This window comes from Acanthochromis polyacanthus, chromosome 22, assembly GCF_021347895.1.
Source record: "Acanthochromis polyacanthus isolate Apoly-LR-REF ecotype Palm Island chromosome 22, KAUST_Apoly_ChrSc, whole genome shotgun sequence".
NCBI lineage: Eukaryota > Metazoa > Chordata > Actinopteri > Pomacentridae > Acanthochromis > Acanthochromis polyacanthus.
The window spans coordinates 12202029-12490386 of NC_067134.1; the positions used below are offsets into that span (position 1 = coordinate 12202029).

A 288358-nucleotide genomic window follows, 5' to 3' on the forward strand; every position below is an offset into this window, starting at 1 on the left:
CTTTGCATGCTTGACAGTATGTACAGAATTCAAAGATAAGACCATTTATCAGTTTCACAGCTGCCCAAATATTTGTCCAGACTGAAGTATAATCAAAGCTTAAGCCTTCTTTCCACATTCACTACCGTTCAAAAGTTTGGGGTCACCCAGACAATTTCATGTTTTCCATGAAAATGCACTTCTATTCATGTGGTAACATTATTGCACAAGGGTTTTCTAATCATCAATTAGCCTTTCAACACCAATAGCTAACACAATGTAGCATTGAAACACAAGAGTGATGGTTGCTGGAAATGGGCCTCTGTACCCCTATGGAGATATTCCATTAAAAATCAACTCTTTCCAGTGAGAATCGACATTTACCATGTTAACAATTTCTAGACTGTATTTCTGATTATTTTAATGTTATCTTCATTGAAAAAAATTGCTTTTCTTTCCAAAATAAGGACTTTTCTAAGTGACCCCAAACCTTTGAACAGTAGGGTATGTGCTAAAAGAAAGGATTCAAGTCTTTACATCAAAATATATAAAATAGAAATGGGCCTCTGTACCCCATGTAGATATTCCATTAAAAATCAGCCATTTTCAGCTGGAATAGTCTTTTACCATATTTACAATATCTAGACTGTATTTCCGACTAATTTAATATTAACTTCACTGAAAAAACTAAATTTTTCTTTCACAAGCAAGGACTTTTCTAAGTGACCCCAAACTTTTGATGTGTAGTGTCGCTTTGGAACTACAATCATAGTGATAGGAACATTCGTGATCTCTGACGTTGAGCTTAAAATCACCCTGATGTGTGCTTGCATAGAGAAAACCTAATTCGTCTTAAATAAAAGCCCAACCTTGACCAGGAATTATGTTTCTGTACAACAAAGCTGCTATTGAAACTATATTTGTTGCTAATTATTGTTTTTGGCATCTCTCAATTAAGCTGGACGCAAACCCTTGTCTCTGTCCCCACTGTCTGAAAGTGGGGATGGATGCTTGTTCTCCACCCAAACCACCTTACACTGAGTCAAGTGCAGTTAAAAATGCCAGGCTTTATTCATTCATTCATTCAAAAAAAAAAAGCTGAATTTGAATGTAATTGATGGAAGCAATTGCATTGCACTCAGGAGATCATCACAAAATGGTATTAGTGCTTGATTATAAGTCATGGATTCATCCTGAACGTGAATGTCAACATCAAATTTCATGACGATCCGTGAAAATGACGAACTAGAAAACCTCATCATCACTGCAGCCCCTCTACTACTGTCCCTTAAAAATGTTAGAAAGTTGTTTCTGGTAAGCATTTTGCAAAATTTCCTCAACTTTTTCAAATTTTGTTAAGAGTTTATACTCAGTTGTCTCTCCAATTTCCCGACCAGTTCTGATTATCCTTAATTTGTATTTGATTTGCTTGAAATTAACATGAAACTGAAACACTATATCATCAAAAAACACACCTAGATTTACCAATATGAGGATTCTTTTGGTTCCAATTCCATGAAAAACATACAACACACAGGAAAAACAGCCGCATGTTTGGGTCTAATGCTCCTTTCTACTCTGTCTTCCAAGAAAATGCATGCTCACCGTTCTGTGTGTCCATTGTGCTGACCTAACTCATATACCAGCAGCCTTATAAATAATCATGGATTTATGGACTCCCGACAACTATCTTAGTAGGAAAGTACATGCAGCGATGCACCAGACACAGTCAGCTTTAAATCTACACATTCCCTAATTCAATTTTAGTGCACATCACCAGACGAACATGAATGATATAAAATTTGACCCCAGAAACCAGAACATCTGGTCTTCTTTCAAAGTGAATTCTCCTGCTGCTTCTATTTCATTAAAGGTTTAAAATCTACATTTGGTGCATTCTTTCACTGGATTGTTTTCTTGGCAACTGACTTACCAGACAATTATTTGACGTTGGCAGAGCAGAGCATGCAGACCTCCAGAGGGCAGGGGGGGTGAATCTGTGGCTTTGTCTGCAACGCCAACAGGGCCCACAAAGCCCCACTTGAGATGATTATGCAACTTTTTGGATATTTCTGCCTTTTAAATCACCATCTGCTCCAGATCATGAAATGTTGTGCCTTGGTTACTGGAAATTTTCTCTTTTGCCAATTTTGCGTAAGGCAGTATCTCCTCCCAGCCAGTGTGGGCAAGTGGATGGAATGTGTGTCATTGCAAATACCAAAGACTTGTTTTTCAAGATTTGCGCTTTTACTTCAAAGGCTGGGACTTTAACATTGGACATTGCTGCAAGCACCTTGTTTCCTATGAATAGGCGAGTATTTTCCTTTTAACCGTAATTGACATTATACCATGGAATTGCATGCCATTTTAGTTACATTTTGTTTGTCATATCAATGGAATTTAAGCATTTGGCATGCCATTTAATGCCATTCGTAGCCTAGCCGCGCTAGACAACCCACGGCAACGAATTTAATTCTCTGCCAGGGTGGGTCTAGTTACCCTCCATAAGGCTCGAGGCTGGATGCTCCTAAAACTGGCCGGACGAATCACCATGAAGTGTAGAGTCAGAAGGCGGGCGTAACTAAGTGACGACAGAGGCGCGACGATTCTGACAGAAACAACTGACACACAATAAACAGTTATCTTTCGACTCAGCTTTGGCCACAGCCCTTAAAGATTTGAAGCTAAAATTCAACTTGAAAGATAAAGAAAGGACGGCACTGAAGTGTTTCATTGAGAAGAAAGACATATGGACTTATGCCGACGGGATATGGCAAATCCTTAATATACCAGTTGGCTCCGCTGGTTGGGAAGCTAATGGGACTTAGCCACAATCGGCCGGCGCTCTCGGAACTACGTCAGCCTATTCGTTGCAGTGATTGGTTGTATACCTACCCAATTGCTGCAGAGTGATTTGACAGACAACCTTTTAGCCCGCCTCCCTCCCTGTTGAGCGGTCCTAGACCCTTGCGTCTTCAGAACATGGGTCTAGCGTGGCTAGGCTATGCCATTGGGTCAACAAGACCTAAATTGTGAAGACATGGCATGTTAATTTTTGGTTTTAAAGGACAAAGACTCTTCTGTTAGATTAGCAATTCTTTTTTTTCCGACAGAGTTATTTGCCTTGCTGACATGTTTTGACTACTCTTCTAGGACAGTTGTTAAATATTTTTTATATGTGTCCAACTCCATGATGACTGTTGTCCTTCCTTGGTCAGCCACTAGCATAGTGATTATCTTGTCATGTCTGAGTGAGTTTATTGTTGCTTTTTGTTGTTTCTTTGTGATGCTGCTTGGGGGAAGTCTTGCTGATTTAGTACACCTGCCATTGCATTGCAAAGGTCTGCTTTGTGTCCCTGGTTCTGCAGTTTTTGACATGCGAGTTATGAATTCTTCATGTGGTCTTTCGGTTGGTGTGACGGCAAAATTTAGACCTCTGGTTAAAACAGTTTTTTTCAGTTTCCTTGAGAGTGCGTTTTGACATATTATGTACCCGTTTTCCACTGAATTCCATGTGTGTTTCTTTGTTTCTGTTTTTTAGTTCTGTGAGTTATTATCATTTTGGATCTGGGGATTTTGTTTTGTCATGAATTCCTCTTCATATAACTGTTCCAGTTGTTACTTGCTCCTGTGTGTTTTGTTCCCATGGGAAGCAATCCTTAAATTTGCTTAATTCCTCTGTAATTTGTGCATTGATTTTTTTCAAGTATGTTTACCGTGGTTCTGATCCTCACTCTGATGAGGGCCTTTTTCACTTTGCTGATGATGTTTGCTGCGTTTTTGGTTGGGATGAGGCTCTCAAAGTTGTCGGCGTTATAGCCTCATTTCTGCATCGGAGGTTGAATTTCAGGTGGTTCTTTTGGCGTGCTGTTTTCTTTTCCAGTCACTCCAGATGGCGCAACATTTTGACACAACTGTTTCCAAATCTTCTACATAGAAGATCGAAGTAGTCAAAACTTGTCAGCAAGGTAAAAAACTCACCCTTACTAGCTTAGTCTGCAGAAAGGAAATACACATAACAATATCAATTGAAGACTTTTATATCAGATAAAACTGCACAAGTAATCCCGGTAAGCATTACAGTGATGCTGCTGCATTATGATGGTAAGCAGGAGAAGGTTTGGTTCATCTCTGCACAACGTGAGTCAGTAAAAATAGCATGGAATGACATGAAAAAGTATGCATACTCATTCACTTTGTCGGTTTTTGTGCCTGCTTGAAAGATAATAATAAAAAGAAAAGGTCGTGCATGAACAGAAACTACCGAAACACACAAGGCAAATATAAAATGAGCAGCAGAAATTCACCATTATTGTGACAAATGCAAAATTCTTCACAGTTTCTGAGTTGTCTCCTGTTCAGTTCCAGGTTCATTCCTTCTCAGATTACTTGAGGCAGGGCCTAATCGCTCCAATTAAACAGATTGCCGTGCGATGCCATTTAAGATAATTCCTAAATTATTCATGAGGGCTCTCTCTGATCAATGTGACGGGAGCCATTAGAGGAGGTTCCTTTTACTGCATCAATTAACCCTACATGGTTTCAGCATTAGCTTCCTGAGACTCACACTTGTCACAAAACACAGAACCCTGAGCAGAACGCTTCACTGAGCAAATAAAGAAATTAAGGCTTTCTTTTTTTGTCACAGCTCTTACACTGTTTTTGCTGCAGGACAGCTTCACTGCTCAGAACCTGGATGGCTTTTAGGATCCAGAAACAGCACACTTCCGAAAGAGTGGAGGTTATTTGGAGGATTGAAACATTCATATAATGAAACACCAAGTTGATAAAGTAGAAAATCTAAAAAATGCATGTGCTACTAAAGAGGCTGCACTCCGAACCACCAGTAACAAGGAGGAAATCAGAGCAATTTTCTGCAATAATCACTCCACGTAACGCAGTTTGTAATAGTCTGAGATTCTTCTCCTCTGTGCCGTGAAGAAATTCCCACCCTGCTGGGGCTCTGACAATGACACAGAGTGCATTCTGCATGAGTCAGAGCCTAAGTTGTTCTCAACATCTACATAAATGTGAGCTGTGATTACCTTATCTGCTCTAAGTACCAAATGAGATAAAAAAATTAAAAAAAATCAGAGAATTCAAGTTAAGTCTAGGTCTTGCTTATTTTGTCAGCTGAGTAGTAAGAATGGAAGATTTTTGAGCATACGGTCCACCTTCTTAGCATTTCTAAATCTGACTGCACTTATTGGCTAGCCTAGCCGTGCTAGACAACCCACGGCAACGAATTTAATTCTCTGCCAGGGTGGGTCTAGTTACCCTCCATAAGGCTCGAGGCTGGATGCTCCTAAAACTGGCCGGACGAATCACCATGAAGTGTAGAGTCAGAAGGCGGGCGTAACTAAGTGACGACAGAGGCGCGACGACTCTGACAGAAACAACCGGAAACAACTAGCCTAGCCGCGCTAGACAATCCATGGCAACGAATTTAATTCTCTGCCAGGGTCGACAACAAAAACGACAACATTCGTTGAGCTCCATTAGCACCGACTCTGAATAATCTTTCTGTCAACATGTCTGTAATATACTTGAGCTTCACCCATTGACTGTATAAATAAGGTTTCACCGAACTACCGCATCCTCTGATTTCCGGCGCTCTAGTAGCCTATTCGTTGCGCTGATTGGTTGTATACCTACCCAATTGCTGCAGAGGGATTTGATAGACAACCTTTTAGCCCGCCTCCCTCCCTGTCGAGCGTGCCTAGACCCTTGTGCCTTCAGAAACATGGGTCTAGCGTGGCTAGGCTACTTATTGGCCAGATTTAGCAGAAAAAGTGCTTATTCTGTGAAGTAATCCAGTGGTTCTCAACCCTGTTCCTCAGGACCCCATGTCCTGCATGTTTTAGATGCTTCCCTGCTCCAACACACCTGATTCAAATGATCATCTCGTTATCAAGCCTCTGCAGAAGCCTGATAACGAGCTGATCATTTGAATCAGGTGTGTTGGAGCAGGGAAGCATCTAAAACATGCAGGACATGGGGTCCTGAGGAACAGGGTTGAGAACCACTGAAGTAATCAATTACAAGCTCTCTCTCATTTTACGAGCCTACAGTTGTTTAAATGGAACAACAAATCAGTCCATTCAGATGAACTACAGCTGCAGATTGGCAGCTGAAACTTGACATAATCAACACAACACTTGGTGAATTTCAACAATGTTGTCATCATAGTGTGACAGTTTTTAATGTGGTGGGTATTTCACACAATTAAAATGATCTGTTTTTCAGCATTCAATTTCAGAAGTTAGAGCTGTAAATTGAATTAGGACTGTTAGGTTCACTTCATGCAAAACAAAAGGAAAATACTGTGTATAGGTAGGGGGATTATGAATACAAATTAGGGTTGTATTCACACTGGAGAAGTTCATGCCTCTTTCTCAAGCTTGGTACTAGTCAGATTTATCGGAAAGCTTTTGTATTGTACTGAAGTAAATTGTGCAGGTGTTCATGTTGATGTGTTCATGCCTTGTCTGTCAAACAAAATAGCATCCATTAGAATCTAGATTTGACATAGCTATTAGATAAATTTGGTCAAATTATCTCAGGTAACTGCAGAAACGGTGGATGTCCAATGCAACAATTGAGACAAGATAGCACAAACATCTATCATCTGTCTTAAGCTTCTTGTTTCTAGTGTACTTTAGGATATAACAGCTTTCGACCCCAACATTAGGCTCCAGGTCACAAAAAACAAATAGTGGCGACTATTATTTTAGCCTGTATGGTGAATTTTATGTCGTTTATGATGACAAACATTGCTCCTTGATGGAGACATAGAAAGGGCTAGTGTTTTTTTCCCCGTTAACCAGCATACTCTGATCAAAAAGAAGTGCTTGATTCCTTACAGTAATGCTAGAGTCCAGGGAATGTTACATAGAGTATGGTTCAACGGTGTGTTTCAAAAGTGCTTAGGGCTAAATAGAAACTTCAGTACTGTCTGAGTTTAGAAGAATACATTTACAAGTTCTCCAGTGCTTTATGTCTGTAAGATATGTCTAAAATCTGACTGATTTTATCTGGCTTTATAGATAGAACTATGTGTCATCTGCATAGCATATGCTGCATATGCAGCATTTCTGAATAATATTGCCCGAAGTAAGCATACATAAGGACAAATGTGTTTGTAAAACTGAAGCCTTTGTTGAAGTTCAGAGCTCAGAGAGCTCTACAGGAAAGAAGAAGTAGTTCCTGAGGTTTATATAAGACTCGCTCAAAAAGCTTTTCATGGTCAGTCAGAAGTTTTTGTCTGCCCTGAAAACAACCTGGAAAGAGCTTCTACAGTCAGAATACACTCAAAAGGTTTGAGTCACCTTTAAATGTCCTGTGACTTTCTGTAGCGGAATACAACAGAATGTTTTTGATGCTTTTTTGTCCATGTTTCCTGACCAAAAAGACTCAAGACACTATCAATAATAACAATGGCTGTAGCTAATTTCTTTTATTTTTTAAACTTTCTATGCTTTTAATGTTTTGGCATTGAAGGAATCCATGTTCATACACACATATTTTATACATGTTTCCCTGCTTGGACTAAAGCAATGTCTTGTCTTCCATTTTCGCACTCAAACACACAGGCAGCTTCTTCTCTGATGCAGTGTTTAATGACCGTGATCATTCGTATCTGCTTCAAAGATTGCTTATCGCCTGTCGCACCGACGCTACTCTTAACCTCACAGAATGGCACAGCACAGCCTCAGCCCATCCGTAATAAAGAGGATAAAGTTGTCTTCCTTTCCAGGTAAAGAATGAGCTGTTCAGCTGGTGTGTACGCCGGAGATAGTGTTCCAGTCTCTGCTCAAGCTGTGTTGAGTGTTTCTGTATGAAGTGGGATTGAATTAGGCAGGCTTCACTGTGGAGAGAACTGACTTTCAAGAGGCTTTACGCATCTAGATGCTGCAGCATCCCCAAATGGAGCAAAGGGTTGCAAACATATTCGGACGAGGAGGGTCTAGCCCAGTGTAATGAAGTCGAATCTTTAAAAAAAGGCATTTCAGTCCAGCAGTATTATAATTGGAGAGCACATGTGAAGGTGCAGACTCCAAGGCTGACTTCCAGGCTAAACAAACTGCTGGCTTTTGTGTAAATCGCGAGCTGAAAGGATTGCAGACCACAGCTGCCGGAGCACAGAGCTCCGGCCAAATGAATTTACCCTGAGAATGCAGACAGGCATGAGATCAATAGTAATTAGATTCCTAATGTGTTTCACTTTGCACAAGTTTGTTTACATGGCACAAGTTTGCCTGTGAACTTCCCAAGGTGAGAGTATCCAGTGCAGCATTTAAGGTTGGAGCTCATCCTCACTGTAAACCTTTAATACCTGCTGCCCTGAGAGGACAGAAACGCTTCTGATGAAGTCTCGTCTGTCAGCATCTGTTCAAAGGCAGCAGCGGCTTAAGCCAGAGCTAAGTTCGTCTTCACTTGCATTTCACATTGCCCCCTGGAATTGTTTTGATTCATCGTCTCATTTGTGTTTTATTAATTTTCATTACAGTTGTGAGCTAATGGAAGATTTGCAAATGTGCTGTGACACGGTGCGCGTGATTACCGCTCTGCGAAGAGTCGCCTGACAAGTGTGCCAGCCCCTTCGCCTCCGCGCACCAAGTGCCAGATAAGTTAAACGAGAGCTGTCACTAAAAGGCATGAAATTCAAGTAGTTCCAGGTGAAATCCTCTCCTTGCTAATGTTGGCTTGCAACAGAAAGTAAAGTGGTTAACAAAAACAGTGATGTACATGAAAACAAAGCATGACAGGTTCCTACTAGTCTTTAAAAATCAGAAATGTGGGCAACACTTTGGCTTCTGCTCTTGACCTATTGGAAGTTATTGCTGTATCTCTCTAGTCACTGATTAACCCCTAAAGCAGAGGTGTCAAACTCATTTTAATTCAGTCCAATTTGATCTCAATTGGGTCGGACCAGTAAAAAGAAAAACTTCTATGAATAACCACAACTCCAAATTTTTCCCTTTGTTTTAGAGCAAAAATGTTCACATTTAAGGAATTATATTTTTCCAAAACATTGTGAACAACCTGAAATTTCTTAAGAAAAATAAAAAATTAATTCAGTTTCAACAATATTATGCCTCAATATATAATTTACACATTACAACTTACAGATCAAGTATCTGGAACTGAATGACAGTGTTTTACTTTATGATCAAAACGACAAAGTCAGACAAAAAAAGACACAAAAAACAACAAAAACAAAACTAAATATTAGAAAAAAATAAACACAAAATGACAAAAAAAAGACAAATGACACAAAACGAAACAAAAGAGACAAAAAAACTAGACAAAAAAGTTACAAAGCAGCAAAAAAATGGACAAAGGACAAAATGGAGACAAAATTACATAAATGACACAAAATGAGACAAATAATGACAAAAGCAAGAAATAAAACAACAAAGAAATAGAGAACACATGCCAGACACAAAGGTAACACAAAACAACAAAAATATGAGACAAACGACAAAAGTCGGATAAAAAACAACAAAAACAAGGCAAAAATATTACAAGAATGAGACACAAAACAACTTGTCATGGTCTCAAAACTATTTAAAATTTATAATTTCACAAATTTACAATTTGCAGTTCATGTTAATGTCTTCTCTGCAATTTTTACACTTTACAAAGTCATCGGGCCAGATTGGACACTCTGGTGGGCAGGTTTTGTTGTTGTTCTGTTGATGTTTGACATCCCTGTCATAAAGACTAGTTTTTAGGGTTAGGCTTCGAAAGTCATTGTAGAATCTGGTTCCCCTAGACTTCACTGTAGATGTGCTTCTTGCTTATTCAGAGAAGTGTGAGAGTCCTCGTGTTTAAATGTGCTTCAAACAAAGTGAGGGGAAAAAGATGATTAGACCACCCTTGTTTTCTTCATTTTCTTATTCGTTTTATTGCCCGGCACCACTAAAAGGTACATATTACCTGAAGAAGACAAGAAACATGACCAAAAAAAGGCAGCCGATTACATAATACGTTATGTCCTGGTTAAGCTTAATTGGATTCCCAGGGTATTTGAAAGGTCATTTCATGTCATAAGCAGCACTGCACATGCAAAGGCCTAGAGTGGCTTCCTGCTTAAGTTCAAACCATAGCATAAGTTGTCAGCTCTCACACAATGCCTAAAACAGAAGAATTATATGAAGCCACAAAGGCAGCCATCTTGGCACTGCTGGCAATTGGCATGAATGATAAACAGGTAGTGAAAAAACTGAAGCTCTCCAAGACAGCCACTCATGACACCAAAAAAGTAACAAGCCAAACATGGTACTACCAGGATATGTATTTCTACCCCACAAAATGACCATGCACTCATCCGTTCCTCAGGATCATTAATTGTCGTCAGACCAGAAATGTGATTTGCTCAGCATGGACCGTTTGAAACTGACTTCTTGAAGTTGGTCTGAAGTCGCATGAGGCACAGAAGAAGACCTTCATCAACGAAAGGCAGAGGAAAACCCAGTTACTCTTTGCTGGGGATCACAAGGATTGGACTGCTGATGATTGAGCTAAGTTTCTCTTCAATGATGTATCCAATTTTCAATTGATGCCCACCCCAGCAAACTTACTGGTTGTGAGGAAGCCTGGAGAAGCCTACACACCAGACTGTCTTGCCCTATCATTGTCTTGTGATTTTGGTTATTATCAAGAAAACCCTGTAAAATGGCTAGATATCAGCTCTAAAATTAAACTCTTATGGGCTGTTTTTGTTGCTATCATTATATTTGTCCAAACACATATACCTTTAGTTGTACCAGGCATTAAAATGAACAAGAAATTGAAGAAAACAAGAGTGATCTAATATTTTTTTCCATGACTGTAGATACCATAGTATACTAAAAGAGTGGTGGGAGACAGGACACAAATGTGAATCTACCAGGTCAAAATCCAGTGACTTTTCCTTCTCCTGTCCATGCAACCTTCAGATGTCTGCATCAAAGTCAAAATGACACCATCATTAAATGGAGTGATAAGGGCCTATTCTGCTTTAAGAAGGTTAAAGACGTTCCTACTAGCCAACATTTAAGGGCATAGTTAGTGAAAATAACAGACCAATAAAGGGCTGATAACATCTGCACCGGATGTTCCAATAATAGCTGCTTTAGTTTAACCTACTTTCCAAGCACCAAACAGTAGATAAACACTAGTCTGAACTGATAGGATCCCATCGTCAAATCATCATAAAGACTCCACACCTACTTTTTTACATTTTTGTTTGCTTTGGGTGAGACTTAGACACAAGCATTTGATTCAGTCAAGTCAGTCAATTGCATTGTGGAATCAGCGACATGAACAAAATTCTTCATCCAGCTCCCTCTGTCCAGCATTACAGTCAAAAGTTGTTTGTTTTCCATACCAGTGTCTTCTTCTAGCACCTTCCTTAATGTTGTACTAGGCCTGCCAACCCTTCTGACAGTATCTAGTTGAATAAAAGTGTGCGTTTTCATGGAAAACGTGAAGTTATGAGTGACCCCAAACTTTTGAACAATAGTGTATATTTGTGAACCACTTGACAGCCACACTTCCTGTGATTAATTTCAGAGAAACTGGACGATATCATAGTGGATTTATATGACATTGCAACTGATATTGTTGCAGTGGTGAAAGATGGGCACATGGCTGCCGGATGACTCAGCTGTCATATTTCTGCTCGTGTGATGAACAAATGTCCTCAGAGTGTACGACTCAGTTGTTCACAGCATCGTGCGACTCCAATTTGGACATCATCCTCCCTTGGGTGGTATGGATGGGGGTCCTCCTCCTCGTCATCCACAATTCAGGTCAATTTCCTCTCATTGTCATGTTCACGACTGGTAAAGTGTTAAATCAATTCCGGGGTTACATTTATCCTGGGGGTAATTGTGCACTGCTAATTAGCCCCAGAGCTGACTCCTGTCAATCACGGAGCTGGGTGTTGGGGAGGACCAGCTGTTGCACCATCACCACCACCACCGGCTGCCCGTGGCTGGATGTCGGTCATTTTTTAGAGATGACTTCATCTCATTGGGTAAAGGCGTGGAATAACTTTGATGCAGATTCATAGAAATCCGCTTTGATTGTTGAGCGCAGCCTGAAGCATTGGTCTCTTGAACTGTGCTCATGGTTGCTGATGAGCTCACAGCAGGATACATATGTGATGCAGGAAGCCATGTCTCTCTGTGATGTGGTGAAGCCAGAGGTCGATGACTGCCGTGGACAGTATAAAGAACCCACTGGCCTGTCCCACCACATGGGAAAGAAAAAGATTTAGAATTTCAGCACATAGAGTATTAGCATCTAATAACTCAAATATATCTTTATCCTTTCAAGCTTGACCAATCAATAGCTCATTGGGTGGACCAAAAGTAGACAGTTTCACATTTTAGATCAAACTTATCCAAACCAAAATTCCAAACCAGTATTCCATACTCCTTATTCATGTTTTGGAAATGTTTTTAAGCTATTTCTTCCAATTTTGGTTTCAATTTTTATCTTTTTTTTTTTTTTTTTTTTAAACAGGGATTGTGAGCAATGGCAAACAAATTAAATCAAGAGCAAAGAAAGTAGTCAAGAAAATTTGAAATTCTCATTTTATTTCTTTCTAAAAACAAAGATGACTTGACATGACTTACTGTCTCTCTTCTATGTAAACACTGCCTGCAGTTCACCCGAGAAGTCTCCGCATTAATGTCATGTGGCAATTTTCTTTGTACTTTATAAACCCATTAGCAAGTTATTTTAAGCTTTTACTTGGTTAATTTTGCTGATGGAACTTCCAGTCATGTGTAATTTCTTCAGGGACTGTTGGAAAGTAGAAAATCATGCTTTTTTTCCCTGTTGTATACAGTTTCTGGCTCGGATAAATGGTGTGCTTTGGCGATTTTTAAAAAAAAGAAAACCTGAAACTGCAGCTGCAATTAGTATAAAGTTGTACTGTTGTTTTCTGTAAATTTCTTTGAAAATGTTGAAATCAAAATAAATCACATTTCCACGCATAGTTTAATTCTTCAGTTCCTTTATTTTACAGACTTTGTTCATGATTGCTGAAAGCCTGTCTCTCTTACATTGTTAAAAGTCACTGCCCTTTTCAATGTATGAATCCATATGCTAATAAAACTATAATCAACATGAAAGGTTCGAAGTTTGTCACGTTAGAATGTCGTTCTTCACATCTAAATAAGCAAAGAAAGCCTCCACAGATAATTATTCCATGATATCAACAATTCATCACAGCGATACAAATAATACTGAATATCTGACACACCCGTATAAATATGAGATCCTCCTCTGAAATATTTGATGGAAAATGCTCCATACATCACCGTTTTATCTGATCAGAGCCATACAAAGTATTCTAATGTGTCTTTTCTACGCATTTTATACCAACGAGATGATAGATAACTTGTTTAACGTCTTCATTCATTTTATCGTGTCTCTCAAATCCTATTACTGTCATCTGATAACTATGGTAATGCATTGCTGACACTTATTTGTTCCAACAAGTCATCTAAAGTGGATTGTGTGATGTACCGTGTTTGTATTTATGGCAGGGACGACATTACTCATGTGTCCTATTGAGCACTGATGGAGTATTTCACACTCTGAGGCTGTTATCAGAAATATGTTACACAAGCAGGCACTGTAAGTGCACTAAGGAGCAGAAAAACAGATGACTAAATCTGGTCGGAGACCATTTGGGATGACAAAATTTTCACCCAAATTGAACATCTGCATATGTGTAGAATAGATGTTTGACTTTTTAACATTTTCATTTGATTTCTACACCTGTTTCCTATTTGTTCTGTGCAAACACTGCCTGCAGTTCAATGGAGTTCAGCTTTAAAGGCACAGAATTTTTTAACATATCATATCTGATGTCATTTTAATCATATGTTCAATGGGATTTCACATTTGTAAACAGATATTTAACTGTTGGATTTATAGTTTGGGAAATGGCCTCAAATTAAGTTCTAAAGTTATCTGGCCTTTGACAACTGCCTTGGAATGAACACATACATGATTGGTTGTGTTATTGCCTTTTTGGCCTGCTTAGAGTTGCATACATGTTTAGCAAGTGCTATGTATTCTGTGCACGAATGCATGATGTACAGTGGCCGACAAGGGCATACGCGCCGCAAACAAAAAAACGCAATACAAACGGCCAAAACGCAATGCAAACGATCAAAACGCTGCAAACACAGGAATGATGCAAACCCCAAAACACATAAAACAAATGCAACAGAGAAATGCTGCAACAAAAAAAACGATGCATTCACAGAAACGCTGCAAAAGCAAAAACACACAAACCGACAAAACAAATGCAAAAGGGAAATGCTGCAGACAAACCCCGAAACAACTGCAAGAGAGAGACGCTGCAAATTCACGGAAGGTCGCCAGGCCACTAGGGGGAGCTGTTCTGATTGGCGTCCCTAGCAACGGTCTGTTAGACAGACGCACGCTAATATTTGCTACGTAAATTTGCTGCTGTTGATAATACTGTAAGAGACTAGGGCTGAGTGTTTAAAAAAGACGTAAGGGAAAACATACCTTTTTATTCTCCTCTCCAAGTGTTTGCAAACTTTCTTATCCCGCTGTCTTCTTTGCAACTTCCTCCTGGGTATTTCCTGTCGGTATAAAAGATCAGTGCCTTCCGTATAGTCGGCTCCCCCTAGTGGCCAGGCGACCTTCTGTGAATTTGCAGCGTCTCTCTCTTGCAGTTGTTTCGGGGTTTGTCTGCAGCATTTCCCTTTTGCATTTGTTTTGTCGGTTTGTGTGTTTTTGCTTTTGCAGCGTTTCTGTGAATGCATCGTTTTTTTGTTGCAGCATTTCTCCGTTGCATTTGTTTTATGTGTTTTTGGGTTTGCATCATTCCTGTGTTTGCAGCGTTTTGATCGTTTGTATTGCGCTTTGGCCGTTTGTATTGCGTTTTTTTTGTTTGCGGCGCGTATGCCCTCGTCGGCCACCGTAATGATGAACACAAGACTAGTACCATGAAAAAGTAATTGCCCCCTTCTCAAATTCTTATTTTTTCCCCATTTTCCCCATTTTAAGGTTTAAGATCATCAAACAAATGTAAATATCAGACAAAGATAAAACAAGTAAACACAAAATGCAGTTTTTAAACGATTTATATGGTTTTTAAATCATCATTTAAAAACTGCATTTTGTGTTTACTCTAGTTATCTTTGTCTAATATTTAAATTTGTTTGATGTTCTTAAACATATAAGTGGGGGAAACATACAAAAAAAATAAGAATTCAAGAAATGGGAAAATACTTTTTCATCACACTGTAGATGAACGGTCATATATTTTTCTTTTTTTCTTATATTTTTCTTTTTTTCTATATTTTTCTTTTTTTTTCTTATATTTTTCGTTTTAAAGGACCCCAGGAAGACTAGCGGCCATTCAAAGGGCAGCTAATGGGGATCCTAATTAAACAATAAACAACAATAAACAATAGTCTGTGTTCAGGCATAGCACAAGATATCTGGAGATTTTAGCTTTCTTCTGTGTCTGGGCAGAGTCAGCAGCTGCTACTTCAACGGCAAGTCTTGTAAAGGATTGGATGATGGAGAAGTTCCTTGTGCAGTTTTTCTTCATTATATGCTTTTGTTTTGTGCACCATTTGTTTTTCTGGTACAAATGTAGTCGACGCACTCTCGACCAAGGGCTGCATGCAAACATCCCTTCAGTGGGTGAATGATAAAATTTACGAATTTATGAATTGGCCTTAACTCATGTTTTTAATAGGGTTTTTTTTTGTAACTTTTAGACACCAAATAGTAACACTGTGTTCTCCTTGCTTCAGCTGTTGTTGTATTCTCATGGAAAAATGCTTTAAACGTAGATATTTCTTAAACCACTTAATATATTATGTCATTATTCATCTGTAGTTTGTCTAGTAAGGTAATTAAACTTAATTTCAACAGCAGCCCGGATCACTGATGCGGAATCACGCCAAAAATTGACTAATTATTCAAATTTGTATCTCACAGGCTTCATGTTGCCACCTGCTTTTTCTAAAGGAATCCAGTGCAGTCTCATAATTATCCATTTCAGAAAGTAGACCACAGTTTTTCTCTCTTTTTTTTAAAGTGAACTGACAGCAGCAATCTTTATGTAACAGAACCAACAGCTTCTTGGCTGTCAAACTACCGGCTTCATGTTCTCGAGGTGATGATGAGGGCATGCAGTTGATTGGATCACATTTTATTCTGAAACGACAATGGATAATTTTTTAAGTTTTTCCAGGTGTTTGAAGGCCGTGTGACTGAATCCACTGTTAACAAGCTTTCACTCTTCCATAAAGAAAAATATCTGCTTTCTTCATCTCACAGATTTGGGTTTTGGGTCATTGTTGAGTTCATAGTGATGTTTTAAGTGATGTTTACTGCTCTCTGCTGTCAACTGTGACCTTCGGCACATATTGGTGGGGTTTGCAGCCAAGTGTGAAATAGCTGGGATGAGAGTCAGCACCTCGAAGTCGGAGGACGTGGTTCTCTACCGAAAACTGAGGGGATTTCTTCCTCTCAGTTGGTGCCTGCCACAAAAGAGTTTAAGCGTCTCGGAATCTTGTTCATGTGAGGTGGGAAAATGGAGTGAGAGGTGGACTGGCGGATTGTACCAGACCAATGTGGTGAAAAGGGAGCCAAGCTGGAAGGAAAACACTTGATTTAGTAGCTCCAGTTCTCACCTATATAGTCACAAGTTCTTGGTTGTAATCGAAAGAATGAGATCACGGACACAAGTTGGAATATCTGTATTAGAGAAAGGGTGAGGAGGTCAAACTTGGAGAAGTTGCTGCTAATTCACATCAAAAGGAGTCAACTGTGGTGGCTCAAGCACCTGATTAGGATGCTTCCTTTGGAGAGTTTCTGGGCACTTCCAACTGGAAGAAGACCCCATGGTATTTTCAAAACTTGCTGGAAGAATCTTATATCTCAACTGGCCTGGAAGCACATTGGGATTGTAAAGCAGTAACTAAATCAAAAGTGATGGCTGATTTTGATTATTTAATTTTCAATAAATTTTTATTTATTGTTACTTTTGTGAGTTTCAAGTGATTTCAATGAGAATTGTGGGTTTTTCCTTCTTTAACTGAGGGGTACCAACAATTTTGTCCACGTGTGTACAACCAATCAGTGCAACGAATAGGCTGACGTAGTTCCTAGAGCGCCGGAAATCAGAGGTTCGGTGAAGCCTTATTTATACAGTCAATGGGTGAAGCTCAAGTATATTACAGACATGCTAACAGAAAGATTATTCAGAGTCAGTGCTAATGGCACTAAATGACTGTTGTCGTTTTTGCTGTCAACCCTGGCAGAGCATTAAATTCGTTGCCGTGGGTTGTCTAGCGCGGCTAGGCTAGAAATAATGTACACCAACGTTCAAAAGTTTAGGGTCAAGCAGGCATTTTCATGTTTTCCATGAAAACTCCCACTTTTAACATAATTGCCCAAGCATTTTCTAATCATTAATTAGACTTTCAACATGATTAGCTAACACAATGCAGCATTAGAACACAGGTGTGATGGTTGCTGGAAATGGGCTTCTGTACCTCTATGTAGATATTCCATTGAAAAATCAGCCATTTCCAGCTAGAATCTTCATTTACCACATTAACAGTGTCTAAACTGCATTTCTGATTAATTTAATATTATCTTCATTTTAAAAGAATTTTTTTTCCTTCAAAAATAAGAACATTTCTAAATGACCCCAAACCTTTGAATGCTAGTGTATGTAAGAAACACTGTAGGAGAAGTAAGGTCCCATGGGAGACATAATCAAAAAGTTCCAAGACTGGGTCTGTAAAATCTGAAACTGTCATCCAATTTAAAGTAGACTGCTTGTGCAATTATGCTGCACTCATAACACTTCTGCAGTGCTTGTAATGCTCCTAGGAAGTTGCAATATGCTAACTTGGTAAGCACTCTCTGCTTACTGAATCTCTTAAATTGCATCAAGATGGTGACCGACTTGAATGACATAATTTTGTGGGAGAGCAAGGAGTCACATCGAGCAAATAGGGCAGATGGAAGGCAATGTTTTTGTTGTTTTAGAAATTATGTGGATGCTATTGTGCTGAATGTCCTACCTCAGACAACGCAGAATGTTAAGGAGAACTCAGTCCTGACAGTCCGACTCTGTGGGGCAAACTCCTGAAGCACAACCACGTGATTGTTAAAGAAAACGCCCCTGTAACAACCCAACTACTAGGTTCAGCTGGTTGTAGCAAAAGCAACCAGCTGTTGTTAGTTAAGTTAAAGCAATTTATTGCTCAGTCACAAATTTAACATAAAAGTCATCAAACACAGAAAAACAAGACTAGTGATGTTGCTAAATCAACACAAGAAGAAAATGAAACCAAAGAAACAAAGCTAACAGAGTTTTTAAACTCACTAAACAAAGGCAAAACAACCAAACCTCCGATTCAAACTCAAGCACAGTAGCAACACACACCACAAACGACAGAAACAGAAAGGCTCGAGTTACAAGTAGCTTCTCACCAGGCCGCTAACAGGAGCCACAGTCTTCACCAAGACTATGTTCTGGGTAGCCATCCCTCAGTGGCTACGGAACCTACAGATCACACATGAAACACACAGACTCAAGAGGCACCAGAGCAAACTGGTCACACTAAATCCCAGAAGCTTAAACTGAGAGTTTGGATGCAGCATTTGTTCTCTCCAACTGTAATGATTGTTGCAACTGGTTGGCTGAAGGTGGAGGGAACTGGGTGGTGACTAGGGTTGCAAAGGGGCGGAAAATTTCCGGTAAATTTCCGGTAAATTTCCAGAAACTTTCCATGGGAAGTTAAGCTGGGGAATTTTGGAAATATTCCAAATTAGAAACTTTCCATGGGAATTTATGGGAATTATTGGGAATTTATGGGAATTAACTGGAAATTGGGGGTAATTTAAACAAACTGTATCATATCCAAAGATAAATGTAAATATTTTTTGTCATAAGCAGACATCCATGCAAAATAATACAAAAACATGACATTTCAACAGATTTATTTCAGTAGAACTTTAGTTTTTATTCTTGTATGAACAATTATTTTAATGAACAACCAAAACATGAATGTTGAGTAAATACTCACCCCCTCCCCCACCCAATCAAAAAGTAAAATGATCAAATTTGAGGTAGCTACCACCATAATTAGCTAGCCTCTTAAATGGTCAATGAAATGAAAAATAGCTTTCATTTAGCATCTAACTTACCAGCTAGTTAGCTACTGTATTAATACATTTTTATTTAATATTTGCAAGTTAACAGGGCTTGGGTAAATATATTTACCCCATGATATTATCAAAACTTACTTGACTTTATATAGTCCGCGGGCTCAAATGTGTGGCTTCAATAGTCTTGTGCTTTGAGCTCAAAAGTGTGGCCTCCAGGCTTCAAGAAATCACCTGGGCATGTGATGGAGGAATGCACAGTGCATGTAGGGGGCGTGGCCTCAATAGCCCTGCAGTAAGCAGTGTGCTGTGTGCATGTGATTGAGGAGTGTACTTGCATTACATCTGGTTGTTTTAGCCAAGACTATGCTACAATATATTCCCCCCAACTATATTTAAGTTCCCTGTTAAGGGCCAACCTTCAATTTTGTAAATTTCTTATTTATTCCCATTTATTCCCATATATTCCCGTTAATTCCCATATATTCCCGTTAATTCCCATGGAAAGTTTCCACCTTTGAAAATTCCTGGAATTTTGCAACCCTAGTGGTGACCCAATCAGACAGGCTGGGAGGCGGGGAGAACAAAGGCTGGAGTGCAGGTCTTCAACTCATTAGCTGAGATGACTGGCAGCAGGGGTTTTGGAGAGGCTCTCAAACAGCCACAGCTGGTGCTACACATGCCTTCTCTCCATACAAAGGCCCAAAAGAAATCCACCCCAGAAACAAGACGGCATACATTCACCTGTGGCTGTGACACACCTCCTGACCCGGTGCGCCTCATCCGGTTTCGGAAACTGCAGATCCTGCAAAAAAAATTGCTGTTTCATGTCTTGATGGTAGCGGCAGACTCACCTCCCACCACATAAATATGCATAACACAAGTGCTCCTGTTTATACTGTGGTATCACACAACATCCTGACTGTAAAATTATTATTGGTCTCAATTCATGTCCAGCAAAAGTGGACACATATCAGCGTCACGTATCACCTGATGAGCAGTTTACAAATATGTCCATTGGTCTGACGGTGACACATTACAAACCAAACGCCCGCTCAAAGCTTCATAAAAACCACTTTATCAAAGGGTTTTTAAATGAAATTCGAGATTCTGAGAGCGAAACTTTGGTGCATGCATGATGGTGTCGTGGTCAGAATTAGTGCTGGATGATCTTTAACAGAACTAAATGACTGCTTTCTGACTTCACGCAACCTTACAACAGATTCACACTGACTTGTAGCTTCACTGTATAGCTCATTTCAGTGTAATACAGTTTAACTCTATATCAATAACCTGTTGCTGCCAAACTCCAAACAGATGATATAGTCATTTATATCATCTTGTGTCTGGCCTGTCAGAGCCCAGTTAAACGATGGATGATATTAGCCTGAGGCTGGTTCAATACCTAATTTAACCTCCTTCTCTACTGTCTTAAATGATAAATCAATCAAGCATGGCCACTGACTTGATTTACATTTGAAAAGCAGCAGACACAGTCACACTGCATGTGCCTAGGTGAATATAGAAAAACCCCAGTGTTTTGGGTTATTGGATATATATTTTTTTTCATTTTAAAATATGACGATATTCTTGCAAAGGATACAAAGATGACTTTCTACCTTTTTTCTAAAATTTCAATAAATTGTCTATGAAAACAATGGATATATATATATAAAATGTAGTTTATTACACCTGATGATTTAAACATGTTGGACAGAACAAAACAGGGCTGAATTTGCTTTATTTGTTGGGGGTTTGCAGATGTAAGCTGTCAAGAGGAGGAAAGATAAAGGCGACTGCGTGATTAACACAAATGAGCTTGTTCTCTGGTGACCATTAAAGTGTGCAAAAAGCTGCTTCTCAAATCACAGGAAGTTTTGTGTTCAAAAGGAATCCACAGTCCAGAAAATCAACCTAACTTTTGCCAAAAGATGTCTAGGAATTTCACAACAAAAGCCTCAAGAACCAAAGTGGTTTTGCTTTTTCTGCAAATCAACTATTGCTCCAATCAAAAGAAATACAAACAGTCAAACGAAAACGATTACAAACAAATCAAAGAGCCACATTGTTGCACTGGATGACGTGATCTGTTAAAACCATGAGCAGTAAGTAATTCAGGACCTTGCCCCATTACTTAAATATATGGCTGCAAGACAAAAAAAAAAAAAAAAAAACTGATTTAAATCTGAACATTTTAAACTGAAACCATTATTTTGAAGTTTGGTTTCAAATTTTTTTGCAATTTAAAATGATGCAAATATACTAGTTAGAGCAACTTAATTTTTATGAGTAATCAACCTTAAAGCTAATGCTTATGCTTTCAATGATTGAACAAACTGATTGACTAAAATTAACGAATTCAGAACTCTAAAAGATTGATGCAAATATTGCGTGTTTTATCTTAACATTCTATTTATACTGACAGTCAATAGAAACTTTGAGGTAGAAATGTATGCAGAATTCTACTTGTAGGGGGGTTGTAATTATTCATTGTGTATTTACTGATGAATTAGTGCCCTGGTAGTTGAGATAATGATGAGTTGTCATTTTGTCATGATTCATTGCACAAGTGAATCAAATACACACCAAGCAACACTCAGTGAGTATCTGCACAATTTGAGAATGGGTTTTGAAGGCCTATATAAAGGCCCAAAAAGGCCACCGTTCCCAGTGGGCATCTGATGTCAATGCAACACCAAGTTGATGTCATTATTCAATGAATGACATCAACTTGATGTTGCATTGACATCAGATGCCCGCTGGGTTGTTAGTCCAGTGAACAGCATCATGTTGCGTCTATCACATGAACAACGTCTCCGGGCACTGGGTACGGTGGAGGCCGGTTTGAGCTACAGTGATGTATCCAGGCGTATGGGCTGTTCCCAACCCACAATCAGAAGCCTGGTCCAAAGCATGCGCCGACGGATTGCTGCCTGCATCGAAGCAAATGGAGGCCATACTCGGTATTGACTGTTGTGACTTTGTGTTTGGCAGGTGCCGTTTTCTTTTGTGAAATTCTTTATTTTGAAATCATTCTTGAAACTTTAGATTTTTGTTTCTGTATGCCAATATGCTAAACAAATGATTCATATGAAGAAAATCCAGTCTCGGGCTTCAAAATAAAAATGATGTTGAAAAATATGGTCTCAAAGTTTTTAATGACTGTCAGTGTACATATACTGTATATAACATATTTTTTTTAAACTGAATTTAATGCCACACTTGTTGGCTAAGCAAGTAGACTTTGTAGACTCTTTGTAGCTTTCTGCTATGTCTGGGCAGCTACTACTTCAACTACAAGTCTTATAATGACGAATCATAAAGGTCTGGATGATGAAGAATCTCCGTGTACAGTCTTTCCTCAGTACATGCATTTGTTTTAAGCACCATTTGTTTCCCTGGTAAATGTGCAGTGGACACACATGGAGGTGGGTGAATGATGAAATCATGTATGCTACCGACCAAAAGTTTTAAAACACCCCAATTTTCCCAGTTTTTTAAATTAAAATTCAAGTAGTTTCAAGTCCCACGAAAAGCTTGAAATGGTACAAAGGTAAATGGTAAGCTGCCAGAGGTTAACAAAAAAAGGTAAGGTTACCCAAAACTGAAAAAAAATAATAGTGTACATTTCAGAATTATACAAAAAGGCATTCTTCAGGGAACAGTAAATGGGTTAACTTAAAGCTGTTCTGCAGTAATGAAGGTGGGTCAATCCTTGAAAGTTGGTACTACCAAACCCTACAGGTGTCCCAGCTTTTCTTGATTACTCGCAACCCCCTCTGTCTGCATAAAAGTAGTGTTTGAATACAACGTGGCACCATATCCTTGAGAGCATTATTCAGACCTTCTAGGATTTTGCGGGTGTTTTTTGAGATTGTTGTTGCCTAAAATGCCTGAATGTGTGGCAGCTTTTCTAAAAAACTGCAATGTAAGTTGTGATGTTTTAAGCATATTTGTTGCGATGAAATTGAGGGAGACAGTGACAATTGCTAAAAAAACATGCTTTTTTTTCAGCTTTTAGAACAAGAGTCAACATTTTAAATGACAATATCAATTTTGAAACTAATTCTTTAAGATGCGCCAACCCATTTACACAAAAGCTTGCATGCCATGATGGGAAATTGGCACCAACCAGATACAGGTTTAACATGAAGTTGTTGTTAGATTTAAGGTACAAAAAGATCATTTATTGAATGAATCACATTTGGACATATCTGTCAGAGGCAATTTCATATCATAGCACACTCATATTCACACTAAAGAGGATAAAGCGGTGTATAGAGGATGGATGGATGGATGGATGGATGGATGGCTCTTTGGTTCATCACACAGGATTTTTGTACACCGCATCGTTGGAGAAAAGATTTTTCCTCAGTGTGTGACATTAATTGTCAGACATGGAGGTATGATGGTCTGGGGCTGTTTTGCTGGATCCAAGGTTAGTGGCTTGTACAGAGTGAGAGGTACCCTGAACCAAAACGACTACCACAGCATTCTGCAGCACCATGTAGTACCCTCTTGTCCGTTCAACTCGGAAGGTACATGAGGTCATGGGTTCATCCTACAGCAAGATAATGACCCAAAACAGAAAAGTCCAAGCTATGTCAGAACTACCTTTGGGAAAGAGAACAAGATGGTAAGCTTGACAACATGGAGTGTCCATCACAGTCTCCACACTTTTGCAAAAAGTCAGAAGTTTAGAATACATTTTGGTTTATAAATGGATTTTTTAAAGTTAATTTGTTTATTTGTTCTATGCTTTCATTTCAGAGTACAATAACACATTAAGATGCATAGTTTCCTATATAAAACTGTAAATTGGGGTGTTCTCAAACTTTTAAAATGTAGTGTATACTTGGATGAGGAAGCATGAATTGGCCTTAACACTTCTTTTCAATAGTTTCTTTTTTTTAACTTTAAGATATGAAAACTATTGCTTTACACGACACTTTCACAGCAATAAATACATGTTAGAACTTTGGTTAAGTTGAGACACCCAAACAATATTTCGGAAAATGGCACAGTTTGGGTTAAAATATCACATTTTCACAAGATATTTGACGCTTCACCTCCCTTTTCAGAGTTATCAGAGTGAGAGAGTTTTGGTTGGATGAAAAGGATCAACAGTAAAGCATTAAAATAAATGGCAAAGACATATTTCTCGAAGGAGAAAGGGCTCAACAAATACCTCAAAATTGTGCTTACATACAAAACAGAGTTGTATTCCACCACTTGCATTTGTTACAGATGCCGTTCACATTCCCAACAGTGAAGCTCAACATGTCTTAAAGCGCATGTTTGTGCACATCATTGAAGCACTTGGTTTTCTCGTTCAGAAAACGGCCTTGAGTGGTTGATACTTCACAACATTTTAAATCTAAGGAACATCTTAAGCAGTTAATTTCACAATTAAATATTCCATTGGTAACCTGTCAGTTCTTTATATCAAAAAACTGCAACATCACAACTTTGAAAGTGTGAAAGTTTGTGAACCTAATGAACAGAAGAAGTCAGAGTAAAATGCGAAAACTTAATAAACCACACATCCTGAATTCATGTAAGCGTGCTGTGATCGAAAAGGAAGCAATGTCGAGAAATTTGTTCTGCAATATTGCTTCATTTGTTGATGCTTTTAGGATAAGTTCTTGTGTAATAACAAACTGTAGATCAGATGGAACTTCTCTCAGAGACTTGATATTTCTCTGGTTACAGATTTAGACTCTATTTTCTCTCATCACCTTTAATGTAAAGGAGGATGCACAATTCAGGGGGAATTTTTGCTCTAATATCTGAACGCCGAGACACAAATCAATTGCAGTGGGCAAATAGCTTTTTGATTAAGATTTCCCGGGTGCCTAATGAAGAAAGCTCTCTCTATGTATCCCTCCTCCTCTGCAGCCTTATTGGAGGGGAAGTTAGAATCTATTAAAGTAGAGAGCTCTCGTTTGGAGATGTGGCGCGGTTAGTGGGAAACATGTAGACCTCAGGACGTGAGGGATGAAGCAAGGGAGGCATTACAGATGGGCAGCAGGCGGTGGGCGTATTGATCGCAACCCCAAACTCATCAAGCCATTCCAAGAAATCGTCCGATGGATCCAACAGCCAGTCTGCTCGGCCCTCTTGATTCCCTGGGTGGTTAATGACAAATCTGCAGCTGTATGTCATACGAACATTAGGCAGCATGCGACATTTATCACTAACTTCTGCTACAAACTGTTTCCCCCTTCGCTAAGCCGCCGATAGTGGATGTTACATGATCCTGCTGAGGGTGTGATATCAGCAGAAAGATCAAGGCCAGGGAGGCTGCCAGCAGACACGACTATAGATGGGAAAATATTAATGATACAATCTGTGTGGAATAGCGGCAGGGAGATGGTGTGATGACAGTGCTTATCATTCGAAAAAATTAAGATGAGAACACACACAGAACTACTGTGCATTTACAATGTGTGCTGCATAGAAGTGCAGATATCATACGTGAATACAACATGGTGGAAAATATACTTAATAAGGAAGAAGTGAAAATTAATGAATCAGAAATGAGAGGTTCTTAATTACATTTGAATTGAAGGTAATGCAGTCGAAAATGATTAACACTAGGAGATACTGTGTTAACCCTATGAACATCCAGTTTGTGTTGTTGTTTTAAAAATGGCATTTGTCTGATCCAGAAATTTTAAAAATACAAAGAATTCATGGATTTTTTTATAAGATAAGAAAGAACCCAGTTCTTTTCAGTGAATACGGACTGGATTCTGTTTGACATTTTCAGTTGTCAACAAAATCATTTAATTCTCAGTTCCAGTTGAGGCCCCCTCTGTCCAGCATTGCAGTCAAAAGTTATTTGTCTTCCAGACCAGTGACTTCTTCTAGCACCTTCCTTAATGTTGTGCTAGGCCTGCCAGCCCTTCTGATAGTATCAGGTTTCCAGAACAGTACTCATACAACTGCTTCGTTGTGTCTCACCACATATCCAGTGAGGGATAGTCTACGTTGCCTAATGATCGTTGGCAAGCGTGGATGTCTTGAGACAATTTGACCTGTAATAGGTGCAATATAAATAAAATTGAATTGAATTGAATGTGAGCCATATAGCGACTTGTTAGTGAGATGTGATTTTCAGGAGATGTTTTGTACCATCTGTAACATTCTGTATAAATCCCATCAATTGTGTTTGAGAGTGTCTTCATTAGTGTGAACAACTTGGAACATGTTAGTCATGTTTCCTTTTCATTTCAAACAAATGATTACCAACACAGTTTTGGTTGAAAATGTTTAACTTCTTTGATCTACATTATGATACTGTTACCAATTTGATGTAAAATGTAAATAGAAAAGTAACTTTTTATGTCTTCTCATATTGGCAACACCTGTTGAAAAAAAATGTTTCATTTGTAGATTTCAGATATTTTTCAATGAAAAAAAACCCCATACAAATTCAACCTTTTTGATTGTTATAGCATTCCAACTTTAATATCCTGTACAAAAGACATTTGTGAGGTCTTTCTAGTTCAGGCCATGGTTGTTTTGTTTCCATAGAGCTACCGTGAAAAATTAGCCCACAATGACTTCACTGCTCGGAGTCCAGAAGGTTAATGAAACATCAAGTACTGTTTTATTAAATGATATCTATGAAACAGAATAAAGATCCCTTTCTTTATATGTTTTGTTCACATCTCACTACGTAGTTACAATTTCCTCAGTACTTCATGACTATCTTAAGTTAAATACCATTTTTGTCCAGTTAGTTTCTACAAAACAAACTGCAAAGAACACAAATAAAGCAAGTAATGGCAAAGTTATTATGAATGAGTGGCTGCAAGTTTATTGACTGATACAGAATTAATCAGAAACAGTCAATAAAGAAAATATTTGGTACTGTGTTTTGGCTATGTGAAAACTGAAGTCTTCACCACTCTTTTCCTCAGTGACTTCTAACATTTTTGAGTACCATATTGTAAGTGTTATCCAGTGCAAGTATGTTTTTACATAGCTACTGTTGCTAATGTGTATTTCAATGTGTATTTCTGTTCGTGGAGTTCAATTATGGAATAAACTTACAGAAGATGACAGAGCTTGCAAAAATATTAATCAGTTTATAAAACCATTTAAAAGGAATGTTGAAATATTTGCAACAGAGAGACTGATGCCTTTGGCTGTGTGGATGTGTGTGGGCACTGGAAAAGTGCTTACACACATTTGATGATGATGATGAGGATGATGATGGTGATGATGATGTTGATGATGAGTTGGGTGGGGGTTAGAGTCAGCGAAGGTGGGCCCGTCTGTCTTTGTATGTTTATCACTGTAGTTAGTTTTTTTTTTTCCCCTTGTTTTGTTGTAATGTTTTTGTGATGGTGAGTGGGGGTTGGAAATTTAAAAGCTTTTGCTTCATCCATCCCCTTTTCAGACCAAGATATAATTTTATGTCTGTTGTCAAAAGAGCTGTGTGCAGGTTTGAAACAAATTTACTGAACTGAACTGATTTAAAGAACAGGAATCAGAGACCAATAGGTTTGAGGAAAATGGGTAAAAAGCTCATTGGACATGTATTGTTCTTGAGCCTCATCAATAGGAAGTGACCATAGGACGCTGCATTAGTTGAGCTACATGGGGTTATCTCCAGCTAACCTATATACCAGCTACCAGGCTAACCACTAGGTTAGCCTGGTAGCTGGTATATATATATATATATATATATATATATATATATATATATATATATATATATATGTATATATAAAATTTGCACTATTTCACTTTGATTTACATATTTATTTTGCTAGTTTCTCTCTCTCTCTCTCTCTGTATATATATATATATATATATATATACACACACACACACACACACACACACACACACACTGTATATATTTCTTGTGTGTTTTTATTCTTCATGTTTCGGTTTGGAACAGATGCACAATGCATTTCTCTGTGCATTACACTATGTATAATTGTGTTTGTGATAAATAGGTCTTGAATCTTGAATATCTACATCGGGTACAGAAGCCCATTTCCAGCAACTCCTTTTTTTTGCAACAGTAGCAGTGAAGAGTGACAGGAAACAGGGGAGAAGAGTAGGGGGAAGACATGCAGCAAAGGGCCATGGGCAGCAATCGAACAGTGTCAGAGACTAGCCCTGTACATGGGTAGCTCACTTCACCCGCTATACAGGCGTCCCCATTTCCAGCAACTCCTAATTGACCCTTCACTAAGCCCCTCCCACAAATGCCTACTGTCCAATCCTACCTACCTGTCTTAACTGTAACTAGGCACGAGAGGTCTGTCAAGCTTTCAGCAGAAAACAATATGCCGAAGCGGTGTGCGTATGGTACTTGCAAGTCCGACACTCGTTATCCGCAAAGCTTGGAGGGTGGTGTTGTTTTTTTGCATTCCCCAAGCCAAAGACACAAGAAGAAAGGTGCCGCGTGTGGATTAAGCAGTGTGGGAGACCGCGTGATCAGCCGAATCCCTCCAAAACCAATAAGAACACCTACGTCTGTTCTAAGGTAAGTTGCTAGCTAACATTAGCTAACCGTAGCTCTGTGTGTTAGGTCAAATAACATTAGCAAAGAAAGACGTCTCAATGGAAGGCTACTTCTCTTAAAACTTGAGCTACTGTGTATTATTTGAGCAAAATAAATACTGGTGATATTTAGAGACAACTTCTGACATACTGGTATAGCATAATACTAGCAATCTACGGGTCTCCGCCTACGCTCACATCTGGCTTTGGCAACAACAGATCAGATCGGTACTGCTTTAATGTTGTAACCCCTTGGTTTGTGCCACTGTTGTGGCAAACTTGTGCAACATATTGCTGGGCTTTGCTGTGCCTTAATGAGATCAAGTGTATAGATCATCCCCACTATATGTGAGCAATATCCTGGCGCACTGTTAACAAACACAAATTTAGCTTAGCAAGAAATGGGCAGACACATGATAATGACAGCTGACATAACATTAATTTAAATGTATATAATACATATCGGCTTACCCTGCTGTACAAGAACATTGTTGTTCTTGTATATGATTATTTTTCACGTGAAGTGACAATACATGGGGTGTTTGGCACTTACACTGAGATCTGTGAGCTTTTCCCTCTATTTTAACGTCCTCTTCATTTGCACTCCGCCAACATGTAATTTGGTGAATGTAGTTCTCAAAAGCATATTGGAGACCCTTCTGTCTGCTTCTCTCTGATATCGCTGTAGAATATGTCCAGAAATTTGCACATATCTCCTGAGAAATATCACTCACCAGTACCGCTAAAAACTCCATATTTCATGCTAGGAGGGAAAGCTTGACAGGCGTAGCAACAGTAACCAAGGGGGCGGGGCTTAGCGAAGGGTCAATTATACATTGTGTTACCTGATCGTGTTTAAAGGCTAATTGATGATTTGTGCAGTTACGTTAGCACATGAATAAAAAAAGAGTATAAGCTTTATGGAAAACATGAATTGTCTGAGTGACCTCAAACTTTTGAACTATAGAATGTATTTTAAAATGATTCTCATTGCTATGTTAAATGATTTCAGTATCATTAAAATGTCTATAGTGTCTCACTCAGTCATTTCTCCAGATTTTCAAACCAGAGGATTTTCTGTAAACTTTTAATGAATCCACTGGAACATGTTGCTGGACTCCACTGTGAGATTCACTGGTGTATCCATCATCCTCTCCATGTGTCCAGCAGTGCTTTCCCCCCTCTCTGCTCACCCTGTCTGGTTTCATAAGAGGCTTTCTGTGTCAGTGAATTTTCTGCACCCATGCTTCCTGTCCACACACTAACCCCAGGGGCGCAGCCTTGTTTTATGCATGTCCTCTTCCCATCGCGAGGTCCATAAATGGTCTCTCAGTGGGGAGAAGTGTGCCAGAGCTGCTGCATGCCACTCACATGAGATGTGCAGCTGAATACCACTGATGGTCTGCCCTGAGCCTCCCTCGCTGTTGCTGATTAACCCCTCCGTCCCCTTCCTTCATATCCTCTCACACAGAGCACTTTCTGACTTAGGAGACTGCCTGCGAAACAGTGACTGAGTGGTTTCATACGCTCAACATGTGCGCGATGAGGGAACAGCAAATATGACCAATGAAATGCCTCGGCCTTTGGAAAAGAGATACAATAGGAGCCTGAAATTCTTGACAGCTTTGCTTGACATCCAAATAAATAAGCATAAGCATGGAAACATCTAACAGTACACTGTCATGTACCTGTTCAATCAGTTTAGTTTGTTTTCATATGTCAGATTTGTGCATAAAATGGCCAATTCATAGATGGATTAAACAAAACAAGGCCTGCTTTATTGCGAGATTTAAATCTTCAGCCAAATTTTCAGCCTAGGTTTGTGATTGGAGGTTGTTATTGTTTTTTGTAGAGAAGAGGATCTCGACAACTGCAACTGAAGGGAAATCAGCATGAGACCGCACTATGGAAATAGCAGGCTTATATCTGTGAGTCCGACTATTCACCCTGTCTTGCAAAAAAGTAGGGCTCTATAGAACTGAATGGCATTTTCAATTACATTTTCAAAGTATGTCAGGGTAAGAAACACTAGACTTAAGTTTAGTTTTCAGCTGTTAAGATAGGTAATGGCACCAAAGCATATAAGAAAATATCATTGCTTGGGTTTAAAGACATCCTTTTCACAACATAACTAAAACTTCTACATTTTCCGAGAGAGTGTTGCCCCTTCAAATACATGCCAGGTAAAGATATCCTGATCTGGAAGACAATCTGCTTCTCTATAACAACAATTTAAAATGCAGTTTAGTTTCCATGTTTCTTCTTTGGAAGACTGGATTCTTACTGTTAGCTTAGTTTACTATTGAAGTTTAGGATGCTGGCATAGCAAATATTCTGTAAAAAAACAAAAAAACAAGAAAGATTTGACCTGATGACAGCAACAGAATGTCAATTGTTAGCATTCATAATGACAAATTTACAGTAGTTATCTTGATCTTTATACACAAAATCAAAAATAATATGAACACTGTAGGCTTGTGTATGTCCACAGATGCTGGAGAATGGTCTGACCACACTTCGCTGCCATTCTCTTATGGGTTTTTCTTTGAACCAATTACAGTCATCATGGATGGAACTAACCCCGGGTCCCTGTACAATATCACTAAGGGGAACATACATTGAAATGGCTAATTCCTTGAAAAAATAAGCAGGAATGATCCAAACTAGCATCAAATCTTGAAGTTTTGAGCATGTAGGCTGTTGTTAGCCTAGCCGAGCTAGACCCAGCTCTTAAGACACAAGGGTCTAGGAACGCTCGACAGGGAGGGAGGCGGGCTAAAAGGTTGTCTTTCAAATCACTCTGCAGCAATTGGGTAGGTATACAACCAATCAGCGCAACGAATAGGCTGACGTATTCCTACAGCGCCGGATTGTGGCTAAGTCCCATTAGCTTCCCAACCAGCGGAGCCAACTGGTATATTAAGGATTTGCCATATCCCGTGGGCATAAGTCCAAATACGTCTTTCTTCTCAATGAAACCTTTTTTTATCTTTCAAGTGGAATTTTAGCTTCAAATCTTTAAGGGCTGTGTCTAAAGCCGAGTCGAAAGATAACTGTTTATTGTGCGCCGGTTGTTTCTGTCAGAATCGTCGCGCCTCTGTCATCACTTAGTTATGCCCGCCTTCTGACTCTACACTTTATGGTGATTGGTCCGGCCAGTTTTAGGAGAATCCAGCCTCAAGCCTTATGGAGGGTAACTAGACCCACCCTGGCAGAGAATTAAATTTGTTGCCGTGGGTTGTCTAGCACGGCTAGGCTAGGCTGTTGTTTCAGTAGGACGTAAATACCGAAAGGGGACCAGAATGGTGTCAGAAATTTGGAGCCAAGGGCAGGCTTATACTTGATGTCTACAGAGCCAGAATAACCTCACATCAACAATATAGACTAATAAAAGGTTGTAGACCAACATGATCAACGTTACCACACCACCATGATGACTTCAGCCTTTAGAGTCTGATCAAAACATTAAAACCAGAACATGATAGAGTAGGAAAAGCTGGGAAATAGCAATAAAGGCACTAAATAGCTCTCAATGACTCCCCCAAGGATACTGCACGAAGAAAAACTTCTACTTTCCCCTGTAAATACAGGCAGCTTCTGGTTTCTGCCACATCAGTCAGCAGGTGGACCATCAAGAATTCCTTAAAGTCTTTACCTCCCCCACCGTTTGAGTCGTGCAATGCATCACATCAACATTAGTTCAGTCATAATCATATTTTACCGTGCGGTCATACACGAGCCTTCAAATCAGGCTGTACTTGAAGTGCATTACCACACAACGATACTGTCACCTTGACAAAAATGAATGCAGGCTGGATGTTCGCGGTGATGGATTGTTCAACTCAAGCCAGTTTCAACACAAAGGTTCGCTAATTGACTTTCATATCATGGAGGAATGAATCAAAAGCAATGACTGTCTGAAACAGGAAGAACATCAGCATGTTTTGCAAAATCACTTGTGATGTGAACTGTACTGTAGCATCAGTGTAAGTTATGACCACCCGCAATTAATAAATGTGTCATTCACTGTCTTCTTGACCAGTCTTCATCTGACTGATGAATTTTTCTTTGTTTTTACTTCTACAAGAACCTGATACATCTGCCGTCATGGCTCTAATTGTAAACCTCTGTCATCTTGTCAGCAGGGGAAGAAACTGAGCTCATGTGGTTGGAAATTCCTTTTTTTTTTTTAAAAAATCTCATGAACCAGGATGATTACACAACCATGATCTCACCCCACACACTGCTGACACTGATTGGCAGGTGGGGTTCATTTTGCATCTAATCACTAGCTTATCAAAACTGTGCATCGGTGCTGAGTGATTGCTTCGTGGCATCGCACAGCCTTCATTATGCTGATCTTTAGCTTATGTGTTTACAGCAGTAATTACTGTAAAGTCATAAGCAAACTTTAATATCACGTTCTTTTAGGCGCCACAATAGAAACACAGTGTAAGAGAAGCCATTACTGAGAGCTGAATATATATTTTTTTCAATACATTCACATTTATTTGGACGGTGGATACCACTGTTGCACAAACCCTCTTTGTTAGAGGTTTTATGTTGCTTACACTTCTCTTTAGCTTCTCTTCTCTTTTCCCCAAAACTGTTCTGTTGGGTAAAAATCTGGCACTGTCCACAGTTTTCACTTTTTTCTTCTTCAAAAACTTGCTAGTTGTGTGTTTTGGGTCTTTTTCATGCTGGAATATTCCTTTTCTGCACTGTCTGAGGCATTTTATCAGTCAATATTTTGGTGTGTCTGCTAGCATTCCAGGTGCTATTTATAATAATAGAATTTTAAACATTTTTTGTGCCCAGCAGCCTCAAATTATCACATTCCCAAGTGCTTCACTCTCAGGACTATGCACTCACTGTCGTAGTCCTAACCATGGTCAAACCAAACATACTGGATCCCATCTAAGCCAAACAAATTTATCTTGGTCTCATGTCATCTCCCATTATTTATCAGGCTCTTTTCATGATTTCTCCCAAAGCTTTAGGTTGCAATTTTGTGCCAAAATGCAAAAAAAGTACAGAAACTCTAATTTCTATTGATAACTCCTATGCAATATCTGTAGTGACACTACAGCTCATTCTACACCTCCTGATTACTGCTACAACTGTGTTGCAACTGATATTTAGTTGGTCACTGATCCTACTGTATGCCTTTTATCTCTGTGAAACCTAACAAAAAGGCAGTTTTGTTGTTAAAGCAAGCAACAAAAAACAACAACAAAGAAGTGTTAGGGATTGTTGCTGAAGTTGTTGGATTTCTGACGCTATGGATAATTCTCAATGTTTTGATTTGAGCTTCATTCATTGAGCTTGGCTCAGTGTTGATGTTTAATTGTTTATTCCTAATTAATTCATTGATCATGGCTCAGCTCCGCATTTTAATCACTTAGCTGTATTGATTGACATAATTTTGGATTTCGATTCTCTTAAATGCACAGTCAGCTCAGAGGTAATGTATGATTGAATGAATCTGATATTTTTTTCTGATGCACACCCATGTCACTCAGTTGTTTCTTTGCAGCAGTTCGATCATGAGAGCCTGACTCACACACATAGTTGTTGTGGGTATGTATGTATGAATTTGTAGAGAAAACAAGTCTTTTTTTTTCTCATGTTTACAAAGGTTGATTTACAAGCTTGAAGTCTTATTGACTTTGCCTTGAGTGCACACATTCCTTAGCACAATGTGTTTCCATACTTGCCCATTTTGTGTACAAGAATACTATTATAGTTTCAATAAACGCCATACATTTTGCTCGACTATGAAGCTGAAATTGAGGCCCTAACAATGAAGGGAAGAACTGACAGCATATTCAGCCTGTATTGGCGGATATGGGATAAAGACCTCGTGGCAATCACTGATTGGTTGCTCTCCAGCATTTGCGATAATCAAATTGAATGGCTTGCGAGTTAATGCAGAACTGTAATGCTGAAAGTCCCTGGACGCTCTCTGAAATAGTCTTCGACAGACAAATTAGCTGCAGATTGCTCAGTGCAAACAGAAGAAAAGACCAGAAACAACAATGTTTGTCACTGGAAATTTCAGGCCTGCTGTAATGTACTTTCGTTTGTATGCATTAACATCCCGGTTCTTTACTATGCTTTGAATGTGCTCAGCATCACAAGGAGGACCACCTCATGTTTCCACTGACTTACAATGAAATGGCAGAATGGACCGTTTATATTGTCTCTACTAGGAACTATTACTGTGTTGGGTGGTGTTGCATTTAAAGTACCCTAAATAGCATGCCTTAGGTGCTTTACTGAGTACTGTATATGCAGCACTGAGATATATTTCAGACTAAAATTCTTGTAATAAATTATCTACTGTATCAATATCTGTCTTCCAGACTTACAAACCATTCTTTTGACATTATCTCTAACAGAAGATGTTTGATACTGTTGACATGTAAACTTACAGCATAATCTAGATTCTCTGGTACCAGAATGTGATCATTTCTAACTGGAATAGATCTCCACAGTAACCTCTGGCAGCTCCAGAGGGTCTGATCATAACCTTGCAACAACCCAACTGCTGACTCATCACATCTCTAGAAATGTGGTGTCATCATTGTTACAGGATCCTAAATGAGACACTAAAGTGACAAATAATGAGGAGCAATATATATTTTTATGAGGGTACTTCAACAAAGTTCTCTGACCCACTCGAAAATGTCACAGGATTGTTCTTGTATTATTTTTCAAGAAAGTCTCTTGTCATATTAATGCACTTGGTTCATCGATGCTCATGGAAGAAGATCACATCTCAAACCTCCAGATTCTCTTCAGCAGCATGCACAACGTCATCATCACTCTATAAATGGTGACCACATAAGTAAGATTAGAGTTTCTCAAATAGAAGTCAGATAGTGCAGGGCGACAGTTTAAAGTCACATTTGATTGCTTCTTGTCCCCTTTGTCCTGGAGCAACATCATGTCAGCTCCAAGATCTGCTCTCCTTTTGCAAAGAACTTACGACAAACATTTGAGTTATCGTCAATAGTTATGCCTCAAAATGGGAGTTGGGTCCATTGTTTCTTGGTGAGGCCAAGAGCTTTTTGAAGTACCCTCATACAGACCAGTCAATATGTTTAACTGTTCCAGTTTTTCTATGTGTTAGACTGAACCTTCTAATGCAAAAACAAATTATTACAGTAAATAACTTGTTTTTCTCTTGTTTTTCATATATATCATTGATAGACTTTCTACAACTTTTTATTTAACTCTAGTTCCGGTGAAAACTTTGAGCATGCTCCGACTACAACAGTAAATGTCACCCGTAGAACCAGTTTCAGGGTTGTTTTGAGGGTAGGGGAAAGGCAGCTACTCTAGGGGAGATACTCCTCAGCAGCTGAAACTGAGGTTGAACTTGGAGAAGATAAATGCTGACAAGGGCCAGTTATGTCCTCAACCGGTAGCAAGGTCATGTACCATTTTTAACATGAAATTCATCAAATAGGCTACATAACAAAGCCTCCATTGTTTTATTTCCTATATGCTGAAAAACAGGACTTTCATCCATCCATCCATCCTTCCATCCGTCCATTCGTCTGTCCATCCATCCATCCATCCATCTATCCATCCATCATCCATCAAGTCCCTCTCCTCAGTACCATTTGTTTTAACTCTTCCTGTTGGATCGTGAGTTGTTCCAGGCCAGATGAGATATATAACCCCTCCGGTAAGTTCTGGGTCTACCCTGGGGTCTCCTCCCAGTTGAACTTACCTGGAAAATCCCCAAAGGAAGGTGTCAAGGCAACATCCTTATCAGATGCCCAAACCTCTCAAAGGAGCATCGACTCCACTCTGAGCTTCTTCTGAAGCTCCAAGCCCCTCGCCCGATCTCTAAGGCTTATCCCAGCCAGACTATGGGGGAAACTACTATTTGTTATTGCTCTGGTGCACTTGGAGTTAGTGTTGGATCCCACACTGCAATGGGGAAAAAATGCACAGAAAGGATTGGACAGTGGAACCATTCTTGACCATATCTGCCCTGAAATTCGTCCATTGGAAATCCACCTATTGACGAACTTGTACACATTAGAAGAAGAATAGTCTAAATCAAAGGAGCACAGAAAAAGATATCTCATCTGTAAGTCTCTGGTATGACTCCATATATGTTTCCTTGCAGTGTCACTGTTTGGGAAGCAACTACATCTATTAAACTTCCCACCTTCAGGTTCTAATGAAAGATTTTTTGAGTTCAAGCCCCAGATGAGGTTGATGACATCTCTATAGAGACATCGACTATCTCTTCCCTTTAGTAAGCCCCTCCACAGCCACAAAATACATTACACAATTTTTTTCCCAAGCTGAGCAGAACTAATCATGATGGGTAAACTGAAAATGACATTTAAAATCAGCGGAGAACCCTTTGACAAAGAAATTGCCACCATCACTCTCTTGCGATGACTGACTCTGTCTGTCCTCACCGTCTAATGTAGTGTTCCAGAGTGTTTTGTAGAATATCTGTGGAGGAAGGAGTGTCACAGCTGCTGCAGCAGGAAGAAATGGACAGAATTTAACAGCCTGTCTTCATCATGTTCATCAACACTTAGGAGGCAAACACCACCAATACTGACCAAAAAAATGAAAGCTATTTTTACTCAAATCCCAGCGCCTATGACAAAAGTTACCAGAATGACACTTTAATTTATTCAGTAGAGGCAGAAAACTAAAAATTGAGTAATTCATCGACTTTCTTTGAACATGTCATGTTGACGTTGTTGCATCAGGAAAATTCACCAAATTTAAGCCTAAAATTTGATGTCATTGATGTAACTTTATAAGACACAGTGAGATAAAATGAAAACACATTTGACCAATAAAATATATGTGGCATGGCTCAGTAACGGTACACAGAGTAGCATTCAGGATGGTGAAACATCTTTTTAGAGGTGATATACAGAGTAGTGCAACAAAAAAAAGAGCTTGTAGGGTTGTCAGATAGCCAAATAACATTGTTCAAGGCATTCAATTTTCTTTTTTAATAAATTTTATTATCCCTTATTAATCCTACTAGGGGAAATTTACAGGTTTCGCATACCCCCCCAATTGGGGGAGTCAGAGTGCAGGGTCAACCACTGTACGGTGCCCCTGGAGCAGGAAGGATTAAGGGCCTTGGTCACGGGCCCAACATATCGGAGTTTGAACCTCTGACCTCTGACTGGAGTTTAAACGGTCGTCCAACGGTTGCGCCACAACTGCCCCTTAAGTTACTGAATCGAAGACCGGTTTTCCGCATGACAGGCAGAGACACTATTCACTACACTAACAAGGAAATTCTTCTAGCACTTTACATAGAACACTTTTTGAGTACTGTCTAGCAGTGGTTGTGCTATTTCCAAAGAGATGCAAAACTTCAAATTGCAGGAAAATGTGACGGAAGCAAGAAAATTGCCTAGAAACTGCTGGGAGTTCTAGGAATCATAACTGGATTGCACTTTAAACACTACGTCCAACATTGAACAACTGAATGCACCTTGATTGGCTGCAATGACGTCCAAGATCAATTTAGGCTTTTAATGACTTTTCTTGAATAGTAGCAGTAGCCATCAATATGGTCTTTTTAGATATAATACATGAGCAATTGCCTAAAGTAATTAGCGGAGGGAGAAAAAACAACCTCGGTTGACCACATGAGGATGAGTAGTGCCCCGCTGATGCATTCGAGTCTAAACCACCCACCGCTTGTGGTGCTTCAGGCAACTCCAAGACTGAAAACCTGAAAATAGGCAACCAAAAATTTAGTAGAGATGCATTATTTACAGCTGTCTCATATTTTAGTCATGCCCAACTGTATCTGCAATCACAGGAACATGAGTAAAGGTGACTATAACCCTGCTAATGCTGGTATATTCAAACTTTTCAAGTCGGTTGCGAAGTGAAATAGAAGAAGTGAAAAAGGCAAAAGAGCCTCTTTAGAAAGAAGCCTGTATTGTTTTCAGTATTCTCTGTGGATTTATGGCCACTCACAGACTCGCCTGTTGAACTTAAGTGGACTAATAACCTTCGATGCAGTCGGCCAGGAGGCAGCTTGCTTTGGGAGTTTACATTTTTTCTAAAAATAAATAATTTATTCAGACCAAAGCGATGCTGCTAAAAAATACATGGCAGATGGAGAAAACATCGCCGCGGGCCTGAGTGAATACTAAAGAGTCTATCTGCAGTCTCTGTGTTTCATTTGTATAGAAAGCGATGGGGTCAGTGAAGTCTGCTTTGAACCATAACCACAGTTGAGAATTGACAGTCAGGTGAATCCCACTGGAGGCTTGCATCAAAGTGTTGTTGACAGCGTTTTCTTTAGAATCTCCGCAGTCAAATGTTCCACTTGCTCCAGAGCTTGTCTGGCTTTTTGATCTGGGATATTTTGTGCAGCTGCACCTAATTTCCTGAAGTCCGTTATCTGGAAATCACAACTTAATCATCTCATTATGCCAACACAAGAAATGCAGCTCAGTATTTTTAAAAGTTGTTTTTCAAGATCATTTTTTTTTAGGGTTTACTTCTAAGTTCAGATATCACGACTTCAGTGTCTCATCGTCAGGATTCTATTCATGGATTCGTCAAGTTTGAGTTCACAAATTGCAAAAATGACAGAAAGGATGAGCAGACATGCATTTATTAAAGTAATGAAATGTAATCATTAGATAACTTTTGAAATCACAGAAAAAGCAAATTAATCACTCGGATTTCTTTCCATAGGTAGCCGATAATAATAGACTATTACTATTACATAAAAACATGATCTTAAGTGTAGAAGTGGGTTTCTGTGGCTCAGGTGGTAGAGTAGGTCGTCCAATGATCGAAGGGTCGGTGGTTCGATTCCCGCTCTCACCTAGTCATGTGCTGTGAATAAATATGACAAATTATGCATTGTTTTGGGCAGTTTTTGTGATTATAATTCACAACATTTGTAGTTACTGAACGCATCAATCAAATATCTTTAATTTTATTTTTAAACCGAAAAGATTCAATCTGTATTATAGATTAGTGTAGGAAAATTCGAACAATCAGCCTAAGCATGTATGGCCAGTTTGAATAATAGTAATATAAAGGACACTTCTGTTTTTACATATTTATAGCAAAATGCTTATACGTTATTCAAAATAACAATGATAATAACTATTAAAATAATTAAACTTCAGATGTCTCGTGAGAAATCATTTATAGTCAATGAATTTATCTCTATTAATTCATTTTAATAAATTTTACTGCATTTCAAATTAACTTAAATTAATTTGATTTTATTAGAGTTTATTTTATTTACTTTAATTGATGTTTTTTCTTATTTGATTAAAATTTTAAAGCTGTTAGTTTTGTTTAAATTTATTTTATCCATCCATCCATCCATCCATCCATCCATCCATCCATCCATCCATCCTCTACACACCGCTTTATCCTCATTAGGGTTGCGGGGGGTGCTGGAGTCTATCCCAGCTGACTCGGGTGTAGGCAGGGGACACCCTGGACAGGTCACCAGTCTGTCACAGGGCTACATATGCAGACAAACAATCACACTCACATTCACACCTACGGGCAATTTGGAGTAACCAATTAACCTCAGCATATTTTTGGACTGTGGGAGGAAGCCAGAGTACCCGGAGAAAACCCACATATGTACAGGGAGAACATGCAAACTCCATGCAGAAAGATTTCAATTTAACCTAATTCAATTAAATTTTTGAACCTATTGTAGCCTGATTGTGATTCGGTCAGGACAGAAATATCCCAGTAATTACTGGATGAAACAGACTTCATTCAGATCATTTACAAAGGCGAAGCTCATCAAATACTAAAAATAAAATAGATACTAATAATACAAAAAAAAAAAAACACTACGTCCTACGCAGGTGAGCTTGTTTTTAGGGAAACTTAATGGAACTGAGCTTTTTCATGAAACTTGCTTGAGAAGTTAATGTTCCCCTCACACTTTCTGTGTTCTCTTACCATCTGTACTCACAGAACATGTTTGTAGTAGTTTGTATCTTCATTTTAATTTGAAGCCTCACTCTGTTTTCACGAATAGATTTTCTCACAGCAACCGCTGAACCTGATGACAAGATGTACAGATAATTTGGATGGATGGAGTGAAGCCGCAGTGCGGTAATTTGCGGGAATATGATTCTCTAAACTGGTAATTTGGGTGTAGCGTTACATGAAATCACGGCTGGTGCAGTAAGTGATGGACCAATGGCAGAAAAGAGAAGAACACAGACATCCAACACTGACTGCTAAGCTAAAATAACACTTTTTTTTGCACATTTTTGCAGTTAAAAGTGACACTGGAAGCGATTTAATGTTTATATAGTTCTTGAATGAATGACAGGAAGAATATAGATTCATAAGAAAATGCTGGCGTTTGATTGGCAGCTCAAACCATAGAAGCTTTAGAGGTGAAGTCTTAGTAAAGGAGGTGCTGAATATTAATGTCGACACAATTCAACATCTAAACAATACAGACATTAGTACATTGTTTAGTGCACTCTAGCTAATTGACTAATTAGTTAGCCAGTGGGTATTGCTCCCCTTGGATGGATGGTTGGTATGGTAGCCCATTTCAGCATGAAAAACAATTTGTAGAACAGAATCCACTAAGAGCCTTTTGTTGAAACTCCAAAGCTGACTACATTAACAATCTCAGTCCAAAATCTACCGGCACCAAAACAAACCATTTATCAGCGAAAAATGCTTAAAAAAAAAACAAACAAAAAAATTCTAATTTTTAATTCTGTGTGACTAAATAAAGAAAATTGAATGTCTTGAACAATGTTATTTGGCTATGTGACAACTATACAAACTATTTTTTTGCTGTACTCTCTGTGCACCAGATTCCATAAAAATTACAAAATTTTGTGATTTGTTGGTTGAACTGGAGGCCATTTTTAAACAGCAAAGAAAAGTCATGTATGAAAACAGTGTATAGAGTAAGTTGTTAAAAGATACATTCAGCATGGTGAAATATCTTCTTAGAACTGATGTGCAGAGCAGTGTGTACATACAGATTGTTCAAATATAAATGGAAAAATGTCTATAGTGTGTAAAGCCTCCAATTTTTCTAGTATTGGTAATACTTGTGGGCACTTGGATAAACATTGTACACGCTGATCTGTTTTTCTTTTTACAAAAGAAAGAATCAGAAATTCTATCCATCTATCCATCCATTTTCTTCCACCTATCCAGGTTTGGGTTGGGAGGCAGCAGACAAAGCCGGCCATTGCAGATGTCCCCTCCCCCCCAACAACACTTTTCAGCTTTTCCTGGGGGATCCTGAGGTGCTCCCAGGCCAGACTAGTTATATAATCCCTCCAGCGAGTTCTGGGTCTACCCCGGGGTCTTCTCCTTGTGTTCAGAAAACCTCAAAAGGAAGTTTCCCTAGAGGGATCTGAATCAGATATCCAAACCACCTGAACTGGCTCCTTTCTACACAAAGGAGCAGCGGCTCTACTCCGAGCTCTGTTTGGGTGTCCAAGCTTCTCACGCCGGAGGAAGCTCATTTGGCCACTTGTACTCACGATCTTGGTCATTCAGTCACTACTTAGAGCTTACGACCATAGGTAAGGGTTGGAATGTAGATGGACTCGTAAATCGAGAGCTTTGCCTTGTGGTGGTTTGGTACAATGCCTGCATTACTGCTGATGCCGCACCAAGCTGCCTGTCCATCTCATGCTCCATTTACCCATCGCTCATGAACAAGATCCCAAGATAATTAAACTCCCTCTCTGACCCGGAGGGATCAATCCAATGGTCTCTGGCAGAGAACCATGGCCTTGGACTGGGAGGTGCTGAAGCGCATCCCCACCACTTCATGCTCGGCTTCAAACTACTCCAGTGTGTATTGAAGGTCAGTGTGTGACCACGGTCCATCGGTTAGGGTAAATGGAGGAGCTCAGGTGCAGGAAACGACAGACAATTAGTTTTTAAATGAATGAAATTTAATTTCTCTTGCAACAAACTACAAATCCCAGAACAGGGCTAGTAACAGGAAGTATCTTGTTTGACACAAAACAGAGGTTGTGCAGACTAGTGGCTCGGAGAACTAATCACCAGTGAAAAACTTCAAACTAAATTCCTCAACAAGAATTACATACAAAACACCAACAAAGCTAATCTCCTAGCGCTTCCAATGTCACTAAATCTCAAGGATACTTATGGTAAAGTTCACACAGAAATGTTCAATACTAACTTGCTCTCTCTCACTGATGCTCGGCTCTGACCACCAGCTGTCTCATCTCAACTACTACTATGCAGGTTAATGTTTCTCAACTCAGGCAAACAATTAGTTTTTCTCTCAGTACTTAACGACGGAAGAATCGGGATGCTCGGACTGGGTTCCAGGGCCAATTGATGGTTTGTAGTCGGCCGGCAGTCTATATGGTTGCTGGAGCGGGGCAACCATCGATGTGTGGAAGGAACGCCGAATAGCAGGAACGTCTCTGCCGAACTTCCTCAACAAACGGCAGATGAAACGTAGTTGGAACGAAGGCAACCATTGATGTGTGGGAGGAACCCCGGATGGCTGAAACGTCTCTGCCGAACTTCCTCAAACGAACAAACGAAATGTAGCAGGGTGGCTGTGGAGAGGCAGGAACTGGAACGGGTGAACCGGTGACTGGAGAGAAGAACAAAGAGCGGAGTTAGGAACGGATGACGGTGAGAAGTGGTAAAGTAATCAGGTGAGTGATTACAGGAATAGATGTTGCTATTGCTATGATCCGGCGCTGAGGAGCAGGCAGCGTCTGCTTATGAAGGAGAAGGTGATGATCTGATGAGCTGCTCTCAGCTGCTTCCCCGCCCAGCGATCATGATTGCGAATAAAGAACACCTGTTGCCACTCCTGCCTGCAGAGCCACACCTAGAGAGAGAGGAAGAAAAGCATACAAAGCAAAACCACAGAATCATGCTCAATTAGGCCCAGCTGCTGCTGGCCTGACACCATCATCTGCAAAAAGCAGAGACGCGATCCTGAGGTTCCCAAACCGGACACCCTCCTCACCCCAGCTGCACCTTGAGATCCTGTCTATGAACACTACAAACAGGACTGGAGACAATTCGAAGCCCTGGTGGAGTCCAACACCAACAGGAAACATGCCTGACTTGTGTATGGACACAGCTCTCACATTGGTCTCACATTCCTTCTGGTGCACGACAATGCCCAGTCTTATGTGGTAAGAGAACTCATGCAGTTCCTGGAGGATGAAGGAACTGATACCATTAGCTGGCCCCCATGCTCACCTGACCTGAATCCAATAGAACAACTTTGGAACATTATGTTTTGTTCCATCAGACACCATCAGGTTGCTCCTCAGACTGTCCAGGAGCTCAGCGATGCCCTGGTCCAGTTCTGGGAGGAGATACACCAGGACACCATCTGTCGTCTCATTCAGAGCTTGTCCCGGCATCATCGGTCATGCATACAAGCACATGGAGGCCATACAAACTACTGAATACCATTTTGAGTTGCTGCCAAGGAATTTCCGCAATGACGATCAGAGTGGCTCAGCTTTTAACAATCTCCAGTGATTGTGAAGTAAGTGCAGTTGCACCTGGCCACTCCGACTGGGCGAAACCTGAGAAAAAGAGGAGAAAACCGAAAAAAAAACACAACCTACCATACCTAGACACAAACACATCAAGGAACGTAACAGAAACTTTCTCTGTACAAATGCAATAGAAAGAGATACTCAGCTGCTACACCCACTCACAGTTGAGTATCTGTGTCAGTGGTTTTTATTTGTGTGTGACGGCTCCACAGTGTGGGTCAGCAGTGCAGTTCTGTAAACTCATTCACTCCTCCTGCAGACCCCTTCCTGTGCTGTAAAAAAAATGCCTGAAAAGCTCTCGAAGCAGTTTGATGGGGGTGGAAAACAGCATTTGCATGGAGAAGCAGTGAAAATGAATTCAAGGCCAACTGTAAAATCAGAAGGGGTTTCCATCACTCATGCTAATGAGAAGGCACTCAGAGTGCAAACCTCGGCGAGAGCGGAACTATTCCTGAACTGGAGTTCCACCCAGAAGCATCATTTCTCTCCCTTAGATATTACTTAATTTCGGCTTCTTAACCCTGAAAATGCACCCGGAGGATCTGGCTTCTCTGTGGGCTTTATAGTTCAGACTGAAATGAGATATTTTTGGTGGAAATGTATAGAAACAGAGCAGAAGCAAAATTTAAAGGTATTTGCTCTTGAGTCCAATGTCAATCGACTAAATATCTACAAAAATGTATTGATTTATTTTGGAATCGTGACACTGATACAGGAATAAAAGAAAAGCACTCAGAGAGTCATTTCCAACAGATGAAATCTTTAATAAAAAATGACTTTGCATTGAGCACAGATGTATGTTATGCATGTGTATGTTATGTATGGGTGCTGAATCACATGACCTAAATATGTAGCGGGTGGCGGGAATTAATGGGACTCGGATAAACCCCCACAATTTAATCAATTGTTCCTTGTATCATTTTCGAAGGACAAATCTTGATAAGTTTGCTGCGGTGGATTTGTGGTATCATCGTAATTATGTGATCGTCAGCAGGCAGCTGACCTATTGTTCACTTGTAGTCATAATTACAGTGACGCTGTGCTGCTATCTTGCAGTGATACAGAAATCTTGAACAAATCCATGTATCCAGATTATAAGCCGCATCACTGCCAAAATCTAATCAGTTGGTCCTTGTGTAATTTCTCACCTTCCCTGAAAATTTCATCCAAATCCAATAATCCATTTTTCAGTCATGTTGCTAACAGACAGACAAACAGACCAATAGACAAACATACACCAATTGTCACATAACACTGCCGTTCCTTGGCGGAGTAACAAACAGGTTTGCCTCCATCAGTTGCTTTATCAAATAGCCCCAAAAACGTGTATCCTCATCTTTTAGTGAGCAGATAAAATGGCTTTTATCTGCTGGGAGAGAAGGCAAAATCAGGCAACATTGCTGCTCTGTAGTGGAGGGAGGTGGATGGATGGGTAAAGAAACAATAAAAAATAAAACAGCATTTCGGGGCTGAGTGGTGAAAAGATTAGATCTAATTAAATTAACACACATTTGTTAATGGCAACAAAATGACAAAGTTCTCCTGACCTTTGGAAAAGAGTTGCTTTAACCCAGATTTAACACATTAGCTTCACATCAAAAAATATTCAAAGACATTCGCTTTGATGTGGTTTCCCTGGTCAGTGTTGCTCCTTTAACACAATGCTTTAAAACTGTATCTACGCTCGAGACCAGATATTGTTCTGCTTGTTGAGCTACTTGGTGTGAATGTCCGCTTTATCCTGAGCATTATTCCAGATGGAGAAGCCTTCTTTTCATGTGCTAATATCGATCGATTCGATGCCTCCATGATGAATAACGTTATATTAATGCACCTTTGTGTCACTGCAGCGCAAAGACTGCCACTGTTGCTTTGTCTTTGTTGCACTTTTTCTGTTTGGTAGGACTATTTACCACACTCTTACTGATTTGGATAAAGCAAGCATCACTCCTTCAAGACTGTTGGAAAACCATTTCAGGTGACTACCTCATGAAGCTCACTGAAAGAATGGTTTGCAAAGCAGTAGTCAAAGCAAAGGATGTCTACTTTGAAGAATCTAAAATATAAAACATGTTTTGACTTATTTCACACTTTTTTGACTACATAATTTCATGTGATCACTCATAGCTTTGATGCCTTCAGTGAGAATCTACAATGTAAATAGTCATGAAAATAAAGAAATAACATTAAATGAAAAGAGGTGTCCAAACGTTTTACTGGTACTGTATGGGGATGGCTAGTAACTACGTCATCGTGTCCTACCAAACCAACGATATAATGGTGCTGTGTTGTGTCCCGTGTTGCAACAATAGAAATGATGTAAATAAAACGATATCTTTCTACCACTTTCCTCTGGACGAAAAGGAGAAGAGAAGATGGCTGACACTGATAAGGTAAGTCGGATTTCTAATCTTAGAAAACACATTTAGCGCCGGGAGCTAACGTGCGCTAGCTAGTATTAGCCACTTGAATCATGTTATCTTTTTGTGTTACGAGGAGTGTTTGGGCCACATTACAAAAGAAACTAAAAGTGGTCGAGATTAAAGTCTCTGATAATAAGTTTATACTTTTAATATATAAGAATAAAGTCTGCCGAGGGAGGCTTTTGTCCCAGTTTTGGGGACTTGGACTTGCTTGACCATCTGCCCAAAATACTCGACTTGACTAGGATATGGATCTATGTGACCTGGACTTTCCCTTTAAAACCACCTGCCAGCACACTAACATTTACAACTCTGTTTGAGTTGTAAGAGTTAAGACCTCGCTTTACCGACTTTGGAAAATCCGCAAAATAAGATGTCACAGTGAAAAAGGTGACCGGTTCTTTCGCTACTGCCATTGTGTTTTCATTCGGTGCGCCGCGGCGTAGGACACGGAAGTGGTCCATGACGTCACACTAGCCATTCCCATATGAGTTACAACTCATGAACATACTGTACATGAGTTAGAAGTGAAACTAATGATTGTCAAAATTATGGCAAATAACTATTCCAGTTCTCTGTTACAAAGAGCTGTTAAATGCTTGGTTACTACAGGCAATTAATGTGTGAACCAAACACAGCAGCAGCTCTCATCGACTTTTCAATCACATGCTAATATGTGTATTAACACTAGAAATGATCTGTCAAACACAATAATGGATTTAAGTTCCATGTTTAAAAAAAACATACAAGAAATACTTTTCATGCTCAGAAAACAGGAGACATTTGCTCAAATTCCCTGCAAGCTGGGCGACACCATCTGCTGATCCTGATCAAAAGAACCAGAACAGCTTGATTTGAACCTGGAGGTGACTGTTTGGTAAATTGTTGTTTCTGAGATTACGCATGAAATCAAACGCGCCCCATGAGATCAACTAATCGACACAGTCCTTTTGATGCACAGCCGAGCGCGTCGTAGGGGACAGATCGATAAAACCAGCTTCAAATAGGCCAGAAAAAACAGTTCAAACCATTACGTTATGTCCACAAAGTCAGGCTCTATTTATGCTGTATTATTGCATCTAATTTAGAAGAATTACATGTAACTACATAATAAATCCCAAACCTTAGATATTATCTTTAAGTACTTGTAGAATCAACCAATGTTTTTCTTGATCGTTTTTTTTCAAGTCTCTAGCTTAGGTGTGTTAAAAATGTGGCCCATGGGCCAAAACCGGTGCACCAGAGGGTCCAATTCGGCCAGTGGGGCGACTTTGTAAAGTGTACAAATTGTAAATTTGTAAAACTGTACAAATTTAAAATAATTTGGACTACATGACAAGTTGTTTTGATCATAAATTAAAATATTAGATTGCTCATTCTTCTTTTGTCATTTTTTTGTCTCATTTTTGAAATATTTTGTCTTGTTGTTTTTTGTCTTTTTTGTCTCGTCTGATTTTTGTCGTTGGTCTCATGTTTTTGTTGTTTTGTTTCTTTTTTGCCTCATTTGTGTGTGTTTTTTTTTTTTTTTGCCAATTTGTGGTTTTGTTTCTTTTTTGAAATTTTTGATCTTGCTTGTGTTATTTGTGTAATTTCTTGTCTAATTTTTTTTGGCATTTTGTTTCTTGTTTTTGTTGTTATTTGTCTTCTTTGTTGTCTAGTCTGATTTTTGTCGTTGGTCTCATGTTTTTGTTGTTTTGTTTCTTTTTTGCCTTATTTGTGTGTTGTTTTTTTTTTTTGCCAATTTGTGGTTTTGTTTCTTTTTTGTCATTTTTGATCTTGCTTGTGTTATTTGTGTAATTTCTTGTCTATTTTTTTGTCTTTTTGGCATTTTGTTTCTTGTTTTTGTTGTTTTGCGTTTCCTTTTTTGTCTCGCTTGTGTTTGTCTTATTTTTGTCATTTTGTCTTTTGCTTTATTCGTTGTTTTGTGTATTCTTTTTGTTGTTTTCTGTTTTTGTCTCACTTGCGTTTTTTGTCATTTTTTTGGGGGGGGGACTTGGTCATTTTTTGTCTAGTTTGTTTTCATTTGTGTGATTTGTTGCTTTATTTTTGACTATTTTTTGTCACTTTGGATCTTTTTTGTCTAATATTTTGTCTCTTTCTTTGTTTTGTTTCATGTCGTTTGTCTCATTTTTGTCATTTTATGTCTCATTTATATGGTATTTGGTCTTCTGTTGTTTTCTTTTTTGTCTGACTTTGTTCCCTTTCATCATACAGTCAAAGACTAGATTGTTCAGTTCCAGACACCTGTGACTAAATGTTTTTTTGCCGATATACACACACTGTGATCTCTAAGTTGTAATGTGTAAATGATAAACTGAGGCATAATATTGCTGAAATTGAATCTATTTTTCTTAAGGAAGGTTGTTCACGATGTTTTGTAAAAAGATAATTCCTTAAATATGAACATTTCCAGAATGTACTTTTTTGCACTAAAACAAAGGAAGCATTTGGAGTTGTCATTGTCGACCCACTGGAGATCAAATTGGGCTAAATGTGGACCCCTGATCTGAAATGAATTTGACACCCCTGACACCCTATTTGGTAACACCTTCTTCCTCTAAAGGTGTTAACAAAATTAAAGCTCACCCTCACCCTCCCTCTTTTGGACTTTCAGCCTCAAATGAACAAAGACAAAGAACGTATTTATGCTTCTATTTCATGAGACAGTTGTGTAAAAGAGGGACCGGCATCTGCAACAATTTCAAACAGACTCCAACACACTATCATACTTGCAAAAAAATGCATTTATTTGCAATGTTTCGGTGGTCTGGTACTAAGAAAAGCCATTAGATATTGGAAAACATACGTACTAAAAATACTGTGAAAATAAGTTGGAAAAAGAAGTTACAACAAAGTGGTGACACAATAACATTCAAAAACTCTAAAATTGCTGTAAAATAATGACATTTTTCCCGATTTAAATACAGTAAAACAGTGTTCACATTCAAGAATGAATTGCCATTTGTAAAAAAATTAGATTCATGATGTACACTGTAATCCCTAATGTAGTAAATCATTATTTTATTATGTATTATGTACTTAAAATGTGTTAGAAAGTTTTTCCAACGACAACACTTTGAGTATATTGAGCATTTAGTTCGTTTAAAGTAACGGCAAAGCTAATAGTTATAGTAATCTGTACAATTCGGGGTTTGCGTCAGATTGCGTCATGACGTGTTGCTCAAGGGGCGGAGTTTCGTCCTCTGAAAGTATTCCTGTAATGGCGGCCGTCTCTCGCTCTGAGCGGACCAAGCGCAGACTTTTATATCTTCATAAAAGACGGTTCTTCTCCAACGGCCTCAAGATCACCACATCAACTGTAAGTACATCTAACATGAATTCAATAGATGTTTTTGTACTTTGTTGCTGTTACGGTAGTTTTTCCGTGTCGAAAAAGAATATGAAAATGGGTCTGAGTGACTATGTTCAGCTCCACACAAAGCATAAATGCAAACAGGAACCAGAAGCACATTCTTGACGAACGTACTGGAAGGAAAGAATATAGCAGCCTCCATGATTTCCAGTCATTCGAGAACAGGCATGTTCACACATAAACGCACTTTACGAGGGCAACTTTAACAGGAACCACTGCAAGGACATTTCTTTCATTCATTCAGGAAGAGGATGCCGATCTAGAGCTCACTGACCCAATCGTGCTCCTGACGGTTGCTGCAGTTGGGGACAATGTCAAGCGCGCTATACACTACGACCCCAGGAAGGTCACAGTCAACAGTGAAGGTGACGAGGTGATCTCCCTTCCCAGATTTAGCGATGCTGTTGTTGTTGTGTTCGAACTGATGTATGCGCTGCATCTCGATTATCCAAAGGCACTGCCCAACACCTTTCAGTTCATTCAGAAAGTTTTGCTGGATTTGAATTCAGGAACACTGGTACCCAAACTCCTGTCCCTCAAGAATGCCTTGCTTAACAATCCTGATTTATTTGTTTAGTAAGGTTCATAAGATGCAAACAGTTCAACAAGCTGCTTAATGGCTAGGAACTCTGAAAAGTAGATACATCTGCTTGTTGAATTGAAGTTTTACTAAACTCCACAAACGGCTAGTAATTTGTATGTTGAGGGCTTTCATTCAGGCCATACTGTATCAACAGTTCTGCACCATGAAAAACAAAAATGGGACAAGATGAGAGATTGAATGTGCTGCACAATTTTTAACACCCATGTGCCTGCATTTCCCCCCCTTTTTTCCTTTCTGCCTTCAAGGATATTTCTCATCTGTTTCCTTTTATTTACTCAAACATGTATCGTGACTAATCATTTAACTTGCACTTTATGTTTAAGTTGTAGTTTGAAAATCAGATTATTTACAATCTGCTCATGGCAAGAAGGCATTTGCTCATGATGTTCCTTAGTTTTGAAAAAAGTGCAGTACTTTGCACTGCTTTGTAATATTACTTTTATGAAGAGTTAACCAAAATCTGCACTGTGATTATTCAAATAGCAATTAATTTACTTGCACTGTTTAAGTTTACATTTCAGTTATAGTTTGATGTTTAGAATGTTTACAATGAATGTTATGGATGTATTCAACCATGGAGAAAAAAAATACATGGCCCTTGCACTCTTTCATAGTAGTTTTATGAAGAGAGTTGCAGTTTGTTTTGAATGTTTACACTCTTCTCATGACGAGATGGAATTCGCTTATGACATTTATGGATATATTGAGCCATGTTAAAAAAAAAAAAGTACAAGGTACTTTGCAATACAGCTTTTATATTATAGTCAATACTTGTTTGGCAGTTTACACTATTCACAAAAAGTTAGGGATATTTGGCTTTTGGATGAAAATTAATTAATTTCATATGTGTAAGTCTAATGTTATGTTGTTGTAAAAGAAGGTTTAAAAATTGATTGTTTGAGTTGTTTGAATAAATGTTCTTGAGTTCATGGAACATGAAGTACTGTTTTTAGAGTTGTTATTATAAACAGAACTGGTACATTGTACTTATATATTTAAGTTACATGTATCTGAAGTATATAAGTTTATGGTACCACTTTTTAAGTTCAGATAATTGATACATCGTACATTTAACAGACATATTTAAGTACAAAAAACTCAAATTTTTAAAGTTCAGATTATTGATTTATAGTACATGTGACTGAAATATTTAAGTACAAACAGTATTTTTTTTTAAGTTCAGATAATTGATACATATGTGTAATAACTTAAAAAATATGAGTTTAATAACTTCAAACTTTTGAGGCAAATGATTCCCTTAAAACTTTTGAGTTGTGGTTACTTATTCGGGTTTACAGTGTACAATACTCTAATATTGAGCTGATGTGCTTGAACTGCAAAGAAATACAGATCCACACAATTATTGACAGAAACATCAGTGTAAACGTACATGTAAGTCATTTATTTTCATGGGAAATTCTTCTAAATATGCAACTTTTAACACGGAAATGAGTTTACAGGCATTAAATAAACAACCAATGAGAATATTTTAGCAAGAAAAACACACTGGTACTTTCAGTATTAATCTATTAACAACTACAATAACTAACATTTCCTTATTAGATATATAGACATAATATGCAGTTAAGCATTATGACTCATCCATCAAAATTAATCAGATTCTAATTAACTGTGTATATACATCATTTTTAGGCGACAGAGTTGAAGGAATCCTACCTTTTTCCCTCCAACTACAACAAAAAGGAGGTAGTAGCCAATCAGCAATCTCCCTGGATTACTTTTCCGCCAAACAAATAATCCATCTTAATCCAGCATGGCAGCTGTGTGACTGTGGCCTCCCACCATGCCACTTACTGTCCAACAGATAGAGCTCTAATGCAGCTCTAATGAACATTTGACATAGTTTGTTTCCTCACTCTGCTGACTCACACGGCCTGGAGACATGCGTGATTACACAAACTAATGCCTGCAGCTTATGATTTTATGTGATTAAACAAAATTCCTAAAACCAGGCAGTGAGAGCTGCAGCATCTGCAGTGCCTGCCAGCGACTAATGGGCTCTCAGTGACCGCAGCTAGTGAATGCAGCGCCGCGGGGCAGGGATGGCTTTTTACGGGTCAAGGTCACGAGCTCATTTCAAATCCCCACAGCCCTGCTTTGGATTCTGGGTTGCTGTTGCAGTCGTTTTGTTGTTCAGGGGGGATCACTACAGGTGTTGCTCCAACAGCTGCTCCCTTGATCAAGAGATCCTTTACTGTAATTTACTAGACCGAGGAGAAGCAGGGGTTGCAAAGGTCAGCAGCTAGGAGATCCCAGGTTTGCATTGTCAGGATCTTTCTGCATAGAGTTTGCATGTTCTCCCTGTGCATGCGTGCGCTTTCTCTGGGTACTGCAGCTTCCTCCCACAGTCCAAAAACATGCTGAGGTTAATTGGTAACTCTAAATTGTCTGTGACTATGATTGTCTCTTTGTGTAGCCCTGTGGATAGACTGGTGACTTGTCCAGGGTGTCTGCCTTCGCCTTAAATAAGCTGGGATAGACTCCCCCCCCACAATTACAAGAGACATCAAATGAAAAAAATACCATGAACCTGAGCTTTAAATTTCCTTTTAACTGTTCTTTGCGAATCAAATTGGTCATCAGGTGAGTGAGACACGAGAACAGTGGCATTTCAGGAGGACCTCCAGACTTATTCTGTAATTTTAAAAATATTCATTCTTTTCTCTAGCCTAGCCACGCTATACCTATGTTTCTGACTTCACAAGGGTCTAGGAAAGCTCGACAGGGAGGGACGCGGGCTAAAAGGTTGTCTATCAAATCCCTCTGCAGCAATTGGGTAGGTATACAACCAATCAACGCAACGAATAGGCTGATGTAGTTCCGAGAGCACCAGCGGATTGTGGCTAAGTCCCATTAGCTTCCCAACCAGCGGAGCCAACTGGTATATTAAGGATTTGCCATATCCCGTCGGCATAAGTCCAAATACGTCTTTCTTCTCAATGAAACACTTCAGTGCCGTCCTTTGTTTATCTTTCAAGTTGAATTTTAGCTTCAAATCTTTAAGGGCTGTGGCCAAAGCCGAGTCAAAAGATAACTGTTTATTGTGCGCCGGTTGTTTCTGCCAGAATCGTCGCGCCTCTGTCGTCACTTAGTTACGCCCGCCTTCTGACTCTACACTTCATGGTGATTGGTCCGGCCAGTTTTAGGAGCATCCAGCCTCGAGCCGTATGGAGGGTAACTAGACCCACCCTGGCAGAGAATTAAATTCGTTGCCGTGGGTTGTCTGGCGTGGCTAGGCTATCTTTTCTCCTGTTTTTTTAAAGATTTAGTCTCAGAACAAGTACATTTACACAACTGCATGTTTTAGTATTGTGTATGTGGATTATTTGAAATTTGATGGATGGGACATAAGATGTCCTCCAATTCTGGAATTACCCACTACTTGGATTTGAATTGGTGTTCAATAGCACTACTTGTGTTATCATCAGGTAGGTGTATAATCACAGTATCACTGTAGTTATAAAGAACTGACTTTGGAGCGCTGATTCAGTGTAATGGAGTGAGATTTCCTCAAAAGACTTGAAACAAATGACCTGCCTGTTATGGTTTCTTTGAGGCTGGAAAGGGGATGGAGAATGGTATTGTAAAACAAAGACTTTTATTTTGCAAAACAGAATACAAAAACTCAGGGCTACAAAGCAAACCGGAAAACTACAACACAGAACCACTACACAGAAATTGAATATGAAAACAGGTACCGATGACTAAGAATTACTCAAGAGAGGCCCTAGTGGGCTGGAGGGGAATTTCAAATGAAACAAAATGCAGGAACAAACTCCCATTTCATTTTTTTGGTGGGACATCCATCCATCCATCAATCCATCCATCCATCCATCCATCCATCAATTCTCTATACACCGCTTTATCCTCATTAGGGTCGAGGGGGGGCTGGAGCCTACCTCAGCCGACGAGGGCAAAGGCAGGGGACACCCTGGACAGGTCACCAGTCTGTCACAGGGCACAAACAGCACTCGACCAAGCGAGCATAGCAAACGACAAATTCAGAAGAGTGATTACACTCACTAAGAACAACTAGGAATACGGATTCAGAAGTTCACTCGGAACAATACAAACCTGAGAATAATTCTACAAGCAGTAGTACAAGACTATGAATACAAGAACTATAAGTACATAAGAGTGACTACACTCACTCGACAGAAGAAAATCAAATGACACAATACTTTGATGAAAATAATCACCTGAGAACTATAACGAGACAGACTACGATGAGCAAGACAACTAACAATACAAATATTTAGTTACGTAAAGCTACTCTAGTCTGGAATGCCAGGACTGGGCCTTAGCTGATGGAACTGAGGGGTCATTCCAGGTGAAATGACCACATATTCCTTGGGGGTGTTGCCGCACCATTTTCAAATTAGTCCTAAATTGGCATGCCATTAGATAGTCACAAAAGTACTTTTTATACAAAATTGTAGGTCTGTAGCTCAAATAGTTTCTGAGTTGTGGGGGTCTGAAATTTTCAGAATTTGGGCTATAAAAAGCCTCACCAGCATTTTTTGCATCTTTAAGTGGTTATTTCTCAGCCTCTAGACATACCAGAGAGCTGTGGGTTGGTAAACAAGGCAGCGGCACTAGCAAGTGCCCCACAAACATCCCCAGGTGTTTCCCTACACTCTGCAGGCCATGGGGGCTTGCTAAAAATGCTAAAAATTAAGAGATACCTACTCATGAGTGGGATTTGGGACCTTAAAAGTACGAGAAATACTGCACAGAAATGTTCTAACACCCCTGGGTTCCATTCTACACAAACTTGTGTGATAACTTAGCAAACTGGAGGTTTCTAGGTACCTCAGTTTGGAAAATATGAGCTCCCAAAGTTGGACGAGACTTTTTAACTCTTTGGCTGCCAGCTGTTTTCAGAGCAAAGAGCCCCCTTCTGCCAGTTTTTAAGAATTTTGACAGATTTTTCAAGATCTACAGAATATCAAGTTTTAAGCCTACATAAACATTGAAACTATCGAAAGAAAGTGTAGATTCTCTTCTTTCATCAGGAAAAAAAAGTTTGTTTCTAGCATATTTGGTTTTGGTAAAGTTATCGGCAGCAGAACATAGGGTCGTTTCAGGAAAAACACCTGTTTTTGACCAAAAAACAGAGATAACGAGCTTTTTGTACAGAGAGGCACATCAATCACTTTGATGCCAATATTTTTTGGTTTAGTGACATCCCACACAACTGAGCAGTTGTTTACTTATATGAAACAACAAAAACAACTCGGAAAAAGCATTTTGAGGTCAACTTTTTAACCTTTTGTTAGCTAAATCATTTATTTACAAACAAACAACACAAGTCAACATTTTGGTTCAGAACAATACATCTTACAAAATATAAACAATCTATTTTTAGGTGTGTGTGTGTGTGTGTCTGTGTGTGTGTCTGTGTGTGTCTCTGTGTGTATGTGTGCTCGCTCTAAACTCATCTGACTCGGCTTCGTCAGATGAGCTCAAGAGAGCGGTGGTGGCGAAACCGAAACCGAAAACTAGCACGGCTTTGATCGCCAGCGGCTGTTGGCAACGGCACTTTTTGCTGTCGCCTCACCATGGTCACTGTCTTTGTCATTCTTTTGGCCCACCGCAACACTCTCACGTTCCAAAACTCCAGGATTTTCACCGACAAGCTCCGACAGACTATCCTGCAGCCCCCCCCCCAGTCAAAAAACATGATTGACGTCTATAGACGTCATTGGCAGCGAACGTTCGGATTTTAATTGACGTCTATAGATGTCAATGGCAGCGAATGAGTTAATTGGCTATTTTTGGTGGCAAAAATCTCAGTGTGGGACAGGTACCAGAGACCCCAAATTTTTCTACAAGACAGTTCCATCTGTCTTCTATCACTGTACAAAAAAGCAGCAGTAATGGTATAACTTAGGTATACCTAAGTTATACCATTACACTTTTTGAAGGTAGTCACCTTTAACAACTAACATTTCAAAAAGAACAAAACATACATTATGCTACCATTGGAATGACTACTAATACTTGTATCCCAATTTAAAGTACTGAAAAGCAAAAAACGATTTTGACATTACCCATGCCATTTTGAGTTAGAATATCTCAGTAACTACAAATTTAACCCCGCTGCTTTTTTGTACAGTGATAGAAGACAGATGGAACTGTCTTGTAGAAAAATCTGGGGTCTCTGGTACCTGTTCCTCACAGAAACGGTGGAAGGAGGAGAGAGCACTATCTCAGCCCACAGCATTGGGCCTGAGACTGCCAAATTTTGAGAAAAATTCAAGTGTGTTGTGGAGAACTGGTTCTGGTCATGCCAAATATTGATCTGAGTTGGTTCAGTAAGTAAAAGTACTACATATACTCTCTCTCTCTATATATATATATATATTTAAGTGTGTGCTTAACATAGCTGTTATATCCATTGAAATGCTTTGAATATGTAGCAATTATTCATTTACAAGCACTTCTTCTTCTTCTCAGAGTTATTTATTTCCCACAACTTGTCTAATGGCATCTCAATCATCAAGGTCAAAGAGATAAAAGAAATCAACAATGTAGGTCTTTGCGTTGAATAAAGTTAATGCAACATACACACTATCAGCAACTAAAGCCTTGACGTCCATCTGCAGTTTAAATTCAGTGATTCTATCTGAAGCCAAACAGTATCTTCAAACAGAATGCTCATATTTCTGCTGTTAACACTGACACATTCTGTTCAATCATAATATTTTTAAATGATTTTGATTCAATATATCCACACATATGGCAACTACATTATAATAAATGTTAGGAAAAGAACAACAAGGAGCAGAATCAGTGAATGTCTGGATTCTGAATTGAAACAATGTTTTTAAAAAATACTGCAAAATGTTTTATTATTGCACAAATTATTCTTGTTATCTTGCTTTATTCAGTCATTGTGACATGCCCTTTTATTTTGGTCATCTATCTCAACATGTTTTCATCTCAACACACATGCTGCTAAGGTGATTTTTCACATTAATCTAAGTGTAACTCTTCTGTTCAAACGCATGTTGTGACTTCACGTCAAGATATTTTTCAGAAACTCCCAACGTTTGATTGCAAACTCCCAGTGACAGGCTTGAAGTGTCGGATTTCTGACAGAACAGAAAGGGAGGACTCTTGCCTTGACAGTGGTCTCATCGGACCATGATGCAACGCAGCAAAAGTCAGGTTACATTTCAAACTTGGGACACGCACAACAGAATCAGGTCCACTTCAAACATTCGACATGCCAGCGCATCTTTGATTGCACCATGTTTGGGGCCTGTGCACCAGAAGCTGTCCAAAGGAATTGTCGGAAAGTAGAGCAGCCTGAGCGAGGGTATTGTATACCAGTAGAATTAGTTTTGATGTTTATGATAGTGGATACCTGCAATTAACCGCACACTCAACATATCTTTGCGTTAATTGTGTTACCTTCTTTTCCGATCATGTATTAGATGGTGCCATAAGCTGTAAAAGGTTGATATTTTAACCCCAAAATTATGTTTTCCCCAACCTAAGTAGTTTAAACTGAACCAAATGCCGAGTAAAAATAAAACTTGACTCTCAGGGCTTATCTCATTTCTCTATTTTGAGCCTACATCTTTCTGCCTCTGACCCTGAAATCAATCTTAGCGCACCAAGTTGAAGGATGTCTCAAGTCCTTAGATGTATCTGAGCCATGAGTGAGGGTGCACAGGCATATCCTGGAAGTCTTAACGGCACATAGGTCTGACAAATGTGCGTATATAATATATACTACTCAGTCATAATATGTCTCATTTGTGTCTTTTGTGTGTCACAGTTGTTCTACACTGAAGGACACATAAATGAGAATACATGACATCCGTAAGTTGTCATCACAATGTGCCATGTTGTTAATTCAGTTAGAAGTAAATATATACTGTAAGCTGTCATGAACACCATTGTGCTCGCCTGACAGAGACCATAAAAGCACAGGAGAACAGCTGGAAGAATGCAACGGACAGACGATGCCGTTGTGCAAAATATTCAATCGATGTCGCTTAAACACCAGCTCCAAGGCTACGATGACTCACTGTTAAACGCCAGTTGCCTCGACGACTCTCTCTTACTTGCCTCCTCCACCCTGGTGGGTGGAACTAGAAGTGAGGAGCCGAGGAAAGGAAATGAGGATGTACAAACTAGGAAATGAGAAGAAAAACAACCCCGCAAGGACACTGAACAACAGTTTCTTGGAGGTTGGACGACTGCTTTTGCAGAATTCGAAGTCTTTCCTGCTGCATCACAGTTTTACATTTTGAAACTAAATTACATTTCTTCTAAAAAATAATGCAATTCCGCCACATAAGATTATAATCTTTGGTGCACAGCGTTGTGGTACCGACAACAGATTTTTGTCGTCAATACACACGGTTATCTGTCAGATCTGAGGATGTGTTTTGGACATGCCGAGACATATAGAGTTGAATCTGATGGTACAAAAAGAAAGCAGAACGAAGAAATGAATGACAACGAGGCTTATATGATAAGACAGTATGACAAGGATTGCTTCAGCCCAGCTTTGTGACAGGCTGACTCATGAGTAAGCTCTGCTGCAGTTAAACCAAATTCAATTCTGTTCTACTCAATGCGCTAATTACACTGAAACTGATGACATACTTTGATTAAAACATACAACAAACACCAGCTGCGGTGCTGAAATATGCATTCCACCTCAGACTTTACGATGTCCTGCACATATTGTGATCCACGACACCCCATCTGTCTGTCTGCCTGTTCACTATGGCAGCTGCCATTTACGATTTAGATCAAAAGCCCAGTTGGTCAGCGGAACGCCTGGAAATTTCCACGGCCTAAGGTCGGAGACAAACTGTGGGCAACATCAATCCAAATTCATGAGGCTCACGGGTGACATGGGACGTCTGCAAGGTGCACTTCTCTGTTTGAGAGGCAAGGATCGCTGGCAGGTCAAGGAGATAGAAGGGTAGAAATATCAATGCAAAACAGAGATTAAATCCCTCTGACAATTCTAAATAAAGATGAGGGGAGAAAAGGACAAAGGTAGATGAAGAATATGAACAAGGGTCATGCTTTTCATGTGGGTTTTGGCAAGAAAAACCAAAAATGTTGGTTTAAGGGTTTCAAATTTCTGCATTCTCAATCCTGCCAGCAGAGTAGTTTACAGGTGTGGTATAGAGAACGCAAATTAGGCAAACTCCAGAGCTTAGTGAAACAGAAATCCAGCAACATCTGGCAACTGAAAAGTCACACAAATCAGATAATAGTGTGATCTTCAAATAAAATTGTAGAAGAAAAACACCACATAGAATTAAAATGGAAAATAATTCTGACAATCATTCCAATATTCAAGATACAATAGAATGTAACAAAAAAGACAACTCCGATGTGATACATTGAAAAATGAACGTGCAAATGGAACCAAAAATGCTTCCTTACGGTGATGCCACAGAAGAATCAGTTCCACAAAGAACATTTTACCAACTAGTTCCATTTTGGGAATAGGATTTGATAGAAATTGAAGCATTTTTGTGCAAAAAAACCCAGCAAGTCTAATGTCAGATTTGCAGGATTTTTAGGTTCCTTTCATTTCAGTACATTTAATAATTTGAGCTTGGGAATTGGGGAGACTGTCCTCCTTGAAAAAAATGACCACATAGGTCGTCTGTACATGCCCTAATTACGACCGAGTGTTACGTTTTGAAGTTAAGCGACCTCAAGCGGTTCAGTAAATATCGACACTCCGGTGTCTCAGCTGAAACGTCACCATGAACAAACTTTGACCTAACCCTAACCATAACCATAACCCTAAACCCGTCTTGCGAAAGTGAGGGAAAAGTCGTCTCGCGAGGGAAAAGCCATTTCGTGAATTAAATCCCGTAATGCCTTCCTGTCTCCCGTAGGGGCGCTAACCTAAATACGCTCTCATGGGTCGTATTCAGGGGCACGGTACATACGACCTGTGTGGTCGTATGAGTTTGAGGGCTTGTTGGGTTTGGGAAACAGTAATAGGCATTTCTTGCTGTTTTTACCCAGTGTTTTATATTAAATGATCAACTGAGAAAATAATGAAAATCATCATTATTTGCAGCTATACTTTCATGCTATTGCCAGCCACCAAACTCCAATGAAGATAAAGAACTTTGAGAGCATTGGTAGAACCACAGAAATCACTTGCAGATCTATTCCCTGAATATAGATACTGAGACCAGAGAGCTTTCCATTTAAAACCCATGATTTTCCGAAAGTAGCCTAAACAAATTTAATCAAATCAACTTCATTTATACATCACTTTTCATACATTTTAAAAATACAACACAAATAAAGGCCCATGTCTAAATGGGCGCTTCTACTTTGCCATTCTTTTGATCAGTTCAAAGCTAAACTCGCCATCTCAGTGTATGCCGTTTAAAAAACAACCTTCAGTGAGAGAGATTGTGCTTCTTGAGAGACTTAAAATCATTTATAGTGGAAAAAAAAAGTTGCACAGAAACTTTAGAAACTGGATAGAAATAGTCTGTTTTAGTTAAAACAGAGAAGGTTGGTGCAGCAGTAAAGACTCTGATGTCACATGAATAAATTTAGTACAAACTGTTATTGTACTGAATTCATTAAGATATTCTAAAATGTGAAAGTCTGAAATAAGACCAAGTTCTCTTGCAAATCTTGTATAGATCATTCTCCAGCACTGACATAGCACTTTGTAGAATGGTCTGATTGCACCTCATAGGCAAAGAAACCTATGGCTTGTTTGCATTTCTTTACATTAGCAAAGTATCATGGGAAGTGCTAAGCCCAGAATTTGGCAATGGTGCCCCTGCAAAATATTTTGGAGGAACATTGGCATGCAGTGAGTCAGACTAGTTTCACGTAGCATTCTGTAGCAATTTGAAACTGATATCAATCAAGGCACCTACCACTTAAAGGAAGTAAAAGGTAGTCAAAGTAAGATTAATCCTTTATAATTTGTAAAATCTCCTCACAGTCTGCTTGCTGTCTGGTCTGTGTGCACGTTGGGAGGAGGTGAGGATAATGGTGTTCATACACAGCAGTGGGTCTTTAAGCCATCTTCAGTGCATAGCAAACCTTTTCTTCATTGCACTGGACAAGCATTAGATTGAATTCTGCTGCCGAGTAGGAGACCGTCGAGGACCCACTTAGAACAAGGACAGCGACTGTTTGTGCCCTCTTGCCCCTGTACAAGCACACTGAGAATTTCCCACATTGGAGCTGCTCTTCGAATCATTAATTTTATATATACTGTGTTCTAGCCCTGATGTGACACACACACACACACACACGTGTGTGTGTGTGTGTCCATGTTTTTGCTATATTGTGGGAACCAAATGTCCCCACAACTGTAGGAAAACCGAAAACGATGTCACTTGTGGGGACCTCATTTCGGTCCCCACAAGTTTAAACAGTGTTTTCGTGGCCATGTTGTTGTTACTGAAAAAAGTAAAAGTGCAAAAACGTTTCTTTAGGGTTAGGCATTGTTTTGTGTAGGGTTAGGGTTTGGTCAAGGTTAGGGTTAGTGTAAGGGTTAGGGGTTAGATATGAATGGGGGTCAATGGTATGTCCCCACAATGATAGCAAGACACACACACACACACACACACACACACACACACACACACACACACACACACACACACACACACTGTGTTTTCCTATCCTTGTGGTGATCTACCATTGACTCCCATTCATATCTAACCCCTAACCCTTACCCTAACCACAAATCTGTCAGAATCTGTCAGGCCAACCACACCCCCTGCCGTCCAATGGTTCTGGAGAAGGGAGTCCCAAATGTGAGAGAGGGTGTGGTCCCCCTCATCCCGGTTCATGGAATCATTGGCCTGCTTCCTGATATCATCATATCTTGATATACTGTTTGTGTTTATTGGCTTCTGATGTTACAATTCTGCCCTTGTCCCAGTCCATGACGTGGTTGTTTATTTTGCAGTGGTCCGTGATGACTATTTTAAGCTTTCTTGTTTGGCTTTTTCTTTTTGTGTTCTTGTGAACTGCCCAGTTGTTTCTTTTTCACATTTTGTCTGATGTTCCTTTTTCATTCTGCTGAATAATCTTCCTATTTGTCCCGCATATGTTTCTTCACATGATTTTCACAGTATTTCGTAAACGATCTTGCATTTGCTGTCCAGTTTTATTGTGTCTTTGGGGTGTACGAGTAGCAGATCTGTCAGGGCGGTCACCTGATTCAAACACATGACGCTTATCCCCCAGACTTCTTAGCAACTTCTACAGATGCACAGTGGAGAGTTTCCTGACTGCTTTCATTACAGTATGCTATGGGAACTTCAGCAGTAAGTACAAGAAGGCTCTGCAGTGTGTCATTAAGACAGCACAGTTCATTGGTGGGGCAGCCTTCCCCCCACTACAGAACAATTACATCACCCGGGTCACAAAGAGAGCACACAGCATCATCAGTGACCACACCCACACATAGCACACACTGTTCACACTTCTGCCTTCTGGAAGATGCAGCATGGGTGTGAAAGCAAGGACCACCAGACTAACGAAACAGTTTCTATCCACAGGCCATCAGGATATCAAATCACTGACTCACCAGCAATATCTATAAATAGCAATATTTTGTACATATTTCTGCCTTTGCACATATCAATATTTGCACATATCAACGCCTGTTCACACATGACAGCATTGAGCAAGATGCTATCATTTAGACAAAGAACACTTTTTTAAAACTAATTTTATTTTATCTTACTTTTTATTCTTTTTTTAAATGTTATTCTGTTTTTTATTTTAGATGTGTGAAGGGAACTCGCAAAAAAACAGAAATTCATTTCTCAGGGTAACCAGTCTTCTGAGGAAAACTGCCGATGCAGTCAAAACATGTCAAAGTAAAACCATCTTCACTAATTTGTCGATGAAAGAGAAACACTAATCTAATGTAACAGGCGACAAAATGAACATGATCAACCTACTTTGTACATGGATGCTTTGCCGTTTGGGGAACAAAGATCAAACCACCAACTTTGGAAGTCGTGGGAAATCTGCTCTACCGCCATAGTCACTTTCTACAAATTAAACAAAGAAACAAACTAAAGAAGTCATTATTCACACACAGATGTCATCAAACCTGGACAGAAAAGTCTTTGTAGACTGTCATGGGATTTTGGGAGCAGATACATCGTCTATGTTTGAAAAGAGACAGTATTGATCACATTGTGCTTATTTTGTTGTAAGAGATTGCTGCTTTATGGTTTAAAAACAGCCTTTGTCTTTGTTGCATCAGCACAGGGACCATACAGCTTTGTCATAAAATCCAATAAAGGCAGAAAGACTGCACTTTTTTTCTTAAGTATTCACTGAAGAGGCCTCACGTGTCTCCATGCGTCAACACCAGAGGGCTGGCTGCTCCTGAAGAATCCCATCGTCATGCCTCGGCGGTCCCTTTACTGCCTTTATGTATCTGTTTGCTACCCCGAGGCGACAGGAATCGTCTGTGCTTAAACACAGAAGAAGAGAGGAGTCCTCGCCGCCTCAGATCCCTCCTCCCGTCTCCGTCGCTCTGCATGCGGTTACTGCCACTGTTTGTCTAAATCATCAGAGGCGAGCTTGTCCTCTGTGAAGTATTAAACGCCACACTTCTTGCCCTCATCTTCTGGCGCTGCTGTTAAGTCTTACGGGTCTGACAGTCTCTTCATTCTGCAAGAGCTCACACGGCCACGCGCTCCACCCATCTGTGTACATGCAATCCACTGCTGAATGTACACTGGGGTTTACTTCCCATAATGCACAGACGTAATGGAGCTGAGAGCTTACTGTAAACTGTATGTTTCCTTAGTTTTTTGTTATGTAACTTCTAACTAATCCTGATGATGTAGTAGTAGGAATGAGAGGTATTTTAGGCTGGGTTTGAAATTTAAAGATGTATATGAGAAAGCCTCAGTGGCAAACTGGAGGAATGGAGTTTGAAGGAGGCAGGTGTTCACCAAACAAGATGGCATTATGAGAAATGTAGCAATACATTCAATCCAGTTTATTGGACTAGAAATTTAAAACCAAGGTTTGGCAGCCTTTTATGCTCTGCTTTTGAGCACCTATTTAGTTAAAAAAAAATACACTAAAGATGGGCAATTTTAAAGATTGGAGCTCACTAATGAGACACTGAAACTACTATTTGATATCTTAATTGTTGTAACGTGCAAAAAAACAACCCGGACATCCATTGTCTAATACTATTAAAATGTGAAATTATTCAAAATTGCATTGCTTTAGAGGAAGTGAACTGAAAATTCTCAAAAAAACGCTTGTGTGATTTTGGATCGCCATCATGCTGAAGTATAGCCTAGGCGCGCTAAACAACCCAGGGCAACGAATTTAATTCTCTGCCAGGGTGGGTCTAGTTACCCTCCATAAGGCTCGAGGCTGGATTCGCCTAAAACTGGCCGGACGAATCACCATGAAGTGTAGAGTCAGAAGGCGGGCGTAACTAAGTGACGACTGAGGCGCAACGATTCTGACAGAAACAACCGGCACACAATAAACAGTTATCTTTCGACTCAGCTTTGGCCACAGCCCTTAAAGATTTGAAGCTAAAATTCAACTTGAAAGATAAACAAAGGACGGCACTGAAGTGTTTCATTGAGAAGAAAGACGTATTTGGACTTATGCCGACGGGATATGGCAAATCCTTAATATACCAGTTGGCTCCGCTGGTTGGGAAGCTAATGGGACTTAGCCACAATCCGCTGGCGCTCTAGGAACTACGTCAGCCTATTCGTTGCGCTGATTGGTTGTATACCTACCCAATTGCTGCAGAGTGATTTGAAAGACAACCTTTTAGCCCGCCTCCCTCCCTGTCGAACGGCCCTAGACCCTTGTGCCTTCAGAAACATGGGTCTAGCGTGGCTAGGCTAGCTGAAGTATTCTTCTTCTGCCAACTTTCTGTAGACTTGGAGTCGTCTTGTCAGCCAATGTCTTGGTATATTTACAGACATTCATGTGCCATGCAACTGCTTATCATTACATTCCCATCTCTGTGCTTCACTGTCAGGACTATGCACCACTGAGGTATTCATGGCGAGCTTTACACCAAACGTGCTAGACCCCACTTGAGCTCATCAAACAATGTGTTCCCAATATTCATCTTTTCAGCCATGTTCTTGAGAAAAAGTTTAAGCTTGCAAGTTTGTTCCAAAGCACAAGCAAGGGTTTTTCTCCTGAGTACCAGCCATTGAAGTTGACATCATGCACCATCCTTTACATTGTCTAAGCTGTCACGGAAACTCTGACTTCTATTAATAGCCCCTGTGCCAAGTCTGAAACACTTGCACATCTGTTTCTCAGAGCTGCATTGTACAAGAAGCACTAGGATGATCATGAGGAACAGGCTAGACCAAACTGTGCTTCTAAAGAATTTTAGTTGATCTTCCTGTATCACTTTTCCATCTTTGTGAAGTCCCATGAGCCATGTTGGAGGCGTTGGTCCAAAATCGTGAAAGTTCTTGTGTTCACTGCCTATTATAGAATTGTGCTCACTGAGTTGCAGAGGTGGGTAGTAACGAGTTACATTTACTCCGTTACATTTACTTGAGTAGCTTTTAGAAAAAAAATGTACTTCTGAGATACTGCCATACTTTTTACTTTTACTTGAGTAGATTTGTGATGAAGAAATGCTACTCTTACTCCATTACATTGGGCTACACTTGACTCATTACTTTTTTGTTTACCAAATTAGATATGCTTTAGTTTGCCAGAGAGAAGCCCCAGTGGATCTACCACAAGACTGTGTTTCACCAATCAGACAGACGAAGCAACAAAAATCACTTGACTCTGTTTCACCAGATGTTGCCCTGCAGTCACATGACCACATGCAAACTGTGGCGGCATAGCGGCACAAACTCTTCACACTTAGTCAATCTTGCTTCGGAGTTCAACAACGTTAGCATAGCATTAGCATGGATATCTCCGTCTTCAGTTCTTGTCTTCTGTTTACTAACATGGCCGAAGTGAAGCGTGACATCAGGCTTGGTAGGTCCCCGTGATAAAGGGTGGGGGGGGGGTCTCAAAATTAATATTCGGATACCACCACGATGCCTGACTATTCGGGCCAGCCCAAGCTGTACTGTTATTTTCTACCTACTGAACCTGTGCCATTTGGAGGGAAGTGAAATACAGTTTAACTTGTTACTGGAATTAGTTTGCGCTGTTCAAACATACAAACGTTACCTTACTACAGGTATTTGTTTTCAAAAGCTATATGTTGTGAAAAACTGACATTTGGAAGTTTGTGTTTCTTGTGTCTTAACTTGTCAATGTGTAAAGCTGTTATTCATTTTTGCTATTTTTTTCATTTTATTATTTGGAAATACCATTTTTGTCTGTCTGATCACATCATTCCGAAACAATAAATCAGAAAATACAATAAAACAGTTACTCAGTACTTGAGTAGTCTTTTCACCAAATACTTTTTTGCTTGAGTAATTTTTGGATGACTACTTTTTACTCCTACTTGAGTGATATTATTTTGAACTAACGTTACTCTTACTTGAGTACAGTTTTGGCTACTCTACCCACCTCTGGTTATATGGCAGTCACAGTGTACTCAATTTAGTTTCAGTGGTCACAGAGTTTCTACTTTTGCGCCTGAATTTTCCTGTACAGTCTTTATAAAGTTTTTTTCTACTTCAGTTGTTCATAGTAGGAAATAACCTACTGTTTAATTTAGGGGGAAAAATGCTGCAATTAATGAGAGGTGATAATGGACCTTTACAGGAGATACTAGTTTAACAGATTAGGAGACATCTAGACTCCAAAATCCACTGGTTATTAAGGCAAATTAATACAACACAAATATAAACAATAAAATCCAACAAAATGAGATAATTCTGAGTGAAATATTTATTCAACAACTTTAAATGAAATAGTTAGGAATCCGTTAACAATGCTATTTTTTTTCTTCTGACCTGAAAATGACCTGAAACTTATAATTATACTGAATTTTCCATTTCGCAAATTGTTCCCACATTGCGTTATTGGGGCATTTTTATTACATTTAATACCAATTATCTGGAATACAATTTGCACAGAGCATATTTCTTATCTAAAGCAAACAGACCGGCTGTAGTGTGGATGAAGAAACAACCAGTTCCGACGTGTATCATGCATGCTATTTCAGTGTCATATTCGGAGGTCCACAGGTTGCAGGTGGAGCTGTAACATTTGATTCGGCTTTACTCGGGCCGCAGTGATGTCTCCATCATCAGTCTCATGAAAGTCACCCAGTCAATCTGGGCCAAGTCGCCGACTGAAGCTGATATATACTTCAGAGGTGTGGAGGATACCCCCGACCGCTGAGGGTTATGATGTTGGGAGAGGGAATAAATGATGACGATATCAAAGGGAGGCCTGTCTTGTGTGCAGCTCTCAGCCTCCTCCTCCTCCAGCTCTGACTCCACTTTTCAATCCTGCCCTGTTTTCACTGACATGCTGATTAAATTCATGCTGATTTAAAATGAACTCGACCTTGGTCTCACAGAGAGTCCTGCAGAAAGCTTTAGCATCCATTTTTAGGCTTTTATAAATATTTACAATGAAACGTTCAAGGATAAAGATATCATCAATAGATTACCAAATATGCTTGTCCTTGCTTTGTTGTGATCAAATATAACTTGTTTGTGAAATGCATGCATGGGGCCTGTATTTACAATGATACCAGGAAATGCTGAGGTAACTAGAAGGGCCCAGGAAAGATGAAAAGAAAATGTTTCATTTTGTAAATGCTGAATAAAATAACAACCTATATTCAAAGGGATCACTGAGCATATTAATGTCCTGGAACCCCAATTAGACCAGGCATAAACTAACCGTGACGTCACCCGTTGGTTTCAACGCCGAGAAAATGAAGCCCAGATTTTGCTACTTCCGAGCCAGTGACGTAAAAAGCGTCATCAAACAGACTGGACCGGAGAGCAACTAGGGGCAGGATTGGCTGAGGACTCTCTTATCCCGCCCACATTTTACCGCAGAGGCTTCTGTTGCTGTCTATCAAGTATAGCCACGCCCCCTGGCTCCGCCAACTTTAACGATTTATTTAAAATTCAGTATTGGTTTATTTTAAGATCGGCCACCTGATCTCTCATTTTGACCATGAAAACTAACGGGGAAAAAATCCTGAGCTGTAGAAAATCAGTCTATCAAATTTTATTTTTTCCAAAAATGAATTGGGGTCTATGGAGAAAAAGCTTTTTGGAGCCAACCCTAGCGGACGGCGGGATATTGCAAGTTTTTGACACTTCCGGGTTGGCTTCAATTCTGGAGCCAGATGCTACGTCCACTATATATACAGTCTATGAATTAGACACGAACTTAATGCTAACATAAGCCTATGTTACTTCAAAAACGTTTGTGGTTGATTTTTGAAATTACCCACTATTTCCTCCAAGAAAAATAGCATTTTAATATTGGTGGAGCATTGAAAAAGTTCAACGTGAGGACATCAGGGTGGATGGTCCATCCATCCATCCATCCATCCATCCATCCATCCATCCTCTTCTGCTTATCCAGGGCCGGGTCGCAGAGGCAGCAGACAAAGCAGGCCGTTCAGGACATCCTTCGTCTCAGCAACACTTTCTAGTTCTTCTTTGGGGATCCCAAGGCCTTCCCAGGTCAGACTAGATGCTACCCTGGGGTCTCCTCCCAGGCAGACATGTCTAAAAATCGGGTTCACTTAGCATTGCACATCTGATTCTCCCTCCGTTTCTGTTGCAAATGAAGCACTATTCAAGCAGAATGACACTGTCAAGAAGAAGAACTGAAAAGTTGGAAACTTCATGCTCCTTAAAATGAGTTGCAACGATACTAATTTGAGAGGCATCAAGGGATTTAACTTCATCTAACCTAAATCAGTGGCATTAATTTGACGTTTTTCAAAATCTCAGTTTAGGTCAAATTAACAAAATTGCATGTTACATATTGAAGCAATTCATTTAAGTTGGTTGAACAATTACCATTTTTACTGTAACTACTGTACTTGACATGAAAGCTAGCACAGGTGTAGCAGTTCAGACTTTTTGCGACCAGTTAAGAGTCTTTCATCAGTCTTCCTTTAACATTCTCTTCCTTTTTCTTTATTTTTGAACAATAGGTGCCTCAGTTTGCCCTGAGGCTCCACTTTGGATGAATCCAGCCCTGCCAGGTCAGCTGCCACCTGAAAGGGAGCATTTCAGTGTCCTGCTATGCACTCAAACCAAGATTTTGCACAGTGGAGCTACAGTACTTGTGGTTTCTGAAGAGCGGGACTTGCTGGTGCCATGTTGGAGCTTCCATGCCAGAGCTGCCACAACACAGCGGCTGGTTAAGGGTGATGGAGAGAATGCGGCAATCCATTGGCTGCAGGCTTAGTAAATTTCAGTCGATGTAGTCCAATGGCAAGCAAGGGAGAGAGAGGAAGAGAGAGAGAGAGAGAGAGAGAGAGAGAGAGAGACCTGGTTTCTCTATCACTAATCTTGTCCGCGCAATACACTCGCTCTATGAGAGCAATTAGATTCAGCACCGTTTCCAGTGCCTCTGCAATGACTCATTGAAACATCTTCTGTGCTGATAAAGCCGCATCTCTTTTCTCTCCCCCCCCCCCCGCTGCACACACACACACACACACGCACACACGCACACACACACACACACATCCACTGGCAAACACACGCACACAACAGGACGTATAGTTGGAGCACGCACGGACTGACTGGCGCGTTTGACTTTGGATTTAGCGGAGCAGCAGGCTGGACTTTACTGTGTTTTCTCCTTATGTGGTTTCGCCCGAAGTCAGGACTTTACATTAAAGAGTCAGACGGTGGAGACACAGGCTGAGGTAAGTCCCGGCTGGATGCTGAGCCTTACAGCTTTTCGCTGGCAAAAAAAAAAACCAGAGGAAAATCTAAATTTATAGACGAGCCGCTGAATTTGTGTGCATTTATCAGGCGCTGACCCTCCTCTTCTTCCTTCCTTCCCTCCTCCTCCTATCCTTTTTGACGGCTTGTCCGGACGCGCTTCTGCCTCGCAATCCACCGACAAATCATACACAGACATTAACCTAAACTGAGCCATTTTGACAATCGACAAGGGGGGAGGGTGGAGGGGTACTTGGCGGCAGGACGAGGTTTGGATCTGAAAAAGCCCCGCAGCAGCAGCAGTAGCAGCATGAGCAGAAGAGGGTTATTCTTGCGCACTTGTGTGCACTTGTGAATACTGATTTTTAAAAAAAACAACAACAAAAAAACAAGTGCAATCGCCAAAACAAGCAGTGGTAATGGTGGTTTGTCTGTGCGTAATTCAGTGTTGGAGTGCGCAAAATAGAGGATGGTGCGTTGACCAAAGTCTGTGCCAAAGCAACAGCTCTGTTAACTTTAATGCGTCAGGGGGGCAGAAGGAGAGAGAGAAAGAGAGGACAGGAGAGGAGCGAGGTGGTTGTTATCCAACAGCAAAAACCTTACCCCCCCCCCCCCCCCTCCTGAAATCCAAAAGAAAGGAAGAATAAACACATCTCACACATGCGTTTTTCCCACAACTCTTCCTGTGTGAGGTGCAGCGGCAGGCATCTTCCAGCTGCACCTCTTTGCGCGCATCTCTAATCCAAGCAGCCACAAGATGGTGGTGTGGATATCTGGATGTGGGATTTGCAAAAGAGAAAAAAAAAAGAAAGAGGGGTTGGAGGTAGTGGAGTGTTTTTTTTTTCGTTTTTTTTTTTTATTTTTTATTAGTACCTTGCGTGCATTTTTTACAGCTACACAACAGCTAATGCTCTGATTTTGCGGCCCGTATTCTCGCTGGATGGGTTAGACTGCAGCTCCACAACATGGCATGACCTTGTGTGCACATATCACCTCCAAAATCTAACATCTGGAGTGTCTTGTGAGGTTTCTAGAGTATTGAAGTTGGTGCAAAAGGCCCCTCGTCACCTGAAAATAGCGCATTTGTTCGTACATTTGCATGAAGGATGGGGGTTGTTTGGAAGAAGAGAAGCTGCAACACCTGACAATCTGCAAGGAGACGAATTCCTAAAGAGCTAAATATCTTCTGGTGTAAAGCTAAAGATGCTTTCATTCGCCATCTCTATCAGAGAAACAGAAAAAAAGCAGGTGCAAATGGTCTGACTTGACTTGCTGTTTGACAATGCTTGAGAAACAATTTCCAGGAAAGAGCATGTTATTGGTTACAAAAAAAAAAAAAACCCACACAAAATACATCATTTATGACGTTCCAATCAAACAGTCTTCCTCTCCCAAGCATGTTTTCCCTCCCAGCTTTTGATTGTCCTGCAAGATTTTTGTTCCGAGCTGCCCTGTTCATCCAAACCTGATCTGGAAACATTAAAACCATCGTAATCCACTCCTGCATGTTTCCAATAACATCACAAATTCTTGATAAAAAAATCATGTCAGGGGACTAATGCAGGAGATTGGTTTTCATTCTTTTTGCGGGAGAATTTAATCCGTGGGTGCCTTTTAAAAAATACAGTTTTGCCTTTCTTTTTTGTTTTGATCTCATGCATGTTAATGCTGGCCCCAGTCCCTCCTGCTGATTTTTTCTCAAGCGCACAAAAGGAAATTATTCAGTGGAGAAATAATAAATTGGAGCAAATGCATCATGAGAGGCACGTGTCCCTCTTGCTTTGCTGCTCTGCCTCTGTAACATTCCACTACAGGCCTCCTGCATTAAAGTGTATCTACATGTTCAGCTGTTTGCTGATCTGTCTGAACCAAATGCATACACACACATCATTTACAGGTAGAAGCAGCAGGAACTGCACAGTAGGGTAGTGGTTAGCACTTTCGCCTTGCAGCAAGAAGATCCCAGTTCAAATCCTGGGGTGGGCCTGGGATCTTTCTGCATGGAGTTTGCATGTTCTCCCTGTGCATGCGTGGGTTTTCTCTGGGTACTCCGGCTTCCTCCCACAGTCCAAAAATATGCTGAGGTTAATTGATAACTCTAAATTGCCCGTAGGTGTGATTGTTTGTCTGTATATGTAGCCCTGTGACGGACTGGCGACCTGTCCAGGGTGTCCCCTGCCTTCGCCCAAGTCAGCTGGGATAGGCTCTCGCACCCCCCGCGACCCGAGTGAGGATAAAGCGGTGTATAGAGAATGGATGGATGGATGATTCGTTCAAGCAGCAGCTGCAAATTTACTTTCAGAAAATGCCTCGATGTTGTTCTTTAACTCCACTCTTCAAGGTAATTCCAGGACCTTGTAACATTGTTTTGATGGGCGGACGTAATTAAATAATGTTGTATCAACTTAATTTTATCTGTAATTTAAACTCAAATGTCTGCGTTGGTTGATCAAAAAATGACTAAAACTAAATTTTAGTTGAGGCAACTTGACAGAAATTAGCTTCATAACATTATTTTTTTTCTCTCTTTGTCTTAACATATATGGACAAACTGAAAATTAAAAATACATTTAATTGAAGAAGAAATGCTAATTCCCTGAATTTAATATAGTTTGTTGGTTGAACATAAATTAATTCGAAGCTCAAAAAATGATGTAAATTGTGTTTTTTTGTTTATTTGTTTGATTTTTTTTGCCCAAATGTTGTTTTTTTCAAGTGTAAATTGCCTGTGGATTACATGAGCTTTAACAGAAAATCCAATTTACTGACTTTGTTAAACCTACTAGCATTATTTCAGGAGGTGACCGTGATTAAATAATGTTACATCAACTTAATTTTATGTGTAATTAAAACTCAAATGTCTGCATTGGTGGAATAAAACAAATTTTAAGTTGAGGCAACTTAACTGAAAATAGCTTCATGACTTCATCTTTTCTCACTTTATGTTAACATAACTGGACAATTAAAACTAAAAAATTTAAAATACATTTGAAGTTAATATAGTTTGTTGGTTGAACATAATTTCATTTCAAATTGTCGTCACGCAAAAAGAATGATGCAAACTGATTTTTTTGCTTGGTTTTCTTTGCTCAAATGTTGGTTTTTAGATATTAAGTAATAGTGCGACAACTTAATTTTATGTGTAATTTAAACTCAAATATCTGTGTTGGTTGATTAAAACTGAATTAAAGTTGAGGCAACTTAATTGAAATTAGCTTCATAACTTGTTTTATCCACCCTGACTTTAGGATGTTTATCTTTACAAAACTGGACAATTTCAGACAGTTTAACAGAAAATTTTATAATACATTTGATTGAAGATGAAACGTTAATTCCTGCAACTCAAAGTACTTTGTTGGGAGAACATAATTTAATTGGAAGCTGTCATAACTCAAAACGAATGATGCAACTTGTATTTTTTTTGTTTGTTTATTATTATTTAATTGTGCAGACCTAATAGAAGCAAAAATGAAAAGAAGGCACCTCTTCTGGAGGTCAAAATGAACAAACATGACTGGCCTTTAGTAAAACTGCCTCCATGTTTGGACACAAACTGCTTTTGGAAACATATTTCTGTCAAGCCTGAGCTTCTCATTCTCCGGCTCCTGCAGTTTAGTTTTCTGTTCAAACCAGCAGCTGGACCAGAGGTGAGCTTTGACTGCTGTGACATTAGGGAAAATACTGTGTCCTGTTAGCTCCACATCCTCACATGCTGCTACAGGGAGGCAGTGTCTTCTCCGACACTCATTTTAATGCTCGAAACCAAACTGGCACGCAGTCAGGTGGTTTAAAACTCCAGGGAATTGCTTCCAAGAAATGTTTTTTTTTCACTTCAATTCATGGTGGATTGTTAAAGTGTTAGAAAGCTTTTGTTGAAGATTTTATCACAGCTTCAAGAATCAATCCTATTGGGCATTAGTTTGCCAACAAAAAAATACTAGTTTTAATAGAAACTACATGCTGTGTGGTCACTGTGGTATTTGAAATAAGTGACACTGTGATGCTTTTTGTGATATATATATATATATATATATATATATAACAGATGACTTCAATTTGAGAAGACTGAATGCTTCTAGTAGGATGGGGGTGCTGTAGGAGAGAGTATCTGCATAGGAAATCTAAACTAACATCAGTAAAAACAAGACATTTTTGTTTTTGTTTGGAGCCTTTTTCAACACAAGTATCTGGATTTTTATTTCTTTTTTGCATTGGACGGCATTCAGATCTGGCTTTGTGGCATCTAGTAGCAACACTTGCAAGAATCTGCTGACAGATTATGTGCTTCTTTCATGAGCAGCCTGTATCATTTTCGTTTTAACCCTCAAGTTGTGCTGCATTCCCACTAATGTATAAATCTGCATAAAAATGAGGCTTTACCTGAGAGCAATGCAACTACAAGAGGTCAAATTTGAATTAAATTGTACTCAAAACTCTTTACTTTTTGCACATCTGCATATCAGAACACACTGCAATTTGCTGATGCTCCCTGAATGCCTCGCATGCAGGCTATGCTAGATGCTAGCCAGGCAGCTGTGAGCAGAGAAGCTTCTAGTCTCCATTCAGCTGCAAAGAGTTGAAATTGATAATTAGAAGTAAATTTGATTGAAGAAGAAAAGATTGTTCCCCCAACTCAAAGTACTTTGTTGGTAGAATATAATTTCATAACTCAGACAGAATGTTAGTGCAAATGTTGATTTTAAGAGTGCAAATCGCCCATGGATGGTGTAAGCTTTAACTCCAGGTTTGATTTGCTTTTAGTATTTGAATATCAATAATATGCACAGACTCACACATGTTGAAAAGATAATGAGAATGAGGATGAGGATTAGCACATGTAAACCGTGCATTCATAGCATATCATTTTGCAGACCATTTAGAAGACTATATTTTAATGGGACCAGCAGCGGAAATGAATAATATTTAGTTTAACCCTCTGAAGCCCAACCTACAACTTTGAATGGCATGTTATCTTTCACGAATCTTCCCATATAACACCAATTGTTAGAGTCAGAACTGAAAATACAGCAAAAATGACTGGATTATCAGCTTTCCAATGGTTCTTGACCTACTCACCTGTGATGCTCTGCTACATCAGCAAACTTAACCAACCTTAAAATGGTTTAATTTGGTTTTAGCACTGCAATTTACTGATGTTCATTGGAAGCCTCACATGTAGGCTGTCACAGATGCTAGCTAGGCAGCTGTCCATGGAGATGCCTTGAGTCTCCACTCCACAGTTAATGAAGTTCAAACAGCAGTGAAGCAAAAATTAGATTGAGAAAAGTGAACTAAAGTAGCCTAGCCGCGCTAGACAACCCACGGCAATGAATTTAATTCTCTGCCAGGGTGGGTCTAGTTACCCTCCATAAGGCTCGAGGCTGGATGCTCCTAAAACTGGCCGGACCAATCACCATGAAGTGTAGAGTCAGAAGGCGGGCGTAACTAAGTGACGACAGAGGCGCGACGATTCTGACAGAAACAACCGGAAACAACTAGCCTAGCCGCGTTAGACAACCCACGGCAACGAATTTAATTCTCTGCCAGGGTCGACAACAAAAACGACAACAGTCGTTGAGCTCCATTAGCACCGACTCTGAATAATCTTTCTGTTAACATGTCTGTAATATACTTGAGCTTCACCCATTGACTGTATAAATAAGGCTTCACCGACCTACCGCATCCTCTGATTTCCGGCGCTCTAGGAGCCTAATCGTTGCGCTGATTGGTTGTATACCTACCCAATTGCTGCAGAGTGATTTGATAGACAACCTTTTAGCCCGCCTCCCTCCCTGTCGAGCGGCCCTAGACCCTTGTGCCTTCAGAAACATGGGTCTAGCAGGGCTAGGCTAGAACTAAAGAGTTTTAAAGCCAGATTTAGATGAAACCAAGTAGATTGTTTTCTACGAGCAGAGTATTTTGAACGTCATGTAACTACTGTAAAAAGCCATAAATAACTGAACTTGCATTGCTTCGATTTTTTTTTGCAACCGTATCTTCATTTTGAGTGTTTTGCTTCTATTTGATGGGCACATGTGGAGCCTGCAGGTCAACAAACTCAGTGTCTTGTAAATAACTTCAGAAAATATCCAGTGTATCCAAGAATATGAATATTTTACTCAATCCTGAAGCAACATATCTGCAGCCAAAGAATCTATGCTGTCTAATTTCTGCAGCCCACTAATGCAGAAAGCGGCCTCATTTTCCTAAAGTGCCATTTGCTATTAGCTCTGACTTGCAGGAGAATAACTCAACTTGGCTTCCAGTCTTTTTTCCCACTCACCAGTCAGATAACAATTGTCCGTTCCTAATTAGGCATCAAAGTTGTCCTCTCCCAAAAACAAACAAACAAAAAGAAATCACAATGTGTATGGGAAGAAGTGAAATTTTTAGAACCTCGTTCCAGATCTTAAAACGTGAGGGTTGGAAAAACACCTGAGCCAGTCAGACTCGGACAGGTTTGTTGCAGGAATAAGAAGCATGTAAACCGGAATAAATAAGCCTCGACTGCTGAAAAGAAGTGAACATCCCTATTATCTTTCTATACTGTCCTCAGTGAGCAGCTGTCCAACATCTAACATATCTGGAAGTGAACAGATGAAGCCTCGTTTCACTTGAGATCGATTAAGACAAAATGTAATACAGCTTATATGAACATGATGTTTTCATGTGGAGAAAATGAAACGACGTCTCACTTAGAGAGTCAGAAATGTATTCAAATGACTGTGAAACCAAATTATCATAGCTGGGGGAAAAAGAGTGAAAGGAATAATGGTGTGAAGCCCATCAGCCACAGTAAAAGACATTTCAGACAGGAGAGACACTGTAAAAAATGAGTAAAAATCATGTATAAAATAATTTAAAATGCAAAACATCTCATGTTATAACAAGGTAAATAGCATATTGTTGTAAAAAGATATTGTATGTTTTGAAGGTTGTTTAAGTTTGTACAGTACTGTTCAAAAGTTTGGGGTCACCGGGGCAAAAAATAAAAAATAAAATAAAATCTTGTAATGTAAGAAGCCCCTTCACCAATATTATTATAACACTGTATGCTTTGCAGATGATATCCAGCTACATTACCATTCAAAATTTGGTGTCACCCAGGCATTTTCACATTTTCCATGAAAACTCACACTTTATTCACGTGCTAACATAACTGCAAAAGGGTTTTCTAATCATCAATTAGCCTTTCAACATGATTAGCTAACACAATGTAGCATTAGAACACAGGAGTGGTGGTTGCTGGAAATGGGCCTTTGTACCCCTGTATAGATATTTAATTAAAAATCAGCAATTTCCTGTTAGAATAATCAATTACCACATTAACAATGTCTAGACTGTATTTATGATTCATTTAATGTTATCTTCATTCAAACAAAATGCCTTTCTTTAAAAAAAAAAGACATTTCTAAGTGACCTCAAACTTTTTACGGTAGCGTATGTTGTAATAATGGTAAATATCACATGAAAACATCAAAATTCATCTGTTTTTCTATTCACCTCCATAAACTACTTTTCAAGTAAAACCAAATGCTGGTATATTCTGACACTAAGAAACTAAGTCCTTCATCACAGTTGTGGAATATGTCAAAAGACAAAGTGAGAACACTGGAGATGCTTTCTAGCCTAGCCGCGCTAGACAACCCACGGCAACGAATTTAATTCTCTGCCAGGGTGGGTCTAGTTACCCTCCATAAGGCTCGAGGCTGGATGCTCCTAAAACTGGCCGGACCAATCACCATGAAGTGTAGAGTCAGAAGGCGGGCGTAACTAAGTGACGACAGAGGCGCGACGATTCTGACAGAAACAACCGGCGCACAATAAACAGTTATCTTTCGACTCGACTTTGGCCACAGCCCTTAAAGATTTGAAGCTAAAATTCAACTTGAAAGATAAACAAAGGACGGCACTGAAGTGTTTCGTTGAGAAGAAAGACGTATTTGGACTTATGCCAACGGGATATGGCAAATCCTTAATACACCAGTTGGCTCCGTTGGTTGGGAAGCTAATGGGACTTAGCCATAATCCGCTGGCGCTCTGGGAACTCCGTCAGCCTATTTGTTGCGCTGATTGGTTGTATACCTACCCCGTTGCTGCAGAGTGATTTGAAAGACAACCTTTTAGCCCGGCTCCCTCCCTGTCGAGCGGCCCTAGACCCTTGTGCCTTCAGCATTCAGAACATAGGTCTAGCGCGGCTAGGCTAGATGCTTTCAGCTTGCCGCATGAACCTGATATTGAGTTTTTCCTTATTGGCGTCAATGCAGAGATGTTTTTGTAACAAAAACTGTGATCCAATAGAGGATTCAGAAGTTTTTCTTGCCAAATAAGACAACAAACCTGCATGCAGTTTAGGGATTTTGAAGATTTCCCGAATACATCATGTATGTTTCATGTATTTGCAGTTGATTATGAGCCGCAGTGGTTCAAGACGTAAGTGACATTTTGTATTTAGGAGCACAGGGAGCTGCCGACGGGATCATTTTAGAATGATTGAAATGCAAATGACAGCGAGCGCCTTCATTGACATTCATAAGACTTATCTCATATAATCATTAGGAGCGGGAACAATGTTCACAATATTCTGCCAAGGACAGCCGAGTTCTCTGCATTCAGGCCAAGCAGCCTGAAGTGTCCTTTATGTCCTCAGTTTATCATAGAGTGCCACGTCCTGGCAAACACTGTCTACTGTGCATCGATTCATCACAGAAACATTTACAAGCACGTAGCCTCAGCTAACAATGAGCAACAATTTCATTTCATTTCGCTGTATTCACTGCTTTTACTGTTTGATGATTTCTGTGCTGCCATGCAAGGCGCTTCCATTCTCCATATTGTCGTCAATTATAGAACCGCACTTGTAGGAAAACAGTCAGTGATGAACAGTGTGTGCCGTGCAAAAAGGCAACACATCTGCAGTTAGTTACATCAGAATCAATGAAAATATACCTCAATTTCCATGGAGTTAAAGCCATATATGAAGCTATTTAATAAATTAGCAGCCATGTAATTCTCTCCTGTGTTCATGGAACCTTTGTGATATTAATATGAACCCTAAGTTAATGTAGTTTTTCTTATTAATATGCAAATATGCATAATGTAATCAGCACAAAGAGCCAAAGCTGAGGGTAAAAATGTGAGAATTTATTAGGCTCTATTTTTGAGTTCCTGTGTTCAGGTACCCTTGGCCGTAATAACACTAAATGAGACATTAGTAATATAGAGTTACCGAAGTCGGACAACCAGAAATTTGGGGTTTTAGGATGTTTATAAACAGGAAGTAGTTTAAATTATACTATTACAGGATCACTAAAGTGTTCTTCTGTCAACAAATACCACGAAAAGACCAAATTCAACAACATATTAGTGCATCACCACCTTTTAACAAGGCCAACCAAAGACATTATTTATTAACGAGGACATGAATATGTCAAACAAATTGATTTTATTTCCTTTTTATTTTAGAAAGGCTTACCTGGAGCTGGACACTGTACATTTCATCAAAGGTTGCCCAAACAGGAGCAAATGCAACATTTGTTGAGGACTATTTTCAATGAAAGAGTAACCACTTGTCAAAACTGAAAAATAAAAGTGTTTTATGGGCTTATTCCAGTATTTGTCACAGTATTTCTGGCAGGGATCAAACTGCCCCCAACCCTCAGGGGTCCTAAAGGCTCCAAAGGCCACCATGCAGTTAATTTGTAGTGTTTAATTAATTGAAAATACGTTTCTGTATGCACCACTAAACATTCGAACATTTTGAACTGAAATGACAGTGACCTGACGACAAAGGCCTTTGCTACTTGACTATATGCAGTGCTGTGCTTGTATGGTGCATTTTACTACATCAAATTGTGTTAAAGAATTAGATATGAAATGAATAGAATCAAATTACTGAATTACTGTGATTATGTGTATATTCTGTGTGGCTGCAGTAGACGGAGTACCTCAGGGATCAATCCTTGGTTCTTTATGGATCTCTGTTTTCTTAATGTAAAGGCATCCCTTAGTTTTTGTTTTTATGCAGATGATTCCAAAAATTTTTATTCCGCCAAGGAACGTAACAGAGTTATGTGACTATCAGCGTACATTTGTCCGTCTGTTTGTCTATTAGCTACATTCCTCAGAAACGGATTTGGCTGAAATTTTCAGGGAAAATCAGAAATGACACAAGGTCCAAGTGATTCAATTTTGGCGGTGGTAGTTTAGATCCATGGATTTGTTAAAAATTCTTTCATTATTGCGAGATAGTGGCATGGCGTTACTGTAACTATAACAAGTGAACGCTATGTCAGCTGCCTGCTGATGATCATATGATTGCAATCCTACTACAAATCAGCAGCTGCGAACTTATCAGGTCTCATCCATCGGAAATTATATAAGGAACAATTGATTAAATTGTGGGGGTGTTTTCGAGTCTCATCAATTCCTGCCATGCGCTACGTATTTAGGTTACCTGGCCTTCCAGGGCTTGGCATAACTGAGTGCACGCAGGTGTAGGTCGGGGCCAAGGTGTGCTTCCATTGTCCAACAAACACAGAGGAGGCTGTCTGATTGATGGTCAACAAAATCTATTACAGAGTGACCCATTTTACCTGGGTTACACATGACAGAAATTGTCATTTAAAAGCAAAGACTCCGCAGTCTCCAGGCTACATCCCTGTAGGAGACTCCCAGTGTATCATCACCAAACCGCTTAAAAATGTCCATTTTTTTCTGTGTTCATGGCGTAATTCAGCAATGTGATGTTCACTTCACAGTCAGTTTAATCAATACCTGAACAACTCTGTCCCACCGCTGGAGCCGCTTTGTTAGCAGTGTATCGGACCGTGACTTTGTGGACTCCAAACTGCCACATTGGTTGAGTTTATCCTGTTCTCCAGGTTCTGTCCGTGGAGATGCTCATTGATGCTGTTACAGAATGACGCCTTGATTTGGCTGTTAGCAGGAAGTTTGATTTATCTGTTCACACCATGTTGTACACTGGAACAGTGATGCATTTTAAATATATATCGAGAAACATTTCACAGGTGTAAAACAGCAGAAAACAGTGCATTTGTTGGAGACTATTGGCAGCAGGACTGTGTATGTCCGACTGAGTAAAAATAAACTCCAGTTTATGTTCTTATAATAGAAGATTGTGTTGTCCAGTGCAACATCATGACTCACAGATGTGTATTTAATAGTGTTTGGACACCAGTGGAGCCTGTGGCACAGAGGAGGAAGATCATTGTTGGTAGATGACATTTGTAGATGAGATAAATAGATAATGTCACCAGACTTTTTCCTGCAAATAATTTGATCAATATAAGCCGTTATGCAACCAGGAACCCAAGGATTTTTTTTTTTTATCAGTAGAGGGTCAGAAAGCTCTTATTTTTTGTTTATATTTGAAATTTTAAGAAAATAGAAGCACATCTAACCATTGTATCATATGTATTACATATCATAAGTGAGAAATTTGACATTTTCGACAATTTAATGATCACGACAATGCTTGTTTGTGTGACTAAGACAGACACTTGGAACATTTAGAATATTTGATTTGGTTTAGTTTTTTTTTTCAAACGGGACCCTGATCAGTATATCAAGAGATAATGTGTGCTAAGAAGATGTCTTTGTGAAAACTGATGAGAAAAACACAATTACTAGCAGGTAAACCATTGAAACATCCAAGGAATGATCATGAGAGCACTTTGCATGCATTAATATAAATAAAACATACATAAATCTATGACTTTTCTATCCTTACAGCACTTACATTGCTTCTAAGTTGAATAGGAGGGTGTTAAAATTCAGATTTACTGTATTAGAAAGGACTTTTTTTTAAAAAAAATGTTCATTAGAGGAAAATACTCTACAGTCCAGCTTCATAATAATGTAAATAATGTAATGTGTGATGCAGTTTATGATAATTTGACATTTTAGTCAGGTTTACTCATTTCTGTTGTATATCTCAAAGTAATATTTCAATATTAAATGCTGCTGTAACATTTTTGGTCCCCATGTTTTCAGCACATTTTGACGATAATGTGAGAAGTCAAACATTCATTCATCTTAAGTTACTCCAATACGCCAATTACCAACATTGAAAACTTTGAAATACTTAAAATTCCAAAGCTTCAAAAGGGAACTATCTCACCAGAAGACATATTAGATTGTACACAACAAGGTTTTTTTCTGTTGAGTCTTAGAAACTGTAAAATATGATACAATTAGATGGTCAGTTTCATCATGTTTATATGCAAATTTTTTTGCAGAATTTACAGCAAAATTGGACTCCACTCCTCAAAACACTGCCCTATGGTGCCACTAGTGGTCAGACATTTTGCAAAGTAGCTTATATATAGCCTAGCCGCGCTAGACCCATGTTTCTGAAGGCACAAGGGTCTAGGGAAGCTCGACAGGGAGGGAGGCGGGCTTAAAGGTTGTCTTTCAAATCACTCTGCAGCAATTGGGTAGGTATACAACCAATCAGCACAACGAATAGGCTGACGTAGTTCCTAGAGCGCCGGATTGTGGCTAAGTCCCATTAGCTTCCCAACCAGCGGCGCCAACTGGTATATTAAGGATTTGCCATATCCCATCAGCTTAAGTCCAAACACGTCTTTCTTCTATTCAATTCAATTCAATTCAATTTTATTTATATAGCGTCAATTACAGTCAACTCGTCTCAAGACGCTTTACAGAACCCAAATGCCTGACCCCCAGAGCAAGCCCAAAGGCGACAGTGGCAAGGAAAAACACCCTTTTAACAGGGAAGAAACCTCGAGCAGAACCCGGCTCTATGAAACACTTCAGTGCCGTCCTTTGTTTATCTTTCAAGTTGAATTTTAGCTTCAAATCTTTAAGGGCTGTGGCCAAAGCCGAGTCGAAAGAGAACTGTTTATTGTGCGCTGGTTGTTTCTGTCAGAATCGTCGCGCCTCTGTCATCACTTAGTTACGCCCGCCTTCTGACTCTACACTTCATGGTGATTGGTCCGGCCAGTTTTAGGAGAATCCAGCCTCGAGCCTTATGGAGGGTAACTAGACCCACCCTGGCAGAGAATTAAATTCGTTGCCGTGGGTTGTCTAGCACAACTAGGCTAGCTTATATAGGTAACTACTGCCTTGCAATATAATGTTTTAATGACATATATTGTCTTTTATTACTTCGCCAAGGAATGCGGTGGAGTTATGTGACAATGGGCGTTGGTTTGTCTGTTTGTCTGTCTGGTAGCAGCATGACTCAAAAACTAGCAGATTTGGATGAAATTTTCAGGAAAGCCCAGAAATGACACAAGGACTAAATGATTTTGACAGTGATATGGCTTGAAGTCTGTATCCACGGATTTGTTAAAGATTTCTATATCATTATGGGATTGCGGCACGGTGTCACCGTAACTATGACAACAAGTGAACACTACATGAGCTGCCTGCTTACGATCACATGATTGTGATCCTATTACAAATCGACTGTTGCTGACATTGGAAATGATACAAGAAACAATTGATTCAATTGTGGGGGGGTTTCTGAGTCCCATCAGTTTCCGTTGCTCGCTACATATTTATGTCATGTGATTCAGTGTCCGTACACAATGTACACATGCATATCCCATATTCTATGTTGCTATGATTTCTGATCATCAGCAACTAATAAACAAATTCTGCATTTCTACAAAAAAAAGTGCATTTCTGACAACGCCGTGTGGGGAATGAACAGCCTTGGCAGAGTACTGCGCTCTCTGAATGCTTTTCTTGTTGACATATATGTCGATGATCAGCGCTTTCAATTGCTCCCTCAGACTTTTTCTGTGAACTCAGCCACTTCCTGTCGGTTGCCACCTTTGTCCCTGCCCCAGTGTTAAGGTGGATTTTCAACTGTGGTCTCTACAACCATTTTCTACTCTGTGAGCTGCAGCTGTAGCCGCTAACAGCTTCCTCTATTCGGTTTCACTAATCCTTACTGGAAAGCTGTTTAGTTTAAAAAAATCTTCCTTGCAAAGATTGGCATGTACTTTGACTCTATTACCAGGCTTCCACTCATTTATTCATGCGGTCTTTTCATTTATTTTTGATATCAGAACGAAGTCAGTGCTGGTCAGCATGAGATTTAATAATTGATTTGGCCTGACTTCCAGTGGCACCCAGTGCTATATGAGAGAGAGGGTAATTAATCAACATTTTTGGATTGGAGCTGTGAGGCATGAGATTTTCTTCAACCAAACCACTTAAAATATGAAAAATATACAGTTAAAAATATCTCAAGACTTGAGGGCAGTGGAATGAGGCAAGTGCTCCGACAGGAAATTGAATTAACAAGTTGAATACCATCTGGTTTTGACACAAATGTCCACGAGACGCCTCCAAACCCACAGAGATTTCGAATTCAGAGGGCTTTTCAGAACTGCAAAGTGAACTTATTTCAACTGACCTCATTTCTCAAACACCGTCTGAATGATTTTCTTTCCTCCAGAGCTCGATAAAAACTCTGATTTTTAATCATGGTGCAAATTAGGGGATAATTTGCTTGTTTTACTGTGGCTCCTGCATTTAAATGATGAAGAATAGATTGTTGTGAGCACAAGGTGGCCTTCCACAACCCTTTAAAGAAACTTAGTCTGCAGCCAGTGAAATTTCCCTTGGATTCCTCCTCCGAGCTAAATGCTGGTGGCAGTAAGCCAATGTGCTCACAGTGCTGATGTACAACAGGTGGACTGTTTGTCATATTAACCAAAGTACCCTGCAAATTAATACATGACTTCAGGAATCTGTGTTTTTAGTCATAATGTGGGAGCCATGCTGCTATTTAACAAAATAAGTCTATATGAAGCATAAAAAATAAGTAATATTCTCTTCAAATGAACTTGAATGCAACCCACACAGACTTTTAATAAATGTTACTCTAAAATTTACTTTAGGCTTTGACTCTTGAGCAAAATGACCACTGTGATATAAGTAGAAGTTACTACATGAACTTTTGCTTTTATTGGGTCAATTCATCAAGCCACCAACAAAACAGATTAAATATTTATTCTCAACAACAATATAATGCAGAATGTAATATTTAATTAACATCAGCTTTGTGGAATAAGTATTTGTTGCATCTCTACAACAGAATGGATGTCATGAAACAACCGACTATACTGACAATGAGTGTCATCTGTGGTGCCATATCATTTGAATAAAGCAGTATTTTAATTTTGCTTTTTATAATCACTGGTCAAAAGAGTGTCTAGTATCATGACCTTTAAAGCCACACCTGACTATAAAATGGATCAGCTCAATGGTTGAGAATTTATAACAGCTAAAAAAAAAAAAACCTATCAGACAAGAAAACCACTTGCATGCTACATTTACATTTTTTATTTTTTTGGTTATATGTAATACCTAAGCCCTAAATGTTTGTACCAGATTGTATGAAAATCCATGCATTTTAAAACCAACCAAAAATGTGCAAAAAATGTGAGATTTCCGGTGGCTCCAGTGGAAAATCCAGGTGATCAACACCAACCTGCACAGATTATGGTCTGGAGAAATTTTCAAATTTTATGGCAGTTTATCCATTACGTGTCAAAATATTTCACGCAAAACCAAAATTTCAGCTAGTTAGCCCAGGATTGTTGGTTTGAGAATCCGAAATAAAAGCTCTTGGGATGAATTTGCATTTAAAATGTCTAATCAGTCAAATGTTTATCAAGATATTTGAGGCTGAATCACAGAGGTGGACTAGATCGATTGAATAACCACAATTATTATCCAACGAACCCTAAAAACAAAAACAATGTACGACTTCGTGATTTGATTGTATTGTTAGTTGCACCAAACCCTTGATGCACAACTAATCACTGTTAGTGTGAGTATTAGCAAAATTGTAGGTGGTTAAACCTTGTGTTAAACTATTATGGAACATCTTGCATAATGACAAATGGATTAACATCCTTCCATTCATCCATCCATTAGTTATGGCAACATTATCCTGCAAAGGGTCACATGAGGCTGGAGTCTACCCACGCTGACATTGGGCAATCCAACGCAGGGCTATAGATTAACATAACTAGAGAGTATGATGCAGTGGATAAACTCTGATTTGTGTTTGTTGTTCTTTTAGGACATCTCATCAAGCTGGATTCCAGATAACCTGAGAGTATCAGGCCTTCTCTTGGACAGGAGAGTGGTACTGCCACCACCAATCTCCATGCAGGCTCTCGAGATGGGGAGCTCTGGGAAAGCTGCTTTGTTTGGCTGGAGCTCCTTCGCTCAGCTTGCAGCCTGAGGAGAAACAGGAAGTGTCTTGGTGGTGGGGCGGGGAGGGGGGCGCCGAGGACCCAGTGGACCATAACCACAACCTGCCAAGCTCAGGCTTAGCACAGCAGGAGCATGTCAGTGCCCGGAGGCCCTTCATGGATGTGTCACTCCATGGCCAAGGCCAGCCTTCTGCTGTGGATGGGGCTGATTACCATCTGTCTGGCTGCTGTTAAAGCCCAGCAGTATCCAGTAGTCACCACCAATTATGGGAAATTGCGCGGAGTGAAAGTTACCTTACCCAATGAGATACTGGGACCGGTGGAGCAGTATTTGGGGATCCCATATGCATTGTCCCCAACGGGGGAGCGGAGGTTCCAGCCTCCGGAGCCACCCATGTCCTGGCCGGGCATCAGGAATGCTACTCAGTTTGCGCCAGTTTGTCCTCAGTTCTTAGAGGACCGCTTTTTACTCAATGATATGCTCCCTGTGTGGTTCACCGCCAACTTGGATACAGTGGTAACCTATGTGCAGGATCAGAGCGAGGACTGCCTTTACCTGAACATCTACGTCCCAACAGAGGATGGTAGGTCCAATGGTTCTGCACTTTTTCTGCTTTCTGTCTTGTCTTTCGATATGTTTTTGTAACATTCCCTCTTGTATTTCACTTTTTTCTTGTGGAATCATTGCTTCAACTCTTACAGCTACTACACATAGTGCTCAGATATACACCCCCACCAGCTGCATATCAATTGTAATTTGTAGTTCATCTTAAAATGAATGCCAACCCTCTGAGAGAGATACAGAGTGAAACAGTGGGAAGAGCTGGTCTTTTGCTAGTTTATGTAGTTATTTGGGCTCAACTCAAAAGTCACAGGCTGATTTCAGACTTGCTGTTTTAAAGGTGGTTGAGTTACCATAATTGACGTTCAACTATTCCTGCACAAGCTTCGAGCAACAAATTTGGACATCAGTATTTTTTTAAAAATGTCAAAAACCAAGAACTGGAAAAATAATTTGTGAACAGTTTTCATTTTAGTTTCTTATCTCTATGTCTCTTTAACGTCCATTAAAGAGAACAAACAGAATGAATCACTGAGCTCAACCCTGAGATCAACTCAGTGTTTTGGTCAGTTTTGACTGCGCTGATGTTCCTTAACCAGTCAACCAGAAGAAACACTTTCTTTGGTGATGGACAACTGAGTTTGTTTGTTCACTGTATTTCATGCATTATCTCACTCCCACACAACAGTTTTCTGCATTGAAAATGGGACTTTTTTTCTGTAGGGAGACTGCAGGGGAAATTTTGTCAAACTAAATGTACCGTGACCAGACGTATGAAGAAGAGAAACACTGAGTGGTTACTTAGGCGTGACTCTGTTATTGTCCTGATGAAATGAGTATCTGCAGGGCATCAGATGTTTCACAAACAAAGACTGAATTCAGTCAAAAAGTCTCAAATTTTTAGATTCTTGAAGATGTTTCACCTCTTATGCGAGATGCTTCTTCAGAACTGAAGTTTCACCTTGTTTCACTTTTCATTCAAGAAACTTTGGAATTGAAAACACCTCTTGGATGTGTAATGAATCATTTTCAAGAACCTAAAAGACAAGTCCAGTTGCTTTTTCGTAAAGCTCCTATGGATTACCACAACCTGAACAAGTGAGAATTTGCACAGAGGTCTGAAAAAATGTTCTTTTGTCTGTTGTAGCCAGCAATATAAATGTTGTCATGTCATCAGACCTGCAGTAAAAACTGTCTGCACCCTTCTGCAAGCTTTTTAGATTAGTACATATTGGATGACTGTCAATTTAGCAACATAAAAAAAAACTACAATTTCTCAATTGTGCTAATTGAAGTAATTAAATGATTTGCAATGATGGCTTAATACTGTTGAGAACAACTAAAAAAATGTAATCTCCTTCAGTATCATAGCACTACCAGCTCACATACAAATCTTGAAATCCAATTTCAGACAAGGATCAAACACAGAAAGTAGCCTTTCGTCTTTGACTTTATTAAACAGCTATAGCATCACACAGTAGGACAATCGATACTGTCTTCAAATTGCAAAGAGGGGCTGCGTGCACTTTACACTTGTGGCACAGCAGGCGACTTCTCTGATTATTTCAATCTTCTGACATCATTGTGATCGTATGGAGGCTTATTAACCTAAATGCTTTTCAACAAGCTGCCAGCTGCAGACTCTTGTAAAGTCACGACAGTGAAATCACAGGGTGAACCCAGCACCGTCAAAGCTGTCCATGTGTTTTCATTTTCAGCAAATGTTGCTTCTTCTGGACCATCTTTTTTTTTATTTTTAATTCCAGGTGCATAAACCGGATTATTACAGAGCATTTTCAGTTTTGCTGCTTAAATGCAATAATATTTACAGTAATGGCCAACTATTTTGTTAGATTAATTTTAAGATACCTGACTCTGAAATGCCATGAATGCAGTGAGGTTCAATGAAATTTAGTTTGTAACTAGAACTGCTTTCTATGGAAGAAATAGTCCCAAACCAGACAGGGGCTCCGTCTCTTCCCAAGCTCTAACTTCAGTGATAAATAATTCCAGAACATTTCATCCCCAGTTGTTTCCCATCATACTTTGATCAGTATCCTTAAGAGACTGATGGAAATTTCTTTGCGACGTGGTATTAAAGGGTTTAAGTTGGTGAACCCTACAGACACCCTAGAAGGACATTGTAATTATTTTTTAGGCAACAAGTTAGAAATGAAGAAAGTGTTTAAATACTATTAACAGCAAATTAAATCAAGATCTGAAAACAAAGAGGCTTCATTGCAAAACCTGATATGACGTACTGAAGTGCAAAAAGAGGTCGACAAGTATACATAGCAAGAACGGTACCTGGTGAAAATACTTCTACAGCACAACATACTTTACTTAAGAGATGCAAAAATGAAATTTTTATGATCCAAAATCTATTAGTGATGTTCCATATTGTTGATTATTTGTATGCATCTAAAATCAGGGTTTCTAATCTATGAAACAGTCAACCACTGTGTCTATCGCAACCGCAAGCAACTAGGAAAAGTCCTGATCAAGTCTCTTTTTTTCCTTTTTTTCACTCATTTCATATTTAGTATCTGCTAATCTGGTACCATTTCCCAGATGATACACGTCACATGTATTGTGGATTAGCTGTAGCACCAGGTTGCTAATCTTTTTATTTTTAATAGTGTAGTGATGAAAGTAGGTGGTCACTGGAACTATGAACAGTTTCTACTGGTAAGCAGAGAGCATTGTGGGGGTGTAGCTAGTAAAAGGCCACCATGACAGAGATTTCTGTGATGCTTAATGACCTGTAGACAGACTTCATGTGTTTAATCTAAGTTGGGAGTGACTATTAAATCAGATACATGGCCGATGTGCTTAATTTGCGCTACTAACTCATTAAATATAACCGGTATTAGCTCAGACTGTCAGGAACAAATTTGCACCCCAAGTTACAAATTGTGTTCCAGTGTGACAATGAATGTAAAAAAAGTGTCATGCTGATACCAATCCGATAAAAAATGCCTTGATTGACCCCAATCCTGATCTTCTACATCTGCTCGGGATGTCCCCAGATGACATTTTAACTACTATTACTAATCTGCTGTTGCAAGGCAAAGCCATGTCACTGACACAGTGGTCTGGTCACAGTGATGGAATCCTTGTTAAAGACATATTCAAAATGCACTTGAGAAAATTGACAAGGATTTTGTCGTAGTGATTCTCGTAAACATGCAGGATAGTACTAGCCTAGCCACGCTAGACAACCCACGGCAACGAATTTAATTCTCTGCCAGGGTGGGTCTAGTTACCCTCCATAAGGCTTGAGGCTGGATTCTCCTAAAACTGGCCGGACCAATCACCATGAAGTGTAGAGTCAGAAGGCGGGCGTAACTAAGTGAGGACAGAGGCGCGACGACTCTGGCAGAAACAACCGGCGCACAATAAACATTTATCTTTCGACTCGGCTTTGGCCACAGCCCTTAAAGATTTGAAGCTAAAATTCAACTTGAAAGATAAACAAAAGAGGACACTGCAGTGTTTCATTGAGAAGAAAGACGTATTTGGACTTATGCCGACGGGATATGGCAAATCCTTAATATACCAGTTGGCTCCGCTGGTTGGGAAGCTAATGGGACTTAGCCACAATCTGCCGGCGCTCGAGGAACTACATCAGCGAGCCTGTCCTCAAACCAAAAACGACCACATAGGTCGTCTGTACACGCCCGTATTACGACCCAGTGTTACGTTTTGACTATGCGACCTCTGGCGGTTGAGTAAATATCGACACTCTGGAGTCGCAGGTGAAACGTCATCATGAACAAACTTTTATCTAACACTATCCCTGTCCCTATCCCTAACCCTAACCTTAACCATAACCCTAAAAACGTGTTGGGAAAGTGAGAAAAAAGCCGTTTTGCGACGGAAAAGCCGTTTCGCGAATTAAATCCCGTAATGCGTTCGTTTTCCCCGTAGGGGCGCAAACGTTCATACGACCGCATAGGTCGTATTCCGGTGCACGGTGCAAACGACCGATGCGGTCGTATGAATTGGAGGACAGGTTGCATCAGCCTATTCGTTGCACTGATTGGTTGTATACCTACCCAATTGCTGCAGAGTGATTTGAAAGACAACCTTTTAGCCCGCTTCCCTCCCTGTTGAGCGGCCCTAGACCCTTGTGCCTTCAGAACATGGGTCTAGCGCGGCTAGGCTAGGATAGTACTGCAAAATAGCACTGAATATACAGCTGTCATGTGCTGTCTGCTGTGTAATCAGTAGCAGATGGGCACATTAAAGACAACAACAAACATACACAATGGTAAGAGAGTGAGCTCACCTACACTACCATTCAAAAATTTGGGGTCATCCAGACAATTTCATGTTTTCCATAAAAACTCACACTTTTGTTCATGTGCTAACATAATTGCACAAGGGTTTTCTAATCATCAATTAGCCTTTCAACACAATGTACCGTTAGAACACAGGAGTGATGGTTGCTGGAAATGTTCCTCAGTACCCCTACGTAGATAATCAATTTACAAATCAGCTGTTTCCAGCTAGAATAGTCATTTACCATATTAACCATGCCTAGAATATTTTTTTCTGATTAATTTAATGTTTTCTTCATTGAAAAAAGTACTTTTCTTTCAAAAATAAGGACATTTCTAAATGACCCCAAACTTTTTAACGGTAATGTATGATCATCAGCATCTTGATTTTGCACCAATTTCCTCTGCATAGCATTTCCGTTGTTATGCACGTGATTAGCTAATACATAAAATGAATAAAATCACTGAGGTTATGTTAAAAAACTTGGCTGTAAATGATGCTGCAACATCTTTTTAGTGCTTGAAAATGTGCTTTAATTTGAAAACGACTGTATAGTTTCTGATCGATGTGTTTTATTTTAAGTCCATTTGAAATCTATTTGCAGGTTTTTTTCCTCCATTCTTTCATATGTGCCCTTGATCACATAATGCTTGTGCCTCTTGTCTTTCCTTTAACTTGACTAAATGCTGCTCTGTCAAACAGCAACACATCACTTTAAAAGTTGAGAGAAAAAGGAGCGTTTGTGACATTTCCCCAAATAGCTATCGTACATCCTTCCTTTTATTAATGAAACCCCCCCACCCCCACAAAGGCCGACATGAAGGAGCTCCTTTTATTTGCCTTGTTAGTTGGGCTTCATCAGACAAAGTAGCTTTATACTAAAACACAAAAGCTGAGAAATTATTGGGTGTAGTAAGGAGCAAATGTTTTTCTTTTTTTTTTACCACATTCCAGTTTGATTTTCCTCTTTTCAGGCAGTAATAACCTGGCAGCTCTTCCCTTAATTTTGCCATCAGTGAACAATAGTTTGTCCAAAAGAAAACCTCTTGTCAAATCGCTGAGAGTTGTTACAGTCTGCGTTGCTTTGTGCTACGACTGATAAGAGTGCTGTTAACCAAGAGTGATGTAAGATTAAAATCAAAGAAAGCACAGAATGTGAGGTTCTGCGTTGCTCTCAGGCAAAAAAGCTCATTTATAATGACTTGTATTCCACACTCCCCTTTTTTGACTGAGCACTTGTGACTTAAAGTGGGTGTGAAATTCGTACCAGCCGAGCACTTAACCCGTCCAGGTTCTGCGTCAGCTGCCACGGCCGGGCCTCAGTGTGTGTTCTTGTTAAAAGCACAGTGTGTTGAACATAACCCCAGCGGTTTTGGGGGTCAGCTCTGTTTTTAGGAGGCAGCGCTGGACGAGCGCAGGAAGGATCAGGAGGTGCATTAATGTGTGTGTCTGGCGGAGATCTTTGACAGCTCCGCGCTAAATTTAGTCTGAGCTCTTGAGTACATGGTAGATTAAAAAGTGCAGGAGAGGGATAATCTCGCAATCCTGGGTCGGTGCACATTCGGGAGCTTTTCTCAAATGATTCAGGATCTCTAAAAAAACAACGAAAAAGTTATGACTGACAACAGTAAATCCGTATCCCAAATGTGTAATACAGTTTGTTTTCATGCCTCTTTTATGTGCATTTTTGCGCTCTGCATATAAAAGTCTGTCTGTGTTGATTTATTAGCACTTTTGAGGCTTCTACCAGATTCCGTATGGTATGGAGTTTAGTTTCGCTCCTACCGTTATATATTAGCCTTATTTTATTGTTTTCTGAGGGTTTGGCTCTGCTGTTTTAGAGCTTTGTTGCATAGCTGTCCACCCCTTTCATTTTGAAGAAGTAGGAAATGTAGTTCGTTTGTTACCAACTTAGTGGAGCTTCATTCACAAAATGTGGACATGTTCTTTGGTATCACTTTAGAAATGGCAGGGGAAAGAAGACTCTCTGAATGTGAACCATGTGAGTGTCTTGTTTAGACACAGAAACACCAAAGCTCAGATCCGGTGGAAAGGCCAGACCTTCCTCCATGTCAGTGCTTAAGAATAGTCTGGCTGCACCTTGTTAAACCAAAATGGCTCGTTTGTGTGTGTGTGTTTTTTTTAAAACCTATAACAGTTGTCCTGGGTGGCGCAAAGCCCAGGATGTAGTGATGGTGAGCCAACAAAATAGTATTAGGGTGATTGTTTTTGTGGAACATTGCACATGTGGAGGTTAGCGCTATCATTAAAACGTTAAATTCACCAACATAAACAAGTGGGGTTGTTGCATGAGCCTGCATTCGTCAGAACTTGATATTTTCTGCATGTACTTGGAGGTTGTTGTTGTGTTCTGTAGCAATGAGGACAGTGGAAGGCTATTTAAAATACACAGGGACAATGACAACCTTATACTGTAAGTGTACATCTTGTGAATCAGACTTTGTGAAGGTTAGAGTAATAAATGTGTCAATGTTTATGAACTGGTTATGGTTTAAAGGAAAGGGTTGGCTTGGCTTGAAAAGGGAAGCAAATATTGGTCTTATGTGTTAAGTGTTTTATCAAGACATCCATCCACCCCAACCTCCTTTCTTGGCGTTTTATTTTTTTTGCCTTTGCATCTGATTTAACAAAGAAACCAATCTCTCCTTATTTGTATTTATTGTTTACATCGGGGGTCCTTTGTGTAGTGACATTGAAAGTCGTACCAGCGAAGTCTCTAAAAGGGGCATTTTTATTCTTAGACACGGGAAGTTGTGTCTAAGTTTTTGTTTCCAAATCCCTTTCATGATCATTGGAAACCATAAATTCAGTGTTCACGCAGCAATGATTCTGTCACTATAGTAACAGTCATGTCACACTCACTGTACTGTTGCTTTGATATGTATTGCAGGTACTTTTATTGGCCATTATAAGTCAAGTTATCTGAGACTGCATTCCTTTTGTTCGTTTTTTTGCTGTAAAGTTTCTCTGAATTCCTTGCCACTCTTGCAAATGGACAAATCTAATTGTTAGTGCAATGTCGTGGAGGCTGTTTTTTTGTTTGTATTGTTTTATTGTGTCATCTGTAAAGGACAGTGTGTTACATTTCATTTGTATGAAACATGCTTCATAAACAAAGCGTGACTGATTGATTGAAATATTTGGAGTAGTACCTATAAGCAGATGACTGCTTTTTATGTGTAAGGCGTACTTTGCATTCAGGCTTTTTAAAAGTTACTTCCTGATTTTTTAATTTGTGCACCAAACTTCATTTGATCTTAAAATGCTGTTATACTCAGATAAAACAAAACATACGTTGTTCTGTAGAAAACTGACACCAATTGAACAAGGATCCTTTTATAAAATACTTGGATTCTAGGAAAATGACACACTCTGCTATAAAAGAAACATATTAATAATGTGACTCAAACAGAAAACAGGCTTTTTTAAAACCAAAATAAGACACCTAGAACTGCAGAAAATTGTGCTGTTTACCTTTTTACGCCTTCATGAATTGTGGTGATGGAATTGAAAGTTATGTTCCTGTCACGACACTCAAACGTCCTCAAGCAATCTGCCAATCGGCCATTAGACAAATAACTGACAATGGCTTAAAAACACACCTGATCTATATTCAGCTTCCTGACATCCAAACCCACTCGTTTTCCATCAGCTTGACAGCATTGCCAACTCACCTGCACCTGTTTAAAGCTGCCGTCAGAGAACATCTCGAGAACAAACAAAATGTAGAATACCGTCTTCTTCTCAACAGCTGTAGCATCAGACAGCTTTGCCTCCGAACTAAGAAGAAGGGCTCTGCACGGCTTACGCAGGTGGCACAGCAGCAGTAACTTCATTACTTATTTACATCTTCTGACGTGTCGCTGTGATCGTAGCCAACTTGAATGCTTTCTTTTTTTTTTTGCACAGCAAATGCCCGAACTGTTGCTCTGCAGTGAAATGATCAGAAAACAAAGCCAGCTTTTTGTTAGATTCGGCATAAGTCCAAATAACCATTTACTCTGGAGAATCCCAACATTTTTTTCTGGCACATCATGACGGATATTGTAGGTAGTTTTGAATTTTGCTGGTTAAATACTGTAATATTTGCAAGAGTGGTGAACAGTTACTGCATCAGACAATTGGCTCAATTATTGAAATATGCAGTGCATTATCCTCAAGCTATAGGTTTCTGTAGATGCCTTTATACCTACTAAGAACACAAGACAAACACCTTCCTAATCAGTCCTTTTAGACTTTCTAGTTCCATTCTATGAGGTAATACTTTTATGTTTTGGCCACAATGCTGCCTCAAAATCACAACAAATAGTAGTTACTGGATGTACAATGAGCATTTAGGAAATAAAACATTGCAAAGAACCAAGATGGATGCTGCTATATGGTGACTTTAATGCTACGTTCACACTGCAGGCTCAAGTGACCAACAATCTGATTTTTTTGCCCCTATGCGACCTGTAGCTGATCTTTTCATGACAGTCTGAACGACACAGATCCAATTTTTTCAAATGTGACCCAGGCCACTTGGATATGTGGTCCTAATTCCGATGCGTATCGGATCTTATGCCATGCAAATTCAGTCTGAACGGCCAGGTCACATTTATCCGACGTCATTAGTACACGACAAACGTCACTATTCTGCGTTCAAGCAAAACACGTCTTCGGGCTGTCGAAGACGTGTCTTGCCGTGAGAGTGTTAAAAAGAGGCGCTCACATATGTACGTTAAGGTCGCCTTTATCATTCGAACATTCTGAATGAAGTCCGCATCTGTGAAGCCTCTCACATCACTATCCCACCACTCCTGGCTGGGACTCCACACCCACACAGTTCTCTGGACAGACGTTGCTGCCACTGCCCCGCAAAACGCCAGGGCCAAAAGCCTGGCTCTCTTCCTTCTTGACCTTCTCCTTAAAACGATTAAGTTATAAATATGCTGTTAGTGCCCATGTTTACGTCCGTAAACACTGAACACGCTCTCTGCGTGTGTCGTTGTTGTGTCTTCTTCTGCGCATGTGGGAACCTTTTGGGTCGTGTGAAGTTCACACAGAAGATTAGCCTAGCCGCGCTAGACAACCCACGGCAACGAATTTAATTCTCTGCCAGGGTGGGTCTAGTTACCCTCCATAAGGCTCAAGGTTGGATTCTCCTAAAACTGGCCGGACCAATCACCATGAAGTGTAGAGTCAGAAGGCGGGCGTAACTAAGTGACGACACAGGCGCGACGATTCTGACAGAAACAACCGGCGCACAATAAACAGTTATCTTTCGACTCGGCTTTGGCCTCAGCCCTTAAAGATTTGAAGCTAAAATTCAACTTGAAAGATAAACAAAGGACGGCACTGAATTGTTTCATTGAGAAGAAAGACGTATTTGGACTTATGCCGACGGAATATGCCAATCCTTAATATACCAGTTGGCTCCGCTGGTTAGGAAGCTAATGGGACTTAGCCACAATCTGCCGGCGCTCGAGGAACTACATCAGCCTATTCGTTGCGCTGATTGGTTGTATACCTACCCAATTGCTGCAGAGTGATTTGAAAGACAACCTTTTAGCCCGCCTCCCTCCCTGTCGAGCGGTCCTAGACCCTTGTGCCTTCAGAAACATGGGTCTAGCGCGGCTAGGCTAACAGAAGATAGCATACAAGTAGCATTTAATTGGAAATGTGAATGAACTCGCAAAAAAATCGGATTTCACAAAAAAATCGGGATTGAGCATTAAGCCCTGCAGTGTGAATGTAGCCTTACATTGTTGGTGACTGTGTTTGAAAGGGCAACGCTGCTATTTGATCAAAAATCTGAAAAGAAATGATGCTTTTTGTTGCTTTCAGGAGCACTTACTTCAAAAATCCCACAAAAAAAAATGTCCCTTTAGTTTCCACCATGGTTGTTCCTTCAGTTGGAACAAGCGCAAAGGTCAAATTACCTGCAAGTTCCTGAAGTAAACACCAAAGGTTGATTTGCCCCTGCTTGCCGTTCATTGGTACCTTGCTTTACAATGCAAAAACAGCCCATCACTTTGCAAAAAAAAAAAAAAGAAAATCAGAGCAAACATGCCAAGCTCCTCGGCTGGTTCCTCAGTATTTTTTTTCCTGTGATATTCATTTGTTGTTGAAAGCATCATACAGTGTGTCCTCAATACCAAATGTCTAACAACAAATGTAATTTTTTCAAAACATCCATTTATCCAGCAGAGTTTTGAAAGGTTTTCATCACAGCAGATATTGTGGAACATGACACACTACATTAGTCCAGCCAGCACTATATCTCTAAGCTATTGTTAATGGAATTTTGAAAGCAGTGGGTGCTTTGGAGACAAACTGAACCTCTAGGAAAATAGTGGCTTTAAACCACCTGACGTGGACTTCTGAGGCTGTCATGTGAACCAAACACACTATGTAAGGCTTATTCAACATCCTCGGCTTGGTAAATGGACCAACCAGCAGTTTGTAGATTCTGTTTCACGTTATGTGCTGTTTTTTTGCAAACATAGAAACAAAAGAATAAGGAGCAGTGGATAAAAAGAGTTGTAATAATGTGCCTCACCAGTCTCAGCTCAGCAGGGAGCTCCCCTTGCTGCCCATCATCTTTTCATCCCCTGAGTTGGCCTTTTCAGAAATCCAGTGTAATGTCAAAATATCGTGCAAGCTGAGGATCAGGGCAGGATTTATAGTTTTACTGCACCCCAAGTGGGTTGACACATTAAGCGACGGCTATTCTTTGTCATCTGATTTGAAAGCTAAAAGAGGAAAATCCACTGCGGCCCCGCGCCAAGCATGCTCAAATGACTGTATTGTCATAGCCTTTTTCAAATTTCTCGCTAAATCCATTGGCCAAGCAGACAAGGTGCTGGCTGTCTGCAGCTGAAATGCCCCCCTGGAAAGCTCTTTTCATTTGTGTGCATAAAGAGAAAGAAGGGGCTATGAGGGATATGGATGGAATTAAAAGAAAGAGAGGCTAGTTTGGAGTGTGTGGCTGTTAAAGGCAGTAAAGCTGGTTTTATCTGCCTCTGCAGAAGACCAGGGAAGTGGCATGCAGCTGGAGTGAATTAATCAAAGTAAAGATGTTTCCTCAGGGGGGCTTTTCTCATGGAGTTAGACAAAACCACGACCGCCTCACCTTCATGTTTTAATTGTCGGCATCTTCCCCGCATTGGTTCCATTTTACTGCTCGAATGTAAGACATGGTGCTAAAGCTGCCTGTTCATTTCGTACGCCCTTCCACAAGCAGCCGCTCAGTGTGTCAGCGGCAAGCTGTGATTTATTCCAAACTCTAAAGCCGAAGCATTTTTCTGCTTTTTTTCCTCCTCTGTATCGGAGCAAGCTGTTCCTTAAATTAAAATACTCTTTGCGGCACTTTAAGCGCTGAAGATAAAATGAGATAAACTGGAGTGAAAATGGCTCTAAAGACTGCGTTTTTCCAAGCGGCTGCACTTCAGTTTTATTTACTCGCATCTCAATGCCAAACTCGTGAAGGGGTGATGTAATTTTGTTGGGTGTACAGTCAGCACTTCAGCTTTATTTGGTGGAGCCTGAGGTCCAAATGTGAGCAGCATTCGAAATACTGACTGCTGCATTTTCATGGAATAAAACCAACTAACATAAGCCGTATACATTTATGCTTCTCAGCTGTTCTTGTGTGTTTTCTTGTCATAAAAATGCCAGTCGGCTGCAGAATTTGAATGCTTTCTGCATCAATCCAAAAACAGTAATCTTAACTTCAACTATATTTGCATAATTTCACTTTGCAGCTCAGGAGATTGGAAGATTTAAAAACCTACATTCTTACATTAGGAAAATAAATGAAGTGAGATACTTTACACATTATTATGTATTTTTACATTAAACTGTAATAATTACTTTATAGCTTTCTGTGGCTAAAAATCTCTGATAGTAATTAGCTAAGTCTTGTATTTGTGTTGTCACATAATTTACAATATACACTATAATTTGCCATATTTAGCTACATGATAGGACTGCAGCAGATTGATAACAGCCTTTTACAACACAATATATATTGTTTATACATTAAATTATATTGTGTCTGAATTATCCAGTCCTTTATGTCTTGAAGACATGGCTTCATAAATAAATATAGCTGGGTATCATCTGCATAGAAAAATATTGCTTAATGGCAGTTCCATCCAGTGTAACCATCTGGGTCAGCAGTTTGTTTTTAGAAGCTTAGGACCAAATATATTAAATTGCATTGTGTCTGAATAGTCATCCAGTCCATTCTGTCTTTAACCTCTTGACGCCTGAATTTATTCAAAATTAAATTTAAAAAGAACTTTTGCCTGTTTTTACTTTCCAGCTGATGCTAAAATAAGTGGAGATTGTTCATTTGTCTATTAGCTTACTGATCGTATCCTTAAGTTGAACCTCCATCCAAACCCCCAGAATACTGTGTTGTCTCGTCCTTTGTCTGGCATCTTCTTCATATCTTTGCACACAAAGGGAAAACCTACCAAGCTGCTTTGTCTGTTTAATGAGCAATGGCGTCTTTGTGTTCAGTGTCAGCATTCATTATTTGCGGTGACAGAGTTGAAGAGGAATAGAGCTTTATCATGGCAAACTCTATATAGAACAGATATATAATAATAATAACAGATATATAATAATTAGGTCCCACTTCAACCTGTCTGATGAAAAACCAGTGCTTGCAAAAGGTTCCGAGGTACGTATTGAGTATGCACAAGCCAGCATTGGGGGAATGGATACGCTATCTCGACTGCAGTCTGAATGAAAGGGGTATGTTGCGATTTGCGACAATAGGCATCAAGAGGTTAAGACATAGATAAATGGAATTGGGTATCATCTGCAGAGAAAAGCATGCAGTGTACAAAATGTACAAAATCAATCTATTTTGTGTCTGAATTGTCATCCAGTCCTTTATGTCTTCAAAACACACTTAATCTTTTGACTGATTAACTAGTTTCATCTGGCTTCGTAGATAGATACAGCTTTGTATCATCTACATAAGAAGGTATGCAGTGTTTCATCATAACATTGCTTCAGGGGTTTCTTCCATTACAACACATTTTGAAAGACTTAAAATATGTCAGTCTGGGTAAAGACATGTAGTAGAGGCAGCAGCAGTACATACTTCTGTTCTTGGATTTCCTGTTTAACCATCTAGTTATTCAGTTGTTTTTTTTTAGATGTTTTGGCCCAAATACAGTAAATTTCATTGTGTTTGAATTATCCAGTCCTTAATGTCTTTAAGATATGGCTTCATAGATAAACATAGCTGGGTATCATCTACATAGAAAGGTGGGTAGTGTTTCTTAAAGGCATTATGGAGGATGTTTTTGTTGTTTAATTTGTCTGATTCACATAAAATGAATATACTGACCTTTAGTGGACTTGTACGTATGGTTTCTAAAAGAATAAAAAATAATAATAAAAAATAACTGTGGACATGGCAGGACCTGAAAAACATCAGCCAATCAACGCGCTCGGACCGAGGCGTTTGGTTTGCTCCCTTTCCTGTCAATCAAAAATCTTCCGGCTCAGGCCTAGTTACGTAGATTACGTACGCCTTGGACTTACGTGTTTTCTGTATGTGTTGCTTTGGTATAGCTTCGTAGTTAGCTGGCGACTTGTTTTGCTCATCTTTTTTTAACATAATGGCAGATAAAGATCCAGGGAGACCCAGTTGTAAAAGAAATGCATTTTTTGAGGTCAGAGAAAATAAAAGACAACTGGATCACGAGAATGCAAAAACAAAAGTGATTATTGGCGAGTCATTTGGGCGATGGCGTCAGCTCAAGCAACGAATGGACCTAAAGACAGATGCCTTGGTTGCTAAATTCCTTCTGGACAGGTAAAATGTATTATTGTATTATACTGCGGCTGTAGGCAACTTCACGAGTCCTACGCAAGTTTCTGGAGGGGGGCGTTTCTTCGTAAATGTTAAGAGGGGGGAGGTTAGAAGGGGTGAGGGAGAGGTTGTATGTGCGCATGCGCATGCTCCGTTCAAAGTCGTAGGAAATTAAATCTCTAATGCCTTTAATAATATTGTTTAAGGGGTTTGTTACATTACAAGACGTTTTGAAAAACTTAAAATTTGGCAGTCTTGATTAAGACGTAGTAGAGGCAGCAGTACATAACTTTGCTCTTGGATTTGCTGTTTCAACCTGATTTGTTTATTTTTTATGTGCAAAGTCTTCATTTGTTCATTTACTTAATATATGCCACTGAAAATGATGTGATTCCCATGCTATTTAGAAAAAAAAAAAGACTGTACCACTGACTCTACCACTTATGTTTATTAATGCTAAAGCCAACATTTCTACCAAGATCGTAGCTGTTGCCCTCTTTTCAGCTTTAAATGGATTTCCTGCGCTCAAAGTGCTTCTGCAAGGCAGATGGGGTGATGACAGGCTGTCATATGCAGGGAAAGGTGGAGGGAAATCATTTTAGACTGGGCCACTACAGACAGACAAAGAAGTGGTATCTGTGTCGTAAACTCCTCTTCTCTCGGTGTGCTCAGCGTTGCATCATAGGCAAAAGATAAAACAACAGTCAGGAGGTGAAATTTGGAGTCTGTGATCTTGTGACACGCAGCACTTGGTTGCCATTAAGCTGTCTTCAAGCTAACGCTGGAGACGTACAGTGAGCGATACAAATCAACATGGACTCAGTATGGACACATTTTCATTTCCCTTTTTTTTTTCAAGATTAAGTTGTTTTTTTTTTTGTATTCTGCTCCACTTTACTCCAAAACCACTCCATCTGTAAATCAATATGTGCATAATCTGATGTGTTTTCTTAATTGTGCTTCCCTCAGACTTGTATTTTATCCCAGCGATTATCATTCCTACTTTATTTTGCATTCCAAAAACATTTACTGTGTGCATTAGTTTACACAATTATATTTCCATTTTTGTAGGAAATTGGGTTTTTTAGTGTGTTAGCAGTCTTACATTTTTTTGCATACTTCTACTAATTATTGAGGTCTCACCTTTTCTCAGTGAAAAGCTGTTAACATGACCGGCTGACATTTTTAGATAGTTGTACAGGCTGTCTTTAGTATCACTGTGGCTAAAATGGTTGCAGCATTGTTGTAGTTGATTTCTGTTTAATCCCATTTGGAAAAACTACATTTAAAGTTTATTTTGTTTCTAAATATATCATTTATTTATTGATTTATACATAGTTTTTACTGGGTTTTTTTGTGTTTGATGTGTTGGTAAATGCTGTCAGATGCAGTACCGCTAAGCCTTCTGACATTATTAAAGGGGAACTTCGGGGTTTTTCAACCTGGGGTCTGTTCTCATATGTCATTTCATACAAGTGAGTGATGCAGAAATGAATTTTCGACATAGCTCCAGTATGTAGCCAGGCAGGCAGCTTAGCAGCTCAGCTAGCAGCTCAGCTAGCGAAAAGTATCGGGCAACTGGCCTCCCCGCGTCAAAGCAAATCTCGTGCTCGCGCGATTTCGGAATGAGATTTGCTTCCTAGCGTCCTGAGCTTTGGATACAGACCACAACAAAGAGCGATTGCCAGGTAATGTGGAGGTTTTCGTTCACTTCTCATCTCTAGTATGTTGTGGGACACTCGAGACTATCCGAGCCGGTCAGTGTGGGGAAAAAAGCACGTTAGGGTGGACTTTGACGCGGGGCGGCCAGTTGCCCGATACTTTTCACTAGCCGAGCTGCTAGCTGAGCTGCTAGCTAAGCTGCTAAGCTGCCTGCCTGGCTAAATACTGGAGCTATGTCGAAAATTAATTTCTCCATCACTCACATGTATGAAATTACATATGGAAACAGACCCCAGGTTGAAAAAAAACGACGTTCCCCTTTAAAAGTTAACAAAGTGTCCTCTGTTGAATAACACAGATTAATCTGCAAAAGTTGATTTCTTTGATAATTAATTTTGAAAAAAAAAATTGAACTCCATGTGTACAACAGCTTTTCCAAGTGCAAGAGGTGTGAGCAATACTTGAAAAATGGTGACTCTACTTGCTGTAGATATCTTGCTAGTGACATTTATATTACAGTTCCATAGTTGTCTTTACACAGCCTGCAGTTCAGCACAAGCAACATTATTTATTTATTTTTGCAGGATCTGGTGCAAACTGGATGTGTTTGGCAAACGTTTTAAGTTTAATAAAGTGATTTTGACGAAATACTGTGATTTAAAATTAGATTTAAAGGAGTTTTCTGATGAGTACTTCAAAGTCCATCAGAAAGTTAAAAATTCTTTCTTTTTATTTTCTCCTTCATTTTTTAAAACATTTTTTGGCTGGCGAATGGTAAAATTTGTGGGATTTTTGTTGACTTTTATGGCAAGAGGCTCTTGATTTATTGGGTTGATAAGATTTTTCTCAAAGAAAATGTGTCTTTTCGACAGCACACTAACAGCTGTGGTCATAACTGAGCAACCCTGTGTTAAATGTATATACTGTATACACTACTGTTCCAAAGTTTGGGGTCACCCAGCTGTTTCTGGCTAGAATAGTCATTTATTACATTAACAATGTCTAGACTGTATTTCAAATTAATTTAATGTTATCTTCATTGAAAAAAAAACTGCATTTCTTTCAAAATTAAGAACATTTTAAGTGACCCCGAACTTTGAAATGGTAGTGCAGATGAATTAAAGTTGCTCTACATTAGTCAGAGCTGCTCGATATTAAAGTAGAGCAACTTTAATAAACAAACAACTTCAAATAATATCGCACAACTGTAACTCATTAAGAGCAACTTTAATTCATTTGGAGCAACTTTGATTAATATGGAACAACTTTCATTAATATGGAGCAACTTTAATATAGAGATTAATGCTGCTCTATTATTTAAAGTTGCTCTATATTCGATAAAGTTGCTCTATATTAGTTGAAGTTGCTGTAAATAAGTTAAAGTTGATCAACATGCAGTTTTGTTAATTTAGCCTTTGAACATTAATGTCTAACATGATGTATCATTAGAAACAGGAGTGATGGTTGCTGGAAATGAGTCTTTGTACCTCTATGTAGATACTCCAGTAGCCCTATAAGGTGCAGTCAATTCCAGCCATTTTCAGTACAAAAAAATCGCCAGTATTTTATTTGTAAATAAAAATATGACGAGAAATACAGGGAATATTGGACGCGCATCGCGAGGTGTATTTCCTTGAAAACGACCTATTCGTGGATTATATACCGACTTCAAGACATGTTTTGGACAAAATAGTTTACTGGCTTGTTTCGTCTGGATGTAAAAGGTTGGATTATGGCTGTTTTTTGTGGAATATTTTCATCTGTGTGTAATAATGAACCCAGAAATGTGAGTCGCGCTGTGTGTGTTAAAGACGTGTATAGAGAACGGATGGATGGATATTCGTTGTTTGTTGGACAAATGTGTTTTTCTCACCCGCTGTGGTAATCACATCTGAAAGTGGTTTATACCGGCGGATTCATGAGAATCTAAGCTTTCCATCGGTGTATAATGTTTCTATCATCGAGTTGGCAGTGTCGTTCTATTTCGAAAAATGCTTATGCAGATATCAAAACGCTGAACCGCAACGGGTTAAAAATCTGCTGCTGTTTCCAGCTAGAACAGTCATTTACCACATTAGCAATGTCTAGACTGTATTTCTGATTTATTTAATGTTATCATCGTAAAAAAATAAAAACAAAAATGCTTTTCTTTCAAAAATAAGTATATTTCAAAGTGACCCCAAAGTTTTGAAAGGGTGTATATAAAAACATCAAAATGTTAAGATATTGTATATTTCATATAGTGGTGCATTGTGTTGTAGACAGCTTTTCATATTGATAACAAATTTTGAGTTGCATGTACTCATGCTTACTGATTGTGGTGTTGGCATTCTAAAGCCCTCCTTCGCTCATATTGCATCTCAGCCAATACGTTAAGTTCAAAGAGCTGAGCATCAAAGCTGTGGCATGCATCCATGTGACCTCTCCTGGCTGCTTTATATTAAATCCACAGAGATATATTGATTTCATAAAGCTGGGGACGGGGTTGCACATTCACCCCTGGGTATGTATTGTGATTTATTGAGCTGTGCATGTTTGTTGTGCGTACATCTGTGTGCGACCAGCCTGAGCAGATGCGGGTGTTCACGCTCGGACGGGTTACACTAACATGGCACTGGCCTGTGTTTGTGCAGCTTGCTCTCGCAGCGAGCGACTTTAATGTGCAAACACTCCACCATCCCGTCCATGCTGCCACATTATGGGCCTGTTGAGACCGATTCTCCGCTATTTGCTGATCGGAGAAGGCTCGTGGAGGTAGGAGGAAATATAGCGAGCTCCATCCCGAGCAGTGTAACAGCTCAAGGGCTGTTGGGCAGCGTCGATAATGGGCCTCATTTTTTCAGCGAAACCTTCCATTTGTACCGAGTCTGCCACTTGCAGTAATAACACCGTATTATTTCTCCCATTTTCAAGACACACTCACTGGTTTAGTGAAAGTGCACAACGGTGTTAATGTTGAAAAACACATCATAGATTTGACTTTCAAGACGACAGTCAGCTACATGAGAGGAAACATGGATTTGTAGGTTAAAAATGTCATTTTAGCTCATATTCTTGCTACAGAGAGCAAAATATTTGGACTGAGTTCAGGATTCTCTCTTCAATTCAATTCAATTCAATTCAAATTCAATTCAAAAAACTTTATTTGTCCCCAAGGGGCAATTCAAAGGCACGTAGAGCAGTCAGTGCAATGGAATAATAATAAAGGCAAAATACTATGTACAGAAATAAAAACTAAAAATTTAAAGTGACAATACGGTAAACAATTTACTAGTGCAAATATACAAGTGTATGTCAGTAGTACAAGTAGAATAGTTGCAATGGCAATGAGGTAGGTACAGTAATAAGTCAGTACAGATGTAAAATGCAGAGTGCAAAATGCAAATGGAAAAGTTCACGAGGTCCGTGTTAAAGTCCGTGGGAGGTGGTAGCAGTGGGTGGGGGGTGTTGTGGTTATGAGTTGAGTAGTTGGACCGCCCTGGGTACAAAGGTGGCCCTTCTCCTCTGTGTCCTACATGCGGGGCAGCGAAGCCGTCGACCAGAAGGAAGCCACTCAAATGCAGAGAAGAGAGCATGTGAGGGGTCACTGATGATCCGGTTCGCCAGTCTGCATGTTAAGTGCTCATACACTGCAGATAGAGTTCTCAGAGGAAGTCCTATGATCTTGGAACAGACAGTGACAGTCCTCTGCAGGCGGTTTCTGTTCTGGAGGCTGATAGAATAGAACCAGCAGATGATGGAGAATGTGATGGTGCTCTCTATGAAGGAGTAGTAGAATGTCTGGAGAATGTTCTTATTTACTCCAAATGAGTTGAGTTTCCTTAGGAGATACTGCCTCTGGTGACATTTCCTGATTATCTCCTCTGTGTTAGAGGAGAATTTCAGCTGGCTGTCAAAGATGGTGCCCAGATATTTGTACTCCTCCACAAGCTCAACAGGCAGTCCATGGATGGTGGTGGTGACGGCTGTAGCCAGCGCCATCTGCTTGTTGGAGAAGGTCACCACCATCTCCTTGGTTTTTTTAACATTCAGCTCCAAACAAGAGTCATCACACCAGTCCACAAACTCCTGGAGGACTGAGCTGTGAGACCAAGAAGGTCCTGACAGCAGAGACAGGAGGACTGTGTCGTCTGCATACTTGACCAGGTGGGAGTTGGGCTGTGTGGATCTGCAGTCATCAGTGTAGAGGATGAAGAGAAGCGGAGAGAGGACACAGCCCTGAGGAGAACCAGTGGAGGTGTGAAGTACATCAGAGAAGGTGTTGTTGACCCGCACCCTCTGTGATCTGTGGGTTAAAAAGTCCAGAATCCACAGGATGAGCTGATTATCCAGGTGGAAGCGGGAGGAGAGTTTATGAGCCAGGATGTGAGGCTGGAGGGTGTTAAATGCAGAGGAGAAGTCAGCAAACAGGAGTCTTGCTGAAGTGTTTGGGTGTTCCAGGTGACGGTGTACAGTGTCCAGAATGAATGTTTTGGCATCATCAACACCTCTGCTCGTACGATAAGCGAATTGGAGAGGGTCAATCTGTGAGTTAGTTACTCTGATGACATGTTGTTTCACGATTCTCTCCATTGCCTTCATCACGAGAGAGGTGAGGGCCACAGGTCTTAAGTCATTGAGTACTTTGGTTGTACTCTTCTTGGGGATGGGGATGACTGTGGAATGTTTCCACAACTGAGGAACTCTATTACTGTCCAGGGAGTTTTGGAAGACGGTTTGAAACACACCTCCCAGCTGTTCTGCACAGTGTCTGAGCACACGACCGCAGATGTTGTCCGGGCCGGGGGAGCTGGTCTCTTTAGTCCTCCTCAGGGCTCTGGTCACCTCCTCTCTGTTGAAGGTCAGTGTGCAGTCAGTGGGTTGGAGTGTGGTCCTGATCTCCTCCAGCTGTGCGGTGTTGTCTCTTTCAAACCTGGTGTAAAAAGAGTTGAGGTCGTTGGGAAGAGATGTAGGGCTGCTACCGTCCACATGGATGGTGTTTCTGCAGTTGGTGGTGGTGTTCACAGCAGCCATGTTCTTCAAGCCCTGCCAAGCTGAGCGGAGGTTCCCCTGTGTGAAGTTTTCCTCAACTTTGTTTTTATACTTCAGCTTGGCTGCTTTTATGGCACGCTTAACTTCCCTGTTGACCTCTTTTTTCTCTAGTTCAGAGCCAGTGAAAAAGACCCTTTTCTTCTTGTTGATGGTTTCTTTGAGCTCCTTGGTGATCCATGGTTTATTGTTGGGAAATATTGTGACAGTTTTGGAGGGGATAATGCTGTCCACACAGAAAGAGATGTAGGAAGAGATGGTGTCGACCTGTTCGCTGATGTTATTGGAGGGGATTAAAAAGTTATCCCAGTCTGTGGACTCAAAGCATCCTTGTAGGGCAAGAATGCTGTCTTTGGTCCACTGCTTGATGTTGCAGATGATTTTATTGGCTTTCCGTATAATGGGGATGTATGCTGGAATGAGTAGAACAGTACTGTGGTCAGCAGAGCCTAGAGGGGGAGAGCAACAGACCTGTATGCATCTGGAACTGACCCGTAGCATTTGTCCAACGTCTTCCCCAGGCGTGTGGTGCATGTTATGTACTGCTGAAAACCTTTCAGGGCTTTCCCAGGGGAGCAGTGATTGAAATCACCGAGGATAAACTTAGGTGAGTCGGGGGAGATGCGTTCCAGGTTGTCCAGTGAGTTCATGATATGTTCTGTGGCAGTGGCGGCATTAGCTTTGGGATGGATGTAAACCAGAATAACAAAAAGCTGTGGAAACTCTCTAGGTAGGTAGTAAGGGCGCAGCGAAACAGCCAAGAGTTCAATGTCTGGAGAGCACAGTTTCTCCCTCACAACAACGGTGGAGCACCAACGTGTGTTAACGTACAGACAGACACCTCCGCCATGTTGTTTACCGGTGAGCTCTCTGTCCCTGTCCAGTCTCAGAGTGGGGGCAAAGCCATCGATATGCAGCAGGCTGTTACAGTCGTTGTTGTTTAACCACGTCTCCGTGAAAGCTAGAATCGAAGCCGTCCTGTACTCGTGCAGGTAATTGATGTTAGCCTGTAGCTCGTCTAGCTTGTTACGGAGCGAGCGCACGTTGGCTAGGATAATGGAGGGGAGCGGCCGCTGTTTACATGTCTCCCGCTTTAATCTGGCTCTTACTCCACTTTTTTTCTTGCCTCTTCGTGTTACCTTGTGCTTGTGGTGTGAACGGTGGCGGAGTAATTCCTCTGGAACTGAGTCTGTGATGGTGGCGGGTTGAGGATTGGCTCCGAGCTGCAGCAGGAGATCTTTGGAGTAGACGATCCGCTGGCCGTCAGGGAAACTTAACCCGTTCGTGGGGACAGAGTCCCACAGGAGGAGGAAGAGCGGTAGAAGTAGTGCCCAGAGGAATGCGTCCATGGTGAGAAAGCGCCGGGAAGAAGTAGAAGAAGTAGAATCCGCGGTCGTACCGTTAGCGAAGGTGGCTACCGCTAGCGCTAGCGGGTCAGTTTTTACTCCTGTCACATTTTTACTCACTTTGTATGTAAAGTCCTGCACCTTTTTTCTTTCTTTCTTTCTTTTATTTATTTGATCCATGGGACATTGCACAAATAAACATTAACCCCGAAGGGAGAGATGCATTATGCCAGGTTATAGCACGAATGCTAATTTCCACCTGTAGTCCCAGAGCAGGCAAAGACATACATCAACATACATGAGCATAACAAATAAACATTTTCCAATATTAAACACACAGAAACTCATAAAATTAAAGTCCATAGTCTCTACAAAAGATACGACCACCAAAGCACTGTCAAAATCATCATTAATGGGTACAAGATTGACCCAAGAGCAACCATCGCTTCAGCAAGCGTGAAAACTCACTGAAATGTGTACATTTCAAAAGCTCCGTAGGTAATTTGTTCCATTGGCTCATTGCAACGTATGAAAATGTTGATCTTCCAAAAGCGGAGTCGAGTTTTCTTATATAACACTCGCCCCGAAGAGATGACCGAGTGTCTCGAGAAGAGACTTCATAGCATCTGCGGAAACCATGAATAGAAATAGAAAGAGATCAAATATGTCTTTTGTGCAGTGTGAGACAGTTTTAATGCCAGAAATCATTAAAACAAAAAATGAAAAACGAAGAGAATTTCTTAGATTTTTTTTAAAACAAACATTCAAACCTGGAATCAGCTTACACATTTTTAAAGTGCACACATGTGAAAAGCACTCAAAGATCGCAGGACTCCGCCAAGGCTGAAATCTTGAAAAAAATTTGTGACAGAAATCCCACCACCATAGAATACGGCCATTTAATATCGATGTACCCATAAACAAAATGACCTTGCGCTGAGCACAGGTGTGTTATGCATGTGTATGTTATGTAAGGATACTAGCTTGGAAAATCCAAATTGAATCTCCATGTAATCTCCTATTTCCATGTTAGGAGATACAGGAGAGTCAGTTTGGCATTGGGCGAATTGAATCGCGTTTCCCTCCCAGAACAGTTTGGTACGACCAATCATAGCACGGGAGGCGGGAGTTAATGCTGCATCATCTTCAGGGCCAAGAAGATGATGCCGGAGGAGGAGAAGGGGGGCCAAAGCGAATCTTTTTGTGGTCTCTTGGCGTTTTGGATGGCGTTAGTCGTTGCCTCTTTTCACTTGACGTTTCCGACGATGAGGAGGCAGTGGATGGCTCGTTACTTTCGGCTTCTTGCCATTGTTTGTACAGAGGAAAATCCCGTTCCAAATGTGTGAGTAAATTTAAGCGACTTTTACACATACGCACCGACTTGGTTTGGCTCCGATTTAAAGTTATTCCTAACACCGCTAATCGTTTGGAAGGAGTCTTTTGTTGCGTAGCCTTTTCAAAAATAAGTGTTGTACTTGAGAGTACCCCATGTATTCGCAGATTTTTGTGACAAAAACGGCAGTAATCATTCACCGCGACGCTTTCTCGGCTGCATGCCATTGTTGTTTGGACTACATGGACTTCAAGGTCGATTTGTTTGTGCGTCACATCCGTGTTACGCTGATTGGTTCTTTCTCGTTCAAGCTGCATTCGTTAGCCCCTCCTTTCTGAAATCGTCTCGTATCATCGCAATGCCAGACTGCCTTTATTTGTATTTATATTGATACATAAATAAAGTCAGTCTGGATTTTCCAGGCAATAAGGATACAAAATCTTGTGACCAAAATATGGAGCAGGCGGAGGGAATTGATAGGACTCTGAAACACCCCCACAATTTAATCAACTGTTCCTTGTATCATTTCAGATAAGTCCCAATAAGTCTGCAGCAGTCGATTTTTAACAGGATCGCAATCATGTGATTGTTGCAGGCAGCTGACGTAGTGTTCAGTTGTTGTCGCAGTTACAGTGACGCCGTGCCACTATATCGCAATATTACAGAAATTTTTAACAAATCCATGGATCCCGACTGTAAGCCACATCACTGCAAAATCTAATCTGATCGATCATTGTGTCATTTCTGACCTTTCCTGAATATTTCATCCATATCCAATAATCGGTTTTTGAGTAATGTTGCGAACAGACAGACAAACAGACGGACAAACAAATGCTGATCATCATAACTCCGCCGCGTTTCTTGTCAGAGCAAAAATGGCGACTCTGTATATTCCAGATATTTTGCTACTTGTCACCCACTGGTTGTCTGTAAGCACTGTCTGCAGTTCAGCCGAAAAGTTGCACAATTTAATTAGCGCCATGTGACGTGTTGGTTGGAGTTAAGTGATTACTTGTTTTATATATTTCCTTACTCGTGAAAACACTGTCTAAAAGCTTAAAAATGTTTTTCATTGCTTCTTGGTTGCACGAGAGGAGCACAATGTTCCTTCTTTTTTCCTATTTTTTCTGAATCCAATGCAAATGTTTCACTTTTTAGCATTTTTTTTTCATTAACATCGACTTTGATTTGGTACATTTTTTTCAGTGGAATGATGCTGAATTGAATAAATGGCTTCATTGTTTTCATATATGGGAGCATGACAAAAGCAAAAAAAAAAAAAAAAAGAGCTGCCACTGGATGGTGCATTGATAACAAGCTAAATTAAAAACAGTGAATAATAAAATGAAATGTACATTTTAATCCAGACTATATTAAGAATTATACCATATGCAAAAAAAGAAAAGATATATACAATCCAGTGTGGGGTGGTCAATGAAATCAAATAAAAATCAATAAAATAGAATAAATATGGGCAGTAGTTTGCACTTAAGAAACATCAGAAACCATCCAAATAATTAGAGTAGTTCAAGGATCATCGTAAAAGCTCAAGTCTCATTTGTTTAATCTATGCACACAGAAAAAAGTACTAATGGCAGTTTGTTGTTTTAAGGAAGCCCTGTAGCTATCTCAGTAAAAATGCTCCAATAACTACACTATTCCGTATTGTTGCATGTGCAAGTGTGGAATGATATGACAAGAAAGAACCTTTGACCTTTGGCCTTTGACTACCGTTCAAAGTTTGGGGTCTCTCAAAAATGTCCTTATTTTTGAATGAAAGGCAGTTTTTTTTCCAATGAAGATTACATTAAATTAATAAGAAATACAGTCTAGACATTATTAATGTGGTAAATGACTATTCTAGTTGGAAACGGCTGATTTTTAATGGAATATCTCCATAGGGGTACAGAGGAACATTTCCAGCAACCATCACTCCTGTGTTCAATGGTACATTGAGCTAGCTAATGGTGTTGAAAGGCTAATTGATGATTAGAAAATCCTTGTGCGATTTTGTTAGCACATGAACAAAAGTGTGAACTTTCATAGAAAACATGAAACTGTCTGGGTGACCCCAAACTTTTAAACTCTTATGTATGTGCAGTTTCCTCAAGTCTTGCTGTCACATTAAGGTTGTCAGGTTTGGTACTGTTGTGAGATCAGACCCAAAACCTGCACTCAGTGGTTGCTTCTCACACCAACACTAACGCTGCATTGAAGAGAACTGAAAACATTCTCAAAGTTAAACTGGGAAGCTATGAAAAAGAAAGTTGCCAACACTTAACTTCTGAAAAAAAAACACATATAACATGTAAAATTCTTTAAGTAGTGGATGAACTGATTCAACACTAGTGTTTGTCATGTCATCAGATACACTCAAGAACATTTTCTTTTATGTGATTAAATGTGAATCCATCATTACTACTGATTTGTTTGAAGCATACAGAATGAAAATGTGGGGTCACAAATAGCAGCTTTGACCCTCCCAGGACACCGTAGTCCTTCACTTCACAACCTCTGCAGCAATATGGACCCTCTCGTTTTCCCCACACTGCACCCTAAACCATTTTTCAAACCAAGTCTTTTTTTTTAATTAAAACCAAAAAAAAATGGTTTTCCATTTTTCGTCCTTTTTTCTTTTAAAATGTTTCCCCTTATTCTACTTTTCTCCTCAACACCAGGGACCGACACAAACAGACCAGGCGCAGATTTCAGCAGTGAAACAGGTATTTTTCTTGTCTTTTTTCCTCCCCTTTTTTGACCAACTCAATAAAAGCCTGACACTTGTGCATGACGGCAAACCTGTACAAGCTGAACCTTTTCCTCATCCTTTGTTTTTTTGGGAGAGTCTCAGCAGATAGCTGCAGGGAGAAGACCACATGACTGGTGGAGGGTTGACTTTTAATAGCAAACAGTTACTGTAAAAAGGTAATGAAAAAGCAGGAAACAAATAATGAAATCTTTTTTTTTTGTTGCTATTTTTGTGACTTAATAATTAATTAGTTAATTTTTAATGGTAAATATGGTGCTTTACAGTTATTACAATATTTTATACATAAAATTTTCCCTAGTTTTAAATAAAATCCTTCATGTTCTCTTTTCTTTTGGTTTAATGTACTGATTGTATTTTGATATTCTCTTAAAAAGGCCTCTGAAAGAAGTGACCAAATTAAAATATACAGACATGGAACAGATAAATTGCTGTGAAAGTCTTTCTTTCTTTCTTTCTTTTTTACCAAACGTCTGCATTTGTGCAAGTGTTTATTTCTATTTCTACTCGAGTTTTATTAATGATGTCATAGTTACTATTATATATTTTAGATCTCTTTTTTCATGAATGTTAACCCTATAAACAAGTTTCTGTGCTTTTTTGAAATATATACGATATAACTATTAAAGTTTATTGAATCTCTTTGATTATTTACTTTACACAAACAGAAAATAAATACTTGGACACAACAATTTTTTTCCATGTTTTCTTCCTGAAATGATTAGCTTCCATACTCATTTCAAATCTACTCTGGGAAAACAGACTCTCTGCAGTTCAACTGAATAGTCCCTGATTGTTCTTTTGCCACATGATTGTTACTCAGAGATTAGTTGCTCATGGCTTTGCAGTTGCATTGAGAAAAAAAAAGGAACAACAAAATGAGGTTCGAGCAAACTGTTTATTTTTGTTTTTTGTATTTTTTAGAATGAATATATTTTGATGTGATAGCACTATTTTCAGTCATTAGATGGAACCCCACAGTTAAAAAGCCAACATTTCTTTCTGGTTTAGCTATTTCTGGCTCAGAAATTGTGTAAATGTTCTGATGATTTTAATAAAAACATCTGACCACACCCCTAAAAAGTAGAATCTATGGCAAAGTTGCTACATTAACGGGTAAAATATAATCAGACGCTACAGTAGAATCGAGCAGAAATTCATTTAAAACATTGAATTCTTCCCACTTCTCGGTCATGTGACCTGTCTCTGATAAATCGCTGCTGTTCGCTGAGAGTCTGCCCTCTTTTTTTTTTTTTTTTGCCTCTCGACCTGAGCTCCTCTCCGCTCTTCATTTTTGTGATTAACCTCTTTCCTCTTTGGGGCTGACGTACCGTAAATCAGAAGACGTTTTCTGAGGGCACCTCTAAACAGGAAGTCCTTTTCTGCCAACTGGAGTGTGATCCGGAGTCAGCTCTGCATGTTATTTTGCCTCCTCTGATGAATTAAATTTTTTAAACATGTCCCTGCCTCCCCTCTCTCTCTACATCTTCAGTTTTTTGTTTTTTCCCCCCCCGTCCTCCATTGCTCGGTGAAGCATGAGCACTAACCCATGTTGTTTTGACAGTGGAAATTTGTTCATCAGTGGCTCAGAGAAAATGTCTGCCACGTCTTTTTTAATTTTTTCTCCTTTCTTCTATTAACACCTCGCTCCTGTGCATGATAATAACCAAATGCCGCAGTGATTTTTCCTCACTGTGGCTGGGAATCTGTGGAGACCTGCACATGACTGGAGGTGAAAAAGCCGTAGGAGGCGTTTTAGTTAAAGGGCAAGGTTTGTTTTCTTGGGAAGACACACACTATGGTCCGAAAAGGCAGTGACATTTCTGAATCACATTTTTATGATGGGCAGATTTTCAGTTTTTACAGATATGACTCTCAGACTGATGTTGGACATGATCCTCACAGGGCGTCTTTTATGAAGAGGCATCCTTCCCCTGGTCCCAAGCGGCTACAGCACACGCTTTCTCATATAATGTATGTGTTTATTTACAATAAATGTGTGAATTGAAACAATGGTGATGGGTAACTAAAAAAGACAGTGAGCAAAACCAAAAACAACAAATAAAACGCCACTAATCTAGCAACCAAAACTGACCTGCCAAAACAAAGAGCTTTAAAAAGAACAACAAGGCCTTACCTCCCGATCCGAACTTAAACATGAGAAAAAAACAGTTAAACAAAAGGTGGCTGCTCACTGTTGTTATTGTACATTCTCTAAATCACAGTCGACTTCTAGAAACGACGTATGCTGACATGTGCTTTGGTTGGAAGCAGGGTGGGATGTTTGCCACGCCCTCTGACCCGCCGACCCATAGACGAAATCACTATTCCGCCTTTATATCGCAGCCGTCCTGGTATCCTCAGCCAATCCGGCCCCGACTGGTCATGCTGGCGCCCAATCCTGGCGGTGGTGCGACACAGCCCTATTTGCATATTTGAGTGGCAAATAAAAAGGACACACAGCATTGGAAACTACACAAACGACCACAGTCGTAACATTGTGTGTTATTATCATACAGTATAGTCTTCTGTTTCAAGTCAAGTTTAGCTGAGCTAAGCTAAGTTAAGCTAAGCTCAGTTAAAGGGGCACCGAGGAAGATTTTAGCGGAAATGTAGCGTTGCCTACATTTCCCGTGAGCCTCGGCGCGCACTGTCGCAAACCGTCATAAATGAGCGAGCGAGCCTCAGGAAAGCCGGCGGAGTTGAAATCATTGTTGAACGATAACGTGTGTAAATGACTCTGTGGTCTAATGTTGTAAAACCGAGTTGTCAAAGCTGCTCCGAGCTACGGAGTTAACCGAACGTTAGCTCGGAGCTAACGTTACATTAGCCAATACCACACAGTGTTTTTGCCACAAAGTTAGTCAACTAAACCAGTCACAGTCAAACTAATCCCATAGTCTACTAACCACACATCGCAAGCAACACACACAAAAGACAAAAGAATTGTATCAAACTTACAAAGAGCTAAAGTTACGTACCTGTCTAGGAGAAGCACAGCCAGCTCGGCATCTGTTTTGATTCCTTTTTGCTCCCGGAATTCTCTCCACCTCTGAAATGCCTGTCCAAGATGAACTTTTCCTTTGCTTCGTTGTCGATCCGACAACCTTTTTGCTTGCAGATTTTGCTCCGTTCGCTTCCTTTTGTGCTCCATGTGTGCCGTCTTCTCAACCAACTCTCCGCTCTGCTACTGCTAAAAACAGCTAGCTCCGCTCTGCTACGCTCCGTCAGCACACGCACACCGTATTTGCTGTAAATCGCTCCGTCTCTCACAGGAAATTCTGGACGAGTCGACAAAAAATTAATAAAATACAAATATTGACAAAACCAAAATGATTCATGAATCGAAAATGGGGGCATTAATAAGTGTAAATAACGAAGATTCATCCACATTAATATGAGACTTTGTTACGAGCATAAAAATCTTCCTCGGTGCCCCTTTAAGTTTAGTTCAACAAAGCAAAGCTCAGTTAAGTTCAGTTCAGCTAAGCTCAGTTAAGGTAACTGTCATCAGTACACCTGGGGTCCATGCGGATTCCAGGTGTATATAACTTGTCCTTTTTTATGTGTAAGTTGGATTTTTCAGTCCCTTTAGGTAGTTGTCACCCACATAGTTGCCATTACATACACCAAAGCTTATTTGATTCCAACCAGGTTTGTGGTGCACAGAGGTGGGTAGAGTAGCCAAAAATTGTACTCAAGTAAGAGTAGCGTTACAAAATAATATCACTCAAGTCAAAGTGAAAAGTAGTCATCCAAAAAATTACTCAAGTAAGAGTACAAAAGTATTTGGTGAAAAGATTACTCAAGTACTGAGTAACTGTTTGATTGTGATGTCTGATTTTTTTTTTTTGAAATGATGTGATCAGACAGACAAAATGTAAAATAATGTGCAAATTCTGGTATTTCTAAATAATAAGATAAAGAAAAACAAAAATAATTAACATCTATGCAAAATGACAAGCTGAGGCGCAAGAAACGAAACTTTCCAAATCTCATTTTTTTTAAAAACAAATACCCGTAGTAGGGTAACATTTTTATGTTTGAACAGTGCAAACTACTCACAGTGACAAAGTATGCTGCATTTTTAAAGTATAACACATTTTTAGCTAAATATATTATACTTTAACCATCTACTTTTGGCTAATTATTCCTCCGCCAACCACTTCATGCTTTAGTGCCGTATGCACTTCTAAATGTTACACAGAATTCGCAGTTTTGGAATATTATTTATGACAACATGATATAAAACTGCATGTAATTTAAAAAATTCCAGTCAGTCAAGCAGTAAATCTCACATTAACATCACAGTAATTAACTGTTTAGATAAAATACAATAAGCAGACTGTAGAAGGACACTAAAATGCTGCTAAGCATGGATTCTACTGGAATATTATTGGAATATTTGCTACAGTGAAAACTACAGTGAGTTTCAGAAATATTTCAAAGTAAACCGATCTATTTTCTCCTGCTTCACTGCAGCTGCAACCAGTACATCAACCCTGAGTGTTGACTAGTAGGACCAAAAAAAAAAAAAATCTGCTGAATGCTTTGTGGCTTGTAACTTGGATAGACATTTACATCAGAAAACTACCAAGCCAATTTGGTGAAGTAGCATCAGCAAGTTCAAATACTAATTTGTTTCCCAGACAGCACTGAAGACATTCTTCTAATGAAGGCCACTGTTTTCTGAAAAATTCTTGAAATTTCGTGCGCGACACATGAACAAAGGAGTTAATATTTTGCAATTAAACCATTAAAAACGTAATGTACACAGATTTTGTCATTTTTGTCCATAAGTCAAAAGGCATAACAGTGCAGACATCTTTATTGCTGTATATCAATCGAAATATTAACATTTTCTGGCACTCGCTGCTCAAATTCGATATATTCTGTATGTTGAGTGCACCTCTGCACTAATTGTGAGTCATTTCAGAAGGGCGAGAAGACGGAGGGACACCAGCTAAGTCCAGCTTCGTGCTCATTTGCAGAATTAAGCAATGTCAATGCAATTTGCAAGAGGTAGTTTTGCATACAAAAAAATAATTCTGCTAGCTTAAGTAGCGACTGGTGCATTAAAATGTATAGCTGCGATGAGGAAATGAAACTTTAATGAACCGTGATTGCATGAATGACAGCAGACGAAGAGTAAACAGACCACAAGACTATCTGGGGAGGGAGATCCACTGATTTAGAAAATATATATATTTCAGCTTCTTAGATAGAATCAACATTAATAAATGAATAGAGATTCAAAAACAGGGAGTTGAGGTTTTATGTTCATTAAATCTTTCATGTTCAGTGAAGTAGGAAACCATCATAAGCTAACAATTAGCATTGGACTGCATTTACTCTAATAACCTACTGACCAGAACATTTTATTGATTTTTGGCGTGAAATGGTGACTTTATCATCATTTCACGAGTGGAGTGCAAAGCCTTTGATTCCTCACATTCAGCTTCCTGCTACCCTATCACTGAGTCATACTTCACAGGACTATAAGGGCCATTCCAGAATTGGATGACATTTTGGCTTCACAATTTTTGAAAAATAAATCTTCTCTTTTACAATTTTCTGCCCCATATTCATGAATAATAGATAACTAACTATCAAAGGCTTGATTAGCTCAGGTTACACATCAATGGCACCATTTTTATTCCATGTTTCATTTGTTGTTTGCTAACCCTACTCCAACAACATTTACAGGCTTGCTAACCCATGCTAATATTAGCTTTTTCTCAGGAGTACAAGCTAGATATTTAGTTTGCTGTTAGTGCTGACCAAGAGGACAAACTACGAAAAATTATGGAAAATAGAAGAGAGGACATAGCTTGGTTCTATTCATTCTTCTGGAAAATTGTTCTCCTACCAGCTAAAAAGGTTACGCTAACAGGGTTGTTGTGGGACGTGCGTCCATGCATAATAATTATTGTTTACAACATTATGTTGATCCAAAAAATCTCACAATTTCAAGAGACATCAATGAAAATAAAAAAAATACCACAGAAAGGAGATTTAAGCTTCTTTTTGACTGTTTCATTTGAGATTCAATTTGGTTGTCAGAGGGGTGGGAAACGAGAATAATGGAATTTTCGGGGGAACTGCAGACTTATTTGGGATTTTAAAAAATATTTTCAAGCATTCTTTTCTTCTAGGGTTTTTTTTTTTTTAGATTTAGTCTCAGGACGAGTAGATTTACACAACTGCATGTTTTAGTAAGTTGTACATGGATTATTTAAAATTTGATGGGTGGGATGCAAAATGTCTTCCAATTCTGGAATGACCCAAATGATCATTTCCGTTCAGCTCTCCATGATCTCCCATAAATCTTGCACTAAACTGTGTCTACTGCTTCATTTAATGAACTGCTGTTGTGGTAGATCAGGTGCTAATTACATGCAAATTCAGAGCCACGAATTGAAAGAATGACGCAAATTCGCTATTATCTGGCTTCAGGGTGATTTTCTCGGATCAGTCTGATGTTGTTCTATATTTCACTTACTGTCCACAAATGCAACAACACTCTGGTAATTTCATATCTTCATGCCCTCTTTCCTGACCCTTTGGGACTATTTTCATGGGCAGATTCATTCACGTTTGGTACAATTGTTTCTGGAAGCAAGAGGTTGATTGTCAGATTGGAAAAGTAGACTACAGTGTGTGTTCATGGTAGTGAAGGTGATGAAGGAATATTTCATCCTGAGCTTAAAATTCAGCTTCTTCTTTCTTTTTTTTTTTAACAACAATGGAGTGCTATGGCACACAGAAATAAGATGCAGCCTTTGAATAAAACACTGAGACTGTCCTCCTTGAAAAAAACGACTACATAGGTCGTCTGTACACGCCCGTATTACGACCGAGTGTTACGTTTTGAAGTTAAGCGACCTCTAGCGGTTGAGTAAATATCGACACTCCGGTGTCTCAGCTGAAACGTCACCATGAACAAACTTTGACCTAACACGAACCCTAACATAACCATAACCCTAAACCCGTCTTGCGAAAGTGAGGGAAAAGCCGTTTCGCGAATTAAATCCCGTAATGCCTTCCTGTCCTCCGTAGGGGCGCTAACCTAAATACGCTCTCATGGGTCCTATTCAGGGGCACGTACATACGACAGGTCGTATGAGTTTGAGGGCTTGTTGGAAACACTGTACTTGTTACCAGGATACATTTATTTCAGAAATGAAAAATCACTCCACACTAGGTTGTAATTATAATTGTGCTGATAAAAACATCCTTGAATGTCAGACAGAGATTTATTGTTACCTCATAAAATCAGGTGACAATTTCATATATTAGCATTCAGGAATGTATAATATGTGTTTTTGGAGTCATATTTGTTCATTAAAATGTAATATTCACTCGAAATTTTGCTCTAATTTGGTCTCCACCATCAAAACAGCCTATAAATGAGAAATCTGGTACTAGGATATTTGCATTTCCTAGTTGACATGAACACACTCCAACAATTAACACACAATTTTTTTTAGCTGTTTAACTTTTTTTAAATGTGTTTTTATATTTTTCATATTTAAATTATTTTTTGAAAGCAACTTACTTTTAGAAAGCCTTTATTGTCATTGTACGCAAATACCAACAATTTTTTTATTTTTATTTAGTTAAATTACAGACATCTGATGAAAACTATAGAAAAAAATGTTAATTTGCATTTTAACTCTTAAGAAACTGTACAAAACTGTAAGTAATGTCCACATGAAAAATCTGCATTTTTACAAATTTCGATCTGATCTTTTAACAATGTTTTTCCGTGAAATTGCACACTTTTGTGCAAAAAAAATCATTTAAATTGGTGAAAAAATGTCTTTTTAAGTATTACACACATGCTGTTATTTAAACAAACAAACAACAAATTATGGATTGAAAACTGAAATAAATTTTGTAAGTGTTGTTTTGCATATTTTCATTAAATTACAGATAATATATTGTAAAATTACAGAAAATTAATCACATTATAACTAGTATTTTATAAATAGTAATTCCTTCTATTACAACATGTGATTCTAAAATTTTATTTTATGAAATTTTATTGTATTTAAATGAGCTAAAATTATGATTATTTCACATATATTCTCAGATTTTGAACACTGTTTTTGTATACGTTTATTCATTTATTTATTTTATACTGTAGGCTTCACTTTAAACACTGAGGGCATCACATTCTTCATTTGTTTATTTTGCTCATGGTGATTTACTTTTCACACTTCCTGCAAGTTTTTTCTCTTAATCAGTTTTTAATACCCCACATTCTGGGGGCATATAGCTCAATGGGTTAAGCTGGCGATCCATGTACATGGGCTGGTCCCAGACGCAGTGGCCTGGGTTTGATTCCCGCTCACGGTGCTTTACTGCATGTCTTCTCCCTACTTTCCTGTCTGCCTCTCAAACTGTACCTATCAAATAAAGCCAAAAAAATTTAAAAAATGCACATTATTGAACTCTCTGAGGCTTTAGCTGACGCACTTTCACTAAACTGTATTTGCATCACTAGATCGTCTTACAGCTTAATGGGACTGAAGGTTTTCAATTGCAGTTGCAAATTTCTCAATTGGTTCTTATCTTAAGACACATATTTACTATTATACAGCCATTTGACTCACCATTAATGTAAAAACAAAAGACAGATTTGTGACACACACTAGAACTTTTTCTGAGGCTAAAAACATTGTGTGTAATACAAATTAATAACATCTTGTGTTTGACATTCTGCCCACAACTTAATTTATGCACCTCCACTTTGTGTTTCAGACTTTCTGTTTCACATTTCCGGTCTCCAAGCCTAAGAGAAACTACAGAATCGACAAAACCACTTCTCGTATTATGCATCTGCTTTCACAGGCGACTACCCATGACGAATGGACCAATGTTTATGTGAAAAGTATAATAATGGGCTGTGCAATGTTCCACGTGGATTGAATAGTTCATTGGGTGGAAATAAGAAATGAAACACTGAAGCTTCTATATGCTGAAAATCCATTTTTATTGTGTTCCGGAGTTGTATACGAATGAAGATTTAAAATAAAAGCTGATAGAAAGACATTCACTTCTGCCATTTCCAGATCAACAGTTGCCTTTAAATTCTTGGAAATCCAGCCTGAAGACTGTCTTGTTGTAATATTAGACAAATTTGGTCTCTGTTGGAAAGTGACCCAGAAATTGGTTGGATACACTAAAACCTCTTGATTTCTTACAGGAAACTACAGTTCTCTCTGTGTTTGCATCTTTGAATTTCCTTCATCTCACTGGCTAGGAAGCACCAATGCACAGTACAGTGGATGTAGCATAATGTAGCTCAGATATGAAAGGCCAGATCACTTTGAGATGGTACCATGCTGCTAGAATAAATTAAAAACACACCATATGCCCACAGCAGGTGCAGAAGAAAGACAATTAAATTTGTATTTGTATTTGATTATGCAGGCAGATATATTCCTACTGAGACACTGATGGCGACAGAGATACACAATACATTGAAACAACAGGAAATAAACAACTGAACATGCTTTTGCGGTGAAAGGTTTGGATAAAGAGCACCTTCAGGCTCTACCTTGGCTCGCCTGTATTTTCAGGGAAGCACGCAGGATCGATGCATTCTGACTGTTTGAACATCTGCAGTGGCAATGAATTACTCCTGTAGCTCCCCCGTGGTTCCACCTATATCTCAGCGGCTGCTGCAGAGAAACCTCCCAGCACTGCAGACAGCCTCTCAGACCTTATGCGCCGCTGCAACTCTCTCCCACTTTATGTGGAAGTTTGCTTTCTGCCACTCAATGAGCTTTTTGTCATAAGTGCTGCCTTAAGAGAACTCTTCAAATAAAACATTCCCTCAATTGTAATTATTCAATTATGTACCCAGAACAAGAAGTGTTATTTCAGTGGTGGAGTAGTGTTTTATGATTTTTCTATAATTACCTTTCTCTTTTGAAAAGAACATTAGTATGAGTTCAAAGCACCAGTATGTATACACATGACAAATTGGAGGAAAAAACCAACAGAATGTATCTTAGGAATCATCACCTGTCTTGTCACTGATTATGCGGAGCACTACTGGAAAGACTGAACACCATTCTTCCTAAAGATACTGGTGTTCTCTGATATCTGATAGGCATTCTACTAGACTGAAATGTGGTGAGAAGTTCCCCTTCAATGGGGGCATAGTTGAAGAGATCACTCTCATCAGGATAGAAAGGTTCCATCTTGCCTGAAAAATCCAGATTGACTTTATTTATGTATTAATATAAATACAAATAAAGGCAGTCTGGCATTGTGATAACAGGAGACGATTTCAAAAAGGAGGGGCTAACGAATGCAGCTTGAACGAGAAAGAACCAATCAGCGTAACACGGATGTGACGCACAAACAAATCGACCTTGAAGTCCATGTAGTCCAAACAACAATGGCATGCAGCCGAGAAAGCGTCGCGGTGAATGATTACTGCCGTTTTTGTCACAAAAATCTGCGAATACATGGGGTACTCTCAAGTACAACACTTATTTTTGAAAAGGCTACGCAACAAAAGACTCCTTCCGAACGATTAGCGGTGTTAGGAATAACTTTAAATCGGAGCCAAATCAAGACGGTGCGTATGTGCAAAAAATCCTTAAATTTACTCTCACGTTTGGAACGGGATTTTCCTCTGTACAAACAATGGCAAGAAGCCGAAAGTAACGAGCCATCCACTGCCTCCTCATCATCAGAAACGTCAAGTGAAAAGAGGCAACGACTAACGCCATCCAAAATGCCAAGAGACCACAAAAAGATTCGCTTTGGCCCCCCTCCTCCTCCTCCTCCTCCGGCATCATCTTTATGGGTAATCCAGACGCTGAAGATGACGCAGCATTAACTCCCGCCTCCCGTGCTATGATTGGTCGTACCAAACTGTCCCGGGAGGGAAACGCGATTCAATTCGCCCAATGCCAAACTGACTCTCCTGCATCTCCTAACATGGAGATAGGAGATTACATGGAGATTCAGTTTGGATTTTCCAAGCTAGGTTCCATCATGAATCTGTCTCATTTCAGTTTAATAGCGGTTGGTCTAGAGGATTTGCAAAAGTTTTGTGAGGCAACAGACCTGGAAAAACAAGCTGAAACCTCAACTTTATGCAAGTAAGGACCAAGCAAGGCAACACAACATCGCTTGAGAATGCTTTTCACATAGACAGTGAATGGGTAGCATTAAAGTGTGGACCTAAACCACACCAGCAAAACACCCCTCACAGGATTACAGTAGCCAAGGCTCAGGTTTTCCCTTACCATTTTTCTAGTAACATACAAAAAGAAAGATAAATGGACATGTACGTCAATCAGCACGATTGTTAAAGGTACTTGAAGGAGAAGTTTTATCTTTGATTATGATATACGGCATCCTGACATTGGTGTGGATGTTACTTTTTTCTACCTAAGCATTGCTACAAACCCCAACATTCAAAACTGATCGAGCATCCATCCTTAAAGGATCTGTGGTTAGGGTTAATGTAGACCATTCCAGCCGGAAACAGCTGATTTTTAATGGAATATCTACATAGGTGTACAGAGGCCCATTTCCAGCAACCATCACTCCTGTTTTCTAATGCTACATTGGGTTAGCTAATGTTTTTGAAAGGCTAATTGATGATTAGAAAACCCTTGTGCAATTATGTTAGCACATAAATAAAAGTGTGAGTTTTCATGGAAAACATGAAATCGCCTGGGAGACCTCGAACCTTTGAATGGTAGTGTATACATCTCTCTCTCTCTCTCTCTCTCTCTAGAGTGTTACTAGGAGCTAATTTTAGCTTCAATTACGCTTTTTGCATGTGGGTCTGGGGGAAATGTGCAAAGTGAATAGGACCAAGCCTGAACACAAAATACAGAGATAAAGAGAACATATTTGTGAGACATAACTTTAGATTCTGCTTTACTTGTGTAAGCTGAGTATGTCGTCTCACCGTATGTGTGACACAACTGGTACTAATTTGTCTGAACTTAAATCTCCTCCCTCTAAGAACAGTCTGGCAAAGAAAGCGGCAGGAAACCTATTTCATCATATTTAAAGCTAAAATCTACTGCCTAATCCATTTTGTTGGCAGGTGGCCATGGCATAGAACCATTTAAATACAATGTTTTGGGGGAAAATTGCACCAAATGCAAAGGATGTTCCATAATATATTTTTTATGATAGTTACCAGTTTTGTGCATGCTTTTCTATGTCACATGGAAGAAAAGCAGATGTGTGACCATAATCTGCATGTATTTTAGATTTTCACCTCGGTTTGTTGGATTATTTATACAGTAGTTATTTAGCAGTTCTTGACAGGTTTGTGTTTGGCCCTGAGCCACGTAATGACTTTCCGTGAGTGTGTGGAGAGCAGGCCGGCTGTATTTTGGCATGTCAGTAAAAACCGTATTGAACTGGAAGTCGTTTGCTGTCAGTGGCGGGGGCAGAGGCTGCGACGGGGATGCACTTTACGCCACCTCCATTAACTGACATTTGTCTCGCCAACGTTAGAAAACGCTGAGAGGCAATGGGGGGGAAATTCAGATAGACCTCCTCAAAACAAGCGCCTTGCTCCCTCCTCCTCGCCCATATAAAGATGAGTAATGCTTGCAACGCGAGCAGCCAGGGGAGGAATATATAATCCCCCCAGCCCGGGTGGCAGTGATGAATGTCCGGGACGAACTCTGTTGCACACTCACCCAGGCAGCCCAAGAGAGCGCAATGAGTGAGAGACACACAGATAGCCAGAGAGCGAGAGGGAAGAGCACTCCAAGCAGTTTGATTCCTTTAGTTTTAAGTGCACTCCACACTGACAGCACTGGAACATGGTGCCCTGAGACCACCCTCTCTTTCCCTAGCTATAAAATGTGGCTCTAAATCTGCAGGGGTTGGATCAAAGTGCCCTGAGTGGACTACCACCCTCCCCCAATCCTCTCTCTACTGACTACACCAAAAGAGATGGGTCGTAGCAGTCAATTTCCCTGTTTATTTGATGGAGAGCCAGCCGAATAGTTTTGTCTGAGCCCACAGAGGCCTGCAGCAACCATCAGATGCCTATCAGTTAGGGACTATGACAACTTAATGGCAGCACTCTTGTTTTATGTGCATTTGCCTCTTCAAGGTTGTTTCCGCCCGCCCACACTGTTCCACCGGGCCTCGGCTAATGTGGAACTGAATGATGAACGGGAACTTATTGACACCACCCCGCCGTCCTGCCTCGCAATTAGCTGTCCCGTATTAAAGCAGATGTGTCCGGAGATGCCCGTCCTCGCCGTTGAGGTCAGGTCACCGGTTGTAGGTGAGAAGTTGTGGAACAGATGCAGAGGCATTACCAAAAACCGGAGGCACCCACTCAGAGCGCGGCAGAGATTAATAACCGCTCACTGTGGGTTGCTTTCGACTCCTTTGCCTCACTGTTTTCTTTTGCGGAGGAGGAGAATGATACACTCCTCCTGCTTGCCCGGCTGTGCTGCTTTGAGCCAAGCCTACTGAGGTGAAACATATATAGTACAGCCAGCTTTCCATTTGTGCACTGTCCTCACCGCAGCCTACAGCAACTGGAGCTAATAATTGGAACAGGCACCTGGCATCCTCTTTAAAACAAATTACACAGCACAGATTAGAGCTCCTTAAATAGTTTTTACCTGCACTGGAAGGAGCAGCTTCGACTGTTTTCAAGAAACATTAACTAAATTCCCTAATCAGAGCTGGTGTTCAAATAATTACTCAAACAAAGAGCTGCACGGAATTGCTTACAATTTCAAAGGATCATTTTGTTAGTTTATGCCTGGATATATTCCCCTTTGCTGCAGCTAATGTGGCTCTGTGGGTCAAGCTGACTTTGCACAAGTTGTACAGATTTTGGGGATATGAGGAGTTGCACAAATTGAGCAAGAACTCCCTGCAGCTTTCTGAAAATTGTGTTTTGTTTTTTAACATGAATTATTCGAACTATTTCTTAAAGTAAACACATAACTGAGTTGCCTGGAATGGCTGTTTTGCTAAGTGCATTCGGGATCTCCATCTGGGGATACTTGCAGTCAGACCTAATCACCTGGAGTGTGGATAGTGTTCTGTTTAAGATGGGGGGAAAATGAGATATTCAGCAGATAATACTATGTTTTACTTGCAAAAACGTACTGAGAGCTGGGACACCTTCTCCAGATCATCAGTCTTTGTAGCTAAATAGAAAGCAGGAACATCAGTCTCTGAAGAGTCATGCATCGACTGTCCTGAAATGGAGATACCCTAATGTGTTTACTTTCAGCAAGACAAGTTTGTTGAGTCGTGCAACATGTGAAAAGCTGCAGCGAGCTTTTGTTCAGGTTCTTTTGTGCTACTTCTTGTTTGAGGTGGAGGAGTGCAGTAAGTATAAACTATCAACCCTGTCTCCAATTTAGTTTTAAGGGAAACTTACGTATTTTCTCACTTTTGACGTCTTAGGAAAGTATGAAAAAGCCACAGAGGAGGAGAGGATGGAAGTATAATCGAGTCGCCAATCCTACAAGGGACAATTGGTGTCAGATTTAAGTTTAATTTTGATCCGTTGTGTACATTTGGTTTTCACTAATCACCCAAACTAAGTGATTTTGGAAAAAATCCAGCTTTGGCTGACAAATTCACAACAATGACTACATTTTTAGAAGCTTGGTTAAGTTGAAGTATCAGAATTTCTTGGCTAGTGCCAATGATTGGGTTCAAATACAACCCTTTCTCTATGTCTTCCACCCCATCAAGTAGACGATTAGCCTGGCCGCGCTAGACACGGCAACGAATTTAATTCTCTGCCAGGGTCGACAACAAAAACGACAACAGTTGTTGAGCTCCATTAGCACCGACTCTGAATAATCTTTCTGTTAACATGTCTGTAATATACTTGAGCTTCACCCATTGACTGTATAAATAAGGCTTCACCGAACTACCGCATCCTCTGATGTCCAGCGCTCTAGGAGCCTATTCGTTGCGCTGATTGGTTGTATACCTACCCAATTGCTGCAGAGTGATTTGAAAGACAACCTTTCAGCCCGCCTCCCTCCCTGTCGAGCGTGCCTAGACCCTTGTGCCTTCAGAACATGGGTCTAGCAGGGCAAGGCTAGTAGACGATTGGTTGGTAGATGAAATGTCTCAAACCAATGTAACCCGGCAGAAAATGCCATTGAAAGGTAATTGAGGATGAAGTTTAGTTGTATAGCAATGTCAGTTTGTGGAGACAGGGTTAAAGCCGTACTGCCACAGTGTTGAAATTAACCAGAGTTATCCATTCATGTCTCATTATGTAAATAGCCTATTTCCTTTTTCTGACATCCTGACGTTTTTCTGCACAGATGTAAAACATTAACATCTTTCCAGTGGTTCAGTCCATTAACATATTGTTGTGACAGTGACTTGGGATCACTTTGCCTTGGAATGGAACAAAAGAAATGGAAATTGAAGTGTGAAAAGGCTGTAAAATGTGCTGTTGTGCTTTTTATGCACACATATTAATGCATAAATGTGCATCTGAACCAACAAAACACTTGTGAGATAAGTTACCGAGGTCATCTATTTACCTCTTTACCTCTGACCCCAACAGTGAATGGAACAGGCTGAATAATGGCTGTTGGTGAATGAAGCAACAATTATACCTACAAGTCAAGGGAAGCAAATTACCATAATTACAGCAATGGCTTCTAACAATAATATGATAGAGGCAAAGACAACAGGGGGTTCTGAACATACCGTAAATCCTCTAATAATGACCTGTGTTCCATTAAAAACCCGTCTCCTTTAATGACCGGGTGCGTCTTTGAAGAAAGCTCATAAAAGCTGCCTCCCAATATAAGCTTTTTTTTTTGTCTTTCTGTGAAGCGCTATGGCACTGTACTGTACAGCGTGTGTGCCCCGCCCCTCTGCGTTCTTTCGCGCCGTATACAGAACAAGACAGACAAGACAACAACAGAAAAAGCATGGCTACCGGTACACCAAAAAGACGAAAGTTTGACGTAAAGTTTAAAGAGGAGGCTTTGTGTTGTGCAGCGGAGTGTTCAGGAGAGAAAGCTGCAAAGCACTTTAAGGCTGATGCGAAACAAATCCGATATTGGAAAAGACAAAAGGATGAGCTGATGGACGCTGACAATAAACGTGCACGTCTCACCGGAGGAGGGAGAAACTGCACTACTGTTTATTACTGTTTTAGTACTGTTTGATACTTGTTTTCAATAAATGAGCTCAATACAATTTACTCGGTTCAAACTGACACAAAAGATCTTTCTGCTCTTTTTGAAAATTTTAAAATATAAGCCTCTCTCTTATACATGCCTCCTTTCATTAAAAGCCTGGTGCCAGCTACAGTTGAGACAAATAAAAGCCCCGGCTACGGATTTATGGAATTGGATGTGGAGGAGATGGGCAGGTGTGAAGACGTTATGGCCAAAACAATGAGAGTGAAACATCTTGACAAGGACAACAATGTTGAAGGTTGGTTCTGTAGTGTCCAGTGTCTGGGCAGGTAAGAGTTTAACTGGCAGCATGTGAAACTGGACAGTGGTGGATGTATTTGTGGTTGAAACATTACTGTTATCAGTGAGCTAGAAAGTAAAAAAAACAGCAGATGGGTAAATGAAATTTAAGGGGAACTTCGTTTTTTTTCAACCTGGGGTCTGTTTCCATAGAAAAGAAAAACAGCGAAAAGTATCGGGCAACTGGCCCCCCCTCGTCAAAGTCCGCCCTAACGTGCTTTTTTCCCCACACTGACCGGCTCGGATAGTCTCAACGAGTGTCCCACAACAAACTAAAGATGAGAAGTGAACGAAAACCTCCACATTACCTGGCGATCGCTATTTGTTGTCGTTGTATCCAAAGCTCAGGACGCTAGGAAGCAAATCTTGTTCTAAAATTGCGCGATAGCTTGCGCCAAAACGTGTGATTTCGGAACGAGATTTGCTTCTTCGCGTCCTGAGCATCCTGCATGTTGTGTTTGCTGCTGTACACTGTAAATTTCCCCGCTGTGGGATTAATAAAGGTTTAATCTGTCTATCTATCTATCTATCTATCTATCTATCTATCTATCTATCTATCTAATCCTTACATGAAACAGAAAGTGCCTTAACTTGAATCTTAACAAGATATCAAACTTAAGAGACACACGGTGGAGCTGAACAAAAGCTGCCACAGAAAGCTGAGATGACCGGCATTTTAAAGCCAGGTGTGAGGCTTGATTGGAGGCTGGCCATAAGCTGTCAGCTCTGCAGTGGGTAGGCGGGGCGCTGCAGACAGAGCAACCAATCAGGGTGCTGGACCCAGTGTACAAGGCTGTATGCAACAGATCATTATGTTATTATTGCAAATAAAGCGGAGATTGAGCACAACTGTCCAACAACTTTGCTGTTCAAAATGAACAAAAAATTACGAAACAGGGTGACCCTTTAATTTTTTACGAAAAAAATGGAAAACAGCAACAATTTTCTGTTTTAAATATAAGCTTGTTTAACTAAAGGCCTGGCTGTCTGTCGTTGTAGTAAATAAACTCTACAGAATTTACAGTAAACACAATGACTTTCTCATCCTAGCAGTATACAAGCTGGCTGCCTCCCTTTTCAATTCAATATTTTTCTTTTTGTTCCACATTTCGAATGATATTTCAGAGACATCCAGGCAGCTTGGTTGGGATAATGGGTTCATTCAGCTGTTGGTTCCAGGCATCCAAAACTGCTGGAGATGCCGTGGCTGCTTTTAAGAGTGTTTTGTTTTTTTTCAAACTGAAAGCTGAAAACGTATCTTTGAGTCAGTCTCGGTAGAGTGCTCCGGAGAATTTCGTGTTCGAGACAGCTGACGGCTCCAGATGATGAAGATGCTGCCGGCTGATTTATTGTGAACCTTGCTCATTCCGAGGATTTACATCATCTCCTTCCCTCTTCTTTCATGCAAAGGACCCACTCCTAATTTATAATCACCACCTACGCAAATACTAATCATCCCGCTTAATCACAACTGGAGAGCTTCATAAACAAAGTATTCATCTGGCCTAATTGCCATGATTCCTGCGCAAAGAACAAATGGAGGAGGCGGAAGAGAAGACAGATGTGGCGATTACAGGGTTAAAGCCATGAAATTCTGATCAGGGTCTGCTGGAGAATGTCAAACTATATCTCTAACACCAACAATCCTTCTTATGCACCGTAGTGTGGCAATAATGAATGCTAAATTAAGAAAAAAAGGTCAGCCTAATTTCCCTGTTGTGCAGACACTAATGGTGTTTAGTGTTTGCTTGTTGATTACATTGAGAATGAATGTTGTCCACATGGTCCTTACATTGAATTAGTATAAAACAGTGGTAGATAAATGTTTTGATCTTTTAATTGAAGCCACTACATTTGGTAATTCTAAATGTAAAAGCTCATGAGGTCATACTGAAAATAAAGGCCCCAAAGTAGAAACTGCAACAAAAGTAAATACACCTGTGATCACTGACACAAAAGTGAACATATGAGATTTCCAATCAGCCTGATTTTGTGAATATAATTACAAAATGACCAGTGAAATTTGTTAGTTTTGGATCCACATAGAAATAAAATGCCAGATGAACTGAAAAAAAATCTGATAATGAGACTTCACTAAGATGGAAAAGAACAGATTGGAAGATGGAACAACTGGAAATCTATCAAACCACAGTTGCAGCAGCAATAGGAGGTAAAGAATGAGCCGTAGTACCACTAATCACAGCCATACTTGGAAAATGACAACCTGAAAAATATTGTACTTTCACAGTCGAGCTCAGAAAAACCGTAAGGTAGGGGTTTCAGACTTGGCTCAGAGGTTACCGTGTAAGATGTCAACATCTATGGACAGCAGCCAGGGGGAAAAAAAACAACAAAAACTTGCTTGTCCTTTAGTATAAAGCTGTGAGATTGAGCTTTGCTAAAAGATGGATGGATGGATGGATGGATGGATGGATGGATATTTTATTAATCTCGAGGGTAATTCAAATATTCAGCAGCTTAAATACAACAACATAAAATAACAAAAAGGTAACTACTGAAGAGGCCACCACTCGCATCGGTGCAGGAAGAAAATGAAGAAAATGCATGGAAAAAAAGCTTAATGAAGATTAGGAGCACTTTTTTTTTTTTGTTCAAATCAGACCAAGAAAATTAGTTGGACTCTGATGAGGCCCAGCAAGTTCACCGTGAGGACAACCACAGTGAATGCAAAGTCCTGACAGTGAAGCACGGAGGTGGAAGTGTGCTTTTCTTCTGAACAAAGTTCTGCCATCTAAGTCCAGAATGTATGAGTGTAAAAGCTGTTGGGGACATGAAATTTATAGATGCAACCAAGAATGTTTGTCAGTTTTATCGACAGAAAACAAATTTTCCAGCATGATAAGCAATGGAAGCATCCTGTCAACATCTCACTAAAAACCCTTTCAACAAACACTTTAAAAATAAAAATAAAAATGTAGGAGGTGTTGCCAGGCTGTCAGTTAAATCCTCGTTGATTCAACGGATGTTTACTAAATTCTTTTAATTGTCGCTGTTGACGTTAGATATCTCTACCAACTGAGCAAAGATTTCATGGAAAAACACTGTTCAGATGAAATAAAATGTTTTGACAATTTTCACATTTGCATGTCAGGAAAGTGTTTGGTGGGAAGTCATGCAGCTGAGGATTTAATTACATAGATGACTAGATGTCATGTTTAGTGTTATGTTTTAGACAGAGACGTTCTTTGAGCAGAATGGCCTTTTTTCACATCTGCCACAGTTTAGTTTTCTTTATAGCATTATATATTTACTTTATGTCAATAATGCTGTTATTTACCATCCATAACTGCATTGTAACCCTGAATGCCGTCTGGCCCAAACACAAGCCAAGAGGAAATTCTGCCAGCGTATTTATTACACTTTGTCCTTCTACTCCACTACATTTCAGAGGGGAACACACACTTTCTGCTCCACCACATTAATCTGCCAGCTTTAGTTGCTTTAAGGTTGGAGACTTTACATAATGGATAATGCAACAAGCTTTTTAAAATACAACACAATGTTCAAGATGAAACAACCTTTTTTTGGCTTCTGGCAAAAAGCAGTGTGTGGTTGGGTTCACATTTCGGATGTCTGAATTGTTAACAGCTCCACCGAACAGTGATTTTTCATTCTAAGCTTCTCACGCAGTTGTTTTGTTTCAACAAAATGTTCAAATAATTCAATATATAAGCACATCTGAAAACTGATGTGTTTTCGTCCTTCCTCCTCCATCGATCATGTGATGAGTCCTCAGATTTATCTGCGTAGTAAACTGTACATATAGTAATTTAAACTATCTTCATCTGCAGCAGCTACAACAGTAACAAGCTGCACTAAAGCTTCTCTATTAATAACAGTGATGTCATACATAATAATATATCAGACAGAAGGACCAAACCAGAATTTCTACTTTAACACTTTCACTATATATTTCTGCTAATATTTATGTACTTAATTGTGTTTTTCAGGCAGGAATTTTACCTGAAATGTTGTATTTTTATTTATATTAATTTAATAACTGGATAATTCTAGCCTAGCCGCGCTAGACAACCCACGGCAACGAATTTAATTCTCTGCCAGGGTGGGTCTAGTTACCCTCCATAAGGCTCGAGGCTGGATTCTCCTAAAACTGGCCGGACCAATCACCATGAAGTGTAGAGTCAGAAGGCGGGCGTAACTAAGTGACGACAGAGGCGTGACGATTCTGACAGAAACAACCGGCGCACAATAAACAGTTATCTTTCGACTCGGCTTTGGCCACAGCCCTTAAAGATTTGAAGCTAAAATTCAACTTGAAAGATAAACAAAGGACGGCACTGAAGTGTTTCATTGAGAAGAAAGACGTATTTGGACTTATGCCGACGGGATATGGCAAATCCTTAATATACCAGTTGTCTCCGCTGGTTGGGAAGCTAATGGGACTTAGCCACAATCCACCGGCGCTCCAGGAACTCCGTCAGCCTATTCGTTGCGCTGATTGATTGTATACCTACCCAATTGCTTCAGAGTGATTTGAAAGACAACCTTTTAGCCCGTCTCCCTCCCTGTCGAGCGGCCCTAGACCCTTGTGCCTTCAGAACATTGGTCTAGCGTGGCTAGGCTAGGATAATTCCAGAATTGGAAGACATTTGGCCTCAAAATGTTTTGAAAAATAAACTTTCTCTTTTGCAATTTTCTGCTCCATATTCATCAATAATAGGTAATAAACTATCAAAGGCTTGATTGGCTTAGCTTTCACATCAATGGCACCATTTTTATTCCATCTTTTATTTGTTGTTTGCCAGCCCTACTCTGATCACAGTGTGCTGTGGAACATTCAGAAATTGGGAATGAGCTGATCAGACCTTCTTGTTTGCTATACTCAACGTTACAGTGATGCGCAAGATTTAATATGTTGATATTTACCGGCTAATTTTAGTCATGGCAATTTTGATACCTTTATATGGGCTTTTTTCCCCATATAACTGTAGACAACATCAGGCCACTGTTCTGCTGGAATCAACATGTTTCTTATGGTGATGAATCATTGCCAGATGCAGACATAAAACACATTGCTTTTCCACATTTACTTAACAAATTAGGAAAACTACTCCAGGTCAGATGTGAAACATGGTATATATATTTGTAAATATTTGTAATGTAGACTTCTGCAGGAGTCCATGCTTGTTCTGGATCTGATTCTGGTTCTGGTTGATCTCTCAAGTCTGTTAAAAGTCAACAGCTCTACTCATGGAATCCGATACACAACCAATTCAAGATAGGAGCATTAAAAAGACAAAGGGAAAAGAAGTGCTGCGGCAATGCACTGTATGAGAATAATAAGGTGCTTGTTGAGCGTTACAACGTGTAAACTCTCTGGTGAACCCCCAAACTAAATGATGCACCTGTAAATCAGCATCATACAGGCTTCTTAGCCTGTTATTTTTTCCTTCTCCAACAGGCTTCACACCATTAGTGACCCATGACGGAGTTTATTAATAAGCAATGAAATCCAGGAAAATGTTTTTTTCTGAGATGTTTTGTTCACAACTTCACTACACAAGCACACCTTGATACTAGTACAATAGACACAAATTATATCTTGTGTTGCTTATGATGGACAAAAACAATATGTTGTAAGCTCACAAAAGGTTTCATGATGAAAAAAATCATTGTTGCAATGCATCTGTTGTGCTATGGGTCAAAATGAACTGTAAATACTACGAAAAACAGGAGCAAACTCAATATAACTTCCCAAAACTGCACTTTATTTTGGCCAGTTGAACAAGACTGGTTTGACAGTAATTCATATTGTCAAATGTGAGCTGGGTCTTGGATCTATTTTCTGTTATTTTCTTTTGAAACAGGCCTTAAAAAAAATGAACAAAAAATTATAAAGTATGAAATGAAGCCTAATGGTATGTTTTACACATCCAAACTTCCGAAAGTGCCAGTTTGACCCAAATCCAAATGGAAGACTGTGGAAGTAAAACCAGACTGTGACGCTGGTGGTGAATTTTCAGATGTCTTAAAATGCGAGGCTCTTAAAAGCAATCTTTTTGATTTTTACTGTCATGGTTTGACAGTTTTTCATTGTAAATTTTGCGCTAAAAGGATGTCTTTCTCGAGGATTTACTTATCCGTCAATGCATGCTGTCAAAATTTGCACTGCAGCACATTGATTAATTCTTCTCTGCAGATATCCACGATGAGAATGGGTTGAAGCCGGTCATGGTTTACATCCACGGAGGCTCCTACATGGAGGGAACCGGCAACATGATCGACGGCAGCATCCTGGCAAGCTACGGCAACGTCATCGTCATCACAATCAACTACCGGCTTGGAGTTCTGGGTGAGTACAAAGATCTTAGCTTTGAATGTAGCAGAATGTGACTGATTTAATGACTTTGAGGTCAAGCTGGAGCTAACATTGCTGGTGGATGGCGGAATCCTTCTGAAGCTCTTTTTTTTATTACAGTTCATTACATTACAGTTCTTTAATTAAACTGGACTTACAGACTGAATGCTACATGGACTTACAATATTCTAACAGGGCAAACATATGCAGGTTTGCACTCATATTAGATACACTGCCCATCCTAAAAAGTCGCCACTTGGATTTAACTAAGCAATTAGGTAGGGGCCTTTCATTGGATAATTACTGCAGTGATATATGTGTTTCAGCTGCAACTAATTTAACGATAGCTGATGCAGTGAGGAGCTTCTTATTTCTGAAACAATCATGCTGGAAGACATATCTTGTGGTCATGGAAATGATGTTAATCTGTCTCAGAAGGGTGAAATTACTGGCTTGCATCCAGCAAAGAAAACAACGAAGGAGATTTCTGAAACTACTAAAATCCAGTTAAGAACCATCCAACACATCATTAAAACCTGAAAGATTCGAGCGAACAATCATCTTCAAGAACAAATGTGGTCGTAACAAACTATAAGAAAACCACTGATCAGCGTGGGTAATCAGGAAAAAAAAGGCTTCAGTTTGCTAGGTAGCATAAAGGTTGGACTCTGGAGCAATGGAAGAAGGTCATGTGGTCTGATGAGTCCAGATTTCCCCTGTTCCAAAGTGATGGGCGCATCAGGATGAGAGGAAAGGCGGATGAAGTGATACACACATCATGGCTCGTGGCTACAAGCCTGTGGGGGTTAGGGTTATGATCTGGGGTTGGTCAGGTTCAGCAACGTTATGTTCTCAAAGAATGAGGTCAGCTGACTACCTGAATATACTGAATGACCAGGTCTTTCCATCAATGGAGTTTTTCTTCCCTGATGGCACAGGCATATTCTGAGATGACAGTGTTCGGATTCAGGGGGCTCACAGTGAGTGAGTGGTTCTGGGAGCATGAGACTTCATTTTCACACATGGATTGTCCTCCACAGAGTCCACACCTCAGTCCCATTGAGAATGTTTGGGAGGTGCTGGAAAAGACTGCGACGCGTTCCGACTCTCCCATCATCAATATAAGATCTTGGTCGAAAATTAATCCAACTCTGGACAGAAATAAATGCTGTGACTTTGCAGAAGCTTATTGAAATGATGCCACGGTGAACATGTGTCATTCTCAGAACTAAAAGCGGTCCAATGAAATATTAGAATGTCCCAATTTTTTTTTTTTTTTTTGACGGGCAGTGTATTTGATGCAGCGCTCTTGATTGCATACATGGCTTCTGGGGTTTTTCCGCCTCCAGCTAACATGCTTTTTGTTTTTCCTACTTTTGATCAGCCACTAATGACGGTGTAGGAGGTATTTTACATTTTCCTGCATTCTTCTCCTCATAACAAAACCGCTGTGTTTCAGTGCCGCCTTAAATGACCCCCACGGCACAAGATAAGCACATGCAAATTAAACAAAGATTTCTTTTTTGCACTTGTAGCTTTTTTCAATTAGTTTAATCATTCTGGAGAATCAAACATCAAGCAGCAAAAAAAAAAATCCTTGGAAAATTGATCCGCTGTGATCTCCACTGTGCATCATATTTTGTTCCCCCTCTGTAAGATGAAAGTAGTTTCTGGCTCACACGGGGATACTTTATCTTGCCTTTGACATAAAAGTTTGGCTTCTGGATGTCTGAGTGGAGGCTGATAGCATCAAATGTTTTTAGGGAAAGAAATTTTAGGCACTCTATATTGAAATCCGTCTACTGTGGCCATTTTCGTTCAGAACATTTCAACGTTGTACCACAGCTGAAAAGCACTTGTGTCTCAGAAAGCCTGTTTCACCAGCAGTTGCCTCGAACTTGGCATGAACCTGTCTTTCTCTTCATAAAAATCTCATATTAATGAACTGCCTCTGAAGCCTAAATGGTGACTGGAAGTGGAGTTCATCCCCCTGGGGCAGATTCACTGAGCCTGAGCCAAGAAGTGCCGTTTTTTTGCATGAATGTAGTCGGATATTTATGAACATAGGCGGCATAAATGGGCAAAGATGCTGCTGAATTCACGAGCGGCTATAAATTACGATCCTGTGCAGGGCTGTTTAAGAAGACCCTGAAAAGTGGTCCCATTTTTTTTTTTGGCACATTTGCAAAGGTAAAATGTGAGAAAATACCTATAAAGCAAAGTCAAAGTCTGCAAACTAGCAGTAAATAAACTACTTAATAGTTTAAAGGCAAAGGTTATAGTTAAGGCACCTACTTTGCAATGGTTAAAAAGCTAAATAGACAAGTTTTTTTTTTTTTTGACCTGGTTTGTGGTACGTAAATTTCTTTGGGTACAAAGTTACTACAGCCAGGAAAGGGCTTTTAGTAATGCTGTTGTAGTTTGGGTCCGAGCACCAAGGGTTCAAAGACCCTATTGGAACCAATGGGTTTATTATTACACTGTCTTCAAAAGACGAATTAAATGCATTTCTGAAGCCCTTTTGGATGTCTCACCATAAAACAGGAAGTGCTGTCTGAAGAGCCTGTACATTCTCCAATCTGCCTGAAACTTTACATGTGTGATCACCGTCCAGCCTTCATCAGATACACTGAAATACACTCTCAGTTGCAGAACCACCTGGTAGACATGCTTTGATTCGCTGACCAGCAAGGATGCAAGGACCTGACCAATGCTGCTTGCAGCTTTAATTAGTTTTTGGTCTTTAAATGTTAAGCAATGCTGCTTTTCTGTTGAATTGTGGCACAAAACATCCTACTGTGAACATCTATTCCCTTGTATCTGGCAAATCAGATTATGTTTGGTGTTGTGATAAGACCCATAATGGTAATGAAGACTGTAATGTTGAACCTTTGAAAAGGCAAAATTTATAGGAGCCAGAAACTGTACAAAAAAAAGGTCAGACAAAATTGTCTGATGTTCAACTTTCCCACATCCCTTGAACATATCAAGCATAGGAGGCGGTTCTGTTGTGATTATTAATCCCAAAATTTAGTAATTTGTATGAAACAGATCCAGTGAAAAATCCTGCACTTCTGAGTGCAACCAGGAAACCAGAACTGACTGCGCTATGAATAAAAAGTATGCGACAAAAAAAAAAGTTGAATATTCGGTTGAACTGCAGGCAGTGTTTACTGAATAGACAGATTGTGAGAAAAATAAGGCATAATTTATCACGAGAGTAAATGCAGCATGGCTCAAAAATGGGTCACAGAGGAGCAAGTTGATAGAAGATCAATTCCACATGGTAAAATATCTTTCTAGAGTTCATGTGCAGAAGTTTAGAAGATAAATACAACCAACTGAATAAAACTGACAAGACTTGGGTAGCAGCAGCTGTGATTATATTTCATATTTTATAAGGCACGTCCTGCTGTATATTTTGTGATTTATCTTGTAATGTTTAGAAGACTTACAGGAGACAGTAAATATCATAGAAAGTGGAGTGGCGTTTATAGGCCTGGATGTTGATGCTGAGCCAACCGTGTATCCGGTCATACAGTCGATCTAAAATGGCTTCATCAAATCAGTTTGGACACCGAAAAATAACTTGAAGCTCATGTGCACTTTTTATTATAGAAACCACACAGTTAAATGCACAGTAATAGAACGATTCTTCACCACTTTAAGTATTAACATCTCAGCCAGCAAGAAGATGCATTTAAATTGGCTTTAAACAAGTGAATGCTGATTGTGCTGAAGCAAGAATTCCAGAATATTTGTCGATCTATGAATTAGTATTGATTATTCTTGAGAAGGTTTTTCTCCAGTTAATTAAAAACCTTAAGAAAAACTAAAGACAGCACGATGTCTCTGTTATTACATTTGTTTAAGCTGCCACAAAGTAACCCCAAACCATGCTACAGACCTCAATCTGTTCCTTTAAACACTGATTTCTGCAGCAACTTCCATTTTAGCACATTTCATGTTTTATGTCTGGAATGGTGCAAACACTGCTGTGTCACATTTTATAGTATGACCATTTATGACCAGAGATGCAATAAAATATACTGTATAAAGCCAGATAAATGTAATCCTTGACATGTTTGATAAAGAGTGACTAAAAATGAATTAATTTATCACTTCATCCTTAAACTGGTGCTACTTAATTCGGCTTTTTTTCTTCACATTTCTGGCACTGCATCTAAAGTACATTAAGCGACAGACATATGCTGCTCTGTAGAGTTTACAGTTGATGATTAATCTGTTGTTTATTTTCTGGATAAAGAAAGTAGCTATTTCCTCTAAAATGTTAACAAATGATTAAAAACATCAATGAGAGTTTCCCAAATGCCTTGTTTTGTCCAATTTTTAAATCGCTTTGTCACAAAGGAAACGAAAACGAAATGAAAGCAATGAATATTCACAATTAAGAAGCTCAAGTCTGAGAATTATGAGTGTTTTTTCTGAAAAATTACTCAAACAGGATCAAATAACAGCGCTCGATTTAAGGCCGAGAGGTCCGGTCGCCCAAATGACATTTTTTGGGCCACCAACATACATCAATTTAGACATTTTTAGGAGCCAAAATCAACTTTTAGTGGCCAAAAAAATTAATCCTACTTTTTTTTGTTTGTTTGTTTTTTTTTTTTGGGGGGGGGGGGGGGGGGGAATCCAGTTCCTCCTCCACGTCAACTTGTTAGCTGGAGCCGCCGAGCTATCACTGGTCGCTGGGCAAAGTGTGCCTTAAAACCCCCCACGGCCGTGAAAAGTCACCCACGAATGAGCAGCGCATTGTCCGGAGCTCCTAGCGGGCGACTGGGACGTTGACAGCCGGAACAGGTGCGGTTTGTCCCGGGCAGATGAGCGGCGAGGAGCGGCAGGTGTTAGCCGAGCAGCTAGCGGGGGACAGCTAGCCAGCCGGGGAGTCTGAGCAGTCTGTGTGGGAGAGCAGCCGGTGGACCCGCCGAGTTAAAAATGACAGCTCCGGTGGCTTGGTGCTTTCCGTTCGCGGTGCTCAGGCTCAGTTGGTGCTGTCCTCCGGATGCCGCCACCACATTCTGGGCTGGTTCTGGATCCGACGGAGTCTCGCGATGTTAACGACGTTAACATCAGTGACAATAAAGTGTTTAAATTTGAAATTAAATCGGCGGAAATCCGCGGATCCGCGGAAAATTGCCATTCCTGAAACTTGGATTTGGAGGTCAGTAGCCCAAATCAAAATATTTGGGCCCCTAACCAGTGTGTTTTTTTTGTCATTTTTGGTCACCAAAATCGGTTTTTAGTCACAAATGGCGACCTGGCGACCGTCTAAATCGAGCGCTGAAATAATCATATGATTGCTGCAACTGTAGCTAATTCCAGTTGTTCCAATTGTAGTTTATTCCAGTGGAATAATGACACAATTTCAACAACAGTTATACACTGTTAAAAAAAGAAAACAAAGTTATTTTCATGGTAACATTTCTGCAGTTGCAGTTGCCAGAACAGTACTTTGAAATTACAGTAAAATATTTACTTCATTTATGGTAAAGAAATGTATTGATACTGTTGACTTTAAGATATTAAAAAAGTGTTACATTCCATATTTTACTGTAAAAAAAAAAAAAGGTTTTAACCTCTAAGAAAACTGTTTTACTTGAAAATTTCTATGAAGATACCTATAAAATAAAGTTTATGTGACCTGTTATAATATTACAGCATTTTCCATGACCAGCACAACAGTTAATGTAGTTAACATTTAACACATGTAGTTTTAGCATGACATATGCAAAAGTTGTGGTTATGGCTGTTGCAAATATGAAAGCATATGTCCATTATTAACTCAAGGTACAACTATATTTTTCACAGCATGTTTCCGGTATCAGCACAGCAGTACATACATTTAACTGTGAAAATTTGTATTTTCTTTTGGAGAACTAAATGCAAAAAAACAACTGATTTTTTGTCATTGAAAAAACTGTGCAAGAATAGGGAAATATATTTTTTCAAAGGGAAAACAAAACTAAAAAAATACTTTTTTTTCCCTGAATAACTTATTTATTTCATTGATTTTTTTGTTATATAAACTGTATCAGACTGTTTTAGAATAGACAGATTTTTAGTGTCATGGTTTGACGGTTTTTACAGTGAACACAGATTCTGGCATTAGATGTAAATTTCGCCTCATGTCCATCGTTTGCAGCTGTAAATCGGACGTGTCTGCCGTGTGCTTTTTCTGCTTCCATGTGCTTCATTGTCTACTGAAGTGAAGCCACACCAGATCTCTATGCACATGCTGCCGCCGTCTCTCTGCTCTGCTGTGCTCTGCTTACCATTTGTTATAAGGCCGAGCTGTCTGCACCAGTCACTATATTTAGTTGCCTGAGAGCCGGGGGGAAAAGGTGTTCTGGAAAAGTGTGCACTGCGGAGAGGAAAAGAGTGATGAGCCAAGAGTGAGAGAGAATGCAGATGAGAATACAGATAAAGACAAGAGAGCAAGGAGAAGGGGAAATAAAAGGAAAACCAGACCGGCAATGTAGACATGGGGACGTTATTGGGTTGCGGAGTTTGACGTGGAAAAAAAACACATCCGTCCCCAAATTGCAACATATATGCAGCTCTAACAGAAAACTCTGTTCCAGCTCCAGTAATTGACACACTGTAGTTGCACCCAGTGAGCTCATATTAGATTCTTTTGTCGTGCTCATCTCAGGGGAAGTCATCTGTGGCAGAAAAGTAAGAAAATTTAAGACAAAACTTAACAGCATTGCGCGGCGCAGGTCATTCTGGTCCTTTTGTTCGTATCGGGTATGCTATAGAGTGGTGTTGTGAGAAAACTGAGATTGTCAGACATCCTGTGTCTTCACTGCAATTTTATCGATTTTATATAAGAGGAGTTCTTGTTTCTGTCTTTGTAAGGTGTGACAATGCCAGCTAATGACAGATTTGCCTCTTTTTGTCCTCATTTCTGTGAACCACTTGTGCCCCGAGAATGGCCGTCAACAGGAACTCCACAGCACAACAACAGGCCTTGATTATCTTGACAACATGCTGGAGAGGTGCTGCTTCATGTGGACCTCATTGACTTGCTGCACTTAGGCTGAATTACCTTGCCGACATAAATCCGTCAATTTGCATCGCGATCTGAAGAAGGCAGATTTTTAAATAGACCTGAGCAGATGGGTTTGGCGGAGATCAACAGGGATCTTAACGTAATAGGTCATTTAACGGCCACAAATACATGTCACATCCTATACTGTGAAAGTCTGACAAAGCCTGGTGGTGAGCTTTTAAAATGAAAGCACAGTTTAACACACACTGCTGTGGAAATGTGTCCATTAGCTGCTGAAATTGATATGTCTGTGAGATGAAAACAAGAGAAAAGTGGCATGGGAGTGAAAACCAGTTGGTGATTGGTACTGAGCTAGTCACAGCCAGGCACTGAAGAACAAAGATTTCTCTAAAGTTTCCTACACTGTCATATGTTCAGCTGTTAGCTTTGCTTTGAGGGACAAAAATTGTCTACAGTGGCTATAATATAAGCCCACCGACTCAATACAAAGATGCACAATGATCACATGCAGGTTGGGGGTGACAACATCATTTTAATCAGTTAAAACATTTTTAAATGTTAAGGCACACATATCAGATAATGTGCAGTACATTAGCTGTAGTACCACCTTGAGGAATATCTTACCATTTAATGAGATGGAAGGCAGGAGTTTGCATTTAATCCAGTCGGAAACAAAGGAGGCGGTTGCTTGGACGACGGGTCATTCAGTGTTGGCAAATAGAGAGCAATGGGCACCATGATGAACACTTATGTGTTGGTTAATGTGCTCCAATCAGGTTTTAAGCATTCAAGATAAACCAAACTCTGCTATGGCAGTGATCATATAGCCAAGTTGCTGATGAAACCATCTAAAGCAGGGGTCACCAACTATATTTGCCAGAGGGCCAGAATTTTACCGGACAGTCACTTTGGGGGCCGGACCCTCAAACAAAAATTAAACAAAAATCGAATTTTGGCATAACATTATTATTTGATGTCTATTTTTTATATTTTTTCCATTTCATTACAAAACTGAAGGCATTTTTAGCCTTTATGAGTCAGTGCTCCTATCACCTGTACCACAGTCAACCACTAGGAGTGATAGAGATATTTTGCCTCATCTCAAGTCAACTTTATTCACAGAGCACTTGAAAAAGAAACACCGCAGAAGTGACAGGAAAAGGCCTCTTAACACGGGTAAAATGGCACTCTCTAAGGCCACGAAACGAAAAGTTGATGTGGAAAACAGATCCTTCAATAATGACTGGACTGACTGCTTTAATAGTGTGGACCACATGATATTTTCTCTTTGATCCTCACAATTTTGGAATCCAGTCGCGGGCCGGATTGGACGGTTTGGCGGGCCAGATTCGGCCCGCGGGCCGCCAGTTGATGATCACTGATCTAAAGCTTGCATCCCATGTCCAATGATTTAAATAGCTCAAATTTCATACAGAACATGATCCACTGGACCTCATTTAGTTTTTAGCAAATAACTGAATATTGATTGATCAAGCTGCCAACAATTGGTTGAGAAAATAGTTTCAAATTTGCAGTCTTATTCTCCGTGCACAGCAGCATTTAGCCCACGATTTGTGGGGCAAATCCCGCAAATTGTTGTTGACAGCAACAACGCTACAAGAATATAAACATACAACCAACTGCACACATGTAGAGAGTTAGCGCCATCAAGTCCATTCCAGCAGCTGTGAAAGTGGAATAATAACAAGGTCGTGTCTACAGATACGGACCCGTAGCCTGTGGCCTACGGATACAGCACTTTCCATTTGCCAGACAGATACGGACCCGTACGCGAGTCTCGCGGGTCAAGAAGCTGCTAACCACTGCAAACTCTTGAAAGGTAAGCAAAGGTTAAGGTTAGGGTCAGGTTTAGGGTCCGTACCTGTAGTACCAATGCTACGGGTCCGTACCTCTAGCGTCTACCGGGAGTCACGTGAATGGAAAGTGCCGTATCCGTAGGCCACAGGCTACGGGTACGGGTCCGTACCTCTAGCAACTACCTAATAACAATGGAGGTAAACTGTTCAACCAAGAACTGAACTGATGAGATCTGGGCACACAGTGACATTGCTACAACAAAGTCTAATAAGTCAAGATGCTCAAGTTGAGAGAAGGAAAATTAATTGGGATATAAACTGAAACTGAAATGAGGCTAGTTCCCCACTTAAACATCGAGTTGCAAAAAAACCCAAAGTTCTTCCACACGAGAGGGTGAGAGTTGCCCCATGAAAGAACAAGCATCTCGCTAATATATTCTGAACACATTCATTCATCCTGCAATGACAATTTATGACAAAAGAACATCCAATGAGAGGAAAATGAGGATGGATGGATTTGACAGAGTGAGAATGGCCTGCTAAATGCCCATAAACACAGCGGTCCCCTCATCACTGAATTCCTGGGTGTTGCACTTCGGATGATTCAAGCTGATACCTCCAGCTGCTGTTGGGGAGGTGCTAATGTGCGACGCCGGCCAGCACAGTAAGTGTGCGAACAGCGTGACATTGGGGCTGAAGCTAGACACTTTGTGTGAAGGGACAGTGCGCTCTGCAGGCTGAGCTGCCTCCAATAGTGCTCGTGCCGACAGCCTGATTGAGAGGAGTGTGAAAAGTCATCAGACACTCGTCAGCCTTCACCGTATTAACCTCACACACCCTGCTGGACAGCTGTCGGTGGCTGTATCACTTACACTGTTTCTCTCAGCTCACATTCCTCTGGTCGAGTGAAAGGTACAACAGCAGCACATGGACAAAATGATACAGCGGTGAAAGAGCCGACCAAACTTGCTTTCTCTTCCTTGTTATTTGCAGAACAGTGTGCACCAGCTCTCTGTGGCAAACATTAAGCTGCAACTGGAGACTGTCCTGCATGACTCAGCTCAGACTGTAAAGAATAAGTCTGGCACCAAGCAAGGGTTTGTTATTTACTCAACCGATGGCAAGATGGATGTGTGAGTTGCTGGTGTTTTTAATAAGGCGGGGATGAATTACTTACAAGTTGCATTTTATTCAAGGTTAGTGAGAATTTGTTTTCAAAGTTGGAGCTTCTCCCTGGTAGCCCCCAAACATCTATTACAAGCTTAATTAAAAAACATAACCTTCAGTAAAAATGAAGTGATTACACCCCCCAAAACTCATCATGGTAACGTATTTCTTTTCATCTCCATGAAAATAAACTGTTCATGCCTTGAAATAGCTTAAATGTAATTGTATACCAATGTTTCTTTTAGATTGTGCAGATCTAGAGTCATCTTTTCTCTACTGCAGAAAAACAGTGATACATAACAATATACGCATGATAAAGCTCCAGCCTGCAGTTTGACAGGATCAGTTCCTTAATGTTGTCCTAAGGAAAGCTGGGACCAATTGCAATTAAAAAAAAAAAAATAGCGGTATCTTCTTTTTTCTCAGCCCAACATTTTGTTTACATCAGCTGCCACGTGTCAGAATTGGAGAGCAGAGCACAACTTGCATCAGGATGCTTTATTTAAAACATTTCAGCCGTCTCCGGAGGGCATTAAGTGTCATAGATGTCTCTGTCATGGTTCCCATTGCTAGCCAAACTACCACTTCTTTTGTCTTCTTGTAGAGGAGATGCAAGAATGTATTTTTTTCATTAAGAGAAGAAGATTTTTCAGTTGTCAAGTGAGCATACTTCATTCAATTGAATACCTTTAATAGATTTATAGTGTGGATTATCGGGGAAAACAGTTTTCAGATTTCAGACTCTGACTTCAATCAAATTCAAGGCAAAGAAAATTCACTGCATCTCTATCGAAAAGGTTAAAATTGTTGATTTTATTCAGAAGGTGCCTATTGCTAGCCAAACTCCCGCGTCTTCTTTTAGAGCAAATACAGATTATTTTTCATGCATCGCAGAGCTCTTCAGTCGTCAAGCATATACCCTGGATTCAATTACCTTTAACAGACTTGAAGTATTATCTATGAAAACAGCATTCAGATTTCATACTCCGAATTTAATCAAATTCAAGACAAACAAAACTTGCTACGTCTCCATCGAAAAGGTTAAAAAAAAAACAGTAGATTTAAATCAGAAAGGGTCTTAAATTAATGTGATTTTATTAGCTAAACCCCAGATAGGGATCAGAATGAGAACCTTGGCAATCTAATGCTAAGTGCATCCTTTCCAACAGCCTCTCTGCAACTTGTGTGTTGCACAATATTAAACCTTTAATGCAGAGGTCTTTGTCAGTGTCTCCCTAAATCTCAGTAGTTCAGGTTGGGGTTTGCACACTTTGGAGGCAAGAAGGACAACATTACAGGAGGACAGCTATTGAGCAGCATCAGAAACAGGCCCCATTCATCTGCAGGATGGCCCACAGGTTGCATCTTGCAGAGGTTCATCAGCGTGTAAAGTTTCTGGTTCCAGCTTTGGGGTGCTGGAGGTGCCAGGCTGAGGTCTCTTGGATAACGGCAAGTGCCATTTGGCATCAGGAAGTTGTCATCGAAGCCAGAGTGACAGTCCTTACTCTGCTCTGGTGTCTGTCAGATGCACATGGCCCTCTCCATTTTCTGTCCTTCTAGCCCCCCACTTTCCATTGTGGCCGGACGTGAGGTGACTAATGATGGGGATGTGTTGCTGCATTACTCTCTGTTTGCTACAAACCAATGAGAGGGGAAAAAAAGATTAAACTCAGCTTACCCACATTTTGCTCACATAATTGATTCGTGTGAGTGGTGTTTTGAAACAGAACTAGCATTTTATTCATCTTAACATCATTCATACATCATTCGAACATAACAACATGCACAGTTTAAAAGAACGCATGAAGTAGCACACAGCTTTGGAAATAATTATTAGACCACTTTGATTGCTGTTTTCTGCTTCTTTTTCTGTAGTTCTTGCTGTGTTTTCTCCTTAAGGTTCTAATAGATGTTGTTTGTTGATTTCAAGACAGTTAGCAATGGCTCTCTTGCTGTTTCCCTTATTGTTAAGCATAATAAGATGGCTGTCTTCTTGTCATCACACAATTCTTTTCTTTTCGGTATTGCACAAAAACATTCTTGGCCTTTTAGTGTCACTTTTGAATTTTTTTACAGTTTCAGTACATCATATTTTTTAAACATAACCTCGTATCTACATAACCTCGAGATGACAAAATTCAAACAAAATTAGCGATGTTTGACGAAATGTTTGGTTTCCAAAGACAGAGACATGACACAAACACAAAAAAACACATCAAACAGTCCTTGTTCTGTCTTAAAACCACAGATTCACGTGTTCCTCAGATATGAAAAATAATACAGAAGTGCCTTAAACTTGTATTTTTTCTAACAGCCAGCAGGAGGTGACTGCTCTGGTTGCAACAAGACATAAAATTCTTTAGAAGTCTATGAGAAAATGACATTACTTCTGACTTAATCTGTTACTCAAGTAAACATTTTCCCAATAACTTTGTGCTCTCGATTGATTCAGGTAGAAATTTCCACTGGGTATTGAACCAAAGTCTTTTTCTAAAGATCTGAAATAATGGCTACTTCTCAACCTTAGAACTTTGGTACATCTTCTAAAATAGGATGTTGTATCATTTGGTAGCTTTCTTTTTGACAAATCATATTTTCTGCATCACTTTCAGGCTGTCAAAGCATGATAGGAAAAATGTGAGATCTCTCTTGTGACACTGACGCTGTACATTGCTTACTTTCGATGAGTCAATGACCCTGAGAGGGAAATCTCTCACAAATGAGACAGATGTGAAGAGAGGATGTCAAAACGGCTGCTCACCAGTCAGCCGGAAGTACCTGGGCTCTCAATTACCTGTGGGATTATTAAATAAAAACAGACACTTTCAAGAAAGCACATGCATCTTCTCCGTAACCTTGTCCTTCAAAATGATTGATAGATATCAGAGTTATTCATAAGACGACACTGGAGATGGGAAGGACGGAAGATACTACAATATAATACAATAACTTTATTAATCTACGAAGGGAATTTCAATACTGACGGTAAAACTAAGACAAAAATGACATTACATCACATTCATTGCAATTACCCATGATTCTGAAGGAGCTCTATTCATATGTTATGGAAATTGTGCAATAACAGCAAACATACATGGGAAATATTGAAGATTTTCTTATAACAGCACGTCAGGATTTGCTGCATGTTGATTTGAGCAATATAATTTAAAAATTTTGATGCCTTCAGAGGGCTTGAAGACTCCACGCCTCGGTGGTTTGGCAGCATTCAAAGTCTGAACAGTATATTAGGCAGGAATAATGTGTCGGCGATGTGCAGAATAATAGTTCAAGTAGAAAAGAGTCGACACAGTGCACCGGCTTACTAATCAATAGTCCTTTCAACAACTGGAATTAGCCAACATAAAGTGGTGATATCAGAGTAAATAAGGTTGCAAAAGCAACCCCTTTGGGTGAGCAGAATCAATGGAATGTGTGAATTTGGTGTTTATGTTATATGAGGCAGAATGTGGTCTTCCTGCTTTCAGAGGTGATATTGTTTTGTTTTATAATGACTGGAAGGAAGATTTTTACACAGCATCACATGATGGCTTGTGTGAAACTTGAAGGACTTCATTTGTTGCAGTGAAGCCACAGAGATTTTTTTTAGCAGGCACCAGTCTTGAGAGTACAGTGACTCGTTATTAAACACTTTATCAATCAGAGACAGATATTTTTCTCAGGAGTTGATGGAGATTCAACTATATAATGGACTTATAGCATATGTGTCAGGTGTTTCTGGAGCCACATTGGAACCAAACCCACTACAAACTTTCGACTTTTTCGGGGAACAGCCTTACATTTTTCATTATCTCATCCGCCATAATTGACATGGGTTTAATCTCCGTGTCGTACAAAGGTCAGTCTCTGACATTTTTTCATCCATCCATTCATCCATTTTCTTTTGCTCATCTGGGGTTGGTTTGCAATTTCAGCAAGCTAAGCAAGGCCTTCCATTGGTCCACCATTTTTAAGCTCCTCCTCGGAAATTCCAAGGCGGTCTCAGGCCAGATGAAATCGATAATCCCTCAAGCAAATTCTGGCACTACCCTGTGGTCTCCATCCAATTGGATGTGCCCAGAAAGCCTTTAAAAGACGGTGCCCAGGAGGCATCTTAATGAGATTCAGAGACTCTTCTCCAAGGTCCTTGCCCTATATCTAAGGCTGAGCCCAGCTGTGCTACAGAGGAAGCTCATTTTGGCTTCTTACATCCTCATGATTTGGAACTACACAAAGCTCATGACCATTGATGAGGGTTGGAATTAGCTGCTAAATATAGAGCTTTGCTTTCCAGTTCGGCTTCCTCTTCATGCCAACAGTGCAGTGCAACATCTACATTCCCGCTGACGTCCTTCCAAACCGTCTGTCCATCTCGTGGCATTTTACCCTCACTCATGAACAAGGTCTTGAGATACCTGAACTCCTGCACTTGTGGCAGCAACCCACTAACCCAGAGGGAGCAGATCCACTGGTTTTCTGGCAGAGAACCATAGCTTTAGACTTGGAGGTGCTGCCTCTCATCAAAGCTGCTTCATATGCAGCTAAAGGTCACATCCTGATGAAGCCAACAAAACCACATGATCTGGAAAAAGCAAAAATGCAACTAAGAGGTTGCGAAACCGGACCTCATCCTCCCCCTTGTTCTGAATTGTTTTATTACATATCTTAAGTCAGATATCTCTCAACTGACCTCCATTATCTATGTTGTTATTTTCCTTTCTAATGCTCCCTTGTTTCATTCTGCATTATTCTCTTCTATTTTAGTCTCTTAGTAGCCAGAGGGAAGGCACTCTGCCTCCCAGCCGCCTCCTCGTCCTCCGTCTTTACAACTCTTCCATCTCTGCAAGGACAGCCATGGCTGTGAGGAGGTCATTACCACTCCAAATTTCCTCCCCCCCAGTTCCGGACTAATGACAGCACGTAAGGAGAGAAATATGCCGTCACTGTGGCCATCTCACGACAGTGGTCAGCAGTGGATATCCACTCCGGTCATGAGTCACAAGATGACACGATGTCTTGTGACGTGACACAGAAAGGCAGAGGGCTGCAGCTGCAGTTCACATCCTGCTGCAAGTAGAAAGAGAAAAAGCTCTGCAAAACATGCTTCTTTTGGCCAGTATGCATGACGAGGGTGAGGGGAGGAAGCTGAGCGGAGTCATCTGTCGCTTTGGCAAAACAGTCATTTACATGACAAATGGTGCTCTGTGTGTGTTTTGACAAAGTGTGCCGCTACCATGGTCCTGACTAATCAGCAGCTCTCATTACATCAGCCTTTGATTTCATGTTACAGTGTTTTTGACACTGATTTGGGTTATTGTGTTTGCGAGAAAGATCAACATTTTAGAGAAATACTCTTATTTGCTTTATTTTAGTGTGATGCAAAGATCAGCACTGTGTTCGCGTTGTCTTACGGAGATGGAGTCGCTCAGCAGAAAGACTAGAGGTTAGAAGAAACAACCAGAACTGCTCAAAAATTGAAAAATAACAGCTTTAAACCTCTTGTTGTATTTGATTTGTAAAAACCTGAGTAACTCCAAATAGCCAATGCACAGACCTAAACTTTAAAAAAAAAAGCAGGTTTTGATATTTTTGGATACATCAAATAATAGCTTTTCTTGTTTTCCTGTGTCTTTAAAGAACCAAACCCAACCCTAAACTCGTAACATTTCATAAAAATAACTTTGTTCTGTGGGTCTCATATAAAAATTCTCTAAAGGTAAACCATTTGCTCGAAACAGATTGAGTAAAAATAATTAAACTATGCACTTGTTTGCTGCAACTGACAAGTCTGTCATGATTCACAGCAGTCATAAGGCAAAATATCAGGAACTTCTTGGCTGAAGTAGGTTGAACTGCAGGCTGTGTCTATACAGCAGATGGACATTATATATGTATATATGCATGAGAACAAATTAGAAAGTCTAAAATATCTATTTTATATAATATTTATGCTATATTTTTTGTCAGCATGATCACACTTTTCTGGAGGCTTGGAGGAATGGTTTGATTTTTGTTATAACTGTGTTATGAAGTAGAGGGAATTAAAAAAGTATTGTATATCAAATAAAAGAAAAAAACCAATTCCCTCTACTTCTAGCCATGGCTGTGCTGCTTCCACTGAGATGCAAGATGTTATATTGCATTGAAAAATGAGTGTGTAAAAACCACTGAGAAATTGCTTAAAATGCAGAAATGGGAGTTTCTACGTGGCTTCAATCATCGAGTTATGACTTGAAGAAAGAAAAGTTGCAACCCAGTCGGTTTACTTGATATGACATTTGTTTTTTTTAAGTGAAAATTTTTTCCTCTCGTTTAATTACAGTGTGTTACATTTTACTGCAAAATGTTGCTAAACTTTACCAAAATCACATTTCACATGACAATGAAAATCAACTGACTTTACCCTTTAATTTTATTTAAATCTGGCTCAGTCTTTACGACATGGCCGGCTGATTCCATGAATCTTGTCACAATGAAGTTGACTATCGTGCCTGTAAACAGACTAAAAAGGATCATATCGGGTGCCAAGATCGCTCAGCTGGCTGAGTGGGCGACCCATAAACAGGGGCTATTGTCCCCAATGCAGCGGTCATGGCTGGAATCCAGCCCATGGCCATTTACTGCATGTCATTCCCCCACTCTTCTACCCACATTTCCTGTCTCTCTCATAGACTGTATATATAGTGGACGTAGCATCTGGCTCCCGAATTGAAACCAACCCGGAAGTGTCAAAAACTTGCAATATCACGCCGTCTGCTCGGGTTGGCTCCAAAAAGCTTTTTCTCCATAGACCCCAGTTCATTTTTGGAAAAAATAAAATTTGATTGACTGATGTTCTACAGCTCAAGATTTTTTTTCCCGTTAGTTTTCATGGTCAAAATGAGAGATCAGGTGGCCGATCTTAAAATAAATCAATACTGAATTTTAAATAAATCGTTAAAGTTGGCGGAGTCAGGGGGCGTGGCTATACTTGATAGACAGCAACAGAAGCCTCTGCGGTAAAACGTGGGCGGGATAAGAGAGTCCTCAGCCAATCCTGCCCCTAGTTGCTCTCTGGTCTAGTCTGTTTGATGACACTTTTTACGTCACTGGCTCCAAAAAATCCAAAATGGCGACCAGGAAGTAGCAAAATCCGGGCTTCATTTTCTCGGCGTTGAAACCAACGGGTGACGTCATGGTTAGTTTACGCCTGGTATCTCTCCACTGTTCTATATACAAAAGGCAAAAAGGCCCACCAAAAAACTATAAAGGATCCAATATCAGAAAACTCTCTGAAAGGCAGGAAATTTTCCAAAATGTTGAACTTATTCATTGGCCCCTCTGTCCAGCCACTGACTCTCATTGCTTTGCAGAGCAGCATATCTCCTTCTCTCTGTGGAGCTGTCTCTTACTTCACTCCATTTGCTTTCATAACTTTGTGGAAAGTTTCATATATAACCCTAGCCTTCATGTTTTCTAACCAAACCTCTCTTTTTAAAGGTCAGCATCGTCTTAGCCCTTTGCTCAGCCTTCGTTGTGATTCCGCACAATAAGCAGACTGCACTGATATTCACATTGAAGTTGTGGATTCTCTCCCGAACTCGACTGGACGGAATAGGGAAACGTTGCAACTAAATGAGCCATTGGTGGCTGAGGAAACGTTTCAGTTTTATTAGCTTTGGGAGCCGCTCTCCATACGGACAGAATGCAACAGATGCACTGAGGGGATTTGAGAAGAGCGCAGATGGTTTTTCCCTGGGAGGAAATGGGCATCGCAACCTGCACATGGACACAGCTCCGCCACAGCTAATAACAGCTGATAAAATGAGTGAAAGCAGGATGGGTGTTAATTTTTTTTATTTATTTTTTTGCTCAGCAGCTGACTACATCTCCGGGATCCGAGGCCGAGTTGTTATCTGGCTTCTACCGACAGATGATGCGTACAGCAGTAGAAACCCTCTGCCCTGCTTTCTCAGAGAACGTGTTAGATGAGTGTGATATACTTTGCTCCAACAACAAAAAAAGAGCTATTATAAAGAAAGGATAGCCAGGATAATTTCCTACTGCAAATTCATTTTCAGAAATTACAGTTTGGCGAGATGGCAGGCTCATTTTCGGGGCGGAATTGAAAAGCAGCGCAGCAGCAGATCTGGAGGATAATGAAAGGGACGGGTAAATAGCTCATCCGAACGGACGTTCTGACAAAACAAAAATACAAAAAAATATCCCCAGAAACATCCAAATTAGAGATCACTAAGTGGAGCAGAATGACAGCAGAGGTAGTCGTGTTGGCTTTTAATCTCTGACGGGTTGATTTGTTATTCCGTCTTCATCGGCCTCCTACTTCCAGGCACTTCATCGGACATCAGCACAGTCCATTTCCCCCTTAAAGCCTCCCTGGAGTGCATGAGCCACAAACTCTCTCAACATTTTAGTGAAATCATGGGCTTGAAATGAAGAATTTCATAAAGACGACCACGTGCAATTTTCTCAAAAGGACTGTGTTTTTTATTTTGGCAAAATGGGCTGAATGTGTTGTATTGGTAATACCGGCCCCTGCTCGAACTCAACCACTCATTTGCACAATGCTCACATGGGTGCATGGTGATTCACAGCAATTTTGACTCTGAATGGAAAACCAAAGCAGTTAAAGCACAAAAATAATAAATACAAATACAAGGGGTAATAGCAATATGTTTGAATCCAGGCAGCCCAGATGCTCTTTCTCCACTTTCCATGTCTCCTTTCACTGCCTAAGATGTAAACGTATTAAATTAAAAAAACAAAAGTACTGAAAATACTAGTGTTATGAAATAAACATAAATACACTTAATTATTGATGGGAATTTGGTAATCAAATAGAGCAACAGCAAGAATAACGGTGTTTTTGATTTAAATTTCCTTTAATTAAAAAAAAAACATACATTCATAAAATTTCAATGACCAACTTAGACTTTTTTTTTGTTAACTGGCTGCCTTGAAACCTTGAGTTTGATTTTTTTTTTTTTTTACACATATATCTAAGCTCCTTAAGTTTAAAATGAATAGTTTTGGGTGCTTGACAAAATAGTTCTATCAACGTGAAGCTTAATCAGCATTTTTTTGGGTGATAAAAACATGTTTCAGGCCATACAGATAGAAATTTTAGCTGAGACGACATAAAAAGACTCATAAAATGATAATAACTATGATAAAATAATACTTAATTTTTTGTTTAATTGTGCAAACAAACAAAAATAAATAAACATTGACCTAACTAAGCATTATATAAATCTTTTAAAGGCAGTCAGATGACGTGCTAAGAAATAGTTTATCGAAGTTGAAATGTTAGGTTCATTCCATAAATAAAAGTAACAATGTAATTTACGGACACAACAGTCTATTTTCTAATAGTGCTGAACACATAAAACTGATTTTTCAACATCACGGAACTTTCAGAAAACATTTGTACTTAATTCTCTGCGTGTAAAGGGTGGTCAGAGGTCATTAATTTATGTCCAGAAGTCTCTGTCATGGTGACCAGCAGCTAACAATCAAAATTTAAACACAACACAACTGAAATAAGAATCACAAACCACTGATTTAACAGTCGGTATTTTTGAAGGGACTGCTCATACATAGTCAGTTGAACTTGGAAGCTATGCTGCCTGAATGGCTCTCAGCTGGTTATGCGGGAACAGTAAAACTTAGTGCAGCAGCAGCACTAACGTTCAACAGGATTAACATCAACTACTAATTTCAAATTTAATCTATAAACAGATTTTTCAGAAGTGAACCTTACATTGGCAGGAAAAAAAGCCATTAGGATTCACTGCTTGAGGATAATGAATAGTAATGAATAATCTGAGCAAAATTCTGAGTCGATATGTCATTAGAAAATGACAAAAATTTCATGGCCAAGTCTCATTCTGTCAGAAGTTTCTAAGTCACTCAAAATCGAATTTTTGGGCTTCTTACTGTATAATACTGTAAGATCTTAACCTTGCTGTTCTAAGTACATTGAGATGGCATGTGTTAGGATTTGTCTAAAATTAAAAAAGGAAATGAGGTTTTCTCAGTCAGGGCTACAGTGGTGAGTCAACATTTTCATCACTACAAATGCATTTCTTGATTAGATGGAAATAAACCAATTTAAGATACTAAACCAGCAAAGCAAAAGAGCAACCTCAAGTAGGAAAGTGAAATGTTCATTCTTTGTGACTAATCTACACTACCTTTAAAAAGTTTGGAGTCATTAAGAAATGTTCTTATTTTTTTGAAAGAAAAAAACAATGAAAAAAACAACAACATTAAATTATCCAGAAATTCAGTCTAGACTTTGCTAAAGTGATAAATGACTATTCTAGCTGGAAATGGAATTCCAGCATTTTTTTCATTATGTAGAAAAGCAAAATATCACAAAGTCATTTTTTTCCATCAATATCGTGCAGCTCTAGCCTAGCCGTGCTAGACAACCCACGGCAACAAATTTAATTCTCTGCCAGGGTGGGTCTAATTACCCTCCATAGGGCTCGAGGCTGGATTCTCCTGAAACTGGCCGGACCAATCACCATGAAGTGTAGAGTCAGAAGGCGGGCGTAACTAAGTGATGACAGAGGCACAGAAACAACCGGCGCACAATAAACAGTTATCTTTCGACTCGGCTTTGGCCACAGCCCTTAAAGATTTGAAGCTAAAATTCAACTTGAAAGATAAACAAAGGACGGCACTGAAGTGTTTCATTGAGAAGAAAGACGTATTTGGACTTATGCCGACGGGATATGGCAAATCCTTAATATACCAGTTGGCTCCGCTGGTTGGAAAGCTAATGGGACTTAGCCACAATCCGCCGGTGCTCTAGGAACTCCATCAGCCTATTCGTTGCGTTGATTGGTTGTATACCTCCCCAATTGCTGCAGAGTGATTTGAAAGACAACCTTTTAGCCCGCCTCCCTCCCTGTCGAGCGGCCCTAGACCCTTGTGCCTTCAGAACATGGGTATAGCGCGGCTAGGCTAGTGTAGCTCTAGTTTCTAATTTAGAGATAAATTGAATCATTTGCATCAACTGTCTCACTTTGACATCACATTTTACCAATTACCAGCTATTTTTAGTCTCTCTTGTCCACTATGCCGTCGTACACACCCGATTTCAGCTGCTGATCTAACAATCCCTGTGAGAAGGAATGCCCATCCTCATCTACTTCCCTTCCACTGCTCTCATTTCCATACCTCGTCCAGCCTAATGCAGGAAATAACAGCCTGCAGATAAGAGAGCTCCTGTAATATCCTCTGACGGCAGCTTTTTGCCTTTCCGCAGGTGTAAGGAAGTACTGTCTTTGATGTACTAAGTGTCTGTAGAAGCTGAATGAGTCTTTGTGCAGACAACCTGCTCTTCATCCATAATGGAGACTGAGTGTGATTTCAAACCTTAAAATGACACTTCTGTATTCTCAGACACCTTTGAGTCAACCAGAACAAAGCTGTTGAGCCGGTTGTCTCTCTTCAGTGCTGTTTACTGCTTCATACGAAGGCTTTCACTTCAGATGTCAGTTGGAGGTCAGGGGTCTTAAACTGTGCAGATAAATGTGACATATAAACTGTGATATCTGGATTATAAGAAATAATACTGAAGGTAAACATTGAGCTATACTGATGAACGATCAAAGTTATTGGTATTTCCAACAAGTTCTCCGGTAAATGACAGAAAACTGTGCAACATTTAAAAAAGTTTTCTGCTCTGACGCTGCTATCTGTGCATTTAAAGATCATAGCAAACTGTCGCACAACTACGCTGTCAGTGTAGTGGAAAAATGTAACGATTTATAAAACAAGAAAAAGCACTTTGGGCAAAATACCACAATAATCCTTCCATGGCTATTTCATCGGCTGCTACTGTTGCAGTATTCAGTATAGTAGTTTGAAGTAGAATCTGGATTCTGAGAGGTGAATCTCGGTACAGAGGTATGTTTGTCACTTTAAACTGTCACTGGAATTTAGAACATGGTCTGTATCGCCATTTAAATCTCATCTATTGTTTCTGTCAACTGCCAACCTTGCAATTACCTTTGACCACCTGAGTCTCCCTTCAGAAGGTCAGCCTGCTGAAAAAGTTTCCAATTTAAAGTTGATGTTGTGGTTACAATAGTAACCATGTAGTTGGTGTAATAGAAGAATTATGTCAGTGGTTAAAAAAGACAGACGTTGGCTATCTGTACGAAATAGAAAGCCAACATTTGTCCATAGGATTAGGGCTTCATAGACGCGTAGATATTGAGATTCCACTACTTTGTAGTTAGTGGGAGTTGGCTTGGGGGACTCTTTTCCATACATACAGTGCTTTGCAAAAGTATTCACCCCCCTTGGCATTTTTCATGTTTTGTCGCCTCACAGCCTTGAATTAAAATGGTTTGTTTGAAGGTTTGCATCTTGAATTTAGAGAACATGCCTACAAATTCGAAGATGGGATTTTTTTTTATTGTGTAGCAAACAAAAAATAGGACAAAATAACAGAAAACATCAATGTGCATAATTATTCACCCCCCTAAAATCAATACTTTGTAGAGCCACCTTTTGCGGCAATCACAGCTGCAAGTTGTCTTTGATAAGTCTTTATGAGCTTGCCCTGTCTTGCCACTGGAATTGTTGCGCATTCCCTATGGGAAAACTGCTCCAGCTCCTTCAGGTTTGATGGTTTGCATTTGTGAACAGCAATCTTTAAGTCTGACTACAGATTCTCGATCGGATTGAGGTCTGGGCTTTGACTAGGCCATTCCAACACATTTATATGTTTCTCCTTAAACCACTCAGGTGTTGCTTTCGCAGTATGCTTGGGGTCATTGTCCTGCTGGAAGGTGCATCTCCGTCCTAGTCTCAAATCTCTTACAGACTGGTACAGGTTTTGCTCAAGAATATCCCTGTATTTAGCACCATCCATCTTTCCCTCGACTCGGACCAGTTTCCCAGTCCCTGCTGCTGAAAAACATCCCCACAGCATGATGCTGCCACCACCATGTTTCACTGTGGGGATGGTGTTCTTGGGGTGATGAGATGTGTTGGGTGGACGCCAGACATAGTGTTTGCCTTGATGACCAAAAAGTTCAATTTTAATCTCATCTGACCAGAGTACCTTCCTCCATACATTTTGGGAGTCTCCCACATGCCTTTTTGCAAACTCAAAACGTGCTTTTTTTTATTTTTTAGCTGGAAGTAATGGCTTTTGTCTGGCCACTCTTCCATAAAGCCCAGCTCTATGGAGCATATGGCTTGTTGTGGTCCTGCAGACAGATACTACAGCCTCTGCTGTGGAACTCTGCAGTTCCTCCAGGGTTACATTTGGTCTTTGTGCTCCCTCTCTGGTTAATGCTCTCCTCACTCAGTCTGTGAGTTTTGGTGGGCAACCCTCTCTTGGCAGGTCTGTGGAGATGCCATGTTCTTTCCATTTGCTTATAATGGATTTTATAACCCAACCCTGACTTGTACTTCTCTACAACTTTGTCCCTGACTTGTTTGGATAGTTCCTTGGTCTTCATGGTGGTATTTGTTTAGTGGTGCCTCTTACTTCGGTGTTGCAGCCTCTGGGGCCTTTCAGAGAAGGTGTGTATATACTGAGAGATCATATGACACGCAGGTAGACTTCATTTCACTAATTAAGTGACTTCTGAAGGCAATTGGTTGCACCAGAGCTTTTTAGGGACTTCATAACAAAGGGGGTGAATACATATGCACATGCAAATTTTCAGTTTTTTTAAAAAATTATTTTTTATATATAAATTTCTCATTTCACTTCAAAACTGACTATTTTGTGCAGACTCATCAAATAAAGTTCAGATTTGTAAAAAAAAAAAAAAAATTAAATTAGATTTTGTAATGTTACAAAATAGGTTAAAAGCCAACAGGGGTGAATACTTTTGCAAAGGACTGCATGCAGTACATCCAAGTGTTCTACTAAAGTCCTGGACAAAAGTATTGACACCCCTGGAATTTTTCCAGAAAATACACCATTTCTCCCAGCAGTTGTTGCAATTACAAATGTTTTTGGTATACACATTTTAATTCCTTGATGTGCATTGGAAAAACACAAAACAGCAGGAGAAAAAAGACAAAATTCCATAATTTTACACAAAACTAAAAAAAAATGGGCCAGACAAAATTGTTGGCACCCTTTTAAAAATGTGGATAAGTAATTGTATTTCAAATATGTGATGCTCTTATAAACTCACCTGTGGCAACTAACAGGTTTTGACAATATAGAAATCACACCTGAAGCCAGTTAGAATGTATAAATGTTGACTCAACCATTGTGTTGTGTGCCTATGCGTGTCACACCAAGCACGGAGAGGAGAGAGAAGGCCCAGCAGTGTCTGAGGACTTAAGAAGCAAAATTGTGAAAAAATATGATCAATCTCAAGACCATCTCAAGAGATCTTGAAGTTCCTTTGTTTACTGTGTGTAATATAATCAAGAAGTTTATAACGCATGGAACTATGGCTAATCTCCCTGGACGGGGATAGAAGAGAAAAACTGACGAAAGAATGCAATGCAGAATATTTCGAATGGTGGATAAACATCCTTAATTAACTTCACACAAATTTAGCTTGTTGGAAAAACACGTCATTCGACTGTTTACAGAAAACGGAATGAGGCTTACAAAGAAAAGAACACAGTACCTGTAGTCAAACATGGTGGCGGTTCAAAGATGTTTCGGGGTGTTTCTGTCCTTGAGGGGATGAGAAGGATAAAGGAGGAAGAAAAGGAGAAAGAACACCAACACATAAGGACCTCCCTAAAAACCTGTGGCTATCCTAACTGGGCCTTCCTAAAGTCCACCAGGAGAAGGAAAGATAGGGAGCCAACAACCACCAGGGAAGACCCAGACAACAAAAGAAAGAACATTGCTGTCCCTTATGTTGGAGGTCTTTCCGAAAAACTGAGGATTTTTTCCAAACATGACATCCCGGTTCATTTCAGACCTGAAAACATACTCAGACAAAGACTGGTTCACCCAAAGGACAAAACACCAAGACACAGACTCAACAATATACAGTCGTTTACGCAGTCCAGTGCAGTGAAGACTGCCCAGATCTTTACATTGGTGAGACCAAGCAGCCTCTACAGAGGTGTATGGCCCAACACAGAAGAGCCAGCACCTCAGGACAAGATTCAGATGACCATTTACATTCACAGGAGAAAGGCCACTCCTTCCAGGACTCAATTGTAAATATTCTAGACAGAGAGGACAGATGGTTTGAGAGAGGAGTGAAAGAGGCCATTTATGTTCATCTAGAGCGACCCACTCTGAACAGAGAAGGAGGCCTCAGACACATTCAAAGCAGCCTTGAGAACACTCCCCAAAAGATTTAACCACTCTTCACACCTTTCCTCAGGTGAGCCTAAAGACTCCTAAAGATGAGTCATAGGTAGGAGGCTACTCAGTGGGCCATTAAACCAGTGACTCTCATGAGGCCCCCATCTATTAGCATATTAAAACCTCTTTGAGATTCAACACCGATTGTTGAAAAAAAATATTTAGTCTTTTATCACCTTGCTGATAGTAGATACCATCAGCCTTAGCTCTACCTACACCTCTAGTGGTTAAATACCTGGGACTCTCCAAACTAGTTTTTAGAACTTGAAGAAGCCTCTCGGATGAGAGGCGAAACGTCTTCAAGATCACAAGAACAAGTCCAGTTGCCTGAACTAAACTTTTTAAAAAGCTTAAAACTCAATTTACGCAAGTTTTAAGTAGTTTTGGGCAAATATGTCTCTGTTGGGAATATTTTAGACTCCTTTAGTCACCTTAAGATGACCTGGATGAATGAGAACCTACACAGATACCTATTGTGAGTAACCAGCTGAAAATAGCCTGTAGCCTGCACTGTATCTGTATTCCATGCAACTTGGAATAAAGATGGAGTCCTGACTGGCTACCAATCCATGGTAGCACATCTGTTGTGTATTAGCTAGTGTGAACAAGAATATAGCCTTTGTTTTACGTTATATCCACTTAAAACCATCTACAGACATTGTCATTTTGTAGAAGTGCTGCAGTCAATCATATGACAACCTCTCCAGCTGAAACTACAATTATAAATTCTCTTTTAAATGAATGTGTCGCTGTGAAAAGATATTTGGATGAAATGGATACACTACCGTTCAAATGTTTGGGGTCACCCAGACAACTGAATCTTTTCCATGAAAACTCACACTTTTATTCATGTGCTAACATAATTGCACAGAAGTTTTCTAATCATCACTTAGCCTTTTAACACCATTAGTTATAACAATGTAGCATTAGAACACAGGAGTGATGGTTGCTGGAAATAGGCCTCTGTCTGGGATGTATTTCTGGTTAATTTAATATGATCTTCTTTGAAAAAACTGCATTTCTTTCTTTCAAACATAAAGACATTTGTAAGTGACCTCAAACTTTTGAACAGGAGTGTAAATGGAATATGTCTGTAAGAACAAGATGAGCTCCAAGGGTAACTGGGGCAACAAAGGGGAGTGTCTGCCACCTTCATTCCCCAAAGTGGGGTGATGTTGGACTCACTCAGAAATACAGTGCACACTCAGCCTGGAGCTGCGTTCACAGAAGCAGTCTGCAAGGTTTGCACAATGTCTGTCACTTGCAAACAGCAGATAATTTCTGGAGTCCAGCAGGTCTTGTCACATCCTCCAGCGTGGGCCATGACAACGGGGGCTGAAAATTACAGCTTGTGCTTTGCACATTTGGTGAAATAAGGCATTTTCTGTGACCCCTAAGGTGCAGGATTTCCATGTGCACGTGTGAGAAAATAGAAGAAAAAAAAGTGGAATATAATGCAAGCTGAGGTTAAAGCTGCATTAACAGCTCTTTACAACCTCTAGCATGAAAACAAATCAATGCTATGTGAATGGGCGTCCTCTCTGATTGGACGATGCAGTGCCTCAGTCTTTAACAGGTCAAAGTTCAATCACAGATGGATCAATTCGGGTTAATAAACACATGCATCATCATCCGGCTTCCTCTCCAGATATTTAATTGGGGCCATGGTGGTTGACTGACAGGACTCCCAGCCTGCTGTTGCTCCGGTTATGTTATTACTATTATACGGATCTACTGTAATTAAGGATGAAGAGAAATGGGTTCACAAAAGTGTAAATTGCAACATTTACTGATAAATTATATCTTTGGATGAACTAAATGGAGACTGATGGTCAGAAATTACTGACAAATATGGAGGCAGCAGCTTCATCATTGATTTGTTATATATGTGAGTATATATATGAACAAGAAATTAAGAAAACAAAGGTGGTCTAATATTTTTTTCCATGACTGTATCTAACCAGGAACACTGGCAGGTCTAGCCGGTTAGCTGATGTGATGCTCCGCCCCGCCAAAGACCTGAAAGGAATGCATACTTGTCTTCTGTCTGTTCCAGCAGTTCAGTTGAAAAGTCTCAGAATATTTTCTTAAGTGACTGTGAGTTGCAGCTGACTCATTCAAAACTTCTTGGCTGTGCCAACGACTGTAGAATTTTCTGGTTTTCACAGAATCCATTTAGCTGAAACGCTTTATTTTTGGGCGAATTGTTCAATGACACATGTACAATTAATCTTAGATTTGGTTCTGTTTTCTGAATCACACATACGTCTCAGAAGAGTGACTTTCAGAAAATTCAAATTCACACGATTCTTTTTGTTGTTGCTGTTTCTGGCTCTGATAAATGGTCTAATTTTCAAACATATTTTAGGTTTCAGAGGCTTAAACAATACTCTCTCGTCTGTTTCTTCTCTTCCATATCTGTTTCCTCTCTTCTCTGTGAAAACACAACCTGTAGTTCAGTCATGAATTCAGTCGCGGATTTTTTTTGTCAGGCAATTATTGGTCAAATTATTGGCAATTTTTTAAACAAGACATTTAGAATAGAGTGGTTTTGATTAAATATCAACATTTTTAAACTTTGATTTAGTTCATTTCTTTGTTGGAGCAGCTGTTGAGTAGTTCAAGAACTGTTGGAAAGTTGAAAATTTGATCATTTGAGTCTCTGGCTCATTTTGTTGCTGATTTATCTTATTTGAATATATCATACCTTTCAAAGGGGGCTGCACAGTGGTGTAGTGGTTTGCACTTTCGCCTTTCAGTAAGAAGATCCCGCTTCGAATCCCGGGGTGGGCCTGGGATCTTTCTGCATGGAGTTTGCATGTTCTCCCTGAGCATGCGTGGGTTTTCTCCGGGTACTCCGACTTCCTCCCACAGTCCAAAAATATGCTGAGGTTAATTGACTATTCTAAATTGCCTGTAGGTGTGAATGCGAGAGTGATTGTCTGTATATGTTGCCCTGCGACGGACTGGTGACCTGTCCAGGGTGTCCCTTGCCTTCGCCCGAGTCAGCTGGGATAGACTCCAACCCCCCCTGCGACCCTAGTGAGGATAAAGCGGTGTATAGAGAAAGGATGGACGGATAGCTTTTAAAGGTTCAGCGTATTAAACAGTTGCAAAACATATGACTGTTTTCTGAACTGTGAACTTTGCTGAAGGAGTTTGAAATAAGACACACAATAAGACACAAGAATTTGATTTCAATGAATTACATGCTTTTAATGTTAGATATGGTTGTGTTTTCCAAGAGAAAAACACACCCTTTGGTAAAACTGAAAATCAGATCATTCTTAAATAATAGAATAGAATAATAAATGGTGTATTTTGGCAATATTTGATGGTTTTTAAGCTTCGATTAAATGGCTCAAGAGTCGGTGACCATTTTTCTATAAGATTTTGCCCTTCTATTGATGTGGATAATCTTTTTGGGGAGTCCATCATCATAACTGTCAGTATAGTAGTTTGACGAGCATAACAAGTTTTTTTTCCCCATCCCGAATGCAAGACTTGCTAGTATGACTGTATAATTTAAACGTGTTGCCTTTGGAGGTTACAGAGCTCTCATGTTCTGCTGGATTCACTATTAAAGACCGCAAACAGCAGCCACCAACACTGTGTTGACAGAGCTGCGGTGAACACATGCAATGACCCAGGTGCACCCACCAACGAAAAATAAAAGCTCCCTTTCCGGCACCATCCATCTGGCAGCCCACACAAACAGCTAGACTCTTTGCCAGAACTAAATTGAGGGTTAAGAGATTTTTATTCTGTTCCTGTGAGACTGCTGGAACCGCTTCGGCTCCGGCCTGCAGATATCCAACATTACGCAACGCAGCAGCAGCAGCAGCAGCAGCAGCAGACCACCAGCATGCATCGGGCCTCCACCAAAGAGGAACGGGCTCATTTGCATGATATCTGTGGGGCAGAGCATTCCCCAGATGCGAAGCTGATTAAAGAGCGATGTCGCTCAACAACTTGAGGGCAGAGAAAGAGAAGAGTGAGATGGCCGACCACCAAGTGGGCTGACGCTGCTTTGATGTTCCGAAGACACAAGCATGGGGGCGGCTGTTGCTTCTGCCACCCGAATTCTAATGAGTGAGCCTCTATACAAAGCTCCTCCACTCATATTACACAAGTCTCTAATAGCTACACTGTTTTGGTTTTTTTTACACCTGCTGTGACTTTTATCATTAGCAGGTGATTGGTTATACGTATACTCAGATCAGGCATAACATTATGACCACCTGCCTAATATTGTGTTGGTCCCCCTTATGTGGTCAAAAATGCTTTGAGCTATTTGACATGAACCAGAGAACCTTTCAGGGTGTCCTATAGGGTTTGGCACCAGGATGTTGGCAGTGGATCCTTTGGGTACTCTGGGTTGTGCAGTGGAGCCTTTGCCAGTCAAACTTGTTCCACTGCATCCTGTTGATGTTTGATCAGAACGGAGTCTAGGTCATTTGGAGGTCAAATCAATGTCTTATCTCGAGATGTTCCTGATTTCCTGCAGTGGTAGACCAGTGACATTTTGGGTTTCCATTTGCATGAAGGAGTGTGCTTGTTCTGGGACAACGTTTATTTTGGCATCAAGATGGACGCTAAACTCAACATTTTCCATCAGAATGTCACATAGTACCAATATGATCAACGTTATTGACTTTCACCTGTAAGTGGTCGTAATGTTGTGACTGATTGGTGTATGTACATAATGAGTGGGATTTTTAACTTTTCTGCTCAGACAAAACCAGCAAGAAAGATACAAAATTGCTGAGTTTAGCTCATTCATCTGGGCTCAAAATACAACACGTGCATTTGTAATTTTAACATCAGATCCAGTGGCTGCAGATCCCTCTAGCTGCATTATGGAGCTGTTTTTTTTTGTTTTTGTTTTTTTAAAGAATTGCTATTGCACCAAGAAAGGCCAAAGACGAATCAGGATTTCTAGCTGCTACTGGGTGCAACTTTGGGTTCAGTGCCTTGCCAAAGGATGCTTTGGTACATGGAGGGGCCGGGATCGAACCACTAACCTAGTAATTGGTGGACAACTCACTCTACCATCCACAGCTGCCCATTGTTCTTCATTTTACAAGAAAAAAATGCATTTTAATTGTTAGACTTCAAGGACACATGCAGTAAATTTTGGTGATTAACACTGAATGGGGCGTGTCTAAGTTGAACTTGCAAGACTGTTGAAAAGTTAAAAATATCTCAGTTTTTACTATTTCTGGCTATGATAAATGGTGTATTTTGGCAATATTTGATGGATTGTAATCTTAGATTTGCTCGGTTTCCTTATTGGAGCAACACAGGATATGTTGGAATCGTTCAACGACTATAGGAAAGTTGTAAATCGTTTTGTTTTTACAGTTTCTATTAAGTGGTTGGCAATGTTCAATAGATTTTATGTCTTTCAAACTTGTTTTTAGAGTTCAGAGGACTGAACAAGTCGAGCATTGGTGATCATTTAAAAAAAACGTTGTTTGGACTATTTTCTGAAGTGTGATCTATACTGTAGGAATTAAAACTACATATTTAAGGTTAGAGAAAAATTGTGACCAATTCTTTAGGAAACCAATATTTATTGGTAGGAAAAAGGACACAACCCCCTCTACCTACTTGTATGGCCAGTGATTGTCAATTCTGATCACTGATAAATGGCCCTAATGACTTCCAGAACAGGTGCTTAAACCTCTCTTCCAAAATGCTTCATGCTGTTCTAACAACGTCTTGTTATTTTTGCTTTTTTGCCACCTTAACCACAACTCACTTCGCTCCTTTTTTTTTTTTTTTTGGGTGCAGACGCAGACTCTCTGGGCCCAGACAAAAATGGGCATAACCAGAAATGTATTAATTTATTTTGACCAATTTCATGACCCCAGGCACTGACACACAGCAGATCCAGCCAGCTGCATCTTGGCGTGACGTGGAAGGGAGGCTTTATTGGTGAGGGGAATACAGCATTGGAGTGAGTGAACCGACTGCACGGTTCCTCTCAACCCCTGTATAAACTGTATCAGGTGAAATGGAAAATGTCTCTGAGGTGCTTCCAATTACATTCCACTAACAAATAATAAAAACTAATTAATCCATTTAAATTCAGCAATTCTTCTCTTCCTCAGCCTATTTTGAACACTTATCTATGCCCTTAAAGACCAATAAACATGAACAAGTCCTTCCTCATCACCTGCAAGTAATTACTTATTATTTAGAGTAAGGTCAGTTAAAATTAAATAATGGTGGAGGGTTTTGGAAGTTGGGCTACTGGTCATGAATACACTTAAGTTGGGAAATTTAAACATTTAGCAAAGTCAGCCTGTCCTCAAACAAAAAACGACCACATAGGTCGTCTGTACACGCCCGTATTACGACCCAGTGTTACGTTTTGACGTATGCGACCTCTAGCGGTTGAGTAAATATCGACACTCTGGAGTCGCAGGTGAAACGTCATCATGAACAAACTTTTATCTAACACTATCCCTGTCCCTATCCCTAACCCTAACCTTAACCATAACCCTAAAAATGTGTTGGGAAAGTGAAAAAAAAAGCTGTTTTGCGACGGAAAAGCCTTTTCGTGAATTAAATCCTGTAATGTGTTCGTTTTCCCCGTTGGGGCGCAAACGTTCATACGACCGCATAGGTCGTATTCCGGTGCACGGTGCAAACGACCGATGCGGTCGTATGAATTTGAGGACTTGTTGAGCAAAGTTGCTTCTTTTGTGCCACTGTGCTGTCGTGTTTCTACACATCACATCGATTTTGATGTGTTTCATTGATGTGGTGCTTTGTTCTTTCCAACTAAATCCAGCCAGCAATAATGTAGCACCCAAGTGGAACTGGGAGAGACCATTTAGTTGGGTTTATTGTGTAGTAACAAAAGCAGATAGGGATATTTCCTGACAGTGTTGGTCTTTTCTTACATGTCGAGAATCTCCCAAAGTGATGAAACTTCATGACAGGAAGCTAAACACATTCAGCCACCAATGCATATGCTAGGAATCCACTAAAAAATCCAGACTTTATCTTCTTTTTTCAAGCATCTTCTTGTGACTTCTGGGATGCAGAGTATAGTTCATATTGTTTTACCATGTAATATTAATAAAAAGGCCATCATGAGTGCAGAAATCGAGTGTTTGCAGTTTACATCTAGAAACATCTAGCCATAACAAAAGTGTATATCAAGGAAGAGAGCCAATAAAAACAAATGGTCAGAGTTGTCGTATTGATGTTTAAGGCATGCTGATTGATTCACAACATCAGTTCATGCATTAGTCAACATTTAAGAAGACATTCAATCTTAAAAGTTGTCAGTAGTTGCTGGTTGCCTTTCCAGTTAAGATGTCTGTGTACCTAGTTCATCGCTATTAATACTAGAGTCCATCAGTGTTGCAACACATTTAAATCCAAAAAAGGCTTAATCAAGCTACTGGGTCCTAGTCTGCCATGTAATAGTGAGTTTAACTGACACAATAATGACTAAACTTCCGTTGTTTCAGTAATGATGGACTGTTGTTTCGTTTTGCTTAGCTGATTGTTCTTCTTGCCATAATATCCATAATATGGATTCTAACAAATTAATCTTGACAAGGCACACCTGTGAAGTGAAAACCATTTCAGGTGACTACCTCATGAAGCTCATCGAGGGAATTCCAAGAGTGTGCAAAGCAGAAATCAAAGCAAATGGTGGCTATTTTAAATAATCTAAAATACAAAACAAGTTTTGGCTTATTTCACACTTATTTTGTTTACTACATAATTAACCACGCCTGATGAACGTCAGTGGGGTTAGTGCATTCGGTGCGGTATCTGGCTGGGTAAGTATGTATGTATGTATGTATGTATGTATGTGGCTATGTCCGTTCCGATATCTCTGCAAGTGCTGAAGTCAGGATAATCAAACTTGGCACTGAAGATCAGTCTAAGGTCCCCTGCTCAGTTGTGGAGTTACAGGTCAGCAGATCAAGTAGGAAGGGAGATACGTACGTTGATCAAAATTGATACATATTGCATCATTTGTGTAGGGAGGACAGGGTTTTCGCCAGTAGAGGGCGTGGTTCTGCCCTCTACTAAGGGCTCGTCTAGTTCCATATGTGTTCATTCATAGTTTTGATGCCTTCAGTGACAATCTACAGTGTCACAGTCTTGAAAATAAAGAAAATCCATTAAATGAGTAGATGAGTCCAAACTTTTGACTGGTAGTGTATATATAACATGCTGCAGTGTGATTAATATATATATATATATATATATATATATATATATATATATATATACACACTAGCCATCATATGGTGAGTGGTTGCATAACTTCAGAAATAAGCCACAATGCGTCAAATGTTTCCTCTTGTACATAAACTAGAGTTTGTTGTTTCTCATTGGTTCAAGCGTTTACTGATCAGAAGGTTGGAGGTTTAAGCTTCCACTGCTGTGCTCCTGAGTGAAGCCCCCTAACCCTATCTGCTTCAGGGGCACCATGGTGTGGTTGACCCTGCGATCTCCCTCCCACACTTGGTTTGTAGATTAACATTCGGCCTGTTTGTTGCAGCAAAGTCCAGTTTTGTCAAGAAATATGTCCACATTTATTCTCACACTTGCTTTTCTTGCTTTAGTATGGTTAAAACAAACAAACAAACAAAAAACTACACCTGCTTTAATGTTCTTTTTTGCTGATTCCATCCTTCTGGTTGCAGTAAATCCTGGGATCCACACTTTATTTGTTGTTCGTAATTCGATTCGTCAATGGCGATCCGGTTTGTGCAACCCTGCAGAGTATTGCCATGAAGTAATGTATCAGTAATTGATCTGTCAGTTCAGAAAAGTAGTTTATTCAACTGCCAATATTGCTGCAATAATCAATGACAATGGTTAACATCATTAGAATCCACAGTTCAAAACCGCTCCAGCTTGTTCTAATTAACTGTTAAAGCATTGTGTATCTCTCTATTGGTATTCCACTTAATACCAAGCTGAGATATGCACATGTGCTATTCCTGATCTGAATAAGATGCTGTATCAATAAAACAGTACAAACAACCCCCTACCCCTAATCCCACAAATGTATTAGTGACTCTGTGTTAGTTTTAGAGAGTACTGGTTGCAATCCGGCAATGTTTTTAAGTGACAAAGAAAGCCATCTTGGGCTCAAAATTGATTACCAAGGCAAAGATTTTTAAGTTGTTTGCATGGTTTTAATACCAAAACTTGCAGTTGTAAGATAAGCTTGTCTCTAAGCTTTAGTTCCATTGATCTCACGGACCTCAGTTTTGTTCCGGTTAGCTGTAGAACGTTCATTGCCATCAATGTTTTAATGTCTAAAATACAGTTAGAAGGGCCAACAGTTGGCCTGGAGTCTTCGGGAGACAGGAGGATGTACAACTGTGTGTCATCAGCATAACTGTGATTACTGATGACATTTCCAAGCAGAAATAGATACAAATTACAAGCATAGAACCTAAAATTGAACACTGAGGAACACCATAGTTCATTTTACATATGTTTGTGTATATTACATGTTAATACCTGGTAGAGATGGATGTCTTTTGTTCCTGAATATCACTCGAAGAAGGCAAAATGTGCCAAAACATTCACAGACTTTAGTGTATTAGCGTTATGATGATTTATGTTTGTTGTCGTTTGAATATGAAAACTACCTGGATTCGTTCCATATAGCCATTGAGATGAAAGATCTATTCTGTCTCTCACTACGCTTCACTTTGCTTCATTAATGAGTGATAATTGCAGAAACCAGGCAGTAGAACCCAATTAAAATGCATTACAGTGATCCCAAATACAGCAGCTATAAAGGAAAAGAAGAAGAAGTAGGCTGAGATAACACAAAAGCTACATATCTTCCAAACGTCTTTAGAAAGATTCTCTATCCTGACAACTGGGAACCATTATTTACGAGAACATGTGTGCATGTTCCAATGACAGAACACTGGTTTCACAAAGAGAACCAGTAGCTGCTCACATGTTTGCTCAGTATTGATCCCTCTTGTGTGTTTTCTGCTTTGCACTTTTGTCGACTTGTCGGCTTGGCGGTGGTGATGGAACACAGACTGCGAAAACGGCACGGCAGGGCAGACACACTAAGGCGTCATGACAACCTCAGGAAGCCTCAGGAGTCAGTTTGATGTGTAATCATGGATATTGATTGTTCATTTTATAGAATCCCCTCCCGCTCTTCACTCTCCACATAAAAGTGTCAGAACTTCAACACTACACAGCTGCATTTTGATTGGGCCACTGTTCGAGTGGTGCCGCAGCAGCTCCGACATAACCAGTAAATACGAGCTAATGCTTGGTTGAACAGAACGCCTCCTGCTGGCGCTCTTTTTCCCCTTGTTTTGCGCTGAAGGTCAGCTTTCTCATCTCCCTTGATTGATTTTCTGAAGTGAGAATGAACATCAGAACAACTGAAGCATTTTATGGCAGAGCTTGACAGTGGATACTGGCAGGAATAAAACGGTGCTCTCTGGAAATCCCGTTAACGTGGTTATTGCCTCCTGATCTGTAGCGCTTCCTTTGCTCACCTGACAGTCTTTATTTTCTAATTCTGCTGAAGATTTCCTTCCGACATGCTTTTTCTGTTTCTCTACGATCTGTTTCCTCTGATTTTTATTGACATTTCCAGCAGTCAGCATATCACAACATATTCTTCAGTCGCAGGTGAAACGTCACCATGAACAAACTTTCATCTAACACTATCCCTATCCCTTTCCCTCACCCTAACCATAGCCCTAAACCAGTGCTGGGAAAGTGAGGAAAAAGCCGTGTCGCGAGGGAAAAGCCAATTCTCGAATTAAATCCTGTAATGCGTTCCTTTTCCCCGTAGGTTAACGTAACGCTAACGTAAACACGCTCTCATGGGTCGTATTCCGGTGCATGTTACATACGACCGATGTGGCCGTATGAATTTGAGGACTTGTTGGTATAGGGTGTCCCTAAAATCTGGACACATAGGAAATCAATTTAACTATATATTTTTTGCCTCCACAGATTAAATATGGCTTTGTCGATTTAAGAAAGCAGTTGAACTGCTACTTGTCAGGGGATGTAAAGGATGGACATATTGAAAGATTGGGTTAGGGGTAAAAATCTCAAAATTTCTGTCACGTGACTGTTTGTCCGATCTGCATCTTTCATGACTTGTGAAAGGTTAATTTTTTGGAGAATCTTTAAGAGACATTTTAAATAAAGTGATTTTCATGTAACATCAAGATTTTGTGTTAGTTTTTAGAGTTTTTGACCAAACTGAACATCATATCATATGTGACACATTCAAGAACCGTACGGAAATCAGAAATGGTGTAATTTTGGCAATTTCGTAAAAGGAGCATGTTATTTAAATGCACCGCTGCATTTTGAGGTTTAAAGAATCTGCAAATGCACACCATTTTTAGTTATTCTGTATGGTTTTCTGGTGATAAATGGGGTCTTTTTCATGTGTTTTTGTCTCAAATCAGCTCTTTAAGTGACTCTACAGCTGTATAGTGTATTATTGCTGCAGCCCTGTGTTGTTGTTGTTTTTCCTGTGGTCTGACAACAACAGTGTAAAACCTTCCCCGGCTGTGTCGTATTGTTAACGTGGTCATCTGGCTGGTTCACGTGCATCTGGCAGCTTCGCTGTAGAGGTTGACCTGTTAGCCCCTAATGGATTTGATCGCCAGGCTTTTGGAGGACAGATGGTGTGTGTTGAGGTGACAGTAGCCGGGTTGTTGCAGTGTGAGAGTGTGTGTGTGTGTGTAAGGACAGCTGATGAACAAGGGGATTTAATGCCTTGTGACCCAGATCCAGCCTGAGCAGCACTGTGTGCTAGTACAGTATGCATATGCAATCTGCTTTTACTGCAAACTAGTATAGAAAGTCTGCAAAGAATAGCTTGGAGGACATGATGACAGTGTGTGTTGGAGCTCCTCCCCTCTCCATCACTGTCACTCAGCTGTCCCCCACCTGGACAAGCTGTCACTCAGATGGAGATCCCTCATCCACCTCCCTCTTTGCTCCCTGCATCCCCCCCCACCACATTATCTCCCTGCCTGTCCTCCCCATGCTTGGTGGATTCGCTGGCTTGATACCTGCGACAGCTCTGTCACACATCATACACCCCTGCAATATGTCGGCTGGAGTCCGGGGAGGAGGCCGAGCCCAGCCGGGGTCAGAGCAGGGAAAAGCTTGTTAAGCTTCACTGCCAGGTTCTGCCACATCTCCACCAATTTTCTCTCTTTTTTTGGCTGCCGGTTTCCCCCAAATGACAAGTGTAAAATGTTTCAAATGACACCAAACTGCACCTTGCACCTGTGCTGCCGCTCAAGAAATATTCAGATGTTTTTTGGTTTTTTTTTCTAAGTTAAAGCATTGACACCACTCTGGAAAATAACAAGCTAATTCTATTTTTCCAGAAGATTTAATTACAGTATAACAGGATAATTTATCAGGCACATGCTGTGAAAGAAAATAACTAATTATTGTTTGTAAAAATACAAGTATTTGATGTAAATATGTGCAATGTTAGTTGGTGTTTTTTTCCCCATGATTTTACAAAATATTAGCTGGAATTTCAATAACCAGGTACAATCTATCAAATAATTTATTTACCATCTTTTAATTCTTATTTAACATATTTTTGAGACAGATACTGTCAAATCTTTGAAAAATAAATTTGCTTTTTTAAATGAAATTACAGTTAACAGAATTTAATTTAGTGACAGAATGGATTTCCATTGTTAAAATTCTGCTTTTAGATGCTATTTGCAATTTTGACTTGTTATTTTTTTTTCTTTGAGAGATGTAAATTAATACTTGTTGTCAATGGTTTAACTAGATATTAGGTTCATTTAACTGTTACACTGTAAAAATGTAAAATGTTTTTTATAGTATAGTATAATTGAGGAAGAAATGAGAAGAACATTGCACAGAAGATGGAAGGAAGAAAATCTCAGGGAAAAAAATCTAATCTCATGCTGAACGTAAAATATGCTTAGTAACGAGCTCAGTAAAAAGAAACACGCTCCTCTAATAAATGTGTGTGCAGTTCTGGCTTTAATTTGAGTCCTCATTTTTGCTATTAATTCCTTTGCGTCTTGATCAAAGAAGCTCATCTACACTTTTAAAAAAAACAGCTCACATACGTCAATGCAGCAATAATCAAATCACTGGTAAAATCACCTCGTCGTCCTTCGATCCTGAAGGTCGGCTTTTATCCACCCGGTGTGACTAAATGACTCCTTCACTCTGTGTAAAAAGCCAGCCATCTTGCACAGAAACATCTACATGTTTCATTTTGGAAACTTATTCCTCTTCGTGTGCCCTCATTCCGTCCTCTACCGAATACAGATCCGCCATGGCTGGCTAGGTTTCGGGAGCAATTTGGAAAACTTACAGGCAGCTGACATCCCTGCTGAATGATGGGAGGAGGGGGAGCGTCGGGGAGTGTTATGAGGGGCAAAGGCAGAGAAAAGACAGAATATGTCGAAGGGGAACTCACCCTGTAGGCCTGGTTTTTTAAAAATTATTTTCGTGTACCAGGCAGACACGTGGTTGCACATTTGACTTGTCTTTCCTGGCTGTTGAGCAGCAGCTTTGTCAGAGATTCTGCATCAGGCCTGTCAGTCTCATATGTTCGGCTTGCGAAGACGAGGCTTTGATGATGTTGGAGTTGCAGCTCTGCCCCTCGGCCTGCCGTCAAAGATGGAAGTTAAGGAGGAAATAAGGAAGTAGCCCTGACTCAGACTGACACATGGTCAGTCTGACTACTCGGCTGACATTTATGAAGTGACAAACACTCACGGAGCTACCGGGCCTCGGGATGTTGATCTCACACTCCGGGCTGGACTGTGATGAAACAAGTCTGCAGTTTGTTTTTCAAGGTGATCCGGTTTGTTCAAGCTGACACCGAACTGTGGATTTTATAACTCATCAAAAATAATATTTGCGGAAGCTCAAGAGCTTAGAGCCGACTGGAGGAGGCAGTTAGTCAACCCTGTCTGCAAGAAATTACATTTTTTTTCCCCATCCGTCCATCTTATACAGGGTCAGGTTGTAGTGACAGCAGGCTGAGCAGGGCATTCCAGACAATCCTCTCCACGGCAGCAGTGTCCAGCTTGTCCTCCTGATCCCAAGGCAATTCCAGGCCAGATGAGATGTGAACACCCACCGAGATATATACATCTACCGGGATATGTGTACCTACCAAGAAATGTACACCTCCTGAGATATGAACATCTACAGAGATATGTACAACTACCGAGATATATATACCTGTCAAGATGTATTTATCTATCAAGATTTGTATACATACAACTATCGAGATATGTACATCTACCAAGAAATGTGTGCCTACCAAAATACAGTGGGTACAGAAACTATTCAGACCCCTTGAAATTTTTCACTCTCTGTGTCATTGCAGCCATTTGCCAAAATCAAAAAAGTTCATTTTATTTCTCATTAATGTACACTCAGCACCCCATCTTGACAGAAAAAAACAGAAATGTAGAAATTTTTGCAAATTTATTAAAAAAGAAAAACTGAAATATCACATGGTCAGAAGTATTCAGACCCTGTGCTCAGTATTGAGTAGAAGCACCCTTTCAGCTAGTACAGCCATGAGTCTTCTTGGAAATGATGCAACAAGTTTTTCACACCTGGATTTGGGGATCCTCTGTCATTCTTCCTTGCAGATCCTCTCCAGTTCTGTCAGGTTGGATGGTGAACGTTGGTGGACAGACATTTTGAGGTCTCTCCAGAGATGCTCAATTGGGTTTAGGTCAGGGCTCTGGCTGGGCCAGTCAAGAACGGTCACAGAGTTGTTCTGAAGCCACTCCTTTGTTATTTTAGCTGTGTGCTTAGGGTCATTGTCCTGTTGAATGGTAAACCTTCGGCCCAGTCTGAGGTCCTGAGCACTCTGGAAGAGGTTTTCCTCCAGGATATCTCTGTACTGGGCCGCATTCATCCTTCCTTCAATTGCAACCAGTCGTCCTGTCCCTGCAGCTGAAAAACACCCCCACAACATGATGCTCCCACAACCATGTTTCACTGTAGGGATTGTATTGGGCAGGTGATGAGCAGTGCCTGGTTTTCTCCACACATACCACTTAGAATTAACACCAAAAAGTTCAATCTTGGTCTCATCCGACCAGAGAATCTTATTTCTCATAGACTGGGAGTCCTTCATGTGTTTTTTGGCAAACTCTATGCGGGCTTTCATGTGTCTTGCACTGAGGAGAGGCTTCCGTCGGGCCACTCTGCCATAAAGCCCCGACTGGTGGAGGGCTGCAGTGATAGTTGACTTTGTGGAACTTCCTCCTATCTCCCGACTGCATCTCTGGAGCTCAGCCACAGTGATCTTTAGGTTCTTCTTTACCTCTCTCACCAAGGCTCTTCTCCCACCGTTGCTCAGTTTGGCTGGACGGCCAGGTCTAGGAAGAGTTGTGGTCGTCCCAAACTTCTTCCATTTGAGGATTATGGAGGCCACTGTGCTCTGAAGAACCTTGAGTGCTGCAGAAATTCTTTTGTAACCTTGGCCAGATCTGTGCCTTGCTACAATTCTGTCTCTGAGCTCCTTGGGCAGTTCCTTCCACCTCATGATTCTCATTTGCTCTGACATGCACTGTGAGCTGTAAGGTCTTCTATAGACAGGTGTGTGCCTTTCCTAATCAAGTCCAATCAGTTTAATTAAACAGCAAAAATTTCGACATTTCTATTTTTTTTCTGTCAAGATGGGGTGCTGAGTGTACATTAATGAGAAATAAAATGAACTTTTTTGATTTTGGCAAATGGCTGCAATGATTCAGTGAGTGAAAAATTTCAAGGGGTCTGAATACTTTCCGTACCCACTGTATGTATAGCTACTGAGATTTGTGTACCGACTGAGCTATATACACCTATCAAGATGTGTACACAGTCTCGATTACGGGGCTTATTTCTGTACTTAAGCCATATATAAGGCGCGCCGTAGTATTGGGCACATGCCAATAACAAGGAAACGGAACCAAAACAGTGAGTTTGGTTGAACTTTCTTCTACTACATATTTTTTGATCAATCTGTTGTCACAAATCCATCAAAGTCTTCATCTTCTGTATCTGAATTGAACAGCTGGGCAATTTCGATATCAAAGATGCCGGGTTCACTCTTGTCATTGTCGGAGTCAGTCTCGTTGCTGGGTGGCTGTTCAGCAATGATGCCGGCTTTCGCGAAAGCTCGGACAATAGTCAGTACTGTACGTAGCTTTATGTAATGTTCTCTAATAGGTTTGTCGCTGCCAGTGTGTGTAGTGTACGTATTACGTCCCTATGTCGGCGGGAAATGGTCCGACAGTCAGATTTTGGAACTCAGTGCACACATAAGACGCACCGGGTTAAAAGGCACACCATCGATTTTTGAAAAAATTAAAGGCTTTTAAGGGCGCCTTATAGTGCGGAAAATACGGTAGCTACTGAGATATGTACAACTACAGAGATATGCACATCTACCGCGATATGTATACCTACGAGATATGTACACCTATCGAGATATATATGCCTACCAAGATATGTACACCTACCTACCAAGCCAAAAGTTTGGACACATCTTCTTATTTCATTGTTTTTCTTTATTCTCATGACTATTTACAATGTAGATTCTCATTGAAAGTATCAAAACTATAAATGAACACATATGGAATTATGTAGTAAACAAAAACATGTCAAATAAGTCAAAACATGTTTTATATTTTGTATTAATCATAATAGCCAATCTTTGTTTGATTACTACTTTGGACACTCTTGGCATTCTCTCAATGAGCTTCATGAGATAGTCACAGAGGTAGAACTTAAGCTTGGAATTTGTATTTTTCTGATCAAATAATTCTTAATTACAAAACAAATACTTCCCGCAGCATTTTTTTTTGCAAATATAAGACACATTTAGTTTTGAAATTATTCTGTCCTAATTATGACACAAAGATCATATTATTAGGAGGCTGTGTCCTCATTTTAATCGAGATTTCGGATTGAGAATTTCAGAACCGTGACTTAACGAGTAAAAACATGGCAAACTGTAATGTTCAGGAGAGCTGTGAGAGTGCTATTTTTTTCTCTTGTGATTATGACAAATAGATGTCATAATTATGAAACTCAGATCTATTTTCACTTATCCCTCTCTGGGCCTCAGTGGGCTTCAGTCCATCCCAGCTGACACAGGAGGAAAGATAATTATGAGAGGACATGAAGTAGTTTTCTCTAAAGTATGAAATGCAGTTCTTGTAATTACGGGGTGCTGGATCATAATTATAAGAAGCCGTGAGTGCAAGAAAAACATTTCTTGCTTTTTTTTTTCTTTCTCAATCAGCTGCAGTGCGTGCTGTTATTCTGATCATTATTGACACACTGGCTGAATTTTGTTGTCGCATTTTACGCGAAAAAATAAAAAAAGTCTTTCTTTTGATATTGTAGATGTATTTTAAATTTATAAACCATGTTGGGAAAAATTGGAGGATTTGGAGCTGCTATTAGTACACTGCCAAGCATGCAGAGTGGGCAGCCGCCTCCGGGGGCAATAACTCACAGGTCCCGCATTCATTTTGCGTTAGCTGGCTTGTGGTAATTGGATTAATTGCAAATTTGTTTTGGAATGCGTACCGCTAAATAGAAGCGCCTCCAGCGAGTCCTGCGTTACTACCTGCCCTGTTTATCTGCATCAAAATTCACCTCTTGACAGATTTGTGATCGAGAAAAGCATAGAAAGTCTTACTCTGGGATGGAAGGGGATTAATTTAGCGGTGTCGATGCATTCGGAAAAAAAACACAAATTTTACTTTCTGATGGTTCTTCAGAGAGGAGGTGAGTCAGTGGTCAGAGAATCCCAATGAACAATGACAAATATTGGCTGTCAGGGCTGCTTCTATTGTTTAAGGAGGAGTAATAGCCAAAACCGCTTTCATTACATGCACAGCTACAGCTAATGAGACATTTCAAGTCGAGTTAAGTCACTCGCTTTATTTACTTACTGCACAATACCTCGCGTGCTGCAGCGGCATCTTTTCCCCCCCATTTAAAATGCCTGCAGTGTGCACGGCTGCTTGTGCCCGTGAATTGTTTGTGCAGTTCTGCAAGCTGTGCAAATGTCTCCCCATGGATGTCAAATAGATTCTAATTAGCTCTGCAGAATTTAATGAACATACGCCGGTGGATGACTGGGGTAGCGCCCCGGCTGAATGGATGTGTAACCAATCGCACTTTTCCACAGCTGAGGGGGGCTCGCTGCAGCAGAATATCTCCCAGCACACTCTCTCCACTCTCTTTTCCCCCCTCTGTCCATGACTTTCTCCCTGCATCTGGCTCCCTAGAAGCATGTGGCTGAGGGCGTTCCAAAATGTGTAGATGTTTGATTTCTGCACAGATTTCCCTTATATTCCTTCATTTTCACAATCATTTACCTCAAATAACCCTTTTTCAGCCGTTCAAGATAGTCAGATGTCACAGATTGGGGGAGACAGAAGTCATTTTAATACCTCATATCCCTGGTGATCAGATTCCAGTCAAAAGAAAATGGATTACATTTAAGTAGCACATGTAGTTCTACCTGAATCTCCGCAAAAGATCTCATCCAAACCACCTCGGAGATTTGATCGCATTAAAAACAGAAAAAAATTCACCGCTATGCTCCACAGAGCCAGAATATATTTACACCTGGTATTAAAATGCAGCTGTGGTAGAGGAATCTGATTTTCTTTCGCATGTCCAAGCTTCAATTTTAAAGGAACACACTGGTATTTTGGGAAATACACGAAGATGGATGAGGAGATCAATATTAATTTCATTCATGTGAATCCAGAACAGAGATTCGGTTCCAGAGTGACTTTAACCTAACTTAGCTTAGCATGAAGTGGGGGAGCTGATGTCTCCACATTTCATAAAGCTGCATGAGGTGCATGTAATGCCAAATGCTCAAGTTTTGTTTGAGTATGTTCCTTTTCAGTCCCAAAATATGAACTCATATTCACCCAATTTTTCACATATTTCCCACTTACTTTGTTCAGAAAAAGTTGTTTCTTTGACTGTTTTTCATCTGTTTCCTGTGTACTTTCCAAATGTTCTAGGTTCAAACCAAAGAAAGGCAATATTATGTTTTCTGCAGGTTTAAAAGTGAAGACATACTTATCCTAACTTAGCATGAAAAAGGGGAACTGATTTTGCAGGTTCAAAATTAATGTTTCCATGTTTCCAAAAGGGGCTGCACAGTGAGTAGTGGTTAGCACTTTCGCCTTGCAGCAAGAATATCCCCGGTTCAAATCCCGGGGTGGGCCTGGGTTCTCCCTGTGCATGTGTGGGTTTTCTCCGGGCACTCCGGCTTCCTCCCACAGTCCAAAAATATCCATCCATCCATTCTCTATACACCGCTTTATCCTCACTAGGGTCGCGGGGAGTGCTGGAGCCTAGCTAAGGTTAACTGATTACTCTAAAATTGTCCGTAGGTGTGAATGTGAGTGTGATTGTTTGTCTGTATATGTAGCCCTGCGACAGACTGGCGACCGGTTCAGGGTGTCCCCTGCAAGTGTATATATATGTCAGGGTAGAGACTGCGATTTGGTAGAATTGGAGTCTCTACCAGTAGAGATGGAACTTTAAATCTGACCCCTGCCCTGACCCCTGACCCTAACCTTAAAAGTCTAACCTTAGCCCTGACAAATCTCTACTGGTAGGATTGCAATCCTACCAAATCGCAGTCTCTACCCTGACATATACTTTAGCCTAAATTAACTTACCACTAAGACAGGAGGCTGATTTTGCATTTTTAAGACTAAATTTTCCACCTTTGCTGTGAGTTGCATGTAATGCCAAATGTTAGCCAAGTTACAAACCGTAGGCTTAATCATGTTGCTCTTTAGGTCCAAAAGATGATCGCTGTTCTAACCCAACTCCTCATGTTTCCCTCTCATTTTACCCAGAAATATCTCTTTTTCTTTCACTGTTTTTCAATCTGTCCCCTGTTTTTCTCCAATTTTCTAGGTGTAAATCTTTATTTTTACATAATATCAATCAGTATGTCCATGTCAACTGTAAGTCATCCATGTCCTGGTAGCTGTAAGTCCTTCAGTGCTAGGTAAGTCTCTTTCTTGAAGATCTCTCAACCTAAAGGCTTTATAGGGTTTGAACTGAAAAAGCCTCTTGGACGACAGGTGAAACATCTTCAAAAAGCTAAAAAAAAAAAGAGAGAGACTTACCTCCCACTGAAGCACTTAGGATAACATCAATCCAAGTGTCAAAACAGGATTGTGGTGCAAGAACCCTCTATAAGTCAGGGTAAAGATAGAAGATTAAAGTGCAGGGAACATTTTTGAGCCATTTTGTTTCATTGCGGTCCATTTTCTAAGAGAACTTCATCCTTCCCCCAGATAGATTTCTCTACCCAAAGCTGGCTCGTACTGAATCTGCAAATGAACTCTCTGTTGTTCCCTTTGATGCCGTGAAACAGACTTCTCTCGCTGTCAAAGTAAACAACAAAGGAGAAGACTTGTGCCTTGTTATTGGGATACAAGTCACAGCTCATCAAAGGCTTCCTCGCTGAAAAATCTGAGAAAGAACCCGGACAACACATGTACGTCACTTCAAAAATGTCCCCAAATAATTAAGGAGGGCAGCATCTGTGTTTCTCTGGATCTACTGAGACAGAAAAAAAATCACAGAATAAAGTGTTGATGACTCAATTCAAGCTGCTGTCACAGCTTCTTTTTCCAATCAACCTTTCAGTCTATTGTTAGCTGCCTGTTCATTAACAAATCTGATCCAGCATGACCTTGACTAGAATCTCTGCTTTCTTTTTAACTTCATGAAAACTCCTCAGTATATCTGTGACAATCAGAAACTTCAGCACTATTTCATTGCAATAATCAGTAGTTTTCATCGCTGTAAAAATGACATTAGATATGTTTTTACAATTGATATAGAGAGCTCAAGCAGGGCTGCAGCTGCAATTAAGGTCATGTCTTAATTCTGTTTCTGGTAATGAGGGGATCTGATGGCTATGCTGAAGAGGAAATGTATGGAAAACAGAATTTAGGGTTAGCTAAATGTTGAAAAATGTTTCTCTTACAATTTTATAGACTTACTTGTTCCTAACCGTCTTAGTGTTCATTGGAACACCAATGTTCAATGACATGCATTTCTCGACAGATGGATGCAAAACCATTGAAAGTAAGTTAAATTTATACCTGTTTACTGTTCAGTTTTCTGGAATATACACATGGAGAATTACATTGAAAAAACAGGACCAATAATGCATGATGTCCTTCTAGGGAGGGAACCAGTTTTGTAGAATATTTTCTTAGAAGGCATAATGCTAAACTAGCCTCTTTTATACATCTACACAGTTTAAGTTTGAACCTGTGAGCTGATCTTCTAGGAACCCAGAAGAAATTGTAATGTACTTGAGGCAAATTCCAGATGGAGGAGATCCACACATGCTATACATGTAGGTTTGCGTACAAGGGTGTATGTGAAATTGTTGTCCATCCAAGACCATGAGGTTCAAATGGTGCTTAAAACACTTTTTATGAAGAACATCTGTGTGAAGAGGTGAAGTTGTCGTTGTAAACTTTGGAGGTGCTTTGATTTGTACATACTTTATCAACCAAACACAGTGGGCAACAATCTCCAGATATCCTGTGCTATGTCCGTATAATGTTGTGTCCATGAGGTAGCGATGGAACGGATGATGATAGAAACTGGTAATTATGGTGGTTTTCATATAACAAAGCATTAAAAACAAACAAATGCAGTTATTCCAATGAGGCCACTGAGGTGAAATCATCAGGGAGCCCTGGGGAAATAAATACATAAAAAGCAGAGTTGTTTGGCAAGAAGTTTAGCCTGAATCGATTACAGTGAAGTGCATCCAACAAAGGCGCTGCTTAGCCCAAACGGGGACACTGTGAATGTTTTCTTTTTGCTTTGGAAGAACTGAATTATAGTTATCTACAATACATTTTCTGCCTAGCTATTAAATGTTAAAATGCCATAAATCTACATCTCTACTGTGTCTTTCATTTCTTTTGCTTTTTGCTAGCCTAGCCGCGCGAGACCCATGTTCTGAAGGCACAAGGGTCTAGGACCGCTCGACAGGGAGGGAGGCGGGCTAAAAGGTTGTCTTTCAAATCACTCTGCAGCAATTGGGTAGGTATACAACCAATCAGTGCAACGAATAGGCTGACGTAGTTCCTGGAGCGCCGTCGGATTGTGGCTAAGTCCCATTAGCTTCCCAACCAGCGGAGCCAACTGGTATATTAAGGATTTGCCATATCCCGTCGGCATAAGTCCAAATACGTCTTTCTTCTCAATGAAACACTTCAGTGCCGTCCTTTGTTTATCTTTCAAGTTGAATTTTAGCTTCAAATCTTTAAGGGCTGTGGCCAAAGCCGAGTCGAAAGATTACTGTTTATTGTGCGCCGGTTGTTTCTGTCAGAATCGTCGCGCCTCTGTCATCACTTAGTTACGCCCGCCTTCTGACTCTACACTTCATGGTGATTCGTCCGGCCAAGTGCAGTTTTTGAAGGCCTGAAAGACAATGATGGGGAGTTGTTTAATGCCACATAGGCTTCAACCTCAGAAATTGATTTAGAACGTTGTCAGCAGAAACCAGGAACATTTCCATGGAAAGATTAATGAAAGAATGTGAACAGGCGCTAGAAAGGTGAGGACAGATGTATTTTCACTGACTTTAAGATGCATTTTCTTTTGATTACACAGAACTCTGAGTGCATGTGCAGACATCACTGCGTTTGTTTTGCCTCCTAACATCCACCAGGGGTAATGGACAAAGTAAAAATCGTGCCATTAAACTGGTGATTAGCTGCATAATAAAGCCGCAGCAAGACAATACTGGAGATCATGTGCTGTTGAACATGATCGATGACATTATTTGAGGAAGCACTGTGTCACTACAAGCTGGTTTTAATGGATTTGCAGGACTTTAGGGATGTAAGGGGAACTTGCTGCAGTAGTGTGTGTGGGGAAATATTCTCACCTCTATTAGGAAAAAGATGACACTGGTGTTATCCTTTAAAATGCCCTCAAATATGTCTAGTCTGGAGACAAGATGTAGCCTAGTCAACCACAGCTAAGCTGCAGCTTAGGTGAAAAAAAGGGAAAAGAAAAATGAGAAGGTCCGCATTTCTCTTTTCCAGTCATTATTTTAATGTCATTCTGAGATTTTACTCCGCTGTCATCCGAAATCCTGACGCGCTCTGACAGCTGTGGTGTGTTTGTTTCACTGCTGTACTGTCAGTCAGGGGAGGTTATGTTTAACACCAGGCATCCCCCACGTGGGCTTTAATGCTTCTTCGCTAATTACAGGCCGCAGAGAAAACTCGCCCAGACTTCCTTCCCCTTCACCTTCTCCTCGTCCCTGTGATTGCGCTCAAAGCCGGTTCGACCCGGGCTCATGGGTGAATTCCTATATGACACGCAGGAGTCTTGAATGTGACTGTGGTTTGTGCTCAGCTGACCTTGCTGAGCTTATCCCAAACCATTTCCCCTCCCATCATTCCCTTTGATAATTAACATTTCATCTGCGAGCCGCGGGAGAGATTATCTTCTGGACAAAGAACACAGTTAACTACTGTCACTGTTATGTTGTCAGTGTGCTCTGTTGCTCTCTGTAGAATAATAAAAGAGCTCTTCTTCTTTCTTTTTTTTTTTTTTTGCCTCCCTGCTATATTAAAATGATAGATGAAGTGACAATGTGCAAATTAGTGCTGGCTTCTCTTTATTTTTAGGGATACGACCTTCTGTTTTTGACTCACCGGATGCAGATTTTGGGTATAATTGTGAGATTTCTGCAGCATAATTCACGCAGTCCACTATCTGCATATTACTATTTTCAAAATTTCCTCAATAACCTCAAAGCAGCAACTTGCACGCTGGAAAAATCAAATATGACTGAAGATTTGAATTGGAGCATATGTTCCACCAAGACAACCGATACTATTTTCGCTCCGCCCGGTTGCTAAATTTTGGGCTTAGCAACACCCAGACAGTCGTGATTAGAGCAATTCTCCTATATTCATTCCACATATGAGAATAACAATGAAGTGGAGTCAGACCATTCTCCAGTGTCAACTCTTGGCTGCTCCGTGTTCAATGAATTCACCACTGACTGTGAATGTGCACTTGGAGGATGTTTGCCTGAACTTTTATGCCAGAATGATAATATCTCACATTAGCGATCGCTATTGCCAAGCAGAAGAATGTGTCTATGCCCTTTTTAAATCGCCTGAAGTTCTATAAAAGTCTGCAAGTTTTGGTGGACTTTCTGTTTTAGTCAGAAAGAGTTCTTGGGTGAATGTGGAAGCCTCTCATTTGACAAAATTGTCCAATTAAATTGTTCTGATCTTGCAGGTAATTTTAAGAAAATGTGCCCGAATAGGAAAATTTCATCCATCTGTTCTTTTGAAAACTCTGCATGGAAGCACAAAAGGTTCTAAAAATATATATTTAAGTTGCAATAAAAGCAGAATGCACCAAAGTGCAAACAGAAACAGACTTCAGCATCAACTTATAAACATCACATCTGTGTTTGGTGACAATGAAACTGCAACCTTCAAAGTAATACGTGAAACAAAACAGAAAGGTCGTGCTTGTGTTGTACTTTTTTTTAGGTACTGTTTGACTTTTTAACTCTGTCAGTTACATCATCTCTGTGCATCCTCCACTTCTGAAATTACTTAACCCTCTGAACCCCAAAACCACCTGGCAGGTTTTAAAGAAATGTTTTTATTGAAAAAAATCCCCAAAATGACTTTTATCAGAGCCAGAAACTATAAAAAGAGATACAGCTGTCAGATTTTCAACTTTCTGACAGCCCTTGAACGACTCATCTGCTACTAATTAACCAACTTTAAGGTTAAGAAATGTAATATTTTATTAAAATCACTATCATAGGCGTCTCTATTTTAAAAAATTGACAGAAAAATAACTGTTAATATACAATTTTGCGCTTCTTAGCAAAAGCGGGAAACTGTAAGTAGCAAATCTGTGTCCAACAGTCAGATGACAAATATTTAAGGGCTTTTTGACTTAACTGCACGCTGTGTTCATACAATAGAGACGAATATGCAAACGAATTAAAAATGTAAATTGTTAAAAATTGGAGCTCCAATTTTTTTTGAAGCATCTGTAACACTTAGAAAAATGTTGTATGTGTTCTTTCTAGGTTTTATCTTTTTGTAAAATAGCCCAAGGAATGCATCTTTTTTTCAATAGTTTACGGCATTAGAAGAGAAGGCATTCTTGAGTTATTCTAGCCTTTGTTGTTCTGCTTTCATAGAGGTGCAGGACTTTATATTGTGGTAAAAAAAAACTGAACCTACAGTGGGTAAAAATGTGACAGGAGCAAGAAGTTCAAAAGAAGTTGGGACCACAAAATGAGGAATCTTTACTGAAACTGCAATGTATATTTTGTAGGAATTAAATCTGAGCTTAAGGAAGTTGTTTTTTGATTTTGTTTTTTCAAGTTTTTTTTTGAGGTTTGAGGTTTGGAGGATTAATGGGACCCAGATGGATAATTAGCTCCACCAGCTGTTTATCTGAACAAATCGACTTCAAATATTGGCTTAACAGCAATGGAAGGGAATAGGCATTCTTATTTATCCAAAATGTTAAGTAAAAACACAACTGAGAATCAGTAGAGATGAATTAGTTTGGTTTGAGATACAGTTGAGCTACTTTCTCATACTATGTATGAGTGCATACACACTGCCATTCAAAAGTTTGGAGTCAGTTAGAAATGTCCTTATTTTTGAAAGAACAGCAATATGTTTCAATGAACATAACATTAAATGAATCAGCAATACAATCTCAACATTGTTAATGTGTTAAATGAGTATTTGAGCTGGAAATGACTGATTTTTAATGGAATATCTGCATAGGGGTACAAAGGCCAATTCCCACCAACCATCACTCCTGTGTTCTAATGGTATATTGTGTGAACTAATTGTGTTGAAAGACTAATTGATGATGAGAAAACCCTTGTGCAATTATGTTAGCACGTGAATAAAAGTGTGAGTTCTCATGGAAAACATGAAAATGCCTGGTTGACCCCAAACTTTTGAACAGTAGTGCATATTTTTTCTAACCTTGCCAGCAAGTTGATTTCTCGCGATATTTGTGAGTTCACAAATCTCTCAAGAAACCATCTTGCTCCGCTCCCACATTCACTGTTCGTACAGAACCAAGTTGGTTCGGGCCAATCACGCAGCAGTATTCGTGTGTGGGGCGGGATATCCGGGTGTGAAGACGACACCAAGCGCCAGTAGATCAAAACAAACATGGCAACGGAGGACAACGATCATGTAGATGCTGCTATTAAGTCAGTTTTAGCTGAATCTCCTATCGCTTCTTTGAAGGAAGAACAACGAGAGGCGCTTTGCACATTTCTGGATGGTAAAGATGTTTGTGCTTTTTTACCTACGGGTTTTGGTAAGAGTTTAATCTACCAATTGGCTCCGCTCGTTGTGAAGATCCCGCGATTGGCTAAAAACAAACCTGTCAGAGGCGGGACATACTGTTGCATTGTCCAATCCGTGTCTCTTTCCTCCGAACGGATTTCCATGGAGCGGTTCCAGATTGATATTGTGGAGTACTATCAAGTACTACACAATTATTAATCTGGCTATTGCCAGGTTATATTTTCCCCCCTAACTGTGTCTTCGAAAATACCCTCTGCAGCATCTTTTTGGCTTGAAAACATTTTCTTTAATCAATTTATGTGATTAAAATAATCCTTTTCCCAAAGTAAGACACTAGTCAAGCGAGGACAGTCACCTTAGTTACTGACTGACAGTTTCAAGCCTAATTTCTTCTTCATGTCAGATTGCTATGCTGTCTAGGATCCATTTAGAGACAAAGTGTAAATTAGCCAAGATGTGCAATGTTGCGAATGGTGCATATGCACAAATTTCAACGTTTTCTCTACAATACCTCATTTAGGATATCTTTCAATTATCTTCTCTACCCATTTTTTCCTTTGTTCTTGTAAAAGTTTTCCCAATTTGCCAAATAGGTCTTCAGAGGAATCTCCTAGTTTGGAAATTTTAGTGCCATTTAGAAGAATTTCCAGAGATCAGCTAATGTCTTCCATGTCCATTTGTGTTTTGATGCTTGTTTTGAAATTTGCACGAAGATTCTCCACCATCAACACCTTGAGAATGCAACATTAAAGTAACTGAAGCTATTGTTGCAGGACTTTGAGGGTACTTTGGTTTGTAGATGAATTCCATAGATGGCACCCAAATACTAGCCTAGCCGCGCTAGACAACCCACGGCAACGAATTTAATTCTCTGCCAGGGTGGGTCCAGTTACCCTCCATAAGGCTCGAGGCTGGATTCTCCTAAAACTGGCCGGATGAATCACCATGAAGTGTAGAGTCAGAAGGCGGGCTTAACTAAGTGACGACAGAGGCGCGACGATTCTGACAGAAACAACCGGCGCACAATAAACAGTTATCTTTCGACTCGGCTTTGGCCACAGCCCTTAAAGATTTGAAGCTAAAATTCAACTTGAAAGATAAACAAAGGACAGCACTGAAGTGTTTCATTGAGAAGAAAGACGTATTTGGACTTATGCCGGCGGGATATGGCAAATCCTTAATATACCAGTTGGCTCCGCTGGTTGGGAAGCTAATGGGACTTAGCCACAATCCGCCGGCGCTCTAGGAACTACGTCAGCCTATTCGTTGCGCTGATTGGTTGTATACCTACCCAATTGCTGCAGAGTGATTTGAAAGACAACCTTTTAGCCCGCCTCCCTCCCTGTCGAGGGCCCCTAGACCCTTGTGCCTTTAGAACATGGGTTTAGTGCAGCTAGGCTACCCAAACACAGTAGAGAGCTCCAAATTCTCCAGACATCTTTTCTGATGTCAACCAGTTGTACATGAAGGCAACAAACCTCAGCTACAGTCTAATTCCATGACCGTTTCCTTTGCCTTATATCACGTAAAAGCTTTAAAGTGACACCTAGCTTTTCAGAAATATCCAGAGGAACCTGTCTAACTTCATTACCTACCAGATAGCAGAACAGTCAAGTGTCTGAAGAAAATGTAAATGACGTGAGTTAGCGGCTTTCCGTAACTGGATTAAGGTAGTTGTCAGAAACCTTGTTTTTCTATAATGAAACTGGATCTAATTTGCATTGGCGTACCAGCTGATTTCTTTTACAAGCTCCTCTAATGAAAATTGAGTTTCTTACCTTGTTATCGTATCCCTATTGTGTTTATGGTGATAAATGTCTACCATGGCTGACCATTTCCACCTTAAAACTGAGTACTGATGTACAAAAACCTGCAAAATGGGACTTTCTGTAACGTTATTGTTCTTCAGAACCAGTTTCTGGCTCAAACACGTGTGCCTGACTGATGTCATTGTGTAGTAATACAGTGTTTGAGTTGTAGGTGAGCTGGTGTGCTTGAGCTGCACCAGATTGCATATCGTTGTTTGTCGATACATGCAGAGTCACACAGAGGCCATTTTACTGCAGAAAAGGTTCATTTTATGGGAAAAACGTTGAAATATGCAACTTTGATACACAGCGATGAGTTTTTAGGGATTTAATTAATGCTTGGGGGTGGACTTTAAAAAGATTCCACTATGTGTGTTAAATCACATACAAATTTTTGTCTTGGAAAAAGTGAAAATGAGGACATTTTTTCCAACCTAATGTAGGCCCTATGTAAGTGATAGGAAGTGCATAAAGGTAACACTATGTGTAGCAGGGGTGAAAAGGAGGTTTTGCTGTCTTTTCGGTTCAAATTTCACTGCTTTTGTGTGTCCCTGGACTGTAGATGAACAATAAAGTCAGATGCTGTGGATTTAGGGCCTCACATACATTGGAAACATGTTATGAAGGGATCTCTGCAGCAAAATAATTTTAAAAAAAGGATCATTTGGGGTGTTGCTTTAAGACAGACATTTTTTCGTGCGGTGAAATTACACCGACTACATCAAATGTGAACAACTATAAGAGACGTTTCTGTGTGACTGATGTAATCAAATTAAACACACGCAATGACTCACTGGCCTGTGAACGCTTTGTGCTCAAAGCTCAGGCATTTGGCATTCTGCTGGGTCGCCGTCTGTCCACGGATGCCATTTCATTCCCCGCCATTCCCATCACTCTCGCCAGCGCTACTTTTTTCTTTTTTAACATTAAACGTGCTGTGGTATTTTGATAACACTCTGATGGTATTTTCGGAGGGGAGTGTTTTAAATTTCAGCTCAGATGTTCTGTGCAGATTAAGTCGACTCCACATTGAACACATTTTTGTTGTCAGGTGGAAATCTCTGGTGTCTCCAAAATGCCAACGTTTCATCAACTTGTTATATCTGCCCATATGGATTTTAGATCTCACCCAGTGGTGTTTTTAGTTTTGGAATAATGTAATGTAATGGAAATCCAGTGCTAGTATCGTATCATTTTAGCTGCTGATGCTTCACTTAAAGAGAAACTATACATATTTTCTCTTTTTTGTTGTTTTTTCCCCATTTTCTTCCAGCTGCACCATCACCATTGCTCTGCTACATGCAATAATAACACATTTTCCCACTGAAATGCAAAGATCGGAAGTTCAAAACTCAGTGTTGCCATGCTGGCATTGTTGGGCCCTTGAGCAAAGCCCTTTTTATAATCGACCCCAAGAAGGAAGTGAATTTCACAGTGCTGTAATGTATTTTTGACAGATTCTTGGGGTTGAGGTTATGTGGGAACAAAGCTATAAGTGTAATTTCTATAGACACGGGGGCATAATGTAATGCAGCAACTTACACTGGCATTGTATTTCAAGACATGTCATGCAACCATCATCTTTTGTGTTAAAGCATTCTGTCACAGATTTCTATTTGGGGTGACTTCAGTGTGTGACATCCCAGACGAATAGTTCAGTGATGGAATATGCATAAAATTTAGACACAGTGGGATATGCAGCAGTCTTAACCTTACAGTACAAAGTTCCTTGAGATGTCTTGTGTTGAATAAATACAAATCATGACATCCCAGCTTTGCTAGAGAAAAGGGAAGAACATAAAAATATGTGCTTTTGGTTTGGGAAAGCAATTTATTGCTTAGTGACATAAAATTAATAATATGGGTTTTTTTTTTTCCAACAAGAAATCAACAAAATTTTACAGAATACATTCTCTTTGTGCCCCACAAGACGTGTTGTTTTCCACAGTGTAGGTTTAGCATCCACATCTTCCAGGCATGAAATCTTGATTTCCCTAAGTGGAATTCTGAATGGCTGGGAATCAATCCTTTGGGAATCAAGAGAAAGAAATGCCTGATTGGCTCTATGGGCAGCCAAAAAAGGCACTGCAACTGGTCAATGTTCACGGCCGTCCAACATTTCTGCTCTCCAATTCGTTCCTTTGTCTTGACCAGCTGTATCCACCTCTACTTTCTCTTCTTCCTCCTCGTAATTCTCTTTATCATTATTCTTCATTTCATTTCTTTGATATCCCTCCTTTCTTGGTACTTCCTGGTGTTTGACTTCGTCCTGTTCTATGTTCTCTTCATTATACAGGTCCTTACCCAAACTTATCAACATAAGAGCAACTGCCCTGCTGCTAATATAACTAACAAAAAGCAATTAACAACTGGATACCATTCTTGGTGGCTGCAGAAAACACAAGACAGCAAGCAGCTGCTAGTATAGAGTTCTAAAGCTGTTAGCAAGAGCTACATGTCTACATAAAGCACAATAGACACAGAGGTGAGCTTCTCATGTTCAGTCAAAGCCAGATTACTACGGTGTGATTGGTGGAGGGCACTAGGTGGTGGTCAAATCAACTAGGAAGGTAGGCTGGAGCAAGAACAAGGCAAGGTAATCAGCCAAAATTGGAGACATTTGGAGCTGCTCTTCAGTCAGGTGTAATCTAAAGTCTACAAAAACATCTCCCACATAGATACCACAAAGAATCCACCACCAAAATGAACAGAAATGGCGACCAGGGGCCGTGACATCGGTCATGGACAGATTGTGATGGTGATTCCACTTGCTACTGTCAGTTACACGCGTGGACAAAATTGTTGGTGCGCCTTGGTTAATGAAAGAAAAACCTACAATGGTCAGGAACAATGTGAATGTGACAAAAGTAATAATAAATAAAAACATTCTAGGAAAATGAACCAATGAAAATCAGACATTGCTTTTGAAGTGTGGTTTAACAGACGCTTGAGAACCTCTGCCTTAGTAAATCCATCAAAATGTTCTATTAGGCCAAAAATATCACTTTTTCCCATCACTGAAAACAGCTAAAAACAGTCAGTGAGGTTCTCCATTAGACGTCCTGCCTCAGTGATGTTGGTTGTGTCCACTCTGTGCTTTGTCACGACTGACCTACATTAAGCTCCAAGTCCATCAAGGCAGCATTAACACGCATAAGGGGAGGAGACGGATTAATGCCCACAGTAGTGGGAGCTGATGATGATGAGGATCATGATGATGATGACGACGGGCTTCCTCTGGGCTCAGCTGAGAGATCACATTGTCACTGACAACACATCAAAAACCTTATCAGGAGACACGGGAAGAGAAAAAAAGGGGACATTTCATTGGCTATAAATATAACAGCCATTACGTCATGTCTCTTTTAAGCCCAGGCAAAAAAAATTAGAGGCCAAAATAGGCTTTGGCAGAGGTATTATAGCAACCAGGGTATTTAGAAATCAGAAACACAGATGTTCCTCTTCCCGTTAGTTATTTTGAAATGCTGTATTGAAGTAATGTATTTTGGTGCACAGCAGATGCTCGCAGTCTTTACTGCTCAAACCTTAGACTGTATTTAAAAGGCGGATTTAACCTCTGGGTTTGACACAGTGAAGCTCAAGTAGAAGTGCATTCTTTCTAACAGCCAGCAGGGGGCGACTCCTGTAGTAAGTCCCAATCTAGAGAATGAGAAAAAAATCCCCTAATTATCACCTAATTTGCTGCCTCAGGTTGCATTTCTGATTTGTTAATGGTCTCATTTCCTAGTTTTAGGTTTTTTGAATGCAGTTTGATGTTTATTGTGTAAACTACAGTAAAATAGTGGTTGACAGAGCACTTAGTTTCAAAAGGCTGCGATGGTGGGTCTTTACAATGGTAGTCCACAAACCAATGGGTGACATCATGGTTGCTACATCCATCTTTAGTACTTACAGTCGCATTGAAAACATATTCTACTTTGTCATCTGTTTTCTTTTAAATGGGACATAATTAACAAAATGAATGTCATGCTGTATTCAAAAAGTCTTACAATTAGTGGTTGAGATTGTTAGCTCATGAGGAAAATGTTGACTGAGGTACGAGATAAAGGGAGAAGTAGTCTCATTTCTTATAGACTTCGATACAAGCAGACCACGAAGGAGTCACCCTCTGCTGGCTGTTGCAAAAACTGCAGGTTAATTTCTACTTCCTGTCTCTGGGTGGAACAAAATGAGAAAGATGGACCGTGTATTGTTTAGGGATGATGTTAAAAGGACTAGTAAAAGTACAAACAAGCAAAAAGTTCCTGCGAATTTCACAGTGCTGTAATGTATTTTTTGACAAACAACGTCTTCTTTTGCTTCTTCAAAATTTATGTGACAGACAAGTGAGTCCATAGTATTGTATGTTATCATTTTCTTTCTTTATACAAACTGAATTCTTTAAGATGGATTTGGTGTTTATTGTTTATTGTGGAAAGCCCAAAGCAGCAAACCCTGCCAAGGGGAACCAGTGCTGCACAGGAACAACAAATATTATTTTGGTGTTTCATTTTCTCTTTACTGAATTCATACACAATTGCAGAATCTATATGTATGCAGACAATATTTGTTTCTATTTCAGGCGACAAGGAACAAGAGAAGCTTTGTGGTAAAAAGGTCAAATGTGACACAAAAGCATTCAGACTAAATGATATGTAGTTATTTAACTTGACGTGATCATTTATTGAACTAAGCAGGATTTATAATTAGTTTGTGACTTCAGACAAATTCACAAACTGCAATAAATCCAAATTCCGAACGTCAGATTTTAAATTATTTGAGAAACATCCTTTTATTTTCCAATTTCATGCTCAGAAACTTTTCCTTCTCCACCATTTCCCAAGTATTGCTACTGCATTACACTAGCCAAGCACTTATCAAATATGCCTGTCAAGTAAAACTGCGAAAGTTGACATCATTTGAATTCCATGTCAGTAGGCAGCGTTTTCTCCACCTAATTCACCCTGAGTTAAATGTGCACCATTAGAATGTTTTTCCATTTCAGGATTGACAGCTCTCCTTGTTCCCTTATTTCAGTGGTGACTCTCTGATAGAAAGACAAAGACAGGAAATGGCCACAGGATTTGTAGGCAGTATAATATTAAATGATTTTTCTTTTTTCCCTCTCTCCTACATTTGAAATACTGACATTGTTCTTGAAATAATGAACCAGAGCACCACTGTGAACCACACAGCATTTCATTTCTCACTAAGGAAGTGAACACGGACTTGAGTCATTTGCAAGTTTGATTTCAGAATTACTGTGTGTGAAGCGTTGCCAAACATCCCATTTTTGTCCAGTATAGTCAGTGTGCAATAATATATTTTCTAAATCTAATTTCAGATCTGTGTATGCATACTATCAAACCAGACATAAACCTTATGCTGTTTATATACCGTATTTTCACGACCAAAAGGCGCACTGTACCAAAAGGCGCAGTCTCAGTTATGTGTGCCATTACTGTATTTAAAACACACATAAGGCGCACCTGATTATATGGCGAGGGTTTTATATACAATCCACGCCCACACTTCCCCCTTTAACGTTCTCATGGTGTCCTCTACTACGTCGGCCTTACAACAACAACACACACACAAGCATACAAGTGTGCGTATTTAAAAATAGAGCGGGAGCAAAACTGAGTTTGGTTGTGCTTTATTTAAGTATTGATTACAAAGTACTAACATTTTTTAATCATCAATAGGCGCGGGCATGGTAAAACACAGATAAAACAAGCACACAAGTGTGCGTATTTAAAAATAGAGCGGGAGCAAAACTGAGTTTGGTATTCACATTTTTTTTTTACCGGTAATCGTCATCAATCAAACCCATGGAAGTCCTCATCCTCTGTTTCTGAATTGAACAGCTGCGCTAAACCTCCATCAAACATGCCAGGTTCACTTTCTTCACTGTCAGAGTCACTTTCCGTGCCGTGCGGCGCCTCGGAAATGATGCCGGCTTTTGCGAAAGCTCGAACAACAGTGCCAGCAGACACGTTAGCCCAAGCATCTACAATCCATTCGCAAATTGTGGCGTAACTCGCCCGGCGCTGCCTTCCACTCTTAGTGAAACTGTGGTCTCCATCGGTCATCCATCGCTCCCACGCCGCTCGCAGCCTTACTTTGAACGGCCGGTTCACACCGATGTCCAGCGGTTGGAGTTCCTTTGTCAGGCCTCCCGGAATGACAGCAAGCTGAGAGTTCATTTGCTTCACTTGTTTTTTTTCACATCGGCTGTGAGATGGGCACGCATAGAGTCACAGATCAACAGCGATGGTGATGCGTGGAAAAAACCACCTGGTCTACGTCCGCCTTACAACAACACACACAGGACGCACTGCACCATAGGGCGCGCCGCACAATTTGAAGAAAATCTAAGACTTTTATGTGCGCCTTATAGTCGTGAAAATACGGTACAAGTCATTGTGGAAGTCTTCTAACAGTTACAGAAAACCTTTAAATTAATTTTTTTAAATGTTATTTATGCACATTTTGTGTAACACATACATGATTCATGATGATATTCCATAAGTGGTATTCCTGTTGTAATACTGCTAAAATATAGCCTAGCCACGCTACACCCATGTTTCTGAAGGCACAAGGGTCTAGGAACGCTCAACAGGGAGGGAGGCGGGCTAAAAGGTTGTCTATCAAATCACTCTGTAGCAATTGGGTAGGTACACAACCAATCAGTGCAACGAATAGGCTGACGGAGTTCCTAGAGCGCCGGTGGATTGTGGCTAAGTCCCATTAGCTTCCCAACCAGCGGAGCCAACTGGTATATTAAGGATTTGCCATATCCCGTCGGCATAAGTCCAAATACGTCTTTCTTCTCAATGAAACACTTTAGTGCCGTCCTTTGTTTATCTTTCAAGTTGAATTTTAGCTTCAAATCTTTAAGGGCTGTGGCCAAAGCCGAGTCGAAAGATAACTGTTTACTGTGCGCCGGTTGTTTCTGTCAGAATCGTCGCGCCTCTGTCGTCACTTAGTTACGCCCGCCTTCTGACTCTACACTTCATGGTGATTTGTCCGGCCAGTTTTAGGAGCATCCAACCTCGAGCCTTATGGAGGGTAACTAGACCCACCCTGGCAGAGAATTAAATTCGTTGCCGTGGGTTGTCTAGTGCGGCTAGGCTAGCTAAAATATAGAGAAAAAAGACAATTGGAGTGCTTCTGGTGTCCCTTGGAATCTGTTACACATCTCAAACTATAAGACGACTCAGGATCCACTATCCAATCACCAGTTGCTATTTGATGGCTCAGCATTGATTAAAATCCACCATTTACTCAGAGATAAAAAAACAAAAACAAAACAAGAATGATAAGAAAGAGCATTCTGTTGGATAAACACATTTAGGAAGATACCAAAGCAGTTTCAAAGGTAAAAACTTGTCTAGCCTAATAAGTCTTAAGGCCTTTTTAGCCCATGAAGAGCATACTCCAATATTCTCCATATTCATAAATGGAATCTACAAAGAAATCCAATGTTGTGAAGTGGTACAGTTACTCATATTTCCGATTCTTAAATACACTCGTATATGATGTGGCCATTAGCATGTATGCAAATTGCATCTGCATAGTCAAGCACTGACAAAAATAAGTAAATAAAAATGACCCCTATAATCTGCAACCTAGTGCTGAAAGATTTCACGAAAAAAAAGGTGCACAATTTGAAGTTTGTCATCAGTTTGTCAATATGTGTTTCAAAAAGATAATTTATCATCTACCCAGATATATAGGCACTGTCAACATGATTCCTTTTCAAGTTTAGCTCCAGTTATTGTAACAATCATAAAACATAAAGGTGATTTTTTCATTTGGGAACCACTTGATTTCTTTGTAGATTAAATAACTATAAAGTGACTATAAATCAGACAAGGCTATGTCAGGAGAAGGTGCTGGTGAATAAATGAGTGTGTCATCAGCATAATATCAAACAGAACAGTTGTTAACCCCTGATCCTGGGTCATGTATAATGTGAAGTAGCTAATACTGAGAGCTGTGGCACCCCTTTTTGGAACTTCAAGGATGCCTGATTGATTATCATCCACAATTATTTAATTAGTTTATGAATGATCCACTGTGTTAAATACTTTTGACAAACCATTGCACACATGAAAACTATATTTATTTTCATCCAGGGAAGGGGTCATTTTATACCGGACATGCTGCTTTCAAAGTGCTATGTAAAGGTCTGAAACAAAACTGATGTGGGTTTAAAATGCAGTAAGTGACATATGAGCATTAGACATACTCTGTCAAAATTAGCTTGACTTTTCCAGACCTTCATATTGCAGGTATAAACTGGGAGACACTGCTAATTAGCTAATTAGCCCATTTTAGACAGAGAAAAATGCCTAATAATTTCTATTGATATTCTGTATATGCAATAGCTGTACAATAAAATAAGACTTCCCAGTGACAGACACTAGTATAGAGGCACATCAAATTAAATAGACAAAAGCAGAATTGTCAACAATAGATAACCACTTGTGTAAATTAGAACTGTCTGTAAGTTACAAGTCCCTCCTTACTTTTTCAAATACTGATTTTAATCATTCTGGTTAGCCATCAGTCCTACTAGCACAAGCATATGTAGCCAAAAAATGTCAGCATAATGTGTGTTTCTGTGTATTTGGCATTTAGAATTTTGTTAGAGGTTTCTGAGATGTGGTCCATGATGTGTCTCCGGGCGGCAGGCTTAGTTACGTATGCAGTCTATTTTGGGGGGGACATAGTGCTTTGAAATGAAGCGTTAACTAATCTTAACACATCCTGCCGAGCCCCTGGTAGGCACGCTTCGCTCTCCGGCTCCTTTGTAGTGACGGATTTGAGGAAAGGGGAGAAAATATCGATGGAGGGAGATGAGAAGAGCAATGAGAGGGTGAGGAGGGGAAAGGTGGAGTGGAGAGCAGGGCCTGTGGACATCCTACAGGGTGCATGAGGCTGCCAGAGGCCTTGTAATCCTCCCCCACCCCTGCCCTCCATCCCCTCTATCATCCCCTCCACCTCACCATGACAAACCGGATCTGCTCTCTATCAAAGAGCCACAGGCTACCTCTCCTCTTTTTTCTCTCCTTTCTTACCCAGCGGTCCTCATCCCATTTGTCATTTATACTGCCTCGGTCTTGGTCTGCTCTCAGGGACAGGCTGTCACTGCCAGGCTTGGCCGTCGAGCTCCTCCAGTCTGGCAAAGGAGGCAGGGACCGGTTTCCCCCCAATGGCAGCATTTAGAAAGCCACTTAATGGGTTTAGGCGCATTTGCTAATTTGTCAACAAGTTTCGGACGTTGAGCTCGCTGCCAGGCCGGTCGGTCTGGCACTCGACTGGAAGGGGTGTCCACCGGCCAGCCGATTTCTGGAGCCGTGGATGAAATCAAATTCAAAGGGCTTTGCATACTTGACTGTTTGTGTGTTGACGCTTGGAGCAGCACTGCTGAGTGGCTTGCAAACAGCTGATGTGCAAATTCATTATTTTTCATTGTCCTGCATTTTAATGGAGATGCGTGTGGATTTTCCCAGTGCAGGAGAGCGGAGATGCAATAAAGAAGAACTTAGTTTTGCTTTAGAAGAACTTGCAAGTTTATTTATGTGTCCCGTATGACATGTTGAATATTCAGATCACAGCAACATATAATGCTCGATCATATAGAACATGTGAACATTTGGACTCGGTCAGCTTTGCTCCCGTTTTGCTTGAATTTTGCAGGAAGTTGCACTGAAATAGTCTTGTAAATTTTAATTTGCAATACATTTTGTTGCCTCTCGAGTGTTTGAAGTGTCAAATGGGTATCACAAACACTCAACATGCATCCTCTACAGCTGTTGCAACGTTGATAACTTTGCTCCAGCACCCATTGATTCATCCTGATTTTTGGCCTCATGACAGTCTGACTTAAATGTAGACTGAGTATAAGCCTGCAAGTGGCAACCTGCAACATAGCACATCAACAAGCTAGAACTAGTAACTTAAAAGCTGAAAATCACAAGTTTTGTGGAAATTTGGATCGTGCAAGGAGACTGATGCGCTAGGCTCATTTGGTGAATGGTTGCACAGATCTGGAAAGATTAGATTTCTCTTAGATTTTGACCCCATGTTTGTCCACAAATTGAACAACCATTTTTCACCCATTTGGCAGAGGCTTTGCATCCTGCATCCTACTAAGTGCCGCCCAGCCTTAACAGTGATTGGTTGAAAGACATACAAACAACCCCCATTCATATAATAGACCTCTTTTCCTCAGCCTCACTTTTCTCACTTAATGAACCTGTTTCCATACCTTCTGTGACTTCAGTTTCTGTTTGTGTTGAATGCAGATAACAATATAATGAGAACTCTCACTTAATGCATTTTATTTTATCACAGGATGTGTCTCAATATGCACAAATGTTAAAACCAGTTCTAACAGTCAGACTGCAAAATATGTCTCTAAATTGGAAGTGTGTCAGCTGAGTTTTAGTAAATTCTGAGTTTCCACTATTGGAAGTTTTTGGTCATGAGATCTCTCTATAATGACAAGTTTACAGAGGAATGTGTTCTTTCTTGTTTATCTAAGAAACAGTTTAATTGGCTTTATACCAGGTGATCTGTTTTACAGACTACAAAACAGCCTGTATAAGAAATAACAGTTATGTTTCAATGAGTAGGTTAGTTTTTAACTGTGGAATTTTTTCTTCTTCTATTTAAAGGCTCTGTTTTCCACTTTAGTGTTTCTAAGAGGGGCAAAAAATATATTTGTTGTGGACTATTTTCAGCAGTTTTGGTTCAGTTTGTCATACAGACTGTAGCTATTTTCAGTAGTATAATATTTGTTAGGGCTTCCAGTATTTTTTTTCTCAGTAAAAACAAAACTGTGTAAAGAAGCTAAGTGGATCTCAAATATAATAATGAAACTATTAAGCAGTGAAAGCAGAGTCTTCTGTTTTCATAAAATACTGCAGATCAGCCAAATTAATTCATTTGAGAGCCACAATTCCACTTTAATTTCTCCACTTTTAAACAGTGAAGAATGCAGGTGGGGAATGTTTTAGGGTTTAAGACAACAGAAAAGAAAAAATGGACCGACAGATTAAATGAGCAGCATCTATTTTAAACTCTCAATCTGCATTGAGTCAGTGCCAGAAACCTTTCCGGAGTAAAGCTGAGATCTATTTTTGTGTTTCCATCAATCCAGGGTTTCTAAGCACAGGAGACCAGGCAGCCAAGGGCAACTACGGCCTGCTGGATCAAATTCAGGCTCTCAGGTGGATCAAAGAAAACATCCAGGCCTTCAAAGGAGACCCAAAGAGAGTGACCATTTTTGGCTCAGGCGCTGGAGCATCATGTGTCAGCCTGCTCACCCTCTCGCATTACTCCGAAGGTACGTGTCTTACAGCCCAACCACACTAACATTTGTTCACACGCAAGGGTTTTTCCTCTTTTTTTCCTATATATGTGCATCTGCCATAAAGCTTTGATGCACCGAAGAGCCGTGAATCCTGGAGCGTTGGGTTATTTTCATTGAAATAAAATGTGAACTGGGGACAGACAAATAAGGGAACGGCTCAACTTCAGTCTGGATTCACTCACATATTTTGTATTTAGCTGCAGAGAAGAAATATTCAGCCAAAAGGAAACACAAGTAGTTACCAAATATGGTCGAATATGTTTTGTATGGCCTTTATGTCTCTTTTAGCATCGTTTTGTGTGTTTTATGATTCTGCTTTTATTGTGAAATTCTGCATGATATTTATTTTCTGAAATCACATATTTTATGCTTTAGTTTAAAGAAGAGCGAAGAGAAGAAGAAAGATGTATTTAGCAAAATATCTAACATCTGATCTGCTCACAGTTATTGGCCAAAGTGCCATACAAGTAGCCTAGCCGCGCTAGACAACCCACGGCAACGAATTTAATTCTCTGCCAGGGTGGGTCTAGTTACCCTCCATAAGGCTCGAGGCTGGATTCTCCTAAAACTGGCCGGACCAATCACCATGAAGTGTAGAGTCAGAAGGCGGGCGTAACTAAGTGACGACAGAGGCGCGACGATTCTGACAGAAACAACCGGAAACAACTAGCCTAGCCGCGCTAGACAACCCACGGCAACGAATTTAATTCTCTGCCAGGGTCGACAACAAAAACGACAACAGTCGTTGAGCTCCATTAGCACCGACTCTGAATAATCTTTCTGTTAACATGTCTGTAATATACTTGAGCTTCACCCATTGACTGTATAAATCAGGCTTCACCGAACTCCCGCATCCTCTGATTTCCGGCGCTCTAGGAACTCCATCAGCCTATTCGTTGCGCTGATTGGTTGTATACCTACCCAATTGCTGCAGAGTGATTTGATAGACAACCTTTTAGCCCGCCTCCCTCGCTGTCGAGCGTGCCTAGACCCTTGCGTCTTCAGAGCATGGGTCTAGCGTGGCTAGGCTACCATACAAGTTAAATTTAGTGGTCATTTTAAATTATGTAACATATTTTGGGCCAATTCTTGCACATTTTCAGACGCTATGAACTCAAATAGGGCAACCCAGAGAGAGCTCAAATTTGTCCAGCATGTACACCAGGCATGAGTGAATAATATTTGTCAAAATGTTTCGCAAAGTCTCAGGGTGTTGTCAATTCACCATGACACAAGAAATGCTGACTAACTAGCCTGTACATGCTCCAATCTGCCTCAAACTTGAAATAGACCCTCAGTTGCAGGGCCAGTTGGTGGATTCACTGACCAGCAAGGATGCAAGAACCCGATCAATGCTGTTTGCAGCTGTAGTTAGAATAGTAATTATGCAATTATTAAAACTATTTATTCAATATATTATGCAGCATGGAGAAATGGAGAAATTCATGTTGTTTTGTTTTGCTGTTAAGCTTTTTTTCCCCATAAAGTCCTTGTGAAGTTATTAGGAACAACCACAGGTGGTTGTTGGGATCTTGAAACACTGGCGATCACATGTGTGTCTTGGAGTTAATCTTATGATGATTTACAGTTACAGTCATATGTAAAGGTGGGCCAAAAATGTTAGCAAACCACTGAGCTGCACCAGGAGGGACCTTGGTGTATCTTCCAGGTTATTAATACTCTGTAATGTGAGTTCTTTAAATAGTCCAGGAGCAGAGATGCAGGTGCTGAGGAGAAAAGTTAATCCATAAAGTCCCAGAACACAGTAGACTGGAATGAATCCTGAACGATAATCAGACCAAATTTGTTGTGAGTGTTGAAAATTCTGTCCAAGCCCATTGGTAACGTCTGTAACTAGAGTAACAAGACATTATCAGCATCCTCTTGTCTCATTTGCATCTAAAAAAAAAAAAGCTTCTTGTATCAAAAAACTTTCATTCTTGCTTAAGAATGAAGTAGATCTGCTGCGTGAATGGCACTGAGAGGCCCCAAAACATATACGACGTGCATTCCTGATGAACAATGTCATCTTATTTTGAAGAGATTTAATGCAATAATAAAAATAACGCAAGATGACAAATGAACATGAGACATCGGGGTTAAAACCTTCGACATCAAGGCCAGCACTACTGTAGTTTCAAACTAGCAAATTACTACATTGCTTTTTGTTTTTTTTTTTGCCAGCAATTATGGAGTCACAGGAGTGCCAAATCAAAATATAAATAAATAAATACATAAATAAATACATAAATAAATAAATGTGGAAATATAAACATAAATAAATAAATAAATATGGAAATATAAAGATAAATAAATAAATAAAAGGAAAAAGCAGAAAAGGTAAAAGCAAAGAGAAACTTTTCCTTTTTATTTATATAAATAAATTTATATTTCCACATTTATTTATTTTTTCTCTTTATATTTCCACATTTATTTATTTCTCTTTATATTTCCACATTTATTTATTTATCTTTATATTTCCACATTTATTTATTTATTTATATTTTTATTTGGCACTCCTGTGACTCCATAAGCAATAGCCAGCAGACATCATCATAATAATAACACTTTATTTATATAGAAAAGCATTCACAAGGTGCTTTGACAGTCAAAACATGCAAACAATCTAGCAAGAGAGCAGACAAATAAAATAATAGTAAAAATGACAATAATAAATTAAATGATTAGCTTGATTAGGATGTATATAAAACAAAGGAACTATAAAAATCTGAGAATAAGATTGAAGATTTAAAGTTAGAAATTAAAAAAATCTAAAAAAAAAAAAAAAGTTGGAGAATTGAAGAATTAAAGACGACGTCACACCAAAAGATTAGGCAGCCAGAATTAAAATAAAGCGAGAGAGAACATATGGAATAAACAGGTAAATAGCATATAAATACAGGATAGAGCACTAAAACTTATTAAAGCTTAACGTCACATACACGACTGTGTTCAATTTAGTGAAAACGTAGAGCTGCTGATGCCATCCAATCGGAAAGCATTGAAATGAATAAGGAAAACAGAACATTTTATGGCATTTTCTACTCACACACGTTGAGATAAACAAATGCAAAACTGTAATACTCATCTGATAACACATAAAAAAATCCATGTTACTACAAAGATCATGTCTTAATCGGAAGCATGTTGTATTTTTTGTTCTTGCTGCAATCAAAAAAATATTTTGTTTTCTGCGATCCAGGAGATTTATTGCTTTTTAGAAAAAGGAAACCCTCAGTCTTTGTCTTTTTGATTAAGAAGCACAATTTTGACAGTATTGTGACACAGTGGCGAATAACTTAGATGCAGATTTGCTAAGATTTTTAGTTGAGAAAGTTGCTCAATTTGATTTAAACTCCCCAGAAACTACAAACTAGACAGCCAAATAAAGATCACACCAGCTGAAGATGAATGCACTGAATCAGTCTTTTTGCATCAGTTGTTCAAACAGCGTGCTTTGCTTGATGTCATCAGATTACTCGTAGCATCACATGCAATCTGTGGCCATCTGCATCGGAGGAGAAGGAAGAAATCTGGGATCATCATACTGTATTTACATCTTTATATACTTGCATTATTTATACAGAATTTAAAGCGAGTAGCCACGAGGTTGCTGTGCTTTCAGCCTCTTGGAGCTCTTGGCTTTCACAAATGAATAGTTCAATGCGAGTCAAATTTACAAGAATGATCTGATCCATCTGTCAGAAACATGGATCTCGAAAAATACGGGCTTCACTTTTCTATGAAATTAACATTTTTATGTCGTCTTTACCCTATTGGCAACCAAAGAGACTTTATTCTTGTGTTGCAAATCATTATTTCTGTTTTATTTTGTCAACAAATTCCCTGCAAAGCATTCGTATTTTAGTGTATAAAAGCATCCTCTGGAAATGTAAAGTTGCTTTTTTGCATTTGGTCAATAGCCAGAAGTATCATAAGCAACATACCAAACTCATGAAACCTCTGTCGCCGTGTATAAAAAGCTTTGAAGTTACCACCGGGGTTGAGGTTTAACTGATACTCCACATCGGACTAACAGCGGCAGCAGTAAAAGCTCAGCTAACCAGGCCTTGTGGGAAATGTCTGTGCTCAAAACATACTTTTCAAGTCGGCCTGGTTGAGTCACCACCACTGCGTGTTTGCATGAGTATAAATAGAACTTTGTGAGTGAACAAAAAAAAAAGAAAGACAGAGAGAGAGAGAAAAGAATACACACAACTCCAGAGTTCCTGGTGTATTGTGGCCTAGTTTCTGATTGGCAGCCCATGAAGCTGCGCTAACAATGTTCCAGGATGTGGAAAGTGCCTAAGGTGTCGTTGGTATAAAAATCTTTTATGTTCTGATGTGTCATTCATTCAACAGGGACACAAAGATGTAAAGTCAATAATCTGAATCAACCTTTTATTTGCCATGAAATGTGTTTAGCTGGCATGAAAAAGATACGCAGCTTCTTCAAATTCCTTTTGACCGAGCTTCTGTCAGTTGTGTGAACTATTTATCAGCAAGGTTGCACCAAAACAACCCACAGTAACACTTTCATACTGATGTTTTTTTTTTCTTGGCTAATGCTACATGTCTTATAGAAATAAGAAAAAAAACAAGCCCACTGTTTTTTTTCTTATGCGCACACTGATTCCATTGAGTCAATTTGTTTCTTTTAAACCCTGTAAATAGAAAAACCCATTTGAGAGACATGTTTTCTTTAAAAATTACAAGAATGGCACCGTTTATCAAACCAGAAACATTAAATACACACAAACTTGGAAGATTTACAATGTGACATGCTATTCCATTGGGAATATAACCAAAATTAAGCTTGAAATTTTGATATTTTAATCAAAAAAATTTGCCAAAATAAAGTATTCATACTAACATTCTGAAAAAAAGCAACAACAAAAAAAATTGCTCCGGCACAACAACAACAAAAAATCTATTATTGACACAGCTGCAAACAACAGTTACATGACAAAAAATTTGAAATACCAAAAAGTAAACCGTTGGCTCTTACTAGAATAAATAAAGCCTCTTGGAGCTCTTGGCTTTTACAAATAAGTAGTCTAGTGCATGTCAAATTTATACGAGTGACAAGAAGAATAGTCTGACCCATCTGACCCAACATTTTAATGTAGCTGATAGTATAAAAATATACTATCAATAGACTATAAAAATAAAGCATTGGCTCTCATTGGAATTGATGAAAAGCAAATAATTCCGCATTTCTCGCTGCATTTGTACATTCTTGAATGATTCAGCTATGATCAACAATCATCACAAAAGTTCTACAGCTTTTCAGCTTAACTACAGGCTGTGTTTACACAAAGAAGAGAGAAAACAAGCATGATAATAATAAATGCAAGTAGCAAAATGTCAATAGTAAGTATAATTATTTTTTTTCCCCAGTGTTGGTTCAAAAAATGGTGCGCATGTTAATTCTATTTTTTCCCCCATTTTTGTTGAATAAATGCTCAAAGAAATTTTACTTTTTCAAATGATCTGTGGAATGTAGCTCGGTTATACTACACAAAAGACATTTCTGAATTCAATTTCTAGTCTTGGTTGTGTGGTTTCCATAGAGGTGCAGGACATTACATTGCACTGGAAAAATGAGCCCATAAGGTGGTTTCAACAGCCAGACAGTAGCTGAAACACAACAACAAAAAAAACCTCAGTTATCCATCAGGACAAAAAGGCAGACTAGATTCAAAATCGTCAGCTGTAATGCATTAACTAGCATAAAAATGTGTCATTTTGTCCCATCTACTCAGCTACTTTGACAAACATGTCCTCCTTTTGACTTTGATTTAGTAATAACAACAGCTAACAGTCACTTTTGTGTGATTTTTTGATAATTCATGACTACATCTATGCAGCATAAAGGCTCACTGGTGATAGATCGGTGTTCATTTCAACAACATACCCTGAGTTTAGGGATCAAAGTGTGTCCTACAGAGAAAAAAATCTGAAATTGGTGTATCTCGCTACTAAAAGCCCATCTACCTTTAAAATGTAATTGGTTCCATTAGCAAAAATATGCCTGTTCCCATTGCTTTTTCCCAAAATAAATATTTTCACCATGAAGCATGTGGACACTTTCCCAACAGCGTTTTTTAGTGTGTCTTTGTGTGTGTGTATGTTCACTAACGCCAGTTCCAATCTCAGATCTGTTCCAGAAAGCCATCATCCAGAGTGGCACAGCCCTGTCCAGCTGGGCTGTCAACTACCAGCCGGCCAAGTACACCAGAGCCCTCGCCGAGAAGGTGGGCTGCAACATGCTGGACACCATTGACCTGGTGGAGTGCCTGCAGAAGAAGAACTACAAGGAGCTGATTGAGCAGTATATCACGCCTGCAAAGTACCACATCGCATTCGGGCCTGTGATCGACGGTGACGTGATCCCGGACGACCCCCAGATCCTCATGGAGCAAGGAGAGTTTCTAAACTACGACATCATGCTGGGAGTGAATCAAGGTGAAGGGTTCAAGTTTGTCGATGGAATTGTGGACAGCGAGGACGGAGTATCAGCCAATGATTTTGACTTTGCTGTGTCGGATTTTGTGGATCATCTCTATGGCTACCCAGAGGGCAAGGACACCCTGCGCGAGACCATCAAATTCATGTACACCGACTGGGCAGATAAGGAGAACCCAGAGACCCGTCGCAAGACCCTGGTGGCTCTGTTCACTGACCACCAGTGGGTGGCGCCAGCTGTGGCCACGGCCGACCTCCATGCACAGTATGGCTCACCCACGTACTTCTACGCTTTCTACCACCACTGTCAGAGCGACATGAAGCCCAGCTGGGCAGACTCGGCCCACGGCGACGAGGTTCCATACGTGTTTGGGATCCCAATGATCGGTCCAACAGATCTTTTCAACTGCAACTTCTCCAAGAATGACGTGATGCTGAGCGCCGTGGTCATGACCTACTGGACCAACTTTGCTAAAACAGGGTGAGTCCTCTTTTTCCTTTTTCTTTCATACTGCACCATCACTCATATGAGGATCTGTTGTCATAGTATGTAAGATAACATCTGCTGATGCGTCTAAAATTGCTCTCTTTCTTGATTTATCACCTTTCCACAATGAGACACAAAATATGTGATGCTGGAATCAATGCAACATACTCTGTACACTACCCATTGAGAACAAACATCCAGAATCTCCATAAGAAAGTACAATATTTGTGGTAGAATATTAGTGGTAGAATAACATAAAATGGAATTGCTCAAGTGAAGAAGAATAGAGAAGAATAGAACAGAATAGAATAGAATAGATCTTTATTGTGACTGTTACAGAAAACTATGAAAATAAGTTTAGTATTTTGAGTACATGCATACCCAAAATAATAGTTTTATTCAGACAGGTTAGTGTCACTGTTTATGGTGGTAGGAAACAAACCCCTTTGGCAGGAACTTTGGGTTTTGTACATTTGCAGGCATTGAACATGCAATAAATAAATACATAAATAAGCTATTAGTCAGACTGAAGAAAAGAGGAAACCAAAACGAATTAATTATGACTTCATTCAGTATTTTTCTCAATAATATATGTCCATAGGACATTTTCTTGACCTTGTTTTGCATCTCAAACTGGTGCTGGAAAGTCTTTTGGGTATCAGGAAGGTCATTGTTGCCTCTTACGGAGTTAACTTGCCTCTCCATACAAGCATCTTTGTTCTGTAGAAGAAGGAAAAATTAAAGGGAAAACTAAGCCACCCTGTGTTGGGAGCAGGTGGAACCAAAAATTACACTTCCTTGAATGGCCACTAGAGGCTGGCTGCAAAAGCAAGTGCAAAGAAATTTGCCACAACAATGGTTTTACCCTTAAATGAGGAGAAGTTGATCTTTCAATTGACAAAAATGTAACAAAGTTACATGGAAACACCATAAGAAGCAATGAATTAGGACAAAAGTTGGATGAAAACACCAGATCTGTGTGGGATGCTCAGACGTACATAGACAATGACTTAAAGAAATGTCACATCATTTTGACTTTCTTTTTCACAATTTTTTAGGTTTGACTGGTTCAGTGCCACCAGCTGTTGAGCTTGACGAACCAGCTCCTTCTATTTGCAGTTAAAACTTAGAAGCATTCACTTTTAAAGAGTTCTCGGTAAAAACAAAATAATGCTACTTTGAGGGCTTCTCTCAGGTCATTCATGTTTACAGTCCAACAGGGAGTGCAAGCAGCTAAAGCACCATGACTTCCTCATCCAAGAGGTTTCCTAAAAAGCTTTTACAGCCTGTTGGATGAGAAGTTCAAGTACCAGAAAGTCTAGATGGTTTTTTACCGAGACCTGTGGGGTTACTATGACCTGGATAGTTGAGAATCTATGCAAACATGCTGTATGTAAGGCTGCAGGACAGTAGGAGAAGAAAAAAGCACCTCAATGGACTTTAGGTCCTAGTAGCTTGCTTGGATATTGACAATACCATTTGTCTTCATGGAATCATTGATCTATAATCATATGGGCAACATGTCGTGAAGTCGTGATGAATGTGGTCTTGGACAGATCGGTACACTTTGGGTTTCTTGGGTATGTGGCCATCTACTGTGGAAATGTGTGGGTATGTTTGAGTTCTCCGACTTCATGGCAACATTGGACAGGTGAATGGGAACTTTTGGGACTTTTTATGTCTGTGGAATGTGGTTAGAAAACAACAACATCCAAATAAAAGACAAGAACATGCGCAATTCAGACAGTTTGAATCCAAAGCATCGTAAAGATGAGGAGACACTGGGGTTCCCCCAACAAATAACCTGTTTAAGACATAAGAGAAATGATAAATTCCTGAATATTACAGTTTTCTTTGTTACTTGTATGCAAAATGTCTGATATCCGTGGTAAAAAAAATTGTTGAAATACTGATGGAAATAACAAATTTACATCCAAACCATCCTAGAATAATATGTTATCTTCACTGGAAAATAACAATATACTGTATTTCTATATCCCTGTTAATAAAAGGCTCCTGTTTTGGTCTGTTTTTACAAGTTTACCTTTAATGCTTAATGTGAGCAGATACTCAAAAGACAGAGTTATGTTGGGATATCAACCAAAAGTTAACCTGTGAGCAAAGAGATCAAGTGGAGGTTAATAAAACAAGTCAAATCCTCCCCTGGTGCTGCAGCAGTGTTGGGTTTGATGAAAGGATTTACTGGCTGTTTGTATTTGGATCACGTTTTTTTTTTGTTTGTTGTTTTTTTTTTTTGCTTCATACACCTTGAGATTAGGTATCAGGGTGTTTGCAGCCCAGTCAGACTGAAAATTCACTGGAAGGTGAAAAAATAAAGTCTTGATCAGCTTCATAGGCTGCAGCATTCAATCCCCCCTTCGCTCTCCGTTTGGCTCACATCCAGCTCATGGATGATCAGCAGGGGACCGGCTGCCTTACAGACATTTTTGGAAGACTCTTTTCTTTCGTGCTTCTTCTTCTCTTTTTTCAGTGTAACTCCAATAAAGAACCAACTGAAAGCAAATTCATCATTGGGACTGTGCCCATTTTTCAGCAAGTCTCCACTGCTCGTTGCGAAGTTTCCCATTGTGAATCGCAGCAGATTAATGTTTTGAAACTTTTCCTGATGTCAGAACAAAAGAAATGGATGGTTTGGATGTATGCAAACATGATGGAGTGTGATTGTGGCAATGCATGGACTTGGTGTTTCAGTTCTTAGTCTGTGTTTCTAGCATGTGGAACAGAGGGGTTTCAAGATTTGAATGCCAGAACAAAAAAAGGTGCCATATTTAGATGGTAAATTTCTATTTTTCATACAAATACAAAAAAGAAACTCACATAAACATTGGTTATGATGTACACTATCATTCAAAAGTTTGGTGTCACCCAGACAATTTCATGTTTTCCACAAAAACTCACACTTTTATTCATGTGCTAGCATAATTGCACAATGGTTTTCTAATCATCAATTAGCCAATCAACACAATTAGGTAACACAGTTGCTGGAAATGGGCCTTTGTACCCCTATATAGATATTCCTTTAAAAATCTGCCATTTCCAGCTAGAATAGTCATTTGTATTTCTGATTCATTTAATGTCAACTTCTTTGACAAAAAAGGTTTTCTTTCAAAAATAAGGGCATTTCTAAATGTCATTAAACTTTTGAATGGTTGTGTATGAAGGGCTGAATTACAACTGATGATCTTTCTATGAATCAAGTAGAATCACCTGTTGTTGTTGGGGTTTTTTTATACTATATATAGCACATTTAACACAAAAGACACTCATCTAAAGTGCTTTCCAAGAGAGCAATAGGAATTAAGATACAAATTTACCTACCAGGTTTGAATATGACAGCTGAATATGTTGGAAGATTGGTCATGAGAGCAGTGTCCTGACATTAATTCAATCATTGTTTTATTGACGGAGGCTCAGGAGACAACAATGAGTGCAGGGAAACCTGCAAAAATGAGTTTTCCTCTTACTAATGTTGAATAAATACAAGATGGGCTATTAGTCATTTCTGGATATTTTCAAGATACTGAGCCACTTTAGATCAAATATTTGCTATAAAATGGTATTTCCCAAAGATGTGAAGGTATACCAACACAATAATGGATACTTTTGGTGCAGCTTGGGTTGTGTGTGATCTTTGAGTTGAAGTGCCTGGAAGATAAAACACAGAAAGCACTCAGAGAGCACAGTACTCCGCCAACGCTGCCCAGTCATTGTATCATTTCTAAGCTTTTCTAAATCTTTCTACGCCGCATCACTGCCAAAATCTAATCAGTTGGTCCTTGTGTCATTTCTGACCTTCCCTGAAAATTTCATCAAAATCCATTTGTCTGTTTTTGAGTAATGTTCCTGACAGGCAGACAAACGTACACCAATCGTCTCACATGCATTCCTTGGCACAGTAATAAGATAAATGTGTTCCAATCAAGTTAAGGGTGACAGAATTTTTTAAAAAAGCAAGGGAAAATGTGTTTGGATTACAGGAACTATGGGATAAAAAAGCCTAAATTTTTTTATTGTTTCTCATCATGCCATTGATTCAGAATCTGCAAAACTGGACAAGAAGACCAAAGAAACATTGAAGCCATCATTGAAGTCTATCCTATCTTAGAGGGTCTGTAACAGTACAAATTCCAGGCTTTCATCTTAAAGAGTTCCTACATATATATATATATATATATATATATATATATATATATATATAAAATAAATCATGGTAAAGTATTTGATACATCAAGCTAAAATTACTCTTGAAAATGTCTATGTTCCATGCCATAAAATTCCTATAAAATCAAATCAAAATCGTAAAGGAATGATCCGATACTGGAGTAATTTAGCCACGCATATTCAAGCCAAGAACTGATTTTAAAGAAAACTGATGATTTGAAAAGCTGTACCCTACAAATGGACAGGATTGGTTGGGCAGCACCAGAAGCAGAACATGAAGGTGATTTTGCTCTTTGCATCGAATTCAAAGCCTCTTTACATTCTAAGAAACTGGAACCTGTCAATGATGCTAGAAGAAGCTCTGTCAGATGTATTTTGAGAATTACTGGTGGAAGATGATTTATTTTTGCTTTAACCTGGCAGCTGTTTGAACTTTCACTCTGACTGACGAATTCAGATTTCAGAAGAAGGTTTCAGAAGAACCAGAGAAGGTTTGTAATAGTTAGGAGTGACTGTGTCATGTCCATAATAAGTTCTAAGAAGACTTTATCCAATAATTTAGAATTCTGGAGTGATTCTGCTTCCTGTTTGTACTCATTGAAAAATGACATGTCACCAGGAGATTGTTTTTAATTACAACAGGGATCATACCTTTAGAGCTAATGGTAGCAAATATGTAGTCAGTTGGGGAAAAAGTATCACATTCGTTGGGCTCTGTTGACACAATGGGTCCATAATATTCTAATCAGAATTAAGTGTCCCATTATACACTGCCCATCCAAAAAAGTTGCACACAAATATTTCATTTCTTTAGCGCTGAGAACAACACATTTGCCTTTGCATCATTCTGATAAGCTTCTGCAGTGTCACAGCATTTATTTTGGTCCAGAGTTGCATTAATTTTTGACCAAGATCTTGCTCTGATGATGTTAGACCGCACAAAGTCTTCACCAGAACATCCAAAAGATTCTCAGTGGAGCTGAGGTTTGGACTCTGTGGAGGCCAATCCATGTGTGAAAATGATGTCTCATTCTCCCTGAACCACCCATTCACAATGTTCCCTTGTATCCTGGCATCATCATCCTGGAACATGCCCATGTCATCAGGGAAGGAAAACTTCATTGATGGAAAGACCTGGTCAGTCAGTATATTCATGTAGTCAGCTGACCTCATTCTTTGGGAACATAACGTTGCTGAACCTGACCAACCCCAGATCATAACCCTAACCCCCACAGGCTTGTAGGCATGATGAGTACATCCCTTCATCTGCCTCTGTTCTTACTCTGATGCACCCATCACTTTGGAACAGGGTAAATCTGGACTCATCAGACCACACGGCCTTCGTCCATTGCTCCAGAGTCCAATCTTTGTGCTCCATAACAAACTGAAGCCTTTTTTTCTGATTAGTCTCATTGATCAGTGGTTTTCTTAGAGCTACACAACTGTTTAGTCTCAATCCTTTGAGTACCCTTTGCATTGTGCATATGGAAATGCTCTTACTTTCACTATTAAAGATAGCTGTGCGTTCGACTGTTTCCTGTAATTCTGTTTCCGATGATCATCGAAGAGTTTATTCTGACCACATTTGTTCCTCAAAGATCATGGTTCACGACTATCCTTACAGGTTTTAATAATGTGTTGGATAGTTCATAACCCGATTTTAGTAGCTTCAGAAATCTCCTTAGTTGTTTTCTTTGCTTGATGCTGGCCAATAATTTCACCTTTTAGGGTTAACATCCTTTCCACGACCACACAGGATATGTCTTCCGACATGTTTGATTTAGAAATGAGAAGGTCCTCATTACATCAGGTCGGGTTAAATAAGTTGTTGCCAGCTGAAACATATTTGTCACTGCAGTAATTATCCAATGGAAGACTCTTACTTATTTGCTTAGTTAAATCCAGGTGGTGATTTTTTATTTTTGGACAGGCAGTGTAGCCGACTTTCAGGATTGCTGGATTCTCAAAGATTGTCCTGTCTTCTCAATCTGTTTCCCCACTGGGGTTTTGCTGCTGTAATCTTAGAAAAACAACAGGTTGGAGTCAACATCAGAACCCTGTAGGTTCCTCTTACTGTCTTGATACTGAAGTAGTTGGACGATGAGTGTCTGAGGATGTTTGGTCTTGTCTTGGGTGGTATAAATATAGATAAACAAGGTGATATATACTTGCATTTTTTACTTAATTAGACAGAAACACTTGTCTTACAGGGTGCCTCATAGTTCCATCTAGCTGCATACACTGTTCTTTTCGCTGTTTCGGATAAATATTTACAAATAATCCTCAGTTTGAATCTTCAATCCACTGATGACCTTGTCTTGACCTTGTTTCTGATCTCCATGTCCTTACATTTCTCTTACATTCCGTTTTGCACGATAGATTTCCTTCCCCCATTTACTGCTCTCTTCCATCTTTTCGTTTTTCTTGCATTCTCCTCCATTTGTAGGACAGTTTGCATCTTCTTCTCATTCATTAATAATCCCCACGTACTTCTTTAGCTGGTCTTGCTCAAGCTGCTCTTTCGCTAATCTTCTTGAAGTCCACAGTAAATTATTTATACGATTTACTTAAGGCATAATTCAGCTATCTGATATGTTTCTATACTAGTGTTAGGGGTTTTGACTTCTAAAAACATCCTAGAAAGAACGTTGAGATTAACACTGGTTTCAGAGTTCTGTTTGTGAGCCATCAGTTTTAGTTTGTGGCTATTTTGCAAAGCAAATGTTGCGGTTATATTTAGAACCAAACAAAGGATGAGCAATTCCCTGGACAAACAGCGGGTATGGCTGATTAGTTTTTATAGCTCATTCACCTTTCTGAGCCGTGGTAGAGGACGTTTACTGAGAAATATTAGCGACTCTGCAATGGGAAGTGTTCAGATTTGGGCCGAAAGTCACGAGAATTGGTGAATCTGATGCTTTTATTTTGAAATGCCTACTGAGATGGTTATAATGTAGAGTCATTTTTCCTCTTTTGCAAATTCCAGGCTTCACCAAAAGAGTTACTTTAGGCTTAGAAGATCCCCAGTTCAAATCCCGGGGTGGGCCTGGGATCTTTCTGCATGGAGTTTGCATGTTCTCCCTGTGCATGTGTGGGTTTTCTCCGGGTACTCCGGCTTCCTTCCACAGTCCAAAAATATGATGAGGTTAATTGGTTACTCTAAATTGCCCGTAGGTGTGAATGTGAGTATGATTGTTTGTCTGTATATGTAGCCCTGTGACAGACTGGCGACCTGTCCAGGGTGTCCCCTGCCTTCGCCCAAGTCAGCTGGGATAGACTCCAGCACCCCCCGCGACCCTAGTGAGGATAAAGCGGTGTATAGAGAATGGATGGATGATGGATTTTCTTTTGAAACGTTAGACTATACAGCCAGATTATTCATTAAACCAAGAGCAGCTTCAGTAATTAGTTAATCCTCTGTTCCCCAAGCAGTATCGGGACATTTATTTTTCGAATTTTTTTTTGCTTCTGTTTTCCTCACTGGATCATTTTTCACTGCAATAGAAAGTCCTGCACCTCTATGGAAACACCACAACCATTTTTTTTATAAGGAAAGATAACTTAAACATCTATTTTGTGCATTACAATGCCATTAGAATGCTATAAATTCTGAAGAATTAAAGCTGATTTTCTTGGATTATTTATCTTACAAAAATAATAGCATGTACAATATTTTCACAATTGGCCACAGGTGTTATCAATCTATAGCTCTTTTACTACTTGAATTTTTAGTTTACTTCAATACTTCTGATCTATTTTGGGTATACACAGCCTGCAGTTCAAACGAGTTCGGCGATAAAGTCCTTCCATTTTTGTCACATCACTGCAGTTTTGTGAAGCTGTTTATTTTTGGTGTAAATCTTTGAATGACACGTGTAGACTACAATGATTTTGATGAAACATCATGATTTTGAGCTTAGGTTTGGTTAATTTTTGTCATCGTGTCACAGAAGATGCGCTGAAGGGCCACTGCAGAGTTTATAAAAAAATCCATTGATTCTGTAATTTTGTGTAAACTTCAATGATAAATTGTGTAATGTTGGTCATTTTTTCAAGCCAACATGCCTTTAAAATATGCTAGTTTTCATTTTTGAAATGTTTTATCTTACTTTTAGCTTTCTTGCAGCTTTACCAAAGTAAGAATACTTAAGGGTTTTTGGATTACTGGACAGAATTCGATTTGTCCGCGGGCCTTTCTTCAGGCTCTGCAAACTTTCACACATGAAACTACCACTTGAAACTAACTGTTGGTGAAAATACCAACAAAAACAATGCAACATGCTGCCCTGACCTGGACTTTTAAGGCCAAACAACGTCTGTAGGAGCTGCTTTGTTCGTGGACACTTGGAGCTGCTCAGCTGTCAGATAGCACGAGGTAACAGCGAATACATTAATGCGCATCCAAGTGCACGGAAGCATCTGTTGCACTTTTCTGTCCCGTCTGTGAATTCTCAATTTTTCACACACCTGCTAGAGTGAGAGGAGTTTAGTAATCCAACCTATGGCAACAGTCACTGTATTAGCAGACTGGAAACATTATGCGGTTCACTCGGTGGGGAAGATGTTTCCTATTTTTTTCACATTTGTGCAGATTCAGAAGCACAGGGGTGGCATATTGTTCCAGCATATGTTAGCGCTGAGATGACAGACCTTAAGTAAAAACCTGCCACATGCTTGTAATGCCTTATGTGTGCTTCCATATGCAGACACCAGTTGGAGGGCAGAGCTGCAGTGTCTGTGTCCAAGCTTTTTATTGAGAAAGGCAGATCAGATAATTAAGCAGGTGGAGCTTTGAACATATTGCATTTGCTCCAGATACTCTATAAAATAGAAAAATACAGGAAATAATGGAGTTTTCAGTATGTAGACTGAGGTAAAATGGGATCATGTTTGTGTAATTTTCGTTTTTTTTTTTTTTGTTTTTTTTTTTAAATTTCAATGTATGCAGTGTCTGAAGCATATGAGGTTATAGAAATGATAAGGAACTCCATTAATTATGTCCTAAGACAGTCAAAACTCTAAATTTAAAATAATTTCTAGACCTCAACATGTTTTTTTCGATCTTAAAGTGAAATACTGCATTGCTCAATGATAAACTGAGGTAGCGTAGCCGAGCTAGACCCATGTTTCTGAAGGCACAAGGGTCTAGGGCCGTTCGACAGGGAGGGAGGCGGGCTAAAAGGTTGTCTATCAAATCACTCTGCAACAATTGGGTAGGTATACAACCAATCAGCGCAACGAATAGGCTGACGTAGTTCCGAGAGTGCCGGCGGATTGTGGCTAAGTCCCATTAGCTTCCCAACCAGCGGAGCCAACTGGTATATTAAGAATTTGCCATATCCCGTCGGCATAAGTCCAAATACGTCTTTCTTCTCAGTGAAACACTTCAGTGCCGTCCTTTGTTTATCTTTCAAGTTGAATTTTAGCTTCAAATCTTTAAGGGCTGTGGCCGAAGCCGAGTCGAAAGATAACTGTTTACACACATGGACAAAATTGTTGGTACCCCTCAGTTAAAGAAGGAAAAACCCACAATTCTCACTGAAATCACTTGAAACTCACAAAAGTAACAATAAATAAAAATTTATTGAAAATTAAATAATCAAAATCAGCCATTACTTTTGAATTGTTGATTAACATAATTATTTAAAAAAACAAACTAATGAAATAGGGCTGGACAAAAATGATGGTACCCATAACTTAATATTTTGTTGCACAACCTTTTGAGGCAATCACTGCAATTAAACGATTTCTGTATTTGTCAATGAGCGTTCTGCAGCGGTCAACAGGTATTTTGGCCCACTCCTCATGAGCAAACAGCTCCAGTTGTCTCAGGTTTGATGGGTGTCTTCTCCAAATGGCATGTTTCAGCTCCTTCCACATATGTTCAATGGGATTCAGATCTGGGCTCATAGAAGGCCACTTTAGAATAGTCCAACGCTTTTCTCTCAGCCATTCTTGGGTGTTTTTGGCTGTGTGTTTTGGATGGTTGTCCTGTTGGAAGACCCATGACCTGCGACTGAGACCAAGCTTTCTGACACGAGGCAGCACATTTCTCTCCAGAATGCCTTGATAGTCTTCAGATTTCATCGTACCTTGCACACTTTCAAGACACCCTGTGCCAGATGCAGCAAAGCAGCCCCAAAACATTACTGAGCCTCCTCCATGTTTCACCGTAGGGACAGTGTTCTTTTCTTCGTATGCTTGGTTTTTGAGTCTATGAACATAGAGTTGATGTGCCTTACCAAAAAGCTCCAGTTTGGTCTCATCTGTCCAAAGGACATTCTCCCAGAAGCTTTGTGGCTTGTCAACATGCATTTTTGCAAATTCCAGTCTGGCTTTTTTATGAGTTTTTTTCAGCAGTGGTGTCCTCCTTGGTCGTCTCCCATGAAGTCCACTTTGGCTCAAACAATGACGAATGGTGCGATCTGACACTGATGTACCTTGGCCTTGGAGTTCACCTTTAATTTCTTTGGAGGTTGCTCTGGGCTCTTTGGATACAATTCCAACGATCCGTCTCTTCAATTTGTCATCAATTTTCCTCTTGCGGCCACGTCCAGGGAGGTTGGCTACTGTCCCGTGGGTCTTGAACTTCTGAATAATATGAGCCACTGTTGTCACAGGAACTTCAAGCTGTTTAGAGATGGTCTTATAGCCTTTACCTTTAAGATGTTTGTCTATAATTTTTTTTCGGATGTCCTGGGACAATTCTCTCCTTCGCTTTCTGTTGTCCATGTTCAGTGTGGTACACACCTTTTCACCAAACAGCAGGGTGACTACTTGTCTCCCTTTAAATAGGCAGACTGACTGATTATGAGTTTGGAAACACCTGTGATGTCAATTAAATGACACACCTGAGTTAATCATGTCACTCTGGTCAAATAGTTTTCAATCTTTTATAGAGGTACCATCATTTTTGTCCAGGCCTGTTTCATTAGTTTGTTTTTTTAAATAATTATGTTAATCAACAATTCAAAAGTAATGGCTGTGTTTGATTATTTAATTTTCAATAAATTTTTATTTATTGTTACTTTTGTGAGTTTCAAGTGATTTCAGTGAGAATTGTGGGTTTTTCCTTCTTTAACTGAGGGGTACCAACAATTTTGTCCACGTGTGTATTGTGCGCCGGTTGTTTCTGTCAGAATCGTCGTGCCTCTGTCGTCACTTAGTTACGCCCGCCTTCTGACTCTGCACTTCATGGTGATTGGTTCGGCCAGTTTTAGGAGAATCCAACCTCGAGCCTTATGGAGGGTAACGAGACCCACCCTGGCAGAGAATTAAATTCGTTGCCGTGGGTTGTCTAGTGCGGCTAGGCTAAAACTGAGGCACAATATTGTTGAAATTTCATTCATTTTTCTTAACAAATTCAGGATGCTGGTGGTGACCCCAAAGGGAGAACGCACAGAGCAAGCCAGGTCAGGTCAAAATGAAATAAGTTTTTTTTTTTTTTTACAAAAACTGTACTAATACAAGCAAGGCTGGAGGGAGGAGTTCGAATTAAACAAACTATAAATCTAAACTAAAGCAAACAGTAACAGAGGAAACTAAAGCCAGGTTAAGAAATATGTGATTAAACTAGGTTCAACTATCAAGGCAGAACTCACTACAGGGAGGGTGAGGTGAAGGCAAGCTCAGGAAGATCGACGGTCTGGAGAACACACGCCGACGCTGCTGGGAATGCGGTGGAGAGCGGCAGCTGCCAGAGGGGAAAACCAGGGGTGAAGCTCATCCTCAGGAATCCAGCGATCCAATAAGCGTCCGAGATTGGGCAGAGCAGATGGAGGGACGGGTTTCCCAGTGGACTGCTGGGCTTGGCAAAGTTGGGTAGAATCGGGACAGTATGGTCAGTGGATCTGCAGGCAGAACTGACAGGAGTTTATAGGGAGCGACCAGAGAACTTTCAAATGTGCTAATCCAACCTGACCGACTTTACATCAGAGCTGATGCTATGATCTGGCAGGGAGTGGAGTCACGAGCTGGGTTTTATGGAGTCCGAGATGAGCCAGGTGTGCCCGGAGTTCCTCCTGATTGCAATAGCAGATCAGTCACAGCCGCCCGCTGGAGAGTGGTGACAGGAAAGAGAGGGAGAAACAGAGGGAGAGCAGCAGAATGAGAGGAAAAGGGAGGTAAAAAGGGGTCAGGTCGAGGGCAAACGCAGGGTGAACATTTTCACAATGTGCTTTTTGGCACTAAAACAAAGGAAAAAATTGGATTTGATGTTTGTTTTTTTTAATAGGATATGTTATGATTTTACTGGTCCAGCCCACTTCAGATCAAATTAGACTGAATGTGGCCCCTGAACCAAAATGAGCTCTAAGAGTGTATTTCTGCTCCTCCACACCTTCATTTAGACAAAGAGGGTAGTTATTTAAGCTGATTGGAACACAAAAAAAGGAGCTTTGGATAACCACAGGGTTGCTTTTACAAATTAAGGTTGTCTAACATCTGCTTAAAGTGAGAAAAGGGAACATTTGGAAGAAGAAACAGAACAATCTTCCACTCAGGTTCAACATTTGTTATTTCTGAAGTATGTAACTTGAGTTTTGTGTTGAGTTTTTTTGGGGAATATTGGGTCAACAATGAGCCAAATGGCCTCCGACTGATGCTCTCTGACTCACAAACAGCAGTCTTGTGATCCAAGGTGATAAGGCTAATCATTAAAGCCAGCTGACATGCTGACATGTTGGCAGAAGAGCTGGAAAATGAGAGTGCTGCTCACTCACTCCAGACTTAAATTTCTAGGAATTATCTCACAATAAGTGGTATTTTATGGATAATATTCAAATTGAGTGAAAGAAACCAATCAAATATTAAAGAACTTGTAAAAATATAAAGCACTCTGCTCTGTAATTGATTTGTCAGATCAAAAATGTAGTGGACCTTCAAATGAAAAGACCAGTTTTAAACGGTTTTAAGATGGGCAATTTGAAAGGAAAAACATCCAACACGGAGGAGTCAGCAGATGGGATGTGTGTGTCTGTTTATTTCCCTCCTTTGTTCTGCACAATCAGTGCAACAACCTTTCAGAAACTGTGATTATTTTGTTCCAGAACTCTCGGGTCAGCTTTGTCTCCCCGAAGGCCTCTATTGCTTGGACCGACTCCTGTTCTGTGCCTGGTTAAGAACCTTTCGAACTAACAAACAGGCTCTGCAGAGTTCAGCCGTGATGACTCTGCAGGAGTCTTAACTGTTGATTCCTGGAACACAATGCAGGATGCAGTGCTGCTTGATACCACATGATTTTCCCGGAAGAACAACCGACAGTTTGTGTTTCCTGATATGAGGACAAGCTGTTTGTTGAGGCTCATGTGCATTCCCTTTCAAACAAGAAGCTTTTGGGGATGTTTGAGCTGATCAGCTTTACATTTGCTTCTTATGAATGGAGAGATGTACACTACTATTCAAAGTCTTGGGGTCAGCCAGACAATTTAATGTTTTCCACGAAAGCTCACACTTTTATTCATGTGCTAACATAACTGCACAGAGGTTTTCTAATCATCAGTTAGCCTTTCAACACCATTAGCTAACACAATGTAGCATTAGAACACAGGAGTGATGGTTGCTGGAAATGTTCCTCTGTACCCCTATGGAGATATTCTATTAAACATCAGCCATTTCCAGCTGGAATAGTCATTTACCACATTAACAATGTCTAGATTGTATTTCTGATTAATATAATGTTATCTTCATGAAAAAAAAAAAAGCTTTTCTTTCACCATACCCTGTAGAATAGCATAACACAGGAATTAATGCAGTTTTCAGTCTGTAGATTGAGGTAAAATGGGATCATGTTTTTGTAATTTCTGTTTTTCATTGCAATGTCTGCAGCATATGAGGCCACAGAAATGATAATAAACTCTGTTGTTCATGCCATAACACAGTCAAACATGCAGCCAGTGGGCCAAAACTGGGCCAATCCAGACTGCAGGACAACTTTGTACAGCAGGCACATATTGAGACGACCTCAAGACTTAGCTATATGAGTCAGTGACGCCAATATCTCACAAGGATTTAACCCTCAATTCTTCAGAGATTCAAATTCAGAATTCAAATTCACGGACTTTTCTTCTTAGTTGAGTTGCTCTTAAAGTATTTTTTTGCAGTGAACATCACGCATGTGTCCGTTTTGCCACTTCTGCAAGTATGCTTGTAGCGCTAGCTCTCTTTTGACTATACAAGAGCAAGGCCCTGGGTCCTTGATAACCATGAGTAAATACACAATACTCAAATAATTAAAATAGCAAACATTTATATAGAACTGATTTTTTGGAAAAATAATAAAATAAAATGAAAATCAACCGATATGTCACATTCACATATACATATGGGCCCTTTATGAGTACCAAAGTAAACTAAAGCCGGCAAAATAAACAAAAGCAAAGTTCAGGCCTGATTCCAGGGGTAGACTCCGGTCCTCCGCTCCTCTCAGCAAACAACCGCAGGTAGAAAGCTCCTCGCCAAAGTCCGTCCTCCTGCACTTGACTCCTCTTGTCGCTCAAGAGAATAACAAAAGGCGGCTCACACGTGTAGCTGGGAAGTCCTCGCTGTGCTAGTAAGGCTAACAGCTAGCCACGGCGTTCCGTGCGTCAGTCCGACGACACAGTTTATACTACACAGATGGAAAAACGGACGAGCCGACGTCGGGTGGACAGTCGGACAATGTTCTTCTCCCCCATGTAGCCGTTACTTTTATCACAAAGCTCACCACTGTCGGCTTTGCATTTTTCTCTTGACTTTTTCGTCCGCTTTCTTCCTCCTCCTTCCTTCCTCTCTCCTCTCTTCCTGTCCTCCTCAGACCGCTCGATCCCCCTGCTGGCCATTTCAGAAAACTACAACATTCTTCCCAAATTAATTGCAACATAACTATGTACATACAGAACATGTTTAACTACACCTACCAAATAAATTTATGCTGTAGAAAATAAAATAACACACATAATTTGTAAACATAAATAAAACATTGAACATTTTAGAATACCTGTTCTTTCATATAATGAACAATGAAACTTAGTGTGTTACATGCTGCTGTACTTAAGTTATTTCCATCAGATAGTATATATAGTATATATTTCTTTTTCTAAGCCACCAATTTTAAGATATTGGTGGATTCCAGCAATCTCCCCGACATAATTAAGAAAATATATCTCTCTTACCAGCATTTTATGATGAGATATATGTGAAAACTTAACCCAATCATAAATATTAGTTTCTACACATTGTAAAGACTACTATATTAAATCTACATTATCATATTTTTGTCAATTTAAAAACCCTGTACAATATAAATTTTCTACAGATTTTGTGCCATTTTGTTATTTTTCTACTTATGGACAAATCTGTGCAATATTATTGGTTCTTTGTCAGTATTTCTACTACTGAAAGAATCTGTGCAATATAATTAATATGTGCAAACAGTTATTTCCATTCAGAGGAATTGTTGGGGAGTTAGAAGTTGTACTTATATGTGTTTTTGGTTTATTTTTCTACTTGCAATATCACCTTTGCTTATTGTCCTTATTGTTTCCACCTGAAACAGTGCAAAATTACAAATCAATAAAGGCTTATTCCATCATAACATATATCAAATGATGGAATATATGGATAGTACAGACTAATCTTAAAAAAGTAAATAAAGAAAAGAAAAGTAAAATAAGGCACAACATGTATGGTTAGACCTTATAATAACATTCCAAGCTTGGAAGTAAAGGTAGTGAAGTTACACAGAAAACAGCCTCAGGTTAGTGTGGTTAATCAAATAAGAACATAAAAGCTTCTCAAATGGAGATGGTTGTGTTTTTTTTTCATGAAATGCATTAGGTCATGTTATTTTCTCTTGTTTTCAGTGTTTTCTTTCATAATGCATTGCTCTGTGGGAGCACTGTCATCAATAGGAAGGACCTTCAAGACCGCATTATAAGTACCTGATAAGTGGTGTCCACATGATTTTAAGATATTATAATATTGACATACTGCAGCACAGTGCTTCTTACTGGTACTAGGGCCAAGATTTGACACATGGTGTTTTCTTTTTTGGTATTAGAAATCTTTAATTTTTTCACCACAGAAATATCCCACTGCAGCGACTAACCATACAATACCGTACTCAACTTTGTGCAAGAAAAGGTGTTTCTTTCAGTCAGATTTTTATGCTTTACGTGGTCACATCTGGTCCTATAACACTTTTAAAAATGTGGATGTTTTTTCCCAACTTTTAGCGATGTCTACCAGTCTGTTTTGAACCACTCAAGACCAACACTTTTTACTTGTTATTCCTGTTGTATTGGGAGCCATAGAAAGTGAAGAGTCAAAAAAAATGAAATTCCCATTCACGGACACACGTCCTGGTAGCCACACGGCTGTCTAAAACTGCACAAAACTTGTTCAGTAACACACAAACACACCCACACTGAGAGTACATCAATGTTCTCTGTGGCTCCCAAGCTGCAATGTGTGACTCAAGATCAGTCCTTCGTATTGCACACTGAGATACACAACACCTCCCACCCATCAAACATACACTCAGAAGCACACAAACATGCCAAAGTGTCAGCTCCAAGGTTGTTGCCAGGCTTTCACTCCCCCTCACCTCTCCAAAGTTAATGAAATCGCTCCCACAAAGTCACCAGGGAGGTAACTTTTTACTAAACAATCCCCCCCACCCCCACCCCCACCCCCAAAAAAATAAAGATAATTTTTTAAAAAAAAATAGCATGCTGGGAAACACTGAATATTAAGAAAATGTGACAACAAACCTGGAAACGTGTCATTTATGTATAAAGGACACAGAACATTTTGTCAGCTCAAGCATTCAAATTCTGAGTCACCTCGAAATGCATTAGCTTTGAACAGAGGCAGCAGAAAAAATAGATGAAAGGCTCTGAATCTAATGGACAGTTACATTGTTGAAACGAATTATCGGGCTGCTTGAAAATGGTTTGAAGGAAAAGCCAATTTGCAGACTCACATTAAAAACCGATTATTTAATGTGGCCATTATGCTTTAAATGGTGATGAATGGGATTGTAATATTTTGCATGTTTCTTTGTGTTTTATGCTTCATTTATGCATGCTGGCAAGATATCAAGGTTCAAAGTTTACATACAGTAAAAAAACATGTTTCTCTATACTTTGAAATTCTTTTTTTGCAAATGACATCACATACCAGATAATATAACTCTAAGTACAAAATAGAATGAAAAAAGAGAAATAGAAATAAAGTAAAATAAATATAAAAAAATAAAAATAAAGAAGAAAAGCATTCAGAGAGCGCAGCGCTCCGTCTCATCTGCTCAGTCGTATCATTTCCGATGGCTCCTCAATAACAATTGACCTGTGCTATGCATGTGTATGTTATGTACAGATACAGAATCACGTGACCAAAATATGTAAATATGTAATGAGCGGCAGGAATTGATGGGACTCAGAAACACCCCAAAATTTCATCAGTTATTCTCTGTAGTATTTCCAACAGATACTTCCCAATAAGTCCGCAGCGGCTGATTTATAGTACGACTGCAAACTGTAGCTTGTCATAGTTACAGAGATGCTGTGTACTATCTCGCAATAATGCAGAAATCTTTAACAAATCCTTGGATCCAGACTATAAGCTGCGTCACTGCCAAACTCTAATCGCGTGATACTTGTGTCATTTCTGACCTTGCCTGAAGATTTCATCCAAATCTGTTTTTGAGTAATGTTGCTAACAGACAGACAGACGGACAAATGTATGCCGATCATCACATAACTCTGCTGCATTCCTCAATGAAGTAAAAATAGATAAATACAGGCAATTGACTGTAAAAAAAATATGGAGTAGTGCCATATTATCTTCATGTGCCTATCATACCTCACATTAAATATGTTTGATTTTATCTTCTCTCTCTTCCAGGGATCCAAACCAACCGGTTCCACAGGACACTAAATTTATCCACACGAAGCCCAACCGGTTCGAGGAGGTTGCATGGACCAAGTACAACCCCAAGGACCAGCTTTACCTTCACATCGGTTTAAAACCTCGAGTGCGAGACCACTACCGCGCTACCAAAGTGGCATTCTGGCTGGAACTAGTCCCACACCTTCACAATATAAATGAGTTCTTTCAATATGTGTCTACTACTACCAAGATACCACCACAGGACACCACCCCCTACCCTTACACCAAGCGGTTCCCGGGTAAAAATAGCTGGCCGTCCACCACGCGCCACCCAGGGGTGCCGCCGCCCAACACCAAACAGACCACAGATCAGCGCAAGAGCAGCGACCTGACGGATGAGTCGACTGTCGTGATCGAAACCAAGCGGGACTACTCCACCGAGCTCAGCGTCACCATCGCCGTCGGGGCATCGCTGCTCTTCCTCAACATCCTCGCATTCGCCGCGCTCTATTACAAGAAAGACAAACGGCGGCACGAGTCCAACCGTCGTGTCCCCACCCCACAGCGCAACTCCACCCAAGCCAACGCCCCGTCCGCAGCCAACGATGTGGCGCACCTTCAGAGCGAGGAACTGATGTCGCTGCAGATGAAGCAGCAGCAGCTGGAGCATGAGCACCACCATGAGTGCGAGTCACTGCAGACCCACGACACGCTGCGACTCACCTGCCCGCCCGACTACACCCTCACCCTCCGCCGGTCGCCCGACGACATACCCCTGATGACGCCTAGCACCATTACCATGATCCCCAACTCCCTGGCTGGCATGCAGCCTCTGCACAACTTCAACACTTTCGGTGGCAGCCAGAACAGTACCAACCTGCCCCACGGCCACTCCACCACTCGGGTATAGCTCAGCTGGGCGCCGGACTCCCTTCTGAATCCCACACAAGGCAAATATTGAGCTGTGTGCAGCACAGACTCCAAAGTCACAGCAGATGTTATTTTGCTACCATGCCTTCTTGAAAAAGTATATACAGTATAAAATGATCATAAACTCATGAAAATATTCAAAGTGAATGTTACTATAGTAATAACTCTTTCTGGAGCGAAGCTTCACGGAAGGTTTTGGAGGAGTTTTACCAAAAGAAAAAAGGCAGCCGGTGGATGACTGTTACTGTAATATTCTTACAATACAAAAACGAACCGTTTCTGTGTCGACAAAAGGAGCCTTCGTGAAGGCTTTGTGCCATAGATACACACTAGCTAAACAGCGGTGAGAGTTGTTGAAAAAGCAACAATGGAAACATCATCTTTTCATGATCCGTCATCCATCAGACACCTGAACTTGGGCACAGAATTCTAGACCCCAGCCTGAAATGTATTTATGAAAACTTTGTAAAAAAGAGCAGAAAAAAGAAAAACACAAGAAAAAAAGGTATATAGTTGTGTGTGGAAATTGAAAAAAAGAAAAAGTTTTTAAAAAGAGAAAAATATCAAAAGAGCTCCTTCGATTATCGTTTTTTTTTTTTTTTGGCTGAGATCTTTTTTGGTTTTTTCTTTTTCAGGTCGTGCTTTCTGTTGAGGTGTGTGTAAATATATATTCGTCATTCTCCCCCTCCCCCTGATTACAACCTGTGTTTCATTAGTTTTTCACAGATATGACCAAAATGCGAACACAATCCCATCCTTGGAGAGTTGCACACCATTGCAAGTCATCACATACTGTCTCGTGCATTGCTTTGTGTCCACTCTTTAGACGTTGCATGTCCAGGAAGAGCTTTACTCTGCATTCTCCGTGCGAGAATGGCGACTGACTGACTCCCATCAACCCTCCGTCATCCTGTTATGCTTTTAGTAGTTTATTTCTTTGTGGGCTTTTTTATGTCTTGCAATCTCAGCACTGCCTGAGCTTACAATGTGACCAGCAATGTATTATTTAGAAATAAAAAAGGCAGTGAATTATTTTTTTCCTGTATTAATATTAGTTGGATATGTTTGTAAAGAAATATATGTTAGATATTTCAAATTGTCATATGCTAGCAATATGTAAAGTATTGTGCCAGGCTTGTGATATTTTGGGTTACAAAAAGCAAGTGAATGAGTGTAAATATTAATGATATTAATTATTATAAAATTACAACACAGTAACCATTAACTCTCTTTCCGTTTTGCATCCTATTACGACAAAAAAAAATGAACGTACGTCGAGAAGATTTTAAGCTACATTTGTAAATTCGATAAAAGATATATTCTTGGTCCCTAAACCAGTCAAGATAACAAGGGTTTTAATGTAGAGTTTTAAAATCCTTAGTTTGTCTTATATTTGTTTGCGGTTTTGCCTTAAGTGATAATAGAAATATTTCTGGCTGGACACCTGTATAAACTTTTTCTGCAACATTTTTAATAAAATATCACAGTATTTTCTAAAAAAAAAAAACAGAAAAAATGAAACGTGGGAAGTTTAATTGGATTTGATTGGATGGTTTGTGTGTTTTGTGTGTGGCTGCACATTTTTTTTACTTGAACCAGGTGGATTTAAGAGGTAAGAGTCCATTTTATTATTATACTTGTCACTGTTCCGCTATGAAGTTTTTTCTTATTTAGTAGAGATCCTGAATTTTTTCAAGCCGGGTCTATTCACGTAATCATTGCAATGACACTGCTTCTCCTACACGGATATTTTACTGTGAATCCGCTAAAGTGAAAGTAAAATTATTTCGTCCAAACAAACCAATAATGACACAAAGAAAACAAGCGAGTGGAGCTTTTGAATGAGAGAATTTAATAAGGTCAAAATTGTTCAACATTTTGGAGAACAAAGGACTCACAAAACAAAGAAGACAAACTCACAGCGAATACATGAAAGTTAAATGAACACTGAGGTGACACAAAAAGTAATTTATGAAAATGTCAATATGGAGTCAAACTGTATGGATTAATCAAGTTCCCACTGTGTTGCGCTCATTTGACAGTATGTCACCTTGCAGACCCTTTAAATTGGAGCAAATTATATCAGACAGATTTTCAGGGTAAATAACAGCACCCCTCCCCCCCTAAAAAAAAAACAAAACAGTTGTAGCGTGATGAAGCTAATTTATTTCACATCACAATGTCAGTGATGAAACTATATATTGTGCAGTCCTATGTGTCCGCACAGTTCTAATTATGATTTAAAGATGTTTATCATTACAAATAATGGTCCTGTATCGTTTTAACTGGGACATTCACAAATTATTTAGAAGATTTAAAGGATAGCAAAATAAAAATGGCCTCAAACCAACATTAAAAATATGTTTTGTATAATAATCAAAGGCTCCTGTAATGTCACATATTAACAAAGATGTAACATTTCTTCAGGTGGTATTATATTCTGAGGATGTTCTAGGGACATTCGTAGAACATTTTTCATAAAATGTTATTCTCACAATGCTACATGATAGCATTCTCAATGCAATATTCTGATAAAGTTTATAGACTTTATTCTACCTTTACTACAAACATTTTGAGAACTTCTGACTAAAAACATGACTGGAACTTTGCAGAACATTCTCAGAACCGGTCTATTTGTTGCTCCTCTCGATGCAGGTGTATCTGCAAATAAGATGAATAAAGAAGTGACATGATAATTACCTTTCAGAACCTGAAAGCTGCAAGTTATTACGAGACTATCAACCAAAATTCAGTATTTTTTTTTCAGTTTAATGTCCTTTCAATGGGGGCTGCACATTCCCTTGGTGGTCAGCATTTTTACCTGGCAGCTAGAACATCCCCGGTTCGCTGATGACCTGTCCTCTACCTTCACCCTAACGGTATGTGTCAAATAGATCCGTTTTTCCCACATGCAAACGTGACGCATCTGAAGATCTGCTTGGTGGGCAGTCACTAGCAGGCTGCTACGTGGTCACATGACAGTGCTTCCACCTTGAGTGTCCAGAAGATGGAGCAACATGGCGGGTTGGCTGCAAACTTTCTTTTATTTCGAAAACGCTTCAGCGAAAAGTATTAGTTCAGCGATGGCTAGTTTAGACATTTAATGAAAGTTGGCGATGTGTCGCACTTCCATACACTGCATCGGATTTGCATAAAGTAGCTCATTATGCAAATGAGCTGCAGCCCGCTCCGGGTCGACGCACCAGATCACAGCTTGAAACGCAGTGCAACCGGACCAGCATACAACGTGGTACATAGATAACAAGAAAAGCACTCAGAGAGCGCAGTACTCCACCAAGGCTGCTCAGTCTTTGTATAATTTCCGACGGATGAAATTTGTAATAAAAAAGACCTTGCATTGAGCACAGGCACATGTTAAGCATGTGTACATTATGTATGGATAGAGAATTGTAGTGGGCGGTGGGAATTGATGGAACATGGAAATACTCCCACAATTTAATCAATTGTCCCTCGTATCATTTCTGATGGATAAATCCCCTCGGATGTGTAGTAGGATTGCAAACGTGATTGTCAGCAGGCATCTGGTAGCATTCATTTGTTGTCATAGTTACAGTGATGCTGTAGCCTAGCCGCGCTAGACAACTCACGGCCACGAATTTAATTCTCTGCCAGGGTGGGTCTAGTTACCTTCCATAAGGCTTGAGGTTGGATGCTCCTAAAACTGGCCGGACCAATCACCATGAAGTGAAGAGTCAGAAGGCGGGCGTAACTAAGTGACGACAGAGGCGCGACGATTCTGACAGAAACAACCGGAAACAACTAGCCTAGCCGCGCTAGACAACCCACGGCAACGAATTTAATTCTCTGCCAGGGTCAACAACAAAAACGACAACAGTCGTTGAGCTCCATTAGCACCGACTCTGAATAATCTTTCTGTTAACATGTCTTTAATATACTTGAGCTTCACCCATTGACTGTATAAATAAGGCTTCACCGAACTACCGCATCCTCTGATTTCCGGCGCTCTAGGAACCTATTCGTTGCGCTGATTGGTTGTATACCCACCCAATTGCCGCAGAGTGATTTGATAGACAACCTTTTAGCCCGCCTCCCTCGCTGTCGAGCGTGCCTAGACCCTTGTGTCTTCAGAGCATGGGTCTAGCGCGGCTAGGCTAGTGATGCTGTGCTGGCCGCTATCTCTCAGCAATACAGAAATCTTTTACAAATCCATAGATCCAGACTGTAAATCACATCACTGCCAAAATGTAATGAGATGGTCCTTGTGTCATTTCTGACCTTTCTTGAAAATGTCATCATTTTCAGGGAAGGTCATCATCAGTCTGTTTTTGAACAATGTTGCGAACAGACGGAAGGATTCACGTTACATTACTCCACTGTATTCATTGGCGGAGTAATGAATGGGATGTGGGAAATTGCCGGGTCAAGTGGACAAGTACCTTGAGTGAGCTGGGTAGGCTCCAGCTCCTTATGACCCTAATGAGGATTAAGCAGTGAATAGATCATGGATGTATGGATACTTTGAATGAAAAGGAAATGAAAGTAATAGAAGGTAATAATAATTGATTAAAACGGTATTTAATTGGTGATGCCGACTTTACCATGTATACCATAATAGCACAATTCTGCTCTGATTCTTCAACTGGCCAGTGACTTGAAACTGACTCATTTACTCACAGTAAAGGTTGCCAGATTATGTCATTTATTCAGTTTAATGTTCATTTGCACAGAGCTGCTTCCTTCACTGCAGCTACAGCTTTGCATCCCTCCTCGTTCTAATTCCAAACGCTGCTGTTTTGTCGTCCTTTTGATTGTTGCTAAGCTCCTGCCAGCAGATGTTTAATATTAAGAAACAAAATCTCAGTGATTATAATTTGTTCCCACTGATCAAAACAACTTCACTCAGAATGTGAATAAAAACTTATTTTAAAGATGAAACTTGATGCAGCTGAAACCCTTTGTGTGGGATCTCGCTCAGGATGAAAACAACATTTACACCAGATTAGATGTAATTCGCATGTGCGACTTCATTGTATATTGTTGAATCTTTGCATTTGCTGTATCATAATGATATGATAAGCACCTCCATTTTCAAAGAGGGCAGATTGACTCCCTTTGCAGTGATGCAGCTGCATGGCGCTTATTGAGTTAGACTCAATCAATACTGGCAATCTAGCACTTGAAACTTTTGAAACACTGAATTGCATCTGCAAAGAGTTTGGGCTCTGCCAGCTAAGCTGTATTCTCTGACTGTTTCGGCCTTTTGTGATTTGCTGTTGTGCTCCGTAAGGGAAAACAAGAAGCACGTCTGAGTTGAATAGCAACGAGTGCTTCTACGAGGCGTCCAGACCTTCAGTAAAAAACTGTCTTGAAACGCCTCTCCCCACCACTGCTACCTCAACCTTGCCTTTCATTTAGTCTATTGATCTCCTTTGCAACACGGCAAGCAAATTAGCTTTTGACTTAAAACTGAAGTGACAGGGGGAAAATTGAAATCTTTAACAGTGATCGGCAGTTACTGAGGTGCACTGGACATCTCCATACAATCTGCTGCGACATTTGCGAAGCTGGTGTGCGAATTTTCTTCAATAGATGCGGGAAAACTTTCTTTCATGAGCACAATTGTTTGATCCATAATATATGTTCCAGCGTCGTATGAATGCCGAGATGAATATTTAGTTTGTGTGCAAACAAAGCAATGTGAACGCCTTTTAATTGGCGTGTTGTTTATGCTGAGGGTAATGGGGTGGAGGGCGGAGAGGAGAGGCAGTAGGGGGTGGTGGGAATGTGAATATCGGAGACTCTAAGTTAATTAAGCTGGCAACAGCGCTCCATCACTCAACCGCCGTCCCAGGACTGTCATTCAAGAGCGGCGCTCTCCAGGCAGCCATTACCGAAGCGTATCGATCGCCACAATGACAAGGTGGCGCACTGAACAGGAGAGGCCAGCAATGGAGGTGGAGGTTCGGGGTGTCTCCACAAAACCCCCGTTGCGAGAAACCTCCTCCGTATTCCTAGAAAATGAATTAAAATGCTAGTAAATACCTTACCCAAGCCACTTGATTGCATTTTCCTCCCTGGGTAGCTGGATCCTTGATACAGTAGATGAATATGAAATCTTCAGAGTCAATATATATGCAGTTAAGTGTTCAGGGAGTGAGGAAGCAGAAAATCCCCCCTCAACTTTATCTTGGAAAATAATGCCATCAGCTTACATTCAGCCCAGTAATTTCTGTTGCGGCATGACATACCTCACCTGAGGAATTTTACTTGTTGTCCATGTAAAGGATCATGGGATTTATGCCAGCCAATTTAAAAAAATCCCCTGCTGAAGCATGCACCTCCACAAAATTTTTAAAAAATAGCTGCCTGGTGTTAATTAATCGAAGTGTTTGGCTCCTTGTTTAGGGCTCTGGGAAGCAGCCATTGTGATTTCTTCTGCTTTAGTGTTGCAGTTTATTTGTCAATCCGCAGATTTGTTCGTGCTTTGTCATTTATCCAGGAGCTTGATTAACATGGTGGCGGATCTGGGACTGAAAATGAGCAGTGGGACCCAGTTGATCCCCAATTCCTCCCACACTCACTGTTCTGAATATATAAACAGCACACACTCTGCAGAGTTTAAGCAGTAGTAGCAGGCAGAATACCCATGAAGACGCTAATATTTTTGCCCAGATACCTAAAAACCAACTGCACCAACACTCCTTGAGGGGGCATGGACTCCAGATTACCGGGTCATCCATCTGACTCACTGCTAACTTGCTGCAGAACAGGTTAACTTCACCCACCAGAAAGATAACAGATCACCTCTGCAGGATGGTGGAGTTTACAATAAAATGGCAAATAATTAAAAGCACTAGATAGTTTTAAAAATCCGTCTTTTTGCTGTTTGAGACTTTCCAAGTGTCAGTCTGCTACATTTTAATTGTACAAAGATTTTTTTCATTCCCAACAGGATTCCTCACAGTGTAAATCTTCCTTTCATTCATAATTGCGACTCCAAAGAGTAAGAAGACCCTTTGTGATGATAAGTTCGAATAAAAAAAAAAAAATCTTCTGATGTCTTTAATGTGAAAAAATAAAGCATCCACTGTTAAATATTTACCATGGTTTTGGTATATTCTGGTCATTTCAGGTTGCTTATCTTTATTCTCTCCTCCAGAAAAAGTAATAAATAATTTTGATAGAAACACACTGAATCATCAGTGAAGACACTTTGAGCAAGAGAAGAAACTTTTCCAGACAACACAATCCAAACTGACATCATCTGTTTTCTAAACTGAGCAATTGTGTGCAGTTGGTTTACCAGCATGGAGATGATTAGAGATAATGAATGTATACCTTGTGGAGACAGATCTAAGAAAATGACTGGGGGATTTTGCTCAATGTACATGCAGTCTAATGGCCTGTTCCGTCCATTCACTTACTTAAATTGGAAATATACGCAGTTTTGTAAATTCCTGTACTGAAATTGGACTTCCGTTTCATTGTTTGGATTTAATTTGCAGCCATGAACTTGATGATTCTAGGTGAAGATAAGGAGCATCTGGAGGAAGCAGCTGGTCACCATTTCTCTCATCAAACTGATGCCATTCAATTAAAAGTGTTTACAGTCAACAGTGTGAACCAAGAGAGCAAAGAAGGTAGGAATGAATGAAAAAGACTGCTGTTGGTTGGAGGAGGGATGCAGTCTAAATACGCTGCTAAACAGTTGTGTATTAAGCTGTTGTTCGGTGGAGCTCATCCAACTTCAAGACCCATTTTCCGATGGCAGACATGTGGGAGTCAGATCAGAATTTCTCAGTTAAACTTTTTTTTTCTTTTTATCTGGTCAAAGCGATCGCAACCACATGAGTGTTTCAATAAAGACTTATGAATAAATGGTGCCCAAAGGTTTCAAATGCTTTTGCGTAAAGGACCAAGGTTAAATGCAAACTCAAGGTAGTAGAAATAAATTATAATGTATGATTTTAAATCCAGTGGGAGCATCTGGAACAAAAAAATATACATTTTGTGTGTGTGTGTGTGTGTGTGTGTGGGGGGGGGGGGGGGGGGGGGGGGGGGTAAGGTGCTGGCTATACTTGTGGGGACCAAATGTCTCCACAATGTAGGAAAACAGAAAACAATGTCACTTGTGGGGACCTCATTTCGGGCCCCACAAGTTTAAACAGTGTTTTCTTGGCCACGTTGTTGTTACTGAAAAAAGTAAAAGTGCAAAAACGTTTCTTTAGGGTTAGCCATTGTTTTGGTTAGGGTTTGGTTAAGGTTAGGGTAAGGGTTAGGGGTTAGATATGAATGGGAGTCAATGGTAAGTCCCCACAATGATAGAAAAACATAGCATGTGTGTGTGTGTGTGTGTGTGTGTGTGTGTGTGTGTGTGTGTGTGTGTGTGTGTGTTCATCATCATCAAAAAATGCACAAAGGCCAAGTAAAAAGGGACAACCAGCAACAGTTCACACCACAGCAGAACCGCAGGGGCAAGTTCAACAATGTACACCAAAGACGCCCACCGAACCATTTAAGGTCCAGTGGAAATTTGCTCCAACCAAGAGACAACAGAGTCAGCAGCAACCCAGGTACTAGTAGTGGCCCCCAGACTGGCCACCAGCTGACCACCAATGTCCAGCTATCAAGTCCTAAGGTTCCTGATGCAATGAGCACACTGGCGTCGGCATTGTCCGACATCACCCTTTAATTTGTTTAAATATTTTTATGTCAACACCACCACTGAAACAAAGAATTCAAATAACCCAGAAGATGGACAGAATGTTGAAGGCCATGTTCAAGGACCTTCAGAAAATGTTTGGCTCTGCAGAAAAGCTGCTGGAGGCAGCGATGAATGTACAAGATCCTTCTTTTGATGAAGCTGTGGTGTTGGCTTTGAACATTAATTTAAAAATCACCCCTCGACCAGACAATCTGAAGTCTGGAGTTGCCAAGTTCTTCTCAGCTGTGAGAAGAGCCTTCAAGCCACGCACCTAGATCAGCATTTTCGCATTTTTTTGAATTTTTTTTTCTACTTTTAGCTTTCGTTGACCTTGAAGAAAGGTCAACGGACTTTTACTTTTACTTTCCTTTTTCTTTTCTTTTACTTTCTTTTTCTTTTACTTTCTCTTTTCTTTTACTTTCTTTTACTTTCTTTTACTTTTACTGTCTTTTTCCGTACTTTTATTGCTGCACTTGTGATATTTTCTCACTCTTTGTCCTTTCTGTCTTTGTGAAGCTATGAGATGTAAATAAAACTGAACTGAATTGAAAAGTTCTGATCCTAACAACTAAATGTTCATTTAATCTTAGGATTTCTATTAGTTAGACGTTGATGCCACTGTTGTTTTTAACACATAAATGTGAGCATTCTCCATATAAAATAAAAATAAAATTGTGCAAAAATATAGCTGATTCTGCTGTAAACTGAGGAGCTGCAGAGCTTCTTCTAGAACAACAGCCGATGCAACAAGAGAAGCACGAGAAGAAAGCAAAGATGGCCGCTGTTCATCCGTTCTCCTTCAAACAAATGATGAATTATTATAATAAACACATTAAAACACATTCACACACACTATAAACACATTAAAACACACAAAAACTCATTAAAACACACTATAAACACATTAAAACACTAAAAACACATTCACACACACTATAAACACATTAAAACACACAAAAACTCATTAAAACACACTATAAACACATTAAAACACTAAAAACACATTAACACACACACTATAAACACATTAACACACACTAGAAACACATGAACTCACACTATAAGCACATTAAAACACATAAAAAAACACATTAACACACTAAAGACAGGTTAAAGTCATCAAGTAATGAAACAATTTTATAATTAACATTTAAAATACATTGAGAATGTGGTTATGTTTTCCTCTGCTGTCAGATCATCTCTCTCTCTCTTTGTGTGTGTGTGTGTGTGTGTGTGTGTGTGTGTGTGTGTGTGTGTGTGTGTGTGTGTGTGTGTGTGTGTGTGTGTGAGCAACTTTTTAACATTACCAAAAAAAATCTTTACCTGTTTCTCATGTGAGTGACATTAAATTGAAACTGTCAGAGAATTCAATCATTATGTCAGTTATAGAATATATACTGCTCAGTAATAAAACACTGAATGCACCCAAAGCCATGCTAACAATTGAAATGATTGAGTCTCCAATGTCATGTATTCTTCCAAGTAAAGTCAGCCCGTTTCATGGGAATCTGTAGAAGCACATAAATGATTCCTCTTATCCGTTTATCTGACAGCTACTGAAACCAGTTTACTGTTTGATACCCCATCTAATTAATAAGTTGATGCCCGTCCAAGGATGCCAATTTTCTCATGAATTACATGCAGCCAATGTGCAGAATATTTACTTTCATCTTTTCAAATTAGATGTCCCTGCAGCCAAAATACAGAGCTGTGATTGTATTCTTGGCATGGAGTCAAATGTGTTTGTGGTGGGTGTTGGAGTCTGTCCAGGTTTGGCCCCTTTGTCTCCGATCCTGTTTGTGTTTGTTTGTGCTGTATGGGTTGCATATGTCATCTGACCTGGGAACACTTTGGGATCCCCCAGGAGGAATGGAAAACATTGCTCTGGAGATGGATGTCTGGAAAAGTCTGCTTGGCCTGCTACGACCACAACCCAATCTTAGATAAGTGGAAGACAATGGATAGATGGATGTCCCTGGCACATTATTTTACTAACGTATTCATGATTACACCTACCCAGCCAACAATACTGGTTCAAGGTAAAAGGAAACAGGTTCCGTTACACATTGTAAATTGACACACAGTAGAGTTGAAGGTAAATGTGACTTCTTGCCAAATAAAGAACCAAAACACAAAACACTAATTTACCTCAAGGTCGTATTTGAATCTGTGCAGCAAGCAGCATTGAACAAATTCTAGATGTATGATTTTGGAGCTTGACCTTTACTAGATTCATACCACAAACTCTCCCGGAACTTGATGCTAATTCACCAGAGCAGGCAAGTTTTTGCTGGACTTCAGTACAGCAGCCTAACATTAGATGGTATGAGTAAGTTTAGATGCCAAACACAGTGTGTAAACAAACATATTGGCGAGCAGAGTAGTGCAAACAGACAAGGCTATAAGCGTAGGTGGGGGTACAGCACCTTTAATGTACCGTGTTAGCATCGCTATCACTGCATCACACTACAGATTGCAACAGGCTACAACAAGATGGACAGATGGATGGATGTTGGGAAGGTTTTTCCTCTCCTCTAGTGTAGTATCAAAGCATTCTCCTGCAGTATCCTGCTTTTCTCCTGTGAATCTTGTTAAATTTAATGCATCTTTTATGTAACCAAATTACATGTGCAGATTGTAAATCTATATGACTGAGCAACAAATGCATGAAAGTGAAATGACAGTGAAAATTGCAGGAAAGCTCAAGGGGGTTTGTGGAAATCTCCCCCTGACTTGATTGGAAATTACATACTTTGAAGCATCACATTGTAAACATGATGTTGGTGTTTACCGCCTCTACATTGCCGTTCAGGAAGTGCCAGTAGGGAAGCAGTAAAGATTATGACATATACTGTTATACAGCAGGTGTATGTGTTGCATCGCTGTGCAGGAAAGCAGAGGAGGGAGTGCGTCTCCCTCTGATGGAAACCATAGCATGTAGGACGTGGAGGTCAGTGCTGGATGATATTTTGCCCTGCTGCTCCGTAGGTGGATGAAACAGCACAGATGATTTATGGCGGCTGGCTGGATGGCAGCAGTGTTTTCACTGGCCCCAGCAGACATAGCCAAAATTGGGTTACTCACGAAATGTAAAGGGTCTGTCTCAGACTAACAAATTTAATCATGGCCTTCCTCCCCTGCAGGTTGTTTTAATACTGCTGGATTACGGAGGTCTCTCATCTCTCGCCGTCTCTTTATGGCAGATGTAGTCCTGTCACTATGGCTGCAGCATCGACACTCGGGACTCTCCGAGGAGATTTGGGATTGTTTTTCTGCTCAAATTGGAGCATAAATCACAAGTTAAAAGATAAATGTAAGAAAAAGGGGTAGTCAGACTGCTTCCATCTCATCTAATGACACCTTGATTAGCATTAATGATTCTAAGTTGAATACAAGGTCATTGTCTATGTGACAAATGACTTCAGGCTTCATTGTCAGGACTATGCATTCATTGTGGTGGTCTCTGCCCAAAAATTGTGCTTCCATCTGTCAGGCTTCTTTTCACGTTCTTGAGCAAGTTTAATCTTTCAGTTTAGAGCTGAAAAGCAAGCAAAGATTTTTCTTCCTGAGATGTTGTCCGTAAAGGTTGACGGGAGAAGTCCTTGACGTAGTTTGAGCTGTCACAAAGACTCAATTTTCTACTGTTAACCCCTGTGCCATGTCTGAAGCACTTCTAAATAATTTTAGACGATTGACTATTGCAACTCTGATTAGTTCTTGACATACCTACAGTTCTTGACATACCTCCTGATCACTGCAGCACAAACATTCAGGACTCTCAAAGGAGAACTGGGATTGTTTTCTGTTCGAATTGGAACATAAATCACAAATTTAAAGACACCAGCTGTGAATTAAATGTAGAGAAAGGGGTAGTCAGACTCCAATCCTTTGATGACTGTTCCCAACTCATCTAACGACATCCTTGATAGCATTTATGAACTTTTAAAAAACGTGCTGTCCACATTTCACATTTCAAAACACATTTCAAAGTATGTAGTACACCTTTAGGAAATTATATACTGTTTGTTTGAGGGCCAGACTTTTGTGGAGGTCAGTGACAAAACACTGTATCGAAGGATTCCTTTCGAAGGGCTAAAAAGGCAAAAGTGTCAAGCAGGAGGGCACAACCTGGCAACCACAAAAGTTGTTCTTATTAATAGGATGCAAAGTTCAGCTGAAAATCCTCCTTCTCTCCTGGAAAAGGCATTATTGGAGTCACCCAGCGGGGATTTTCTCCTATTCAGCCGCAAGAGCATTAGTGAGGTTCAACAGGATATGTGGAGATAAGGTCTGGCTCCTCGCCTGATAATCAGACTGAACTGCCATTTCAATATGGGTTATTTATTCAGTCTGACACTTCTTGTTCGTGTTGGCCAATTTCTGTTTAGGATTGTCCACGGTAGGAGTGGAAAGCACTGGTAATTTTCCAAATGTGAATTATATTTATATCTTTTGGTTTTCTTTATGTCAAACTGAATCTGTCTGAATGGCCAGAGACCAAGAGGGAGAAGTCAGGACATTCTTTGCGTTATTCCATGACTCTACTTATTATTTGCATTTAAAATTTGAAACAGACTAGTTGAACATGTGATGGATTAAAGCAGGGATGTCAAACATGCAGCCCACGGGCCAAAACCGGTCCTCCAGAGGGTCCAATCCAGCCGTGGGATGACTTCATAAAGCGTAAAAATTAGAGAGACAACATTAACTGCAAATTGCAAATTTGTAAAACTATCAATTTAAAATAAATTCTGGAAGATGGTGAGTTGTTTTGATCATAAAGTAAAATCTTATATAGCTCATTGTTCATTTGTCATTTTGTGTCTCATTCTTGCTGGACTTTTGTTGTTTGTCTCTTGTCCTTGTTTCTCATTTTTGTCGCTTAGTGTTTCCTTTCTGTCTCACTTCTGTTCTTTTGTATTATTCTTGTCATTTTGTATTTCGCTTTAGTCATTGTTTTGTGCATCGTTTTTGTCATTTTGTATTTTTTGTCTCACTTGTGTATTTGTCTCGTTTTTGGTTGCTTTGTAAGTTTTTGTTTTTTTGTTTTAGCACACCTACAGCTCATCTATTCATCAATCCACTATAGTATAGTCAGCATGCAATGATTCTCACACTACCTGTGTTATATTGATAACTCTGCTGTAGCCCTGATTAGTGATACTCTAACCTGGGGCGGCTGGTCAATAGAGGGCGCTAGGGTGCCGCCCCCTCTGTCTCACATCATGTAGAGTCACAGCCCTTCCTTTAATAAAACGTTTTTAAAATTACATTTACATGTATATCCTGTGTTTTAACAAGCAAAATGGATAATAGAGCCTGTAGAGAGTTACTAAAATGTATAATTTGTAATAAAAAGTCAGATTAGAAACGTCCGACGTGCGGGGGGCGCACTCATCTTTCCCCATTGACTCTCGTTATAACTTTGACATGCACAGTTCATTCCTCTTCAATACAAGAGATAGGAGACAGCAGGGCGCAGACTGACCGCGTCCTGCGGGTCAGCCTGCGCTGAACTGACGCTCATCTTCAGCAACACAGAGTTCAGGAGTTGCAATGGTGCTGTGGCTCTGTACCAGCTCTTCATGAGCAACAATCTTCAGGACACCTTCTCAGAGACTGTGTCTCTCCTGAAGATCCTCATCACGACTCCAATGACGACAGCTGGATCTGAGAGGTGCTTCTCAACACTAAAAAGAATCAAGACCTTCCTCAGGAACACGATGTCGCAGGATCGTCTTAATGCACTGGCCATGCTCTCTATGGAAAAGAAACTTGTCAGGGAGACCCCAGATTGTAACCATAGAGTCATTGAGAAATTTGCATGTCTCAAAGACAGAAGAGCAAAACTGGCATACAAAAAATGAAACAGATGTAGAGGTGCTGGCTTTAATCTCTAAAATGTGAGGATTTACTTTTTTGTCATTTAATAATGTAAATAGAAATGTTAGTTGACACAAGTGGCACTTTAGACTGAAAGCCTGTTGATTTTCATGTTCTGAAATCTGAGGAATTACTGTTTTTCTTTAATTTCATTGGAAATATTTAATGTTAGTTGACAGAAGCACTTTGGGCTCAAAGCCTAAGATAAGATAAGATAGGTTTTATTTGTCACATGCACAGTTATACAGAGTATAATGCCTAATGGTTTCAGTGTTTTTTTTCAGGCAAAGTGACAAATTTTTATCACTGTGATCTTAAATATGCAGATTTGCTGTTTTGTCATTGTCATGTAAGGTTGTTAACGTAAAAGTTAGCTCACAGTTTAATTATAGAAAAGGAGATTTTAAGGGTTTGTGTACCAATTACACCTTATCTGGAGCAAATCATATCAAACACTGGGGAGATAAATTCAAATTCACTAGCTGGTAACATCTACGTGCATTTAATTGTCTATTTGACTCAGCAGTAGTGCTTGGGTGTACCCTCATAGCAGTGCACAGTAATAGCACATCAAATGGCTGTGAACATAATTTACATCAATTCTTGTATTCCGGTGTTGCCGACTCTGCTATTTGGTTTGGTAAATTAAGTACGCCCCCCCAGGAGAAAAATTCACCAGCCGCCACTGACTCTAACTGCAGCAAAGATTATGTGTTATGCCTGTATTTGCACTTAGCCATGTATGTTGCTACTTTTCCTGCATATATCTAATAAGGCAGCTATATGTGGATGGAAAATGCCCACATTAATCCTGTCTTCAGAATGATTAGTTGTTTTATTTTATTTATTCATTTATTTTGTCCAAGAGTAACCACAACAACAGATTAATTTGAATGTCGATGGAGATCAGAGATATGGACAACAATTGAAGCTGTCTGAACCAAAGATGATGGATGGGGTTGAGGGCAAAAATCTCAGCTGAAAGTTTTACCATCACTGGAGCTAATCATCGGGAAAAAAACAACCCCAGACATCTAAAAACGTTCTTTTAAATCTATATATACACAGCAAAACATATTCTCTTATTTCTGCAGTGCTTTTCATTAAAAAGTGAATAAGCTGCAGTTAAAGCTAATTCTCCAAGCTGAAAGCATTGTAAGAGCAAAGATAATGGCGGCATTCCCCCACAGGACCAATCTTGAAGTCAAACAAGGCCTTTCTGTAAATGCACAATATGGTCTTTCCAGCGTAGCCTGTTCATTTTCGAATGCAAATGCTGATTTGCAATGAAAAAAAGCGGTTTTCCATGGCGCTGAAGTGTGGGTTAAGCAAATATTAAAGTACCCATGATGCCACGGCACAGACAGGAGAAGAGTGTCCTCAGAGGACAGGATCCAATGCAGAGCTGATATATGCATGTTTTCAATGGGATAATCAATGGAGACTGTGCCACCTCTGTGCAAATACTCTCCCCCTGCAATAAAGTGTGCTCTCACAAAAGCTAATAAGAGCATCTGGCTTGGCAAAAAATAAGAGGTGCATTTTACCTCAAGTGTTGCTCAGGAGATTTGACAGATTCACAGCACAGCACGGGGGTACTGCATGATTATTAAGTTCACAACATAACACAATACATAGAGTTGAATGGAAGTTATGATTTATTGAACTGTAAGTCTGCCTATGATTCAAGTATGTTTTTAAAATGTGATGATGCGTTAAAAAAATGGAGACAATGAATGGACTGATAATGTTCCTCTATTACCATGCACATTCTCACACGCTGTAGTGAATTTTAGTCAGTATTTGCCATTTATATTCTGTTTACATCTTTAATAAAAAACGAACTTGCTTTGTTCTGTTAGCAATGTAGAAAAATAAAACAAACCAAAAAAATGTTGAATAGGAGCTCATTGTCTGTGTAACAAGTGACTTTGTGCTTCACTGTCAGGACAATGCATTCACTGTGGTAGGTCGGTTCACATGCTAGGCCGCATCTGAGCCCAAGAAATTTATCTTGGACTTATCTAACCAAACAATGTGCTCCCACTATATGTTAGGCTTCATGTTTATGTTCTTTAGTAAGTGTAATTTTTCAGTTTTGAGCTAAAAAAGCATTTTATTCCTCTTCGGAAATCACATAGACCTTAACACATGAAGTGTCTTGTCCAAGGACACTTTGGCACATCTGGACCACATTAGCCCAGGCTAAATCAAAAACCAGTGAGCTTAGGTGGATCAAATCCTGAACAGATTGTCATACAAAGACTCTATAAAGCTTCCCTGTGTGTATTGTTTTTTATGCATCTGGACCACTTTAGCCCTAGCCGAGCCATGCTATACCCATGTTTCTGATGGCACAAGGGTCTCGGGAAGCTCGACAGGGAAGGAGGCGGGCTAAGAGGTTGTCTATCAAATCACTCTGCAGCAATTGGGTAGGTATACAACCAATCAACGCAACGAATAGGCTGACGGAGTTCCGAGAGCGCCGGCGGATTGTGGCTAAGTCCCATTAGCTTCCCAACCAGCGGAGCCAACTGGTATATTAAGGATTTGCCATATCCCGTCGGCATAAGTCCAAATACGTCTTTCTTCTCAATGAAACACTTCAGTGCCGTCCTTTGTTTATCTTTCAAGTTGAATTTTAGCTTCAAATCTTTAAGGGCTGTGGCCAAAGCCGAGTCGAAAGATAACTGTTTATTGTGCGTTGGTTGTTTCTGTCAGAATCGTCACGCCTCTGTCGTCACTTCGTTACGCCCGCCTTCTGACTCTACACTTCATGGTGATTCGTCGGCCAGTTTTAGGAGAATCCAGCCTCGAGCCTTATGGAGGATAACTAGACCCACCCTGGCAGAGAATTAAATTCATTGCCGTGGGTTGTCTAGCACGGCTAGGCTACTTTAGCCCAGGTCTGGGTCAAAATTGAGCTTAGGTCAGTCAAATCTCGAATAGATTCTCGTAGAAAGGCTAAAGACTCTATAAAACATCCTTTTTGACACAGAAAACCATTACTATTTGAGTTGGAATGTAAAAACATGAAGATCTTTGTGTGTTTTTTTGTTTGTTTTTTTGCATTTGGACCACATTGAACCAGGTCCAGATAGAAAACCAGTGAGCTTAGGTGGATCAAATCTCAAATAGATTGTCGAACAAAGGCTAAATACTCTATAAAACAGTCTTTTTTTTAATGGAAAACCATTATTTTTGTGTGCTGGAATGTAAAAACATGAATACAATACAACAGAATGATTTTTAACAGCTGCTCATATACATCTACTCAAATTTACAGGCAGTTTATTATACAAATCCAGAATTTCATGATTTTGTCAATCATTTTAGGCTTTATTTTTTCAAATCTTTGTTTTTTGTTCCTGTTTTATTTTGCGTTTTTTTAAAATACCAATTTATTTGGGTATTTTGGGACCCCAGTCAAAAACACCCGATGAGGTTTTAACAGATACAAATATTCAGTGAGTTCATGGAATTACCCAGACTATGAGATATATAATATAACACTGATAACTAAATATTGTCAGAATCATAGGACAGTAAATGAGCTTTTAACGTGGATTAGGCTTGGGATGAAAGCTGCAACTTGTTTTCAAAAAAAGCATTCTGTTTTACATAAAATGCAAATAAACTGTAGCTCTCCATTAGATGATAATGTTCAGAGGATATTCATTAACATTTTGCTATAATGTTTGCTTCTGTAGTTTATTCTTGTACAGCTGACAGGTTAAAGACTATTTGTTGCAGCTAAATTAATATGTTGGAGAAGAAATGTGCAGATGATAGAAAGTGTGGGCAGACATGATGGATAATAGAGAAACTACTATAGTGATGTATTATTCAACCTCTCCCACACTGTTGAAAAAAAATCACTGATCTGATGGAATTTTGCATGCTAGTTCAATATCATTGTTTAAGTTTAATGAAGTCTTGAAGAGCTAATATCCCATTCTATAAGACTCATTTGTTCATTTTTTTTCCACTTCCTATAACTGAAATTACAAACTGCAGTATTTGTAATGATACCATTTGTCAGTCCCTTTAAAAACATTACAAATCATTGTTAAAAAATTAAAGATGAATGCTTCTCTGCTACCTCGGTGGTTAAGATCTGGTTAAAGCCAGAATCACATTAGGAGAAGTTCTTGCAGCCAAAAGTACTGAACCTGATTAATCAGATATCACCAGGGCACCTTCAGAGCTTGGGGCAGAATTTGTCTTTGGTTGTTCCAATAAAAGTTTTGATAATTTAGTAAAGAGAAAAGTTAGTTGGTTAATCATTGAGGCGACCGTTAAGCTTATGAAGCTAATGTTAAACTGACACTGCTAGCAATAAGTTAATGATGTTAACGTCAAGCTGACACCGCAAACTTTAAATTTATGAAGCTAACATTAAGCTAATACTGCTAATGTTAGGTTAAACAAGCTAATGTTAAGGTAATGAAGCTAATCTCAAGCTAACACCACTAAAGTTACATAGCCAAGGTAGCGTTGAGTTAATAAAGCTAGCATTAAGCTAACAATGCTAATGTTAAGTTAATGAAGCTAACATTAGCTGCGGTTGGTTGACCTGCCTTTTTCGGTGACTAAAACCACAGTAACTACATTTATTTCTCCTGTTTTATCTTAAAAAATGTTACTTTATTGGCCTTGTGAAGTAATGTTTTTATGCAACCATTAGTAATTTTACTGTCATATTAATTATTTATTTTAAAAAATATTTGTTGGGTTTTAGACGTGGCTCTTGCCTTTAAACTTCATTGAAATGATTTCTCTCAGATATACAGGAAAAAAATGTTCCAACTCTTCGCTTCTACAACTTATGTTTCAGTGAACTAACTCAACAAAATTATAAATTCTGGTCCTCAGTGAGAACTCAGCAGCTCATCTTGGCCACGTCTACCTGTCTAAATGCAATGAGTTGCTGCCATGTGAATGGCTGATTAGATATTTACATGCAGTTGAGCAGGTTTACCTGATAAAGTGGCCGTTTTAAGTCAAAGACAGACACAAGATCATACTGAGATAGTGCAATGGAGGCTGTTTGGTGATGCTGATGACTAATATTGACCACCAGGTCAGTAAACTCTGCTATCAACTGTGTGTTCCTCTGCAATTACATTAAACATCGAGGTCCATGGCCAGCTCCTGAGATGCATGGCTTCATTCTGGATAACATCAATGAGCCCACTCCAATCCGTTCTTTATCCACCATCTTCCACTGCTAAACTCTTCTCATGTAGCAGCCAAAAGATATTGGACCGGGCTCAATGGTGTGATCCAATTACCAGTTACCGATATTCATTACATAAAACATAACAAACAGAGCTGTATATTACTCAGATAAATGCCAACATCATCCAACTCTCATTCAACAGTCTCAAAGTTGAATTCAGTAGCGACTTCCTTCACTAAGTTGGGTAAAACTAGTGTGATTCAGATGGCTATAAGTGCTGAAAATATTCCTCTTCTCCACAATAAATGTCATCTCTCTTTTGCTCTCATGCAGCGCGCAGTGTTATTCCAGTGGTTCACTCTTGGGGCTATGCATTACCTGTGGTCGTCCTGCCGAGGTTCACATCAAACCTGTTGGACGGTTACTTGTCCGTATGTTCATGAGAGCCAGATTACACAAGTAGCATGCTATCCATGCTGTCATTTACTGCAGCTTCAGCTCTGATTAGAGGTATTGTGGCTAATTTTATCCATTCTGATTAATGCTGCAATGGCTCATTTTCAGTCTCACAGTCAAACCACAGGTGTACTCACTCTTATTTTGGGTGTATTCACGTTAGCTGTATTGAGTTCCTACTTCGGATCTATTTTCAATATCGCCTTTCTACAGTGCTTTTGTTTTTGATTGGTTGTAAAAGGAAATACACTGCTTTTCAACCTAAAATAGTCCAATTATTGAAAAATATTGCAATACTGAATCAGTGAAGTGATACACAGGAAGTTGGTCGTTAAATGCTTTACAAATTTAGTCAACGTTGATGCTGCAGGACCACTGACTTTCTTAAACTAGCAAGACATCTATATATATTAATAGATAGATTTGAATGAAATGTCAACATAAGCATAAGGATTTGTTATTTTGTCTCAAACCAACTAGCAAATCATTACAATGCGAGGGCTAAAAGTTAAATTTACTGGACATTAGTCAAAGAGATCCCTTCTTGGAACCATTTCAAAGTAACTGAGGCTGTATCAGGCTATACTATTTGCGCCATTCATTTTCGTCAAAGCAAGGCCTGGATGAAATGAAGCAACCCTTAGCAGCATGTTCTTAGATTAACATGATGCTTGTCCTTTGTTATCACTAACTGAAAAGGCTGTGATGGATGTGAAAAAATATCATCATTTGATGGACCAACCTGCCTCAGAGCTGGCTTCACAGCAGAGCTGTCAAAGCAGACTTCAGCAGCATGATGCTCTCACATAGCTTTGCAATTGGCCAAGAGTAAACAGTTTTGGAAGTGAAAATGGCCATATTCACGATGTTTGAATGTCCCCCATCGGCTTAAACCTTAAAGAATTGAAATTGGACTTCAAAAATCCTTCTGTTGTGTCAAACTTTCCCTTTGGAACTGGACTTCAGAGAAAGTTAGTGATACATTATTCTGTTTATAATTTTCCTTTCACACACACACAAAAAAAAAACCCTAAATTTTATCAAATTCCACCTGCCTTTAAAATCATAGTGAATCTGGTAAAACGCTTGCTTTTAAGCCTCATTAATGATACCAAAGCACACTGAGCTTTTATGTTTCCCTCACGGCCCAAAAGGATATGATGGAGGATGCCTTATCACATAAGAAACCATGCTGGTGATATTTCTTTCTATTTGCTGTGAAATTCACTAAGTTGTTGATCCTATAAGTCGACTTGGTTTCTGCCACTGTTCCGCTGGCTCCAGTAACAGTCGAGCAAATACCATGATAATCCAATTTCAAAGTGTAGCAGCGACTTTAATGCCACAAAAACAAGCAGTGAATAGCTGGAGAATATTTTAATGTTGATTCCTATTTGGGATTTCAGAGTAAGCTGCTTGGAAAAATCTATATATCCATTCATTGATGTCCATTTAGCGTCGAGTGCCCAAATTAGGATCACCAAAACATGTATGATGCAGCCAAGCATTTAGTACTGTAACCCCAAATGTCTGCGCTAAAAGTTATTCCCAAAATGGTTCATGAAGAGGAAAAAAAAGCATCCCACACCTGGCATTTTATCTTCTCAGCCGCCGTCCACCTGCGTGCTCGGCATCAATCCACAGCTATGAAAGAGCAGAAAAACAACGATGAATTCAAGATCCTGCTGTTGCTGCTATCACAGTTTATGTGTGGGAACACATGCATACCCACGGATTCACCAGCTTCAATAGAATGACAATGTAGGATGTACCTGCGCAACTTTCTGCTTCTTTCTTCGGTTCATCTCATCCGAGGAGCAGCAAATCTCTCAGCAGAAGCTCAATGACAGGCGATAAGAAGCAGGAAGTTCATGGAATGGAAAAATGAATGAAGTGCTAACTGTTGCTGGATATATCTATCTGTAGTGATGCTAAAGCAATGCTACATGAGCAAGGATTACAGAAATCATCTATTCAGACAGACCGGAAATGGGAAGTGACCTTTAATTAGTGCAGAGTTTCATGGACACCGTTAGACAACAAGTAGAACCTTTACCGCTGCCTCACCTTGGACAAGAATAACACCAGTAACCATGGTAACACAATAAATAAGCATCGCATACGGTGATAGCTGTAGAAGGAATAATTAAGAAGGTTTAGTGTCACTGCAAGGGAAGAAGCTGTATCTCAGTCTGTTGGTGTGGGCTCTCATGACTGCTGATCAGGTCACCCTTCCAGAGGGAAGGCTGGCCTCACCGATGGCTGTATCACACCGTACAGCCATCGGTGAGGACACTCTCTACTGTGCAGTGGTACAAGCATAAATATATAAATACATTAGTGCTGTCAAACGATTAAAATTTGTAATCGCATTAATCGTAGGTTTGCTGTGGAATGCAGAGACCAATTCATTGGCTGAGTAGCGTCACGTGGGATGACTGAATAAACTAAATAAGCTGATAAACTGATGCCGTAATCACTGGCAAAGCTTTGCTGGTAAAATAGGAGTGACCTATCAAGTTAAAAATACCCAAAATGCGTTGTCAGAGACGTTTCAGGGATTTTCAGTCATTTTGCATTAAAATATTTAATCAGATTATTCATGACAATGGATTATATATATATATATATATATATATATATATATATGGTAATTGGATTTTCCATTCTAAAGCAGATACTGAAAAACAAAAAACAAGTGGTTATTTGATTTTCGTTTTAAAATACAAAAAAATAAAATAGAAATACAAGGCGTTTTTCCTTTTCATGATCAAAAAGGGATATACGAAATTTTAAAAATGCTTTGATTTTCATTTTCTGAGACCGGAAGTGGTCATCAGCAAGGGTGGAGCCGTGATTGGTCCGACTGAATCAGAGCCGAGGACTCTCTGTCCCGCCCACATTTACCGGCTTCTGCTGTTTATGGACACTGCTGCCGCTACTGCTAACAAGGTTAGCTTCCAAAAGTGGAGCTAAACTCTACAGGTAAGTGTTAAAGTCAACTTTGTAACTAGTTGCACTCTTCTCTACTTCTGGACAATATCACATATAAAGCAGTGAAGTTACTGTAAGTTAACATCAGACTGTAACCTCTGATATAAACATGTTCTAACATCGTGTTTTAAAGTCGTTCTATAAATCTCAATTTATGTTTCCTAACTTTGTTTTTACACTGAGGCTAATCCAGGTTAGTCAGTGTCATAAATTAGTTAACTGTTAGCTGTAGCTAAGTGTCCTGCAGATCACAGCTGATCAATCATAATAGATCAGTCATAATGGATCAATAACTGCCGTCTCAAGCTGCAGTTCATTAATGATCAGCAGATAGAAATTAATCTGAAGTTTATGTTCCTCCACAGAACTCTGGTACTGATAAATGTTAATCTCTCAGTTCAGTGAATGAAGAGCAGTTCTGAGTTAATGTCTCTGTTCTTTGCTTCAGACTCTTTAACAGCTTCTGTTCATACAACAGTGTACCGTCAGATAACTGTGTGGAGCTCATGTTAATGCTAATGATACATTAGGACAAAACACAACACTCTATTGTGTTCCATTCATATCCTGATGTGTTCACTCTGACATTTAAGGTTCCAGTGTTACGGTTTGGGTGTGTAGAGAACCCAGGTGCAGACATTACAGGCAGATCATCGAGTATAATGAAAAAGGGGTTTATTGTCAGAGCAACTACAAAACAGAAAACCAGACCGAAGTGACTAAGGGGAAACTAAACAGGGGAAAACGGCAGGGCTACAAACGGTACTCACAAACAGGAGGCAAATGACAAAGGCGAAACAAACTTAAGTCCATCCAAACTGAGTCCATGGGGGAAGCACAGAAGGGTCCAAAAACTGAGATGATCCAAAAGGGTAGTCAAGGACAGCATGTGGCTTGTCAAACAATGCTCCCGCAACCACTGAGGGGAGCAGAGGGCTTTTATACAGAGGAGGGAAGCAGGTGAACGGAATTGGCTGATTACTCCCAGCTGAAGCTCATGCAGCACTCAGCTGTCATCCAGAGGGCGAGCGGCCGGGAGAGAGAGAGGGACAGGAAGGAACAACAGGGCAGGAGCCGGAATAGGATCCTGACATCCAGCCTTGGTCTGGATCATTGGGAACATCTGGTCTGATGGACTGAGAGCTCCAGAGAACATGAACATCCAGCTGTGGTTGTCTGAAGAGTCTTCTGTCCTTCATCACTGATGTCCTCCTCATCCTTCCAGTTCTAACAATAATGCTGCAGATTCAGCTCCTCTCTTCAGAATACAACTTGTCTTGGGACTGTTCAGTTTTTATACATCAATGTCAGCAACACAGTATTTATTTCATCCATTTATTACATGTGTTTACACATCTTTACAGCTCAGAATTGTTAAATAATGCAGTTTTTAAATGTGCAGTAAAGGAAATAATGAAGCTCTTGACCTGAATGTGTTGATGTTTTAATGCTGCATATCTGCTATAAATAACATGGACTTTTTATATTGTACAGGGTTTCTGCAGATATCAACCAGTCAAATTGAATGCTTTTTAATGCCATTTTAATGCTATACTGTAAAAATTTTTAATGCCACGACCATGAACTCAACAAATTACACAGGTTTGTTTTTTTTGTAACAGACGATTTTTCATGATTTTTAATGCCATTTAAAGCCTTAATTTTTGCAAAATCAACTTAATGACTATTAATGTCCTGCAGAAACCCTGTTGTATTTCTGCTACAACAGCAGAGATGAAGTTAAAGGTAATAAATAGAACTTGTGAATACTAAGAACTGAGAATAATAAACAGCTGAAACAGTTGGTCTGTCCTTCTGGAAGTTAAAGCTAAACAGGAAGTGGTTCACTGAGGATGTCGTCCATTCAGTCTCCTTCACAACCAGATGAGGTTTTCCTTCTGCTGGCTTCACTCAGAAGATCCTCACAGTGAACATGAGACACCTGAGATGAAGACAGACATCACAGCATCAGCATCAACAGCAGAGGTTCATTTTAAAGTGACCCTGGAAAGATTTCCTCTGTCATATAGTTTTCCAAGCACTGAAACAAAGAAAGGCCTGCAGTCACTTTAGCTTTAGAGGAGAGAATTTTATTATCGTGGTTAACTGTGCTGCAATTTAAATGTAATAACTGTTCATCATTACTTTGGACATATTCTGAGAGGTTAGTTTTCTAATCTGCACTAAGTTGTACTACAATATGTGAATCTGTCATTAAACACTGTTAATGACTAGAGAGTAGATTTACTGTTTTCTCCAGTTTAACTTCAGAGACTCAGCAGATATTCAGGACTACTGACAACACAGAGCCTTAATCTTACTATTTTAATCATTTTTTGGATTTCTAAACGTTACATTAATGTGAACCAGCGTCTTCACACAGTTTTATTAACTAAATGTACCACATTACAGCAACACAACTCACTTCAGCTGTGTACATGAAACTCAACACAAACATCGTTAGCTTAATGCTACGTTAGCTAAGGCTACGACTGAGCAGCTCGCTCGGTTAGCATCACTAATTTACATTAAAGCTAATATTTACTGGATGCTAACTCTCTTCTCTGGTCAATACACACATAAATAAACTCTACCAACATTTGGACTGCATGGCACACATTATATTTAACACTAAAATTGCATATGAAGTGCATTAAAAGCGGTACCGATAAGAAAATAAACATTTACTTACTGAACATTCAGTGTCTGCTGGTAGAATCAGCCGAAGGTAGAAAACTGGTTAAAACAAGCCAACGGGCAGGAAAACTGTCTGTGGAAAAGATTCTGCTTCTTCACTGATAAATAAACCACCAGTGACCATATCAGAATTAATCCAATCCAGCATGAAAAGTATTTCTATTTTAATTTTTGTATTTTAAAACGAAAATCAAATAACCACTCATTTTTTGTTTTTCAATACCTGCTTTAGAACGGAAAATCCAATTACCAAAATATACACAGACCATATATATATATATATATATATATATATATATATATATATATATACACACATACATATTGGATGACAAAATGGAATTGTGACGTTATTGTTGCTTGTGGTGAGTAGAATTGATAGAAATGTGGGCATAAATTTATTTATTTTTTTTGGTTTTGGTCAAACAGCCAATGAATTCATAAATACATTGAAACTACTTAAATAATGCTGAAACAAAGTAATTGTGTTTTGCAAAAAAACAAACCAAAAACAACACACTGGAAACAAGATGACAGCTAGTCTAAAGCAACAACTTTCCATTCTCACTCTACTACACATTATGTTAGATTTTTTTGTTGTTAAAATGATACATTTTATGATAGGATTGCACCCCAAAAGCACTGGGCACTAGGTGTCACGAATCAGAGTTGGTGGACCCGAGCAGAGAGCCACACATCAAAGACCTGAGGAGGTGTAAATGGTTTATTGGAGGGAGTGATAATGGCGGACGGAGAAAGCCAGGGGGCAGGAGTGGGGGGTCCAGGCAGGAGTGGGGGAATCCAGGCAGGAGTGGGGGTCCAGGCAGGAGTGGGGGTCCAGGCAGGAGTGGGCAATCCAGGCAGGAGTGGGGAATCCAGGCAGGAGTGGAGAATCCAGGCAGGAGTAGGGGTTCCAGGCAGGGGTGGGGGTTCCAGGCAGGAGTGAGGGTTCCCGGACAGCTGGCTGCGTGAAAGCAGGAGAAAACACGATCAAAATCAAATAGAAACTTCAAACAGAAAACGTCAAAGGGCAAGAGAGCAAACCGAACTGCATGGTTACTGGTTCAATACTCTGGCAGGGAGTGGAAGGTTGAGCCGGTCTTTATTGCAGAGGTAGGTGATTAGTGGAATGGTTGTCAGCTGTCCGGGAGCCGTGCAGGTAGTTGATTACCTGAGTGGAGTCAGCTGAGAAGCTTGACTCCACTCAGGCACTGAGCTGTAGAGGGAGAGACAGGGCAGAGGAGCGGATGGGAGACAACCAGACAGACAGAGACAGGACAGAGGAGAGGATGGGAAACAACCAGACAGACAGAGACAGGACAGAGGAGAGGATGGGAAACAACCAGACAGACAGAGACAGGACAGAGGAGCGGAACTGTGACAGTACCCCCCCCTCAACGGGCGCCTCCCGGCGCCCCATGGACCGAACCAACGAGGCCCACTGGGGCAACCAGGGAGCAGACAGACACAGGGACCAGACAGGGCGGAAGGAACCAAAAGGACAGAAAAAACGAGGGAACAGACAGGAAGGGAGAACGGGAGAGGGAATAAACTAAGACTGGGCTGGACCGAACGGAACTGAGGACAGGGCTGGACTGAGAGAAGGGAAGGACAGGACTGAAGGACTGGACTGAAGGACTGGACTGAAGGACTGGACTGAAGGACTGGACTGAAGGACTGAAGGACTGGACTGGAGTGAAGGACAGGACTGGAGTGAAGGACAGGACTGGAGTGAAGGACAGGAAAGGACTGGACTGGAGTGAAGGACAGGAAAGGACTGGACTGGAGTGAAGGAAAGGACAGGACTGGACTGAAGGAAAGGACAGGACTGGACTGAAGGAAAGGACAGGACTGGACTGGACTGGACTGAAGGAAAGGACAGGACTGGACTGGACTGGACTGAAGGAAAGGACAGGACTGGACTGGACTGGACTGAAGGAAAGGACAGGACTGGACTGGACTGGACTGAAGGAAAGGACAGGACTGGACTGGACTGGACTGAAGGAAAGGACTGGGCCGGGCTGGACTGAGCGGAGCTAGGGACAGGACTGGGCCGGGCTGGACTGAGCGGAGCTAGGGACAGGACTGGGCCGGGCTGGACTGAGCGGAGCTAGGGACAGGACTGGGCCGGGCTGGACTGAGCGGAGCTAGGGACAGGACTGGGCCGGGCTGGACTGAGCGGAGCTAGGGACAGGACTGGGCCGGGCTGGACTGAGCGGAGCAGGACTGGACTGGACTGAACTGGGAGCAGGACTGGACTGGACTGAACTGGGAGCAGGACTGGACTGGACTGAACTGGGAGCAGGACTGGAGTGGACTGAACTGAGAGCAGGACTGGAGTGGACTGAACTGAGAGCAGGACTGGAGTGGACTGAACTGAGAGCAGGACTGGAGTGGACTGAACTGAGAGCAGGACTGGAGTGGACTGAACTGAGAGCAGGACTGGAGTGGACTGAACTGAGAGCAGGACTGGAGTGGACTGAACTGAGAGCAGGACTGGAGTGGACTGAACTGAGAGCAGGACTGAACAGGACTGGACTGAACTGAGAGCAGGACTGAACAGGACTGGACTGAACTGAGAGCAGGACTGAACAGGACTGGACTGAACTGAGAGCAGGACTGGACTGGACAGGACTGAACAGGACTGGACTGAACTGAGAGCAGGACTGGACTGGACTGGACAGGACTGAACTGAGAGCAGGACCGGACTGGACTGAGTGAAGGGATGGGCTGGACTGGACTGAGTGAAGGGAAGGGCCGGACTGGACTGAGTGAAGGGAAGGGCCGGACTGGACTGAGTGAAGGGAAGGGCCGGACTGGACTGAGTGAAGGGAAGGGCTGGACCGAACTAGCAGGGCAGTAGCTCTGGGGGTCGGCCCGAAGGCTCAACTGGCCGAGGATGGATAGGGCGGAGGGTCCGTTCCGGCGGGCGGACCGTAGGTCGGACTGGCTGGGGATGAGTGGGCCGGTGAGCCCGTTCCGGTAAGCGGAGAGTCCGTTCCGGCGGGCGGACCGTAGGTCGGACTGGCCGTGGATGGGCAGGGCAGAGAGTCCGTTCCGGTGGGCGGCCTGGGGGTCGGACTGGACGTGGATGGGCAGGGCAGAGAGTCCGTTCCGGTGGGCGGCCCGGTCGAGGCTGGGCAAGCCGGAGGGTCCGTTTCGGGGAATGGCCCGAAGGCGGGACAGGTCGAGGCCGGACCGGCCTAGAAATCCACTTCGTGGCCCGGACTGGTCGAGGCAGGGCAAGCCGGAGGACCCGTTCTGGGGGACGGCCTGAAGGCGGGACAGGCCGAGACCGGACCGGGCGGAGGGCCCGCTTCAGAGGGTGGCCTGGCGGCCGGACGGGCCAGGACTTGACAGACAGGGTGGATCGTTCGGGGGGACGGCCCGGGGGCGGTAAAGCCGGTATAGACTGCTCCAGAGGGCGGTCCTGGGGCCGGACAGGGCAGAGGGGCCGCTCCGGCGGACGGCTCCGAGGCCGGACAGGGCAGAGGGGCCGCCCCGGCGGACGGCTCCGAGGCCGGACAGGGCAGAGGGGCCGCTCCGGCGGACGGCCCGGGGGCCGGACAGACAGGCGGGACCGCCCAGGGGGACGGCCCGGGGGCCGGACAGGGCAGAGGGGCCGCTCCGGCGGACGGCTCCGAGGCCGGACAGGGCAGAGGGGCCGCTCCGGCGGACGGCTCCGAGGCCGGACAGGGCAGAGGGGCCGGGCTGGAGGCTGGACTGGGGGCGGAGCCGGGTCCGGTGGGTCCTCCGGGGGCGGAGCCGGGTCCGGTGGGTCCTCCGGGGGCGGAGCCGGGTCCGGTGGGTCCTCCGGGGGCGGAGCCGGGTCCGGTGGGTCCTCCGGGGGCGGAGCCGGGTCCGGTGGGTCCTCCGGGGGCGGAGCCGGGTCCGGTGGGTCCTCCGGGGGCGGAGCCGGGTCCGGTGGGTCCTCCGGGGGCGGAGCCGGGTCCGGTGGGTCCTCCGGGGGCGGAGCCGGGTCCGGTGGGTCCTCCGGGGGCGGAGCCGGGTCCGGTGGGTCCTCCGGGGGCGGAGCAGGATGGGAAGCGCAAGGCCTCTTCCTGGACTTGGGGAAGACCCCAGGCCCCTCCAAAAACGCCGAGGCTCCAGGAAGCGGAGGCGGGGCGTCGACGGCCTCCTCAGGGAGCGGAGGCGGGGCGTCGACGGCCTCCTCAGGGAGCGGAGGCGGGGCGTCGACGGCCTCCTCAGGGAGCGGAGGCGGGGCGTCGACGGCCTCCTCAGGGAGCGGAGGCGGGGCGTCGACGGCCTCCTCAGGGAGCGGAGGCGGGGCGTCGACGGCCTCCTCAGGGAGCGGGGGCGGCGCAGGATCCAGGGGCCCCTCCGGGGGCGGCGCAGGATCCAGGGGCCCCTCCGGGGGCGGCGCAGGATCCAGGGGCCCCTCCGGGGGCGGCGCAGGATCCAGGGGCCCCTCCGGGGGCGGCGCAGGATCCAGGGGCCCCTCCGGGGGCGGCGCAGGATCCAGGGGCCCCTCCGGGGGCGGCGCAGGATCCAGGGGCCCCTCCGGGGGCGGCGCAGGAGGGAAGGCGCAGAGCCTCCTAAGGGGCTCAGGGAAGGCTTTATGGCCTTCTAAGGCCGCTGAGGTCGCGGGGACTGAAGGCGGGGCGTCGTCGATCTCCGCGGGGACTGAAGGCGGGGCGTCGTCGATCTCCGCGGGGACTGAAGGCGGGGCGTCGTCGACCTCCGCGGGGACTGAAGGCGGGGCGTCGTCGACCTCCGCGGGGACTGAAGGCGGGGCGTCGTCGACCTCCGCGGGGACTGAAGGCGGGGCGTCGTCGACCTCCGCGGGGACTGGAGGCGGGGCGTCGTCGACCTCCGCGGGGACTGGAGGCGGGGCGTCGTCGACCTCCGCGGGGACTGGAGGCGGGGCGTCGTCGACCACCGCGGGGACTGGAGGCGGAGCGTCGTCGACCACCGCGGGGACTGGAGGCGGAGCGTCGTCGACCACCGCGGGGACTGGAGGCGGAGCGTCGTCGACCACCGCGGGGACTGGAGGCGGAGCGTCGTCGACCACCGCGGGGACTGGAGGCGGAGCGTCGTCGACCTCCGCGGGGACTGGAGGCGGAGCGTCGTCGACCTCCGCGGGGACTGGAGGCGGAGCGTCGTCGACCTCCGCGGGGACTGGAGGCGGAGCGTCGTCGACCTCCGCGGGGACTGGAGGCGGAGCGTCGTCGACCTCCGCGGGGACTGGAGCGGAAGCCGGGGGGTCATGGTGCCTCCTGGCCTTGCGTCTTCGACGGCCAGGCCGCCTGGCAGGTGGTTCCATGGGCGGCAGGGAGACAGGGCCCGGCTGGCTGCCAGGGGAGCCAGCAGGCGGGTCACCCAGAGGAGCACCCACGAAGTCACGGAGGTAAGCAGGTAAGTAGCTAACTAATCCGGGTCGCTGGCCTGCTAGCTTGCGGCCCAGGGTTATGCTTGCGTCTTGGGGGTCTTCCCTCCACTTTTCCCACAACTCATATATCACGTTGAAGAAAATGCTGTGCTCATCGCAGGAGGAGAAGAAGTCTATGGGCGTGTCTTGGGTTTGGGGCTGGGTGTCGGCAGGGTCCGGGGCTGGTGGCACAGGTGGAAGGGAAAATGGTTCGGGCTGGGCTGGGGACGCGCAAACTTGGTTGAGCAGGGTGACAAATTGGTTTAATTGTGCTTTTGCGGCGGCAACATCCTGTAGGGCTTGGCTGTATTGAAGAATCCGGGTCGGGTCGGGGGCTTCCTGGGAGATTTGACTAGCTAAGATGGCGAGTTGGGAGCACAGCTTCTGGTAATTAGTTGAGATCAGACGGAAGGTTTGGTGAAGTTGCCTGATGTCGAATGGCGTGGGCGGGTGCGGTCTTGGCGGTGAGTTCTCCGGGTCCATGTCTTTGGCCAGAGTATTCTGTCACGAATCAGAGTTGGTGGACCCGAGCAGAGAGCCACACATCAAAGACCTGAGGAGGTGTAAATGGTTTATTGGAGGGAGTGATAATGGCGGACGGAGAAAGCCAGGGGGCAGGAGTGGGGGGTCCAGGCAGGAGTGGGGGAATCCAGGCAGGAGTGGGGGTCCAGGCAGGAGTGGGGGTCCAGGCAGGAGTGGGCAATCCAGGCAGGAGTGGGGAATCCAGGCAGGAGTGGAGAATCCAGGCAGGAGTAGGGGTTCCAGGCAGGGGTGGGGGTTCCAGGCAGGAGTGAGGGTTCCCGGACAGCTGGCTGCGTGAAAGCAGGAGAAAACACGATCAAAATCAAATAGAAACTTCAAACAGAAAACGTCAAAGGGCAAGAGAGCAAACCGAACTGCATGGTTACTGGTTCAATACTCTGGCAGGGAGTGGAAGGTTGAGCCGGTCTTTATTGCAGAGGTAGGTGATTAGTGGAATGGTTGTCAGCTGTCCGGGAGCCGTGCAGGTAGTTGATTACCTGAGTGGAGTCAGCTGAGAAGCTTGACTCCACTCAGGCACTGAGCTGTAGAGGGAGAGACAGGGCAGAGGAGCGGATGGGAGACAACCAGACAGACAGAGACAGGACAGAGGAGAGGATGGGAAACAACCAGACAGACAGAGACAGGACAGAGGAGAGGATGGGAAACAACCAGACAGACAGAGACAGGACAGAGGAGCGGAACTGTGACACTAGGCCATATGTACGAAAATTCTGCCATTTATTTGGCTAACTGCATTTGTTAAATGTTTCTATTATTTAACACTAAAACCGAAGACTGCAAAGTAACGTTAATTCTTCCGATCAACTGAGGGTAAGACAAAGCTCCTGTATAAACCATAAAAATGAATAATTTTCCCAAAGTTTCCTGTCTTTCTAAACTGCCACACACAATAAATATTTCAAAAAATGAGCTCCAATCTAGTCTCCAAACCAAACATGCTCCTTTAAAAAAATCTATTCTGCATGTTAAGGTCATTTAACAAACACATCTGTATGCACAATAGTGAGATTTGATTGACTGAGTCTATATTCTCAGTTCACAAACAACCTTATATTGGGCTTTTCATGAAAAACTCTCCAACATACACCAGACAATTGCAGGATACACAGGAATGCAGCTCAGAAGGAGGTCAAGAGCAGAGTAATTAACAGCTTGGTCATGTGCTAATTGCTCCTCTGTAGGAATATGTGTGCCCCAATCAACACCTCAGCTGTCAGAACAGTGAAGGTAAAAATACACACATGCTTATGGATTCATCATCTTCTGGGCTAAAAGGAAACAACAGCCAGCAGCAGAGCATGTATGCAGGGTTTTGCCTCAGGCATGAAAAGGAGGAAGGGTCAGGGTAATCCACTACCTTTATTTAAGCAAGTAAGATGCTGTAGAATGCCATTATTGTCTTGGTTCAGTCCATTTTTACAAACCAAAAATAATCCTTCCACTAACATATGAACTCCATGCCCAAGCCCATTTGACTTTATGACCAGAAAAGTGTTTTTTGGGTAGCCTTCCACCAGTCAGACCAATATGGTTCGGATAAACCCTTTGGCAAAAATCCCATAAGGATCTTGGAAAGTTCTCCGCCATGGAAAGATAGCAAACAATAAGAAAATGGTTGATACTGCTAGCTGTATATTCAGGTTTATAGTAAGATATGTGGAAATTGGTCACAAAGGAATCCATTAGAAAGTCAGTTTCTCATTAATGCAGATGCTTTCTACCAAATATATGCTAATGACACTGTCATCTATGTCTCAGCAAAGACTCCAGAGAAAGCTGCAGAGTTACTAAACAAACAGTTGGTCAGGGTCTCCCAATGGCTAGAGGGCAATTGTCTTTTTCAAATTGTTCCAAAACGGTCTCTGTGTGTTTTACCTTGATGCCAATGTCCTTAGACAACTTCCAGATACAGATAAATGAAAATATAATTCAAAGAGTAGATCAGGTCAAATATCTGGGAGTGGCCTCAGACTCTCATCTGAAATTTGAAGCTCATATAAAGAAAATATCAAAAACAACTTGGACTATTTTAAAGTGTTTTCACCTAATAAGATCTTATCTGACAATCAATGCAGCCAAGTTGTATTTTCATTCGATGATCATGTCCCATTTTTCATACTGTGTCACTGTCTGGGGCCAGGCAAACCAGTCAGCTCTTTCAGGTGTAATGTCCCTTTACAAACAAGCTTTAAAATATCGATACACTTTCTCATAGTTTTTCAGGTACAAGGATCTTGGAGACACCTTTATTCTACAGATTCAGACTGTCTCTTCATGTAATCCCTCTTCAGACTGACTGCATGATGTTGAGATCAGGACTTGTTGGGGGTCAGACCATCTATCGCGAGACACTTTGCTCTTCTTGTGACTTCAGATCATTCTTTATGGCTCTGGCTGCATGTTTGGAGCCATCGTTCTGCTAGAGAATTAATTTAAGACCGTTCACACGCTTCACTGATAGCGTAGTGTGATGGATGAGATTCCAGGCAAATGCAAAACAGGAGATTCAAGAGAGTCGGTCTTAGTTTTTCTTTTATTTCCCTTAACATTATGCCTTGACAAGAATCTAATGATAGTCTTTGATTTCCCATACACACATACATACAGTAATGTCTTTATTTTTGAAAGAAAAGCAGTTTTCAATGAAGATAATATTAACCCATTGATGCCTGAATTTGTTTACAATCATATAAAAAATTATGTTTTTTTTCTTTCAAGCTGATGCTAAATTAAGTGGAGATTGTTAATTTGTCGACAGCACATGGAATAGATATAAATTTAAGTATGAAATTAGCGACAACAGGCAACAGGCATAATTTTTTGCTTAAAAAATTATTGACGCCACAAAATTGTTTATAACTATTTACACTATGAGACCAACTAGAACAAAGGTCTCAAACAATCTGTGTCCACTTTTCTCACACTTTAAAAAGTTGGATTTGACCACTTACAAGGAAAAAAAGTACAAAAGCACCATGGATAACTTGTGCAAGCTTCAGCACAATGTTTCCACTGCCCCAATGTATAGTTGTCCTGGTCCACGATCAATTTTCCCTGGAAACATGTCAAATGAATGCGCCAAGCCTTTTGTGTCATAAAGCACAAATATTTGGTATCCCCATTTGTAGGGATTCTTGAGGATATATTGGTTCAGACTTCTTGATCTGCCTTTGAATGTCACCATTTACTCATCAATAGACAACATCTGATCTTGAGGCAGAGCCTGAAATTTGGGGAGAAGAGAATCAATAACTGACCCGACTTTAAAAAGCCTATCATTGCTGTTTGGTGCCATATTATCACAGAAATGGACAGAATGTTTTATTTCTTCCCATCTGTCTCAGGACATTATGTCAGCCACCTGCGGAACTCAACATTCACTGGACCAGTACATTCTTGACCGTGGTAAATGAACACTCATGTACACTACAATGCCAATGAACTGCTCCAATTCATGCGGATCCAATTTGGGAGCATGTGTTGGATTTTGTTGTGTGCAATACAGATGGCTTTGTTCCACAATACTATTCAAAAGATCAGCATCAAAAGAGTCTCTGAAGTACAGAATGGTCAGACTGATTGCATCAGAATCTAGAAGAACATTTTGCCACACTGGAATATCTTTTGCAGAGTTCTGTTGCTTCACTGTCTTCCATGCTACCTTTAGTTGTTGAGTTTGTAGTAACAGAAGCTGATTTCCCTATTCGATAGTGTTACTTATTTAAAACTGACAATTCAGAAAGAGTTATTTTACATTGCTGACATGTTTCGACAGCCTCTGCTGTCTTCTTCAGAGCGTGATCTGACGTTTGCTGACGTGTCCTTTTTATCACGTGGCCCGTTTGACAGATCTGTCAGAATCTGTCAAACCGACCACGCCTCCCGCCGTCCGGTGGTCTCTGGAGTCCCAGGTATGCGAGAGGATGTAGGCCCCCTCGTCCCGGTTCATGGTGCAGTACAGAAACCTGTCTCGGGCGGGTTGCATCATGAACCGAGGGTGGGGGTGGGCAGCTACCGCAGAAGAATACCGCAGAAGAAGAAATGTAAGAGGCCCCCTCTCACATTTCTTCTTCTGCAGAAGCTCAACAGTTATACTTTGTGCTCTTCAACTGTGTTACTTTGCAGATGTTGTACTCTGAGAGCTGTGACTGTTTCCACTGCTGTGACCTCCCGCTGGCTAGTCCATTATGCCCCTTTCAGACAGAATACAACAATAGCACCGCTGCACTCTGAGAACCATTATCCCAAATGGCTGGCACTGTGACACAATGGGTCGGTGGTTTATTGAACAAAGCTTAGCATGCTGTAAAGCAGACTCACACATGCATGTCAAAGCTGAAATTCAGTGAACTTTGGTCTTCAGGAAGAATGCATCCAGCCAGGCACTGGAGACAAAATGGAGTATAAAGCTCCCTGAATTATACAACACAAGCTTGCCTTTGTTACAAGACTTCAGGAGGAAAGCTTGAGGTTTCCATTCAGGCAGGCATGTCCAGTGTGTTTAAGTCATGCTAGCCAGACTATTCTCTACAGTGCTGTGAAGAATTGTCTGACTGAACCTCATTGTCATTGTGCTATGGGGTGAAATCCACTCTGGCTTGTTTGTATTGACTTAAACAAATGGTAGCAAGCAAACAGCAGATGAGGAGGAGAAAGCACTGAAATGCGGATATGGGAGCTTTATAAGTCTACATCTGGTGAGTCAGAAAGGGAGTGTTTTAATCTCTTTATATAGAGGCCGTCATTTAAACAGTTAGCAGCTTGTTGGAGGTAGGCAATATGTGCTCCCCTTTATAGATCTAATATTTCAGTTTCTGAAATTGAGGTAGGAAAGTAAAAAAAATATATCATTTTCATACAAAATATTTTATTGACAAAAGAACACTAAGCTCAGAAGCAGGCTAAAGAGCCCTGCACTTTCACTCAGCGGCATTTCTGTGGCTTTTGGTTTCTATGTCCCAATCAGTTTTCTTGCTCCTGATCCAATCTAAGTCATTTAATATTTAGTATCTGCCGACATCGAATCCCAATCCAGGTTTCAAAGTACTGCGCTCGTCAAGTGGTTCCATGTTTTGTGCAGAGTATTGTCTGGGTTTAGCTACCAAAGGGGAACCATGACAAAGTAATGGTTGATGCTTAATGGTGTCTGGCCAATGCAGAAGTGCTAAATCATGTAGGATAGCAGTTGATCAGTGGCATTTTGCCTTAATTGGCCCTAATTCCAGTTTTTTTTCCGATTGGGATATGTGTAGTTTTTGGCTAGCATAAGTTTAGGTGGTTGTGATCTGCTCTGACTTCATGTTCTGGTTACAAATTGAGTGCCGGATTAGAGACATCTGCGGTCCATTTCACAAAGCAGGTTTTGTGAAAACTCTGAGCCTGTTAACCCTGAAATTAGAGTCTTTTTCACAGACGGAGGTAACTTAAACTCTCGGTCAGTTACTGCAGTAACAGAGTCTATGAACCTAACCTCGTCGGGACCAGGTTTTCTCAGTAAACCTCGAGTTTCTCTCTATCTCCGCCCTCTTTCAGTCACACATGCTTTTTGATTTCCTCATTCATTCATTCAGTCAGCAGGTGAGTTTTGATGTAGCCTCGTTCTGCCGTCTGTTAAAATGGCATGTCCTTTCATTAACGTGGCCGTCTGTTAAAATGGCATGTCCTTTCATAACGTGGCCGTCTGTTAAAATGGCATGTCCTTTCATTAACGTGGATGAAGGAGCAGCATTGCTGTGCGGAGAATTAAATATTTGTCAAGAGATTATCAGACTGTGCATAGATGTTGTTGCATTTCTTATCTTTTTGCGCGGTACCGTTTCACGTCACAGTCCGTAATCTACATAAACAACCTAATCCGTCCTTACATTTGAAACATTACCAACCGCAATCATGCTCTCACATCTCATCAGATATTGTGTGTTGCGCTGCGGTTCTTTGCAAATGGAAGTTTTTTGTATAATGTCGGAGACGCAGAGCACTTAAGTCAGGCAACTATATGCTGGCCCCGAAACAGCTTTTACCCATCTCTGTCGTTTTCCCTGGACATAAACCTGTCAGAGCCATCAAGGAGGAGCTTCACAGGATTGCAGGTGAATGATGCAGAGGTCTGTTAAATTCATTTTAAATCATATTTTGTTAATGACATTGTACTGCAACCTCAGACTGGGATTAGTCATTTTAATTTCTTTTAGGATATCCCAGGGAGTGTTTTTATGCTGCTGCCATGTGCGCTTCTCCCCCGCAGGGTTGCACCTAAATGAAATAACTTAATAGGCTACCATTCAAACAATTTTCCCTTGTAATATTATTGCGATTGCAAAGGGCTACATTTAAACTTATGCACTGACCCAGGCAGCAATGTTCTCCCATGCCATCTCTCTCTCTTTTGCAGCTGCAGCGGTGTTGCGCTTCTTTCTAAAAACGTGCTCAAACTCGCCATACAAGTGCATTCAGATTTCCAATTCAAGTGGGGTGAAAAATGCAGCCGTCCACTTCCCCATTGCCATGGTGACTCGTTGAATTGTGGCTCCATTGATGCTAGCTTTTTATAGTTGTGGTGCTCGCGCTTAAGTCTGGGTGAAACTACTCCGAGTTGATCAAATTAAAATCAGCTATTCTGGAACCGGAAACTTAGAGTTCCTATCAACCAGAGTTCAGGGTTACACTCAAGAGTTTGTTAAACCTGCTCTGTGAAACGGACCCCTGTTCATGCTACTTGGCCAAGTATTTGTGTTTATTTGTATTTTTTTATTTTACTATTTGGTTCATGAAAGACAGCAGTGAATTACAGACTATGCCTTTTTGGTGTTTTTATGTAATCTATTCACTTTCTGGATGTTGCGGCACTCCAGTAGCTGGGCTTCTGTTTGCTAACTTACAGTTCTCTGGCTGTTTCCTGCTGTCACACAGTATTATCTCATTTCTTGTGCTGTGCCAGCTGCGAACACTGTTGCCAATACAGTGTCTGAGCAAAATCCTTCGAGGCATTGGACCACTTTTGGTTTGTGTAGGGGTCAGCAGTTTTGTTTTGTTTTAATTTGGGAAGGGTAGCCAGTTGCCCACAGTAACTATGAAATCCTTTTACTGATGTTATGATTATTGACTAGCATGAAAAATAGAAATATAAACAACAGATATTCATTTATAGCGAATATGTGTGTAAGTAAAGCCAATAACATTTGACCAGTACTCTCGAAACATTCATCAATTCATGCCAGTCTTTCCTGATTTGATCTGTAAGAACATATTGCTAGAAACTAAGGTTCTTTGTATGACAGTTTTAACAGGAGATGCACCGTCTTCAAACATCAGTACAAACCTAAGAACAATCAGAGAGGATTTAGAGATATTTCATCTTCTAAAATTCAATCCTACATGAACTGAAACACATTTAAACCTTGTAAGCATTAGAAACTGCTCCTGCTGGTATCTTAAAATTGTTCACACTGTTTGAATCCTGAGGCTTTGCTTTTAAGTGATCTATAATTGGGGCCAATGGCATTAAATATGCAGCAGAAGAATTCCCACTCAGGCCCTATTCAGGCAGATGAGCATTACATGGTCAATTCCAGTTCGATTGGTGACCTAGAAAACCTAAACTTAAAATCCTTTAGTATTTTCATTTTACATGTTGAATCTGTCGATCTTCTTGGGTTGCATTCTTCCACTGAAGCAGTGTTCAGATACCATGACATGCAGAAGTAGTCAAAGATATGTGAAAGTATGTAGAAATGTATGTGACAAACTGATGAACATTTTTCATTTTCATCTTTCCTTTAGTACAAAAGGCCCAAAGAGCAACTTTCAGAGCGACTTTTTCCACAGAATTTATGATTAATATTTCTTGTAAAAGCTCTTGGGGTTTCTGAAAGAAAACCAGTGCTTTAGACTTGTCAAAAAATTACAGGAATTATCTTTCAGTGAAAATACCAGTCGCCCACACTGTTATGGGAATCGAGGCATATTTCTCAGAGACACATCTCTCAAAACATCAGAAAACGAAATGAAAATGAACTGCAATGCCAGACACGATGGGGGATTCATGAGAAAATATGTTGTCAATACTGCATAATGTTTCATCAAGACCTGACTGACAAGGATCATAACCATCAATCAACGTGACTGTCTCATCTTTCTCCTCACAGGGCCACTGTGTTATTCAGTACATTCATCTTTATTATGTAAAATATAATTGTAGTGTTTGGTACAACCCACCAAGGCAGCTGTCACATATGCGTCTGGGATTTAGACTTGCTGTACATTTAATTTAACACTATTGCTGGTCATTGAGTGTCACAGATTGCTTTGTCATTGAGCTCCTTTACGAGACAAAGCCCGACAATATTCTGTACAGGGGCGGCTGGTCAATAGAGGGCGCTAGGGCGCCGCCCCCTCTGTCTCACATCATGTAGAGTCACAGCCCTTCCTTTAATGAAACATTTTTAAAATTACATGTATATCCTGTGTTTTTAACAAGCAAAATGGCTAACAGAGCCTTTAGAGAGTTACTAAAATGTGTAATTTGTAATAAAAAGTCAGATTAGAAACGTCCGACGTGCCGGGGGTGCACTCATCGTTCCCCATTGACTCTCGTTATAACTTTGACATGCGCAGTTCGTTCCTCTTCAATGCAAGAGATAGCAGACAGCAGGGCGCAGGCTGACCGCTCTCTTGCAGCCTGCAGACAGACCCGTCTCTGCTGTCTCCCTCTGTTCGCTTTACACACCACCGGCCATGGGGTGGCAGCAGAGAGCAAGGGGTTTGTTCATCCGCTTGCCTTTAATTATGTAGAGGTGCTGGCTTTAATCTCTAAAATGTGCGGATTTACTTTTTTGTCATTTAATAATGTAGATAGAAATGTTAGTTGACACAAGTGGCACTTTAGACTGAAAGCCTGTTGATTTTCAGATGTTCTGAAATCTGAGGAATTACTGTTTTCTTTATTTTCATTGTAAATATTTACCGGTAATGTTAGTTGACAGAAGCACTTTGGGCTCAAAGCCTAAGATAAGATAAGATAGTTAATTCTTGTATTTCGGTGTTGCCGACTCTGCTATTTGGTTTGGTAAATTAAGTGCGCCCCCCCCAAGAGAAAAATTCACCAGCCGCCACTGATTCTATACCAAACTCATTTTAGTTCAGGGGCCACATTCAGTCCAATTTGATCTGAAGTGGGCCGGACCTGTAAAATCACAGCATAATAACCTAGAAATAACCACAACTAAAAATGTTTCACGTTGTTTTAGTGCTACAGTATTAAATAGTGAGAGCCTTCTAATGGTGATGGAACCAGACACTACAGCAAATTTATATGGCTTGAGATCTGTATTTCAATAGTATCAGATTCAGCTCGATATCATCCTCCATCCATTCTCCATACACCGCTTTATCCTCACTAGGATCGCGGGGGGTGCTGGAGCCTATCCCAGCTGACTCGGGCGAAGGCAGGGGACACCCTGGACAGGCATCTTGATCTCAGCAGATATGAAATATTACACACTTACACATAATATTCAACATGTCATTCTTGAAAATAGAAATCTAAATCGAATGTACCCATATGGGAAGGTCATTCTTGTTCTTCAAATAGACTCCAGATCTGAAGTATTCAGGTCATTATCGAGGTTAAGTTTCACTGTAAAATATATTTTGATATGAAGAAAAGGCTTAGTGAAAAATGTGTGGTCACCATTTCCACCAGATTGTCTGTTGTTGTGAAGATTTGATGTCTCTTGTTGAGGCCCCAAACAGCCTACGCTTCTCTCATCCCTGTTGTTCTCATATTTTATGATCATCGAGGAAAGTGCTGTTTGCAAACGGCAACATTTCAGTCTAAAGCCCTCATTAATAAAGTGGACAGTAAGACCTCCATAGGGCTCTGCTGTTTAGCTAATGTCCGCTGCATAATATTCCACTTATGACAGATCTGTTTCAACTTGTGCCTGGCCTTTTTTTATACAGCTCTGGATGGAAACAATAACACACCATAACCAGATCATGTTTTCAGAACCCTTTTTGCTAACTGTGTTAGTATCTTTCGTAGAGGCAAATCTTATCATATTAGTTTAGAAGCTTTCAGTTGGTGTTGAGTGTTTCTCACCTCTTTGCACACATCCAAATGCAAATATTGTATTTTAAGCATCCTCACTTTGTCGCTGACTATTACTGTGTTTAAACACAAGACTGCTTCTTGCACTGGAATGTAACTAAATGTTGCCGGTAAACATCATTTGGTAACAGCAAAAAATCTTAGCCTGAATACAAATATCTCAATCAGCTTTTACTGAATTAATTTCAGTGTCCAATCCTACCGGGGCTAGATCCAAACAATGCTTTTCTTATTTTATTTTTATTAGTTTATAGATCATAGATATCTGAGGAAATTAGGGTACACCAAACAGTGGATACTGGGGGAAAAAAAAAAAAAAAAACACCTACAGATCCTCCCCCACTTTTTTCTTTTTTTTGGTGAATAAATCATCTTGAAAGCTTGTTTTCAAGTCTGTCTAAAGGTAAACCCATCTGATCTTCTGATCTCTTGACCCAAGCTCTGATGTCAGTTTGGCATCGTTGTCGCTGCACAATTTAAAGGCATTTTGATGGTGCTCATTGAACCCCAACAACTCCACAAGCTCATGAGTGGAGGAAATCCAAAACTAATAATCAGCTGAGTCAACTGGGTCAGGCTGTTTGTGATGACCTGATTTACTGACTTGATTTCTCATCAACTAAAAGGTCACAAGTTTCAACATTTGTCATCAGACATCACCAAATAACTTCTCTACATTCCAGTTAAGAGGGTTTTCCCTTTGCTGCTATAACAAAGAGAGACAGGTGTAAATAGCCCTTGGTTTTAGAGCACTTTGGGAACTTTATCTTGGCAAATTTGCACTTTAATAGCAGTCTGCATTTAGTTGCACATTTTAATATGTAAATGTATTCTTTGTGCAGTATGTTATGGGTTGCAAGTGTTATTGCAGGTTCTCTCGGAGGTGATCAGGTCAAAGATGGCAGAAGGGACTGCAGGATTAGATAATGTAGTGGGAGTAGTTACACTGGAGACTGTGTTAACTTAAAAGATATATTTATGTTGGGTGTTTGTAAAAATATCAATTGCAAAACATCCCTGTTGTCACGGCAATAGTCTGAGCACATCAACAGCAGCGTATAAAAGGCTGCCTGTTCACCATCTCCACTCTGCCACTGGCCAAGGTCATACATGATCCACAGGAATGGTTTCTGTCATTGTAGCTGTAAACGGGCCTCCACACCCTTGACCCATTCACTCAGCCTTCACAGAGAGGATTCACTCAATTACAAGCTCTCACAATGCAGAAAACTGTATACAGGAGATGGGTAATGAAATCCTTGGGCAGGGTTTGCGATGGTACAAACTCTACTCTACCACAATACCTCTCCCTCCCAACACAACATAGAGGTCATGGATGAGCAAGTTGGAGGTACTACTACCTAGGGATCTGTGGTATGGTCATCATGTATCTGTCAAGATAAATGATGACCAGACCCAGATTTACTCATCAACACTGCTATACCGTAATGATTTTAAAGTATCGGATACTGTGTTGACCCTAGACGCCATTTTGGCAAACAAGACAGCAGTAGACTATTCCATGTGGGGTTGCAGCAATTCTCAGTTGTTTGCAACCAAACCTCAGCAACCAGCAAGAGTCATTCCACCCAGCCTTTTATACACCATTCTCCATTCACTCTACTAGCTCCCTGCTGCTTTTGGATTCCATTGCAAGTCTTTGGTAATGGTCTACATCCATCAAAGAGGAAAGCTTTCTTTGGTATCTCTGTGGTCGAACCCTGCATTCATTCTCTGCCTCTGCTTGATTGGTGAAACCAATAATCCAGGTTGCTTGTCTCATTCAAGAGCCATCAGTAGTCCTTGGCGTAACTACTGAGGTACAATGCAGCAAAGTGGAACGTAGCCTGCATGAACGAGTCTATGAGTCCGAGCTCAGGGAGCAGAAACCCTGACGTTTCAGATACGAATCTCTCTCATGGGAAAAGTGTAGCAAAAGTCATGTGTAAAAAAACCAGCCAATTGTGAAGCTGCTCCACTCATAACTGGTGATTTGTCTGCAGTTTTCCAGCAGTTGTGTAGCCGAATACGTAAACGTTTCAACTACGAATATCTTTGTATGCATGAACGAATCTTATTACATGTACAAATTTGAATACAGATTAGCAGATTTTTTACACATTTGAAAAGCTAATTACAGACAGACAAAGTCTGAGACGACTTTTCAGATTCTGGTTTGCATTGACAAATCTCAGTTCGCATAGACAAATTCTTTATCACACTGACAAATCTCACTTCGGACACACGGATTGAAATACAGACAGACAACTCTCCATTCTCACTGACAAATAGTTTTGCTACAATAATGCCCCCATAAAGATCTACCTCCAAAGACCAAAGTGAACGTTGATAATGACTGACCTGCACAAAGCCTTGACTTGAGTCCTGGGTCAAATGAAGACCAGGGTCCAAACCAGAAGACCATCAAATCTGAAAGAGCTCGAGAGATTTGCCAAAGAAGAATGGGCTGGGATTCCTCAGGAGATATCACAGACTTGTAACAAACTACAAGAAATGACTGCAAGCCGTTATCCAGCAAAAAGGAAACACAACTGACTATTAGCATCAATGGGGGTAATAATTTTGACCGTGATATTTTTTGGTTTTGGTTAAATAATCTTATTTCTGTGTGCAAAATAAAAATAATATAAGCATCCAAATGAAACTAGGATGTTTGGAAAAGCTGGGTTACAATTCCTTGACCTGTTTAACAGTACTGGGGAACGTGTAAATTCCTTTTTTACTTTTAGTTCACTACGTGTGTAAAGTGACCTTTCAAAGTAAAACTACCTTTATCACAGGAAATGGCAACATAAAACACAAGAAGTGCATTTCAAAATAACACTCCACTTATTTCAACCATCATGAATTTGGGCCCTTTGTACTAATCATCACAGTGTTTTACGGTTGAAAATGGCAATCTACTAAGGTCAAATGTTAGGGAGGAGGTTGGGGTGGATGGATGGATGGGTCCATGACACCCATTCATCCACCCCAACCTCCTCTGCACACTCATTTTGCTGCAAATTTATTCTTTCACTCTTGTCTCTTGCTGAAATGCCTGAGGGAAGACATCGTCAATGTACAAATTTTTGCCATAGAAATTGACTATGCAAACAAAGTAAATGCATAATTTCACTTATTTGATGTCATAAGATTTTTACAACATGTAACTTGAGCTTGTAAACTAAGAATCTAGTTATTGTGAGTTGTTTTGGACAAAAATCTGCCAGAGGAATGCAATTTGTTGTGACTTCCATTCTTGTGTTGACCAATATTTCTGTTTAAACTTAACCAGACATCAATTTTTGTATTTATCTTGGGAAATATATGACATTAGTCCTATTCCTCTGTGCAAAATAACTTTGGCTCAGTGTATGTTGGTTTAAATATTCTATATAAATAACTTGGAGATACATCCTTGACAGAAGTGCACCTCACTTACAGATGTTTCAAGCTGCATTGGGGATATTTTCCTTTCTGTCTTCGACCACTTATAGTTTAATTAACTGAAACAGCACATATGCGGCCTTTCCCCTGGAGTGTCCTTGTGGCAGTTTTGCTTTGGCCGAGCCAAAAGGAGACTGAAAGTGAGAGCTGCTCAATGTGAATGTGCAATTTGAAGTCCTTTATTTCAAGCATTGGAAAATATCTGGAAATGTCACGATTGAGATTGTGGGATTGAAATTTGTCAGTATATCATCAGGGATGTTGATGGATGAACAAAGTTGTTACAGAGATGCTTTAAGGACTTTCAAAGGTGATACGAACTTCCCCAATATGCATTTCATTCAATATCTACCAGACTCTATGTCCTTTCTCATTGTTTTTTCTTTCACACTTAGGCGACACATGCACAGGCACGATTAATTTCCCGCAATATTCTGTGGGAGGACTATCTTTAACGTGTCTGGATTCTTGTAGCTCATGAAAGTAAGAAGAAGCCTCCCTCAGGGACGACATCTCTTGTCTTTCAGAGAACAAACAGTGAATGTGACTCCAACCTCTGGCTGCTGCTCTAAATGTGTCCTGCAAGACTCGAGTCCATTGTTATCACCAACCAGAGGCAAGGATATGGAAGAGCACGACATCTGGGTCTCTCAAGGAAAATGGTAATTTCCCCTGACTTATCCAAGCCCCGTTGGCTGGAAGGGGATTCACTGCAAAGTTGAGACTGACACTGGTGTGAGTCACTTAAAAGATTTGAAGTGGTACCTTAAAAAAAACTGAATTAATGAGCAAAATTTATCTGGATTATGACAAATTAACTTATTTTAAAGTTTCAATTTTCGCCTGAAATTTCGCCTGAAGATGTACAGAAAGTAAATTGAATGCTGTTCTTGAACTGTTTGGAGTACATGCATGGTTGAGGTGTCCTTTGAAAGCTGGCAACCTGAATTTTCACCCAGTGCAGTCAGAATTACTCTTGGTGCTACTGCCACAGAGCATTTTATGTTGGAAGACACTGAATTAGGATGAATTTTATTCTCGCCTAAATTTTTCCCTAATAAAACACCTGAAAATAAGTGTGGCAGCACTGTGAGAGCTTGAAAACACAAAAAGGCAACAGCCTGGGGTCTTACATAGTTCAGGTCAAAATTTCAGAGCAATACTACAAGAAATGAGTGTTTCACACATGTATTTGTACTGCTATGCCCTGGCGCTGTCAATTTTGGACACCCTCTGTATACACCCTCTGTACACCCTGGGCAAAAATGGTATATGTTCGTTTTATAGCCCGTTTTCACATTATTTTCACTCCAAAAACTCATAAAGAACTCAAAAATCACTTCAGATAAGCTTTAGTGTGGGATCAGACCCAGACAATGGCAGGGGGAGAGACAGGCTGCAGATTCTGCCCGCAGCCAAGGTGTGAAATGTGACACAACCCCGCTGGCAGAGGCTCTATTTATAATCCTGCTATTCAGCAGGCTCATTGGCTATCAGCCCTGTCAGTCAAACGTTTGCTCAGAATTTACTGACTAAAAGAGGGAAGTCCGGATCCATCAGTCTCGGCAATGGTTGGCTGTTTAGGCTTCGGAAACAGCGATGAGTCACTTGACTGGTTGAAATTCGGTTGGAATCGAAAGCTTAGGCTTCAGTCGCCATTTTCAGTCCAAGACCGCGTGGATTTGTGTATGCTTCATAAAAATATGGACAGAAATACAGTGAATATGGAACGCATAGCGCCACCATGCGCCGCGTGGACGCGCATGGAGCCGAGCTATTTGTCGATTATTTACTTATTTCTAGACATGTTTTGGACAAAATATTATACTTGCTAGTATTGTCTGGATGACTACCCTTGGATTATGGCCGGGTTTTGTGGATTATTTTCATCTTTGACCAGTAAAAGAGTGTCCAAAGGTAAGTTATGCCCTTTATGTGCCCTTTAAATTTTTGTTGTTTGTTGGAGAAATGTGTTTATATTACCCGCTGTGGTAATCAGATCTGAAAGTGGTTTATACCGGCGGATTCATGAGAATCTAAGCTTTCCATGGATGTATAGTGTTTCTATCATCGTGTTTGCAGCTAAAATGCTTCCCCAGATAAACTTCAGCGGGCCCGTATTCGGGCCCATACAGCTTAAGGGGGTTGTGCAATCTAAATAACACAGAACTGCATTTTAAAGAATATTTTTGGGGTAAATCTGTAAGCTTCTGTACTGACAATATGAATGCTAGGAAAACAGATTTATTCGCCATCATGTTCAGTGCATATGGATATGAAAATGATTTCTCAGATTATTTCAAGATGAGTTTAAAAGTTAGTTTGCAATTTTTCACATTGCAAACTGATGCGAAATTGGTCTAAAACCAATAGTTAAATACCCCCATGAGAATCGACACAGGCTTTGCTCAGGAGCATTTTCTATACTGGTAACACATTTTTGCACTTGGAAAAATCTTCTACATGTTGATTCCAGTTTTATAATTGTTGCTAAATTGAGTTCTGAAGAGTTATGCTGTTTCCGTCGAGACAAATGTTAAAAATTGAGCCCACAGTGTAGAAAAATGTGAAAGAAGTTTAAAAAACACACCTAGAAACTAAGTAAACTCAGTCAAAGGCAAAGCAATACAACTCATAAATTCAACTTTTATAAAGATTTGCCAGCTATATGTTTCTGTTTGTTAGTTTATGTTTATTATTGAGGTTATGTTGAAGTGTTGATGCACAGAACTGCATTAAAAGGTGCTTTGAAAAATAAAATATATACACAGTTTGTGGCAACTTAATAAATCGTCCACTGGGTGTAAATGTTTCCTCACTGATAGAATTTCCAAGTGCTAAGACCTTCAAACAATGATTGTAAGCACTTTGATTAAATAGCATGATTGTAGGTCATCAATATTCTAATGGCCGTGGACTGCTCCTCACTGATATTCAAATGAGACATTTGGATTCAATCATGTGCATTATTACCTCACGAAGGCTGCTCAGATTATCACTCAACCTTGTTTTCTGTGATTTACATTTAAATGCAGCCAGTTTTGCATTGGCGACACACGTTTAATGGTAACATTTAGAGGGAATTCAGTCAGTAAAGCAGCTGCTGATCATCATCCTACACTCTGAGGTGACTCAGCTAGAGGTTGTGGGACATTTAAAGCAACCAAGGGGAGCCCACTGAGAGTCTGTTCGTTTTGGAAGGCTGCAAAAGTCGATAGGAGAGTTCAAGGTGTTACAAACTGCTAGGTCCAATCTGTACTGGAATGCAGAACAGAAAATGATAGTTTATGAAACTGTTTTGATGAAGGGAAAATTTGAGGGTTAGCAGTGTCTGGAGGATTAGTTTTGGTTTAATGCTGTCTGGATGGAAATCACGGAAGAAACAGCAAACTGTTGCCTCTTTGAAAAGATTAAACACAACCTGGATGGGGGTAATGTTGTAGGAGCTGTTTTATTGACTTCAGAATGGCATTCAGTACTGTCAGTCACACTTTGCTGTCATCCAAATAGTTTTCTTTTGGTTTTTCCACTGTTGTATATTTGCAGAATAGAGAACAATGTGTCAAAGTTCACCAGAACACATCCATGTTTACCCATATGGGCATTCCACAAGAATCTTTAGTCCCTTACTGTCAACTTTATGCAGATGATGCAGCTACGTATACACACGTGGACAAAATTGTTGGTACCCCTCAGTTAAAGAAGGAAAAACCCACAATTCTCACTGAAATCACTTGAAACTCACAAAAGTAACAATAAATAAAAAATTATTGAAAATTAAATAATCAAAAACAGCCATTACTTTTGAATTGTTGATTAACATAATTATTTAAAAAAACAAACTAATGAAACAGGCCTGGACAAAAATGATGGTACCTCTACAAAAGATTGAAAACTATTTGACCAGAGTGACATGATTAACTCAGGTGTGTCATTTAATTGACATCACAGGTGTTTCCAAACTCATAATCAGTCAGTCTGCCTATTTAAAGGGAGACAAGTAGTCACCCTGCTGTTTGGTGAAAAGGTGTGTACCACACTGAACATGGACAACAGAAAGCGAAGGAGAGAATTGTCCCAGGACATCCGAAAAAAAATTATAGACAAACATCTTAAAGGTAAAGGCTATAAGACCATCTCTAAACAGCTTGAAGTTCCTGTGACAACAGTGGCTCATATTATTCAGAAGTTCAAGACCCACGGGACAGTAGCCAACCTCCCTGGACGTGGCCGCAAGAGGAAAATTGATGACAAATTGAAGAGACGGATCGTTGGAATTGTATCCAAAGAGCCCAGAGCAACCTCCAAAGAAATTAAAGGTGAACTCCAAGGCCAAGGTACATCAGTGTCAGATCGCACCATTCGTCGTTGTTTGAGCCAAAGTGGACTTCATGGGAGACGACCAAGGAGGACACCACTGCTGAAAAAAACTCATAAAAAAGCCAGACTGGAATTTGCAAAAATGCATGTTGACAAGCCACAAAGCTTCTGGGAGAATGTCCTTTGGACAGATGAGACCAAACTGGAGCTTTTTGGTAAGGCACATCAACTCTATGTTCATAGACTCAAAAACCAAGCATACGAAGAAAAGAACACTGTCCCTACGGTGAAACATGGAGGAGGCTCAGTAATGTTTTGGGGCTGCTTTGCTGCATCTGGCACAGGGTGTCTTGAAAGTGTGCAAGGTACGATGAAATCTGAAGACTATCAAGGCATTCTGGAGAGAAATGTGCTGCCTGGTGTCAGAAAGCTTGGTCTCAGTCGCAGGTCATGGGTCTTCCAACAGGACAACCATCCAAAACACACAGCCAAAAACACCCAAGAATGGCTGAGAGAAAAGCGTTGGACTATTCTAAAGTGGCCTTCTATGAGCCCAGATCTGAATCCCATTGAACATATGTGGAAGGAGCTGAAACATGCCATTTGGAGAAGACACCCATCAAACCTGAGACAACTGGAGCTGTTTGCTCATGAGGAGTGGGCCAAAATACCTGTTGACAGCTGCAGAACGCTCATTGACAAATACAGAAATCGTTTAATTGCAGTGATTGCCTCAAAAGGTTGTGCAACAAAATATTAAGTTATGGGTACCATCATTTTTGTCCAGCCCTATTTCATTAGTTTGTTTTTTTAAATAATTATGTTAATCAACAATTCAAAAGTGATGGCTGATTTTGATTATTTAATTTACAATAAATTTTTATTTATTGTTACTTTTGTGAGTTTCAAGTGATTTCAGTGAGAATTGTGGGTTTTTCCTTCTTTAACTGAGGGGTACCAACAATTTTGTCCACGTGTGTATGTCAGGGTAGAGACTGCGATTTGGTAAAGTTGGAGTTTCTACCATTACAGATTGCGATTGGACTCTCTACCAGTAGAAACTCCAATCCTACCAGTAGAGATGGAACTTTAAATCTGACCCCTGCCCTGACCCCTGACCCTAACCTTAAAAGTCTAACCTTAGCCCTGACAAATCTCTGCTGGTAGGATTGGAGTTTCTACTGGTAGAGATTGCGATCACAGTCTCTACTGGTAGAAACTCCAACTCTACCAAATCGCAGTCTCTACCCTGACATATATATACGACCACCAAGGCACTAGCACAGGCTATGGATGTCTTTTCATGATTAATGTTTAATACGAGGTGATTTTGAAGAGTCACTCATTAATATCATCTTGTATTAAACCTGGAAGAAACAGTGTCTATGTATTTCTAAGTTAGGAAATCAAACCAACAGTATAAGTCAGTATACAAAATCAAGAAGTTAGTGCAGTGATGGGGTAATGTTGTCTGTGCTGTTTTTATTGCTGTTGTTGGTCCTCCTTTTATGCTTTCACTGAAAAGTCCAACCAGGTATGGGAGTTAAAAATTAGCTTAATGCTGTGCATTCTGTATGCAATACATCAGATGTTTTATAGGTTAATTGCATGGTCTATGATCCAATAAATCCAAAATAAAATTAAATAAATTATTAAGATGAGCGGTTGGTCCAGTATGGTGAAAGTGTCCACTTGGAGACGTGAAAGCTCAAACAAAGAGAGTAGTTTTATTAATCATCTCTTGCAAACATTCTTATCTGCACAATTGAGTTTCACTGATTTTGAGTCTTTGAGATGCACACCTGTTGATAATAATGAAGCAAATTGCAATTGCATTCATAAGAATTTGTTATTCTATAGCAGCAAGTACACATTTCAACTACATCTCAATAGTATTTCCTTTGATATGTGCAGAAAGAAGTGCATTAATTGATTCATTTTCCAGACTTTGCACTTTTGTTGCAGCAGAGTTTGATTCTTTTCTGTCTTTGTGAGGAACAATTGTCAAACTTTCCTTGATTTGATTCTGAATTGCAACAAAAACTAGTGTTGACCTTTTTTTTTAAACTCTATTTGTTGACTCTATCCTTCTGGTTGCAGCAAATCCACAGACTCTTGCAAGATTTGCATTGGGACCCTGCAGGACTCTGATCCCAGTGCAGTCCATCTACAGTGAGGTCAAACTTCAAACACAATATTATTGAAGCGACTGTGGCCAAAGAGATGTTACAGCTTGAACTTGCAGAACAACTTGATGGAGAACAGGAAGTTTTGGTTTAAATGCTACAGTAGGTTAGCCTAGCCACGCTAGACCCATGTTTCTGAAGGCACAAGGGTCTAGGGCCGCTCGACAGGGAGGGAGGCGGGCTAAAAGGTTGTCTTTCAAATCACTCTGCAGCAGTTGGGTAGGTATACAACCAATCAACGCAACGAATAGGCTGACGGAGTTCCGAGAGCGCCGGCGGATTGTGGCTAAGTCCCATTAGCTTCCCAACCAGCGGAGTCAACTGGTATATTAAGGATTTGCCATATCCCGTCGGCATAAGTCCAAATAAGTCTTTATTCTCAATGAAACACTTCAGTGCCGTCCTTTGTTTATCTTTCAAGTTGAATTTTAGCTTCAAATCTTTAGGGGCTGTGGCCAAAGCCGAGTCGAAAGATAACTGTTTATTGTGCGCCGGTTGTTTCTGTCAGAATCGTCACGCCTCTGTCGTCACTTAGTTACGCCCGCCTTCTGACTCTACACTTCATGGTGATTGGTCCGGCCAGTTTTAGGAGAATCCAGCCTCGAGCCTTATGGAGGGTAACTAGACCCACCCTGGCAGAGAATTAAATTCGTTGCCGTGGGTTGTCTAGCGCGGCTAGGCTAACAGTAGGTGGATTGAAGAATGGAACTCAGGTGTATCCAACACTTGTGTTAACAAGTGTTAAGACAGACAGGAAAAGACAAAACAGACAAGAAACACAAGGGAAGAGGAAAACACAAGAAAAATTGCAAAGTATAATGACAAAAAGAGACAATCTGACAAACACTTATAAAGCAGGCTGATACCTTAGTGACACAAAAACACCGCTTTGAGGTCATTGTCGCAAAGATTTCCATCTAAAATAACAAATACACAACCACATAAAGGGTTAGAGGAGACTGAAACTGGCTTCTGCATCTGCCTAATAATTTTTTTTTTATGAAAATTGTATTGGTCATATTGTTTCTTTGCCACCATTCCTATTTCTCATGAGCAACAATATCAAATTGCATTACCGTGTGCATTTGAACTCTCCTATTATCAGCTTATATAGTGGCCTAATCATTCTAACAATATAATACAAGGAGGTTGGAGGGCTCACAGAAATCAAATCTTGATGTCTGATCGATCTGACCAATCTGGCCCTCATCTCTGGCATCATTAAACCCTCCACAGAAGCTGAAAAGCAGAGCAGCATTCATTAAACATTGCCTGCTAGGGTTTTTATTTTTTTTCTCCTCTCGTAATAGTCAATATGGAGTCAGTGTGGAGAGCGAATCCCGAAATAAGACTTAAGCTGCGAGACTGAACTATTTTTGGGAAGTTAAATAATTGAGAGAACAAGAAACTAGTTTATTATTTGAAGGGGAGTGAACCAATAGCCCCGATGAGCAGATTTCTGTCAGGATGAGTGGCGCTGGATTCATCTGGAGATGCAGATTGTTGTTCATGAAAGTTTAAAGTAATAATTCACTAGGTGTTTCCTCTCAGTGAAAATATGAACACAAATGAACACAAACGAATGGTTTTATGAAAGTAAAGTTTCACTTCCCCATCTGAATAATTTTATTTTAAAATATATACTATGAGTTAACTATAGCTGTTTTTTGACATGCAATGCAATGCTACATACATACACCATAAATACACAATTAAAGCAATAACAAACAAAACACTGAATTCAAACTATCTGGTTTATTTATGATTTAATAACACAGAAATCTCTATGTCCTTGTCACGATAATCCAACTACTACTTTACCAACTGTAAAAAAAAAAAAAGAAAATAAAAATCAAAAAAGATTTAAAAAAAATAACTCTGACTTGCTGCTCCTGATCCATCCTGTCTCCATGTTGGGGTTAATTTATTAGATCTGATTAATGAAGCTGCTGCTGTTGCTCCATGCATAAAAGCATGAATCTCTCAATTTGGAGACACTCAGATGGAGTCTTATGCAGTCCGATGCTGTATGTATTAGACAAACTCAGAGGAAAGATACCTAAAAACTTCTTGAAGCAATGAAGCCAGGCCTGTTTAGTCCTTTTCAAATTTTTTCCATTTCTAATTTATTATAGTTACTGGCTAAATGCACACAACTCTCTTGGTTTGGTGACTCTTGTGTGGATTCTATGCTGATTTTGGAGAAATATTGGAGCTGAAACGTGGGAAAATCCATCATTAATCTGATTAGGGTGCACAACTTGCACAACTCCTGTGTGCCTACCTGTTAATGTGACTGGGGGCTGCTAAGACTTGTGCCATGTTGAAAGTAATCCTGAAATATTACTAGATCAGACCTAGAAATTAATTTTGGGTTGAACTTATTTTTCAAAATTGGTTTATCTCCTTCACTGACATCATTAGTTGCCCATTCCTGCCACAAACCAACTTTTCAAACCATTTTCTTCACCTCCACTAATGCTGCTGTTCTCCACGGTCTTCCCTCTGAACTGATCCCTGACATTTGCAGTTGCACCAAAAGTGTCTCATTAAAATCAGAAGACTAGCACTGGTTGTCTTTGCAGCTATCGGTCTCTGCTAACATGACACACTGCTGGATGAAAAACATGTTCAGATTTGTTTGTTGCAGAAGAGTGTTGAAAGAAGGTCAGATATGAGGATTTTGATTGGGCAACTGGGTACAAGTTGGTCTAAATCCCACCCTTACCTCTTGTCATGACCTCTGGGTAGTGACCAAATTAACTAATGTCAGCTGCTTGTACCTTAAGCCTTGAGACAGGTTGAGTAATTTGGACAGCCAGAGGGAGCTTGGAGTAGAGTCGCTGCTCCTTCCTGTCAAAAGCAGCCAGTTGAAGAGGTTCTGATTAGGATGCCTCCTCGGTGCCTTCCTTTGGAGGTTTTCCATCCAACTGGCAGGAGACCTCAGGGTAGATCCAGAACTCTAAAAACAGCAATTCCAAAGTCTTTTGGTTGTGACAATGAAAACTATCATTTCTCAAAATTGAACTAAAATTTTCACGTTGTATTATTCATTTTGCAAATCATGGTGATGAAATGCACACTTTGGTTGATAATCACGCCCAAGTCATGACTGACTTGAGCAATTTTTGAACACCCAGTTGGGTATGTAACTGTCAAATGTGAATCTGTATAATAAGATATCTTGTTGTCACTGAGGATTCATTTCCACATGTAACCTGTATCTGAAGATGTTGTGTGGATAATAATATGCAATTTATGGACGCTTACATGTAGCATTAACATATGTCATTGTTATCTTGAGATTGTGCCTGCAGTTTTGAGATTAATATGCTAATCAGTTAACTGGAGCTGCTGGAGTTGTCAGAAAACGTGGCGTGTGCTGGGGAAGCAAAGCAGCTGCTGCGCTTTGCTTTGTTATTCCATTGTTGAGCAGTGTTAATGTTTTTTCTACCGTGGATGTATCATGTAGAATTGGTCACCAGATAACAAGATGGCACATCTTTATCTGTATGACAGCTGCTAAGTGGTGCATATGTCAAATCCGTTTTCCAAGCTTCCATTGTAAGATGCCAGGAAGTCCCAGTTGGACGAAGAACATTGATGTCCAGCAAGATTCTCATTGACTTCAAGTTGGCTCACTGCATGCATAATTACAAGCAAACAAACAAAATCATACAGTTCTTATGGACTTTCAAAATATGTAGTGTCTACAGATACGGACCTGTACACGTAGCCTGTGGCCTACGGATACGGCACTTTCCATTTGCTTCTTTAATTCTCGCTGCCTGAAATACCCCAGCGCCCCCTATCAAGTGGCCATTTTCACGGCAAGCAGGACTTCCATGTTGATATGAGCTGGCTTGTGTTCTATATACATGTGTCTCTACTGGGGCCGGCCTGAATAGTGGTTTCTGGCCTCCGAATATTCGGGCCCTATTAAAGACGAATATCCGGATATTTGTTCCGCCTCGTAACGTCCGAGCGGGGGGGGGGGCGAAGACGACCTGAAAATTCCGATCCGTTCATGTGGTTCGTGCGGTGGCGCGGCAGCGGCGGCGGAGACGGCCCGAATAGTCGGATCCGTCCGAATCTGGTCTCCCGGGTCCACATTTTGCCCTCGTTTAGTCTTTAGTTAAACTGAAGAATTCCCAAACACCGGTCTTCAGCATCTTGTCTTGTGTTTATGCAACGAAGCGTGACTTCAGAGTCGGCAGCCACCCGGCCATTCAGGTGGTGTTTACAAACGCGAATGGAGGAGCCGAAATGAGCCGAAGAACACGGCGGGATGAGCCGAAATGGGCCGAAATGCGCAGGGAAGAGACGAGCTCCGAATATTTTCGTCTGGGGGGAGGAGGGAGTGATCACATCTACATATGTGTATATGTCATGGACATATGTGTATATGTTTATGTGATCACAGGACGAAATGAGCCGATGTGGGCCAAAAGCGAAGGGAAGACGGGGGGGGGATATTCGGATACCAAAGTTAATATCCGGATAGTGCCGTAGCGAATGAATATTCGGATATTCGGGATTTTCGGGTCCAGCCCTAGTCTCTATTGCATTCACTATAGTTACACCCGCTGTCTTTGGCCAGTTATTTAAAAAGTAATAAAGATGAATGAGATCGCCGCGGTGTAGAAAGGTTTATAATAGAGTATAAGATGTATTTCAGTAGATCTATGTCATGGTTAAAGTTATATAACAGCTGTATACATACAAACAAAATCACGGCATGAAACAATGGCAATGTATATGTCATATATGCCCTATATCCGTACCTCTCGTACAGATGCTACGGTTACAGGTCCGTACCTCGAGCATCAATCTTCAAAATATTACTTCACTGAATCAATCAAATTCTAAAAATAAAAAAAAAAGAGCTTAACAATGGGAAAATGCTTTTTGAGCAACTCTGCATCATGACAAAAGCAGTAATTGGATTAACTTACATAGTACAACCAAGTCTTGCTTGTAGATTATATAACCTGTAGATTATATAAGTAAAAAGTGGAGTTAGGTGACCTTTAACGTACTTGGTGACATTTTTTTTTCAGCTTGCCTCATGCTATAAATGTTGTAACAAAGTTTTTTTTGGCGATGATGGATAAAATGTGAAGGAAAAATTACTCTTTTCCACTTTCTACGGTCATCGTGACCTGTAGACAGGCAGACGGTGCATGAGATTAGATATTGTCTATTCTGACATGACTAAGCAGACTAGTTGTCTCCACATTGGTCTGTAATACAAATATGACCTTCTCCTAACTACAGTATGAGGAATCAGAAAGGATCATCAGAACTGATGCTGGCATTTCTTGCCTGAACTGCTGCTCTGTTGGTGTCACTTTTCCTGACATCAGTAAACCTTACTTACTCACAACCTAAGTCATCTGAGTCTCTCTGAGTATGCTTCCTCATCTTCTCAACTTTGCTGTGCTTCCACAACACTGATTTATTTATTATTTCGTATCTTCATATACCAAGTCTCAGATACCATTTTCCAAGATAATACATGCTTCAAGTGGTTAACAAAGCCACAATTAATGTCACTTGTAATTCTTGAACGTTGCTGTAAAGTTTCAATATGTTTCGGTGTACTGTGGCTCCACAAACTCCAATAGATGTAAAAAATAAAATCACTTCTAATCAATTTTTTCTTCATGTTAACATTAACAGAGAACATAGGCATACATATAAGCATTAAAATGCTGCAATACTTGCTGCTTTTGAACTGTCTGGATCAGTGCAACAATGCTGTCTATCCTCCATCAGTCTGCATCAAACAAGCCATGTGAATGCGCCCATAATCAGAATTTTACAGCACGCAGGTCCAAATTTGTTCCCTACAGGAGAGGATTATGTCGACTTCTCAATGTCAGATTTCTTTCATTTTGCATTAAAAGCCATTTCAAGACTGACAGCAGGTATAAAGTATAATTACTATGTCCACTGTGTATGAAAAGTTTCATTCACAGTGACATTATTTATTAACAAAGCTTCAGCTGCTTGGCTTTTATAACGTGGGATCATTGTGCGACGCCGCCACTGCTCCAGCTGCAGGAGCTTTATTAGCACGCATTTCCCTCAGCTGACAACGACCTTGATGCTCTGTTTACAGGGCGAACCTGCTCGGCACTGCGCTCCGAATTGCCCACAGGGACGACATAAAAAGGCAGAGAGACATGAAGGTGGCTGAACACTTGGAAAACCGCTGATGGAGGATGCAAAGGATAAAGGCATGGCGGCTAAGATGAGCACAGGTGGCGTCTTCTGAGCAGCTAGCTTAATGCTGTCAAAGAAGGGAAAGCGCAGCAAGAAATGCTCATTATTTTCTGCTTATTTATACTAGTGGGTTCAGTTCTGTGGTGAATGTTGAAAGGTGAGCAGAACCACTTTGTTAATATGTTGGTCTAAGGAGGTTGAAACCGGTCCAAATTTTAACTGCAGGGATCTGAATTGTTTTGCCTAATAGTGCTCTTGCATTCTTTCCATTGGATATTGGTCCAGCAAAGTATTCTAGTAGATAATTAAAGGACTGAGCAATAATTGCATAGTGTGCAAGTCTCAAGTCAGTGTCAAAATATGGCACAGCTGTTCTTTTATGGGTCTTCTTATGTTTTTTAAAATGTGTACCTGCCGAGAAATAGTCCATCCATCCTCTAAGCGAGGCCTGTGAAACTCGTCTTAGTTCAGGGGCCACATTCAGTCCAATTTGATCTCAAGTGGGCCAGACCAGTAAAAGCAAAATAACCTGTAAACCACACCAGCTTCAAATTTTTCCTTTGTTTTACTGGGGGGGAAAAAAGTGTTCTGAAATTTTCACATTAAGGAATTATCTTTTTACAAAAATGACTGCAATTACTGAAATTTTGGAGAGAAAAAAACAATTTCAATAGCATTATGCCTCAGTTTATTATTTACACATTACAACTTGCAGATCATAAAATTTCTAAAATTTAGATAGTATTTTACTTTATGGTCAAAATGACAAAAGTCAGACAAAAACAACAAAAATAAGACAAAACATTCCAAAAAAATGAGACACAAACTAAGAAAATTAAGACAAATGACACAAAACAAAGCAAAAAAAAGAGACCAAAAATTTGACAGAAAGGTTAAAAAGCGACAAAAAATTGGACTCAAACAAGACAAAAAATGACAAAAAAAGGAACAAAACGAAAACAGACAAAAAAACACAGATGACACAAGAAGGAAACATAAAACAAGAAAAATGAGAACCAAAACGACAAAAACACGAGACAAACGACAAAAATCAGACAACAAAAGACAAAAAAAACAACAAAACAAGACAAAAATTACAAAAATGAGACGCAAAACAACAAAAGAACAATAATCAAAATAGTATTTTACTTTAAAGGGGCACCAAGGAAGATTTTTATGCTCGTAACAAAGTCTCATATTAATGTGGATGAATCTTCGTTATTTACACTTATTAATGCCCCCATTTTCGATTCATGAATCATTTTGGTTTTGTAAATATTTGTATTTTATTAATTTTTTGTCGACTCGTCCAGAATTTCCTGTGAGAGACGGAGCGATTTACAGCAAATCGTGCGCTGACGGAGCGTAGCAGAGCGGAGCTAGTTGTTTTTAGCAGTAGCAGAGCGGAGAGTTGGTTGAGAAGACGGCACACATGGAGCGCAAAAGGAAGCGAACGGAGCAAAGTCTGGAAGCAAAAAGGTTGTCAGATCGACAACGAAGCAAAAGAAAAGTTCATCTTGGAGAGGCATTTCAGAGGTGGAGAGAATTCCGGGAGCAAAAAGGAATCAAAACAGATGCCGAGCTGGCTGTGCTTCTCTAGACAGGAACGTAACTTTAGCTCTTTGTAAGTTTGATACAATTCTTTTGTCTTTTGTGTGTGTTGCTTGCAATGTGTGGTTAGTAGACTATGGGATTAGTTTGACTGTGACTGGTTTAGCTGACTAACTTTGTGGCAAAAACACTGTGTGGGTATTGGCTAATGTAACATTAGCTCCGAGCTAACGTTCGGTTAACTCCGTAACTCGGAGCAGCTTTGACAACTCGTTTTACAACATTAGACCGTGGAGTCATTTACACACGTTATTGTTCAACAATGATTTCAACTCCGCCGGCTTTCCTGAGGCTCGCTCGCTCGTTTACGATGGTTTGTGACAGTGCGCGCCGAGGCTCACGGGAAATGTAGGCAACGCTACATTTCCGCTAAAATCTTCCTCGGTGCCCCTTTAAGATCAAAACAATTTGTCATGGTTTGGAAATTATTTTGAATTTATAGTTTTACAAATTGACAATTTGCAGTTCATGTCTTCTCTGTAATATTTTCGCTTTACAAAGTGATCCCAGGCTGGATTGGACCCTTTGGCGGGCCGGTGTTGGCACACGGGCCACATGTTTGCCACCTCTTCTCTAAACCCACTCACCCTGTGTGAGAATTTTTAAATATAGACCAGAGTTGACACTTTCAGTTCCACTTAGAGCAGTTTGGAGTTAAATTTTAGTCTGCAGTTCACCAACACTGCAGGTTGGGTTGGAATATAAGAGAATCCAGACATTCAATTTATCTAAAGCACTCTGAGCCACTCCGCTAATCATTGATCCACAGTGCTGCCCCCAAGTGAAGGTGACAGTAATAAATAAGTGATGATAATACACACAGGCGGATAATTGATTTGCGCTCTGCCGCCTCTGCACAGCCAAGGACACACAACTCTTTATAACTTAAAAAATAACTGATCAAAGTAATGCAAACTGTTAATATCTAAACAGGTTCGCTGATGACACTCTGTTTATCATTGAAGATGAAGGTTTAATTTGACATTCCTGACTGTGTTGAACCATAAATGCAAACATAATATTTTTACTCTGCTGAACCAAAAAAAAGATAACTTCACTGATAACCATGTTCCAAACTCACAACACAACAATCTCTGCATAATATGAACAAATCCACAGCCTGTGCAATTTGGTGGTGTGGCAGAGTTACAGGATGTGAGTGGTGTACTGTGAATCTAGTTTAACAAAGGCTGACTTTTTTTGAGTTAGCTGTCTTAAGTAAACCTAAAACCCCAATCTTAGACTTTTTTGTTTGTTTCTAAACATTTTCCTGTAAAAGGGGGCATTCAACATTTCATTTGACTCCAAAATGGTTAAATCTA

The 288358-nt window shown here is 40.3% G+C and overlaps 1 protein-coding gene across 1 annotated transcript; it reads left to right on the plus strand.

Annotated features, from left to right (window-relative positions):
- The first annotated feature begins 70129 nt into the window (after positions 1–70129).
- Positions 70130–228843, plus strand: nlgn4xa (neuroligin 4 X-linked a). Its single transcript, XM_051943089.1, has 6 exons — positions 70130–70504; positions 86614–87333; positions 136244–136396; positions 201155–201340; positions 207527–208316; positions 226389–228843. The coding sequence occupies exons 2-6, from the start codon at positions 86883–86885 to the stop codon at positions 227281–227283; spliced, it is 2475 nt and encodes an 824-aa protein (XP_051799049.1). The 5' UTR covers positions 70130–70504; positions 86614–86882; the 3' UTR covers positions 227284–228843.
- Positions 228844–288358: the final 59515 nt, after the last annotated feature.

Excerpts from the sequence above, each read along its gene's own strand:
- nlgn4xa (XM_051943089.1), top strand. The coding sequence starts at position 86,883 with ATGTCAGTGCCCGGAGGCCCTTCATGGATGTGTCACTCCATGGCCAAG. Across the intron at positions 87,334-136,243 it reads CTACGTCCCAACAGAGGATG|ATATCCACGATGAGAATGGG; the intron begins GTAGGTCCAATG and ends TCTTCTCTGCAG. Across the intron at positions 136,397-201,154 it reads CTACCGGCTTGGAGTTCTGG|GGTTTCTAAGCACAGGAGAC; the intron begins GTGAGTACAAAG and ends CCATCAATCCAG.